The 288,358-nt window shown below is 39.3% G+C and overlaps 5 protein-coding genes across 23 annotated transcripts; 4 read left to right on the top strand and 1 right to left on the bottom strand.

Annotated features, from left to right (window-relative positions):
* Positions 1–3,369: 3,369 nt before the first annotated feature.
* On the top strand, positions 3,370–35,538 carry TUT7 (terminal uridylyl transferase 7). Its single transcript, XM_066181719.1, has 29 exons — positions 3,370–3,419; positions 5,596–6,119; positions 9,453–9,628; positions 10,175–10,291; positions 11,013–11,190; positions 11,650–11,738; positions 12,670–12,721; positions 14,429–14,498; positions 15,372–15,498; positions 16,264–16,383; positions 18,255–18,386; positions 19,121–19,301; positions 19,652–20,787; positions 20,913–21,063; positions 21,739–21,825; positions 22,687–22,787; positions 23,301–23,358; positions 24,047–24,150; positions 25,164–25,253; positions 25,343–25,456; positions 25,565–25,642; positions 26,107–26,284; positions 26,807–26,854; positions 26,974–27,065; positions 27,524–27,639; positions 30,283–30,602; positions 32,884–32,960; positions 33,129–33,192; positions 34,855–35,538. The coding sequence occupies exons 2-29, from the start codon at positions 5,627–5,629 to the stop codon at positions 34,920–34,922; spliced, it is 4,617 nt and encodes a 1,538-aa protein (XP_066037816.1). The 5' UTR covers positions 3,370–3,419; positions 5,596–5,626; the 3' UTR covers positions 34,923–35,538.
* A 2,563-nt stretch (positions 35,539–38,101) lies between these two features.
* Positions 38,102–46,444, top strand: ISCA1 (iron-sulfur cluster assembly 1). 2 transcript variants are annotated; one of them, XM_066181721.1, is made up of 4 exons: positions 38,102–38,285; positions 41,642–41,695; positions 43,403–43,508; positions 43,965–46,444. In XM_066181721.1, exons 1-4 carry the CDS (start codon positions 38,256–38,258, stop codon positions 44,111–44,113), a joined length of 339 nt encoding a protein of 112 aa, XP_066037818.1. In that variant the 5' UTR covers positions 38,102–38,255; the 3' UTR covers positions 44,114–46,444. The 2 variants fall into 2 exon arrangements, with proteins under 2 accessions (XP_066037818.1, XP_066037817.1); XM_066181720.1 differs by lacking the exon at positions 38,102–38,285 and adding an exon at positions 39,412–39,558.
* A 22,578-nt stretch (positions 46,445–69,022) lies between these two features.
* GOLM1 (golgi membrane protein 1) lies at positions 69,023–110,134 on the top strand. Of its 10 annotated transcripts, XM_066181726.1 has the most exons (13): positions 69,045–69,106; positions 69,415–71,209; positions 71,576–71,668; positions 72,262–72,390; positions 74,675–74,848; positions 77,850–78,029; positions 87,281–87,335; positions 88,325–88,427; positions 93,540–93,666; positions 104,288–104,399; positions 105,586–105,840; positions 107,891–108,004; positions 108,342–110,134. In XM_066181726.1, exons 5-13 carry the CDS (start codon positions 74,720–74,722, stop codon positions 108,404–108,406), a joined length of 1,140 nt encoding a protein of 379 aa, XP_066037823.1. In that variant the 5' UTR covers positions 69,045–69,106; positions 69,415–71,209; positions 71,576–71,668; positions 72,262–72,390; positions 74,675–74,719; the 3' UTR covers positions 108,407–110,134. The 10 variants fall into 10 exon arrangements, with proteins under 10 accessions (XP_066037826.1, XP_066037830.1, XP_066037823.1 ...); XM_066181725.1 differs by having other exon boundaries at positions 69,415–71,668; XM_066181730.1 differs by having other exon boundaries at positions 69,415–71,668; positions 74,727–74,848.
* A 51-nt stretch (positions 110,135–110,185) lies between these two features.
* Positions 110,186–138,540, bottom strand: NAA35 (N-alpha-acetyltransferase 35, NatC auxiliary subunit). 2 transcript variants are annotated; one of them, XM_066181724.1, is made up of 23 exons: positions 138,440–138,540; positions 136,916–137,059; positions 134,164–134,197; positions 132,610–132,724; positions 131,445–131,519; positions 130,128–130,295; positions 128,636–128,702; positions 127,876–127,919; positions 127,254–127,304; positions 126,418–126,501; positions 125,487–125,601; positions 124,810–124,988; positions 123,698–123,757; positions 122,278–122,384; positions 121,985–122,051; positions 120,612–120,710; positions 119,180–119,358; positions 117,426–117,562; positions 116,393–116,460; positions 116,014–116,154; positions 114,271–114,393; positions 113,086–113,166; positions 110,186–112,566 (listed from the first exon to the last, which is right to left on the bottom strand). In XM_066181724.1, the coding sequence occupies exons 2-23, from the start codon at positions 137,037–137,039 to the stop codon at positions 112,507–112,509; spliced, it is 2,178 nt and encodes a 725-aa protein (XP_066037821.1). In that variant the 5' UTR covers positions 137,040–137,059; positions 138,440–138,540; the 3' UTR covers positions 110,186–112,506. The 2 variants fall into 2 exon arrangements, with proteins under 2 accessions (XP_066037821.1, XP_066037820.1); XM_066181723.1 differs by lacking the exon at positions 138,440–138,540 and adding an exon at positions 138,253–138,360.
* A 10,050-nt stretch (positions 138,541–148,590) lies between these two features.
* On the top strand, positions 148,591–214,486 carry AGTPBP1 (ATP/GTP binding carboxypeptidase 1). 8 transcript variants are annotated; one of them, XM_066181736.1, is made up of 28 exons: positions 148,597–148,679; positions 157,595–157,726; positions 158,761–158,831; positions 166,159–166,289; positions 166,805–166,872; positions 167,290–167,353; positions 167,716–167,862; positions 168,115–168,246; positions 170,096–170,189; positions 171,805–171,842; positions 173,355–173,563; positions 173,969–174,146; positions 175,562–175,659; positions 176,690–176,806; positions 177,413–178,125; positions 181,655–181,738; positions 182,348–182,434; positions 182,522–182,670; positions 184,115–184,202; positions 184,913–185,057; positions 187,823–187,976; positions 188,701–188,881; positions 190,212–190,341; positions 190,700–190,831; positions 192,512–192,688; positions 196,803–196,883; positions 198,049–198,209; positions 213,619–214,486. In XM_066181736.1, exons 3-28 carry the CDS (start codon positions 158,800–158,802, stop codon positions 213,794–213,796), a joined length of 3,768 nt encoding a protein of 1,255 aa, XP_066037833.1. In that variant the 5' UTR covers positions 148,597–148,679; positions 157,595–157,726; positions 158,761–158,799; the 3' UTR covers positions 213,797–214,486. The 8 variants fall into 8 exon arrangements, 6 of the variants coding, with proteins under 6 accessions (XP_066037839.1, XP_066037837.1, XP_066037836.1 ...); XM_066181737.1 differs by lacking the exon at positions 148,597–148,679 and adding an exon at positions 148,809–148,914; XR_010720518.1 differs by lacking the exons at positions 196,803–196,883; positions 198,049–198,209 and adding an exon at positions 210,219–210,349 and having other exon boundaries at positions 148,594–148,679; positions 213,619–213,687.
* The last annotated feature ends 73,872 nt before the right edge of the window (positions 214,487–288,358 follow it).

Below are 288,358 nucleotides of genomic sequence, written 5' to 3' on the forward strand. Positions count from 1 at the left end.
AAGAAGCGGTTGACATGAAAAGATGTGTGCTAATGTCTTTAAAACATTTGATGGCTGAGGATATGCGTGCTAATGTCTTTGAAATGGGTCTTAATGTCTCTACTAACCTCAAGCAGCAGGTTTGTTACAAAACCCAGGGAGACTGACTCTTGAAAGTAGATGTCCAGTGCACACCTGGCACCTCAGGCTGCAGGCTGGGTGTTATATGAGAAAAGGGAGAAGAGCCAAACCAAAATGGGTCCAGACCAAGTGTACTGCAGAACCCAGACAGCCTGAGCCTCTGACTTTTGGAGGAAAATTACATGTTCAAGGGGGGGAGTATGTGGTAAGCAGTTCAGGAAGCCTGTACCTTCCTCATTCCTCAGCCAAAGGGAATAGGAAGAGGACAACATGTGGCTGGGAATTTAGGATAAAAGGAGGCTGCGTCCTCCAAAACCTCCAGAGAGAAACCTGATGTATGCCCCAGTGAACTCAAATAAAGTTGCAGGGCTGCTCTGTCTCCTTTGTGGACACTGGGTTTCCACAGTGTGATTTTCCGCACACACTGTAAGTGCAGCAGTGATCTGACCAGAGCTGCCTTAGGTGCCAAATGACTCCATGAAACACACTACTTCTCCCATCCTGAGTGACTACCACAACAGATGGAGCACAAAGTCATACACCAAATAAACACAGTGAGCATTTTGTGGATAATTACGGACATTTCACAAACATTTGAAAGGGAAGTAGGTATATGATAAGTTGGGATCTTAACATGACATAAATTATATGGAATAATTGCTGGAAAATGTTCTAGTTTGGGCTGGGGTGGAGCTAGATTTCTTTATGGTAGCTGGTGTGGGGACAATGTTTTGGATGTATGCTTGAAAAAGTTTTGGTAATACAGAGATCTTTTAGTTACTGCTGAGTAGCACTTAGCATGAAGGCCTTTTCTGCTCCTCATACTACCACACCAGCAAGTAGTCTGGAGATGCACAAGCTGGAGAAAGACATCACATTTGGCCAAGTTCATTTTGGGTGTAAATGGCCAGATCCAGTGTCTTCCAGAAAATCTCAGCACAAAATATCTAGCAGACAGGTTTACTGATTTATCTGCAAGTGATGCAGTTTTTCACTGATGAAGACAAACAGCAACATTGTCAGTGCTTCTAGTGGCTTAGCAGCTACTAGATACTAGCAGTAGCAGCTACTCTTCAAGATGGAGAGTGTCCCAACAGTAAAATGCTGAGGTGACAAAAGCACGTATGGGGTGAGGCTCCAAGAGCTGTCTGAATCACAGTCAAAACAGGAGTCTACCTCTGCTTCCTACCCCTTCTGTGCCTTGGCAATCCATCCCCATTAGCACAGGTATGACACAAGTATAATTCCAAACTGGCCCAGTTTGTCTCACAAAACCACAGAAAACTGCAATCCTTTATTCCTTCGTGAACAAGCTTTCATAAAGGAAAACAGTATCTTCTCTACAACAGCAAACCAAAACAAAGTTATTTAAAAGATATATAAAATACTTGTTTGCTCAAACTGTAGAACAAAATGTCTGCAGCAGATTCAAGATCAGTACTCAAAAAATTCCAGGGACTACATTTCTTCAAAAGTTAAATATGATTTTGTGATGCCCAATGCTGTGTTTGTTCTCTACACTCAGTCTTACAAAATGTCATTTTATAAGCATCATATATTATCTTACTTGATTTAGTGAGTTGTACTCTTTTACTATTTATCAATTTCTCTCTCTTATTTTATTATTGATCAGTTTAGTCAGATCTGCTAGTTATCTTTCCTATTTCAATATATTTGTATTCTGCATGCTAAGTTTACTTTTTCTCATAAAAACTGACTAATTGCATCTTCATGCAATCTATTTAGGAAAAAATCTCAGCTGATCAAAATTTAGGCTTTCCAAGCAAGCAGCATGTGTGTTTAGGACATATGACACTTTTAGCTAATCTTCTCTTATTTTTGTCTGACCACAGAAAATGCTAGTATTTGAGTATACAGTTATCCATCTAATTGAAATTTAAACACAAATCACTAACTTAAAAAAAAAAAAAAGCTACAGGATTTTTAGTTTCATAAAAATGACAGAAACTTTAGACATTCTTGCATGGCTGCACTTGTGAGAAGCTTCCATCAGACCAAAGATTGTTTGACCCACCACAGTCAATATGACATGAAACATGCTGAGCTTGCAGCCACTCAACAGTTTTATGGAAGAAGGAGGCAAGACAGGGTTCAGAAACATTTTCATGCTTGGTACCCCAGCTGCACCTTCTTACAGCAATTGTTTTGGTAAGATATGCTATCCTTCCAAGCCAGGCCCTTTTCAGAAAATGTCTTATCAGGAAAGTGTAATAGAGAGGAAGCCAAAAGTATCTTCCAACTGTTATTGAGAAGTACTAGGCTATAAGTTTCTGCCTTGGAAAGGTTCCATGAATTATTCTGTGAAGTCCCTGCTATCTAACTATCTTCAAAACCTATACACTCGTACACTTTTTGCTCAGGAAATCTAAACTGGAATGGGAATGTGAATTCTTATGAGGACCACCTCATAAGGTTTATTAAGAGTTCCTCTCTTCCATAAATATGAATGCAAGAGCATGGTAGAAAGAGATCCTTCTCAACAAGCCAGTAAGTTAGACACTTGTGTTCTGGGAGATGACTGCAACATGTATGATTAACGTCTTCAATAACCAGGAAGGCAAATGGCTTCCTGGCCTGTATCAGCAATGCTGTGGCCAGCAGGACCAGGGCAGTGACTGTCCCCCTGTACTGAGCACTGGTGAGGCTGCCCCTCAAATCTTGTGCTCATATTTGGGCTCCTCACTGCAAGGGCTTTGAGGTGCTGGAATATGTCCAGAGAAGGGCACTGGAGCTGGGTTAGGGTCTGGAGCACAAGTCCCGTAAGGAGCGGCTGAGGGAGCTAGAGGTGTCTAGCCAGGAGCAGGCTCAGGGGAGACCTTTTTGTTTCCTACAGCTGCCTGAAAGGAGGGTGCAGCCAGGTGGGGGTCGGTCTCTTTTCACAGGCACCGGGTGACAGGACGAGAGGGCAGAGCCTCAAGCCGCGGTAGGCGAGGCTCAGGCTGTAGATCGGGAGTAATTTCTTCACAGAAAAGTTCATTAGACTTGGCAACGGCCTCTCCAGGGAGGTAGTGGAGTGACCATGACAGGAGCTTTAAGCAAAGACCGTACGCAACACTTAGCACCATAGCCTACTTGACATGCTGATGTTGGCCCAGGTACGTTTTCCGAGCCCACCCAGAGCCAGACCGCCTCCGGTCCGTCCCGCCTCGCCGGGCGCGGAGGGCGGGCCCGCGCTGCCGGAAGCGTCGCGCGAATCGGGCGCGCCGAGGGACCGGCGCCGCTTCCGTCGCGCCACAATGGCGAGCCCTGGGCGGCCAGCGGGCTGGCGGTAGCGGGCGGTGAGTTCTCTTCTTTCGGCGGTCGGCGGCAGGGCGAGGCCTTTCCCGGCGGCGGGCGGTGTCCACCGGCGTCCTGTCCCCCTCGCCCGCCCCTTTGCCTCCCTCCCTGCTCTCTACATCTCTCATTCCCTGTCTGGCCCTGCCGCGCCCCTCTGCTCGCCAGCTGCGTCCGGTTGAGGCGGCAGGTGTGGGTTATGCTGTGCCACAGTCCCTCCACCGGAGTCGGGGGTCGTCAGGAGGGGGCTGTGGCCCTTCGTTAGCCTGTGGGAAGGCGAGGAGGAGCGAGCCGGGAGCTGCGGCGTGGGGGCGAGGGAGCTGTGGCCCACGTAGTGTGTTTCCGGCGCCGGTATCGTAACACCTGCGCTTGGGCTCCGCTGGTACCTTGGCCGGCGCTGCCCGCAGGCAACCATGTCCTGCCCATCTGCGATGACGCTGACCCCCAGGGCAGCCCCCTGGCCACGCCAGGGTCGTATCTCCAGTCGTGGTTGGGAGCCGGAGGCGAATGTAAACTTTGACTTTTCTGCTTCCTTCCAGTGCAGGGAGGTGTCGTCATCCAGCCTGGCGGCAGGGTGTGGGCGTTGCTTCTTGGGATAACTCTAAAACAGGCTGGATTTAGGTCCCTGAAATTCGGGTTTGACAGCATTTCTTGCCTAAAATAGGAAGCAGTGTGCATTTGAAACCTTTCTTTCTGCCCTTAGCTGGAGAAGCTGCATTTTCAGATATGTACATAACTGGGTAAGAATTCTTGTCTTTAGGACAGGAATCCTATTTGTTTTATTGCTTGTGTGGGGCCAAAAAGCTATCTTCATCTTAAGAGGGGCATAAACACTAAAGCTCCAGGCCTATAAAGTGCAGATTTAAGAGTGCCTTTGTGTCCTGCTGTACTTAAAAAAAAAAAAAACAAAACAAAAAAAAAAAACCAAAAACAAAACCCAAACAAAACCCCAAAAAACAGGTACCCTACTCCTATATTAACGGCAACAGAAGGGCATTTTGCAATGTTTAGATGCTTGAAAATGCTCTTTAACATCTCTTTACAGCTTTATCTGCATCCTTACACACCTACATGTATTTTGAAAGAGAAAATCTTTTTTTGTTTGGTTGTATGTGTCTATATTTAAATGATAAAATATTCAGTGCTGATGAGACCGCTGCCATTTAGCATGTTTTACACGGTCTCTTCCTGTAGTTCCCCTTTCACAATCCACATGGCTTATTGGCGACATTGGAGATAGAGCTTTGTGGAAGTGCAGTAAGAGCATGGAGGTAACCAAGGAAAAGGGGGGGAGGGTATGTGTCAGTGTTGCAGACACGAAAGAACCACACTCAGTCAGGTTGAGAGGTGAGCAGAGAAAGGGAAAGTTTATTATGATTTGGGGTTTAAATAGGATTTGGGATTTGATCAAGGACTGGGGGATGAGAGGAACACCTCTCTCACCCCAGTGGTCAATTCAGCAGTCCATCACAGACTGGAATGAAAACAATCTTCTTTGTTTATGGTACATGTGTGGGAATCTCCACTAGGAATATGTAAACAATCATCAGAAGGCTACAGAATCAGGGTGACAGGTATGCAGGCAATTCAGTGGTCCAGATGTTTCAGACTGCTAAAATAAAATGAAATATGAGTGCTTAATACTGAGTAATAGACCTCACACTGGTGGTCTGACTAAAATGTGCAGAGTGCACATTGTTTCTAAGTCCTTATATCATACTTGCCTGATAGCTCAATTGCAACTTAGCTTCTGCATCTCAGTGTCCTCCGATGATCATGAATGTCATTCCTAACAAGGTGAACATGTCTAATGTGGGCAAAGAGGAATATTCTGAGATGTAGAATGGCCTTGTGGCCATCCTCGTTTTTGCCTCCTTCAACCGTTCTTCCAAAGCTTTCCTATACTGAGCTGATGCTGATGTAGACTCTTAAAATTTTCTGTCCGTCCTAAAGGCATCTAGACCTTAGTGCCTAGAAAAGCCTTAGGCCATCTCTGCCTTTTATGAACCACCCATAGTGTTAAGACATACTAAGAGAGGAGACCTAGCTGAGTTTTGGACTGCCTTTTCTTGCCTTGGTTCAAGCCAGGGCTTTGATTGTTGAGATTTCCATGGCAATTAATGCCCAGTGTTCATTCCTTGATTGATTTTAAAATACAGCTTTTAACTTTTTGATTTCTAGGTAGGAATCACTAAATTCAACAGCAATAACCATGGGAGATGCTGCAAAACCGTGCTCTGCCAAACAAAATAAGGAACAGGAAAATTTGCATCAAGAATTAAAAGAAAGTTCCTTACAGAAAGACTGCCAAGTCATGGGTGAACATGGAAGTGGCTATAGCAATAAAATAGATACCAGCCTGCAAAAGAAAAAGGGAACTCCAGGTCTTTTTGGAAGCAGTCCCAGACGAAGACCGCGAAGTGTTTTGAGTAGCCCAAATTCACTTAAAAACACAATTTATAGTCAAGGGTCAAAGTTAAATGATATCCAAAGAGACCAAATGAAGAAGTGGGTATCTGATGACGACCACGGTACTTCTGACACCTGGAGAGAGTACCGTTCTGCTGCCTGGATTCCTGGACATGGCAGGACAAGAAAGGACTCTTTTCATGAGGTGGAAGGTGCTGGAAACAGAGATGTAAGACGACAACTTCAGGAAGATTTAATGAGCAAGGATGTGCCAGACATGCAGAAAGGAAGTGCTGGTAATCATGTTTCTTTGTTTTTACATAGTAAAGTAGCTTCCTACAGGTGTTAATGAAAAGTAAAATTTCAAGATTCACTATTAAGGCAAAATAGTGGTTTTGTTCTCTCATATATTACAAGCTATTGTCTGCACTGTACTTGTAGCACTTCAGATGAATTGTTACAGCAAATAATACAAATCTTCTTTTATAAAACTTTGTAGTTTAACCTGTGGGTGGTAGGAGTAAGTAGATTGCATCATCTCTGTAGTGTCCCTGTTTGTTGTTTTCCCTGTACAATTTAATGGAATCTGTCAAGGCTGGTAAGAGATCTTTCAATCTGATAACAGGGTAAGATTTTTGGAGCTACCAATGAGGTCTTTAATTATGTGTCTTAATGAAGATTGAAAGCAACACCATGTCAGTATTGTGAAAACTTAGTACAGCAATAACACAAGTCTGGCTCTTCATGCATATTTAAGTTCCTTGTAGGCAGTTGGTACTAATAATCAGAGTACAATCCCAAAGCATTGAAATGTCAGGGAGGACAGCCTAAGGGAGTGTAAAGTGATCAATACTGTAATATTTTTATTGAATGCAAGTAAAGCAGAAAAAGGAAGCTTCAAAGAATATAGTGAATATAACTTGTATGTGGTGCTGCTAATGTGGAATGCCAGTTGACGAGAAACCTCTCTTATTTTACTTAAGAGTGGGAGCCAAAACCAGTAATGATCAGACCCTCTGGTGAGAAGAAGACCTGTTGCTGGTTGATACCAGGAAGTCCAGGAATTAAATGTCCTTTCCCTTGATACTAGCTGTTGCTAAAAAGATAAACTGTGAACAGGTGCCCCGTGTCTCTCATTGTTAGAAGTAAGCTGCACACAACTCAACCTCACATGAGGAGAGAACACAGTGTTTTCACAAGTTTTTTCCTTCAGTTTACTGGATGTAATGAACTTTTTTCTGTGAAACTTCAGGAAGTCACTGAAATAAATTTTTGGAACCATTGGCAATCATACTTGAGAACTTAAGGGAAGTGAGCTACTGATTACAGGAAAGGGCAAGGGTCTCTTAAAAGAGGAATGAAAATAATTGGTATGCAGCTTAAATCTTAGGATTCAGTTTTGGAACAAATATACTGTAAGTATTTGAAAGGCAACAAAGATAAAAAGTAGTAAGTAGGTATTTGTTAAGGAAAAGGTATGCTGGCCCTAATTTAAAATAGCCATCAGTCCCCTATGGACATGGGAAAGGCAGTTGGTAGATACTGCATGTACTAGTGCTGTACTACTTTAGATACTCTTATATGACAGTTCTGTAAGTAAACTAGTGGAAAATGGTGTGGATTAAATTAATGTGAGCGACTTGCAGAGCTAATTAGGTAACTATACTCAGAAACTAGTAAAGATTTTATCAACTAAAGAGAGTAGTGAGCGAACATCTAGTGAGTGAGGATTCTATTCCATTCAATGTTTGTTATACTACTGTAATGGTGAATGAAGACAGCAGACCTATTAATTGTGTGCTCTGAAAATTGAATATGCTGTGGAGCTGGTAGGAATGGAATGCAGAAAAGCAGGAAGGTCAATTAAAATAACTTTGTGCAATTGGAAAAATGACCTACATATAGGATGAAATACAAAGAATGTGTGAATGCCATTCCATTAAGCAGGAATATCAACTGTGCAAGTAAAGGAGGAAAAGTTACTATAAAGTAATTTTTTCAGGGAAGGAGCTGAAATGATAGTGAATGAGAAGATGATAATGAGTAGTCATTATTATGAGGTTGTGAGGCATGAAAAAAGACTCACAGTCTGAAGTACCCCTTTTTCTGAGTTTTCTGTAAATTCAGTTGCAGTACTCTGGCCAGTTTTGGCACCCCATTTCTATGAATAAAATGGAAGCTGTGCAAAGAAGACCAAGAAGGTTGTCAAGACCTGTAGGAAACAGAAGCTATTCAAACTGTGAACAATGCCCACTCTTTCTGCAAATGAAATGGAGGATATAGGGAAGGTTCAGAAACTCACACTTCTGTTTCTGGGCCCTGGAGATTCCTTTGGAGTACTGCTCCTACAACCTATTAGGCCTAAATTCTCTTTATTGCACCTTAAACTTGTGCTGCTGCTGAAAGCAGCATTTTTGTCCTGGTATTGTTTACACCACTAACACGTGCATGCTGCTTAGTGAACTGAATCAAATAACTAGTCACAAATACACAACTCTGTTGTTTCCCTTTTGCCAATTAGAGACAGAAGTTGTGGTGACAGGAAAGAAATTTTGTAAGTGTATTTGGAAGAGCAGTTTATCTGGGTTTGTTTTGGGCTGTTTTTAATTATTACAAATTAAAGCCTCATGCTATGATGAAAGTTTGGGAGTCTAAGGAAGTTGCATAAACTTTGTTAGAAGGGAACTTTAGAAATTCTAGGTATCAAGACATCCTGTGTAGCTGTATGAATCAAAGGCAAGGTGCAAAAATCTGATGTGTGTATTTATTCCTAAGATGATTTTTACAGGTATGGGCTTTGGGCCAATAACAGCTTCTGCTTCAAAATGATAAAATTTGCTTAAAAGTAGAAGTGGTATTTGCATTAATTCGTTCCAGGGCTTTTGCTATAAACACAACAAGCTTTTAAAGCATTATTATTACTATGACAGTTTTACAGCTTTATTAAGCAATGTGCACATACTTAGCAAGTCCATTCTTTAGTCTTTGTAGCCAGCAGTGGTGCTTACTTTTTTTACTTGTTTATTTAATATTTAATTATTTAATATTCTGAAGATATAACTGAACTGGTTTAACTGAAAAGCAAATGACATTATTACCGGTAATAATCCCTTGTTAATAAATTGTCATATGTGAGATAAACCACAATAGTGCCATATCAGAGTGCTGCTACGTCTTATAAATCATTCTGTTTGGCCTACAGTTTTTAATTTTGTCATATTTGTAGTCTAGCTTACTTGTCTACCAAAGCCTAACCAGGGATCCTGAAATCTTTGGTTATATTCTGTCTTTTCAGTATAATAGCATACAGGTATATCGCATTTAGTTCTTTTTTTTTTTTTTTTTTTTTTTTTTTTTTTTTTTTTTTTTGGTCAGTTTTAACAAAGGTATCTAAATAAGGTCATTTTCTTTAGTGGGACAAATTAATTGATTTATTTGTAGTTTGGGACAAAGACAATTATTATTATCAGATTTGCACAGAAAAAATTGTGAAACCATACCAGGTAGGTGAATTGTGCCTTTGCTGACTCTCGTAATACATAGAATGTTAATTAGGGAAAAGGTTTTTTTAAATGCTGTGTGGCACTCTGCAGTTATTTGATGTGTTTGCTCTTATAACTCTTTACAAGAAATGAAGAAGCTTAGAAAACCAAGAAGATCAAGAAGAACTAGAAAAGATGAGTATGATCATGATGAAGTGGAAGGTCCAGTCATAGATGAGTCTGTGCTGTCAGCAAAAGAACTTCTGGGGCTGCAGCAAGCTGAAGAACGATTGAAGCGAGACTACATTTATAGACTGAAGAAGGTGCCGCTGTCTTTGCTTTTATAGATAGACCTCTCCTATTTTTTGTGCATATAAATAAATTGTAGAGGGTGCACTTTGAGCAATATCTCTGATTGTAGCTAGAAAGTTTCGTTACAGAATTTAAGTAATGATATTGCTGTTAATTAATTGTAAAAACAAGAGGGTTTATCTTTAGGGGTTTTTTTGCTACAGCACTGATAACAGTTCAAGCTCAAAAAATGGCTTCTCCTTTAGTTCAGGGAATGGCATCAGATCTTAATTAAAATGCTGGAGTAGTTGTTTGTTCAATTAATATATTCTTCCATGGGCATTGGGTATTTTTTCCTGTAAAAGATAAGATGTTGGGTGTGATTGACATGGTATCATTCTTCTGACATTATATTTGATGTGCAGACTTTTAAATGGCAGATATGGAGTGAATGAAGCTAAAGTGAGTGGATGTAAATTTCAGTTAGTCCATTTGATTTAGCAAGGGTATTGAATGAAGTGAAAGTAATACCTTTACATATATATATTTAGGAGTTTTTTTTACTATCTTTATTTTAGCAACCTCGAAGCTACCCATCAGCAAAATACACCTGCAAATTGTGTGATGTTTTGATTGAATCGGTGGCTTTTGCTCATAAGCATATTAAAGAAAAAAGACACAAGAAAAGCTTAAAGGTGAGTTTAGCCCAAGAAAAGTATTAACTGTAGTTAAGTGAAACCTTCCTAACCCCACTAATCATGATGAAACTGCACTGCTTTTAAAACCATTCCACATTTAGTTTTTACTGTGTTTTAATCTTTCTAGAAATTGTTACATAGTGATACTGATGAAAACAGTGAGCTTGGGACCTGGACTTGGAATGAGGAGTAGGAATTAGCAAATACAGTCGGTATGGGAGAATTAGAAATTGTAACCTATATGTCAAAATCAGTATTTCAGTTCAGAAATACTGTAAAAATTAAGCACTTGTGGAGTATTTCAGGCTTGTTTATATGTAGAGGAAAAGTTTGTTTTGAGCACAAGCATCAAAATAACTTCCAGCATAACATCAATTTTGTCTTTTTTTAAAAATATGTTCTACTTTCTCTGTTTGAAGTGGACAAAAATATGTCTTATGCTGATTTTCTGGTTCTTCCTCTTTAGCTCCTACCTTTTCACACTTCATAGGTGATGAAAGAATTGGTGATTTTTTTGAACATGCCAAATATATGTATATACATCTCTGAACATTACTGAAGCCTCCTGGAGTATGAGATTCTTTTTAGCTTCAAATTATCTACATTATGTGGAAAATTTGTGTTGGTGGTATTACTTGGGATGAGTTGTTTGCATTCATTTTAGCATGTTAAGCAGCTCAGAAAACTCATTAAAACATTGGTCTTGTTATCTTGAAAGGAAAAGCAAGAAGAACAACTACTGGCTGCTCTTCCTCCTCCAACCCCTTCCCAGATACAAGCTATTGGTGTTGCTATTGAAAATGTTGTCCAGGAGTTTGGCTTAAATAATGAGGATCTAGAAGAAAGGCTTAACATTAAAACAATGATGGAAAACTTGCTGCGTCAAAAATTGCCAGGTATTATTTGCAATTTAAGTGTTAGATATGCCAACTTATTAAAAACCGAACAAACAAAAAAATTTACAAAAATCCCCAACAGCTTATGAAATGAAAACTGAATTAAAAACCTTGGCTAAATTCTTAAACAGCATGTTTAGCGCCTAGTCTGTTGAACAACTTGATGTACTAATATAAACGTGTTTCAGAATTAAATTACAATGGTGTTCATGATCCAAATAGGCCTGTAGTAAAAAGTGAAGATGAAAACAATGTGGGAAGGATTTGACCTTCATGATAAGCCTTAACCTACAACAGCATGGAAGGTAGGATTTAGTAACAGTTCTGGGCTGTTGAAGACCCTTCTTCTTTTCCTGTGCTTATCAAAACCAGGTGTAGGTTTAACATCTATTAAGAATAAGTAGCTACAGACTTAGAGTTAGGCATAGTGTAAATGAAGTATAATTCTTTTTGTTGCAGAGTGTTCATTAAGATTGTATGGCTCCTCCTATAGCAGATTTGGTTTCAAAACTTCAGACGTAAACATAGATGCCCAGTTTCCTGCCAGTGTAAGTAAGGCCATTTTATTAAGTGTGTGTTAGTTTGTATGTTTGCATCTTCATGTAGAGTACATTTTAAATATATTTTATAGTGTGGTAGTAAAACATTTTCTAAAAACCCATTTGGTACAATGGAGCTGGTCTGGTCTTAAAATAACATTCCTGTCTTCACAGAACTGTAGTCATCAATCAGTGTAATACACCTTTGTGTTTTATTGAACCTGCTTCTGAAAACACTTAAAACATCTGTACTCTAGCAGTCCTATGAGATAGATGGTTATTTATATTCTCAGACAGCTGGAATAAATGGCACTCCTGTGATCTTGTTTCAGTACTGATCCTGGTTTTGTATTGATACGTTCACATATGCACATTTTGACTACTAGGTTATATTTGAGTTATGAAACCATATTATGTTATTTATATGTGGAGTAATTTAAAGTCTTTATTTGTCATGTTAATTGTTTTTATGTATCTTTGTGCCTGAACATTGAAAAGGAATTAAGGACTTGATTCCATACTTAAACTTACTCCTGCTGTAATTGATTTGGTAGTCCCGTTGTTAGAATTTAACATTTCCTTTAGGAAACAAAGAATAGTCTAAGTTCATATAGTGCATATAATTTTAAAAAGCTATAATCCCAGGCTTTAACGTGATGAAAGTCCACTGTGTCAGAAAGAAGTCATATTTACACTGTTAATTTTGTTGGTGGGGGTTTACTTACCATAACCAAGTATTTGATACAGATAAAAATAACTTTAGTAACAATTACTCTAGGATTATTTTTTTTTCCTTCAAAGCAAGCAGAGCTCCTGTTCCTTTTGATACAACTTAATAATAGTGAAATACAGATAGAGGTGGTTTTAAATTTGAGTTGTAGAAAATCACCTTCTTGACATGTGGCTGATTCAAAAACAGTTTTATTCCTTTTATTGACAGATGACTCAACCAGATGTTCTCTTACTTGTGCAAGAAAGTCTCCAGAACAGTGGTAAGAAAAAATTGCTGCCTTCTGAATTTCATTATACTATTACTGCTTAGTATTGTTGAATTTCACCTCTGCTGAACAGGTACACCATGTGCTGTTCTTTTTTTAGAGAGATATGAGACTGAATAGTACTGCAGAAAAGAATACATTAGCAGAACTACTTTTGGTTTGGCATTCAGTGTTATGAGGGCTGAAGTTCTCCTATTTTTGATGATGTGAGAAATTCCTTGTGGGAGGCTTTCTTCTGCATTATAAGTGAAGATATCATTACATGTGAGATAGACTCTTGCTTCCCTCCCCAGCCTGCTCTATTAGCCATTAGCCACAGAAAGCAGCCTAGGTTCTTTGACATGTAACAGAAACCCAGTAATGCACTTTCAAATTGTGGTCTCTCTTCCTGTAATCACCTGCATGTGTCTGTCAGCGTAGGTGATGGCCATGTACACGTGGCTGTGTACAGACACGGGGTTTTCTTCAGATAATGAACGTAACTCTGAGCATTAATACAGGAAAGTAAAGTTTAACATCCTTTAAAAAATGCATTTATCAAACCAATTCAAGTATATGCAGGCAAGAAAAAAAAATGAATATATTGGGCAGGGGGCGTAAAAATTCTATTCTTTTTAAATGCAGATTGCAAGAACTAGCTTCATGGCTTTTTTGCCTTGCTTTATGCCTACAGTTCAGGAACCAGACCATATGGTTCAAAACATGTATATTTACTGACCTAGATTTTCTCAGTGGTACCCCCACCTTTGTTGTATGTGCATTTTATTGTCCAGACCATTATGGTCTTTCAGAATGGCGTTATTTTTAATAAAAGTCAGATTAGAGGAAGAAGACCCAGATCTCATAAGAGGTTAGGATGACTATTGTATCACAAAAGCAAGTCGTATTTGCATTAATATGTTGTGCCAAGTCTTCTCTGTTGAGTGAGAAGATACAGGGATAGAGCATTAGGTGTTAGAGATACCCTAGTGGCAAAAGCAAGATAATTTTGTGTGAAATTAGGTGTCCAGTTGGCTAAGTAACATTGCAAAAATCTTGTCATTTCAGAACTTTTGAGTTCAGTATCTAAAATTGTTTGATAGTTTCCTCCCTGCCTGGCCCAGTGAGGCTGTGACGTATCGAAAAATAAATCCAGCTTGGGTCAATCAACACCACTAAGAGAAAGGACTGGGGTGTCTGACAGCTGAATCATATTTGGAAAAATATATAAAGAAGAAAAAAGATAGAAAATGCATAGCAAAAGGACATAACGTCATGTAGGCAAGCCTGTTCTACATTTACATAAAAGACTGTCAGATAACCAGGAAAAAATTTCTTTCTGTATAGTGGTGGTGTAACACTATATTTTTTTATTTTTCACACTAATATTCTTCCATAGATATTGTAGGTCTTTCTGCATGCATGAATTACTGAAGCCAGCTCTTAACCAAAATATATCTCCTTAATTATACTTACTGTGTATATATGGATTTCGAAAAGTTCTGTTTTTTTTCAGTATTTTCCTAACAGTGCTTATTGTATAGACCATATTCTTCCCATCATATGTGAAACACTTAAATCACATGTACTTTATTTTTCTCATATCAGTCATTGTATTAGAAGCTGAAATTCTGCCTGTACTCCTCTAGTTGCATCCAGTTCAATGTTTTTTTGTCAACACCATGCTTAATGTGGCTTCTTCTTTTCCTTTTTCCCACTTAGAATCTTTTACGGAAGTTGGTGCAGATTTCCATGCTAGAATACCAGTGGTGGTGTGCAGAGAAAAGCAAAGGTCTCAGTTGTCACTTTGTGTGTTCTAATAGTATATAGCTATGTAAATTATATAACCACCTGATAAATGACGTTTCTGTACTAAATTATTACAGTTCCATGGATCTTGAAACACAAACTAACACTCATGGGCAAGTCATTCCTAGCCTAGAATAAGAGGGTAAGGGTTGTTCTGTCCTCAGCTGTGTATTTCCCAACCCCTTCAACCATTATGGCTTCCAGCATGTACCCTGACCCTTCCATTTGGGATTATTGCTTAAGCAGAAACTTTCCTTTCTTATAGGTAGTGTACCTACCATATTAAATTATAGATTTCTGTGAGGATAAGAATAGTTTGCTTAGCTTTGCTAGTATTTTGAGAACAAGTGAAAAATATTTTATTTTGCCCATTTGATGAATGTCAATTAAGATTCATGAAACATTCTAAAAACAACTACTGATAAAAATATTACTAGTTATTTGCTGCTACCTTGATTTTTTGGCGTTTAAAAATATTTTATGTTGTGTGACAACAGCATAGAAAATGTTTGATGGTGGGGGTGGTGTGGGAAGACATTTTTGTTTCATGAAGAAAATTAATAATTAATATACTTATTAATTTACTTTTTAATTCAGTAAATTAATATTGGAAAAAATACTTAAACTTGAATTGTGTCTTAAAACACTTGTACAGAAAATTACAATGCATATATTCTCAACCTAACCAATAATCAAATTAGTAGTGCATGCTGCTTTTCATGCAGAGATGCTGTCTTTGAGAGGCTGTCCAGTCTTTCCTTACAGCCTTCTGCTACACTGTTCTGTGAGGTGTTACCTGACCTATGGGTGTTCTTACAAAACCTTCAAGATCTTTCATTTCTTTTTTGGATTTTAGTGGCCTTATTTGTAAAGTGAGTGCAGGGAATGAGAATGCTTTTCTGACAACAAACCATTTGACTTCACTTGGAAAGCTGGAACCTACTATCATACCTTTAGTGATTGCCTTCAGGTACTGGGCAAAGGTGAGAGTCGTTTGTATTCCCTTATCTCTGAATAAATATTGAATGAACTTTGGTGTTATGACTATAGTTATGGTTTAGAAAATGATTGTTAAAACAGTCCTTGGAAAAAGAGTTGAAGTAAGGACATAAGTTTTTATAAGTTGTAAATTTTATAAATTATATAACTATTGTTTGTGTGTGATAATGTTCCACTAAATTTCAAAGGTGGAATTTTAAGCTTCATTCCGTGGCATGCAGACTGTAAGTATCCTGCTCTGTTACCAAACTAGTCAGAGGAATGTATGTGAAATGAAACTGCTAGTTTCTCAATAAACTTAATCCATAATGAAAAAGAAAAAAAAAAGAACTTTTTTCCTTTCTTTTTTGTCTCTATTATAGATGAAAACAATCTTGTGAATTAACATAACTTGTAAAATTTGTGTGTCTGCAATTAAAATATTAATTGAAAATTTGAAAAACTTTTGACTTGTACTGTATCTATGCAAAAGGAGCTATCATTTTTTGCAAATGTGCTGTATGCTCTCTGGTTTTGCCAGTCTGTGTCCTATGGCTCTTATATTTTTTTATTTTTTTTTTTAAGGTTTTGGTAGTATGGTAGTAACTGTAGTAAATATGCAGGCCTTGAGAACAAGTTGCATCTGGTAAGAGCTCAAAGGTATCTGAGTTCCTGTAGTACTCAATGTGACTGACTTCTGAACAGAAATTAAAAGAATATTTTTAAAGTATCACTTGAAGCTTTAATGACTGCACAATTTGTTTTTACAGTTATGCTGTGTTGATCGTCCTGAAGAGGGAGGCTTGTCACCTTATGTGTTCGGTTTGATGATTATTTTCTTTCTACAACAGAGAAGAGAGCCTTTTCTGCCTGTCTATTTGGGATCATGGGTATGTATATTAATACACTGAATAGTATAAATGAAAGGACCAGTTGCTTGTGGTGATATATAATCTGTCAACTTTATGCTACTCTGGGCAACCCATAAGCGAGCCATTTCTGTAGGAATTAAGAATGTGAATTCATGTGTGAATTCATCCACATTCAGTGACTACTTTAACTTTAGTATGACTAGCTTCATAATCCTAGTCATTGAAGTAAGTGCTCTGTTGCCCCTTCTGTGAATAAGGAGACCTGGGCAACAATTTACTTCCTTATTTTTTTTCAGCCTTTCCTCCAGACTGTTGAGGACTGAATCCACATAGCTACATCTCAAAACAATGGCTTGGAATTTGCAATCTAAATCTCCAAAACATACATTGTTGGAGAGCACACTGGTGTGATACCGTCTGAAGGGATCACACTAGGAGTTTACAGCATGTATTACTTTGGTTTAGAAACTGAAATGCATCTTGACATCAGGAGTTGTATTTTGGATGCCAGTCCAGAATCCAATTCTCCAGGACACCATTTATGTATTATATTTATGGCACCCATTTTTGTACTTACAGTCTCTTGTTATGTTTATCACAAGTCTTCCAGTTCCTGTAACTGATTACACAAACTTTTCAGTTAACAATTTTTCTCTACTATGTTCCTGACTCACTCAAAAGCCTATGCACTTTCTGAACTGATGAGAAAAATATCCTGTGGTATATGGCCATATAATTAAAAGATACATATTTATCCTTGTCTAGTGTGTGAAAAAAAGGTTGCATGACACAGAATGACAGAATTTTCTGGGCAATCAGTTCCAGTGTTTGGTCACCCCCACAGTACACCTACACAAGTTCTTCCTCATATTCAGGTGGAACTGCTTGCGTAAGTTTATGCCGATTGCCTCTTGTCCTATTGCTTGGCACCACCTGGATCCATCCTCTTGACATCTCCCCTTCGGATACTCAGACCTTGATGAGGTCCTATCTCAGTTGCCTCTTGTCAAGGCTGAACAAGCCCAGCGCCCTCGGCCATTCCTCATAAGTGACATGCTCCAGTCCTTTAATTATCTTTGTAGCCCTTTGCTGGAGCCACTTAAGGGGCTCCATCTCTCTCTGGTCCTGAGGAGCCCAGAACTGGACACGGCATCCCGTATGTGCCTCACCAGGCCTGATTAGAAGGACAGGATCACCCCCCCTTGCCCTGCTGGCAGTGCTTTCCTAATGTGCCCTAGGACAAGATTCTTGGCCACCAGGACACACTGCTGGCTTGTGGACAGCTTGTTGTCCACCAGGACCCCGAGGTCCTTTTCCACAGAGCTGCTTTCCAGCAGATCAGCCCCCACCTTGTGCTGGTGCCTGGGGTTATTCCTCCATAGTGGAATGCAGGACCCTGCTTTTGCCTTTGTCGAATTTCAGGCAGTTCTTCTCTGCCCATCTCTCCATCCTTTCAAGGCTCCACTCTGGGGTATTGGCCACTGCTCCCAGCCTTGTGTTATCAGTGACCTGCTAAGGAGGCATCTGTCACTGCTGAGCAAATTAAACAACACTGGGCCCCGTATTGACCTTTGGAGGACACCACTTTTGAGGGGCCCATGTTGAGACCCTGTGCCATTCATTACAACCCTCTGGGATTTGCCATTCATCCAGTTTTCAGTCCTCATCACTGTCCATATTTCCTGAGTGTGGGCACCAGCACACCATTACAAGAGCACTGAACTCTTAAGAATTTTTGGAGAGAAGTATGGGGAGAAGAGAGAAAAAGGTTGGGGCATATTCTAGACCTGGAACAGCTGTTACTAAACTTTGTTCCACTGCAATGTGGGAACTAAAATTTAAAGTTCATGTGATGTTTAGCTTTATGTTTCTTTTTTCATTTCCTTTAGATTGGAGGATTCTCATTAAACAAACTAACTAATTTTCATCTGAGAGAAGTCCAGAACGATGCTGTGGTTTGGGAGCATAACCCCACTGATGATTCTGCTTTGCCACAAGAAACTTCCCCTAGAAGGGGCAAGGTCTGAACTTTTGTTTCTGTAGTAGTCTAGCAGACATTGCTGTTCTCAAAACAGAACAATCTTCTAATTCAGTTTTGTGTTTATGTTTCAAAACTATGAGCTTAACTAAGACATTGCACTACTGCTTGCTTCAGGGTCTGTTGTGCTTAGCTTTGGTGCTAAGGAACTGGCAGGAAAATAGATACGATCTCAAACTCTTTGATAAGACCCTGAATTTTAATCTGCTGGGGAGAATATAGTTTACAGAGCTGAAGCAGTTTTATCTTTAAATTAGGTTAAGTATATGAAAAATATTTTCTCTTTGTTTTGAACCGTTCTTACAAATTATTTCTATTACAACGACTTTGTAAGGAACAGTATCACTATGTGATTGCATTTTGTGAAAGTTAACAATTCAGCCTAGACTTGGCTGAAAATTAGACTGTGTAATCCATTCTGTCCTGTGAGATACACTTTTTCGTCGAAATTTATAAATTACGGCATAAACGCTTAAAGAAGCAGTTGTTATTAATCCTTGGTGCTACTCTTTACTGCTGATGCATTCTTTCATTTTGGGGTTTTATACTTTATCTTCCAACTTTTTAATCGCAGTTTTTGTTGGAATTGCGGGAGTTGAGAACCAATAATAAATTCTGCCATGCTAGATTACAGGTTAAATAAAGAAAGTGTAACAGTTAAACAGTTAAACGCCTGTGCACTAAATACTATCTAAGGTTTTCTTCTGTAATTGACAGGTTCCCTTAGTATTTGATTTAGGTCAGCAGTGTTCAGCACCCATTGGTCAGCTCTGGCTTGAACTGCTCCGTTTCTATGCTTTGGAGTTCAATATGGCTGATCTGGTTATTAGCATACGACTCAAGGAACCAGTGTCTCGTGAATTAAAGGACTGGCCTAAAAAGCGCATTGCTGTGGAAGGTATATACATATCTCTCAACAAGCTTCAAAGAACTGTAACTTCAACTTTTATAAGATGCTGACTTGGCTGTTGATGTTGTGTGTTACAGAAATTTTTAATATTGGACTGGTTAATGTAGCATATTTTTTCCAAAATATCAATTTATTGTTTCTATTGGGTATTATTTTAAACATTATCAGAAATAATTAAGTGAACTTAAAAATTGCCTTCAGCACAATTTGTAGATCTTACACTGTCCTTACACAGTGTTTAAGAGTTATTAGCAATTCAGACTCTGTAAACATGTAAGTGTATTCTTTAGTTGAGAAGTTAACTCTTTCACTGCTGGCTCACTTCTTCTTTTTACTAGACCCGTATTCAGTCAAAAGGAACGTGGCAAGAACTCTGAACAGCCAGCTAGTGTATGAGTATATTCTTCACTGTCTGAGAGCAACTTATAAGTATTTTGCCTTGCCTCACAAAAAAAGTGCGAAATGGAGCAAAATACCCTCTTCAAATGCAAGTGGGGTGAAATCCCAAATGCCAGACCATGGAAAAGATGCTATAAAGCATGAAGAGTCTGACTTGCAAAACTTGAATGACAGAACAAACACAGTCATAGTAGAAAATTGTGTAACGGAGAATACATGTATGCCCAAGGAACATAAAACTGGTCCTTCAAAACTGTGTGATGGCTCAGAAAGTTTCACAGAAGAATTGGCTGACGATATAAGTCATCTGGGAATTACACATGAAGGCTCAGACTGTGTAATTGAGGGAATTATTTCTGGAGATAATGAGGATTTTAAACCTAGTTGTGAAGAGACAGAGAGTGAAAGTGAAGATGAAGAAGAGCAGGGAGAGGAAGAACGTGAACAACAAAAAAGACAATGGAATAATATTTTGGCTGCTGAGCAGGCAGTCAATGAAGACAGTGACAGTGGGGAACTCCCTGTTATGATGAATGAGCACGATGGAGAGACATGTAATACTTCAGACTTCGAAGGTTTTCAACACACTGCACTTACAGAGCGTGATGAATTTGGCTTGGAGTGCGGTGGTATAATAGATGACACTAATGAGGATAGTAACAGTGAAGTTTCTGATGAACTGGATGAATCCCCACAAAAATTCCTACATTCAAGACAGAGTCAGATATCCCAAATGATTAACTCAGATGATGAAGAGGAAGAAGAGGAAGCACCAAGTCTTCTAAATAAAAGAGAATGCAGTGTTACCATTAGAGCTGGAGGTGAACTAGCTAACACATATACTGGATCTGGAGATGATGATGCACTGTCAGAGGAAGATGATGACGTTTCCGTCCCCGGTAAATATGAAAACAAACATTTTAAAGAAAATGTAGATGGACCTCTGAGGATCAATTTGAGTCAAGAATATCTTACTGAGAAGGGAAGCCACTTTGAAGAGACCACAGCAGTTGAACAGTGCTTAGAATCTGATTTTTTTTATCAATTCAGTAAACAAGCATTTACAAAAGGCAAGGTAAGCAAGCTGTGTCAGAACATAAACGTATTCCTTATGTTCTTTTAGAAGTTATATGAAAGTATTGCTAAAACTCATTAAAGTACTGTAGTTCTTAAAACCAGTCTTGCTTTTCGTTCATGCAGTCTCCAACAGTAGTATGTAGCTTGTGCAAACGGGAAGGTCATTTAAAGAATGATTGTCCAGAAGACTTCAAGAAAATTGAGCTTGACCCACTGCCACCACTGCCACCCAAGTTTTCAGTTATTCTAGATCAAGTTTGTGTCCAGTGTTACCGTAAGTTTTTTCCTTTGAATATTGTTGTGCCATAGGAAAAAAAAATGAATTACTCACAGACTAATGGTGTTATAAGGTGACGGTTTATTTGCTGCATTGCCTCCAACTCTTAGATACAATTTTACACTTTAGCTTAATGGTAATAGGTCTAATAGAACTGCTGAGTAGATTGTATCTAGAGAACAAGAAAGTGTTTAGATTTGTCTTCTAGCTGACTGGTTGATTATTCATACAGAAAAATACATTTTCAGAGAATCTTATTTTGGGTGGAGTTTTTGAGTGATGCTTTTATATTTGTCTGATTTGAATTACGTTAACTGTTCCGTGTAATTTTCATTTAAAAACTTCAGTATTCTAGAAAAAATAGTGTGAATATATTGTTTTGTAACATTTCTCCACTTTTGTTCTTTTCAGAGTGACCCAACTTTCCTCCTTTCTCTCTCGCCATTTCTGACCAGAAAAAATGCATTATTTGTCTAATTAATGTTTTTCTTTGAACAGGTATTTCTCTTCTACTTCATCCTTGCTTCCTTTCCTTCACATGTGAATTTTCCTTCTTTTTCTCTTTTTCCCCTGTTCCACTGTAAATCCCTTTCTATTTTTATTGTATCTTTGCTCTTTGCTCTTTTTAAACTACGGATGCCTAAATTGTTGTCTTTTTTTCTTTTTTTAAAGATGATTTTGCTCCAAATATAGTAGAGGATCGGGCTCGGGAACATATAAGACAAAGCTTGGAAATCTTCATTAGACAGAATTTCCCAGGTAATTAGGCCATTCTAACTTCGTATTTATACTTTTGATTGTTCATACTTGAGTGTTTTCCAAGAAAACATCATTTTAGTATAATAAACTCCTTGGTTTTGAATATTTAAGCCATATTGTTGCTCAGCATTGCAATACTTCATTACAATAATTTTTGTTCTAAGTCTTTTAAGGCTTCTTTAAATTTGGGAATTTTTATTTATTCATATATAGCATTCATTAGTAGGAAGGAACAATGTGAAGTTAAGGAAGAAACAAAGCAGTGGTAGAATAATTTTACATTTGTTACTTTAATTTTATTTATTAATCAGACTTATTTTTGTAACCGCTCTTACAAACAACAAGTTTTTTGTAGTACTTCCTACTGAAACTTACTGGGCTTGGAATATTTTAAAATATAGGCACAACATCTGGCCTATTCACAGAACCTAGGCATTTGATTTTTTTTTTCCTTTGTTACTGGAGCCCTTACCTGTAACACATGGACTTCAGTTCATGGTCTTTTAAATTAGATGAAGATGGTTTTGTCTGGAACCAGGTATATCCCTTACCCTAAAAATCTCTGTACAAAGTCTTTTTCAGTCACATATCAGCTTGAACCTACATGCTGATTATTTAATTACTGGAAAACCTAACTTGTTTCTGGATTTGTCATACTGCTTATTTGAGTCAATAATAAAGATTCCTTTCTCGTAAGCAAAGTTGATCAGAAAGTTTTCATGTACCTCAGAAATAATGTTTTCATGCCTGTATTGGAAGACATGTAGTAGTTTGCAGCTACATACAATTTGAGATTCCATGTTATATATAATTTGATATTTTCTGTTAATATATGTCTGTAATACAACACATGCCTTACAGGAACCAAGCTGGATTTGTTTGGCTCCTCAAAAAATGGCTTTGGCTTCAAACAAAGTGATCTTGATATCTGTATGACAATAGATGGTCTGGAAACTGCTGAGGTAAGTTGAGAAGATTTTAGTTTTATGGTTAAATAAATGCAAAATTTTCTTGTGTATCTAGTGTAACAAATTCATTATTTTGTAAAAGATTTAATACTAGAAGAAAATACTAAGGTACCACTAAGGCAGATTATTTTGGGGGTGTTTGCTGTTGACTTAGGAATGAGTCTAAGAATAAAGTAGCCAGTTTTGTCCTGAATTCTGCATTTCTAGCTTTATTTGTGCAGATAAATAACATTCTTTATTGCATAAACTGCTGGGAATGTGAAACAATGGAAGAGCACATCAGTCTCCTTTTATGCCTAATATCAGCATTTAAAATGTTTCCATTATTATATTACCAAGTGTTGATTTTACATATGCTGTTTTGAAACAATTTCTTGTATTCACATCATTCTGTATAACATGAAACATTTGATTATACAGCTTTAAGCTTAATGGCACACAGTAAAATATTTGCCTAAAATACTTGAAGCAGATATATCTTTTAGCCTTTTTTTCTTAATGTCTTAGGGACTTGATTGCATCAGAATCATTGAAGATTTAGCAAAAGTTCTCAAGAAACAGTCAGGTAACTTTCTGGAAAACTAAAATAAATTATTCTGGTTTTGTTATTTCATTTGTTGTAATGACAGTGTTCTGGAGCACTGTAGATGAAAATCATTAAGATAGAACTAACACAAAAGAACTTACGTTAGTAAGAGTGAGCTTCAATATTGTGAACGTTTGGATTTATTTTTGTTTGTATATGTAGGTACTCGAGGTTATAATGTTATTGGACCACATCTGATCTGGACTGATAGTATGTTTATAACTTATATGCGTAAGAACAAGATTTAAGACTTGAGGCTTCAGTTTAATAATTATGTATGTTCAGTGCATAGGAAGTCCATAGTATTCTAATACAAATCTGCAATGGGAATCCTGTTTTTTCTGCAAGAAATTATGAATTTTATAGTGCTCGTTTTGGTGTATCTCCAATGAGTTGTAATGGATTATAATTTATCTCTTAAGCTTATTTCTTTAAAAAGAAATTTTATTTAGACTGCTCTGTATTTTTTGAGGGGGATAACATCCATTTACATAAATTATATTTAGCAGTTTGATCATGTTTAACAAATTTCTAATATCAGTGTTAAAATGTAACTGAAATACAAATTTGGTGTCAACTAAGATTTTATTTTGGCTACAGCTGGAAGTTATTAGATACTGTGTAGGACTGTATTGTAGCTATTCAGTAATATGACATTTCATCCTAGGTTTAAGAAATGTCTTGCCTATAACAACTGCTAAAGTCCCAATTGTCAAATTTTTCCATGTCAGAAGTGGTCTTGAAGTAGACATCAGTTTATATAATACTCTGGTAAGGTTATCTTCTTTTTTATTTCAAGTTGTGTAACAAAAAACTGAGAATCTGTTTCTTGAGACTGAAGTGATTGTTTGGATGAGGTTCAATAATCAACTGTTTCCAATTACCTGTTGTAGTTTTATATTTCAAAGAAACCTTTTTGGTTTTGTTTGTTTAACTCTGGGGAGTCATCTGCACAGTTGTGACTTTAGAGTTGCGACTTTCCTAAGAAAATCTATTCATTCTTCAGTAATAGCAAGAAACAGTGGTTTAAGTATTTTAAGTTTTTCTTAAATGAGAGACAAAATAAAGTAACTTCAGCTTTTATAGATATCACTTAGCATCAGGGCTATTGCCTAGCCTTGAGACCTGAAACAGTGATTTTGAACCCAGCTTGCCTGAACTGTAACATATTAGAATGTAAAACAAAAATCCCAAACACAAAACCCATCCATGTGTTCTTGGCCAAACATTTTAAAAACAGGTTTAGTTTATTTCAGTGTTTCTAGATTTCAAAGCCCTTTTCTTGAAACAGCAAAGGAAAGTTAAGTCTTAGTGACAATTTGTAAACTTTCTGAAGGTTTTTTTATGAGGTCAAGGGGAGTCTTGAGGAAGATACCCCAACCACTGAGTAGGAAAGTTTCCTCCTTGAAGTTATGTATCCATATGTGTTTGTTGGTAGCTCTTACAGATCCAGACTGGAATCTCTGGGTTCAAGTAGTTACATTCTACCAAATATTTTGAAACTGCAGTAGCAGATTAATGCCTCTTGTTTTGAAGTACTGTTCTGTGAATGCTGTTTTTACCACTTCCATACAGTTTAAGGAAGTTGATTGGCTTTTAAATGAGCAGGTGATAACATCATTGTTGAATGCTTCCTTTCTCGATATATATTCCTACTATGCAGGGCTTCACATACACATTTCTTGAGGACACAACCTAGAGTTTTAGTTTTTCATGTTTTCAGCTTATTTCCTTCATGACTTCGGACCTTCTTTATTTTCTGTATGACTTCCTTATTTTTCTAGGCCTTGCATAACACCAGACTTCTGTCATCATATGCAGCTATTGATCCTAGAGTAAAATATCTGTGTTACACAATGAAAGTCTTCACAAAGGTAAGTGTGTTTCAGATATTCTAGAAGCAGTAGTTCCTGCAGCAAGGGATGATCACCATGAAAGATAAAAATCATGTTTCTTTTTCTAGATATGTGACATTGGAGATGCATCTCGAGGTAGCCTGTCATCTTACGCATATACTCTTATGGTGCTTTATTTTCTTCAACAGAGAAATCCACCTGTCATCCCTGTTCTTCAAGAGGTACGGTGTATTGGAAAGAAATGAGTAACTGTACACAGTATTGATCAGAAGAACATCAGTGCTGGATATGAAAGGCTCTTCTAATGAGTTTTAATATTATTCTTTCAGATCTACAAAGAACCAAAAAAGCCTGAAATTTTGGTTGATGGCTGGAATGTATATTTCTTTGATAAGATAGAGGAGTTGGTGAGTAAATCAGGCTAATTGGAAATGTTACCTGTACCTTGGCAAATGAATATAAACTCCTTTTAAAGACATTGTTCCCAAATATAGAAGTTGAATATTGTGGTTTAACCCCAGCTAGCAATTAAACACCACACAGCCACTCTCTCATTTCCCCCAGCCCCTCCCTGGTGGCCATTCCTTTGAATAATTTTGTTTTGTATAGACTTATACTGAATTAATAAATTCTTTTCTTAAGAGGCAAAACCTAGTGCCAGAAGTTCTCTTAATTGTCCACTTTGTTGATAATGGATTAAAAAATACAGAGTTTGAAACCAATATTGGATTATCAATATAAATAATGAAAGGAAGTTTTCTAGTGTAACTCCATTGCTTTTCTGTATAAAATAAATGATGAAAATATATTATAGAAATAATGGAAATGCTCAATGTAAGTACTGCATGTAACAATATTTTTGTCATTTTAGTCAGTTGTTTGGCCAGACTATGGGAAAAACACCGAATCTGCTGGGCAGCTGTGGCTGGGACTTCTCCGATTCTACACAGAAGAATTTGATTTTAAAGAGCATGTCATCTGCATCAGGAGAAAAAGTCTACTTACAACTTTCAAGAAGCAGTGGACCTCCAAATATATAGTAATTGAAGGTAAAAGAATATGAAGTACAGGAATATACAGAACTGCTTTAACATGAAAATTTTGCTTTTTCACAAGGCCTATTTATTTTTCTGTTACTAGATTATAAGTTGTTATATGCTCATGTTTTGAAACCATCACAAAATTGCCATTGTTTTTTGGTAGTGCTAAACATTATTCTTAAGGGTTTTTTGGCTACTGAAAGAAGTTGCAAAGGAAACTTCTCACTTTTTTTATGAAGTAAGTGGCAGAAAAATAAATTCAACAAAATCCTTTGGCAAAGAAATCAGCTATAATGCAATTGAGGTGTTCTCAAAAATATTAGGTTTAGCTGAGCCCATAATTACTTAAATGATTTAACTCTGTGTATGATTTGGCTGTTTATTATCACTGTGATCTCTGACAGAGAAAATGCAGTGACATATTTTAGAAATAATCTGTAAATTGTTTTCTGGCCCATTTCATTTTCATGGAAAGAATTTCTATTCTTTTGTCTGCACATTGAGAAATGCTTGTCATATTTCTTTCTACAGATCCCTTTGATTTGAACCACAATCTTGGAGCTGGATTGTCAAGAAAAAGTAAGTCTTCTGTTAACTATTTCAGTTACAAAGTGAAGATCTTGTCTTGGATATTATTTTACATTCTAGTTTGATATCTAAATGATGATTTCAGTTTGGGATTTTTTTTTCTTTCACAGTGACAAATTTTATAATGAAGGCTTTTATCAATGGCAGAAGGGCGTTTGGTACGCCTATAAAAACATTTCCTAAAGAGTACCCATCAAAAATGGTAAGTTCCTTCTAAGAGGAACATGTGTGTGCTCTTTGGTGTGTAACTTAGCCTTTACAAGACTATAGTTACACTCACTGTGAGCTCTTTCTCTTTAATTTCCACACTACTCTAAAAATCTGAATAAATCAGTTACTGCTGAGTACTGTTTCAATGTTACTTACATGTAAAATATTTCACAAAATACTAGTCAAGAGTTTCATTGTACAGATTTATGTATTTTAATCCAAAACAAAACCAGCTTAAAACTGCAGTTTTATAACAGTGTGCAGACCTGGTGATGAGTAGGCTGCCTGTCAAAGAAGAGGTCAGTAGCCAGTTAAATCATTGGGTCTTTCAGAGTTCAGCTACAGACTTACTGTTTTCTGTAACTCTAACCGCTGTTTAAACACTTTTGTATCTGTCTTGATTTCCAAGTGTTTGGATTTTAATTTTAAGTATATGATTTTTTTCTACAGGAGTACTTTTTTGATCCTGCGGTACTAACAGGAGGAGAATTGGCACCAAATGATAGATGCTGCAGAACTTGTGGTAAAATTGGTCATTTCATGAAAGATTGTCCCATGGGACGAAAGTGAGTATAGTATTGGCATCTGTGTGTACCTTTTTTCCTTAAGTTTGTTTAGGAAAGATTAGGATAGTAATGCTATAAAGCAAAACTTGTACGTACTGTGGGTTATTTGGTGAACCTGAAATAAACTTAAAAAGGAATCAGGACCTCTTTTGGCATTGGTGGATAGTGTTTTCTTCAGAACTAGTAAAGTATCAATGCTGACTCTCCACTTCCTTGTACAGGAAAGGGGTAGTCAAAGAGAATCTAAATATTCAGCAGAGCTGAATAAATGTGTGCTGTGGAAAGCACTCATGGAAACCTTTTATATTTTTATTTATTTAATAGCTTCTATTACCAGAATTTTGCTGCTCCTAGCAAGACACAGTTTTGTCAAGTTCACAGAATCATGCAATTCTTATCAAAAGCAAGGCAAGGATGTCACAGCATTATTTTTCATAAGCACCCATGTGTGAGAAAAATGCCCTGTTTTATATTCAAGAGAATGCTTCCTGTCCCTGAGTAGCCATTTCCAATACTCAACGACTCTCTTCTGGCAACAAATGAATGGCTAAATGACTTTTGCTGCTCTTTCTCTTATGAAATGTCTAAACTTAAAACTCATCCTTTAATTTTGATTTAAGTTAAGACAAAGCTCTTTAAAGACTGCATGTGTAAAAAATAGTGAAATCTTGAAAACGTTTATGCTCACTTGTAAGGTGGATGGAAAAAATTAACCATTGTTTAGAATCTATTTATGTTAAAAGCTGTCATTAAAAATCATTTGCACTTTCCTATAACTAAGTAAAAAAAAGTTACTGACATCATGTTGGATGAAGTGATTGTTCTACTACAAATAAGAGATTTGTGAATTTACACTGTTGATTCTGTTAATTTAGAAATTTACTCAGCTTTAGCAGTTGCAAGCATAGTAGCTGATGTTAGTTTGAAATTAAAGAATGCTGATGGTGGTGTGAGGCTCCTCAATGTCCAAACTGGTGTCTTACATCTATGGATTTTTAATCTTGAGTTCTAAACACCAATTCATTGCACATACTCAGCTATGTTTTATACAACATTAGTGGAACGTTAATGGGATTGTGCGTCTAAGAACAGAAGTGCCCTGTGGGGTAAAACCACTGATACATTTGAGTCCTCTGTTCAGCCATTTATTGCAAAAGAGGATGCTGTTTATGAACGGCAAACTATTTGTTTTCTGCAGTCTCTTCTTCTGTATTCCCTTAGCACTGCTGGATAAGAGATGTTAGAGCACATACCTGCCCTGCTCTGTTAATGCTCATTTGTGGACTGGACTTGTTTATGATTTTGTCCTTTTAGTTGTTTTTTGGTTTTTTTTCCTGAACCTGATTCTCCTGGTTTCCTTTGCAGTCTTCTATGGCAACCAGTTCCATAAGTGTTCTGACTGATATGTAAAACAGTACTTTCCTGTATCTACTTAAAGCTAACCACAGTCATCCAGTAACTTGCTGAGTGTGCACTTAATGCATTTGCCTTTGTCCTTCACAAAGATGATAAATAATATTGGTCCCAGTACAGACCCCTGAAGAGCACCACTCATTACTGGTGTTCACGCAGACATCAAGACATTGACCACAATGCTTGTAGTGCAACTATCCAGCTAATTCCTTATCTGTTGAGTGGTCCACCTATCAAATCCGTATCTTTCCATTTTAGAGACAAGGATGTTGTGTAAGACAGTGTCAAATGCTTTGCGGAAGTCCAGGTACATGATGTCAGCCACTCTTTCCTTACTCACCATTTCTGTAGCCCATTTTTGTAGAAAGCTACCAGATTTGTCAGGTGTGATTTGCTCTTAGTGAAGGCATGTTGGCTGTCACCAGTTGCCTCTCTGTTCTCCATATGCATAGTTTTCAGGAGTATCTGCTCCATGTTTTTACTGACCAGCCTATAGTTCCCCAGGTATTCCTTTTATGCCTTTTTTTTAAAAAAAGAAGCTCACCTTGAAGCTCATGCTGTTCTTTCACCCTTATTCAATTTTGTGAAGTATTTTCCAAGTTTCTAGCCATTAGCAATGCATCCAACTTGCCAAAGGAGCCTGGTATCATCTTCAGATTTGGAGGTTTCACTCCTGTCTCCTTTTCTAGTCAAGTATAAAGTTGTTAGATGAAACAAGTCTGACAGTGGTAGTGTTTCTTCACTACTAGACTTTCAAGTCACATAGAATGTTAGAAGCTTCTCTCAACAAAAGAGACTTTTAGAGGAAATATGCACTGTTTCAGAAGGAAAGAACTGAGTTCTGGTTGAATTGTACAAATAGAAAAAAACCCCAAAACTATAGCCCAATTTTTTTTGTACTTTTTTAGCATTTTGCTTGGCTTTTTTTTTCTTCTGTTGTCTGCAACGTGCGCAGCCTGATTTTCATTTGTTCTTATATTTTTTGAGTTACAATTATTGGGATTTAGGACTGTATTATCATCTAATTATAAAATTAAATTATTTAATATGTGTTGTATTCACTGTTCAGTGGGACAGTCAAAGGAAGAGTATGACAATTCACTTCGTTTATGCCACAGAAGATTTATTTTGTCTAAGGACAGCACATGTGGTATTTGTCTGGTTTTTTTTATTGACTCTGTGTGGGAATGTAAGGTCTCTGAATTCTGCAGCACTTTTCTGCTCCTGCAGACTAAGACGGCATCGTGATTATGAAGGTACACAAAGGTATGGAGAAACCAAGGAGAAAAGAAGCAAAGAGGACAAAGAAATACAGAATAAACCAACAGAAAAGGAGACCTTAATCAAGGAGAGAAAGTCACACCTATGTACACCTCAGAAGAGAAAACTAGCAAGGGTAATAGTGGAAACTGGAAGAGAGAAGACTCCCAGGCAACCAGCTGAGAAATGGAAGCGCCTGGAAGACAGAGATGTAAGAGAAAAACGTTGTTTCATTTGTGGAAGAGAAGGTCATATTAAAAAGGAATGCCCACAATATAAAGGAGTTGCAGGTATGAAACTGATCAAACTGAGTAGTTTAAATAGCACTTCTGAGGGGGTTTTTTTGTATTTTTACCCGATTCACTAACAGATAAGGCTTTTGTATCATTTAAATGTGGCTTTTTTAATGTAGTCACATTTAACCATTTTCCCTTCATCCTTACCTTCCTTTCAGAAATGTGCTGTGTCCTGGGAGACTTGGCATGGTGTCTCTTAGCAGATCAGATATTTGTAATAAAAAGGGTATGAGAATGGAATATGTTGAAATTGCTTCCACTAATGTCACAATATATGAGCTTGCCAACATTTCAAATTACACCTTTTCTTCCAGTTCATCATAATTGCAACAAAAGCTAGCATTACAGTGCTTTGCATTACCTAAACCAGAATGATTCTATGCAGCCCTGAAGTCAATATGAAAAGTGTACAGATTTGCTCAGATTGAATTTTGAATAAAATAATGTTTCTGCCAACTCTGCAGTTGAAGGGATACAGAAGTTTATCTTATCCTGACTGATAGACATGAATGAAATACTGCTGAGCAAAAGTATTTAATTATCTAAGTCATCTTTCAGATAACATGGATCGCTCATCATTTGTGTTGTAAAAGAATATCTTTCTAAGAAAAAACTGAGATTTAATACAGTACATGGTACTTGTAATTAGCTTCCAAAGGAACAACCTGTCACTGTTTCCCTGTAAGGAAAGCTGGGTGCATTTAAATTCAGGCTGAAAAGCATTTGTTTTACAAATTACTCATTACTTGATCTCTTACAGGAACAGATGGGAGTCTTTTATATAATAAAACATACTTTTCAAACCAGCTTTTCTCTACTTGCAAAAATATCCTGTCTGCCTGTGTAGTGGTTTGAAAGCAAAACAAATGAAAGGCTCCAAGTCAGAGATACAATTTAATAGGAAGAAAGGAAAGAAAAGTAAAATAAAATAGATGCAATAATACAAAAGACCACTGACAGAGTCAGAATACAACCTGAGCAGGGTGATAGGAGCAGTCCAGATGAGGTGGTCTTCCTGAAGCAGTGATCCTGTAGAAAGGTCTGGTAGCTCTGGTCCTCTGGGAATCCAGTGGGTAAGGGCCCCCTGTACTGTCCCAAACCCCAGATTATATCCAGGTGAGAATGCTTGGTTCCTCCCCCTGGGCAGAGCATCTCACAGTGGGATGATGAGTCATGCAGGGGGTCCTTGATGGCCCATTAAACAGAGATAGCTCCCGGAGGGAGTTATCTATGAGTCATGGGCAAGGCATTTGATGGGCCATTAACAGAAGATAATGGCCCAGAGGGAGGGGGTCTGGGAAAACACTGCCCCACCTGGATTCAACAGTTCATGAAGATGGTGACAGAATACTTTGTGCACATCCTATACTACAGCCCAGGACAGCCTGAGATCAGGAAGCTCTTCATAATCAGATCCATTTAGTGGAAGAGGGCGCAAGACTGTGTTAAAATACTGGAAGAGGGAGGAAAATGGTGCAAGTATATTCAGAATTGTGAATATATTCAGAAGTATTTTTACTTTGATAGATGAATAAAAGTACTGGATGGACAGAAGAGTTGATTAAAAATTGAAGCCATGCTTCATTCAGCTTCTGACCTTTTAAAGGTGTATGTCAAGTCTAAATTTAACTTTTGAGTTTATCTTTGACCTTTTCTCACTGAACTTCTATTCCAGCCATTCTGCTTGCCATGATACTGAGTCTACTAAGGTGGAGAGGAATATGCCAGACTGTTTCATATTTAGTATTCACCATATACTTAGGCTGTACAGTATATATGTCTAAAATAGTAAGTTCTGCAATGGGTGTTTTTTATCTGTTATCTGTATTTTGGGAATTAATATTTATGAATTTGAAAGAATTGCGGTAGGTTGGGCTCTGTCTTTTATTGCTTGCTTAGCGCCTGAAGAGTTCTCTCTAGTTGAATAAAGTACTATGAACAAATGGATCAAAGAGTTCAGACTTCACTCTTTGCATTGCTGCTTTTTGTGAGACTATAGACACTTCACTTACCACAGTAGCTTCATTCATTCTGAGCTTCCTGTCTCCTGCTGATGCTGGAGGAGGACACAAAGCTTAATTTGTTGTAGGTTCCTAGCTTGAATGTATGTCACCACATTATGCGAGTTTTCCATGTTATAAAATCGAGGAAAATAACAGTGTCCCCCTACATTCTACATTTTCTGATTCTAGATAGAAAATATTTTGGTATTGTTCTGTCTTATGATAACTGAAACTAGTTTCCAATTATCAACTCCCTTTTCTGATTTTTTCAGATGGTTCAAAACCAGAAGTGTTGTGCAGGTCCCTGTCTTTACCCATTGCTGTCAAACACGCTGGTAGATTAAATCAGGTAAACACCAAGTGTCTCTTTGTTTTAATCTTTTACTTTTTATATGTTTTTAACTCCATATAAATTAATTAATAAAAGCTTTACCTAAGATTTCAAGGAAGATATTTTATGCTGTGAAATTAAATACTTCAGTTTTGATGGTTCACTGATGTGTGTATGTTTTTATAGGGAGTGCTTATGCATGAAGAAAAAAAGAAACAAAAAGGAAGAGTATTTTTGAGTCCCCAGTCAGGTTTGTATATCTTCAGTTCAATTCATGAACTATGTGTAAAAGCCTGGCCAGCAGGGTGAGGGAGGGAATTCTGCCCCTCTGTTGTGCTCTGGTAAGACCAAACCTGGAATCCTGCATCCAGCTCTGGGGTTCCAGCACAGGAAGGATGTGGAACAGTTGGAGCCAGTCCAGAGGATTCTCACCAAGATGGATAGGGGGTTGGAGCACCTCTCCAATGGGGAGGCTGAGAGGGTTGGGGTTGTTCAGCCTAGAGAACAGAAGGCTTCAGGGAAGACTATTGTGGCCTTTCAGGGGTAAAAAGGGGCCTGTAAGAAAGGTGGGAACAAACTTTTTAGCAGGGACTCATGCAATAGTAAGGGGTAGTGGTCTAAAACTGAAAAAGGGTCAATTTATCTGAGATTAAAGAAAGTTTTTTACAATGAGGATGATGAAGCACAGGTTGCCCAGAGGTGATGGATGCCGCATCCCTGAAAACATCCAAGGTCAGGTTGGATGGGGCTCTGAGCAACCTGATCTAGTTGATGTCCCTGCCTACAGCAGGAGGATTGGACTAAATGACTTTTAACCCAAATTTTTTATAATTGTATAATTCTTCATCAGTCCTCTAGCTAATTTTCTGAACACAGTGGCAGCTTCAACAAGCTGGATACACCTATTTTTTTAATCTGGAATGAGTTTTCTTTTGGAAGCAAAACTTGGGCATAACAATTCTGTGCCTTTATATCATTGACTCTGGTAGATTTATTTTGCAGCAGAGTGTGGTGGAATTGTATCAATCTCTCCTTTTTCAGTTTACATGAGGTTCTCTGATTCTTCAGGGACAAAACATTGAATGCTTCTTGGAATGCTTTCTTGTTTCTTGCAGTAATTATCTAGAATTATGCATTAGTAACTTAGGAGAGATTATCAAACCACATCCTTGGTCTGAGCTGCAAAAATGCAAACAAGTTAAAATTACATTTAAAAGTAGCAGTGAGATTGTATTATAAAGGCCTTTATGTACTCTTCCTGCATCAGAGATGTTATGCTTTAAATGCGTGATTAACAATGTAGCTTCCTCACAGTAATTTCACACACTTGTTACCAAGTACAATGAAGATTTTAAGAACTGCTGCTTTTGTTTTAATTAGAATTTCTAGTACAACTCTGCAAACCTTTCAGCAGCATGGGTTTATAATACACTAGCCTCTCAGCAGTTGGAGGGGGACCTAATTAGTTTTCTGAAGTTTGTAGACACTCGACTGCAATTAAGTATGTCAAATTAAATTATCAGTTTTTTTGGGAAGACACACTGGATTTTTTGTCTTCACTGGAAGGCTTTTTCAAATCTAACTTCAGGGATTTTGTAACACAGAGTGGTTTGTCTTTAGGTGTTTAGTTGAAGAAAATACTGATTTTCAATTTTGCATTTTATTATTTCCTACTGTCCTTCAGCAGGTAATGATCTTCAGTTGATGTGTATGTCCTTTCATTATAGTTTGACTTGACAGTAATTTTCTCCTGTCTTTTTTATCAGTTGGTTTATGTCTTTTTTTTAAGGTTGGGGAGTTTTTGTTTGTCTGTTTTTTTGGTGTTTTTTTTTTTTTTTTTTTTTTTTTTTTTTTTTTTTTTTTTTTGTTAATAATACCTTTAAAGCATAATGCTTTCTTCCTCCCAATTTAGGCAGCCTTTCCAATAAATACATGACTCAGGGAAAAGCCTCACAGAAGAGGACCCAGCAAGAATCATGAGGGATATTAAGCACTGATAAATTGCAACACAGGCCCATCATTCACTTAAAAGAAATGTCTTTGACTAAAAATGAATTCACAGGACAGCAGCGTAGACAACCTTCACCTTAAATTCAATGAAAATTTGTGTGTTTTCTTCTAGATTGCTAGTACAAGCAACTGTGGATTTTAATACAAACCCTGCTCTTTAATAGATTGAGCATTTTCATAGAAAGCCATGATGTTATTTGTTTACTAGGTAATGCATTTAGAAAAGGGCAAGTACTAAAAATGAACAGTTTTCAGGGGTTTATTGTTCCTCCTGACCATTTTCAACTGCACTAAAACTCTGTGCTAGCCAAATAAATTATATTTTCTTCAAAAATAAATCTTTTGAAGGAGCAAATGATCTTTATTAATGTTGATTGTTTACTGAATCCTTGTGTAAGTGTTTGAGATGTTTTTAGACTGCTACTTTCTTTTTTATTTCTCCAGAGAACTAAAAACATAGACACTAGTCATCATATGTAAAACAATCTCTGGACAAGCAGTGCCACTGAGATTTAATGGGGTTGTTTTCTGTTCTGTGATTTTATGGGAGTTCATTTGCTGCTGTGCTCATGTTCAAGAAGAAAGACTAGGTGATAGGTCAGTCCTGTTTTGTTGCTGCTAAGAATCTTTTTCAAGGCCTTGGGGATACAGACAAAAATGCTTTAAGAAATAGAGGTATTATATTTGGCAGCTGGGGAAAAATACATATCTGTTTTCATGGTATGTGAAGAGTATCCTTGAACCAGTCAAGAATTTACCTTCAATAGCAGCAGAAACTTGAGCTTTACTTGAAGTCCTTCCAGAGATGGTAATGTACCATCTTATCTTGTTCAGAAAAGAATTAGTTATGTGTTAAAATTGAAACCACTGTTTATTTATGAATCTGAAATAAATTAAAAAAAAAAAAAAGAGTGAAAATCAGACTTAAGTTTCTCTATTTTTTTCTGAGGTGGTAGTTTTCAATATTCCTGACATAAATATATAATTGATGATAACTTACTACAATTATCTGGATTTAGGACCATCATGTTTCATTTGTTTTTCCTTATTAATCTGTTTTTATGGAAGTTGAAAGATAGAGTTGCCAAAGGAGTCTTAGGGAACTAGCATCCTAAGTCTTGTTTTGGTTTCCACCCATCTGAAGCCAGCTATCTGTGAAGTTTTAGATGTGTTGCTTTCACAAATAATTTCTTCTGTGTTCTTTCCTAAACACATTTTCAAGCATATTATCTTTGTACTTTATTTAGCTTTCTTTTCAGAGTTACTTCCGGTTTTGCTCATGGGAGTGAAGTGTATAAACCTCTTCTGAACCAGATGTGTACTCTGTCCTTCTTGAATGATATGGAGGGACATGCAGTTGTTTATTTATGCTGCCTTTTTTATTAGAAAAAAGTGCTGTCATCATATTTCACAAGCTTTTGATGTCAGAGTTCCCAAAGTTGGAATATGTTTTATGCTGTGAATAGTAGGTTATCAGTACTGAGAAACTGAGAAAGATGAAGTTTTTTCAGGTTTGCAACACGGTTAACTGTCTCAACAGGTAAGTCAACATCATTTAGCTATTTAACTACTAGATCACACACATCCATTCTCCCTAATGTAATTGTTCTGGTGAGGTTTGTTTCATAGCTATATTTAGGACTGTTTTCCCATCTTTTAAAATTCTACTTAAGTTTATTTATTACACATCGTATAAACATCATCATATTTTTATAAGAAAAAATATATTCATTAGTAAGTTTCCAGGGTTTGAAATAGCTGCTTAGAATGGGAATTTTCTAGCTTGGAAAGCTGTTGACTTTTTCTTCCATACTGATAACTTATCACTATTTCTTGTTACTCACTTGAACTAGTTAGATTTTAAAACTGATTTTTGTATTTATCTTCTCTGAGAGAAGGCTGTTTTCCTAGCCCATGCTCAGTCTTCCATGCAGAGATTGATTCAGCTGACAGGGGACTTAAGGAGTGATGATTGGAAGCATCCTGAGGAAAGTAGAGCTCTCTGTGCCTGCATGATAGACTGTGAATGATGAAGAAGGGTATTAGCTGCATTTGTACAAAAGCTTCCCCCCTTCAAGGGTACTGACTTCAGCTTTCAGCCCAGTAGTGCATTAAACCCTTCTGCCCCTAAAAGTAGGAGTAGTTTAGTTGAGATGCATGCTCAATATGCATGAATTATGTGTGAAAAGACACTTTTTGTAGCTAAAGAAAATGCAACTTTCTTTTTCCACCTGCTATCTTTATATTTGAGGTAGTAGTGCTGTGCCTCAGTAAAGAGCAGTGGCGTAATTATGTATGTAAAAAATACATAACATATCTTACTACCAAGCTCTTCAGAACTACTAAGCCCAGAAACAGGTAAGTAAGTGAGGTGATGATACCCAAATGTGTTTCTTGTGCTTGGACTTCATAGACAGGGATTTAAAGTATTATCTAGCGTATTTGGGGATGCTGGAATGTGGAAATGAAAAATGAATACTTGTTTATCTTCTGGTGTAGCCATCACACAAAGTAATGGCATGAGTAACCCTGTACCAAGGCTGTTGGGGTTTCTTGCAAGTCAAGTTGCTGCAGCCACCAGGAGTTGGGGAATGGCAGCTCAGTTCATCCAGCAGCTTTCAAGCTCTCCTGCCACAATGTCTCTGCACCAGGCAGGAATAAAGGAGTGTAGCTGGGCCCTGACCACTGCATGACCATCCTTTCACTCGGCCCCAGACCATCACAAACACAGAGGAAAGGCCAGGATCCTGGTCAGTAGGAGGGCAGACACAATGTGTTGCCTGTGATAGGTCATAGCAGTCACTGGTTCCACGTCCTGTGCACTTCACTCAGGGGTTTGTCCAAACTGGATCACTACACACGGGTTTTGCCTGCTGAGCCAAAGCTTCCTATCAAATAGCCATACACATTAATTTAAAATGTTTGCCAGTGTGATCTCAATAAATACTCACATTCTGTGCCTGTATTTTGTAGGTGGGAGACTATGGACACATGGGCCTCCATTGTTTCCTGGTGTGGGAAAATGCTTGGGGGTAAAAAGATAACAGTATGGAAATTATAGAGGAAAATAGGATTGCTATTCTCTGGATGGAATGTGGCTAGCATACCTGACTGTCCATTCACTATACATGCTAAAAGTGGGTGGAGTAGAGTACATTGTAGCCAGGCTCTTGCAGAGGACAGAACTTTGTGGTCTTTTCCAGCTGATAACCTGCATGGGAGCTGAAAACCAAGGGAGATAAAGGAAGATGTCCTGCTGTTGAATCAGCAGCTGCGGTGAAATCACTCTCCTTAGGCTGACACATGGATTCTGAGATAGCCACCCCTTGCTGGGTAAGCTATATGCCTTTAGCCACTTAAGCTTCATCTAAACATAAGAAAATAGTACAAAAGTGAATTCAGAAGGGTGAGAAGTTAGGAAAGACTCCATTGTAACTTCTGGAATCAGTTGACAGGCTCAACCTCTCATTGCTTCTATGGGGACAATTGTGAGATTAGAACAGTGTTCTGTGAGTGGTAAATGATTGCCTTGAGCTCACTTTTGTTAGGGATTAGAGCTTTTTAGCACATTTCTTTGAATTAATATATTGCTTTGAATATGTTTTTGCAGTCAGCTACTATCACCAGCAATCCTTGAACCTTAACATGTCAAAATTCTAGGCTGCATCCAAAGCAGCAGGACCAAGGAGCAGATTCTGCCCCCCTGCTTGCCTCCTGTGAGACACCAGTTGGAACACTGCATCCAGCTCTGAGGCCTCCAGCTTAAGAAGGATATGAACTTTCAAGTGTTTGGCCTCCTCTGCACTAAGTTGATAAAAGGACTGCAGCCACCTCCCTTACGAAGACAGGTTGAGGAGGTTGGTTCTCAGCTTGGAGAAGGTTGTCTGGAGACCTCATGGCACCCTTCCAGTATCTGCAGGGGGCCTAGAGGGAAGCTGGAGCCTTCATCAGGAACTGTAGTGATAAGACAAGGGGGAGATTTAGATGAGGTATTAGGAAGAAATTTGTTACTGTGAGGGAGGTGAGGCACTGGAATGGGATGCTCAGGGAAGTTCTGGATAAGGCCTTGACCAACTTGGTCTAGTGGGAGGTGTCCCTGCCTACGGCCAAAGGGGTGGGACTAAGTCATCTTTAAGCTCCATTCCAGCCCTCTAAAATTCTGAATTAATACAGATAGTTATTCTGTAACCTGTTAACTTGAACCCTCAAGGGCGCTGACGGACTAATCAATCATTCAAGTGTTTCAGAAAACCTCCACTGTCCACGTGACACCCGGGCGGCTGATTAGCCGCGGCCTCCACCCGGGCAGCTGAAGGGCACGACGTCCCCGCCGCCCGCGCCGCTTATCTCGCCGCGCAGCCCCGCTGCCTGCGGAGCCCCGCCCGCCCTGAGCTGGGCGGGGGCCGGAGCCGGACCAGGCGCCGGTCGCGGGGGTGGAGCCGCCGCCGCCCGCCCCGCCCGCAGCCCGTGCGCGGTGGCGTCACGTCGTGCGGCCGGCGCTGCCCGTGGCCGAGGGCGCCGGGCCATGGCCTCGTCTGTGGTGCGCGCCACGGTGCGCGCCGTCAGCAAGCGCAGGATCCAGGCGACCCGTGCCGCGCTCACGCTGGTCAGTGCCGTGGGCGCGCAGCGGGCGGGACCGGGGACCGCGGCACGTCGCGCCTGCGGGAGCTGCGCCACGGGCCCCTCCAGCCCGGGCAGCGAGGCGGACCCTGGCGACAGCGGGGCGGGAGCAGAGACGGCGACGGGCCGGCCCCCCCGGGCTGTGCCCGCTCGGCCCGGGGTCGGCCGGCGTCGGTAATGCCAGCGGGGCGGCTGCGGCGGGCGGGCTGCGGGGGGTTCTTCTTCCCTCCTACTCGTCGGCAGTCCCGCTGAGAGGAGGCGCCGCGCTCCGCCGTCGCGTCTGCGGAACCGCGGAGTTCCGGGCCAGCGCCGCTGCGGCCCCTGCCAGCGCGGGGCCTTGTCGCATAGACACCCCCAACACGCGTATTTGGTTAAAATCTTTTGTAAAAGGTTAATGCATTAATTACCGAGGCTGACGCGTAGGTTCTTTGCAAGAAGGCTTTACATCCTGTTGTTAATAGTAAAAGTGCGTGCATTTTGTACTAGCGGCCGTGCTGAAGAGGCCAAACTTGAAAACATGGTCTTTGGTCATAGGTCGATGATCTCAGAGGTCTTTTCCAGCCTCTGATTCTGAGAGATCCCTGCAGAGAAAATACAGTCAGTTCCCCGCAGGAACAGGGGCAGATCGAGTGCACACAGCTCAGTCATTTGTCAGAGCAGGTAATTCCTGCTCAGTAGTGGGTCTCTAACAACAAGAGTGGTAGCGGTAATTAGAAAGGATATTCTACTGCAGGTCTACTTGCCATTTGCTTTTTGTGTTTAATTCGGCTCGTGGTAAGAACTTCACATTACTAATGCTTTTCTCTGTGTCTTTGAAACTTGTGGAGATGTAGTGGAAATTTTGACATTTGCGTTGTGTTCTTGCGTTTCTGCATCCACTAGATCTGCATGAATGGTGAATTTTGTCTGTTGTTAAGTCACAGGTTCCCTTAAGGTTAATGGGGAAAGAGAAGTAGACCATAAGCCCTCTATATCTAAGTGATTTTTGTCTGTAATGGGTATGTGACAAGATTTGTACAAGAACAGAGCTACTTGAATGAATTGTGGTAGTGATTTTGGGGGAAAAAATAGCAAAGAAACAACATGGATCTTGACAGCCTTGAGAGGTGGGCTCATACAAACTTCATAAAGTTCAGCGAAGTGAAATACAAGGTCCTGCACCTGGGTTGGGGAATCCTAGTCACACCAACCAGTTAGGTGGAGAATGGATTCAAGAAGGACTTGGGTCTGATGGTTGATGAGAGGCTGGTCGTGACCCAGCAATGTGTACTTGCAGCCCAGAAAGCCAGTGGTATCCTGGGCTGCATCCAAAGCAGCATGAGCAGCCAGGTAGGGGATTCTGCCCCTCTGCTCTGCTCTGGTGAGACCCCGTCTGGAACACTGCATCCAACTCTGGGGTCTCCAACATCAGGAGATGGAGCAAGTCCACAGGAGGCCACAAAATTGGTGAAAGGACTGCAGCCGCCTCCCTTATGAAGACAGGTTGAAAAGGTTGTGGCTGTCCAGCCTGAGGAAGAGAAGGTTGTCTGGAGGCCTCATGGCACCCTTCCAGTATCTGCAGGGTACCTAGAGGAAAGCTGGAGGGGGACTCCTGGTCAGGAATGGTAGTGATAAGACAAGGGGGAGATTTAGATGAGGTATTAGGAAGAAATTCATTACTGTGTAGGAGGTGAGGCACTGGAACGGGTTGCCCAGAGAAGTTCTGGATGTGTTCAAGGCCAGTTTGCACAAGGCCTTGACCAACCTGGCCTACTGTCCCTGCCCTTGACAGGGGTGTTGGAACTAGATTATCTTTCAGGTTCTCTTCCATCCCAAGCCATTCTGATATTCTAACAGCCAAAACCCCAACTGTTAAGGATTAAGGATTGAATTTTTGAAGTATCTGTTTGCTGGCAGTGCATGTGATCAGAGGAGTGAAGAGGTGGTGTGCTCTGTGTCAGTTAGGTTGAGCAGACATCTGTTTTACAGCAGTGTTTATCTTACAGGCATCTACTTCAACACATGCAAGCATCCACTGCAAATAAACAAACAAAATATATCAAATTTACATGTATGCTTTTGTTTTTCAGACCCCTTCTGCTGTCCAGAAGATAAAAGATCTCCTGAAAGATAAACCTGACCATGTAAGTGTTGACAGGGTCAGTCTGTAGGGTATGCTAAGGTTTTAGCACAGCTCATGATTGCAAAGCATTTCTGGCCAACTTAGAAGTTTGAACTGAGCACTGAGGTGTTTGTTAGAGATGTTGACATCTTTTTTTTTTGGTGTGGAATGCATAAGCTTATTTATATATTCAGCTTTGTTTTGTTATAAAATAAAATGCAGGAAACAACTGTACAGTTACAACAGTAACTGTCCAGTTACTGTTGAGATTAATAAAGCTGGAAAAACTGTAAGCTCCAGATATTTTTGAGGTACATTTTAATTAAACCCTTTAGTATGGCATAGTAGTGACTTCTTCTAGGGGGAGAGTTCTTCAGCTGTTATTATTTAAGTTCTTGTAGGAATTCTCATTGTGAAGTATGCAATAATAAAGCTATATTGATATGCATTGGAGAAAATCTAATTCTTAGAAAACTTGCCAGACAATGTGTTTTTTTAAGTAACCAGTGTTTCACCAAATAATGAGTTTGTCATCTTTTCTTCTTGAGGGAAAGACACACAGAGTCTTCTTTTATAACTATTGTAAAAACAAGCATTAGCTTTTTTTTACAGTAGGTATTGTTTCAAGAAGAATATTTCTTTTATTAACCAAGGCCGTTGTTTATTTTGCTTCCTGCATGTCTGCAACTAACTAGACTTATTTGTTCTAATGTCTTAAACCATCCTAAGGAAGCCCTGGGCCTACAATTTATATGGTCAGTCATTTCTGTGCTGTAAATGGTGTTTGCATTTTCCAACCTATATTTTGTAGCACTTCTGTAGAGAAGGTATTTAGTGTGAAAGGATCAGATGCAGTTTGTCTTGAGAGCCCATTTGATGAGAAATGTTACATTTTGATACATTTTTATCACAACCTATGGACACAGATAATAAAATTTGCCTCTTCAGTTATGTACCGCTGGTGTGTAGAAGGTGATACAGATAATTCTCAAAGATTCTTACACACAAGTAGTTTTCTTCTCAATTTTTTTCCTTACACAGATGCTCTTTTTTTGTCAGACTTCTTGAATGCTGTGAATGTTACAAATATTGACTAAATTGGCTTTTAAGGCCAGTGAAAACAGTACACATATACATACACTTGATTTGGGGAGGGGGTTGCTTCTTAAGTGAGGCTGGCAACAGAGGTAATGAAAAATCAAAGTCTGTTTTTCAGAACTTTGGTTTAAAATAAGTTTCCTGATGGTGTTATTACAAGAGTTCTGTGATAATCTAGTAACTGCCCTTGTTTTGGCCTCACAGCTTCATAATTATGTTACTGTCTATAATCTTGTCATAATACCTGAATTAGCATCTGAGTAAACTCAGATTACGAAAGTAATTTGAAGCCACAAAAATACCTGTCTTTGAAATTTGACTGGTTTTTTTTGAGACGTGGTTCCTACAGGAGTGCCAATGATTCATTACTTCAAAAATTTAACATATTGTAGGGCATGATTCACTTCAGCAAGCGATGGATGGGGTTGTTTTACCTTAGCAAGTTTATAAAAGAAAAAAATAAAAAGTTACCTCTTATCTGTTACAGTAATTCACTTTTGCATTTAGGCAGTGGAGAAAAATAAATGTCAGCATTTCATTGTTCTGCATACTTTTTAACTTTGTGTTCTGAATAGATTTTAAAAACTAAGTCATACGTGAGGTGGTGTTTTTTGTTGTTTCTTTTTTTTAGGTAGGTGTGAAAGTAGGTGTTCGTACAAGGGGATGCAATGGACTTTCTTACACATTAGAGTATACAAAATCTAAAGGAGACTCTGATGAAGAAGTAGTTCAAGATGGTGAGTTTCCGGTACAGCAGCACAGGCTTCTTTGGTGGGGGTATTAAACCTGGTCATTTTGAGAGAAGAAATCTATGTTTTCAAAGTTCTGTACATCTTGTTAGATTCACAGACTTGAAGAAGGGTATGAAACGGGTTACTATCAGTAATGCATAGGAATTGTGTACTCAAGGTCAGATTCATTGCCCTGTTCTACAGCTTATTTCCCGTGGCATCATTTTTTTTGTGCCCTGTCAAAAAAAAGACATTCATATGCACACGTATGCAACAGCTCGAGAATTCTGCCAGACATCTATAGGCAGAATGAAAACAGTGATGAAAGTATCCCACATTAGGCCCAGTAAACCAAGATGTAGTCTTGGTAGTTTCCTCTTTTTTTATTACTGGTCAAAAGAGAATTTCAAATTGAATGATGGTTTTGTTGTATGTAATTTCTGTTTTTCTGGTCTTTTCAAGGGGTTAGAGTGTTTATTGAAAAGAAGGCACAGCTGACACTTCTAGGAACTGAAATGGACTATGTAGAAGACAAACTGTCCAGTGAATTTGTCTTCAATAATCCAAACATCAAAGGAACATGTGGCTGTGGAGAAAGCTTTAACATCTGAAATCTCAGGACTACTTTTATGAGCAGCCTAAAACACTTACTATTATGACTTTCAGAAGCAAATGCATTTTCTTCAGGTTTGTAGGCTGCATAAAGTGGGGATACTAATAAGAAAAATAAATATTTGAAAATATAAGCTGTTTGTTAAATTTCACCACTGATGTAGTTAGGCTGTGATTTGTGATGAGTTTGGATCTTAAAGGTAAGAACAGTAAGTGCTGCAGTAACATCTCTGTACTTCCACTGGCCAAGGAAATAAAATTTCACTGTTCTTTTCCTCTGTTATTTTCTCTGTCAATCCTACTCATACTTCCCCATTCAGGACTCATTTGAAAGAATACATTGTGTTCTGCGTTGATTTGGGGAAAACAAACCAATGAACAAAATATTGCATACATTTCTATGTGAGTATTTATAAAGATTTATATGTACAAGCACACTATCCTTGCTTACTTTGTAGTTTTCCAATGCTTTCATCTTTCTACAGATGCACGTTCTAGTGGTTTATTTTCCCGTAAATTCAGGGAAATAAAAATGTTGTTCATGTATTAATATAGTGGTAGGCTATGGTAAGCGCCTGTTTTAGAAATGCCTCGAAGAGGGCTAGGCTAATTTTACTTCTTTTCCTTTCTTTGTTGAAGGCACAGTCTCTGCTGGACTTAGTCGTTTTTCAAAGCATGAAGTATCTGGGCACTGGAGGGCTTAAAAGTGTTACACAGGCTTTGTGTTTCACATTTCAGTTTTTTATCTTGCCTCAATTAATTTGCAGAGGTGGTAAAAATGCTTCCACATTCTCATTCCCCATGTTCACAGAATGTGCTGTTTTCGTACCAAAATCTGTGAAAACTTTTATCGAGAGACAAATCTCAGATTTCTCATTACTTTTTTTTTGTTTGTTTGTTTGTTTTTTGTTTTTTTTTTTTTTTTTTTTGTAATCATGCATGCTACTAATTTTGTTAGAGTTTGAACTCTTTTTCATAACTCTTTAGGTAGCAGAATTTTTTCATCAAAGTTTGTGGTCCCCTCTGTTTAACTCCTGTCTTGAGGTTAACTTGATAACAGGAGTAAAAGCATTTTTAATTAGAAAAACCCCTTAGTATTTCATATTACTTTTAAGTTAATCTAGGCAGTAATTAAAATACTGTAAGAGGCCTTTTTTTCTTTAGAACTTACTTAATCGGAATTTTGGTTTTGTAAAAAAGTGTCTTTTAAGCTTATACGGTCTTCAGCAGTTCTTCACTGGTGCTGAGACAGAAGTAAATGGCTCTCCAGACCTTCCCAAGACCTGGTATGAAAGAGGAACTCTTCCACCCTTTTGTCTCCTGATTGTCATCCAGAGATTACATTGTGCAGCTTAGCTGCTCACTTGTGCAGAACAGAAGGTAACATGCCTGCTTGGGCAACAGATTTGAAGAGCTGGTGAAAATGGTGCAAATAAAAAGTGGAGGGACAGCAGGAGTCTTGCAGGTGTTGAGATTGGAATGATCTGAGAGCATTAAGGCTGTGTGTTGAAAATCCAGAGGTCATCTTGATGTGGACAGTTGAATCCCCATGCCTGTCGCCAACTGCTGTAGATGTAGGATTGCACCTACATTTTGGTTCTTCCCTCTGCACCTTTTCCAGGGCAGAAAGGAGAATAAAAAAAAAATCATCTGCTTTATGTAGTGCACAGGAACACAAGATCAGAATTACTTATACTATAGTAGATACTTGAATTTTGGTTGTATATCACCTTTTGATGTAAAGACACTATTTCCTTTACAGTTAACTGTTGCACACAGTTACTTTATATAATGATGCAGGATTTAGTGGTAATACACTGGTGAAGTCCTTCTGTAGTGATGTAACTCTTTCACTCTTGCCAAATGAAAACATGGAGTTCATGTGACATAGTTGCATTACATCTAAAACTCCAAGCTAAGGGCATTTCTTCAGGTTGCATTTCTCTGTTTCTTGCTGGAGATAAGACTTCGAATGTGGTAACACTGGTGGTTGCTAAGAGTGCTGGTACTTACTCATTTAAGTTGTTTTGGGGAGGATTTTTGAGAGGATTGGTTTGAGGTTTATTTTAGACCTGTGGCATGTATAGCAATCCTTTCTGTGTGTCTCTGTATGCCTTGAATGAAAGTTTGTACTTTCATACTCCCGTGAAGTAATCATCTTAAGTTGTCACCTTACTAAGACAACTAATGCACAATGTGTTAAACTGCTAAAGTGCTATTTACAGTTGCGTACAAACTGTATAGTTTCGTTGATTGGTCCATTATAATTTTGTGCAACAATATATGTAGAGTCCTCAATTATAATAATAAATATAGCCATTAAATACTCCTATCTTGGAATGATTTTTTTTAAGGTAATAAAGGGGAAAGAACAGGTTTATGTGATGGGATTACAAAGTGGACAATGTTACTGTTACCTGATTTAATATTTCCCCAAAATATTAAACATTTCCAGATATTAACAGCATTGAAATGGCAAAGAAACATACGGCAATAAAAATTAGTTAGCTGTGTACTTATGCATACTGGGAGAGTGTGTTGTTAAACATAGCTTTCCATTAAAACTCATGACACGGTATTCTCAGGGTAAAAACCCTAATAGACAGGATGAATATATTTTGAAGGCTTTCACATACCAAAAATCATTATGGTACGTTTCAGCAGAGGATAATGATTTTGATCCAAGTAACTACTGATGTAAAAGGGTTTTGAAACTGGCTAGGCATTTCCAGGATGAGAGTCAAAGGGCATTCTTCACCATTCCATTTCAGTGCTGTATCATGGCACTCATATTCTACAGTGTACTACATCCGTGATACATTTGGAGTTTTCTCTTAGATACACCTTTTGCTGTTAGGTGAAGATTCTGAACAATAGGTGGTGAAGTAATGAATTCTGGAAGAATGTGAGAGGTTGTTGATACAATTGTGTATTCATGGTGCTAGAGAGAGATAACTCCTTCATACAGTCAGGAGCCTGGAAAGGCTTTCTGTTGGGAGTTCTTAAAGACCTTGTAAAAAAATGCTTGTTCAACCAAGTTGGTATCCCTGTTCAACCAAGTTTTATAGCTCTTTTTGGATGGATCAGGAAGGAAAATCTGTTTAGGAAAAAATTGAATAGCTCAATATGCAAGTCAACTGAACATCAGGTGATGGAACAAAATGAACAGGAGCCACAATATAAAAAAGATTTTGGGGCCAACTTTTTCGTGCAAAAGAAACTTTGGGTTTTTTTTCAATTAATTCCTTTATGCTGTATTTTGCTTCTATTTGTTTTGTTGAGGGTTTGGGGGTTTTTTGGGGTGGGTTTTTTGGGGGGTTTTTTGGTTGGTTGGTTGGTTTTGGGGGGGAGGGGGGTGAGTTTGTAATTGTAGTTATTATTACCCCTGTTTCTTTAAATCAGAACCTTTACCAGTGGGAAAAATGTCCACCTATACCACTATTGTGCTTAACGCTGGCTGCCTGGCTGTTCATAACACAAAATTTTTATGGTGGCAAAATGTTGCATTTTCTTCTTACAGAAGAATTCCATAGTTGTCTGATGTGGCAGTGTGCACCTCTCTCTTCATCCCAAAATAACCCTCTAAAGAGTACTTAAAAGAATACTTGAAATTACCTTTTCTCATGACCAATTATCTTTTTGTCTGTGATCTGACAGACAGTGAGTGGTTTGGTCTGCCGTGCACCTTACCGCCTCTTTTAACACCTAAGAGATGTCCTGCTTCAACATGGTGAGGAAAATGTACATACTTAGTTCAGTTCCACGGGCATTTGGTCTTGAACAGCATTTGAAGAGCAAAATTTGTATGTAATGTCTGGCATTTTTCTTGAAGAGAGGAGCAGCAAGGGAAGGTTAACCACTCAATTTTAGCAGGGTCTTCACCCTCACCTTTCATGCTCCCTTTCAGTGGTCTGTGCGTCAGCCTGTGCATGCCTTAGCTGGCCTCTGTGCACCCCAAGCTCCTCACAAGAGAAACCAGGGGTCCCAGACCCTGTCTGTCTAGGGACAGGGTGGCAGGCCCACACAGACTGAATTCCAAGGGCTAGTTCATGGGAACAGACACTTACTGACACTGGGTGGCAGCAAGTTTCCAGTCTACACGTTTCAAAAGGCAAATCGCCTCTTTCCTCATGGCCGTGTTCCAAGTTCCTATTGGATTTTCCCAAATACCAGAGTACCTTTGCCTATAGAAGTGAAAAGCATTGCTCAGCTCTGCTGTTCGTCTCTCTTGCATTCTGTTCTGTGCTTTATATCTGTTCCTGACACCTGGCAAATGATTGCAAATGTCCAAATTGCCAAACCATTTTCAAGATGGAAAGAAAGCAGAGGAGCCTTCTGACCAGCTTTAGCTTTTGAAGCGTTGGGTTTTTTCGTCATTCCTCTTTATTTTCACAACTGGCTACTAAGAGGTAGGCTGGCATTTGGCTGACATTGGGTTCTGGACATAAACTCAACAGAGATATTGTTACAGCTTATTTAAGTTCACTTTCTTAGTGATCTGTTTTATACATGTGCCATAACACAGTGTTCCAGACAAACTACATTTTTAAACTACTTTTGGACAATTGTATTAATCAAGGCATAATGCGAAAATTAGAGAATTTATTTTCACAGAGGAGTTGACATCTGCAGTCTATTACAAAATTTTAAGATATGCATATTACATATGAGTTCAAAGGAAATTTACTCATTATAGTGGACTGTTCGGGATCATGGTTCCTTGTCTCTTCTGTGGTCATGCTTTTATTTTCATACCCAATGTGTGATTATTTTTTATGCTCTGTTTAGATATTAAGATTTTTTTCATCTTTTTTCAAAGATGGTGTTTGCATTGTGTGATGATCCATTACTACCGAACTGCAACTTTCATCAAAACTTCTAGTCTTCAAAAAATTTAAGCAACAATAGAAAAATTCAGTGTCACCCAAGTAGTATATTTTTACACTCCTGCACCATCAATGTGAAGATTTTCCATTATGCTTTTCAAGAATTTTTGTCATCCCTCACAAATGTTAAAAATCAGCAGCATGGTACCGATGCTTTCTGGAGCAAGTGCACATCTCTCTTCTATACTACGCAGTTAGCAGTAAGATCTAACAATCAGAATGCTACAGCATGTAACAAAACCAGCTTGCTTTCTAATGAGACTGTTATTAGCAATTGTTCACAAATAGATGCTGAAAAGCAAAATGCTGTGTCAATAAGAACAGGAATGAGAATCCCACACAGTTCCATATCTGAAGATGTCAAACAGTTCTCCAACGTGAAAAGTACCTGTTGCTGGAGGACACAAAGAAGTTGGTCTGCAAGCCATTGCAAAAATTTTTATTTCCTTATGTGTTATTCCCAGTTTCTTTGATCCAAAATTACTATTTCAGGGGGAGAGAGGGAAAGGAAATATTGTGCAAAATAGAACACTTTTGGAAAGAGTGTTAAGAGACATTAAAGACTTCATCCATGTCTACATTACACAATTCTTATGGTGAGCAGTCTGTACTGGTAAATATTTATGCATGTTTCAGAGTACTACAAATGGAATTATTCAGGAACCACAGAATAAAAATTAAAAGAAGGAAAAATGCATTCCACGAGTCAGCTTGTGGATATAGGTATTCAGAAATTAGTCTCTGAAACAATTTGTAAGTAATAGAAGCATGAATATCCAGGGCATGAAAAATTTTATTTGTCAAAGCAGAAGTAGGCAAACAATCTGCTACATTTATTTACAAAAACCAAGATTTTTTCCACAAAATCATGACAAATATTAAAAACATATAAAAGCCCTAGAGGTATTTAGGAGCACTTTCAGATCCATGCACATAGAGGTAGTTGATTCCTACAAGCTTGTTAGTCGCTCCTGATGTTCAGTTCAGTGGGAAACTTGTCTTGGATTTTGGTGGGATCTGAATTAACATATACAATTTTTTCCTTTTAAAATCATGACACAGTACACCTGCTCTGAAATGTATAAACAGGGTGTTTTTATGAATCTGCTGTAGCTAATGGCCTGCATGTACTGTGACCATTTTGTGCAGAGAGGTAACCATAACAGTGCAGCTTTAGTTCCACATGTACAACAAAGGGAGAATCAGTGCCAAAGCAGTACTTTCCATATTTCTTCTTCCTCCCCACCTTCGTTACCACAAAGTACTTCAGGGTTACATATGAATTTTTCATGTATTACTCTCTGTCCGTGTGTGTTTGCATGTGTGCATGCATGTCTAAGCAAAACACCATGGCTCTGAGTGGCTTTCCTGCAAAGCTTGGGAAAGCTAAACCAATTATTTTAGCTCCTGGCTTCTCAGATATAGCATCAAATCTTCAAGGAATGATTTGGTGGAGGCTGAATATTTTCCATTGTTGCAATACATTTGGGTAGGTGAGTCATCACCTGAAGACTGCCATAGCATCCGTTTCCTTACATTCCCCAAGGAGCCGACAACTGTTCAGGCAGCTGGTTTCAGTTGGTTTTCACACTGTCTCTGCCTAGAAATTCCTCAGAGGCCAACAGCAACAAAATCAATACCTAGATGACAAAGAAAGCTTTAACATGGGGACAGACTGAAACAAGCTGAAATAAGATCTGTTTTTTGCTTCAAATAGCAGATGCAACATAGACAACATCAGTTCAAACCTATCTTCTTGGACCTGCCACCAACCCTCTCATGTAATAATGTGCAGTTGTCAAGTGCTGACAACTAGCCATTGGTTTCGTGACTGGAAAGAGTGAGTGCCAAACAGTGATTATGTATGAATTATTTTACCTCATGACTTTATAATCAATGAAAATCACTCTATTCACCCTGTGAAAGCAGACGTAGGACTGCTTTTACCTTTTTTTCTGCTTTGTTTTTTTTCTTTTTTCTTTCTGAGAAATAACAATAACAAAAAATGTAGCCATTTATCAAAAATGTTGGGTCCTGAGCACCAGTTTAAATTACAACATACAGAGGTCAGTGTTCTGCTTTGTTACAATGTAGTCCCACTTATTCTAGAGAAAAGGTTGTATTATATGTATGTTAAAATAATGCGGGTTTTTTTGCCAGTGTCAGAAATACCTATGTGACCTTCCACAGTCTAAGGTGATAGCAATGGAAAATTTGACAGCACGGTGAAGATAAAAGAGACATTAAAAAAAATTTGAGAGAAGCACTTTACAGACTTTCCAAGATACTAGAAGGAACAACTCAGAAGGCATGTTATGTTGTCCCTTTGATTTTTAAGTATTCAATAATTTTTTCTGTTTATCCTTCATCTCGTCTTCTGCATCACAAATTTAAATGGAGAATACTGCAGTTCAGCAGAGAAAGCAAATAAAGTTGAAATGCTGTAGGCAATTTTAAAAGTAACCATTATTTTTAATTATTCTTCAGGCTGTGGTAGTAGCTGGAAATTGATTGGGAAGCATGACCTTCTCATGCTGTACAAACGCAGCAGAACAATATGACTCTCCCAAGTGTTTTAGTGCTCCTCAGATGCGGAGCCAGCTGGAGGGAAACATAAGCCTTCAGAAAAACAATATGCTTATATTTCTTCGTCTCTGCTGGAATATAGTATAAATAAAACGTAGTATGTATTTTCTGTTCAATGTAATTTCTAGTCAAGAGAGACTAGCTCAGTTAACTGCTGTCTGAGATATCCTTGGATCAGATGTGGTCCTGAGAGTTAGACATGTTCTGCATTAATCATCCCACTTAACTAACCAGGTTGTGCCCTGCCCAGATTAAGGAACTCAGCTCTGCCCTTCCTCTTCTCTCATCCTTTGATTTCTCTCTCTTCTTATTTTTGTATATTCAGCTCTGTCTATGTATTTATCCATTCTTTTCTACCCTCTTTACAGATGTCTTAGTCTTTCTTTGATCACTTTTCCTCTCAGTCTACTCTTACTGGTCATGAAGAAGTCCTTGTGTTCAATGCCCAGGGAACAGTTATTTTCTTCTTTTCAGGAATACATTTCCCAGTTGTATTCCTCCTTTCTCTTCAATTCTCCTTTAACTCATCAGACTCTTCTGTTTTATGACGGAATTCTCTCAGTCCTGATTAAAAAGGAGATCTCTCTCCCTGATCCACAATATGTCTCCAAGTGTTTAGAAACACCTCTGGTTTTCCTGGCTAATCAATTTGTACAGTGGTGTTGCTTCAGCAGAGACTCTCTTCTTGCTAGGTACCCAGAAACAGCCTCAGGCTACTGGGAGGTTGATTAATTGCTGGGAGCTTCCTGGTAACTCTGCTCTTTATCTCTCTACCTCTCATGCAAAAAAGTATTCCTTGGAGACATATATAGACTGTTCAGCACAGTGATGAAAAGAGTTATTTCAGCAAGCATGGTCCTGCTGCACAGGATGGTGTTTATGGAGATACCTGAGAAAAGAATGATGATCTGCCTTAGCTGCCACCACTAGCTGTTCTCTGAGAAATCCCACTGGGTGAGAGCTGTGTAGGAATTTCTGCAGAAAATTACTCTAAAGCTATAAAACATTGTTCTCAGATGCGTAAGTGGTGTGGTATAAAGCAGAATGAAAACCTTACCTGGTTTCTAATTTGCTCAGCTTTAATTGTCTCCCCCACACAAAGGCTGGCAGCTAGGTGGTGAACTGTTGCTTAGTGATTCTTTTGGTTTTAGTTTTTTTTCTTTTTAATGATCAGATCCGAAACCCCTCAAAGTTAATGAAAGCCTCCAGGCTTCAGTGACCTTTTCCATTAGGATCCTCAAGTGTGAAATGGAATCCTTCTGACCTAGGAAAGATAACTATTCAGTGAGTATTCTGGCTATTTTCTGATAATAGCTGTTCCTGCTTTAGAATTATAATTTGAAAGGACACATAGCTTGATTTCCCAGACAAATGTGCTCCCCAGACATAAGAAGCAGCTTCCTAAAAAAAAAAAAAAAAGGACAAAAGAGTTCTAGCTGCAAGAAAATTATATATATTTGCTGTAGAAATTACTTATTTTAAAGATGGAGGTATTTTACTGCTGCCCAAAGGCAAGGCTGTGCCTTTGCTTAACTCCTGGAGTCTCATGTCTCTCCCTGATATTGCTGTAACACTGGAGAGTCCTTCCCTTGCAAAGTGGGGAAACGATTCCCCTTCATGATTCCCTTGCTAAGTGAATCATAAAGCAAAAAACCTCTGATTCCTTCCATACATAAACATACACTCAAAACGTGAGTCTTACGTCTCTTTAGATGGATTTATACTGCTGGAGTGAAATATGTAACACAAATTAAAGCTTCTGTAGATCTTAGAGCAAGTGCTTATAAAACAAAAGAAAACCAGTGCTTGTTTTCAGTGGTAGTGCTCTCATACTTGACCACAGTCTGTAATTTGTAAGAAAGACTTCCTAGTATAAAACAGATGGTCTAACTTCCAGGACATCAACTGAAGCTGTCTTTATTAATTATGTTTAAAATTCACAGACAAGCTCAACCAAATAAAGCTTTCAAGAGCCTTTGTAGTAGTTCCTGGAGGGAATACAAATGGGAATTAGCAATGCACTCTAACCTGTGTTTTGTATGAATGTTTTCACTCATGTAGTAGTTCTTTCAGTAAAGAATTTAATACAAATTATTTTAACATCTTTGCTGAAACTGAGTAACTAAAAATTTTGTAGAAGTATAGTCTATTTTCTCAAATTTTCAGTAACTACTACAATTATTGAGCAACAATTGGAACTATTACTCCTCATCTGTAGCTACATTTGTTAACAGATGTGAGACTTTAACTTTCAGTGATGGTTGTGATGTTCAATGTTTAATTCTGAAGTGCTTTATTCTGCACAGTGTGCTGGAGCTGACTGAATGTATTCTGCCTGTTCACTGCAGGGGAAACCTTGCTGCCTAATGTATTCTGAACTCTGTTATGCAGCAAGATGATTAAAAGTTGTATCTTAAACCTCTCCCCTCTGTTCCTCCTCCTCCCCCAAATAACTCTAATCAGGTTTTCTTTTGCTCTCTGACATTTCAGACTTACAAGTGTGGATTCTTGTGAAACAAATAGAATCCATTTTTAAAAAAAGGGGGGGGGGGGAGGGGGGTGAGCGTCTATCCTTTTATGGCTGCCACTATCTTTGCTCCAACAATGCAGGCATCCCAGTTTTATTTGCTCTGTGATCGGTACTGTAACAGCTTGAGTTACTAGAAATTGATGGGTTTCAGTGAGTTGTTTTTTCTCTCATCTGAAGCATAGCTTCACTGTGCAATTACCATGGAGTGAACAGAAGACCAGGCTCTTTTGTGAATTATTTATAAAACACAAAGAACCAGGGGTATTTCTTACATTAGAAAGAAGTGGTCCATTCCCACCAGGATTTTATAATCCTCACTGATATCTTTCTTTATCATTATGTTTCAAGAGTAAGGTGCAGCAGTGGTATGATGTAGCTGGAGTTTCACTCTGCACAGAGCAGAGCAATGAAGTTGGTGAAGGGAGCACCAGTCTGAGGAGCAGGTGAGGGAGCTGTGGTTGTTTAGCCTGGAAAAAAGAAGGTTCAAGGGTGACTTTATGACTTTTTACAACCACCTGTAAGGAGGGTGTAGCCAAGAGGGGATTGGCATCTTCTCCCAAGCAGCAAGTGACACAACTTGAGGAAATAGCCTCAAACTGCACCAGAAGAGGTTCAGGCTGGAAATCAGGAGGAATTTCTTCATAAATGAGATTGTTAAACATTGGAATGGACTGCTCAAGGGAGGTGGTGGAGTAGCCATCCCTGGAGATGCACAAGAAATGACTGGACTTGGCACTTAGTGTGCATAGCACATGGTCTAGTTGGTAAGGTGCTGATCAGTCAAAGGTTTGGTGTGATGACCTCAGAAGCCTTTTCCAACTTAAAAGCTTCTGTGATTCTGTGATTTTTATGTGGTAGAGTAATTATTTGCCTAGTACAGATTTGCTAACATGTCTATGAAGTTACTGTATTCAAAAATTTATCGTAACAGATAACAAATTTCTAGTCTTTGTTATTTGTGTGCCTGGTTCTAAGGTAAGGCTTGGCTGTGGCAGTGCCTGACAGTGTTCCCATACATTCAAGCATGGATTTAGAAATCTGAATGGGGGGTTCACTGGCTGTCCCCAAGCTCTTGAAAACAGACACTTGGTGACTCAAGCTCTGATCATGAAAAGGGCAGAGTAAGAGAAAGTTTCAAAAACTTGTACAAGGTAATATTGTTTTATTGTTGCTCTTGTTTTTATTGTTGTTGTTTTCCTACTGTGCAAGTCAATATTCCTGTCCTGTTAGTTTAAGCTTGTAAATTCAGGTTTTTTTCCATGATGTAGCTTGATGTCTCTGTTGTGTTATGTGTTTGGTGCACATACACACTCTGGACAACTACCAGCTTATAAGCATTACAGCCATTGTAAGGAACAAATACATGCATGGAAGCTCAAATATAGATACTGCTCTCCCGAGGTCACACAGATTGAGTAACACAGCTGGAAATAACATTCAAGAGCTATTTGGTTTAGTCTCTTTATTTGAGCCTTGTAAATCAAGCATAGTTCCAAAGTAAATATGAATTTTCCTTCTCTTGCATTCTTGACTGTGAAGTCCCTGTGCACTGCTGAAGTAGCATGAGCAGAACTACATGTAAATGACTGTCAGAAATCACAGTTGTAAATTCTATGTAATGCAGGTACAAGACCTTGGCTGTGGTTTCCCAAGGCATTGCAGAGAATAGACTCAGAGGGTGCAGCCAGCTGAAAAATGCATGAAGCAGAAGTCAAGAGTTGGAGACATGGCATAAACCACAGCAGATAAACTGAAATGTGAGAAAGTACAATTGCTAGGCTGTGCTTCAAATTGCTTAATGGGATTTATCTAGAGAGGAATGACTAAATTTGCATCAAAACACCGCAAGACAATCTGGATTTTCCTTCCCACATCAAATGGCAATCTCTCAGAAAGCAGAGAGAGAAAAGTGTTACAGGTCTGCCTAGGAAATCCCTCTTTTCTTTAAAGTTTGGGAGATTTTTTTTTCCTGACAAGGTGGTTTTGTTATAAGTGGAGATTGTGAGCATTTCCTTCTTTCTGTGATGGCAGTATAATATTAGCAGCATGAGTAGCACACAGATCATGCTCAGCAGTAAGACTGCAGGCTTGGAGTACAGCTGAGCAGCCATCATAGGGGGAAAAAAGGTGAGAACCTGTTTGTGCTCTCCCTTTGTCTTGGAGTATACTGGAACAGGCAAAATTCTGTTGGCAGCAACAGCTGGGAAATGGTTCTTAAGTCTGTAATTGCTTGTACATGCAGCTGATACCAGGGTCTTAAAAATCAAATTTACACAATTAAGGAAGAGAAACAATCAAGGCAATTAGTTCCTGCTTACTGATCCTCAAGCAGCAAAAGAAACGGTCTGTACTGAGCTATGCTCCAGTGGGTTGTCACAGTCTTAGCTGAAGTATATAATTTCAAACACGTTATTTATAGACCCTTCAAGTCTATAAAGGCCTACATATGTTGTCTCAGAGCCAAGTCTGACTGCACTTCTAAAAGTGGTATCCACAAAGAGCTATTCAGGGTAGTGCAGTGGGTGACATGCAGATCTGATGCAGCTCTAATCTATTTTGGGCCAGCTGTGCTATTCTGTGCTGCAGTGCTGCGAGCTCATGAAAGGTGCTTGTTTATTTCTCGACATAAGGCAGTCCACGGCTGTGCAGAGGACTGTGAATTTACTTCAAGAAATAGCCTTGGCATGCCACAAACAGGCAAAAGGTAGCAGATCCTGTACACAAATTTATGTTTCAAAGGTTGCAGAGATTCCTGTTCCAAGATACAGCAGCACAATTACATCACTGTGCTATGGGTGATAAATTTATCACTGCTGCTCCAAATAGTCTTTTGCTGTTTGTTTCCTATACAAGTTCAATAATGGGATTAGTACTGCTAGCATTACACTTACCACCACTACTACTGTCTGTATCATTAGTCCCCATGAAATAATTTAGTCTTCTAGAGACATGATAGAACATAATACTAAACAGTACCTCTTCTCAGAGAAAACTGCAGCCACTGGTGAAGACTACAGGTGCAGATACATGTTAATTTCTCTCATCACAAGGAAGGTGGTAGAAGCAGGAGCAAGGGATTATCTATAATAAAGTCTACATCTTTCCAGCTGTCAGGAAACAACAAAGGAATCCAGGCAAAATATTATTTAATGTAGAGGCTTTGACGGGATCTTGTCATGGTGGATGCATACTTGTCCAACAGCTCTGCTGGCTGCCTCTGGAATATCAAGGGAGGAGGTACAAAAAAGAGACCCAAAAAAGCATGAGGACCAAAAAGAACATGGAGACAGACAATTTGCAACAATTTAACCATACATAGAGAAGCCCAAACTGTTGTTTCCACATATTTTAAAAGCAAACGATGCCAAATTATATCTCATGGTTCTGCTACAAAGTTATTTAGAGGCCCGAGACACCTGGAAAGCAAAATAGCATTAACATCCCTTGTGCAGAGATGGCAATGACATTGTGAGGTTTCCAAAAGCTATCGTCCTCTTTCTTGTCAATATCTCAATTCTTGAATCAGAGTTCTACAAACAAAATAGCAGTAATTTTGTGGTGGTGATGGCATAGATTGGAGTGCTGGTTTTTGGGTTGAGTTGGGGTTTTCTTGTTTGTTTTGGTTTTTGTTTGTTGTTTTGGGGTTTTTTGCTTTGGTTTGCTTGTGTGTTTGTTTGTTCCCAGCTGGTGGTGATAACCCTTGCAGATGTAAGCTTTGGCACTTCACCCAGAAACAAAGGGCAAAGGAAGCTCCCAAAAGGCCTGATACACTCTCCCTTATACATACACTCAGCTTTAGAAAGCCCTGTTTCCCAAATGTTACGTTGTTCTAATGTCTAGGGAGATTGTGATCACATATGTATCATGCAGTCCCTGTAGCTGTCTGAATTAGGGTCAGCAGAGAGCTGCCATTTTTGATTAGGAGGTCAGTATTTATTTTTCTATGAGAAAGGGTTAATTTTTATATTTGTCTAGAACAGTCTAGATCCCAGGGTCTCACTGCTGCTTTGGCGAACAGATGGTATTGGCATAGAGTCATGTTTAAAGATCCTGAGAAGGTTTTTTTCACTGTACATTATTCACTTCTACAATCTTCATGCAGAAGCCGTCAGGCAGTTTAGTAAGCACTGGAGTCTTCTTGACTTTAGACTGAGGATAAAATTTGACAATTCAACAACCAGTTGTCTGAAGACTGCTGTCAATAAATTTGCTGAATTTTGCAATCATCTTAATTTTGTCCCACCTGTTTGTCAGAAGGAACATGCAGGATGTCTTCTGCTAACAGTAGCAAAGTAATCATGAAGGATACAACTTCGATGGTGGGTTTTGATGTAGAAAATTTTGAGTGGTTGCTCAAAATTTTAAGTATTTTTATAGATCAACTTGTTGAGTTCACATGTTTAAACGTGTACATGGGTGTTCTCTCAAGAAATCCAGTATGAATGAGAGACTCTGACAGACATCTATACTACGTTTTTGCTATCATCTGGTGGCTATCTCCACATACTGTATTTTTTTTTGCTAATTATTTTTGTCTCTTCAGGTAACAATGGTGAAAAAATTATTTTTCATGTGCCTTTTGTACAGTAATACTTGCAGGTTTCCAGAAGCAAAAGACCGTCACAGAGGCTGTATCTAATCTGAAACTTCAGTATTTGCTGTGGTACCCATATTTTTGGGATGCAAAAGGTGCAAATGCTGTTGATGTGATCTATTTCAAAGGTGATGCATTCTTATTCCTGCTGCTATACTAGAAACACAATTTTTTCAATTTCAGTGGCATCCTGTACATACCATCTTTGAACTGCTGACAAAAGGAGATTTGACACGAGCAGCCAGTGAGTTGATGCTGGCAGCAGTCTCAGCCGAAGAGCAATTAGCTAGCAGCCCTAAGGGAAATACTTTGTTTTGTCTTGCTGCTAAATCACTGGTAGCTCCCTGTTGTGACCCATAAGGTGACAAATCTGTTTCACACACAGATACTTGTGCCTCTCAGGCACCAGTCCCAGAAAACATAGCATTACCTTCACATAAACAAATACCACTATATGAAACTTATGCTTTGAGCCTCTGTAAATTCAACAGAATATACCTTTTCCTTTGTCTTGCAACTATGGAATTTATAGGTAGACTGCCTTGCTGGATACTTGTCAGTTTCCCACCTGCTTTTCCAAAGTACTTCTAGCAATTCCCACATAACCTTTATAATTTTCCTTTTTGCCCTGTACCTGAATATGTAGCACATGTATTGTGTACAAGGTAGTGCAGAATTCATGTAAAGAGGTGTAAATCAGCCTGTGCTTTATAGACAACTGTGGTGGTGCATTCCCCCTCTCCCGCTTTCAGGCTGCACTGTGATCTAAGAAATACTCGTTAGTCCTCAGCCTTGGAAACAGCACCTGTGCCCAGCTCTTCCTAGACATATCAGAAACATCGTCTGCTCCCAGGAACTGTTGTCTAAGTAACTGTTTTCCTTATGAACAGACTTGGAAAGTATTTTTCTTGCCTCAATGGCACAATGTTCCTGTTCTCACACATTCAAAGAAAGAGTCAATCCAAACTGTGGCCAGGATAAAAATTACGACTAAGGCTCACTGTCTTGAGACCCTGTAAACAGCAGCCCAAATGAGACCCTTTAAGCTCTCCTGGACCTCAGGGCTGTGACCAACAGTCTTCCTCTGAGAGGGACATCTCTCTGCGCAGTAAACTCAAGTTTGCTATACCTGGAGGATCCCCGAACAGTGTCAAGTCTTGGGCTCATAACCCCACTCCTCGGGGCCTGATGCTTCACCTGTTGGGACATGCAAAAGCATCCAAAGTGATTTTTCACTGACCTCCAGGGCGAATTTTTCACAGGTACCTTGCTTGCACTAACTCTTTGTGTCTGTGTTGCATGCATGTGTGCATATGCACACATATATAGCAAATATCAGAGAAATCTGCTTTCTTAGATATTTAAGTACCTTGGAAGTTAGGCCTGTAAGTAACCTTGTGGCTTATGACATAACCTTACCTAAATGTTGCTAAGTGTTGTTCTTTCACTAAGTTGCTAAGTATAACTTCAAAATTATAAATTATGTTAAACACTGCTAAAAGATATTCCTCTGTTAAATTGTTAAGGTTACGTTATAAATTAAGTTTATTGTATCATTTAAGTTGGGTATAAGTTAAGTTCCTTTGTTAAATCATTAGGTTTAAGGTATAAGTTAAGTTAAATGACTTAAGTACTTTAAGTACTTAAAGTACTTAACTTAAGATATAAGTTAAGTTTGAGTGCTGTTAAGGCTTTAGGCTGTGTTCCTTTTTATCCTTGCCCTCACTGTCCTTTGTCACATGGACCTAAACACACCCACACGCCACACCCCCCCACCCACATACACACCCTTAGATAGTTCTCCATTAATTTCTCTTTTGATTTTGGATTTTGTATGGCTTTGTTGTTGCCTGGTTTTCCTTGCTGTGTCTTAAATGTCATGTAAATAGTAGAGTGAATCTTGCCAATGAATTTTGTCGTGATGTCACTTAATATTAAATCTGGCTTTTGCTGATATCCTCACCGATAATTTTTAAAGTGATCTCAAACAGTCGTTCGTAACAACACAAGAGCCCTGGACCAAGGTGCACCACTGGATCTAGAATACTGTGGCCCTCAGGTAATTTCACATACAGTCTATCATTACATTACCATATCCTATTATGTAACGTGAAATCAGGCACTAAGAAGTGAAAAAATGATTCTTGTATGTTTTATCTTTGTATAAGCTAAGTGAGGCAAGTTAGCAAAACTGCATTCAGTTTGAATGAACCATGTCAGCTAACACTGCCCTTTGCTGCAAAATTGCAATTTTGTATCACTGACAGTTTTTCTAGAAAATACCACTGTTTCCTGGGTAGACATTCAAGACCCAGAGAGAATTTTTTTCAACCTTTTAAACCCTGTTTTATGCACTGGACTAGCCATGTGCTATCCCCAGTAAGTTAAGCCTCTCAGTGTCCTCATTAGGTGAAAACAGCATTATTGTTCCGACTCACTGAAGAACAGAAAAAACTGATCTGCTCTGTAATTGTACAGCAGAGGTCAGGCTATATCCTTCACCTCATGAATTCCAGTCAAATAGTCCTAAGTTTTACAAATACCAGCCTATGTTCTAGGAAAACCAGGTTTAGCCTGTAACCTGTGCATGGGACTGTACAAACATGCACAAGGTTGTAGCAAATGCTTGCAAATCTGGCATCCTTCATTGCATATGCAATTGATTTCACAGAAAGCTGTCCATCAACATAACAACCAGAGAAAATAATGTGTTCCATTCCTCTTACTGGCTTACACATATGGAAGCCAAAAGAGGTTGAAGATAAGGGTGTAAGTCTGTTATTTATCACTTTTGGAGAGAATAGAATGACTTAATTCTGACTCCATAGACATCCAAGGTGAACCATCAAGAGTGAATACAACCATTGCCTGCAGATAATACTTTTCCTAAGAAAATGGCATCAACGAATAAGGAAGATTAACATCCATGAATAAACACCCTAAAGCAACATTTAGAGGAATCTCATGAATGAAAATCCTATTTCCCATAACAGGACAAGTTAGCTGCCAAAATACAACAATACAGAGGTAACATGAAGAAAAAGAAGTCAATCAGTGAAGCTGACAGTTCATCTGGTAAAGATCCAGCTTTCCAAGTCAACATGATCTTTTCTAAGGTGGTGTTTTACTGCCCTTACTGTAGATGTTGATTTTGTCCTAGCAAGACCAGCCTGCCTAACTGTTACTCCTACAGCTGGTCTGGATTTTCCATGAAGCTCTTTGTTCACATATCTGAGCACACTGGGAATTTTCTCTGACTGAGGCAGAGCAATTAAGCAAGAGAACTGACACTTTAAGGCAACTTCTGCACACCTGAAGAAGCCAGAAAAATGTTGCCATTTGCAGAAGTTAAGTCCAAGGGGAAATGTTCAGAATTGCTCAGAGAGAGCATATAAAATCTGTGAAAGGAAAAGAAACCCCCTTATCATCACAATCCCCTTGTGCTCCAGTAACCCAAGACTGCAGTAAGATTCCGTTAGACAGTTCTTTTGAGTATCTTTTTAGATGCAAACAAACTGTTCTCTGTTTCCTACTTATTTCTTTTTTGGTTTGTAAATGGCCTGTTTCGATGTAACATGACAAAGTGATTACCTAAGTAAGAACTTTCTATGTGTGCAAATGCACAGATCAGTTGGAATCCATATAAAACTCTCAGAAAGTTTTCTTTTAAAATAGAAGTAGAAAATACCACCTAATATTGTTTTGTATATAAGCAAATACTTACTCCTGTTTCCACCCAGCAATGAAATTACATCTCAAAACAAAGCACAGTACATAAATCAAGTTTTAAAGAGTAAGAGCTTTAAAATTTGTACAATACTAGGCATGCTGTTTGACCTAATGTACAGTGATGTCAATTTTTGCAATACATATACTTGAATTTTCTTACTTCATAAGTGCATTTCAAAGCTTATGTAGATTCATTAGTTCATGAAAGGGTTTGTTTTTATTCACTGTTTCAGCCTGCACTCCATTTACTTCAAGATTTTTTGGACATATATTTTCAAGGCAAATGACATTACTAAGGCATACATCCTGAAAAATGTAGGCCATAGTTTGACATCCAGTAGGTGGGTGGCCTGTAAAGTTTTTTTTGATGATAGGTCAGACCCTGAATGTGCACAGAAGTCACCACACTATTACTAAAAATATGTATGTACACATATTCTGCAGAAGAAGAAAAATCACACGTTACTTTTTGACTGCTATTGAGAAAGTTGTTGCAAATGTGATCTTTCAGATCCTGTTATATGCTCAGTACCTCTGAAGCATGTAACATGAATTTAAGATGTCCACCCTTGAAAGCAGAAGACAGGACGCAGAGGACACCATCCATCTTTCAGCTGTTGTCGTCAGCATCTCAACCCTCTTTGGTTTTGGCATTAAGCTCCAACTAACTGAAATTTGAAAAAATCCAAAACAGCAACAAAAAATCTCCACAGTTGTGCTTTCACGATAATTCAAAGGTAGGATCCTCAAACTCTACAATGCATGACATTGCATGGATAAAGCATGTCAACAGTAGACAAAGATGTCTGGAAATTTAAGTTAATGGTATGTAGAAAAAGAGAATGTGTTAAACATTGAACTTCATTTTGCACTGTGGGGAGTTAGGCTCCTGTTTCATGGGATCTTTAGAAGTAGTAGTATAATAAAGCAGATGACCTTATTCTCACCAACACATGACTAATGTCTTTCTTGAATAATTTGAATTTTTGTTCCTCTGTTATCTGAAAATGATTTTCTGAAATTAATTTTTACATGAGTGTCCAGAGGGTAATCTTACAAATGAAGAAGGCAGAAGCAGAGGCATAGTGCAGATCAACGTCTAGCCTCATGGCTGGTGTCATCAAAAAGGCTTTTGCTTTTTTGGCCATTGATTGCACTTTGATGACTGCAGCCTTTTAGGGAGAGATGGGATTCGCTTTTCTAAAAAGGGAGAGAAAATCTTTTGCAGCAGACTGGCCAATTTGGTGAGATGAGCTTTACACTGACGTGCTTGTGGGGACCAAAGTGGCAATGCTCATGCCTTTGCTCCTTCCTGGAGAGTGGGCCATGCTAACCTTGGCCTCCTCTCAAGATGAGAATCATAGGGCTAACCACATCAAGGGTGTGTATTGCTATGGGGAATCCTGTTACACCTCTTCTAGGGAACCTGGATGCTCGATTACCTCCCTGATGTGCTTGGACACAAATGTAGAGAGCATGGGGAATAAACAAGAACCAGAAATCTCTGGGCATGTGCCAATGTAGGGCCATTATCTCATTGTATTTACAGAATATGGTGGGATAGCTCATGTGACTGGAATGTTGTCTTGGATGCCTACGTACTTTTCAGAAAGGAGAGGTCATACAGATGAGGTGGTAGAGTTGTTCTTTGTGTGAGAGAGAAACTGGAGTGTATTGAGCTCCACCCAGGGACAGACAAACGATTTGAGAGCTTAAGGGTAAGATTTAATGGACAGACTAAAATGGATGACAGCCTTGGCTGCAGTCACCCTGAGACAGTGGAATTCAGGATCCCATGTGAAGGAAGGAAAGCAATAAGCAGGACAAGAATCTGGGATTTCCTGACAGCTAACTTTGGCCTCTTCAAAGACCTACTTATTAGAATCCCATGGGATAAGGCTCTAGAAGATAAGGAGGTCCAAGAGAGCTGGTCCATATTCAAGCATAACTTCTTTCAAGCTCAAGACCAGTGTAGCCCTATGAGCAGGAAATCAGGCAAAGGGGACAGTAGATCTGCATGGATGAGCAGAGAGTTTCTAGAAAGAAATTTCTGGGATCTGAAAAAAGAGCCAGGCCCTGTGGGAAGAGTATAGGAATGTAGGAGATAAGCTGTACTTGAATCATCCAGACTGAGCCATAATTGGTGAGGCCTCTAGACCGTGGCACTGAGGCCTGTAGAGGTTGTGGTGCAGTTGGAAATATCAGTGCCAAGAGTGTGTTGCATTTAGAAATTCCACTTAAGGTGTTGCTAAGGGTCAAAGGGTTTCATAGTAGTTAGTAAGTATCGTAATTGGTGTGAACATAGTAGCTACCTTAAACAGTTTATTAAACAAGAAGTGTTTGCATTCTTCCCTGTGACATGTACCAATGAAATGTATCTGTAAGTGTAAACTATATGGAGTGTATAAAACCTGCCATCTTGCACTGAATAAAGGAGAAACGTAGCAGTAATCATATTGATCGGATCTGTGTTTGGTTGGCCGACTTCCCTTCATTATTTTGGGGTTTTCCTGCGACTTTGTAGGAACGTCATCAGAGTATGCAGGGATGAGACAAGGAAGACCAAGGCCCATTTGGCACTGAATCTGGCAAGGGCAACTGAAAGGGCTTCTACAAGTACATCAGCAGCAAAAGGAAGATTAGGCAAAATGTGGGCCAGATCTGAATCAGATGGATGTCCTGGTGATGGAAGACATGGAGAAGGCAGAATTACTGAATGCCTTCTTCATCTCAGTCTCTACTGGTGAGGCCAGCCCTCAGGAATCCCAGACCTCAGAGGCAAGAGGGGAAGGCTGGAGAAAGGAAAACTTGGCTCTGGTCATAAAGGGTTGGGTAAGAGATCAGCTAGAGACGCAAAACACCCATGAATCCATGGGCTCTGATGGGAGGCACCCATGCGTGCCCAGGGAGCTGGAAGGTGTTGCCAAGCCAACCTCCATTATCTGTGCAAAATCATGGAGAACAGGAGAAGTGCCTGATGACTGGAGGAAAGTCAACATTACTGCCATCTCTAAAAAGGACAAGAAGGAGGACCTGGGAAGGCGTATCCTGTCAGCCTCACCTCCATATCTGAAATGGGAATGCAACAGCTCATTCTGGAGGTCATGCCCAGGCATGTAGAGGACAATAAGGTAATTGGAAGTAGTCACCATGGATTCACCAAGGGGAACTCATGCTTGACTGATCTGATAAATTTCTGTGGTGGCATGGCAGGATGGGTCTGTGAGGGGAGAGCAATGGATGTTGTCTGCCTTGACTTAAAGCAAGTCTTTTGGCACTGTCTCCCATAACATTCTCACAGGTAAGCCCAGGAAATGTGGGTTAGAGGACTGGACAGTGAGGTGGATCAGGAACTGGCTGAATGGCAGACCTCAGAGGGTCGTGATCAGCAGAGCAGAGTCCACCTGGAGACCAACAGCCAGTGGCATTCTCTGGGATCAATACTGGAACCAATCTTGTTCAATTTGTTCATCAGTGGCCCAGATGAAGGGATAGAATGTACACTCAGCAAGATTCCTGATGTCACTAAACTGAGGGAGTGACTGATCCACCTGAAGGTTCTGCTGCTATTCCGTGGGACCTGGATAGGCTGGAGAGTTGGACGGAGAGAAACTTAATGAGTTCAACAAGGACAGGTGTCAGGTCCTGCACCTGGGGAGGGACAACCCCAAGTGCCAGGACAGGTCAGGGGTTGCTCCTACAGAGCAGATCCATGGAGAAGGACCTAGGACTCTTGGTGGATCACAGGCTGTCCATGAGCTGGCAGAGCCCTTGTGGCCAGAAGGCCCTGGGGTGCATCGGGTAGAGTATGGCCAGCAGGTTAAGATGTGTGATCCTACCCCTCTATGTGTTCCTAGTGAGGTCACATCTGGAGTGCTGTGTCCAGTTTTGGGCTCCTCAGTTAAAGGAGTTATTGAAGAGGATCCACTGGAAGGCCACAAGGATGATCAGGGGTCTGGATCATTTCTCTGCTGAAGAAACCCTACAGGAGGTGGGCCTGTTTAGTCTGGAGAAAACAGAGAGGGGATCTCATTAATGCATATAAATATCTTAAAGGTGTGTGCCCAAGAGGATGGGGCCAGACTCTTCAGGGGTTCCCAGAAACAGGAGGAGAAGCAATAGCCATAAACTGAAACACAGGAAGTTCCACCTCAGCATGAGGAACAACTCCTTTTACATTGAGGGTGGCAGAGCACTGGAACAGGTTTCCCAGGGACATTATGGATTCTTCCTCTCTGGAGACATTCAAAACCCACCTGGATGAGTTCCTTTGTAACCTGCTCTAGGTGACCCTGCCTTGTGCAGAGTTTGGTTTGAACTGGATGAACTCTAGAGCTCCCACGATTATGTAGTTCTGTGAACTGGTTAGATAATCATATTCTACCAGAAATATGTCAGTAGTTCTGAGGGAAAAAAAAGAAGATGTACTGGATTTTCTAGTTAGATATGCTTTTCAATGAAAGAGTAACAAGAATTGGATTTGTTTAGCTTACCACTTAGCAAAACCAAACCAAACCAACCAACCAAACAAAAAACCAACCCCTTTCCCCCCTCCCCCCCCCAAATAAAACCAAACCCAAAAAACCAAACCCAGCATGTTATTAAATAAAAAACAGTTCAAGGTAATCTATTTTTTCCACAAAATTTTGAGAGTTGCCCCTTTTCTTTCAGATACAAATTATTCAGGCGATACACCTCCAGAAGACTTTTGCAAATTGCTTTACTTCTAGACTTTTCAGGCACAGTAGTACATTGCTTCTAGTACTGGTTCCAAGAGATCACGCTAATGTGATAAATAAGAATGGTTGATGAAGTTATAAGTTGTTGGTTATAGAGTTGTAATGTTTTGTTAAACTTAGTTCAAGAGTTATAATGCTGTTTGGCAGTTTTGTCCACTCTGTATCTCTTACCCCAAAATCCCACTTAGCCTTTCCATCAAGTCAAGCTGTTGCTGCTCCCTGGCATCACTACTCCCTGGCATCACTGCTCCCTGGCATCACCGCTTTCCATTTCTGCTGCTGCTTTACCTGCCTGCACCCTGCCTGCACCCAGCCTGTCCCATCGGCTTGTTCCCTGCTTGCTCCACTTCCTGTCGGATCCTGTTCCTACTTCCTGCTGACAACCGGCCTGTCAGTCAGGCTGCTGCTGCCACATTTATGGAAATTAAAAGAGCCCAGCTGCATGATGGGACCGTATTGACACCAAGGGCCCCTAGCCAAAACAAGCCAACTAAAAGTTTAAATCTGCCAAAGACAGCACTGGACTAGCCATACACAAGGGTATTTATGCCGAGGGTTTTCATAAGCTTTTGTATCTCACCATAACTTACAAAGTACTTAAAGAACAAGACACCCCTGGACTCCCTGACCCAGGAGTGTTCTTTGGAACCCCCACGAGGCGAGAACTCCCACTCTGCAGGACGAGCAGCAAAGTGGATTGCACCTCTTCCTCAGCGGTGTGTACGAAAGGGAGCAGCAGCGGCGTAGGCCACCCATCGAGATCCTGTTTATTAATAAAGGCATTTAAAGGAGGAAACTGTGTCGCCTGCCCATTTATAACACTAAGATCCTTTATTTTTCTGCAGTGTAACATATGTAGATGTGCCCTTGTGTTTTGGTTAGTTCTTTGTTAAAATACATGACTATTTTATAAAAAAAATAATGATACCTTTTTTATTAATATTGCACATCCCACTTGGAAATCAATTAATTCTCTAACTAGTGAGATGTGATCCAACGTGTATTTGTAAGAAAATTTTCTAGTTCTGGTCTAGACAAAGCTATTGTATGAGTTGTTTTAAAAAATAAATATGTAATAACAAATATATGTTCTCTCCCATGAAAAGGTTAAAGTGCAGGTGTTACACTGTCCAACCTTTAAATAGTCTTGAAACAGGGGAAATTTAGAAAGGAAATCCTTACAAATTATAAAATTTTGAAAGAAATTATTTACTGTGAGAGTGGTGAGGCACTGGAACAGGCTGCCCAAAGGAGCTCCGTATGCCCCGCCCCTGTCAGTGTCCAAGGTCGGTTCGGAGCATGGCTTCACGCAACCTGGCCTTAAACTAGATCGTCTTTAAGGTTCTTTCCAAACAAAACAATTCTGTGATTCTAACTAGATGGTGGAAAATGTCCAGCTGAGTTAGTGACAACCGTGGAATAAACAGGCTGACTAACTTTTCTTCTTTTAAAATGAAGAAAATACCAGCATCATCCATTTGGCTGTCAAAAACAGGTATTGAAACTGCCTTTCTGAGTCTTCTGTCGCTCCGTCTCTGATTTCGGACACTCAGCTTCGCTTACGTGCCGCTCTCCAGAAACTGAAGTGCCTGTGGTGAAGACAGGAAATCTGGAAGTCAGCAGAAGCGCTGGTGAAGGAAGGGCTCCGCCGGAGCCTCTCGGGCGGTCGGTGCTGCCGGGGCTGCTGTCCCGCGCCTTCGCCGCGGGCGGCCGCACACGCACTGCCCCTCAGCCCAGGGCGCTCCTCGGCCAGAGGCACCAGCGGGACAGGGCGGGGCTAGTGGGGAGGGGCTGGGCGAGGCGGGAGCTTCCCCGCGCCCGGCCCCCTCCTGCCGCCGCTTTCTGCCGCGGGCGACGGGGGCAGCGGCAGGCGACGCGCCGGCCCTCGCCCTTCAGCTCGGCGGGGCCGCAGCCGGCGGCACGGTGAGGTGAGGCCGCCGGGCGGGCCGCGTGGGCGGCGGGGCGCGGGCTCTGCCGGCTGTGCGCCGCCGGGCTCGGCTCGGTTGGCGGCCGTGGGGGACGAGCGGCGGCCCCGGCGGGCGGCGTGCGCGGCGGCGGTGGCGCCGGCGGTGGCGGCAGCCGGCCGTGAGGGCGGTGAGGGGCGGCCCCGCGCTGGCTCCGTCCCGCGGGCGCTTCCCGCTCGCCGCCGGCAGTGCTCGCGGAGGTACCGGGACGGCTTGGCAGGGCTTAACTGGCGTGCTTGCCAGATACTGATAGCATTTTCTTGTTTCTTCAGCTAGCCTTCCCTCTTAAGGGTCTTGAGTGGGAAACGTTGAATATTCGCGGCGGAGGTAGAAACAGTAATGTTAGAAATCAGTGCAGGTGTGGGATACTTCCTCCCGGCTACCCTTCCCGAGAAGGGTCGGACTAGGTGGCCTTCCGTGGCCTGTCGCAACCCGGGCGGTGGCCTGAGCCTATTCACCATCCTCCTCCTCCTTCCGAACCAGCCCTGTGGGAGCCTGCTCCCCGCTTTCCCTCCTGTGGGCAGAGCTGCGGAGGCCTTACCGCTGCTCAGGAGACTGATGACTTTTTAGAAGTTTTTGCCTCCAGAAGCCTTCCCGCCTCTGCTTGGAAAAGTGCTACCTCCACCTTTTCAGAAATTTTGGTTCGGCTGTTGGGTACACAGTGAGCGCTGTGTTTATCGCCTGTACGCAGGAGGTTTGCCTCGTTTTACTTCGTTGGATTCCCTTGTCAGCATGAAGATTAAAAGGAGTCGATCAGGTTTTTAGAAAATCTTGAATTGACTCTTGAGTTGACTTTTTTTGAATGGCCTTTCATCTTACACCTTAACAGCACTTTGCTCTTAAAGAACTATTTATAATGGATACTTGATTTTTTTTCTCCTAGTAGGAGGTCTGCATGTTGTACGGTCAAATCATATGTGTAGTTTTGCAGTGGGGGGGAAACGGTAGCAATTCATTGAGTTTCTCATCACATATCTAAATTTACTGTACTCTGTTTCATAATCTTCTTAAGATAAGTGGGTGTCCTATTAATTGTGATCTTAATAAGCTAGTTCACGTTATATGGGAAAAATATCAGTCATAAAATATAGTCATAAAAATAAGTGAGCGGTCAGACACTCTTGAGATAGTTCAGGTGTATAAGTTTTCTTGTTTAATTTTGTTTTCGTACACTGTATTTTCAGTGATAATACTATTATCTAAAAGTACACCTAGGCAACATGTCCAGGTATTCTAGAACATTTTATCAAGTTATTTTTGTTTAGCCAACTTCTGTCGTTGGGGTAGATGCGTACCTTAAACCTCCAGTTTCTGTTGTGCCACATACGTGTTTGGGAATTCTCTTTAACCAGATAAAGGGAATTGAGGGTGTTTGGTTATTAGCTTCTTGTAAAGTAGTCGTTTGAAAGAAGATAGACTTCTTGAGCTGAAATATGATTAGTGAACAAGTGGTTAACACTAGCCTTGCCCTTGCTAAGACAGTGCATTTTTAGGGTTTTCATAGTTTTCTGGTCTGTTACTTCTATTTTAAAATGCATTAGAAAAGGAAGACCTGAGACCTGAATTGACTGCCAAATGGTATTCCTGAGCAGGATCAGAGTGAAGTTGCTGAATGTGGTGAAAATGCCCTTCCCTTCCTGTAAAAAGTGTAATTTGATAATTTGGGTAAATAGTGACTCTGTGACATTCATCCGACGACGTATAGAGGTTTGAGTAATGGCTGTTGCTGAATGCTTCAGGGTGTTTTTCCTTTTCTTTTTGTCCTGCAGTTTGTAAATCCCTGTGAAAGGCATATAGAAAGTTTGTGCTCAGCAGGCTTGAGTTCAGTGCACAAACTTTAAATCTCCATTGGAAAAATGTTCGTTTGACCTCTTTTGACTTGCAAATTTGAAAAGAAAAACCACCCTCAGACAGTGTTGATAAGAAGTTGATAAGAAATCTATATGCTCTGTTTTATGACAGTGTACAGTTCCTTCACCCCTGTGTACAGTCTATGCAGCTTTGGAAGCAGAAGGGTTGTTGCTGGCTATAGTTGGTTCTCACCACGGGCCGTGTATAGTGGTACTTGTAAGTAGGATCATGCTGTGAGTAAGAGCCAACTGGATTTATCTTTCAAAGATAATCCCTACTCTGTATTAACTGTTTATGAAATGAAAATCGAAAGGTTTTGACTCTTTTTTTCTGCACTCCATTTCCACTCACCCAAAAAACGATCCCCTTTTTTTTTGGAAGACTGGGCACACAAATGTTTGCTCTCTGATTCACTTTTTAAAGAATTACTTATTTTTCCAATTTCATTTAATTATTTTTTTAAATTAAACCCAAGTTCTAGTGCCTTTTAGTCTGATTTAGTTGTATCTGGGTGTAACTAACTTGTCAATGGAAGAAGTTTTGTTTGACTTGCTTGGTTAATCCAGTATGCTTTAATTCAAGCAGTCACACGTAGGAATTTCATGACAGTATCTGAAAAAAACTGGTGATTTCTTCCAGAAGCTCGCTGGGAGTCTGGAAAAGAATCTGCAATAGGTGAGGATAGCACCACTGTGTGTCTGAGGGGCTTCCTTGGTGGAAGGAGGTTTACCATACTGGTCCAGTCTGCTTGGGATGGGAATGTGTGACCTCTGTGCTGTGTGTAAGCCCTTAGGTCCTTGTTGGGGCTTTTTTTTTTTTTTTTTTTTTTTTTTTTTTTTTTTTTTTTTTTTTTTTTTTTTTTCCCTTGTCTTGGGTGACTCTATTTTTTACAGGGGTTTTGGTGTGGCTTTGTCCTTCCACGGGTTGCAAGTACTCAGACCTCCAAGAAGCTGTGCCCTCACTTTTCAGGGGCTGCTTCAGCTGCCATCGGTCTTTAGATGCTGCTCTGGCTTATACTGGCTTTGTACCATGCAGTGGCTGGGTGGTGGAGGAGGTGGTTGGTAGACAGATATGCTGGTGGGGGATAAGGGAATGTTTTTGTTACCCTGACTGCTGTGTGTCTATTGAATTTTTTATCTTTTCTGGTTGTTTCTGCTCAGCAGAGACATGGTCATATGGAAGTACACAGAGCTGAACCTTCTGAGCAGAGACTTGGCTTTCCTTCTGGGGGTGTGAAATGCACCATTTTGTTTTGTCTTTACTCCTAGTGAAGTGTTGGTCTTGAGGCTTGGCTGACAAAGTTGTTGCTCATCTGTAATGGAAGATTGCTGAGTACGAGATACCCTGCTTCAGCTGAGTACAGGAAAAGAAAGAATTGCTCAGTGTGGGAAGTAAAAGTATGTTGTATGTTAATTTTCTTGAATATCTCAGAATCGAAAACATCTCCCTCTCAATGAAGCACCACTAGGTTGGCAAAACAGAAGGATGACATTTGCCATTCAGAAGTCAGGAATTTTACAAATATGCTTACTTTTACATCTGCCATGGACATTGCTGAATTTCATCTTCAGTAAAATTACTTTTGTACCCATAAAATCAGAAACTTATTTTAAATGCAACTCAAATAACTCTGCTAGACCTGATGTTTCCTGGAAAACAGCATGTGCAAACAGATTTTCATGTAAATGTGCCTATTGAGCTGACCTGCTTATCTCTCCTCCAGAATATGTGAGTGTGTATATCCATGGCAGAAAGTTAAACAGTTTTTATTTTTTAAACTGATGAGAGAGACAATATCAATATTGCAACTGAGGTAAAGTTTTGGGTCTGCAGTACGCAAATGGAAGATCCTTCTATGTCGTTCATGCCTTCCTTGTGCAAGATGTATGTGTTTCTGTAATTCATGGCTTTCTATTGGAAATATGTGCATGTCTCTGTGTGTGTTTTAATCTACTGCATCTGAATTTTTTGTCTTACGGGAAAAACAAAAAAAGAGAGCATGGTTCCTTTCCATGCCTTTGCTGCTTAGTGTTGAGCTTGCCTCATCTGTATGTCCCCATGTGGGTGTCCACTGGAGCTGTGCTGCATGTGTCCCTTTGCTGCTTAGCTGAGGTTTCCTTTAGGCAAGAAACTCAAGTCTCAGGTGTTACACTTTTTTTGCATACTTTGTTGGATTTTTTTGCGTTTCTGAAGAGGCAATATTTTCAGGAAGCTACATTTTACTCTTATATCCTCTGTATGTTCCACCCTCAAATACAAATTAGGGAACTTTTCACATGAATGCACAGATTTTTAGCCTTTGTGAATCTGGCAGTATTGTGCACTGCCTGCTGAGAAAAGAGCAGATACAGTGTGTTTTGACTGCAAAGAGGGAATTTTGTGGAGAATGCCTGTGGGCACTGAGGTACAGATGAGCTGTTGAAGGATTTAGGTGCTGGACATACAGTAAAATCTGCATTTCTGGTCTGTGTGAAGTGCTGGCATAACATTCTTCCCCTGTGTTTACATTGTATGTTCACTTATAAATCCTTTGAGAGCTGTTACCATTTATTAACTTTTAAAGCGTTGCCACCTGTGCATTGCAACAGTAGGGAAAGAGGTTGCTTTGCTTAAGAGCATGTACCTTGTACATGCTCTTAAGAGAGCTTGTACAATATATTACTAGTAAATCTACCCATTTTAGATTTAACTAGTGACTTGTGAGGCCTATATATTTGCTGTCTGCCTGATCTTCTGTGCTTATTTTTGCTGTTTTTTGTCTGCAGGAGTGCAGAAAGAAAAGAAATTAATCTCAGTTTACAAGGGAGCAATCGTCTACAAACTGCAGCCAAGATTCCCAGTGGAGTTTAAGGATTCATAAAGCTAGGCCATTAGGCTTATTAAGACCAGATTTTACCATGTCACAAAATCAACGTAGCCCATTTCAAAGAGAATTGCAACTACCCTTTGCCCCTGCTGATCTTTTAAGATGGCCTGTTTCACAGGAACAACACAAGTCTCAATAACAACCAGGAGTATCCCTGGTACTGCTAATTCATTATTTATGTTTCGTAGGAGCAGAGAAAGTAGCTGAGGATAAAAATGGAGAACACTTGGTGCAATGTAACATTGAAATCAATGGAGTGTCTGCTCATATTTATGTTAATTGTTATTTTTAGATTCTCCTTTAAATAATATGGTTTAGTCTGATTTATGTATTTATTTACAAGCTTGGGAACAAGAAGTTAGAATAGTAGTATCAGGTGGAATAAGTTGAAACTGTCCAACATTAGAAAGCAAAGTGCGAATTGCTCCTCAAACAGCAAGACTAAATTAATTTTCTGAGTAAATTAGGTAAAAAGCAATCTGTCCTTTAGCCCAGTGTTGTCTATGTAGATTTTTGGGTAGATGTATGATAAAGGATGCCTGGTTCTGTTTATTGCAGATTTTCATTATATTGTTAGGAGTATTCAAGACATCCCCCTCAAGACCATGTGAAGCTTTTTGTACAAGCTAATAATCTGCAATGACCTTTCTTTGTCTTTCAGATGGAAGTATCTAGACAGGTCAACCTTAATACATTTACCTTCCTTGCTGGGTGTAAGCCTGTCAGCTGATGCACTATTGCAAAGAAAGTTTTATTGTGTGTATAAAATAGGTGTAGTTAGGGATTCAGTATAATATGAACTTTTTAATTTGCAGCTTTCCATACTTGTTGTGGTTCTTCGGATTTGTTCTTTTCTTGAAATGGTAGGATTTGGAAACAGCTGTCGTGGGATGAAGTCTCCACCACTCCTCATGGCTGCACTCGTGGCATGCGTAATTGTTTTGGGTTTCAATTACTGGATTGCAAGTTCTCGCAGCATGGATCTGCAGGTAAGGTTCCTTTTGCTCTGTGCAAGTCATAAGCATAGTTAACAAGAAGGATGATTCTTCTTCATATGGGAAGTCAGGAACTTCATCTTGTAGGAACTTTCACAAATTTTACAGTTGTTGCTTAACAGTAGTGAGAGACTGGGGGAATGGGAGGAATACCTATTTGTACATGAGAGGAGCCCAAAACTTGACCATGCCTGTATGTGTGATACTTGTTACTTCTGCTCTCACAAAACATTCAGCTGTCTTGTGCTGTTTCAGGATAAAGATGTGACTAATGCCATCCTCTGGTTTTTTGTCCCCTCCCAACCTTCCAAGCACCCCCAACTTCCTTGCCATCGTGGCAGTAGGCAAAGCAGAAAAGGCCTTGGCTTCTGCCAGCCCTGCTCAGCAATAACAAAAATATCTTTGTATTGTCAACCTTGTGTTCATCACAAATCCAAAACAGAGCCCCATACTAGTCACTTTGAAGAAAGTTAATTCTATCACAGTCAAAACCAGCACACTCATGTCTCTAGGTTTGTCTTTGTACATGACCCATAGTATTGTATGCGTACTCAGTACAAGGAAATCTGGGTTGCTCAGAAATAAAATCTTAATTTGTGTTTCTTAATGGCCTTTCTGAAGAAGAACATGCAAGTCACATATAATAATTACCTTGTCTGATGATAATTGTATTTTTTGTGGCTGTTGAGCTTGAGTTTTAATTCTTTCTGAAGCATTTGTTCTGATACAGGGCATATGAGTGAAGTTTCTGGTTTGTGACAATATCTGCAGGACAGTCCTTCCTTGTTTTCCTCCTTCCTTGTTTTCCTCCTTCCTTGTTTTCCTCCTTCCTTGTTTTCCTCCTTCCTTGTTTTCCTCCTTCCTTGTTTTCCTCCTTCCTTGTTTTCCTCCTTCCTTGTTTTCCTCCTTCCTTGTTTTCCTCCTTCCTTGTTTTCCTCCTTCCTTGTTTTCCTCCTTCCTTGTTTTCCTCCTTCCTTGTTTTCCTCCTTCCTTGTTTTCCTCCTTCCTTGTTTTCCTCCTTCCTTGTTTTCCTCCTTCCTTGTTTTCCTCCTTCCTTGTTTTCCTCCTTCCTTGTTTTCCTCCTTCCTTGTTTTCCTCCTTCCTTGTTTTCCTCCTTCCTTGTTTTCCTCCTTCCTTGTTTTCCTCCTTCCTTGTTTTCCTCCTTCCTTGTTTTCCTCCTTCCTTGTTTTCCTCCTTCCTTGTTTTCCTCCTTCCTTGTTTTCCTCCTTCCTTGTTTTCCTCCTTCCTTGTTTTCCTCCTTCCTTGTTTTCCTCCTTCCTTGTTTTCCTCCTTCCTTGTTTTCCTCCTTCCTTGTTTTCCTTCTTCCTCTTTTGTTATTGTTTCTAACAAGCTAACCTAAAAGTAACAACATGTTGATTAAACGTGGCTCATGAGAGCTCCTTCCCAGTTTATTCAGTGAATTTGTGTGCTCTTTGTAACTGAGGCAAATAGTAGTACTGAGTGGACAGCTGAAGGAGTTGAACACCTGTTTCACCTCAGAACAGGCACTGTTCAAACAGGACACTTGCATCTATCTGGCTGTGCAGTTAAGGGTATGACTTATGACTTCTGAGACTCTGGTTATCCCTTCCTTTCCCTTCAGTCAGTGGCCTCAGGATGGTGGCTACCATTGGGTGATAACTGTGTCAATACTGCTGAAGTTTTTCTGCACAGCCATGAAGCAGCTGCTAGTGAGAAAAATATGCCACTGTCATAGTTTATCTTGGTTTCAATAACCTAGAGACACAAGGTCCTCTGATACTACTGATATAGTGTACCATCTTGTACATATCTCCTAAAGTTAGCCTGAAAATTACTTTGTTTCTGCATGGTCACAGACTCTGAATGAAATAAAAGCATAGCTGAACATGGATGGAGCTTCTAAAGCACTCTGTAGACCCATTTGTTTGTTGGCAAGACTTTACAGCTGTTATGACTGAAATGCAGTGAGTGCTTTTCCTTGCTATTCCAGCTAAAATGCAAGTCATTTTCCTTTTTTTTCTTTACCTCCTCTCCCTTATCTTGCCTTCTGTGCAGGGTAGGTGGGTCATGATATGCTACAGATTGTGGTGTAAGAAGATTTGATACATTTTCTTGGAGTCTTGAAACATGCACAGTTTTTATTATATCTAATTTTTAATCCACCTGGAATCGCCAGCTCTTTTTTCATATGGGTAGATTCTATTGATACCCCACTCCCTTGCATGTTTTTATATTCGTAGTTGCTGCTGAAGAACAATTTTAATCCAAAATGTTTAGAAGCAACATCCTGCAAAACTAAATTGGTACTTAGAAAAAAGAAGTGGGAGGGAGGAGGAAAGAATGTGAAAACGTCAGGCTTGATTCCTTAGCTATTTTCTCTGTCTTTGTATGTACGGGATGTGATGGTGTTGAATTTTCTTTTGACTGTAGCAGCTCCTTGAGCAGTCAAGAAGAATGATGATTTTCTGTTTATGAATTAATTTTTCTCATATATATCTTTGTGTTATAGTCATATGTGATTTGTTCATGTAGAAGTTGGGCAGTGTTGTTCTCCCTCCATTCTTTTCTAGCTCTTCCAGGAAATCCGATTGATTTGAGAGTTGAGTTTTCACACTGAGTTAATTTAGGGTCAACACTGAGAAGTGTTGAGCTATCAGAATTGTATGAGCTAAATTAAAAAAAATTGTTTGACCTTGTACTTCAGAAAGATTGTAGAATCTTATCTTTTTTTATGTTTATGTTTTGGGGTTTTTTTAAGCTCAAGTACTGAGCTTTTCATTTTTCTTACCTTTAACTGAAATTTTCACAGTCTCTACAAAATACGCACTCCTGTTAATGTATGTAAAACTAGGGAGGTGTGTGCCTGTGCATGTGACTAGTATCCCTGGCTGACACAGGACTTCTATGATATCAGCACTGTTAGAGCAGTGAAATTTACTATTCCTTGAATATATTGAATATTCTGGCAAGGGGGAAGCTTTCTGTTTGCTTTGGCTAATCTGCTCTTCCTCAGGGTCGAGTCATGGATCTGGAAGGCAAAGTCCGCAGGGCAGCAGCAGAGAGGGGTGCTGTGGAGCAAAAAAAGAATGAATTCCAAGGGGAGCTAGAGAAGCAGCGACAGCAGATTGACAAAATCCAGTCCTTGCACAACTTTCAGATGGAAAATGCCATCAGAGTACATCAGGAAGAGAAGGTAGGGCTTTTCCTAGCCACAGTTTTCTTTGAGATGTTGGTTCACCAAGACACACTCTGCAACAGAAAGTGATGCTCGTGTGTTGCAGCTTACAGTCAATCTTGGTGTGGTTGTACAATATTGAGAAAATGGACCTTGATCGGACCTTTTAGCTTTTGTGTATAACTTTGAAACACTAGAAGCTGCAAGTAACAGCAGTTCTGAATAAAACTCTTATCTTCTCTATAAATCATTACAATGCTTGGGTTGTCCCTTCACTTTCTTTCCTGTATACTAATGTTTTAAAAATTAAGAAAAAGAGGAAGACGCACCAAGAGATATACTCCCAAGTATATTTGTTAGCATAAATGGTTGATATTTATTTCTAAGTGCATTACAAATTTTGTGGCATCTTGTCTTTCTGCCTCCAAAACTCAGTAGTATTGGAAAGATATGAGAAGATAAGACTTCCACAGCAGTGCTCCTGACAGTTCAACTTTGCCAGGGGGATGATATTCCTTTGTGAAGAATGTGAACAAAGCTACTTAAATACCAGTGTGTGTAATTCTGGCTGCATAGTATCTTGCAAACTGGTTTGATATGTATTTTCCTTGTATTGCTGATACCACTTTGGTTGCAGTTGTTAGTCAGTAACATCACTTTTCTCCCTATTAGCAGAGGTATTTGTTTGGGAGTATTCAATTGCTTCTCCCATAGAGTCTCTTGACTGAAGTTTATAGATCAGCTTTCCAGGACTATTAAGTTCAGCAGGCTGAACAGACACATCTCGTGATGGTAATAGGTACTCTTCAGGTAGCAGGTCCACTGTGAGGGAATGGTTTGTTCCTCAAAATGTGCTGCCTGAGCAAAATATCACCAGATTAATCTTTGAAGAACTTAGGGGAACAAAAATTGAGTAAAAATGGAAGGTAGAATGTGCACATCAATGTCATATATCATTAATTTATTTTGAAATAATCTTTACCCCAAGTCTTCAAGGAAATAATAAAGCAATTCTTTTTACCTCTTTTGAGACAAATAATTTCCTTGATAATTTCTCTCTTCTCTTTGTGTTCAGTCTTTGCATATACTTTAAAAAAGGTGAGGTATAGCTTGTCTATTTATTTTTTAATGTACAAATTTTTAAAAAGATATGTCAGAATATTCAGGCAGGATTCACGTGAGTAATCAGTCTTGTCACTTCTGCCTCCTATTATTGGGTATTGCTGCTGAATGCTGTGGCATTTTCTTGCATTCTGCTTCAGTCCTACAGAGAGTGAAAACTCATGCATGAGTGAAAAAAAAAATTCAAAGGTAAGAAAAGGGCAAAGGCAATGGAATACTATGCTTCCTTTCCATAAGTAGATATCACCAGAGTTACTAAAAGACACTGAAACTGTAAAGGCTGGCCAGAGAGTTTACAGCACAGGCTAGGAAGATGGGCTGATCTTTGGGGATGGTGACAGCACTTCATCCAGGAATTTTAAGGAAGTTTGGTGAATGAAATGTTGCTTCTGCCACATGATGTGCCACCTTCTTGCTTCAAATTTCTGCCATCATATGAATGGTAGTTGGCACCACAGAATCCACTTTTCCTTGTGGTGTTTTTGAGTCTAGAGGACATATAGGAACTGTTCATAAAATATGGCATCCATACCAGGAAAAGTGTTTTACAGAACTAGAACTGCTGTTGGACATGGGGTGGAATGTGGTGTCTGGGGAAGAGTCAAAGTGGCTTCTGGAAGAGAAAATCTTTCTTCTGGAGTGTCTTGGAGTTTTCCTCTGAAAGAGTCTGTGATAAAGGTGAGGGAAACAAGTGAACACATTCACACCTGGAGTTGCAATGGCTTGTAGAGATATTATACAGCCGCGTGGTAAGATAGTAGTATTGCAAGGGTGAATTACAAGGCAAATGTTATAAAACAGCTTAGAAATACACTGGGTTAATTGTTGTACTTTGGGGGGGGGGGGGGGGGCAGTCACCAGTGAAGTTTTGGAGTGCTGTGAAAGGCTCAAAGAGGAGAGCAAAGGTCACCAAAGCTGTACAGTAATTTTTCTACAGGAATCCAGAGCGTGGTTTACAGGCTGGACAAGGGTCAGCAGAGGAGAGCCATCACAGTCATCTCCAGGATTCCAATGGTACAGAAAATGTTTGTGGCTAGGAGAGACAAGGGAGGGTTGTCCTGCATTCACTGGTGTGCTTCAAATGCCATCATCAAGTTGTAGTTCAGACTGAGCAGAAGGTAGTGCTCTTCATGTGATAGGTGGTGAAGCTGCAAGTGCGTGGCATCCATAATACCCAGTTACAGTGGGTCTGTGTAGGTTAAAAAGTAACTGGATGACCTTGGACAAACACCTAACCCACCAGTACCGAGGTGTTTGTTCTGTCTCCAAGTTCCTCAGACAGAAGAAGCTGCTGCTTGGAAAACACTGTGCTTTATGGCTGCCTTGGAATTCATTTGACTTTTCAGTGTTAGAGGTGGGATGTTGGAAAAGGTGGATTTTGGGCCCAGTCTAGTTGCAGTTCCTTCCTCCTAAGTGCTTTTCCCTCTCTCACCCTAAAATACAGTTGTTCAGTAATGGAATAGTCTATGAAGCTTGCTTTGAAACCCCAGGAAGTGATGCCCCAGGAAAGTGGTGCATTGGACTAATTTCCTGTCTTCTGCATTTTGTGACTGGAGAAGAGCACGTGCCTCACTCAGGAGACTAAAGTGGTAGGGTGAGCATGTTTGTGCCTGTGCACCATTTTGCATCAAATTCAAAATTTGCTTTTTTTGTGACACACAAACAAATATCCTGCAGTGATGCTGTTGGCTTTCCAACTCTAAGAGTAGGGAGAGCTGTGTTGTTGGAAAGCTGTGCATTTGACAAAAGAAGACGTCAGACAAGTTGGCCTGGATTCATCCACTGCAATTCAGGAATGCCTCTGATGCTGTGGCAGGAAAAAGAGGGAAAGCTTTATTCTCCTCACTAATGACCCTTATTGGAAGAAGCTGTCTAGTATCAGAGGTTAATTTACAGAGGTATGTGGAATATAAGAAAAGACAGCTTCTGAGTGCTTTTTTGTTTGTGTGTATCTATATCCATGTATAAATGTGTTTTGTATGTTAGTATCTTGTATACACACACACATCCTTGTTTTTTGGCTTCATGGGTTGCAGTCACATCTTGGATTCTTGGGAGGAGAGTAATGAATTCACCCTTTCTGGTTATAGGAGGCTTTCTCCTTGAACTGAACTTCATTTACTCTGTGAGGATTAGTACCTAGTATTTACCTAGTCAGGAAGAATGAATGCAAATCCAAATCCTGAAACTCTCAACTCTTTTACAAGCATTTTACAAACTCTATAACTAACTAGAGATCTTCAAGTCATAAATGAGATTTTGCTTAGTTCTTCTTGCTGTTCTTAAAAAGTAAAATGCTTTCGGCAGTTGTGTAGGAATGATTGGTCCATCTCAAACCTCCCACTTTTTCAGGAAGAAATTATGGTTATTCTGGCTGTAGAAGAAACTTACATATGAAGCATACTTACACGATCTGGACTTCTAACCAAAAGCAACTCACGAGTAACATTTGAGACCTATCATTATTGCAGTTTATCTCTGCTCACTGTGTCTTACTACTCTGCTGATAAGATACGGAATAATTGTAGTACTGATTTACTTTCATATCAAACCAAAGCACCAGTAAGGTATTTGTCCAGTTAAAGTCATTGTCACTAGCAGTGGAGTAATCACTTTGAGTTAAATTTGCCTTCTTTTGTGGTACATCTGTCTCTGTGCTACTTGAAGGATGGGGTCATAGAAGGTAGGTAGTCTGAACCTGTTACACTGTGTGGGCTCACCATTCACTGGGGCAGTGTAGTTCTCAAAAATTGCTCTTATAATTATTTTCTTAGGTCTGAGTATGTATAAAACACTACTGTCACCAGTATGCTTTTAAAAAACCTGCTTGAATTTTTAAGGATTAGTGTAGATTTAGGAAATGGCTTCTGGAAATCCATACAGAAATAGAATGACTAGATCAAGTAGTCTTATGTGAGCACTTGATAACAACAGTTCAGGAGTGCAAGGGGGCTGTTCCTAATCTGTAAACAATTTTGTAAAGAACAATATTCTCTGTGGTTGTTATTCAGGACTTGTAGCTTCTGGGATGCATAGAGCCACATGAGTCTCTTTGAAGGGCATAACAGGACAACAACATGCTTAATATCTCTTAACTGCATGAAAATGATTTTGCAGTTGGTAATTTTCTTTGGATTTACATAAATCATCTCCAGCCTAAATCTTGTTTTACTGAGAAGGGCCAAGATTTATGCATTCTGTGTGAAGCATGTTACTGCCCTGTTGCTCAGTGTCTTTTAACACTGGCCACAGCTGCTCTCTGGTCCCCTCCCTCTGGGAAAATTTTGATTCCCAGCACATTCTTCTGACACAAAGTACCTATTGGTATGCTGCGAGTCGACTCCACTCACTCAGAAGGAATTACAGAGTGGAAAGGTACTTTTTCCCTTTCACTGAGGGCTGTATGTGTTTTGGTTTTTGTTTTGTTTTGTTGTTTTTGCTCAGCCCGAAGAGTGTTGCATCATCTAGTTTTGGAAAAGCTTTGAGGTAAGGAAGCACTGCCTCATGTCCCATATTTGCCATAGCACAATATTACTAAATTAGCAAGATAAATCAGTATGCGTCCATTGGTACAGCAGAAGTCTAGAAGATCACTTCTGTTCAAAATACATCTTCACATGGTGGGAAGAAGAAAAAGAATGGTCTGAGGCTAGCTGAACTAGAGAGAAGGAATTTAGAGTATTTGTGGTCTAAAGTTTAGTTATTGGACTGTTGCTACCTCTCCACAGCAAAATGAATGGACAGAAAGTCAGAAGGTGCATTAGATGTACATGTTGGAGTTTTATATTAATATTCTCATATCATATGATTTAGTTTTGCTTAAATTGCCTACTATTGGCGTAACAGTAAAGTCCTGTTTTTTCACAGGGCTTTTTTTCTCCAATCTACTTGCTGTTGCCCAGTACCTGTAAAATTAATTTTGTACTCATGTGTGTCAAATACCACCCTCTTGCACTGAAATTTTAAGAAACTAACTTTACAGTTTTGGCGGTTTTGAAGGCAGAACTGTGCCATGTCATGGTGTGCATGCCCTTGTATCCTCTATGACAAAACAGAATCTGGATTGCTTTTAGCACAGGCTGTGAAACAAGGTTGAGTCTCAGATCTTTGGCAGAACCACTCTGTAGAAACAGAGGTAGTTGTTTTGGGTTCGGGTTTTGTTGGGTGCATGGATTGTTCATTTCTTTGTTGGTTTTTGTTTGGGGTTCTTTTGTTGATTGGGTGGGGTTTTTCATGTTTATTGAGGAAAAGTGCAGTTCCTGAATGGAATTCAGTTTATTGAGAAATAGGTTTAAAGGAACAATATCTCCTCCATTTTGAGCTTGAAGTTTATTTTAAGGTTTACTTCAATTGATGTGCCTCCACTGAAGTATGCAGCACAATGATTACCTTAAAGAGAAATATTGCCTTTAAAATCTTATTTATGAACTTTTCCCCTCCACACTAACATGTAGTTTAGCTGTTAATCTCGTGTCCCAGAACCAAAAAGCCTTTTTGTGGCTAGTTGTCATGTTTTAACATCAGCTGGCAATTAAATATCATGCAGCCACTTACTCACTCTCCACATCTCCCTCTATATTTTTGAAGAAAACTGTGTTGAGATAAGAACAGTTTGATAACTGAGAGGAATAAAACCCAAGAGAAACAAGACACGCACAATCCAGTTGCTCAGCACCTGCTGAATGATGCCGGACTTGTCACCCAGCAGCTATCACTGCCTCCTAGCCAACTCCACTACTTTGTCCCACTGTCCTGTGGTATGAAATGTTCCTTTGGCAAGTTTGGGACAGCTGACAGAGCTTTCTCCTGGTTTCTTGTGTACCTGCTGGCTGGCAGAGCATGGGAAACAGGAAAATCCTTGCCTTAGTGTAAGCACTGCTGAGCAGTGACTAAAACACCAGTGTGTTGCCAACATTATTCTCATGCTAATGCCCCCATAGTGGTGGGGAGTCGTGGGAGCCTGCAGGACAGAACTGCTCTTTTTCTTTGCTGGAAGGACTTAAATTAGTTTGAGTCAATCATGAAGTAAGTGCCCTGCTTTTCCCTGATTAATTATAAATGGCTGTTTCTACATGTGTAGGTCTTACCTTCCCATCTTGCTTTATTCACAGTTGGTTTTGTTCTTACCAACTGAGTTACTGATCCTGTGGCTTATCTTTGTCTTCTTTGTGCTATATTTGTGAATGCAAAGCCCATTTTTTCTAAAGTTTTAGTGTTTATGCTTATCAAACTATTTCCTTTCTAATTTCTGTTGCAATATCTCATTATGCTTTTACATTCACCACATACAGTCAGTGTTAGAAAGCACCTGTATCAGTTCAGTGTGCTTGATTCTTGATAGTAGCAAATGCTGGAGGAGTTATTGTAGTAATTCTTCCAAGGAGTATGTGTATGGAGAATACTATTTGTCACTATTCAGATCAAATGCGTTTATGTAGTTTGAAGTATGTGCTCAAAACAAAGACTTCAAAAATTTTATGTCAGAGCTTCCTCATGCATATTTCTGGATTATGTTTTATTATTTTTAAACAGTAACTTTAACTTTGTTTCTTAAGTGGAGTAAGACTTATGTAGACATGTTCTGTGGTGAATAACAAAGAAGTCTTTGGCAGCTATCATTAAAAAAAAATGTTGTACAGCTGAAGCAATATGTTTCCCACACTTGTGGTGGAAGTGTGACTTTCAGGTTTTGGTGTCTGAAGCCCTGCTGTCCACAGCATTGTCTTCAATCAAAAGACTGGGGTTTTTCTTCTTTGATAGTCATAAGGACTTCTGTGCAAACATGTTTACAAATGGAATAAGCTGGTTCTATATTAGAGTTACTGTGTCACAGAATATCACATTTTGATGCAGATAGGGTGATTTTCCAAAAGCTGGATTTTTTGCTCCTGGAGATTATAGCTATTGTTTTATGGGCTGGATGAAGTTTAAAATGTGAGTTTCTTTCTAGAACTGAGTATTGGCAGGTGTCTGCTGAGTGCTTCCCAGCAATTTTCATTCTTGGCCTGCATAAAACCCAAAAAATAAGTAATGGTTGCTTAATTTGCAGTCACAAGGTGAAAATCCGTTAACACTTGAATGATAGGAGGAAGAACGGAAGGCCTGATTATTGACTGAGTCAGATTGGAAGCTGGCAGTTGCAGTACTGTAAATTATTAAACAGTATTTCCTGCTCAAGTTAAACAGCTAACTAGAATTTAACAGGTTTTTGCCTGGACTTTTGCCCACACATTCAAGGAGATAGGTGTGGCATTGCCAAAAGGAAGTTTTATATGCAATCCAGAAATACCAAGGCAGACTTCTTTTTTGCCCTGTTGTGATTCAAAGAGACTTTTTTTAATGTGAAAGTAATTTTTTCACTTCAGCTAATCATAGTTATTGTCCTAATGTACAAAACATGTAACACTTGTATGTTTTACTGTCACGTAAGTGATCCTGGCATTTAGGGGTTTCATTTTAAGGAATCTCCCCAAAACTCCCATTCCTGCCCGCTGCTTCCCCCCTCCCCCCAAATAAAAAGAACCAAACCCAACAAAACCCCACAAATAGCTGTAAGAACATAAAATTATAAAATTGCTCTGTCATACTGATTTTTGTAGTCCACTGACAGTTTCTGGTAACGTCCAATGTTGTATTATCCTGAAGGTGATAATCCTGGAACAACCTCGCTACATTGTCCACACATTAGCAAAATTTGGAATTTCTACTATTAACTTCCTTTCCCCAATAAACCAGTGAAAACAAATTCATTTTTTATTTACCTGTTGTATGAGAAGGAACAGGGAGAGATATTAAACAATCCTACATGTGAGTTGTTACTAGCTTTTGAGTTCCTTTTTGTTTTAATAAAGGAGCATTATGTTTTCCTTGAGGTTTCACAGTGGTGTTCACAGAACAGCTGTACGTATAGAATGGTGTAGAAATACTTAGCAATAGCTGAATGACCACCTCTGTGAAGTGGGACTCTTTAAAGGGTCATCCACAGACAAATCTACCACTCTGCTGGGTGCTAGCCCATTCACATAATTGAATGCTGTACTTCACCTAATCAACTGGCTCTTACTACTGTGGCCTTTGGGAAGAAAGGCACTGACAGTGCTGTCAGTGTTTCAGAGTGACTTGGGCAGACGGAGTGGATGCTGTTACTTCTTTTTTTACTACTTTTGGACATACACACACATCAATACTAGAGCAGAAACTTTGGGGAAACAGGGGAGTTGATTTGCTGGGACCCTTGAAGAACCTTGAAGTTTTCCAGGACAAGGCTAGTAGGGGAACTGACAATGAAGCCTGAGAAATACCTTCCTAAGACTGGACTGGTTTGTTTCTGAAGAGTCAGTGGATCTCTTTTTTTTGTATTCTTAAGAACTCTTCTGCGTCAGACTTGCTAAATGTTGAATATGAGTCTGAGTTATCCTGACATCTGGCTCACAGGAATAATTTCACTTAGCCGTGACTTGATTCAGTTTTCAGGTGTTTTGGGGTATGTGTGTATATGAAATGGTAGATGGAGATTGATGAAAGAATAGACAAAACACGTTCCTATGTTGACTACCTCTTCAGAATGAGAGGGAGAACAAAGTGAGGGAGTGGAAGAAGGCCACTCCAACATGAAAGCAATTGAGAATGTAGGTAGAAAAGGCGTACAATCCAAAGGCTTCACGTTGCTTTCATGGAGTTGCTTTATGCTGAATCATTAACGCTCTCATAACTCATCTTTGCATGCCTGAATGCAGGTATGTTGATTCCTGAGTGAGAGGGTAATTGATAGTGAGCCATGATGTTTATTCTTCCTTCAAGAGATAAATACAGTAAATCTGACTGTGATTACAGTTGAGAGATTAAATTAGAAAAAAGTGACAAGTAATTTTGTATTTTTAAATTCCTTTAAGTTCTTCCTCTTTTCATTTGTGCAGTGATCCCTTCCCCCACTCCGCTTTACTGGAAAATCTGGGTTAAAATGAATGTTTGTTGTTTACGATAGGAGATCTCTAAAGCATCTAAAAGGTTTTGTTGAACTGTGATACTGTCACAATTGTGACACACAAAAAGTGTATCTTGTTACAAGTGCTTTGATAGGTGTTGTTTATAATGGTAGTACCGGTCCTTCACAATTAAAACACTGTTTTTTGTCCTGCTTCTTTTAGGCAATGCTGATGAGTAACATCACAGTAAATGATCAATTGATTCAGAGTCTACGAGGTATGTTGTATTACCCCTGTGAATCTCATATTGATTTTTTAGGACCCCTGTTTTTAAGACTTGTGTTATTCAGTGGTCTTTTGAGAATGCTGCCTTTCTTCAAGTCATGGGGGTGGTACAGGAGCTGCCATAACTTAGATATTTCATCTGCATAGCTCCAGTGAAACGTGTGACTAATCTGCCTCAACTGGAAGATTAGTCCATGTAGTCCTTGATGTAATACTCCTGACTCTTATGATGTAATATGGATAGAACTAAGTTAGTACATTTTTTCTTCATTTTACCTGGCAACATATTCTTGCATTCTGAGGTGTGGGGTCATGCATTTTAGCATCAGAGGAATTTGTAAATCCTATATTAAATAAGAAAAGTCAGTCTAATTAATTTCTATTCATGCTAGTGCTTCAAAATTGTTGTTACCAATGTATTCCTCTGGAGGTTTTTTGGAAGGAATCCTATAAAGAAGTAAGTATGTTGTGGTATTGTCTTCTGGTGTCCTCTCACAAAGGTTTCTATCAGGAAGAAAACCCTAAATCATGGATATCTCTCTTGCTAAGGAACATGGCTATAAATTGCCTATTATTCAGGAAAGCATTGCAAGCTTGTCTGTATATGACTGATAAATGAAGTGAATGCTGTTTCACACTGTCTTCTGATCATGATTTCATAGACTTAAAGATTTTCCAGACTGCAACTTAGCAGGGTTTGCAAATCAGTTTTGTGTATTCCTTAAGAGGAAAAGTAGGTAAAAGTATGCATTATACTGTTTTACTAATATATTATGCTGAAAGGTTATTCTTTCCAGATCCTGTGCACTCTTGTTGAATAAATTCAACAATTATCCATACATTTGTGTACAAAGTGTAGTTTACATGACAGATGCTTTAATTTAGCATTGTTATTGTAGATTTGTTTCTTGATGTTTCTGTTGTAGAGTCTGTATGCATATATGTGTGTTTTAATGTGTATTTTAATCCTGCTTTGACCAGAACACTTGAAAGACTTACAGAAGGAATATGGAAATCTACAGCTGGATGTTTACTGGTTTCAGAAGAACCAGACTAACCTTCAGAGGAAATTCTCATATGACCTGTAAGTATGCTCTTTAGGAAAGATGACTTCCCAAATTATAGGTAACTTGGTTATAACCCAGAGTACTCTTGTGTTAGCTATAGTTCTCTTAGTGAGTACACTTTTTTAAGGAGAAGGTAACATCTGACACATCATCTAAAATTTCTCGCAGTTGATCTTGGAGAAGAGTGTAAATTCTCCAATGTTTTCATCTCTGTGCCCAGACACTTCTTGATGTTCCTTTTATTTCAGGGGGATAAAGGTAGCAATATTATCACTTACGAAATGTGGGGGAAAATTGAAACATGAAGAGGCTAAACTGTGAAGAAATTTGAGTTAGGGTGGTGGAACACCTGATGGGAAGCTGTACCTTATTGAGCTGACAAAGGTCTTGGGAATTTCTGGTACCATCAGACTCGTGTGCTCTGCTTTACATGGCATACTTAATCATGGCTTTTTCTTGAGATTTCCCACTGAAATTGTAAAGCATGGATAACTGAAAAAAAAGTACTTATCAGTATCCTTACACTAAATACACATATCTGGTATTTCTAGCAATTGCTCCTTGGTTCTTTCTGCTCAATAATATTCTTGTTTCCTCCACCTGCCTTCACAACCTCCAATATCTTCTCCCTTGTGCATAGATGTAAAAAAGCAATAGAATTTGCTTTTTGCATGTTCTCATAATGATGTTCCATCAATAATGTAATTGTTGCAGTGATAGGTGTTTTTTCAGCAGCCATTGTTTAGCCAGGTTTTGTAGGAATTATGACTAAAAGTGGAACACGACATTCAAAGAACGTGAAATCAGCAGGCTGCACTTGAACTAAGTATTTTCTTCTTTTTGTTTTCCCCTCATTTTAGAATTAAGGATTAATACTAGTGCTTCTGTGATACTTATTGATTACCAGTAGGTTGTGACCTTTTCTTGGATTATGACTCATGTGATAAAGATGACCTAGATGGATTATATTAGTGGAGCTGTAATTTAAGACTTGTAACAGAAAATTAGAAGGAAATTGGAAACTTTTGTTTGTACCTGCCATTCAATAAGCTGTGTTGCTTATGTGTCTGTTAAGGGCCTTTTCCCCCTCTGTGTTTGTTGTGTACCATGGTTGTTAAGCACTGTCTGTTTGCTGTTTAGTTAAATGACAGACTTGAGACTCATGGACCTCTGTTGATAGTTCTGTGAATCTGATTGCCAGTGTCTTCCTTTTAAATCTGAGATCAGCAGGAACAAATAGCTCTGTATATAGCACAAATCTATCTATTTGCTGGACAGTCATGCTCCACGCGAGAGGTACACCTGTGAAGCACTGGATTGATCCACATATGCAGGGGAAGTGATACAAAGCAAATGTAGCTAGTCTGGTTTAGGGAAACGTGGAGGTTTATCACCCGTGTCTGGTGAAGTGTTTACAAGCATGGGTCTGTTGAGGAAATCACTGACAGAGCACCCCTGCTTGTGGTAATGTACCATAAAGAATCCTTTTTTGTTTAATAGAGGAAAGTTGTATTCAGACAGGATAGCTCCAAGGTCTGGGCTGGCTCAAGGTGAAGAGTGAAGCATGATGCAGTGGTAAAGATGGGTTTACTTTTATGAGGTTAAGTGTAGAGACAGGCATGGTAAGTCAGCCATGTGGTAGCTGAACAGGGACTCAGCTAGCTGGTCTGCTTCTGGTTGGTCTTGAGGCAGGTGCCCCGTTTCCTGCAGAGACTCCATGGGAGTCCATAAAGGCAATTATTTCAGCCAAGGAGCTATCCTGTCTTCACTAGTTTTGCTGAATAATACTTAAATGGTAATTTTCTATTTCTAGATTTTTTTCCTAAGTGTACAAGTGAGGAAAACAAACTTTGGACTGATTTTTCATAAAATAATTTATAGCTTCAGTACTGTGCAGCATTCACACAGTTCTAGCAGGAATATGTATTTTTTAAAACATTGCTTGTTGTGTACCTTTACGGAGGATGTTGGAATGTCAGTATTTCTCTGTTGTAGTAATTTACACAACTAACTTTACACTGTGTTTTGGTAATTGCAGAAATGGATATTTGATGGTTCTTGGCTACATATGTTCCTCTCTGCTATATGCTCTCTTAATACTGTCACTTTAAATGCTTACAAACAACCTTTTCCCAATGTGATTGTGGGCTTTGAAAAATAAGAATTACCAGAAAGACTCCAAATGTTCCTTTTAATTTGTCTCCCTTCCTCCCCTCCACATTAGGCATAAACCACTGTGTTGCCTCTCTTTTCTTCTGCCTTGCCAGGAAGGGGCATTAGACCTGATAATGTGTTTCTTCCTTTTACTTTGATTTGTATGGATGAAGGTTTTGTACCATACGTTGCAAGTTTGACCAGTGCAAAAATAGAGAGACCATATTATTTGTATAATTGAAAATGTTATATTAAAAGAGGACAGAAGTTAAATGTCTTTTTTAAACGGCACATATTGTAAATCACTCTTTTTAAACATTCAGTTACTATTCTGTAGAAGACAGTGGTAAAAGCAGTTGTGCAAATGAAATGCATAAGAACAAGATCTGTGAACTTGAAAGAAAAAAGAGTCATTGTTTCTTCTTGTACCCAAATCTTTGAAGTTTCATCTTAGCATTTTTTGGAGCAAGCTTAGTGTTTTCCATGGAGAAGTCAGCAGGAGCTATCTGGCCTTACTGGTGTAGTGTGCAAAAGGAGTGTGCATTCCTCAGCAGCTGACTTCACAACATACCCTTGGTATGTACTGTAGCCAGTGGTGTCTGGTTGTGGTTGAAACTTCTTCAGCAAAGACTAACTGGTACACTGACCCTTCTCTCCTGCAGCAGCCAGAGTGAAACAGAAGCCTTTGCACTCATCTTTTAAAATCGTTATTGAATACATTTCAATATTCCAATGGATTTTTGTTCCCAAGAACTTTGTTTGTTACATCTTTAGAAAGATTTTAGAAATACTAAAATCTAGCGTCCTTAGAAATCTCACTATGTGTAAAAAGTCTGATAATTAGTGTCATATTTTCAGACCTGACAAGTGCAAGAGTGTGAATGCAGGAGTAATCTTTTTTGGTAGGGTTGAAAGGAGAAGATGGTAGATGCTCCTGGAGAACAAGGGTACTCTCTTTCTCGTGCTGGGGGATAGGCAAATCCAGCAGCCCAGGAGGGGAGAGGCTGCACATTGGTTCCTGTGCATGCAGAGCACATCTGTACATGACCAGGTAGGCAGAACACATGAAGCATGAGTGCACACAACACTGGTAGCCTCATCCCTCTCTCTTGAGAGTGTCTCTGCTAGTACGAAAGGTGCTCTGTGTCACAGAATTAACTATGTAGTGAAGAAGAAAGCATTCCACAGAGGCTGAATTTAAGAACATTCCTTTTTGCACATTTGAAATGTCACGTTGATGGGATGAGGTGAAGAAACTAAGGCTGTCCCTGTACACTAAGGTGTTGTAAGCATGAGTAGAGTATTTACATGACAGTATCTGTCTGCTACTTTTCTTCCTTTCAAGGTGTGAACTACAGAAGGGATTTTTTGCTTTGAAAAGCAGGGCTGGAGAAGGGTCTAAGTGCAATAAAAATGTGTCGCTTGCTGTGGTAGAGTGCACATAGCCCAAAAACTCCTTTGGATTATGTAGTAGTTTATTTGCAGCTTTAGAAACTTCAACATGACTGTCTGAAATAGCTGCTGTTGCACGGAGGGTATTGACACTCAGAATAACACTGGTCAGAGCCAGAATCAGGAGAAATTCACCTCCCTTCTTAGTCTTAGTGACGGGGAGGAGAAACTTGCAGTATATCGACCATGCTGTTGTACAAAGGCTGCTGGAAAAGATTTTGAATGCAGAGAGATGTTTGCAAGGTCAGTAGCTGATTGCATATGTAAAAACTGGAAGTTACCTTTGAGTGGAAAAAACAAAGGAGAGAGGAGAAAAGGTTTTAAAATCCCATCAGACTTTTTTGCTGCTAGAAGAGCATGGAAAAGAAAATGTAGTCTGCAGCCAAGAAAGAGCCTGCTCTTCCTTGGGCAGGCTCTCCAGGGCAGTGGGTACTGACAGAGATGGTGATTTTTCACCACATTTTCCCCTTGTGTGATATACTTGCCATTGGGAGCCACTCGAAACAAACTGCTGTTCCTGTTCACAGTTGGGTCAGAACATACTTGGGGTCATATGGTGACTAGTTTCTAAGGCTTCAGTGTGTGTATTATGGGGTAGTGCGTATTTTGGTTTGTTATTCACTAGGTCTTTTTCTTCCTCTGGTATAAACTGAAAGCTATAAAACGACTTATGAAGAGAGTGGGAGAGCAGGGATGATCTTGCCCTGACAGCAGCCACTTGCCCTGAGAAACTGAGATTGACAAAACTCAGGGCTTTGCACAGGATCCCCAGAACATCCACAGGAGGGGAGAACACTGCCCTGGCAGCTTTAGGAAAAACACTGCTGCCAACGGCAGACCTTACCTAGGAGTTAGGGAGCTGTGAGGAAAGAGCGGGTTGCACAGATTCAGAAGACTGCTGTCAGAAAGGTTAAGATGCTAATGGTGCTGTGTAACTATTAAAAGTATGTAAAAGATATACAGTGCTTGCACCTTTAGGATATATTCCTTCTGGAACTTATAGTAACTACTAATGAACTCCATTTCTGTAACATGTTTTGTTACATCTTCCAGCACTGCAGTTTGCTGAAATATTGAGTTAGTGTGTTCAGTCAGCTAAGAGTAGATTACATCTGTTTTCTATTTACACTGGTACTTTTCTGTTTCCTCTTTCTGGCTAAAATCAAAATACAAATTTCTGTAATCATAGTAGAAATGCTGCAGGAATCAAAATTGATTTTAACTTAACTCAATTGGTTAGCAAAGACAAAAAGGAAAAATCATGTAGCTTGTTGAGCTAGTGAAACAGAAGTATTTTAATATCTTCCAACAGAACTTGCTTGCACTATGAATTTGTCCTTAGGACTTAGGTCAATGCCTCATTTTTTCCTAGTGACTTCTCAAATATAAAGCCAGGTAGTAGAATAAAAGGAATAATAAAACATAAAGAAAAAATAGATATATTAAAAAAATAGATAATTTTACAAAAGTATGTTATAGAAGAGTCTAGATGAGAGTTAATAGTCTTGTTCATGTTTTTTCAGGTCACAGTGTATCAACCAGATGAAAGAATTAAAAGAACAATGTGAAGAAAGGATAGATGAGCTTACAAAAAAGAGTAGTGGTGTACCACAAATCAAAGAAAACAAAGACTTCAAAGAAGATAGCCAAGTATGGTTTTGATAATTTTTGAAAACACTTTCTTTGTAATTCTTAAATGTTTCTTCACCTTTCTGCTATCTCCTATTAGCAATACCCATTTCATTAAATTTTTCACTACTTCAGCTTTCATTGAATGAATGAATGAATGGGAGATGGGGTGATTTCAAGGACAGAACAAGGAGATGTCCTGTAGGATGCTTCAAATCACTGTGTCTCTGAGATGGGCAGAATTTGAGAGGTGGTGCTGGTAGTGATGTGGGGTCCATTAAGGAATATTTACATGACTGAACTTTAGTTAACAATATCTTTTGACTTTATTAACGTACTTGCTTTGTTTCTTAAGGATGAGAAATTTCAGTTCATCCTCTTGTCTTGACATGTGATTTATTGATGCTTCTTCATTGATGCCAGATTTGGTCAGGGATAGGATTTGATTGGTTAAGCTTGATAGGGATGGTCCTGGAAAGAGGCAATCAAGCTCTTGGGTGAGAAGGCACCCAGTTTATTTTTGTACCAAAATAGCCTTTTCTTCAGGATTACTGAACAAACAGAAGTTTCAGAAGTTAGACTTTTTACATGTGACTGCAGAGGGGCTTTCCCTCTACCTGGGTGGCCTACTCTCGTTACAAAGGCAGTGGGGGTTTGATGGAATATACCCTTTTCTCTTTGGCTAAGAAAAAGCTAAATTTAATGACTTCAGAGGTGGAAAGGGTAAGGCAGTGAGGAATGAATCTTGGTTTTACAAAGAGGTGAAGAAGTGTGTGAGAAAATAGCTAAAACATCTGCCCAGAATTTCCCATAGGTAATGGTTTCAGTCTGTGTCCAGTCCTTTATGTAAAAAGGGGCAGAGAGAGCTACTGAAGTGTGTGACCATTTATCCTGGGAACCTGTGCTATATGAGAGCTGCAACATGAATGAAGCATTAGAAACAGGAAGTGCTATCCAGTTATGCCTTAAAACAAAAGTTACAGCTTTTGTCAATAGTTTTTATCAACAGTATCAAATAAGTAGATAAACCGTAAATAATAAATATATCATTTTAAGTAAATAGAACCTGCATCATTTGGAGATGATACGTTAGTTTGTCAAATATATCATTTAAGAAAGTTGTTCTAGGGAAGACCCTAATATAGGTGTGGTCAACTTAATTTTTAGTGTGGCTTTGCAACAGATTTTAATTACAATTGCTTCCACTAGATTACTTTTCTCTGTTTGTTTGTATTTGTTTGTTTGCTGTATTTTTGGGGTTTTATTACTTCCATTTCCAGTTTTGAAGATAAATCATCTTAGAAGGAACCTGAGGAGTTTGACTGAAGCCCCTCGACAGGACAGTTTCAGTCTCCTGCAGGAAGGTGCATAGTTGGAGGCAATTTTTACTCAAAGCAGATTATCTGTAAGGCAGGGCAGGTTAATCTCTTACCCTTTTTATATGTAAATGGGATGGTCTCAGATGAGCTAACTTATAATATAGCTACTGCCTAAATAATTTCTGTCTGCGTACATTCCCTAGTATTTGTGGCAGTGTTTCTTTGGCCAAGCTGTAACTTTCTCAGTTGTTTGTTTGCCCAAGAATTTCAGTCTTTTGCTTTTAATAAAAGCATACTTAGTTATAGTTAGTGCAAGATGACCCTGACAAAGTCTCCATATGTTTTTGTCCAGTGTTTTAAGCTGGAATAATTCCTATTTTTAAGATGTGCTTATGTAATAGTAAAGTCTGTCTTAAAATAGAAAGAAAATGGAGTGTTGGTTGGTTAATAACTAAACAGCTTTACTTAGAGCTCTGTCATTTGAAGAATGAAGTATACTTCTTGGCTGAAGAAAATACAACATGTTCAATTACTATCTTTTTATCCAACTACTTCAACTTTAAAAAAATCAGCACATACCCTTTGAATCTATTTGACATTAAGAATTACTTAGACAGCAATTTAAGATGTGTAAAGGGATTTTGCCTGTGTAATTAAGAGGTAACGTCTTGTTATTAAGTCCAGGCTCTGTATTTTTGCAGAAGAATTCATGCCCAATAAGAAGTGAAAATGGTCTTACATTCAGTTTCTGATGATTACTACTGTAGAGAGTGATCTCAAGGTGATCTCAAGTGATCTCTGAATTATTTATAAAACAGAACCATGTTTAAATACATCATTTTTGTTTTACTGATTGAAGGAAGATGGAGTTCTCCTGAATATATTTACTGCAATAACCAAATATTTTGCAGTAACATTTGCTTGTCAAGCATTGGTAAGAGTTAGTGCTAGATTAGTTCCTGATACTGGACTTCATGGTGTTGACACAAAAAGTTCTTGTTCTGCCTGGCTTTGACGAAAATTAAATACTTTTCAAAACAGCCAAGTAGTCATGCTACAACTCTGGCTTCTTGGTGACTTAGCTACTTCTTTCTGTTGACATTTTTCCAAATGACTGAATGAACATTTGACAACATAGTGTTTTATTCCCCTCCTTAGATAAATGGGAAGCTACAGTCTTGACAGTACCAATGACAATGGGTAACAGAAAACAGTTTTGTTAACTGTGAGACTTCCTATACCATAGGATTGCCCATTCATTTACATGGTACCAGACACAAAGACATTTATATCTCTAAATGTGCATATGCTTGTGCTTTCTCTGCATATTTGGCTTTGGTTTCTTTTGTAAATGAAATAAAAATAAAAATACAAAAAAAAAAAAAAAAAAATCTCCAGAGAACAAATGGTTTTGTAACACTCTGGGGTTTTTTTTCACCGAACTGGTACAGAGAAAAATGGTCTTCGTGTGTATATCACTTTCAATGTTAAATGTTTGCGTGAATTGAATTTACATAGCTCTCTGTTAATTATAGAATCATAATATCATTAAGGTCAGAAAAGATCCTCTAAGTTCAACCACTAACCCAGCATCACTGGGTGCCAGATTTTTGTGGTACACCTTTTGAAAAGAAATAGTGATTCCTTTGCTTGGACAAACTGTTCCAATGCCTGACCACTCTTTTAGCAAAGAAACTTTTCCTAATATCCAATTTAAACCTCTTCTGGTGCAACATGGGGCCATTTCCCATTGTCCTGTCTCTTGTTATCTGGGAGAAACTGACCCCTGCCTTGACACAGCTACCTCCTTTGAGTTAGTTCTGGAGGGCAGTGATGGTAATACAGTGAGTTGATGATGACTGGAGAACATTCTGGTTTCCAATGGCCATGGAAGTTAGCAGACATTTGTTTGGAGCCATGTAGTGGTTTGAAAGTAAAACAAATGAGAGGCTCCAAGTCAGAGATACAATTTAATAGGAAGAAAGGAAAGTAAAATAAAATAGATGCAATAATACTAAAGACCACTGACAGTCAGAATACAACCTGAGCGGAGTGATGGAAGCAGTCCAGATGAGGTGGTCTTTCTGAAGCAGTGATCCTGTAGAAAGGTCTGGTAGCTCGGGTCCTCTGGCAATCCAGTGGGTAAGCACCCCCCTGGTGTTCAGAGTCTCAGCTTATATCCAGGCTGGAATGCTTGGTTCCTCCCTCTGGGTGGAGCATCTCACAATGGGATGGTGAGTCATGTGATAAGGCCTGATGGGCCCATTAACAGGAGGTAGTCCAGGAGGGGGTTATCTGTGAGCTGTGTAGCAAAGGTGCTGATGGGCCCACTAACAGAAGATAAGCCAGAGTGGAGGAGGCAGGGAGCACTGCCTCACCTGGTTTCAACAGTTCATGAAGATGGTGATAGAATATACTTCAACCCAGGACATTATCCACCCCTTATTCTATTACCATCCCAATCAATACCTTCCTTAAACTACACACACACACGTATATACAATGAAAACCTACACACAGTTCTCACTTAAAATAAGGTCTCCTTGTGGTACGCAGTGGGTTTCCCCATCCTTTTGCATCACCCACTAAGTGTAACCTGGTCCTTGAGCAAAGACAACCCCACGGATGGGTTTGCCCTTGCCCGAGGTGGGATAAATCCAAACAGTCTTTCCTAACATACCTCTCATGTGTACCACAGGGACCCTATCTCCATCCACTGTGTGCAAGGATTCAGACTGGGCAGGACCAGCTCGATTGATGGACCCTCGGGTATTGACCATCCGGGTGGCCTTCGCTAAGTTCAATTCCCAATTTTTGAAAGTCCCTCCACCAAGTGCCTTAAGGGTAGTTTTAGGCAGTCCATTGCAGCATTCCGCCTTCCTGGCAGCTGGTGCATGATATGGGATATGGTATATCCATTCGATTCCATGTTCTCTGGCCCAAGTGCTTACAAGGCCATTCTTGAAATGAGTCCTGTTGTCTGACTCAATTCTTTCAGGGGTGCCATGTCTCCACAGGACCTGCTTTTCCAGGCCCGAGATGGTGTTCCGGGCAGCAGCATGAGGCACAGGGTAGGTCTCCAGCCATCCGGTGGTTGCTTCCACCATGGTGAGCACGTAGCGCTTGCCTTGGCAGGTCTGGGGAAGGGTGATGTCAATTTGCCAGGCTTCCCCCTACCTATACTTTGACCATCGTCCACCATACCACAGAGGCTTCACTCACTTGGCCTGTTTGATTGCAGCACAGGTCTCGCAGTCATGGATAGCCCGGGAGATGCTGTCCATAGTAATGTCCACCGCTCGGTCACGAGCCCATCGATATGTTGCATCTCTCCCTTGATGACAGAGGCATCATGAGCCCAACAAGCTAGGAATAATTCTCCTTTGTGCTGCCAGTCAAGATCAACCTGTGATACTTTCACCTTGGCAGCTCGATCCACCTGCTCGTTGTTATGATGTTCTTCATTAGCCCGACTCCTGGGTACGTGCGCATCCACGTGTCGAATCTTCATGGCCAGCCTTTCTACTCGGGTGGCAATGTCCTGCCAAATCTCAGCAGCCCAGATGGGTTTCCCTCTGCGCTGCCAGTTGGCCTTTCTCCAGCGGTCCAGCCATCCCCACAGAGCATTAGGCACCATCCATGAGTCAGTGTAGAGATAGAGCCTCGGCCACTTTTCTCGTTCAGCAATATCCAAAGCCAGCTGGACAGCTTTAAGCTCTGTGACCTGACTTGATCCACCTTCTCCCTCGGTAGCTTGTGCAACTTGTCGTGTGGGGCTCCATACAGCAGCTTTCCATTTCCGGTTAGCACCTACAATTCGGCAGGAACCGTCGGTGAAAAGGGCATATCGTCTCTCACTCTCCGGTAGCTCGTTGTATGGTGGGGCTTCCTCGGCCCGTGTCACTTGCTCCTCCTCTTCAGAGGATAATCCAAAGGTCTCACCTTCAGGCCAGTTTGTTATAATTTCCAGAATCTCAGGGTGATTCAGGTTTCCAATACGGGCGCGCTGCGTGATCAGGGCGATCCATTTGCTCCACGTGGTGTCGGTGGCGTGATGTGTGGTAGGAACCTTTCCCTTGAACATCCACCCCAGCACCGGTAGTCGAGGTGCCAGAAGCAGCTGTACTTCAGTACCAATCACCTCTGAGGCGGCTTGGACTCCTTCATAGGCGGCTAAGATTTCCTTCTCTGTGGGAGTGTAGTTGGCTTCGGATCCTCTGTAGCTTCGGCTCCAGAATCCCAGTGGTCGTCCCCGAGTCTCACCCGGCACCTTCTGCCAAAGGCTCCATGACAGACCATGGCTCCTGGCTGCAGAGTAAAGCACATTCTTCACTTTTAATCCTGTCCTGACCGGGCCAAGGGCTACCGCATGAGCGATTTCCTGCTTGATCTGGGCGAAAGCTTGCTGCTGTTCTGGGCCCCAGTGGAAATCTTTCTTTTTGCAGGTAACCAGGTAGAGAGGGCTCACGATTTGGCTATACTCGGGAATGTGCATCCTCCAGAAGCCTATGGCACCTAGGAAAGCTTGTGTTTCCTTCTTGTTGGTCGGTGGAGACATTGCTGTGATGTTATTGATGACTTCGGTGGGAATCTGACGCCGTCCATCTTCACTCCCAGAAACTGGATCTCTCGAGCAGGTCCCTTGACTTTGCTCCTCTTGATGGCGAAGCTGGCCTTCAGGAGAATCTGAACGATCTTCTCTCCCTTCTCAAAGACTTCTGTTGCGGTGTTTCCCCACACGATAATGTCGTCAATGTATTGCAGGTGTTTCGGAGCCTCACCCTTTTCCAGTGCAGCCTGGATCAGTCCATGGCAAATGGTGGGACTGTGCTTCCACCCCTGGGGCAGTCAGTTCCAGGTGTACTGCACGCCCCTCCAGGTGAAGGCAAACTGAGGCCTGCATTCTGCTGCCAGAGGAATGGAGAAAAAGGCATTTGCAATATCAGTGGTCGCATACCATTTTGCTGCCTTGGATTCCAGCTCATACTGAAGCTCCAACATGTCTGGTACGGCAGCGCTCAGTGGTGGTGTGACTTCATTCAGGCCACGGTAATCCACTGTCAGTCTCCATTCTCCACTGGACTTACGCACGGGCCATATAGGGCTATTAAAGGGTGAACGAGCCTTGCTGACCACCCCTTGGCTCTCCAGCTTACGAATCATCTTATGGATGGGGACCACAGAGTCTCTGTCGGTGCGATATTGCCGACGGTGCACTGTTGCTCTGGCGATCGGCACCTGTTGTTCTTCAACTTTCAGTAGTCCCACAGCAGAGGGGTCGTCTGAGAGTCCAGGCAAGGTATTCAGATGTCTGATGCCTTCTGTCTCTAGAGCAGCTATGCCAAAAACCCAGCAGTATCCTTTTGGGTCTTTGAAATACCCATTTCTGAGATAGTCTATGCCCAAAATGCATGGGGCCTCTGGACCAGTCACAATGGGGTGTTTCTGCCATTCTTTCCCAGTTAGACTTACTTCAGCTTCCAGTACAGTCAGCTCTTGGGATCCTCCTGTCACCCCAGAAATGGAAATGGGTTCCGCTCCCACGTACCTTGATGGCATCAGAGTACACTGAGCACCGGTATCAACCAGAGCCGTATATCTTTGTGGGTCAGATGTTCCAGGCCATCGGATCCACACAGTCCAGTAGATCCGATTGTCCCTTTCCTCTACCTGGCTAGAGGCAGGGCCCCCCTATTTCTGGTCATGGCATACATTGCTCTCTTCCTGTAAATATGTTTCTGAGCTTCCTTCAAGAGGATCAGTCATATCATCATTCCTGTGCCGTCTGGAGTTCTGTGCACGAGAGACCGGAGCAACATTGATTCTAGATGGGCTCTTTGTGGTAGGTGTTTCTCTTTTCAGTTCACGTACCCGGGCTGCTAAGGAGGAGGTGGGTTTTCCATCCCACTTCCTCATGTCTTCTCCATGCTCCCAAAGAAAAGACCAGAGGTTACCTTGTGGTGTGTATCCTCTCTCCCTGGCTGGGGAGCGCGTGCTCCTAATGGCAGAGACTCTCATTGGCTCTGGCTGGATATGGTAAATTTCTTCCTTAAGTTCTTTTTTCAGTTTCTGATGGCTTTCTTCAATCAAGCTCTGGAATTGCTCAGCCAATCTTGTTTCCACAGACGAGACATGGGTACAAACGGGGGCAGTGACAGTGTCCTTGTAAATTCTTAGTTTATTGGCCAAGACACCTACCCTGTCCTCCCCTTCCCTCCATTGCATTGTTGCCAGGTAATGTGAGTACATCTCTGGTCCAAGCCGTGCAAATCTCAACCACATCCATGATGTGCACTGGACACCATCTGGGCTTTTAGGAAATCTTTTGTTTTCTGAAAAAATGATCTCCCAACACAGTCAATTCCCTCAGGCATCGGATACCTTGTTCTATTGTGTTCCATTTTCCTTGGTGCACTTGGAGATCTTCTTTACAAAGGTATCTATCCTTCACACTTGGTAGCAGTCGCTGCCAGAGGCTGAGAGGTTCTTGGCTTTTCCCGATCCCCTGGTCAATGACCACATCCCGGGACAGCGATCCCAGTTGCCTGGCCTCACTTCCATCCAGAATGGTGTCATTGGCTGCAGCGTCCCAGATGCGGAGCAGCCAGGTCAGGATGGGACTCGTTGGTCTGGGGGGTGAATTCCCTTCGCAGGTCACGCAGCTCACCCAGAGATAGAGAGTGAGTGATGATTTCTGGCTCTGTCTCTTCTGCTGGGTGTGAAGGTCCTGCTGCACCCTCATCAATCACTATACGGACTGATTTGGTCCTTGATTTCTTCTGAACAGGGGCAACTGCTACTGGTTTAGGCTGTTGTGGTTCGGTGACGGTTTGTGTGGAGATGCTGATGGCACCTTTGGTCCCTTTCTCCTCTGTGACAGTCTGCATAGATGTGGACACTGTTGCCTCACTTTTGGCTTCTTTCTCCTCTGTGATGGTCTGTGTAGATGAGGACACTGTTGCCTTGCCTTTGGTTCCTTTTGCCTCTGACATTCTGTGTAGACACTGATGCTGTTGCTCTGCTTCTTTTTCCCTCTTCCTCTTCCTTCCGAACACGCTGTATCGCACCATGTAGTGTTTTGATTCTAAGCATGGTGCGGGCCATGCAGAGAAGACAAAGCAGGACTAACAACAACATCATGCTGTCCTTGGCCTCCAGAGGGTACTCCGTATTTTCAAAAACTGCTGTGTCATGCCTGAAAAGCTGGAAAAAATCATTCTTCACCCCTCCCCACAGGGGCTGGGTGAGATTGTTGAGGCCCCAGATGTAGCATCTTAGACCAGAACAAGAAAACAGAAGTGGGTGTATATTCTGAATGATGTTCGTTGCCCCGGAGTTTATCAAGCAATGGACATAATAGACCAATAAAGCAATTTTAGTACCATACTCTGGTCTACACAGGAGCATTAAGACTGGCAGATAGTGCCCCAGTTGTGGAAAAATATAGAGAGATAGATATAAGACACATGCAAACATGTTGAGCATCACAGCAAACAGATGTCTTCTTCAATACAAAATTGTATTTCTGACTTTTCTCAGTGCCTTGTGCTCCACGTTGGGCGCCAAAATATAGTGGTTTGAAAGCAAAACAAATGAGAGGCTCCAAGTCAGAGATACAATTTAATAGGAAGAAAGGAAAGAAAGTAAAATAAAATAGATGCAATAATACAAAAGACCACTGACAGAGTCAGAATACAACCTGAGCGTAGTGATGGAAGCAGTCCAGATGAGGTGGTCTTCTTGAAGTGCTGATGGGCCCATTAACAGAAGATAAGCCAGAGTGGAGGAGGCAGGGAGCACTGCCTCACCTGGTTTCAACAGTTCATGAAGATGGTGATAGAATATACTTCAACCCAGGACAAGCCATCAGCTGTAGCTTCTTTGTCCCACTGAAGTCACTGATGCAGGGCTGCCAGGCAGGTAATCCCATATATCTGAGCTTATCTTTTTGTTTTCTTTTCCTTTTCTTCTCAAGTCTTTCTCTTTGATCATTCTCATAAATTCATCTACGAACAGCTCAGTGCTGCTCTTTCCCTGCTGGCCCTGGATTTCCACCCTCATTTAGTGTTTCTGAGATGACAGTGGGGAAAGAATAACTCCATGTATTGGGGAAAGCAGGGTCTTGACTGCTTGAGTAATGACCATGAAGAGAAGAGCCTGAGTGCCACAAGGGGTACCATATAAGCCATAGGGCTGCGTTAGGGGAAGCATGGCCACCCCATCTTTTCAAACTTCTTGTACTTCCACTCAATTTCCGAAACAGGCTGTAGCTGGAGAATCGCCATTCTCTACAGGCAGGTCCAGATTCCCCTCCTAGAGGATGGGTGTTCTTAATTTCACCTGTGCGAAAGCCCCTGGGTACATCCCACAGTTCACTGACCATCTTTCATTTTCACCTGGAACTAATGGAGAATCGTAAGTTGAGTCCAGTCTCTCTCAAAGAGGTCTAATACAAACCTAGACCCCCAAATTCTTAATTCATATAGTCTGGGAGTCACTTATGTAGAGGTGGTGACATGGCATTCCTGAGCTCCCTGTTTCCCATGCTGTGGAAGAGGGGATTCACTGACAGGGACAGCACCAAGCACAGGACTGCCAGCCACTAGATCCAGAGATGGGGAGGAGATGGAAGGGGGCCTCAGGTAGGCAAACATGCCAACACTGACATACGGAAGGACCATAAATAGAATTTTAATTGCCCAATTGGAAGATCTTCAAGATGGCGTACATCTTAGGCTTAATATCTAAATGCGTTAGATGCTTATAGCAGTCTAGCACCAGAATTTAATACATTTTTAAGCAAGCTCCATCATGTTAAACAGGTATTGTTTTCTCGTTGGTTAATTCGTACTTTTCTTAATCCTGCATTTAACATAGTTACAGACCAGTTCTATACAAGCCTTACTCAGCTGAAGCCTAATGTTGACCAAAGTTGGTTTTCCTGCCCTGCAGACTATTAATAGTAAATGGCATCTGTTTATTTGCTCTGCTGACCCTGACACAGTAACAGAATAACAGTGGATAAATGTGTGGTGTTACTGTTCTGTAACACTCCAAGAATAACCAAGGACAGCAATCTTATCATTAGCTGCAGTTAAATAAGGTATGTTAAAATTCTGATGTGCTGTGCTGTTACATAGAAACATTACTGCATGTTCAGAATTGTACAGTACTTCTATCACCAATAAAAAATTCAGTCCAAATATTTCCAAGTGTGTTAGGATTTTTTCCCCTGCAGAATTCTTATCTAAATTCTACTTCCCTTTCCAAATCCAGGTGCAGTTATATAGACCAGTGCTTATCTGCATACATTCACTTTATAGGTCAATACGCCAGCCTTGAAACAAACAGTGCTCAAGCAACAGCAGAAAAACAGTGAAGATGTTCCTAAAGCAGTACCTACAGTGAGAAAGACAGACCTGGAGCAGGCTAAAGGTAAGAAGGAAATCCTTGTCTCACTAACAATTGGTTAAGAATGGTTGTGATTCAGCTGAACATTTAGGAACATTTTTGTACACCAGATTAAGATGAAAAATGTGAGACCAACAGTTTGAACATCAATCAGGTTTCCAGCTGAAGGAAAACTTGCTAGGATTTCTGTTGGTTCAGTTTTGTTGTAGTAGGTACGTTGCACATAAAGGAAAATAGAAATATTTACAATTCTTGAGTCACGTTTCTGATTTAATATGGAGAAAATACCCAACTCTTGGAAGGAATAATTTTCAAGCATACTTAAAATTTGCAGTCTTAAAAAGTTTGACATAATCACCCTGGTACTCCTCCTCCATGTGGAATAGCTGAAAGTTAGGCTTACAACAGACACACATCTGTACTTCCCATGTGCTGTCATTGAGAAAAATGCAAGAAAAATGATACACATGGTTAGTTAGCCTAATGGCTCCTTTTGACACTGAACTTCAAAAATTATTAATTTGAATGGATGTTCAAATGTGTGTCTGTTATGCATAGTAGTGTGTGTGATATAAATTCAATTCTTAATTATTCTTACATACTACCTTAAATTACAATCTTGTGAGCATTCAGCTCTCATTCTAGAGAGCCAGCAATTGACGATGATGTCTACATATTTTGAGAAAATTTTATGGTTTTAATTAAAAATGCAGATGTATGAGAAAAAAGATATATGCTAATGTCAACTAAAAATTACAGGACTCCTGCACTTCCCTCTTCATGTTTAATATTAACAACAGACTTGAATACTTGCAAATCTGCCTGTGTGATGCTTTGTTCTGAGCTACTTTTGAACACCGAATCAATTTTATTGTTGTAATAAGATGTAACACACAGAAACCTGATGCTTATATAGGACACCACAATTCTTATTTAAACTGCTCTGTTTCACATGTATCAAAATTTTAAGGATGTAGAAGCACTAATCTGTTGACAGTAAATAAAGTTCCCTTCTTTAGCTGTTCCCAGTAGGAAAAACATGAGTTGTCTTCCTCTTGTCTCTGGAACTGATGTGATTGGAAGGTACTCTTTCAGAGGAAAACAAATAATTTAGTGAGAAATATAAAGCATTATTTCTTAAAGGTTTTTAACTTGTGCCACACTGGAAAGCATTATTTTTTTCACTGAGAATCATTTTTGTTGTTTTCAGAAAGAAAAGACAGCCTAATTGACATCAGAAAACAGGAGCCTAAGGCAGAGGAGGAGCAGCTTTCTAGTCAGTTGGAAAAACATCAAGAGTCACTCAAAGCTGCTGCAGGTCCCAAGGAGATGCTGCCTGAGTCAGAGAAGGAGCGAAATCCACTTGAGGATGAGAAACATGTAGCTGGGCAAGATATGTTAGTGCCAGCAGCAGAACAAGCTCTCAGTGAGGAAGTCGAGAGGGAACAGTTCCTAAATTATGATGGTAAACAGGATTACTTGCTCCCTGGAGAGGCTGGTTTGTAGCGTGTCATGTATTGTTAAAAACAGTAACAAAATGAAAATAAAGAAATGAAAGGGTGGAATAGGGCATGATTTCTACAACAGTGGTAGAAGCTTGCCAGACTTCTACGTGTTGTCATAAAGGTCAGTGTGATGTGGAAGGTGTTAGTCCTGAGCAATCACCTGCAGTCCATGAGTTAAGATAGAAGCTTCTGATTGTGGAACATGAAGCTGCCAGGCTGAGTTCCTCTGCATCACCATAACAGCCCTACTGTCTCACCATTGGCTCTACAAGGTGTTTAGGGAAATTCACCCCAAAACTTTTTGGTATTGGAGCTTTAAAAGAATATGATGTATCTGAAAAGGATGAGATACTAATCATCCAAAGCACTGATGAGCAGAGGGTTACTTATGCATGGATGTTTTGCAGTTAGTCTTTTTACAATGTCAGTGTGTGAATACTAGCTATTCCTAATTCAAAACAAGCCACCATGAGTAAAACTGGTAACTTAGACTTCAGGTATCTGAAGTTTATTGTTGTGAGTCTTCAAAAACATGGATCACATATTGTAAAGGTGCCAGTTTCTGTGACCCCATTTTGAGTGACCCTGAACTACATGTTTCAACAGCACTGAACAGCAGAGTATTGATGCTGTGTCTAAACCTGACCGATGTCTAGACATTTCTTTGTCTTGAGGGATTTGGTCTCAGTAGCCCAAAGTAATCAAAAGGAAGCCTTATGGCAGTCAGAGTAGGAATTGATGCTCACCAAAAATGCTGTTTATGCTTTTCTAGTAAATACCTCCTTAGAATTATAAATATCAGTGTTAATATTGTTGCTAACTTGGCAGGGATAAGTTATCTCATATACATTGCTAAGGCAGTATTTTTCCAACTGATCAAAAAAGATGCTGGCCAGATCAGGCTATACCCAAAAGAGATGTAATTACAAATTATCTAAACTGCTTTCATTTTAATGGAAATAAATAACAGCGAGATTAAAAATTAGATTGGATTAAAAAAAATCATCCAGCAATTAATGCAAAGAAAAATCTCTGCCATGCAGCCCATTAAAGCTCAGTTTCAAAGGTCTGCATTTCTGTGAGCTAAAAAGGCTAGGAGGATGTTCTTCAGGCTTTATTGTTCAACCTTACTGCAGAGTTTCCTTGTAGCCAAAGGAGCTTAAGGTAGAAGGACTTCTTCAGTAGTCTATGTGCATCCTCTTTCAAGAAGAGCTGCTTCTGAAATTTTCAGACCTTTAGGTCTGTAACTATAAAATGGGGTGGTCTGAACATGAATGACATAAGGCTTACAATTTTCAAGCCTCTTAGCCACTTTCTGACTGGAAGACTTGTTTTAAGAACATTTAGAACAGAGGCTGTGATCCATCTTAACTGAGGTTTGCTCACACCTCTCTGCTGTTACATTTTCTTCTGGCTGATCATTTGAAAAGTATCAAAAAAATAAGGATAGTAGTTTGGTAACCAGAAGTGTTTCCATTTAAGTCGGAGTCCTCTATTTAAAGAAATCATATGATAGTCAGTAAATGTTGCTTGAGAGGAGTTAATGACTGGGTGAACAAAATCTCTTCTAGGAGAGAAGTATTTTTGTGACAGCACATCATAAAACACTTTATGCTATAGTTACAGCATTCTGCTTACTAGACAAACTAAAACAAAAAGGGATTTTCAGCAGTGTTCAGGGGTTTTCAGGTTTTGCCCTTCCATAGGCTGTCCTTTAACGTATTCTGAAAATGTATAACACTCGCTTTTTATGTTCATCAGAGTGCTAGCCGATTTTGCTGTGCTTTCCAAATCCCAAAAGACTGTCTTCTACCTAGTTCTTTTGACAGGATTTACAGCCAAAGTTGCTTTGAAAATTAACACTTCAAAGGAAAAATAATATGAAAACCTCAGAACAGCAATTCATTCAGCAGCAAAGCAGTTCTGTGGAAGATGTTTACAGTCATTCTTCATGTGCACATGACCTTATGGTATAGCATAAAACTACTTAACTACTTAATCTTTTTCCAGACAAACAGGAACATGAAGCAATGAACGAGGACAAGGATGTTGATTACAATTTAGATGCGAATGAAGCTGAATCAGAAACAGACAAGCAAGCAGCACTTGCAGGGATTGAAAATGGTAAAAAAGAAAAAAACCCAGTTTTAATCTAAATATCACATGCTGCTAATGTTAAGATCATATTTTACATGGTATCCTGTAGCAAGCTATACCCAGCTAATTTCTGTTGGTTTTTTGAACTTTCCCTCATGTTTACTGTGTGACCTGTTTTCTGTATAGCACCACTGAATCTACTCGTTAGTGGGGGGTGTGGTATCTATGACTTTACTGTACTACACACTATTTAATAGTCCTTACAAAATTTCTGCTGTGGTTTTCTAGATAAAAGTTTCTATATGAAGATCTTCCGCCTCTTAAAAGAGGTTTATGTACCTTTTTCTTTTTTTTCCCTCATTAGTTCAAAATCCTGAAGATACGAAGAACCACTTACCTGACCATGGTGAAGGACGACAGAAGTTGTGAACAAAGGAAGCTCTTGATGCAACTGAGTCACCTCTTCATACAAATGCAGCAAGGATTTAAGCAAACTGATCTTAGAAGGTTTTCATTATCTTCTAAAGGCCTGATTAAGGGCCCAGACAAAGTAGTATTTTCTTACGAAGTTTTAGTACTGTTGCAGTGGGGTAAGAGGTAAATCTCTGGAGGCTTGTTTCAAAGCAGTTTGGCCTCTGCAAAGACTTTCTTCTTCCTATCCATTACAAAATTGCAATCAGTCAGGTAGCAATAAAGGTAGTAACTTTAAGTTGGCTACCTTGTATGGGTATACTGCAGTAAGCTGTGAGTGGATTGGTGGTACATGATGAGCAGTCCTCTGCCAAGGATGGATCTCTCCCCTGAGCAATGCACAGCAGAGAATTCCCCAGCTTAGTTTTAAGAATTTATGAAGGAGCTGCGTTACTGTAACAAAACGCAGGAAGGATGAAAACCAGCCCATGCTGCAATCTACCCTTGTGCTTGTTCTGGCACCTTTTTACTGCAACACAAACTGAGAAAATACAACTGTAGTCCTCATACTATGCAGAATGATACATGTACCCGGGCCTCTGAATTAAATTCCTGGATTACAGTGTCGAGATGTGTTCTTAGCTTCAAAGTTAAAAAAAACCCAAAAAGGATTCTGATGATAGCAGCTTCTCATTAAGAGAGTAGGCAAGAAGATTTTTCTGAAAGCTTGGTTGGATTCCACAAGGTCAGCCCTACAGTTTGGTTTGGTTACCACTATCTTGCAGAAATTTAGTGTAAAAATTCAAACTCATAAACTTTTCATGACAGAACCCTCTGAAATGGTGTACTACAACTACCCTTTACTCCACCCAGCCACTATCTTCTGTGAAAACAGAGGAATGCAAATGCTTGCCTTGTACAACAGCAATCTCAGCTTTTCAACATGACTAATCTCTGCTGGACTTCTGATGGAGGTAACCGGACACTGCATTTAGAAGACATGGCAGTGTCTCCCAAAGGTGAAACTTTAGTTCTGAAGTCTTATATTGATCACAGTGTATCATCTTGGTAGTGTTCTGCAGTTTTGGGTTTTTTTCTGTAACTTGTTAAATGTAAACTAAAAACTAGATTACCTGTGGTAAGCTAGAAATACCCTCTACTTACCACTAAGGCACTCTTAACTGCAGTCCAACCACCATGTAGAGCCAGCTGTTTTGAAGAAATTTTTATATTTGTGTATACCTGTGTTTGGAGCATTCTTTGTGAGTACAAATGAACCTCTGTTGAGACAGCACAGTCGCAGACAGCTGTGACTAATTTGCCATCCTGCATTCCATTTAAGAAAACACATATTTGTCTTTGCTTTCTGTTAAAGCACTTTACTTTGTAACTCATTTTCTGGTACACATTCTTCAGTGTACAGGTTTATAGCTGCTGTGTACCTTAAGATATCTAAATATGCAGGTGGAAGGCTGGCTGTTTTGTGTATGACAAGAGTATAAGTTGTCATCAAGTGAAGGTCAGAGTTTAAGGCAAATGATTCCTATTAAGCCTAAACACAGAAACAGTTCACTAACAGTTTTTCACCGTATAAGTAAGACCTAACTGGTCTGGGCTATTACAGGCAACACAGCAGGGAAAACAAATGCTTGTAAGCATCTGTTCTGACAAGTATTGGGAAACTTGGGTTATTGGTTTGTTTGGGGGTTTTTTTGCAAATAAATGTTTTAACCAAGTGTATACCCATCATCTGAGAATCTCCTAGGACTTAATCTATAACCAATTATGCAGCTGAGATTTAAGTTTATCAGGAATTTAATATTGATTGTTAAAAAGCATACATTCTAACAGTAAAAAATAGACAATGAAACACAGTATTCAAGCTGAATGAATAACATTACCAGTATCAAGTTAAAAATTCCAAAAAATCAAACACTTCAGGGTAATTAATTATATTGCCAGAAAATTATTAAAACTAATTGTTTTGCCCATGCTTCTGTACATTTTTGGGCTTCTCCCAGCCAACTGGATGTTGTCCTCCATAAATACAACCACCTCTGTACAAAGCACACTTGTAAACCTCTGAGGGCAAAGGGTCTGAATACCTGCATGAGAGCAATGTTCAAAAGCATGAAGGACTTCAGTTTTATTCACAATGACTTCAAGTGCTTCAGTCTAACTTGGGTGGTAGATCTCTAGTAGGCAAGAGACCTGCATGTGTACTGTACAGAATTTTAGAACTAAAGGACCTTTAGTTGAACAAGAGATTAATTTGGAACTGTGGTGTACATAGTGTTGTCTCTCACTAAAGTTTTTAGTTGTGTGAGGCATTACTACTTTTCTCTAATCATCTTGGTGTTATACTAGCACTTTGGTTTTCTTTACAACTAAACCTGATGCAATTTAGGTAAGTATTTAAAAATAATCTTCTCTAGTGTTCATGTTATTCTGTACAATTCATCCAGTTCTAATTGCAGTGATAAGGGGAAATAATATTATTGCTATTTTCTTATGCATTTCACATGTAATTTGCCTTCTCTTTTACTTGCTGCTTTTTAAAATACTGTTATTTGCAGAAATAACAAAGGCTGTCCTTGAGCTACTGTCATGTAGTTCAGGATCTTTAAGATGGGAACAATTTTGTGACTATTTACAAGAACCCAGAGGAATGCTCTGTGTCATTTTACATCTAAATATTCCAGGCTTTTTATTCCTTTGGCAGCTATAATGAACGCATTCAAGTATATTACTCATGATGATAAGCAAACATGTAATTTGGTATCCTGTCTCCTTAGCAGCAAATTTAGAAAAAATACGTCTTCAGGACAGTACTTTTGCTTATTTCAGGAAGCTGCAAATTGCTGGAAGACAAGTGTGTGCTCCACTTCAGAGGTTACTCACTGTTTTCAAGCTCTAGCTCGGCAGTGCTGCTGCTCACAGGATGAAGCTGAACTGATATTACTCCACAGCAAAATTAGCTGATAGGATTAACACCAAAAAATGTCTTGTAATGGTCAATATGGAGTTACAAGCCCATCCCTACAGCGGATGTCACTGTACACCAAAATGAAGAATTGTCCTGTCCAACAAAGAATTTGCTTGTATGGCCTAGGTATGACTTAGCCAGGGCCATGTTTTTTGAACTTTTTTTCCTTGCTTGTAGCAAAAGGTTGTTCTTCTGCTACAACACAACAGCTTACCTCTGTTATTTCACATCTGAAAGCTTGGGAGGCAGAACAATTCCAGGAAGGCAAGGATAGGTTTGGGGCTTTTCCTGTTTTAGATATCTACCAGTAAATTACTACAGAACACAGTAGGATCCAGCAGGCCCACGGCAGTCAAAAATAGAGAATAAAGATCATGCTAGTGTAGCAAGCCCTTGTTTGCAGGAGCAAATACTAGGATTGTAACAAAGTTGCAGAGTTGGCAAAATAGAATCCTAGGTAAAACAGTGTCTGGTGCTATTGCTAGCGACTACTGCAGTGTCTGCTATGCAGATTCTCCTGCACTTTGAGAACAAAGACAAACGAACAAACTCCAACTAGGAATCACTCAATAGCCAAATGACTAATTTTGATCTGCTCTCGATCTCTCTAAAGATTGTTTTGGCTTGGAGGATGTGATGAGAAAAAAACCCAACATTTCTCTACTTGCAAAGTGAGCAATTCTGATACAGTTAAGCAAAAATACAGAAACTCAGAATCTCTCCAGGTGACTTTGTTAAATGCAGAATTGCAGTAGCTCAGCTGTGCACATCAGAGGCTATATTGCATGATTTTTATTCAGTTCCTAACCCACCACTTTGTCAGAACATAGTAATAAAAGTTACTTATGATCAAAATCTGTAATAATACCAACTAAGATAAAATACTCCTTAATAATACAAAATTAAAATCAGTTTCACACATAAAATCCAATAAACTTTATACAAACCACTTTAAAACAGCAGTTGTCATTCAAATCACGTAAAGGCAGCAGACTACAGATATTCCACGTAACAGTACTTTTATCCTGGACATCCTTCATAGTCCAAGTGCAGCACTAGTTATTCCCTCTCCTAGAGTTGGTATCTGCTACACAGATATTCTTCAGGTATCCTAACACAAATCTCTTGTCCTTCAAACAAGCTTCACAACTGGGAAGTATTTATGAGGAGAGAAGTCAAATTCTGGAGGAACCTATAAAGAAAAGATTTAAAACATTAGCAGTACTACTGCATTTAATACTCATAATAGAACAACCTGCGGACAGAAAAAAAAATTACACAGCAACAGACTGAAAAAAAAAATAGTCCCTGTGGCAGCCAGCACTCTCATGACTTCGTTCACACTTACGCTGCTGTAACACTTGCTTGTTCCTGCTGTTGAAGAATACCCCTATTAGTCTATGTTGTCCCACATGCATTTCCCAATTTTTTTTTCTCAAAACATTTATAGGTTAGTATTTTCTACATTTAGATAATTACAGTAAACAATTTCAAGGGGAAGAAGAAATTAAGTTACTCTCCCTGCTCTTAAAGGGTAACTGTGGCTTGAATGTGCTCCTTTGTCTCTTAAGAGATCTGTGGTGGCTTTACATAGAATTTGATGGACCATTCATGTCGGGAATCTCCAGATCATTGAATTCAACCTTATGTATTATGTATTACCTTATGTATTACTACATTTTATGTTCAGTTGAGCTGGCATTTCCTTTACCTTAGAGTCTTTCTTGTGGCCTCCTGCCAGCAGCTTCATGACCACAATATTGGGTTTTGCAACTTTTAGAATTCGATTGACCTAAACACAAAACAGAAAGAAGTCTTCAAGTCAAAGCATTTGACTTGACAATTATTTCAGAGATAATACTGTTGACAGATTATTAGCAATACAGCAGTTTACTTACAGGATCAGTTTAACAGAGATCAGACTTTTTTGGATTGGCTTTTAAGTACAACAGCTGAATTAATTTCATGAAGAGTGCATTTATTTTAATAGTCGCTTTTTAAAAAAATTGATGATAGAAACCACAGCTGTAACAATTCTTGAACAAAAACATGGGAACTATGGCAAGTTCTGTGGCACTCATGCAAATAAAGGTATAGATAGACTCTAGGTGTCTATCTATCTATAATCTTCAACATTGCAACACAATGGTAGGAGGAACTCATGTATGAAACTGGTGGCTTTTTTACATGGAAGTGCTCTGGATGTGCTCAAAACCAACTCTTAACTATCTTGACCTCAAATAGATTGCTCATGTGTGAGTACCACCAGGATTCAGAGAGGAGAAAGTGATTCCTAAATTCTCAGGAGGACCTAATCATGTAACTATTCTTACCAGCTTAGATGTGACAGAAAAAGGATCCTCTTTGCTCCAAAATACAGTCACAAACACTAAAGGTTTTAGGCTATGGACAAAGAGGGAGAAATCCCTACCCATGTTTACAGGTCAGTGCTGAGAAAACTGCAGGGAAAAAGTGCTAGACTCAATCCTTGTGTCATCCTTATGATACTCAAACCTATTTTCCCCACCTCTCAGGAGTGCACCTGAGTTACAAGATGCCAACTAAGTGCAGCAGGCATGCTAACACTGTCTGGTTTAAAGCGCTGTGCTTTTAGAAGGGCTAGAAGGCAACGTGCAAGGAAATAAGTTGCTATCCAGAATCTCGGGTCCTCAGCAGAGAGCTTTTTTTAACTGTGAAGACAACTTTATGCTAGCTGAAGTATTGAAACAGACCACTGTGCAAGATGCCACCACTCTCCACTGTCTACTCCTTAATCAAAGCACTCAGCTTCGCTCAGCATTTTGATGAAATACATTTTGGATCTCAAGATGCAGCTGAAAACAAACATTTACTCTGTTTTGAGCAAATACTCCTTTTCCTAGTATTTCAGTCTTACCTCATTGTCTGGATTCGGAATATTCTCAAGAATCATTTTAGCTTGCTGATAGTGCTTGCTAGCTGCCATGTAGAGATCTGATGACTGAGGAGGTGGGCTATACTTATTTAAATCAGACATTTCCTAGTGTGATACAAGAATACATAAATACATGTTACAATATATAAAATTGAAATTAAAAACTGCCAGGAGATTGTTTTTATCACATTACTATATTCAAGAGAAGAGTTATGTCAACTAAATACCATTTCAAAAATCAAAATGAAGTTGAAAATATTTCTTTAAAATGGCAAAACCCAAGCAACAACACAGTGCTCAACTATTACAGTGCCACAAAACATAATTAAATTCTCATAATCTTTTTAAAACAGTCTTTTCTCTTGAACATGTTGCCCTTCATTTGCTTTAGTAGTGGCATGCAACAGGGAATGAAATAACAGGAAAAAAATAGGAGGAAAAAGTAAGTATAGTGTTTACTCAAGGCTAAGCAAGTCAGATGCTGAAACTGTACAAAACTTCGTTTTATATAATTGTGATTCTTCCAACTTTTTTGTTCTTGATTAGGGATTAAAAAATAACCCTTTAATGATAAGGAGAAAACCATGATAATTTCTTAATTTCCACTACAGCAGTTCATAACATTAAACTGGAGAGAGAAACTAAAATAGAAAATAGCACTGTTTCAGTTCAGACTAACAAAATTGAAACTAATAACCATATGGGTGAGCAGGCAGGGGTACTGCAAACATCTGGTTGAGTATGAGCCAACAAGGTGCTCTTACAATGAATCAGACAAGCCTCATACAGGAATACACAAGAAGGAATATGGTCAGCATATCAAGGAAGGTTATCATCCTGAACTCAGTATTTGTGTTCTCTTATCTGAAATACTGCATCCAGGGCTGGAACCACTCCGTTCAAGAAAGACAGTGAGATGTGGAAATGGTTGGAGGCCTAGAGCATACAAGTCACAAGGAGAGGTCAGTGGACCTTGACGTTCTCAGTTAGATAGGAAGGATGCTAATGGCTAATTTTAATAGCAGCCTACAACTACTTGAAAGACAGTTACAAAGCTGTCAGAAGAGAAAGAGTCCTTGTTCATAATGGCAAACAATGGAACACGAGGGGCCACAAGTTGTGGCTTGGTAATTCAGACTGGGGACTAGGAAAAAAAGAGAAGTGCAGCCCTCAATCAGTTATCCTATGACTTAAAGAACCAGAAAAAAGTAACTGGATCAGGTTTAACCAAACAGGTTGGAAAATCTTCAGCCTTGATTTTTTTTCAGATTTGGCTAGACAAAAACATAGGTAATGTGATTTATAATGATACTTCAAGGAGGAGACTGGATAGGACAAGCTTCCACGAGTCCCTTCTAAATACCACTCTAAATTAACTTTAGTTTTCCATTTGCTTGCTGCACTAATAAAAGCATGCTGCTATAATTAACTACAGTCAAGAAGTCTGTTGATAGACCTCCAAAAGATTTTATTTTCATGCAAATCAACAGAAGCATCTTAAAGTGCCACATCAGACCAATTTCTAAACATCTAAGCATCCAAGTTTATAAAGATGTCAATGCAATATATCTTTCTCGCAAAAAAGTAAAACTAGAAGTCCTTGCCATTGTGATGCAGTTTCAATGTGAACTTTGAGGCTCTTTTTACTGTGACAATGATATTTAAAGCAGGTAAATAAACGACTTCTATAAAGCATGGGCTGCACCACATTTGAAGATTACTCACTTTAAATTGCAAATAGTGCACTGGAGGTGGTGTTATAACACTGTTGAATGGAGCAAATCTGTGCTCATATCGAACTTGTTCACTGTCCAGTTCAAACTTAGGTTTTCTTACTTTGCCATCCATGTCAAATGCGATCATTGTCTAAGAGGAAAGGATAAATAGAGTGAAAAGTATTACTTTATGTCATATTTTGCTGTGGGGAAGATCAGAATTGTGACTTAGCTATAACTGGAAGGATAGAAAAACTGTAGAGAGTTTACCATAGAAAATGATAAATTCGAACTTAATTTCCAGCGCCACTACAAAGAAAGAAGGCATGCAATGTATGCAGGATCCCTATTACAAAAAAATTGAAACAAATAGAACACAAATGAGTTACCTTGTACATCCCAGCACACATATTTTGGTATGCTTGACTCATGGTGATCTCTCTGCTGAGAGGGCGAACTGCAAATTTTACATAAAAATAGATTTTTTAATTCAGTGTAAGTACATGTATTAATTTCAGAACAAAGGTGTTCTTCCAAATTCCCACTAAGTGAAATAACTCCCAATTATATTTTAAAATAACGGAAGTATACAAAGCTTAGACATGCATTTCTGCTCACCTGGCTCCTGGTTACATAAAATACCTCAGGACACACTTACTGGTCACATGAACACGATTCTGCTCTCAGTGGAATAAACTGGTCAGTGGTATTCCCATGGCATTATAAAACACTGAACAACAGCCTCAAAGTTACAATCTGTACACAAGAGGCCTAGTTCAGGGATCTTTTTGACTTCTAGGGCCAAAAAGTTAAAGCACTTTTTATCCTAATAATCCTGACAGCATTCTTGTAAGATTTCCTTTAGCTTCCAGTGTTTAATTAGTGCCAAACTGGGCAGCACTTGGCACCTTAAGTACATTAGTGATTTTCTGAACTTCTAGAGACAAGGGAATTTAGTTGATATGATCCTGAGTTGTTCATATGCAATTGTTTGTTACCCTTGAAAAGGTGGCATGGAAAAGAAAGGGAAATTCACCACTGTAAAATTAAGAAACATGCTTTAAGAACTTCTAAAGCCAAATAGAAATTACAGAAATATGATGAAAGTCTAGTGTTTGAATCTAGCTGCAGTCACTAGAAGCACAATTTTGCAGGAATTACGAACTCTGAGAAGGTCCAACACATAACAAAACTGATTAAACTGAATATAAATGAGTTTGTGTTATGCTGAAAGATCTGTATGAAAGTAAAAAGCTAACTAAATAAATAGGAGATTCTTAAAGAGTTTTATATTCAGCCTTCATAAATATTAGGATATTAGCCATATCTGTGTTGGCTCTTTAAGTTTAGAATTTTGATTCTACACGGTGGCAATGAAAGAGGAAAAAAAAGAAGTCTTGAGTTAACACTACACCTAGGTACCTTTCTTCTTTTTCTTTGTTTTCTTACTACTGCGGCCTTTCTGTTGTTCCTCCATGATCCTCTCCTCTGCCATCTGAGAGCTGTCGGCGCGGCTCAGCGTTGACATCAGCCAGGCATAGAGAAACTCAGAGAGATACCTGCACATAAGTGGTACGGAGCTGTTACGGGCCACAGCACACCGCACACTTGGAGCATCAAGGCGTTTGCTCCAAGAGGTAAAGGACATGTCCTAGCAAAGGACAATGTGTATGGGTCATGAAAACTCTTTGTTTTGCATGGCTGGAATCAACACATTGCTCTATGTTTGTGCTCTGGTGCAGATTCAACCACAAACAGTTCAAGTTTTGCAAGCTTCTTACACATTGACTAAGTGAAGTCTAAGCTTCTTATTTCATAACTCCTGTAAGATCAAATTTTCTAGAACTCTTCCCCCAGCAAATGAAGCTTGTTTTTTTTAAAAGATAATATGTTAATACCTTTTCTACTTTAGTTATGACTTGTTATTCTGAGAAACAAGGTAACTACTGGCTTTTTCCAGAACTAAAAAACTGTGAATTATTACCTAAAGGGACCAAACCCACAGACACATAACATCCACATGCAGTTTGTTCAGAGTTAAAGAGACAACTCTAAGAACGTTTTTTAGGAAGTGGAAGTGAGTCCAATAAGTACTTTAACTGACTTCATATCAAAAGGAATAGGGGAAAAAAATAGAAAAAAAATTACAGATTTGGAGCATAGTAAAAATATAGTAATAGTTATATAAAGTTGTAATCTGAAGAAAAATTACAGAAATTTGAGTTTCACTTGCACATTACCTCTCAGAAACTGCTTCTTTTTTTCCTTCACTTAAGTAAGAAAACAGTTGACAGTTCCAACTAAGAGTGGTTTTATAAAAATGGTGGAGGGAAATATGGGCAGGTAAAAAACATACTGTCTCCTACAAAAATTGGTTATTTCTTACTTAGTTTCTACTGCAAGAATATTGCCATCTTCTGGTAACTTCTGGAATGTTAATTTTCTCACAATACTAAATCCACTGTTGAAACAACATAGAAATGCAATGCATTGAGGTTTGTGTCATTTGAACTGTTTCAATCTTACAGTAAGAAGGTTTATGGCTTACATAGGAATCTCTTGATAGTTTTTTTTTTTTTTAATTATCTTTTGGCACAAGCCATTAACTGTGAAAAGTAATTAATGTGAATGGAAATGGAAAAATAGAAGTATTCTGTCTCCAAATAATGTGATAATTTTCCCTAAAGGTGGAAGATGTCTCTTCAGATATATCCCAGAGAAGAAGTTAATATTAGCTAGTCAACCTTCAGATTGCAGTTAAGGAACTTAAAACTTCGTAGAACTTTTCCAGAATAGTAGAAATCAATAAGGGTATTGATTCTGATACTATGAAGGCAGAAAAGAGTAAAGGAAATCGTTTTTCTCCTGCATGCTCTTGTCTACCAAAATCAGCAGTTTTCACTCATTGTCAATAGAAGGCCCTATGCCAAAAAGCTAAACTGAGAATTACTATTTCAAGAAAAAAAGAACACTGTTTAATAAATCTAAAAAACTAGAGACCAATGGATTTCTTTTCTCCACTTGTAATATTATAAATAGGTAAACCAAACAGAGTGTTGATCAAGCTTGAGTTCGTAAAATCATATTTGAGGTCCCTCCTTCAAATATGTGTAAGTACAGCTCTCTATAATTAGAGCATCCCTCCTCAAAGAGCTGTCAATAAAACATCTCCTTACCAATAGATGTAGTAATATTCATGCATACTGTAAAGTTCTAACTCGAAGCCACTGAGAAGATACTGTATCATAATACGGAGGTTATGATATAGGACCCAGGTACCCAAGCAAGCCAAATGTTGCCTTTGTGGTTCCTGCTTCAGTAACATGCTATGAAGCGCTGCATCTACTTTCTCTGCCTGTTGAGGAAAAAAAAAAACACCAAAAAAACAACAACCCAAAACAAAAAACCTCAAAGACAGAGGAGGAAAAATATGACTGAAATAGTATCCCATGCCAGAATTAAAATCTTAATCACTTCTTAGCAAATTGGGTCAGTAAATTTATGCTCCAGATTACAAGATGGAACTAAGTCTAGAACTGTCAGAAAACTGGAAAGATACCCACGTAAGTAAATTCTGCTGCATAGAATAAAAATATTGTATACAGTAATATAGCAAGAACATTTGTAATTTTTAAATGCATTTGTATACAGAACATTAGCAGTCACATGAGCACCAACTCAGAACTCATTATTGTTTATAGTTTTATATTGGCAATAATTACTTCTCTTTAAAAAAAAAAACAACTGCATTGAAAAAATAAATGTATAAGCTTTGAAGGCAAGAAACACACTGTGTTCCACAAGAGTAACTAAAATATTGCTAAGACCAATTTTGTCTTAAGAAGCCAGGAAGACAAAGTCTCTCACAGCTGGAATATCATCAATAATCCTAAACAGAACAATCCATATAATCTGCTACCAAATTAAAAAAACCAGTGCCTCAATTACAATACTGCAACAAACTCAAACCATCTTGTAAAAAGCTGGAGCACACAAAATTTCCCTCCAAGTTCCTCAACTGTTCCCCTTGCTATATACATCTTGGGAAATACTTTATTATATGACTCTCACTGCTGAAGAAACTTATTTCCAGCAAGGGAAAATATTTTTTTTCTTCTCATCTCTCCCCATTCTTGAGAGATGTCCAAAATCAGTTGGTGCACATTTTTTCAAGAGTTGTTTTTCTACTTTCATTTTAATTATTATAAAATTTTGCAGTTTACATCTTATGTAGGTATAAGGCTGAATTTTCAAAGATGTCTTGTAAGCATGCCTTGTCTATCTCCCCCTGGCTACCTCTTGCAGACTGACAATCACAAGCACAATAGAGACTAAAAGCTGTGCAGTTACCATTAAATTACAGCAAAACAGGTTTTCCTGAAGTCTGCTTACTGGAAAAATTTCATCTTAAAAAATGTAGCATGTAACAAAAGTTCAACACATCTGGCACAAAGTTTTTGGATGCATCCTAACAATTTCTTGTTCTAAATTTTAGGTATCCTTGTCTTAAGGATTTTGCATCATTCATTTAGAATTTAGTATCATGCCTCACTCTGGCAGTAATATACCTGGAAAGAAACTTTGCTGGCTTGCTGTCTAGGACATTACCTCATCCTGTAGTGTGGCAAATTCCTCAAGGATGTGACCCAGTTTATCTCTCTGGCGAGCTCTGTTGTGTCCATGGATTTGAATCAGACTACAAAATGGCTGAAAGAAGCAAAGTGTAATTTTAAATTATCAATGCAACTTTGAAACTACAGGAGAAATACTATGATGTCTATTTAGGCACCTGATTTATACACCTATATTAGGAAGTGGGTTCCTTAATACTCCCTACAAAGTGCAGATCATCAGGAAAGCAAACTCTGGAGTGATGCAAGAGGCAATTTCTCCATACACAAGTCGATGTGAGATTGAGTCAGCATCCTTTAGGAAGGTTACCAGAGCAAAATGCTTGGGGAAAAAGAGGGAAAACGCTTTGGGCATTTTCTTATGCCTCAATCCATGTGCCCAGGTGGTTATGGTGGCAAATGGCATCCTGGCCTGTATCAGAAACACTGCCCAGCAAAACCAGGGCAGTGGCTGTCCATCTGTAGTCAGTAGTGGTGAGGCCTCGCCTCAAAACTTGTGTTCATTTCTTGGCCACTCACAACAAGACAGACATTGAGGGGCTGGAGCATGTCCACAGCAAAGCAATGGAGCTGGTGAAGGGTCTGGAAGGACAGTGTAAGTCCTGTGAGGAGCAGCTGAGGGAGCTGGGGGTGTTCAGCCTGGAGAAAAGAAGCCCTGGGGGAGACCATCTCTACAACCACTTGAAAGGAGGGTGCAGCCAGGTGGGGGTCATCTCTTCTGTTAAGTGACAGGACAAAAGGAAATGGCCTCAAGTTGTGCCAGGGGAGGTTTCTACTGAATATTAAGAAAAATTTCTTCACAAAGAAGTTTGTCAAGCATTGGAACCAGTTTCTTAGGAAAGTGGTTGAGTCAACATCTCTGGAAGTATTTAGAGGATGTGTAGTCATGGCACTTAGGGGTGTTAGCAATGGACTTGGCAGTGCTGGTTTGGACTCAATGAGCTTGGAGGTCTTTTCCAACCTAAGTAATTCTGATTTTCTTAATATTTTCACTGTGCCACATTCAACAACAGAATCTTCTAAATCCATTTTTAAAAACCTGAAACTGGACAGAATGTAAAAATAATTTTGTTTTTATTAGTGCTATGCATTTGTGACATGAAACTGCTCTGTAAAGAGGTAGCAGATGCAGATTTCTTATAAAGTGAAATGCTACATAAAAATCAGGAAACAAGAGAAAACCAGCAATAATTACACCAGCTTTTCAAAAAGCATTACCAATTTAAGATGGCCAACTTCAATTTTGCCTTCATGTCAGGTGTGTAAAATAACTGGTCTCATGTTCAAATGTGTGCAAATCTGCCAAGTGCTCACATGCACATACATGTTGTAATTAGAGTGAACACTTACCCGAACACAGTGTGTGACAAAGGAATCAATGTAGTCTTTTGCCTGGTGGTTATTATAAAGACAGCACCTAAAAAGGAAATATCCATGTATATACGTATTTTTTATAAATACCACCAGTCTATGCAGCACAAAACAAAAAAAGAAATGTGAGTGCAGCAACAGCAACTGACTCCTTCACACATAAGCAGTAAGTACAAAATGTATGTTTTTTGTATATATGTCATTGCTTTTGTAAGCAGAAATTTTTTCATCAGACATGTAAACACATGAAAGTGCAGTCAAGATCCACTTACTTTGGAGAAAGTACTGGAGGACTGACAAACGACCTTAAGGCATCTTTTACCATGTCTTGCATGAGGTGAGTGCCAAACACCTTCTTGTTATCTACTAGGAAAGTTGTCTAAAAGTAAAGATATGTTTTTAGAAACATGATTTAAGTTAAAAGTAATGCTTTAGAATTACTAATAGAAAGCTCTGGCAGTACCTTTTATATATAAGAAACTTGTAAGATTACTTTAAGAATTAAAATGGTTGAACTGGGTCCAAGGTTAAAGACTTGGAAATAATGAGATCTGACACTTCTGTGGTATTCCCAGGACACCAAATACAGCTCTATTACTTGCATAATAGAGTGCATGCAAAACTGTTATATTTCTTGGACTCTGAAGATGATAAATCAGACATTTCTGAAGATTAGTGTAAAATATGTGCCTTCTCTGGAGGCAGTAAGGGTGTATCTCCAGACTACTGCCAATGTTTTTCAGTCCCTCTGGTTGCTACTGCTCACATCAGTCATGTCTGATGCTCATTTAACTTCCCTACATGAGTGCTGTGTCTCTTTCTTACATGGTTCTTCAGCAGTTGAAGAAAAAACTCTGCTGTCAGGCACCCAGGGATTACACAAACATATGTAGTGGAAGGTGAGAACACACACACTATGAACACATTTTACTTTCCCGTAGTTCTAGTCCATTGGCTCTACACGATTTAATAGGAATCAAATATAAAGAAGTTCTGGCATCTAGGGGAACCCTATTAAAATAAAAAACTCCTAGAAGGAATTATTCATTCAGAATTAAGGAATGTATAATGCACTTTCAAGGTAAGAGAAGCAGTGAGAAGAAATAGCCTGTTATGCACCAACCATCAGTTCTACTGTTGTAGCAATAGGAGCAGTCTATACATTAAGTTCTGTCCAAACAGGGAGATGAATACAAATACCAGCCCCAAAATGGCATAGCACATAAAAAGAAGCATAAAAATGTGTGTACAGGCACAGCTTTATGGTAGGGGAAAAAAAAAATTAAACGCTTTCTGTTTTAATTAGCACATACTAAAATGATCAAAGCAACAGTATTCAAAAATTATTTAAAAAATTAGATCAGAACATAAGCCTCCATATATAGAATCACAGAATGATTTGCAGCTGAACAGACCTAAAAAATAATCTAGTTCCAAACCTCCTGCCATGGGCAGGGGCACCTTCCTGGCCTTGAACATTTGATGGCACACCCAGAACTTCTCTGGGCAACCTGTTCAATGCCTCATCATCCCCATAGCAAAACATTTCTTCCATAATACTTTAATATAACCAAAATATTTTTTACCACTTAAATATTATTAACTATATGCAAATTATTGAAAGACTTAAAACAATAAGAAATTGATAATGAATCCAGAAGTATTTTATTAGTAGGCATAATCAGGACTTGCCTGTAACAGGGATCTTGAAAGAACACATGGTGATTGCTCACTAAACTCACAGAAAAAGTCCTAACATATATGTAGGAAAAGAAAAAAAGACAAATCAGGTTAATATGCTAATTTAGATATGTATAAATATACACCAAATCATATTTACACACAGACTCTTTCCTAAACAAATATATACAACTGTGTAAATACACCTATGTTTTGTTTAAAAGCATACACAAACATAGCATAGCTTATACAACTTGTAAGACCATGAATAGCTTGAACAGAACAGAATATATTATAAAGATTTTCTGCAATTACTCGTTACTTAACAAAAAGTTTTCTGAATTTTCAGATACAACTAGAAAGATGATAGTTCAGAAAAAAAGATACTATGAGATTGTTAAGATCATGATGTAACTACACCAGGTATTGAACAAAGCTGAGAATTTATTTAAAGAAATTGACTGAAACCCAGGTAAGGTTTAACTGGTGCCAGATACTTCATGCAAATAATAGGAAATACGAAGATGAGGTTTCATGTAACTGTATCTCTTTTTATCAATCAGTGAATGCATGGATACCAAAAAATATTTCAAACATTTAAATGTCTTCTAATAAATGTAGGCAGTAAGTAAGAGTAACATCAGTAATTCAGGAAAGAATATAGGCAGATGCTTAACTTCATGCCTATTTAGGGAACTGCATGCTTAAACACCTATTTTGGTGCTCTCTTGTGTTATAGGCACATGTGTAGAACACAGCTTAATGAATTTGAAAAAAAGTCAGGCATATAGCAAAGAATTATGTTCTGATGCTGTTGACACAGCTCTTCAACCAAAGAAACTTGCTTGGCCTTTGCCACTAAGATGCATAATTATTTAACAAATTACAGAAAAAGTGAGAGGTTTGAGAGGAGGAAAGGTCGTTTGTCAAAAGAAGAAAAGTAGTAATTATCAGGAAGGATAGTAAACTTTGAAATTGCATCTAACAGTGAAAAACACCAAATACATATGTAGTGCTCAGTTTTCTCTCCAGTGAGCAACAGCATGGACATATGGAATGATTTTTTTTGCAAGTCACATTTTCAGATCTTATTTTAGCAATAAATAAGAAATATTTATGCTTACCAGTATACAGTGCAAGTTAGTTAAGTTGACTACTTCACATACAGTTTTTATTCGGTCTATTAGTTTGGAAAAATAATTGACCATTTCCTCCCTTTTAATAATTTTTGCATATCGAGGGAAAGTTGGTGGCAGCAATCTCTGATTAACAAGTGGCTCAAACCCCATCATAATAGGATGATCTAAAGAAGGAGGAAGTGAGAGAGACAGAGAAAAGTTGCATATAAGTTGTGTTTTCAGAACCCTCTTCAATAATACAAATTACTCTATTAGCCAAAATGAATTCTTTAAGTGACAGTTAACTTCCTGAGACTCCAACAACCCAACTAAGACAATGACTACTCTTTAAAAAACCTAAGTCCTCAGCACCTCAACATACACCTGTACAAACAGTGAAGTACTGTTCCCTATTTAAAAATGGCATATACACTGATTGTAAGTGCAATGCACCTAATCAAAAGTTCACATTATCTCTGGCTTTGAAGTAACAGTATTGCTTTCTGGAGAACCACCACCTGGTAAAATCAAATCAAATAATGCAAATCTGTAATGACTTGCATAGCAAGTATTTTTTTCGAAGTAAATAGTGATTTCAACTTTTCTTTAAATACACAAAGATATTTACATTTATGAAAGGATCATATCTAGAAAAGGAAAAAATGGTGTCATTTGACACATACCTCCTTTAGTGGTATCATTCTGTGCCTGCATACCATGATGCAGTGAATTGTGTATAGCAGAGAGCAAGTCAGCTGCCTGAGTCATTAGTTTCTGAGCTTCTGCAACTGCACTCATCTGAAAGGCAGGAAACAATTATTAACATTACAAACCAATACATTTTGCCTATCTAATTAATGTTAGTAAAAAAAAAAGAAGGGCATTAATATTCTGATATTCTTACACAACCAGTTCTGATAAAAAAACCAAACAACCCAACATTTTTGTGTGGTAGCATTCTTTGTATATTATGTATCTGTACATAAATTCAGTGCTGCACATTTTGCTATGTAAGACTTTATGGTAATTACAACTGAAAGTCTTGTATACAATATGTAAGAATCACCTTAGCGGGGGGCAGTTTTATTCCTTTGCCTTAAAATATGAAGTTCCTTCCCCTCTCAGCAATTAGGTAATCTTATATTCAAAAAACATGTAAATTGTATGGAATGCTATTAAATTCCTCTTCTCAGACCAAAGATGTGTAGATATAAATTCAGTATCACATGGAAGGAAAAGCTAGCAGTTCCTCTGATACAGACAAAATGCTGCCCAATGTCAGGTAACACACAGGAGGAGACTGAACTCAAACAAGATATTTTGCGCATGTGTGTGAGAACAATAATTAGAAATCCATAAATATTTTTAAACGTTTTGTAATGAATATTCTGTCTTTCTGCAAGACCATAATAATGTCAGCTACTAGCTTTTCCTGTGTTTCCCACGGAATAAAAACTGAGTATTTGCCACTGTAAGGCTTTATTCAAAGATTTACCTGCATCCACACCAATTCAAATCTCCTGAATCTACACAGTAATTGCCTGATCTTAAAGAACAAAAAATGGGCATTTCACAGGATCCCAATGCAAACACAGAGATGCCAAATGAACGTACCTCTTTTTTTGTAAATGCTATTAGAACAGTCAGTAAGATGCGGGTAAACTTGACTCTGCTGAAGACAGCTAAACATTGTTGATGCTGTAATAAAAATATACTGCTAATTACTAAGCAATAGGTATTAGATCATGGAATCACAGAATATCCTGTTTTGGAAGGGACACAGAAGGAACATCCAGCCCAACTCCTGGCCTTGCACAGGACCACCCCACCATGTGCTTGAGTGTTGTCCACATTTTCCTGGGCTCAAGAGAGTTTTGGTGCTGTGACCACGTCCCTGGGGAGCCTGTTCCAGTGCCCAACCACTCTCTCGGTAAAACTCGTTTTCTAACATCCAACCTAAACGTCCCTGACACAACTTCAGGCCTTTCCCTCAAGTCTTGTCACTGGTCACACGAACGAAGAATCAGTGCCTGTCCCTCCTCTTCCTCTCAGGAGGAAGTTGTAACTGCAATGAGATCTCCCCTCAGTCTCCTCATGTGCAGCCTGAACAGACCAAGTGACCTCAGCTGCTCCTCATACAACTTCCCCTCAAGGCCCTTCATCATCTTCATGGCCCTTCTTTGGACCCTATTCCCTAATACCTTAATGGCATTCTTGTATTGTGGTGCCTAAAACTCCCCACAGGACTCCTGCCCTCTCTGCACTAAACTGCCACACAAAATGCCTCAGCATGCCCTAACTGGCATGTCCTGCTGTTTGCCAGCTCTTCCCCATGCACCTGGGTGGTTACAGTTCCTGGCTGCTTCTTATATGCATGGGCATGGTTATACCATATTTAAATCTCCCATTTATACCCACAAAACCCAAGAAAAAAGCAAACAATTCATTACTTCAAGTTCAACTTCCGGATCCCTCTCTTCTCCTTGACGACTTCGAGTGCTCTGCAAGGTGAAGAAATGTCAAATAATTTACTAAAAATTGCAAAGGAAGGCTATTGATGAAATCCCTTGGCCTTCTCTAAAATATCCACCAGTAAAACAACCCAAAAAGTCAGTTTTCAAATTCAAAATTTCTTAATATATAATCCAGGTACTTGAATGATTCTCCTATAGTAATAAGATCTACCTCAGTAAATTCCACAAATAAGCAAAGCACACCTTACATTGTAAGCTGTGGTAAAGGAAAATTAAGTAACTTCTTTAACATTAGACAGTATCTCTGCCTAAAACCTGAAAGTTATATACCTACTTTCTGCGTCCCAGCCCGGTGTTATCTTCTACATCATGATTCCAGCTACTACTACCAGTGAAGCAACTACTAAAGAGTTTACAAATGAAGTCTGGAGATTTAACTAGAAGGCAAACTAAAAGCATGTTACAGAAACCATTATGGCAGTTCTTCAAAAACCCCACGACACAAACCTCCTTCGTTCCTCATAATCCAACTCCCTTCCCCAAACCTATGTTAAGTACACCTGAAATATAACTGACAAGACAAACATGAAGAAAATACCTTCACTCGTCTTTGCATGTCATCTTCTACATCTTTCAGCATACCTGGAAAAAATCACAGCATGATTAGAAACTGAGAAGCATTCCTAGGCACATCCACACCACTCAGGGGAAAAGTTTTGAGGGGAGTACCAAACTTATAAGTTCTTTACATACCCATTAGCCAAAGACTAGACAAAAAACCATCTTGTGAGGAATGGTGGGGATGTCTTGGAACAATCAAAAATCAGAACACAGACCAACCGATGCAGAGCTAAGTGTGCACAAACTTTTCAAAAAAAAATCAATGGAAAGCTCAAATACATATTAAAAAATCGTGCATCAAAAGATTAACATACCTATTTTTGTATGTACCTAGTAACATACGTATTCATAGCTGTAGAACTACTAGATTGCTTTTTTTTCTAAAGCAGCCTCTTTAGAGGACAACAAACTGTGAGGCAAGAAAGCAGAATTCAAGCAATGCATTGTCCAGTGGTCTGTATCTATACCATGATGAGCTCATGCCTAGCCATTTAGTTGGCACATCTAAAAGCATTTCTGTTTCTCAGGCACTTAACAAGACAACTGAACCTTTCCTTCAAGGAAAAGTAATTTGATCTCTCTTTTTACCAAGTCAGCAATTTTCACAAGACAAAAAAAAAACCCCAAAAACTTAACAGCTAAGACTCCTAGCAGTTAATCAGATGTGTCTGAAAGTAATCACACACTCAAAAGACAAAGAGGCTGCTGGACAGATACAAAGAAAGAACAAACTGTACCTGTAACTCTAAGATCTGTCACACTGTTGGCCATTTTAAAACCATAAGTCATTGACTGAAAATCTTCCTAAAAAAAACATCAAGGAAGCAATATGTAGTGAAATATAAAAGCTGTAGTTACATTTTCAGATTGGGGTTGGAGTTTTCTTTTTGGTTTGGGTTTTTTGGGAGTTGTTTTCTTAATAAGTTTTGGATCTTTTTTGCTGTTTTTTCTCTTCTGGAGGAGTGGTTTGGGGTGTGCATGAGGTGTGCTTTTGTTTAATTCCATCAAGTATAAAAGTCCAGATTAATTCCACAGAGCTGAATACACTGAATGACTTTCCCACCCAAATCCAGCTTGAGCTAATTATTTCCTGCATAAATCCTTCATACCAATATGCCCTTCCTATCTTCATCAAGTGACATCCTACCAAAATGTTACAAGAACTATAGCTGCAAAGTAGTATTTGATACATTTTAGATATGGTCAGCAAGAGTGATTTGTCCAAGCTCAGAGGAAACAGGAATTGCTCTGAGCACAGGAAACAGGACTCTGAGCCCATTGCCAGATGGTATTTTAGACAAGAGACAATCATGACTATCTAACATAGAAAAATAAAAAAATTAAACTGGAAGAAAATCACAACTGAAACAGATTTCAAATGGTTAACCACAAGACTTGCACTTCTTGAGTAAAATATTTATGTGTCTCCAGTGTTCAAGGAAAATACAGGAGAGGGAATGAAACACCTTCATTGGGTGTGATGGTTCTGGCTTCTTTTTCTCTGCCAGGATGGGGATTAATACATGGGAATCGCAGTTCATGTTTGGACTTGGTTGTTTATTATTTCTTATCTATTTACAGACTCATGAGCCATGAGCTCTAACTAGCAAGCTAAAGAAATGAGGTAAAATGGAGTACTTCTCCATCTCTACCAGGTCTTTTCAAGGACAATCTGTCCAATTATGAAATACCACCTAAATTATTTTTATTTTAACCGCAATAACCAACTACTTGAAGTCTGCAATGTGGACTCCATCAACCAATTACAGAAAACCACCCAAACCCATGAAGAAGGAAGAAGAAGGTGAATTAGGACTCGGACAAGGTCCAAAGTCTTCCATCTTGACTCATATGTATTGCTATATACTAAAATCCCAAATTCAAGTTTTTCACCCTGTGAGATCACACAATACTATTTGAAATATACACCCACAACCCCAGGGATATCACTCAATCTCAGAAGCCTGTTCCAAAGCCTCATGTCAAATGTGGTGCTTGCTTGAGGGTCAGCACCTTTTAGCACAGAAGGCCTGAAATTTTCAGCCTCCAGAGTCCCAAAAATTGGGGAAAACTGCATTTTAAAGGTACCACTCTAATCGTTTCAGGATGATGAACTGCTATTCCTACTGCATTCTTTAATCAAACACTAACAAATGTCACTAATACATTGTTTTAGTTGCATTATGGTATAATGTGTATTTAACCCCACAAGAGATGGGAAACACATACCTCCTCAAAAACAGCTGCTTTGTTAACCTTTTCTCTGGCAATATCACAGATTTTTAGGATTCCAAGAGCAAAAGCCTTCATAGCAGGATCTTCAATGAAGTCTGGATTATGAATATAAAGGCAAGTGAATACTGTCTGTGCCAAGGAATGTCCTTCTAACCATGTTATCTAGAGAAAAGGAAATTAAATATTTTACTCATGACAGCCAAGTCCTCATTTTTATAGATCCATTCTTTTTCCATTTTACTGTGCTTTAAACACTCATTAAGAAACTCCTTACCAAGGCAACCTTCCAAGTACCAAAAAAGGTACTTGGTGAAGTTGTTTCAAGCCTAGAATTCTGGTGTTGGATAAGCCTCTTTTATAAAGTACAGGTCCAACCCCGTGATTTGGACATGACATTAAGTTACGAGACCTTCACCTTTATAAACTTTTTCTGCATAAAGAGTGAATGAAAAATACAAATGACTATGAGACAAGTCACTAATGTTCTTCATGTTCTCTCTCTTTTACAACATAGAGCTTCTTGTCACAATCCCCCCTCTTTACCACTTTCCTGTTTCTTTAAGCTACAGGGAGATTCAGTAACTTAAGTTTCTATCTTGAAATAGCAAAAAATAAAGTAGAACCTTATTTTTAATATCAGCACTGTCCCTTTTGGGGGACAGGAGTAGAAAACAAATGATGTTACACTGTATCAGATATACTAAGATTTTTTATGTTTTTCTGACTAAACTGATTGCAAATGTTTTAAAAAATAATATTATAGATGTAATTTTAAATAGAAACTGAAAATAATTAGTATAATTTACTAGGAAATTAAAGCATATGCACAAAAAATTTGCAACTAATAAGCAACTGATATTCAGCTTTTTTTTTTTCCTAAATGTATTTATTTTCTTTCTTCAAAATGCTTCTGTATGCTCAGTCAATTCTGGCTGTACAGAAAGGAGCAACTAAGTGCTACCAGTTACTGCATTCTCAGCTTCCAACACAGTCAAATATCAATACACAGCAGGTAACCAGATAACATACATTTAGAAAACCAGAAACTATAAAACCTTTTAAACGTTTTAAGGTGCTAACAGCAATCTTCAGTATTTCTTGTAGCAAAAAAATTAAAAATCAAAATTAGGCCTTTCATAATAGACATTGCAAATAACTAAATGGAAATTAAAATATACGTATGTATTTTCTGCTTGGTCAGTCACTACCTTAATTCTGCTGGGTTTTTTTACACATTTTTTTTAAAGATGAATTAAAGGATTATATTTTGAAAGAAAAATCATCGAACCTAAAGAACAGAAAAATGCTTACCAAACAACAAAAACACGTGTCCATTATTCCTACCAGCTCAGGTGAAGTGAGATCCTTTATTTTAATGGTGCCATCCTTAGAAAAGAAAAAAACAAAAAAACCCCAACCAAAACGCTAAATACTGTGGAAGCACACAGGCAAAACACAACTTATTTGTACCAAAGCCAAAAAGAAAATTAAAATTTAAGAGTTCAGAGTAATTGTACACCACTAGCTTTACTGACCAGCTTCACAACATCTCTCAATTCTTAAGAACTTCACATTCCCATCAGTTAACACTGACCAAACATAAAACTACCCAAAGAGAATGCTAAAGTAACAATTCTTATTTATTACCAGGCAAAAAAGTTTAAAACCAGTTAACTGCTAACATTAAAATCACAAAACAGTGTAATCGTAATAAAGATTGAACAAGGAATAATATGCAAGACCAATTCTTTGAAGACTGCTTTTTAAACTGGAAATACTTGTAGTGTTTTACTGCCTTAAAGGTCAACACCCAAAAGGCTGCAACTTTGATAATTTAATTTGCCCAATGTATGCAATCCTCCATACATTTTACATGACTTAGCCAGTGTTTTACAGAGTTCTCTGACACTGTTCCAAATGTTCACCATAAAAAAAAACTTCTGAGTGCATTACTTTTTTCCAGAACAATGGCAAATCTTTCAACCTCTGTCGTCCAATTTACCTTGATCATAAATCAAAAGTTAGTCATTACTATCAATGCTGGTAAATTATCCAGCTTCTGTTCAATGCTGATAAACTCAAAGAATGATAAAATGTTAATTTCCAGCTTTTTTAAGGAAGCTGGTTTCCATTCAGGTTAAATAGAAGCTAAACAATACATCTTCATATAAAAGACACATTTTGGGGAAGCACAGAGCGACTTGCAAAACAATGTTGAAAATATATTAACTTGAGGTATCAATACCCAATAATTTCACAGTACTTTTCACTGGAAGAGTTAGCATCATTGTGATAATGCAGTTAACAAGAAAGGTAAACATCACAAGCTATTTTTTATTTATCCAAAAGAAAAAAGGAAAAACATAAATTTCAAGAGAAGATTGAAAACATTAATTTTGCTGTATTGTGCTTAACTGTCATTTGACAAAGCTGTGTATTTCTACAGTGTAGATAAACCCAGGAAATTCACACAAACCTTAATAGCTTGCTCGAAGTTAAGAACCTTCCTGTTAACTTGATTTCCAATCATACCAGCATCCATCTTGGGATCCATCATTTCAATGGCTGACATGGCTTCGAAAAGACCAAAACTAAGAACACAAATTTAAAAAATGTGCTGAATGTAATTATTTTACACAAAAGAGTCTTCACAAACTAATGAAAAAGAACACAGAAAGACAAACCAAATACACTGTATTCTGACCACAGAGAGTAAGATAAGTAAACATTAGTACTGATCTTCATAGTTCATGGTTTTCAGGAAGTTAAGGATCTCTTAACAAGTTCATAGGAAAAAAGATGACTAAAATTAAAAGAAAATTATTAGCCTTTCTCTAAGGATGAAGAACACTCCTGAATGAAATATCCCACTACTATCTCTTTGCACTTGTTTCTATGAACTTCACTGCATCTTCTTGAACATCATGTAAAATCATAAATTGATAATAACTGAACAAGCTGTTTGTTATTACACCACACCCAAAAAGCCAAGTAAGATATGTCCCTCACACACTAATGACAATACACATGACATAGACTAATGTATATTGAATATGCCAGCTTTGTTTAAAATGGGCATGTTAGGAAAACTGATACCAAAAAGAAAAACCCCTCAGCATGTGACAACACATCACTAGTAGTCAGGGCAAAAAACCTTGCAGAAGAGCCACACCAAAAGAAGACTTGCCTACATATGAAGAGATACAGTGCTTCACTTTATCACGACATTCATCAGAACTCCTGCAACAGTCTTTGTAATACAACAAGTTTATTGCACGTGGCACATTTAAATTCTGAAAAGTGTATTTGCTGGATGTGGTCTGAAATGCTCGTATGTATAAAACTACGCCTGAAAATTTGCTTTGATTCAACTAAATAACAAGCTGGTGACATCCTTGCACACACTTTTAAGCAGGTTTTCATTTAATAGTGTGCTCCTGTTTCCTGAACTATCAGTTTTAAACATAAGTTTTTTCTTTGCTCAAGTGAACACCTTTACTTAGAAAAAGTATTTAATCTGTAAAATATTTAAATTATTTAAATTCATCATTCTTTAATAAATTCAGCAGGTCTTTACCAGATCCTTCTCTTTGAAATATTCTTTCAATGTGTAGAGTTCACACTTACTGCTTTAACATGTTATTTAAGTTGCATTAAATCATACGAATTGTCTATCAATCATTGATAATGGCATTTCAGGCAACCAAGTCTAAAATCTTTCTGGCCTTTTTTCATAAAAGCATGACCCATAAAACAGCAGTGTAATCACCACAGATCAGAAGATGTGCTACGAACTTCTGAAATACAATTTCAATCACATTGAAAAATGTAATGTTATACTTAGAGCATGAGATATGCTCAGCATTCATACAGGTGCAGCATATACACAGTGCTAAGAATGTAGGATATTCTATGTACTTCAAATATTTTATTTAAAGTAAAAGCCAAAAAAAGCTTGGTTATTAGGTAACATTAACATGTTTGCAGTAATCTTATCTAAAAGTCAGAATCATCCCACACAAATACTTACAGCTTGTCATGAAGCAGTTCTCCTAACTTCAGTTCTACAAAGGAACAAGACAAAACAAACAATTACAGTCATCCTATTAGCACATCTTTTCCAGGGTAGTCCTGTCACGCACAAAACTGCTTTATGCCAGGAGAGAACAAGCTGCAGGAAGCAGATCAGGCATTTTACTTGCACTGCATTTGCATGTCCTGGGTTTGGTAACTTGTAGGCGGTGGCTACCAGGGATGGCTTTTGTGAGAAGCTGCCAGAAGCTTCTTCTATGTCCAGCAGAGCCAATCCCTGGTGGCTCCAGAGATGGATGTGCTGCTGGGCCAATTAGAAACAATAATACCTCTGTGGTAACAGATTTAAGAAGAAAGAAAAACAACAAAAAAAGCTGCACAGTTTTAATTGCAGGTGGCAAAGAGCCAAGTGAGAACACAGGAGAACAAGAGCCCCGCAGACATCAAGGTCAGTGCAGGAGGGGGAAGAAGGTGCTCCAGGTGCTGGAGCTGAGATTCCCCTGCAGCCTGTCGTGCAAACTGTGATGAGGTAGCTGTGTCCCTGCAGCCCATGGAGGACCACACGGATGCAGAGATCGACCTGCAGCCCATGGAGCAGACCCACACCACAGCAGGCCTGAGGAAGGGCTGCGAACCTAAGGGAGACCTGGGGAGAGAGGGGCCCTGCTTCCCTTCTGGAGCAGCCTGTTCTTGGAGGACTGCACCCCGTGGAAGAGTGACCCAGGCTGCAGCAGTTCTGGGAGGACTGCAGCCTGTGGGATGGACTCACACTGCAGCAGGTCACTGAGAGCTGCTGCAGTGAGATGGACTCACACTGGAGAAGTTCATGAAGAATTCTTTCCTGTGGGAGGGACCCCAAGGTGCAGCAGGGAAACACCCCCCTTCCGTGAGCAGTGGGAGAAGCCTTGGGTGATGAACTGACCATTACCCCCGTTCCGCCTCCCTGTGCTGTTGGGGTAGGAAGCAGAGCTGGAAGGAGAGAGGGGTGACAGGAAGCTGTTTTTAAGAGATTATTTTACTTCTCATTATCCTGCTCTGATTTTGTCAGTAATAATTTCACTTCATATCTCTAAGTTTAACCTGATTTCCCATGACAGTATTTGGTGAGTGATCTCAACCCATGAAATTCCATTAGATTTTCTCTCCTCTGTCCACCTGCAGAAGGAGGGGAGTTAACGGCTTTGCTGGGTGCCTGGCATCTGGCCCAGGTCAACCCATGACACTACTGCTTTTATTTACAAAGCACTTTCAACACTGGAAGACTAAAAAAAGCAGTTATTCACAGTGTGCTCTCATCCCTGTTATTCTTGTAGTTAAAGAAGTTTTAGAATTACTAAGCACACAGTGCACTCACAGCCCAAAATGCTGATATTCTGGGCTGCATCTGAAGCACTGTGAGGAGCAGATAAAGCCCCTCTGCTCTGGTCTGGTGAGACCCCACTTGGAATACAGCATCCAGCTCTGGGGTCAGTTTAAAAGAGTCTAACAAAAATGAATGGAAAAATTCTAAAGCACCTTTCTTACAAAGGCTGCAAGAGTGGGGGCTGTTCAGGCTGGAGAAGGAAAGGGTCTATGGAGACCATCTAGCATCCGTCCAGTTCATAAAGGAAGGCTAGAAAAGAGCTGGAGAAGGACTTCTTACAAGGGCATGTTCAGTACAAGGGGAAATGCTGTTAAACTAAAAGAGATTTAGATTAGATATCAGGAAGAAATTCTTTCCTGTGAGGGTGGTGAGTCACTGAAACAGATTGCCCAGAGAAGTTGTGGAGCCCCAACTCCTGGCACTGTTCAAGGCCACGCTGGATGGGGCTTTGAGCAACACAGTCTGGTGAAAAGGGTCCCTGTCCATGGCAAGGACGTTGGAATGAGATCGTCTTTAAGGTTCCTTCCAACACAAATCATTCCGTGATGATTATTCTGTGAAATAGCAGCATGTGAATAGCCTGGAATAAAGCTGTTTCCTCTGCTCCTTTTTTCAGGTGCCTTAGTCTTCCAGGGGAGACTACTGAAAGGCTTGCTTTTCCTCATAACTTTTAAAGGAGTCTTTAGATATATTTGATGGGTACACAGATATAAGTGATATAGAGAAATAATTACGTGTAAGTAATTTAGAATATAGAGAAGTAACATACAGAAATTGTGTTTATCATTATGTAATATTCTGTGTAGTAAGATGCAGTTTTTATATTTATTTTTCCCTAGTGTCATCATAAAATCAATGGAAAAAGCTGTGAACTAGCAGTAGCACCCAACAGTAATAAAGGCACTGTTTAAATGGAAGCAACTGCATCCCTGTTACTGAGACACACTGCATCAGTTCAAAAACTCAGACTTGCTTCAAAGATGAAAAATGATGCACTGATGAGTTAAATGAGCTACTGGACCCTGGAGATCCAAAAATACACAAGAAGGAAACACAGCACTGACTCTGCATGCAGGAATGACATTTCCACTTGACAAAAGAGACAAGAAGGAATATTTGCAAAGGAAAAAAAGCAGATGAGAAAATGCCTAAGATTTAGAAAATGCCTAAAAAACTTTAATTAAAGAGGTATTTATGTAATTTGGAAGAGGAAGCAAAGTGAGGAAGTTCATGAAAATTCCAATATCAGAGTTAACACAGAATCAATGTAGCTCATTCATCTGAAGCTTGAACCTGGGTCAAACTACAGCTCACAAGAGCTCAAAATACTATGCTCAGGCCTCCAAAGGATACCAAGTTTTCTCAGAATGACAGGACTACAACTCACCTCTACAAGCTTCTTCAAAATCCTGGGTTATATCTATCCAGCTGGTATTACTCTTTTCCATCTTGTCAGGCATACCAAGTTCCCATCCTGAATCATCATCTTCTACTGTAGCTTTCATAACCATGCTGCTGCACCTTTAAATTCCTGTCAGAGACACCATATATTTGCACAAATTAGAGAGAGTGCTTCATGGGAATATTTTTTTTCTTTTCAAGAATCAGGTGAGAATAGGAAATCAACTGACATTTTATTTAAACACCTACTGGTACACAGGACCAATAGAAAAACCCTTATTAATAAAAACTCTTTAAGAAAAAGCTTTTCTTATGCATCTTTTTTTTACAAGTAGCTTGCATGCTGTGAAATGCTCAGATGGTCAAAGGTATACTCAAAAACGAAGGACACCAAAACATCAGCTGTACAGACCCCTACTAAAGTCTCTACTGTCAAATTAGAAATAAATCAGAAGCATAACAACAGATGTAGACATCACAATTTTTTTTCTTTTACACTATTAGACTATTTGTCCTCCTACTGCTCTGCAATAAAAAGAAGGTACTGTAAAACTGAAAAAAAAGGCTTATTTTCCTCTGATTTCTTCAGCAGAAAGCAGTATCAAGATTGCGGCAGAGAGGTTAAGCAAGTTCAGACTGGAATATAATTTTTAAACTCAACCGACCAGTTATTTCAAACTGGTTTTGTTCTTTCGCAACCTCCCGATACGCCGGCAGCCCTGAGGACTTCCACGCTTTCCCCGTCAGCCTGCCCGTGAGGCATGAGCAGTGCTGAACTCCCCTTATGCTGACGGAGCTCTCGCAAGAGACAGCTGGGAGCTCGGCAAGCTCTGAGCAGCTTAACCACAGCCGCCAAGGAAGCTTCTAACAAAGGCCCCAGTAGCAGTAGATCTCCTGGGGTTCAGGAATTACCAAAAACAAAGGGGAGGATCAAAAGGCTTTTGAACAGCAGCCCCGGGGTCCACTCGTCCTAGCCAGGCTCGGTCCCCGTCGGGGTTTTGAAAGAAATTAAATTCCCCCTTGCATTGCGGGACAATCCAGGCCCCTCAGGCTCTCCTCTTCCCACAGCTCACTCCGGCGCTGCCAGAGCCGCAGCGGCCGCGCAGCTCCGGGGGCCTCGCGTAGCCCCCCGGCGGCGCTCGCTCGCCCGCCCGCCCGGCTCCTCCGCCCCACCGCAGGGGAGGGGCCAGCGCGCCGCCCGCCCCGCTGCGGGGCAACGCCACCGCCGCCGCGGGCTCTCCCTCCCTCCCTCCATCCCCGCTCGGTGCCCTTACGCCCCGGCTCTGCCTGTGCCCCTCGCCCCGCACCCTCCCCGGGCCTTACTCGCTACGTCTCAGGCCGCCGCCCGCCCGCCGCTCCTGGCTGGGCCGCCGCCGCACACGCGCAGACCCACTGCTGCTGCCGCTGCCACCAGCCCGCGGCCCTGGCCTGAGCGCCCCGGCGCAGCCGCACACAGGAAGCTCCGCCGCCCCACCCCGTCCCGGCCTGCCCCTGTGCGGCCGCCGCTTACCGTAAGCGGTGAGGCGGGGCGAGAGCGGCCGGGACGGCAGACCTTGGCACCCGCTGCGCCTGCGAGGAACGCGGATCGGGCGGGGCTGCGGAGGCTCCGCCCAGCGCGGCGCAGGCTCCGGCGCCATAAGGCCGTCGGGCGTGGTGGGGGCAGGGCTTGGAGATAATGCGCGCGGTGGGGTGGTGCTGCACAGCGGGAGCAGAGTCTGGCTCCACGTGCGTTGCCAGGGCTGTGTAACTATCTAAAAGGCGTGTGTCAACAGGTCGGAGCCAGGTTTTTCTTAGTGGTGTCGAGCAATAGGTCAAAAGGCAGCGGGCACAAACGGATGCACAGGAAGTTCCACCTGAACACGAAGAACTTCTTAACAGTGCAGGTGACCGAGCACTGGAACAGATCGCCCTGAGAGATTGTGGAGTCTCCCTCAAGAAGATGCCCAAGAACTGTCTAGGTACAAGCTGTGCCACGTACTCCTGGATGATTCTGCTTGAGCAGACAGGTTGGACCAAATGACCTCGTGTCTTCTATTCTGACGCATTCTGTGACTCTCTGAATCGCTGCCAGAGGGGTCCCGGCGCGGCCCTGGGTTCCCAGCTCGGGGCTGCCGCTGCCCGCCTGGGGCGCGGTGCAGGTGCGGCGCTGACGCCGTGGGCTGTGCGGGCGAGGATGAACTAAAAGCAACTCAAAGCAAGCTTTTTTTTTTTTTTTTTTTTTTTTTTTTTTTTTTTTTTTTTTTTTTTCTCTCTCTCTCTCTCTCTCTCTCTCTCTCTCTCTCTCTCTCTCTGTCAGGCGTTTCCTCCCCTTCTTTTTGGACTCCGTTTTAATGAACGTCATGAGCTAGAGCTTACGTAACTCGGTGTTCTGTACAGGGTCTCCGGAGATGTGCTGATTATCTCTGATGAGTGGGAAGCCGGGTAACGTGAGATGATGTCTTAGGAACTACGGTTTTAGAGCATAGATTGAATACTTTCAGGCCAAGATCACCAATGTAAAAGGCAGTGGCTAATGTGCTTTACTGACGTGGTAGAGGCTGTCTTACGTAGATTTTGTCTCCAAAGTTTTGGGAAACAAGTTAGAGGTTAAAATAAAACTACTAACTTTATCCATCATCCTTTCTATTCAACATACAAAGTACAGAGCATTTGTGCTTAGTGGGAAGCAAGAGGAGAAATTTCAGTGAGAGTTAAACCAATGACAGCAACCTACTTTATATGAAAGAATAAGTTATCTTTATATCCATGGCTGTTAAAATGTTTGATGGCTCACAGCTGCACTGTACTTATACAGAATTCCAGGGGTGATGTACAACAATATAGTAGACATCTTGTAATGATCCCAGTGTTATGGTAGAAAGAACAGATCGTTATTATTGAACCTGATGGTGGTTAAAACATCTGTTCGTGAAACCTAGCTGTCTTCATTACAGAAGACAGTGAAAGCTTGACCAGCACTCTCTCATGTAGTTGATTTTCAGGAGAATTCTATTTTTAGTCTCAGGACAGAAAGGCTGTGTTAAAAATGGCAGGAGACAGTTTCCTCCTTTAAATGCCTTTGTTAATAACCAGGGGTCTCGAGGGGTGGCCTATGCCGCCACTTTCATGCACACCGCTGAGGAAGAGGTGCAATCCATTTTGCTGTCTGTGCTGCAGAGTGGGAGTTCTTGCCTCGCAGGGGTTCCAAAGAACTCCCTTTGGCTTAAAGAGTCCAGTGGTCTCTCGCTCTTTAAGTACTTACAGATATGGTGAGATACAAGAGCTTGTCTATGAATACCCTCGGCATAAATACCCTTGGGTGTGGTCAGTCCAGTGCTGTCCTTGGCAGATTTAAATTCTGAGTTGGCTCGTTTCGGCCAGGAGCTCTTGGTGTCGATATGGTCCCATCATGCAGCTGGGCTCTTTTAATTTCCATAAGGGTGGCAGCAGCAGCCTGACTGACAGGCCGGTTGTCAGCAGGAAGTAGGAACAGGATCTGGCAGGAAGTAGGAAGTGGAACAAGCAGGGAAGAAGCCAGTGGGACAGGCTGGGTGCAGGCAGGTAGAGCAGCAGCAGAATTGGAGAGCAGTGATGCCAGAGAGCAGCAACGGCTTGACCCGATGGAAAGGCGACGGAATCAGGTAAGTGGGATCTTGGGGTAAGGGATACAGAGTGGACAAAAACTGCCTTTTGGTAATTAACAAACAGCATTATAACTCTTGAACTGATTTTAACTAAATATTACAACTCTATAACCAACAACTTATAACTCCATAACAATTCTCATTCATCACAGTCTGTAGTCCATATAATAGTAATTTCATGAAAAATTCCTTTTTAAAAACCACAGTATTTAACAAAAATTACTTTCTGAAAAGGTTGGAAGTTTGTCAGAGACTATTCCATTAGCAAATACCTGTTTGTGGTTTTGCACAGACTTTATGGTTGCAACTATAAGCTGACTTTTATTAAATAATCGTGGCAATGGATTCATCCTAAATAAATGTAAACAATTATCACTTCACTTGGCAAAAATACCAAGCATCAAAAATGAAGGTTATATGTGTGTGAACTGACAATAGCAGTTAAAAAATACATGTTCACTGCAATAACCTCTAAGGGCGAGATGCTTTGCAAACATCAAAGCACTTCAATCTGAAATGAGACAATGAAGTGCCTTGACAAAATGCTGTGAAGGACTGATCTAACTTCTAGTACATGTGATATGCACATGGGAAAATCCAGAGAAATAAAATCGGGATTTATTTATTTTTAGATTACGCATACAATTATTATTTTTTGTGGGGATAGTTTACAAAAATCACTAATATTTAAAATGCCTTGGAGTTTATTACAAAAATATCCCTTGTTCCTTAGTCTAGTACATCACAAAGTAGTCCTCAATGTTAAGCAAGACAGAAGAAAATAGAAACCTTCATGTAACACTTGCTGGTTAGGTCCAACGCATGTTTTGTGCTTCTGTCTTGGTGAAGTGGGAGAAGATCCCACTATGTAGTGGGAAGGCTTATGAGGAACTTGCTTCAGTATTAAGTATGGAGTACCTTTGTTCCTATAATACAGTTTGAACATGTCATTATATACCTTAACTTATACCTTTATGACTTAAAAAGGCTGCTTTTTTTAAGAGAACTTCAGCTAGCCAGGTGACAGTTAAGGGTTTAGTCATTTGACTGACTGCTATTTTTGTATTTCCAAAATGATGTTACATTAATTTTGAAAGAACTGATGTATTTTGTATGAGATTGTAATACAGGATGTCTATTTTTACACTGCAGAAACTCATAATAAAGCATTATGATTTTTTTAGGGATACTTTAGAGGAGAAGTGAGCAAACTTGTCATCTAGTATTTGGCTTAAAAAATATCCTGTAAACTAAATTTTGACTGGCATAAACAAAAAGGCATCTTCAGTCTTTCAAATACTGTGTGAAATAAAAATCAGATTTAAAAGTGTCTCGGTTTGGGAAGACAGGTATCTGCCAGGTAATAAAAAAGAACAACTGGAGTTTCCTTTGGAATGGAGAGTGTAACCCCCCCCCCCTTTTTTTTTTTCTTTTTCAATTATAAATTTACAATCAGAGGCTCTTAGGCAAAGATTTGGGAAATAGGAATAGCAGTTCTTTACTAGTATGTATTACAAAGCAAACAAACACAAAAAACCCACCAAACAACTACAGCATTAATAACAAGCGAAAACAGTACCAAGAACCTTGAGGGCTTTGTTTCACAAAACCCAGGGCAGTTTGGTTTCGGTGTCCCTGCAGGATCCTCAGAGCACCAAGCTGAAACAGTGGAAAAGTCCCGGGCTGGTAGCTGGGATGGCAGGGTGTCCCGGCAGGGCAGGGGGTGCAGGGTCACACTGTAGCAAGAGGAGCAGCACCGAAGAAGCCGAACACGAGGCAGGGCCGGCCCAACTCCCGTGGGTGGCAGAGAAAACTCAGGATTCAGGCAAAACCAGTGATAGTAGATTTCCCAGGACTGGACCCCTTTGGCCACAGTGAAACTCTTCCAGCCAGCAACAGCCGTTCTCTCTCTTCCCGAATGCCGGAAAAAAAGAAGAGCCCGCAGCTGCCTCAAGCTCTGTCTTTTACCTGCATTATCTCCCCCTTTTTAACTTTGTCCACCTCTTTGTTTTGGTTAAGTACTCTCAAGTATCCAACACTTGGTCTCCTTGGTAACTTATGGGGAAAAAATTCTTTAGAGAAAGAAGGAACAAACCTAACCCCCAACAAAAAGATAAGTCTGTTTTGTTTGCTCTAAAGAATTTGAAGTGTGTAGAATTACTTACTGACCTCTTTGTACAAAATTACAAGTGTTTATCATTTTCTAAATAACAGAGATCTGTCCTCTCGCTCAAAAGGTGTCCTAAGTCCATTGTGGAAATGGTCATCTGCTGCAGGGTATCTTCATAGCCCCAAGGAGGAGGTATCTCATACTTGTTTCTCAAGAATATTCTTTACCTTTTACCTTGCTTAAAGTAGTGCTGATTTTTCAGGAACTTACCATTGCTTTGGATGTCCTTCTTAATGGAAGTAATTGGTGCAGGGAGAAAAGGGAAAGTAAGAGATCTCAAAGTATGCAAATACCTTCATAAATGGAAAGAAGGTGACCTTCAGGTAGTTGTGGTGTGGTTTTTTTTGTTTGTTTGTTTGTGTTTGTTGTTTGTTTTGGGTTTTTTTTTGTTTTTTTTTTGTTTTTTTACACTGTGGGTATGGAGGTTCTTGTTAGACTGAAAGAGATGAGATTCACCCTTGGTTTTGATTTGGGCATGGAGGGGGGATTATGGTAATATTCTGTATGTATAAATTAAATGTGATTTTCAGTAGGCATATGGAAAAAAGTGGCTGACTTGGTATGAACCTGTGAAAGTGCATCACTTTAGAAACTTGTCCTCTTCCTGCTCTGAAAAACAGTGCCCACTCCTTCCCACCCCCAGTCCCCAGAAACTCAGATGAAAATATCCACCAAATCTATACATTCTGAATTTTCTGTGAAGAATACTGATGTATTGCATTTGTAGTATTACAAAGGCTAAAGTAGCTTAAATGAAGCATAGATGTGAAGTTGAACTAAAATGCTTTTTAATCCACTGAAATACATGCATAACAGAACACAAAAGATGATCTCAAAGGTGAAAAAGAGGAGAGGCAACATTGGTGAAGTACCAAGTGCTCTAACTGATAAGATACATTAGACATAAAGACTCAAAAATGAGTTCTCCAATGTGAATGTAGGCAAGCGTTGGCTTCCAAATGAAGGAGTGATTGTTTTTAGAAGTGATGGAGAGCTGTAAGCTTTATTATCTGGAACTGTTCATTATCTAGAACTGACAGGATCTGTTCAGTAATAGGGTATACCAAGGCACATTTAACTAGTAGAGGTTAAATTTTAATAGGAAACAATGATTATCTAGTTGATAATTACAGGGAACAGGATACGATCTAGAGATGCTTACACATTGCTACCCACTAAGTTACTTTGAAGAGCTTTTTCTTATTCTCATTGCTTTTATTATAGAATCAGAGAAGTTTTAATGTTGGAAAAGTCCTTCAAGTCCAGCCATCAACTCAGCACCGCCACCATGTTTACCATTACACCACATCCTCAAGTGCCATATCCACACACTTTTATGAACACTTCCAGAGAGCGTGACTCCACCAGTTTCTTGGGCAGTCTGTTTTAATGCTTTACAACCCTTTCCTGCCTCTGGAGGGCTAACCATTATCTTTTAAAATTTTCTGTGATTATTTTAGCTGTAGGGTCTGATCCTAGAAGTCATGCTGTACAGCTTATTTAGCAGTAAATACTTCTTTGGTAGCCTGTAAAAATGCAGGACTGAGGAGCCTACCTTTGTCTGAAGACTTGTGTCTTTGCATAAATGTCAGTAGTCTGTGACTCAATTCATTCTTGTCTTGCCTTGTCAACAAAACTAAATGAACACAACATGATTTATGTAAGCTTAAAAGCTTCTTTATTTAACTTACGACACCTCTGATGTCCTTGCCTTTCCACACAGTGTGTACATTGGTATATATTTGTTACCTTCTCTAAGCCCATGGATTGTCCCATTAAAAGGCATATTCCTAAGATTGAATTTCCTACAAATCATAAAGTTATTAAAGTGGGAAAAGACCTCTAAGTCCAACCTTTGACTAAACACCACCACGTCAACTAAACCATAGCCCTAAGTTGCATGTCTAGTTGTTTATTGAACACTTCTTGAGATGGTGACACCACCACCTCTCTGGTTAGCTTGTTCCAATGATTACCCACTCTTTCAGTGACAAATTTTTTCTCATGCCCAACCTGAACCTGCCCTAGCACATCTTGAGGAGCACTATGCATTCTTCTTCAGTTGCTAATTGCCTGGGACAAGAGGCTGACCCCTGCCTGCTACACTCTCAGGCAGTTGTAAGAGAGGGATAAGGTCATTCCTGAATGTCCTTTTCTCCTTTTTCTTCAGGCTAAACACCTCCATTTCCCTCAGCTGCTTCTCATAAGACTTGTGCTCCAGCCGTTTCATCAACTCCACTGCCCTTCTCTGGACACAATCCACACTCCTCAATGTGCCAGGTCAGGATCTGCTGTTGACCCCTAGGTCTTTTTTGCCTTTCCAGTCTCTCTGCTACAAGCCTGTAGCAGTGAATGGGGTTGTTGTGACCCAAGGGCAGGAGTCAGCACCTTATTGAACCTCATACCACTGGCCTCAGCTCATTGATTCAGCCTGTCCAGATCCCTCTCAGAGCCTTCCTGCCCTCCAGCAGATCAACTCTCCCACCTGACTTGGTATTGTCTGCAAATTGAGGTGCTGCTCGATCCCCTCATCCAAATAATTGATAAAGACATTAAACAGGACCAGCCCCAGCAGTGCACCTTAGCAAACTACGGTAGTGACTGACTGTCAACCAGATAACTCGATTCACCAACACCCCCAAACCCAGCCATCCATCCAGTCTTTAACTCAGCAAATTGCACCTGTGTAAGTCATGAGCAGCCAGTTTTTCCAGGAAGAAGCTGTGGGAATCGAAGGCTTTACTGAAGTCCAGGTAGACAACATCCACAGCCTTTTTGTCATCTGCTAGGTGGGTCACTCAGTCAAACCTAGAGACTTAATTTTGGTGGAACCCATTCTGTTCCACAAGACAATATTATTGTTGCTGCAGTTTTCAGAGATGCATGCCTGGCCCCCATCAAACTTTTACTTGATGGCTCTATAATTTGCCATCACCCTATTTTCAAATTTATTATTTGCTCTGGTTAAATTAAATGTGAATTGTTTGGAATAGTTTTGTATGCTTGTTAAAGATTCTGCTTGAAGTGTTCAAAATTTTGTGAAATGAATAATGAATCATTATATTAACTCTTCATAACAAATTCAATGGATAAACAATTCCCTTTTGCACACAGTATTGTGTTTGAAAACAAAGCTGGGGTGTATTCCTGCTGTCTCATGTAAGTAAAATGCATCTGAATTGGTGGGAATTGTTATATAAATAAGATCAGCAATGGGCTGTAACTCCATTTGTACGCTTGGAACCAGTTTACCTGCCAAAAAAGCCAATTCTACATTCAGTCATTCAGTGACGTTTTAACTTTCCATAAACAAATGTTTAGCTAGTAAAAATACAAGTTCTGCAGAGATCAGTCTTTTGGGTGAAATAATCAAGAGGAATATTCAATTATGTTCCACATGTTTTGTTTACACTGAGTGAAAAGTATTAATAGATTTCAGTAACTGATATGAGTATTTTAATTAGGCCCATTACTATAATTCATTTTTTTCTTAAATGAAATCACACTTTTTGCGAGTCTTAAATTAATTTGAGCTACTGTTGGATCCTCTTTTTTCCATAGAAAATTCTCGTATTTTTAATTGATTTATTTTTGTCATTTGCCAGGACACATACAGAGCTGTTTTAAAACATTATTTTCATAACTAACTTAAATAAACTGACTCTGACTTCAATATATTTGAGAGATTTTTATCTACATCCCCTTTATTTGTCCTTTACTTGCCAGAGCCTGCCTGATACTATTTTTGTCTTTGTGTGAGTCATACTTGAGTTTATTCCATGTCTTCTGCTTTGCTTTAGACAGAGCTATGCATTTAAAATAATTCCATTAATAGAATTCACAGACAACTTGTAGCTGTATTGAATTCTGTTTTAAGTATTCTCTTACCCATTTCCCAATGTGACCAGTGTTACGGAACAAGTCAGACTCTCCCTACCTGTTGCCAATGCACTGGCAAAGTTCTGCATTCTCTTAACATGCTCTTCTCATTCATGCTACATAACTGGAGAAACTTGGAAGAGAGGGAGGAAGCTCCCTCCCAATACATGTATGTGTTGTGATCATAGCCCATGGGTTTACAAGTTCTAGGAAATGTAATTAATGTTGAATTATTTGCTGGAGAAAAGACCATGTAACTGAATAAATGGACATCTGACTATCCATTTTTGTTAATATGGTGGGTTGAAGACTTAAAATATATGTAAGCAATTATGCATAAATAGGAGATAGGAGGATGAGGATCTCCCATCTGTCATACCTTGACAAAATTAGTTCACTGTACCTCACTTGCATTGTTTCTGCTAACTTGGCAGTAAAGCAGCTTTGTTCAGTGTCCATAAGGTATGGACGTGTATGCTCACTGTGCAGATCATCTGTGTACCGTTGCATGGATGATAAGCAGAATTTACCTTTCCAACACTGTAACCTGAGCTAAAGGACTAACAAACATTAACTGTAAATCATCATTCAGGTGAATCAGCCCTGCACAAGATTTGCAAACTGTCACACAAAATTCACAGCTACCTCCTAGGCAGTACAAAAGTCTTTGCTATCTCTTGCTTTTGTGAATAGATTGAATGATGTGTGTAGGACAGGAGTTGCATGTGCTGTAGCCAGGTATCTGTACTTTGAAAGAAAAGATGAATAGAAGTGTAAATTTAAAGGATCTGAAATCTGTTTTTAACTGAACAAAAATTAGAATGGGTAACTCCGTGGATACACGGTGTTATTGGGAAATTAACTTTGCATAATTCTAGAAGGGATTGTGCCTTTATTACTGGTCTAAGTGGGATTTGAACTTAATTTCAGTTGGCCGACCTTTTACTAAAGGGCTGCTTTTCCAAAGTCAGGTTTTTAAACTCAGGGTAAAGATTTGGCTGCAGATTCTTAGTAGTTTCTTCATTTGAGGAACTTCATGAAAAAGGAAATACCTCATTGTTCCAGTTTAACAAGTGTCAGAGAAGGAAATTAAATACTTTTAGACTTCTACAAGTCATCAGCGATACTGATGCATGGTTCAAAACACGGTGCTAGGCACATGGAGGTTAATTTGCCATAAAATGTTTTCTGAATCATATGAGGTATTATTTTTCTTTTGCAAAGATCCTCGGAGGAAAGGGGTGGGGGGCCTGTAAGGAGGCACACAAAGTCTTTGACTAAAGAATCACTATGAATTCTCTTACTTGCTTCTGTGGCACCTCAGTGCCTTGGGCAGTAGCATTCTTTGGGTTCAGGTACTTACCTGCCACAACCAACTGTGTATAAAGGTTGGACTGGGGGAAAGCACGTCACGAAGGTATTGCAGAATCACAGAATCGATCAGGGTGGGAGGGACGACAGTGGGTTACCTGGTCCAACCTCCCTGCTCAAGCCAGGTGATCCCAGAGCACATGGCAAAGGATTGTGTCCAGAGGGTTCTTGAGTATCTCCAGTGAGGGAGACTTCACAACCTCTCTGGACAGTCTGTGCCCGTGCTTGGTCCCCTGTACAGCAAAGCAGCTAATTCTCGTGTTCAGATGGAACTTCCTGTGCATCCGTTTGTGCCCACTGCCTCTTGTCCTACTGCTCCCGAACCACCGCGAAAAGCTTCCTTCCATCCTCTTGCTCCCCGCCGTCTCCCCATTGGATACTTGTATATCTCACAGAACTATGGACTGCTTCAGGCGCCAGTGGCTGGCGCGGGGGGCGCCGAGCCAGGGAGATCCACACGACTACTGCGGCTGCCGCTCCATCCGTGCGGTTCGCATGGCCGGACGGGCCGGGCCAGGCACCGGGCCCGCGGCGGCGGCGCTTGCGCGCGGGCGGGGCGGGGCGCGGCGGGGCCGGTGACGCGCCGCTGTGCGGGCAGGTCCTGCCGCCGCCGCGTGAGCACGGCGGGGGCGCAGCGCGGAGCCGCCGCCCGGCGCCCCCGCCTGAGCGCCGCGGGGTGAGTGGGGGGCACCTCGCCTGCCGCTAAGGTGAAGCCCCGCAAGCGGACATCGCCTTGGGCGGGGCGGAGCGGGCCACGCCGGGGGCAGGGCCGCGGCCGGGATCGGGACTGGGCGGGGTTCCTCTCTGCCGGGCTCTCCGGGGCTGCGGAGCGGGTTTCTGCGGGCGCCGGTGGATGTGTGCGGGCCCGGTCGGGCACGGCGGGTCTCTGCGGGAGCCGCGCCCTGCGCGCTCTCGCCCGCGGATATGGTCGCAGGCCCTACGGTAGGAGCGGTGCCTGTTTTCCGGGCCTGCCCGCAGCACGGGGTGGAGCCGCCGGTGGCACGGAGCCCCGCGCTGGGCGCGGGACGATCTTGTCCTTGCGCTCCGGGCGGCGCGCAGCCGGCCCGTGCGCGGTTCCCGCTCCGGCGGGCGGCCCTGCAGCAGTCGGGACTGCGGGGAGCCCTGGCCCTGCCGGCCCTGAGCGCTGCGGCTCGGCCCCGCTGCCCCGCCGGAGCGCTAACCCAGCGTGGGCATAGGGTGGAAAGCACGGCGGTTGGGGTGACACTTGCCTCATGTGCCGTGCGACTTGGCCGGCCCAGCGTCTGTTACACTAAACGCTCCGTGTGTAGGAGTTTGTTAACATTTGGGGTTGGGTTTTCCTTTTTCTTCCTTTCCTTTCTTTTCTTTTTTTCCCCTTTTCCTGCCTTTTCTTGCAGTGGTGGAAATCTAGCACAGCAAGTAGGTAGGTAGGTATTGGTTCAAATGCTCGACGGAGGTTTGAGAAATAGGTCGCGCATCAGGGTAGGGTGGTGTTTTTCTTCAGTGTAAACTGCTTTCAGGCACCGGGCTTTGTGTGCGATGTTTAGAAATCCTCAGCTGGACGAACCGTTATGGTTAGAGCAGTAAGGTTTCTATAGAATGTATAGGCGGAAAGTGAATTCCTTTGTGCCTGTATGGTGCAAAAGCACCGTGAAACTTTTGTATAGCTTTGTGGTGTGAATGTTGATTTTTGTGTATTAGTTTTTCCAGCATTAGAAAATTAGCACTCCAATGAGTGTATTCCCATGAATCATGTTCCTTTAAAGAAATACGTGTCTGCACCACCTTTATAGTTTATTTTTCATGAAAAGGCTTCTCTGTTTTGCAGGTAGCTTTCAGTGTGTTTTTTGTGTAACACTGAGTGACTGGATGTTGCTGATGAGATAGCCCCCCCTATTGGTTGATCCTTCATTGAAATTATACTTATGACCAGAGTTTTTTTTCTGGAAATTACACCTCATGCTGTGTGTTGTGAGTGCAAGTCTGTGTTGTAGTATCTTTATGTCTTGGGCTCGGAGTGACAAGATAATCTCCTTTCCTATTGAATGTCAGGATAATTTCAACACATTGTTTCTGATGTTTCAGTTCACTACTGTGATTTTTTTTATGCTAGTATAAATTCAGCAAAATACCTTTTTTAAAGTTTAATTTTAAAAACAGTTTCTGTTCTACTTTTTTCAAAAAGTGTGGAAATTATCTCAAAGCAAGGTGTAGTCCTGGTGTATGAACTGACACCTGATACATGTTTTTGTGAAGCAATACTTGATCTCAGGCTTAACTTTCAGTTCAGGTGTTGGAGGTGGCAGTGCTCATATTTTAGTTTACATGTTCAAGAAGTTCACAGATTGTTAACAACACTCAGGTCAGGTTGAGAGGTGAGCTGAGAAAGAGAAAGTTTATTATGATTTGGGGTTTAAATAGGATTTGGAATTTGATGAAGGATTTGGAGATGAGAGGAACACCCCTCTGACCCCAGTGGTCAAACCAGCAGTCCATCACAGAGTGGAATGGAAACAATCTTCTTTGTTTATGTTAAATGCTGAGAGATTCCAGTAGAAAATATGTAAACAATCATCAGAAGTCTGAAAATCAGGACGACAACAGATTATTTGCCAAACTGAAACTTTTGAGCTTGAAAAATAATCAGTTGTATAGGCAGAAGGTTGATATTAGTTATCTTACTGCTGGTAGGAGCAACTTCCCTGGAATTGCACGTAGTAAGAAGCTACATGTAAAGAGAAAAAGGAGAAGGGCTTGCTGGAGTCCTTTTGGCTTACAGAAGGAGTTTGCTATTTCACCTTGTGTTTATATTTTAGTTTAGGAAGGACATTCAGCTTTATATCCAACAGTTTGTCAGCAGTGTGTGTCATGATTAGAAGCTTTGCAGTCTTTAAAATTCATGGTGATAGTCTGATAGACATAGTTGGGGGATCACCTGGTTTTTGGCTCTTAGTGTGTTATTTGAAACGTCTCCTTGAATTCCAGTATCTGTGAGCTGCATGCTCTTAGGAGATTGCTCCCATGATACAAATTGCTAATGTCCAAAAGCACTGAGTGCTGCTCAAGCCACCCTGACTCTGGAGTATAACTGTAGTAATTGTAGTGTTGAAATTCCTTAAAGAACTTAGGGGGGAAGTCAGGTTTCTGGGAGCGAACAAGGCAGCTGTTTGTGTGAGTGCTTAGGAGAGATTTGGAACAGCAGTGTCTCTATCTCTGGGTATGTTTTCAGGCCCTGCTACTATCCGCAGCTTAACTGTCCAATATCCTGTGCTAAGCATCAGGAAGATTATGAACTATCCAGTGTGTGTTCTGGATTCATGGATGATTCAGCATGGTTTCCATTTGGAAATGCAGTAACCGTAGAAAGACTGGAAGTAGCAGAGAGGAGGTAGCACTCAAATATCCTTCCTTTCTTTTGCAACAGCTGCAGAGCCAACAGTCCTGAAAATGTCACCCTAAGTTATTTAGTGTATTACAAGGCACATAAAAACTTCCACTACATCTTTTATAAAACTTAAAATTTCTGACAAAGAGGGTGTCCAGGGGTTTGCGTACTGGAGGTAGGTAATACCGTTTTAATTGTTCCAAGTGTAATTCATAAGGTAAATGCTACAAATCAAGATTTTGAAAGTGAGAACATTTGCTGGGAGTATTGTGGGTTGTTCTGACAGTGTTTCTGCACATCAGTGAGGCTGAAGGGTTTGAACTATATTTGAGTAGATAAATCTACAACACGGACCCATGGATTTCTTTTCTTTTTTTTTTTTTTTTTTTTTTTTTAAACTCAGTTCTTGAGGTTTGTGAACTAGGAAGTGTAGATCTTTGCATTGATTTTTTTACAGACTGGCCTTAACTATCAAGACAGTGTAACCCAAAGGAACAATCACTGGGCTAGGTGCTAGAAAGCACCTCTGACATTGTTCATCTACATATACATAAATTTCCGTGTTTTGCTTTGTATCCAAAGCTTGGTGCAACCCAAAACATTTTCAAAGCCAAAGCTCAGACTTCACTTTTGATTATCATGGAGCTAACATTGACATTTACCACTGTTTTAAGCTTTTCCAAGAGCTGGCAAAAGTTGCTAGGTTTCCAGTTCTTGTTCAGTTCTTGGTGTAGGGAAATACTTTGTTTCTGCTGTGGTTGTCCTTTTCCTTCAGGCTATTTTTATTGCTTCCTCCTCCCTCCCTGTGCCGTTCACCTTCTATCTGATGAAAGGGTTATGCCGCCTGGGCAAGAAGTAGCTGACTTTTGCAGTATTTCTGTGAGCTTAAATCACACAAGTTTGAAGGTGATACTGTGTGACCCTGATGACAGCAAGTTTGTCATATCTTGAAGTAACCCTATGCTTGTAGTGCCAGTAACTTTCTAGGAGCTTCTTTCCAGGCAAGAAATGAAGTACTGGTGTTTTATTCTGCTCCTCTCCCAACAAATGCTTTTCGTGCTTGCTTAGTTTTTTTGGCTACTTTTGTCAGACTTTGTTTTTATAGTCAAGCAGACTGGTGGTAATGGCTGCATAATATAGTTGACAGCCTGCTGTAAAGGACTTTGGTGCTTCAGTCATCTGTGAAGTTTTATATATGTCATTTTGAATGTCTGATTATGTGCTGCAGTTTATCTAGTCACCTCAAAAAGTTGGCACTTTGCTATAATGCAGCAATGCGTAAGCTAATCAGCTGACTTTTTTGTTCCCTACTATTAATATTTATAGCAATGGCATAAGGGAAAGGCAGTAGCTGATTTTCAGAAGTATTTCTTCTCTATGAAAACCTTCATCTCTAGTGAAGGTTGTTAGCCTTTCTGTTTTGTTTTAGATTTGCAAATTAGACTCTCTTCCACTAAAAACTTTTTTTTTTCTGCTTAGAGGAGTTGGGTAGTCATTAGATAAGGGATTATTTTCTGCATTTGCACATAAAGTCTTAAAATTACATCTTGAAGAAAAGTATCTCTAGTTTTTCTACTATCTTGAACAAACCTTTTCTCATGGAACAAATACTGCTAAGGTACTTTAGGTGTACTATAATACTTTGATGGCACTAAAACATTTTGTACTGCTATATATTAGTCTTAGGAAGAGATGGCTGTTCAGTGTGTACTCAATGCCATTCCATCCTATTTTACAATTCAATTTAAAAAAAAACAGCTGGTCCTGATAATTGACTCTCTCTGGGCTGTTGACTAGGACTTTAATTGCTATGAAACACAGTGTAAGATTTGGCATGGAGGGGGAAGTCTCTGTTTTTGTTTTCCGATGTTTGTAAAGGTTCAGGAACTGGGCTAGAAATAGTCAACTTCAGGAAACAGATTCTCATTACCACATTTATTATCATTCTTTATGTATATGGCTCTGTTTACTGGATTGTGATTGAGTACAATGTAGTGTTTGCCAACTTGAAACTTAATTGTGAAGCTTGAAGGATTTCCCCAGAGTTTTAGGATGGTTTATTGGTGACCAAAGCTTTTATGGATTGTTCTGTTGGTTGAGCTTTTAGGATATAATGCAGTTTGTACAAATAACTCTGGCATTTCCAAATAGTTTATGAGATTTTTTTACCAAACATTTGGTGTCATGGTTTTATTAAGGAAATTGTTCACGTGCAATAACTTTTCTAATTTGTGTGGCATTAAAATAGATCTGTATTCTTGGAAAAAAAAGACCAACCCTAAAAACAACCCACAACTAATCATTTTTTCAAAAAGATAGTTGTATAAGTTGTCATTTGAGACACTGAACTGGAAAGCAATATGTTAGGTATGAAAGAGTAAAGGATTAATTAGACAAAGGAGCTATTTAAGGTATAATTGCTAGAACTTCAAATGTGCAGTCCTCCTTATGGTGCAAGGGAATGAGATGGGAGAGGCTGCACCACTGTATTAATAGCAGTGGCCATTTCTTACTGCTATCAAAGAAAGAGTATTCTGCTGTCCTGGTAATTCTTTTATGTAATGTTAGGTAACATACTGCTCATTTCTGTATGGTGTGTTATTATTGTGGTTTTGCCATTTATGGAATACTGGTTATCATGGTGTTTACCTGCTCCCTACAAGTTTTTTGGGTAGGTTGCTGTTGGTACAGAGACCATGACTCTTGCTTGTTGTCCTAAATTTTTAACACACCATATATTCCTACAAGTGTAAATTCACTTGGGTAAATAGTCTGTTCTTGCAAACAGTTTACTTCAATGTTTAAAAATGTAAACTACAACTGGTATTTTGGAATTAAGATTGCCTAGAGCACAAAGAATGCAGAACTCTTTTTATATGGTTTTGTTTAAACGGACTTATATGTACTTTGAAAAAGAATATTTTGACCCATGAACAGCTTCTGAGACTTTGGGATGCATGAAATGAGATACTATGAAAGGTGCATTTGCTTGTGATTTAATCTGCACTGAACTGGGGGAACTCACATGAACTTTTGTGAGAGGTTGAAGTGCTTTGGAAGCATACCCCAGAATGCAGCCATCTTCAGGGTTTCAATATAGGTTTTCTTTTGCCCAGCATTTGCGAACTTTTAAATAATTACATGTTTTCTCAGTTCATACATTCATTCAATTTTTAATGTGTTGCATATTGACACTATTCTGTCACCTGAGATTTAGCGCTCCTTCCTTTTTTTTTGTACTAATTTACCAGGTTTTTTGTACTGTAGCATTTTATTTGCTTGCACTGTCTCATAAGTAAGTACACATCAAGATTATAACTTAGTTGCTGAAGACTTGTTCATGGTTACTTTTTTTTTCACCTTTCAAGTCAATAGCTTCCTGATAATCAAAAGTGGAGTCTGAGCTTTGGCTTTGAAAATATTTTGGGTTGCACCTAGCTTTGGATACAAAGCAAAACACGGAAATTTATGTATTTGTATGGATGACCCATCTTACAGGTTTTGCAGAGCTATTGTGGTAGATAGACAAAAAAACCCTTAAATTTTGGCTTTTCTCTTGATAAGTATAATGTGATATGTGGTTTTAGCAACTCCTCTATTTATGATAATAAGATACTGTGTTTTAATATATACTGAATAGACTCAAAAATATGCCATTCTATATTAATTTTATTAAGAAAATAAGTTTCTGGAAAATAAAAAGAGAATACAGTGCAAGTAGAACAGATTCAGTAGTACTGATAAACTTTGTATATCCATACTTGATTTTGATTTTTCTGGTTTCACTTGGAGAGAACAGTGGGTTTTTTTGAATGTAATTACAAAGTACTTTGCAGGCAAATCCTAGTATTAGCCATGGAAAATTTCAGACATCTCTGGCTTTTTGAAGTAGTCTATTTTCCGGTAGTGGGATTTTTTTTATTATCTGGTTGGTTTTCTTGTGTGTGGTTGTTTGGTCTTGCTGGTTTCTTGAGGGGGAAGAGGTTTTTAAGTAAAGAAAATGCAGAGGCACTTTAAATTTTTCTAAAATGATATTTATCCTTCCAAAGCAGGCATGTTCTGTGTTAAACTATTTTGGTCAATTGAACATGTGAATTCTGTTTATGTAAACTGAGAATTTCCTTCAGCTTCAGTAACAGAGTGATTATCCTTGTTTTCCTTAAGCAAAAATTTTACTACCAGAATTTTAGCATGATAACTCTCTGTGGTTTTGAGAAGTAGGATTTCTACCAGTTTCTGTGAGGAAGAAAAACCTAACATGAAAGTAGAGGTGCTGTTGGTTAAAATAAAAGTTTTGGGCCTCAGGTGTGATATTATTGTGTGTTTCATTTATGAAAATTTCTTTCAAGTATGATGTTATTAAAATGACAACAGAAATGCTCAGCACTGAACTGTGGTAATGGTGAATATGTGTTTTTTTCTTCCTGGTGTCTAATCTAAACCTTCCTCCTTTCAGTTTAGAGCAATTGTGTTGCCTCTTGTCCTATCACTGCACGCCCTTTACAAAGTGCCTATCCAGCTTTCTGGTAGACTCTCTTTCTCTAGGTGCTGGAAGGCTCCTCTAAGGTCTCCCCAGAGCCTTCTCATCTTCAGGGTGAAGAGTCCTGACTCTTTCAGCCTGCCTTTTTATAGGAGATTTGTTCCATCACTCCAGTCATTTTTATTGCCCCCTTCTTAACTTGCTTCAGCAAGTCCACATCCTTTTTACGTTGGGAGCTACAGAACTTTAAAAAAAAAAAAAAAAAATATATATATATATATATATAAAAAAATTTAGTTTTCAGGAGGATGGAGTTTGTACAAGTCCTCCGTGGGCACTCCCTTTAATGCCTAACAGACACATCTGAATATGATGAAACATCTGACTGAAACAGTGCAAGTTCATTTCTTTAGCCAATTGTTTTGAGCAAAAGAAAATTGCTTTGTGATTTGCCAAATCCTTGCCATTTGGTAGAATAGTTTTGTGGTTGGAGTGTTTATCCAAGAGCTAGGAGTTCAGTGGATTTCATGTTATTCTTAGATTTTAGCAAATGCCAAAGTTTCATATGAAAGGTAAATACTTGGAGGGGCTATGCTCTTTGCTTTTGCATGAACTTTGTCAGTGAGTGTCAAATTTTTAGGGTATTGAAAAGTTGGATCAGCCAAGAAGGTGACTCAGTGGTTCAGTGACTAAGAGTTCACCTAGGAGTAAGGTAAATGTGGGCTTTTCTGAGGAGGAAGGAAAATGAGAAAATTATATATAACTTCATGCAGGCCATTTAATTTATTGTATTGTTGTTAGCATTATTACAGCAATTATTACAGTGCAGCTTTCTGATCTTGTGAAGACTGCCTGTTTCCCCTGTCTAGACGGGAGGATGAATGAGATAACATCTCACCAGCAAGGTGAAAAGGCTAAAGGAGATTGCAGAGAATGCAGCGTTTATTGGCTTGGAGTTTTACTTAGTCATCACTTCTTGCTCTCCACTGCTTCCCTCCAACTTGAAGTGCTTTTGTTCAGTTGCTGTTGGTCCTTTACAAACAGAACTGATGCTAATTTTTCATCTGCTCTGCTACCACTGAAGGGCAAGTGGTATTGTTTAAAATGTGTGTAAATTCATTCACCTTCTGCCTTTAGCTTTCTATCAAGTGTTTAGTCAAAATAAGAATACTATTTAAAGTTTAAAATCAAATTGGAAGTTGTTTTTTGCATTATCTAGTCAAATGTTAAGGAGATTTTTTTTTTTAAACTGTAGTATGCATAGATGGCCCACCACAACTCTCTGGGTTGCTCTGTGGGCATTTCTCTTTTCATTTTTTCTCTGCTCCTTCTCATCTGTTTTTAGTTTTGTTGGGGGGGGGTTTTGTTTGTTTTGTTTTGTTTTGTTCTCGTGTTTTTTCTTTTTTACTTGACTTTTCCCCTCGATCTGGAGTAAGCACTTTAGTGCTTACTGGAATACTTTGTGATGAATTTAGGCAAACAAAGACCTTGCACTTCAAGATGGTTCAGCTGAGTAGTTGTCTCCACTTGTACAGCAGTTTAGTGCACAATAATATATAGACACGATTGGCACTGGCAGACAGTTCATCATCTGCATGACAGCAGGTCCTACTTTTGCTGCAAGCAAAACAGCTCTTGGTTACTTGAATCCAAGGGTCTGTTTTCCACCCAGTAAGACCTGCAGCCTGGTTGGGATAATCCAGATTTTATAATTCATGAAATTGTCAATAATGTGGCGGATGCAGCTCTTCCCTTGTAACTATTTATTTTGTTTAAAGGATTTCAAGATAGTTTACACCTGAAGGGTACTTGGACAAAGCTAGGACACTTGTTAACTTGAGTCAAGCTGAAATTCTTGTGAAAAGTTAAGTATTTTCTTCCTGGCTGCTGGGAGAAGATTCTGCTTTCAGGTAAGTCTGGAAATAAGCCTATCTCATACTTCATCTGCTTTAGGCTTTTAGCAGTGGAATGGAATTTGCTTGTAATAAGAACATGATTAATTTTACGTGCTTGAACAATAAGGGTTTTTGAGAGGTTTTACACATTGCTTTGGGGAGAAGGGGATCGGTGGTAAGGAGGGCAGCTGTGTGTGTGTAGTTGGCTGAATTTCTTGTCTGTATTTCCCAAGAAAAGAGTGCTTTATTGTATTAATTCTCAGCATCCATGCCTTTGAACATCCATTTTCCCCTTTTCTCTGTCTTCTACCTTTAAATTAACCACTGTGCTCTTGGAGAATAGTTTTTTTCACAATGGGAATATTAGTCTGTCATTCATAGTAGATCTCAGATGGAAGTACTGGTGTTCAGTTAATGGTCCTGTAGACTGCAACCTTGATTGCTTGGAGGCACCATTTGAGGAAGCGGTGTGCCCTGAGGACACTATGTCCTTAGATGGATAGGAAAATTCAGTCCTTGGCACGATATGGTTTCTGTCCAAGGAATGTATTGAGGTCTTGCTTAAATAAGAACACCAAATACTCCATGTTTCTCACTGTGCCTCTAGCCTTAGTTATTCTATAGATACATAAAATAGCAGTCAGAAACCAGTATGTTGTGGCATTTCATGGTATTGTCAAGTAAGTTTAAAAAGTGTATTTACTGGCTTCAGCAAAAAAACTTTAATTGATAAAATTCCGTCACTGACAGGAAAATAATGTCTAGTAAATGACTGATACAAGTCTGTTTTATTGTAATCAGACTTTCTGAACTTTGGTAGGCCTGAATTATAATGCAGAATCATACTCCATACTTAAAATGCAATAGTTTATTTTAAAAACTGGTTCAAATAGTGTGAAGGGAGAAGAGTTTGTGACAGTGGAAAAATACAATCAGTGTGAATTGACTAAATTTAATGTTTCCAGTGAAGGGACGTTCAGTATGGTGCCAGCATTTTTCTCTAAAGAACAAAAGATGTCAATAATATACTCTTGTTTAATATCTTACAGGTTGTCAGAGATGGTGATTTGAAGAATCATATTTCCGATATGAACAAAGCAAAAACATCAGCTGAAAAAAGGTAAATTTAAAACTATAGTCACCTCTTGACATCACGCTGTTTGAGATTTGTGAAGAAACAGTTTTTATCTTAGTAAGAATACCTTTATCTCCTTAGTGGGAATATTTTTATCTTAGTAAGAAGATAAATAAAGTACACATTGTGTGTGTCTAGAAGGGATGTGCAAGTTGGTGTCCTGAAACATTGAGGGAGTCAATATCGATTAACACAAATTACCTTCACATTTAATAAATGTATTTTTAAATCTAAATTTTCAGTTAGAGTTAGACATGTTCAAATATAAAATACATATTAAATTTAATAGAAAATTCAATTAGTTTTATAAATTTATACACATATTGGCAAAACACAGAGTTATTTCTACTGAAGGAATTATATGAGTTTCTAATACTGTGTAAGAAGACATGAATTTGTCATGTGTGTCATCCTGCAACAGTCTTGCAATCCAACACATAGCTAGGACAAACCAGAGTGGGATGCAGAAGATATCAGGTTGAAAAGCTGTGTTTGTTAATATCATGTGACCTTGTCTTAGCTAGCATTTGAGAAATTTGTGAAATTATTTTTGGAAGGCTGTTAAGCATCAGGAAACTATTTAAAGGCTTTCAATCTTATTTTTTCTTAAGGTAGCACAGATTAAACCATGTTAAATCAAACCATCTAATCAGATGAAGAAGAAAATTAAAGTCAGCAAAACTGGGAATTTTGGCTTCAGTCTTAGTTTTCTGAAGTACCAGTTATTTTCTGTGTGATGAGGTGAATTTTCATGAAGAACATGCTCTACTGTGAATTATGTTTGTATCTTGGGATCTGTTTAAAATTTGATTTTGAATTCTCGTATGTAGGATTATTCTTAATTTTGCTGACTTTGGGTGGAACAGGGTTAGAGTTGATACCAGACTGGTTTTTCCTGTTTTTGTGAGGGATAGATCAAAAGAAATGGTAAAAAAACTCTTACTTTTTTTTCTTGTGGTAGACTAGGTCCTTAGGCATTATAAAAAGCAAAGCAATCTCTCTGTCAACAATGAGTATTGTTGAAAATACTACAAATTATAATGCATAAAATATACTATCACAAAGAATATTAGATGTTTGCAGAGTTGCTACTTAAGTGCCATTTATCCTTTTTTACTTAGAGACAAAATGAAAGGTTCCATCTCTGTAATTCACAACAGTTGTTCCCTAAGTCATGAATAAGTTCTGGTAACTCTGTGTACAAGGGTAGCTACAAACTAATTAGAAGTATCGACTCTCTAACGCACATTTGAACTTGGTAACTGTGGTTGAGAAAAAAACCATAGTTTGAAATTGTTTGTGTTGGAATAAGATCTGAACAAACTCATGAGAAACCTGCCTGTTTTAAAACAGGTTTAAAGCCTCATGGTAATGTGCCAAAATACAGATCTGTTGGCTGTGGGGGAAGAAGGAACTCCCTTATACTTCTGTGTGCTGGCTGACTGCAAACAGGAGTTTCAGAGCAAATAGGTGTAATTGAGAAACTGATGACATCCTTCATTTGACTCTTATATTTTGTAAGGCTTCTTGCAAGGTGAATAGGCAGAAACCATTCTAAGATAATTAATTTTTTATGAGCAGCTGTGGCTTAGAGTTATCTTTCTCATTGTGGGTAGACACATAGAAAGCTACAATTATGTGTTTCAGCATTTGCATAGTGAAAGTGGCATACAGTAATGGAGGATTGTGGATCTAGTACTACTTCATGATCAGAGTTAAAATGCTTAAATCTTTTGAAATGAAGGAAGTGTCCCTGAAGCGAGAAATCTCTCTTTGAAAAGATGTTTTCTTGTTGAGAAAGTTTTCTTTCGAATGTGAACCTCTTGGTGAGGTAGTTCTCTTTAAAGTGTGAAGCACTGAAGTCCTCTGTTCCCCACTGCCTGGGCATGCTGCCTTATTATCTACTTGTGGCTTTCCTGACCAGAGAAGGAGGAAATCCACGAAGCCCTCTGGTTAGCTGGAGTCCCATTCTAAGTTTTGGTAACAGTAGACATAAGGACAGGGGTGTTTCCTTTATGCAGGCAAAGTGGGGGTGGGAGGGACATTTTGAACTATAGCGTTTGAATGTGGGATGAAGGAAGAGTTTTCTGCCTGTGGAACTGTACAGGATCAACTAAGCCTGGTAAACTTCACCTCAGGATGCTTAAAGAAAATGTAAATCTATCAGAGAATAATAATTATTGGTTATCTTTGGACAGAGTGGAGCACCGACTGGATACCAGATCAGTGGTAGTTGCTGTCTGTCAGAAGGAAATGGAGCACAATTTACTTCTGGATGTGCTCTCCATCTTTCTGATTATAGCTAATGGTGGGAAATATTCTGGCTTTTTACTAATTATCTGTAAGAGAAGAAAGTTGTTAAAATTACAGATAACTTGAAGCTTGAAAGATCTGCAAAACTACTGGAACACCAAATTATTTCAAAATATTCTTGTGAAATGCAGAAAATGGTTAAGAATATTTGATGGAAATATATACTAGATAGTGTGCTTAGAGAGGTATGTCACTGGAACAGATAAGGTACAGTCTCATTTATAGTAGGAAGTGCCTGAAATGACAATATTAAACTTCAGGGAGAATGCCTTTCAAATGAAGGGATACAAAGAATGAGATTGCCTTTGGTTATTGAATGATTTTTGCAGATCATCAGGGACTGGTTTGGCATATATACGTCATGAAGAACGGCTCTGGTGTTTATCCAGATCTGAAGAGAATAGTTTTTATAGTATTAGGAAGTTTTTTTCTGATGCTCTTTAGTCGTGTTTTTTAGTAACTAAGGATAATAGAGACTCTATGTAACCCTCAGTGACAGACTGCTCTTATGAGAAGGCTTTAGAATGGATGGGGTGAAAAATGTCACTCCTAATAAAAAGAAGGTTCTTTACCTTGTGGGAAAACTAGTCTCTTATTGTTTCTGCTGCCCTCCAGCATCAGTGATGAGCTCAGGCACTCCCTGTAGCTGGAGACCTGGACAGCTGCATGTTGATGTGTGAGGTCAGTCCGAGTCATCCCATTCCTTCTGACAATGGCTTTTGGCTGAGTAGAAACCATAGTTAGTTGTCTTCTTTGATGAGTGATGACTCAAATCTGTATTGGATACTCCAGTCAGAATTCTTGAGACTGGTCTGCATTGCGTTTGTACCAGTTTGACCCCAGGTTTCCCTTTGCAATGTCTCATTCTACAAACCAATTTACTCACAGTGCAGTGAAACAGAAACATCTTGCGTTGGTGCCTCCTAGGAGCAACCACCAACAAAAGAACCCCATGGCTTTTATGCCTTCACAGTCCAAGCATGGGAAAGTCTCAGCTCTTCCTTCTGAGTCTTGGGCTCCTGCTATGTCTCTGTGTCTGGTCAGCATGAAAGTCTGGCCACAGCCTTCAGGGTATTCATTTGAGGTTCTGCAATGTTGGTAGCTTGAGAGAAAACATACCTTTGACAGGACAGAGTTCATTCTGTTTCCTGTTGTGGGATTGAAAGTACTGAATTTCGTAGTGCCTCTCAGTTTTGGAGAATTGTCTTCTAGATCGGGATGCTGAGTGGTTCACTGGTCAAAATATGCATGTTTACATTACAAATATGAGAGAGTCTCATTACAACTCGTGCTTTCATTTTCTTCTGAGGTCAAATGGGTGGTCATAGCAATATTACCGACTCTGCTGCAGTATATTTGCTGTAATTCTTGTCCTATGGTCTTTTTGATGTACTGTGCAGGCATTGAAAACTGTCAAATAGTTTTATAACTACTATGCAGATTAGTGCAGAATATTGGTAAATAAGAGTGTAGTTCTTGTTTTAAGAAGAAAACTCAGCCATAGCTAAGAGGAAATCAGGATTGTATTTGTATTTTGGCATTGGCTGGTGTTAATTTTTAAGGATGCTTTATAGTTTATGCTGAAGACATGAAATGTAGTTAGCTGTATTTATGTTGGAAGACTTTATACAAGATGAATAGCCTAAAATAATTTTAAAGATATCTCTGCTGTAATAAGCACTTACTGCTGTTGGTAGAAACTCTGTGCTCAGGGGGAGATTATAACTCTAAATCTTAGAACTTAAGTTGTTATATGACTTGGTACTGAGAATTACTTACCCTACCTAAACATTTAAAGCTTTTGTTGACTATGGAGGAATTATGTTAGATGCCAGCTTCCTATACATGCTAAATTGCTTCCATGTGTCAGTGTTGCATGAATTTTACAGGCTGTAGCAGTCAAAAATCAGGTTTGCTCTGACATTTTTATGCCTATAAATGAATGTTATTTTTGCGAAAACTTTTTTAAAAAATGTTGTTGTTAGTATTGTTATTGTTACAGCTATTATTATTACTACTACTACTACTACTACTACTACTACAATTATTATTCCTCCTGGGCATCAGCTTTGCTTTCTTGGGTTGTTTTCAGTTTTCAAACTACATTAATTTCATTGTGGGACCAGTGGTATGCCACAGTGGAAGTGATAAACACACACACACGCACGCACAGACGAATTGAAGCAGCAATGCTCTTACACTGGCTTCTCTGAGGGCTGGCTGGACTCTTGGTTGTGGAGATGAAGATAACATCTTGAATAAGTTGTTCAGTTTGTGTGTTGTTCAGTTTGTGTATCGGATCAACAGAGCTTGTGGATTTCATTACAATCTTAGGTCAATTTTGAAGCATTTCAAGTTCAGTGGATAAACAGAGAAGCAGAAAAAAGCAAAACAAAGCTTATGCAAATAATAATGACTTTTTACTATTCACCACGGTGTTAAATGATGAGAAGGGATTGGAGTGATTATGCTCTACTTACATTAGGAAATTAATGTTTCAGCACCCAAGACAGATTTAATTTAGATTAAAAACTATAAAATTTTAAAATTAAATTTTAATAATTTAAATTTTAATAACTAAATTTTTTAAAAAATTAATCAAAGTCTAGCAAATACCTGAGAAGGTGATAGACTTGCTTCACAATATAAGATTACTTTTATTTAAAAGCTATAATTAATATAACCATTTCTTATTACTTTTGTTATCAGCTTGTAAGTATCTGTAATCTGAAATTGATTTTTGGCTATGCTTTTTATTTAGACATCAGTGTGGAAAAGTGGGAGTGGTAGAAGCAGTTTCCTGTGCAGCTCTTATATCAGTTTGTTTACTTGTCTGTATTACTTTTGCCCTCAGCTAACTTTTCCCCTTGATTTTAAGATTTTAGTAGAGTTAATCCAAATGTGAAACCTTTATAGAGATGTAAGATATAAATCAAGGAGTGATAATTCCTCATTGTTATAAACAAAACTGACTATATTCACAAAGCTAGTATTGTAGACTTTAGTTTTATTGTAGATAGAGCAATGTGTGTGTAGAATGAATTATTCTTGATTATTGTAGGATTCTAATGTTATGAATGAAAAGCCAAGGTGGTTAATGCATGGAAGTCATAGTTTCTTGTAGTTAAGTGCATGACTACAATTAAAATGTTAAACATCTGTTTAAAAATTACTGTCATGTAGGAATGTGAATCTCAAAGCTATTCTTAATAATTGTTACGATCTAGAAGTATAGAACAAATAAAACAGTTTCTATACTGGGTCTGTTTAGAGCAATTCTTTCTTTGTAATCTACCTATCTATATAAATGCCTGGACTGAAGTGGTGTCTTACACTAAAATACATTTTCAAAGCAATTTTTTGTTGGCCAGGAGTATTGGGTTTGCTGGTTTTGATAGCAGAGGGGTGGCTGCAGGTGTGGTTTCTGTGAGAAGCTGCTGGAAGCTTCCTCCGTGTCCAGCAGAGTCAATCCCTGGTGGCTCCAAGATGGACATACTGCTGGACAAGGCTGGGCAGGTCAGAAATGGTGGTAACACTCCTGTGAAAACAGATTCAAGAAGAAAGAAAAATAAGTTATTGTGCAGATGTAATTGTGGCCAGAGAAGAGTAGGATGAGAACATGTGAACAGCAACTCTGCAGACACTGAGGACAGTGGAGAGGGAGGGGGAAGGAGGTGCTCCAGGCACCAGAGCCGAGATTCCCCTGCAGCCCATGGTGCAAACCATGGTGAGGCAGCTGTGCCCCTGCAGCCCATGGAGGTCCACAGGAATGCAGAGATGGTGGAGGAGACCCACAACAGAGCAGGTGGTTGCACAAAGGACTCTGTGAACCCAAGGGAGGCCCCATACTGAGCAGCCTGTCCTTGAAGGACTGCACCCCATGGAAGAGTGACCCAGGTTGCAGCAGTTCTGGGACTGCAGCCTGTGGGATGGACTCACACTGCAGCAGGTCACTGAGAGCTGCTGCAGTGAGATGGATTCACACTGGAGAAGTTCATGGAGAACTTTCTCCTGTGGGAGGGACCCCACAGTACAGCAGGGAACCCCCCCCCCAACCCCCCCCTTCCGTGAGCAGTGGGAGAAGCCTTGGGTGATGAACTGACCATTACCCCCGTTCCGCCTCCCTGTGCTGTTGGGGTAGGAAGCAGAGCTGGAAGGAGAGAGGGGTGGCTAGAAGCTTTTTTTCAAGGGTTTATTTTACTTCTCATTATCCTGCTCTGATTTTGTCAGTATTAAATTGACTTCGTATCTCTAAGCTGAGCCTGATTTCCCATGACAGTATTTGGTGAGTGATCTCTCCCAGTCCTTATCTCAACCCACAAACCTTTTGTTAAAATTTCTTTCCTCTGTCCAACTGCAGAGGGGAGGGAGTGAGTGAGTGAGTGAGTGAGTGAGTGAGTGGCTTTGCTGGGTGCCTGGCCTGTGGCCAGCATAAACCCACAACAGCCAACCTAAATACCCTTGTATTCAAAATGGATCTAAAACTGGATGATAATTTTGGAAACCTTCCTAAATTCTTTTCTTCAAAATGGTGTTCCTTTTCTTCAGCTGGTGTATGCTAGTTTACTCACTTCACAAATGACATTATTTTCTTCCTTTTCTGAAATGCCATCCTGTGAGACAAGCAGTCTTTTGGACTGTTTGTAGCCAGTTTTTCCTTCAATGTCAGGTTTGTCACTTAACAGAAATTATTAAATATAAGTCACTCTGGATGACATAGATGAACAACATTTGTACCTATAGCTGCATTTTACTTGCTGCAACTGATTCCCTCTTCACAGTTGCTCTTGGAGATGCTGTTGTTACATACAGTTTGTCTGCTGCAGTGCAGGCATTGCAAAATCTGTAAATTTGCCGGAATTGAGAATTAAGACTGTTTTCCAATCCAGATAAAATATGGTAGTGAATTAGCCACACCCATTACTCTAGCATTGAATTTCTGTTGCTAGGAGCTTTTTTTCCCTCTGATTTAGATGGAAAAATCCTATCTTTCTTGTAGTGTTTCTGCCAGTTCTCGGACTATAGCCCTGCTGTCGCAGCTGGAGAAGATCAATTTGGACTCTGTAGCAGGAGAGTCAGACCATGCCAGATATGTTACCTCAAAGATCCTTCATCTGGTGCAGAGTCAAGGTAATTATCTAAGCTTTGTGGGTTTTGTAGTTTCCCTTTTGACCCCTGCTTCTTGTATCTCCTTTGTTGGACTTAAAGTTTTGTTTTGTGAATTTGATTGTCCATCTGTTTTTCTCGCTGATTGTTGAAAACATCTGTTTAAGACCATGTTTAATGTAACTAGTATAGTATTGGTAGTGCTGGGTGCATTTGGTGTTGTCAAATAGCTGTAGTTTAAGTAATAATTCACTTCATATGTATAGATGTCTATGTGTATATATATGAAAAGTTGAAGTATCTGGAAGGCAGCTTTCTTACTGGTATTTTTCTTTACTTTTTTCCTAGGCCATCACAAGATTGTTGAACAATTGAAAACAAAAATTAGTTTTAAAATTCCTTAAGTCTTCTACTTAGTTCTATATACATATATGCATTTTTAATAAGTTTTATTATATGCAGAGTAAATTTTCTTGTCAGTTTGTAGATGATAGCTTTTTTTTTTTCTGCAAGTCACTATTGATCTTTTTCTCTGACAGAAAAAACCAGGAAGGAGATGACTTCTAAGGGTTCCACTGGAATAGAAGTTATCCTGTCAACCCTAGAGGTAAAATTTTTTAATTTTTGTAGTTACGGGTTCATACCAGTTTTGCATTTTATCATTATGAAATATATAGATTTATTATTATATTTGTTATGAAATATGCTGTGGAGTCTTCAAGACTTGTATTGGTCTGTAATGAATAGATACTGTCTTTAAGTAACCTACTTTTGAATTTCTCTCCCTTATATTTAGATATACTAAGAAATAGCTTGTCACCTATCAATTCTAATTGATGTGCCATACTACAAAGTGTGTTTTGATTCGTTTTGTGTTTAATTTGGGCTGCATAGTGGAATAGTTGCTAACTGGGTACATCCAAAGTTCTACTTGATTTTATGATGGCAATTCGTCCTAGCTTTAAGTATCCAAACCATTTTATTAGGCAGCTATGTTAAACACAGATCTCTCTTTTTATTGCAGAATACAAGAGATCCTCAAACTATTCTAAATATATTGAATATTCTCATTGAGGTAGTCTCAGTTGGTAAGTTTTCATTAAGGAGTAATGTATGATTATATTTATGCTTTATTTTTCAGATATTTCTGTTTGTTTTGTCTGGTTACTTTTTATTGTTGATGATTTTTTAATAAATTATCATTTTTTTGTTGTTGTTGTTGTTTGCTGAATCATATGCAGAATTAAAAGAATGTAAGGACTGAAGTTACCTTTCTAATAACCCTACACAATAGTTTGTTGCTGTAAGTGTAAGTCTAGCATGTTCTTGCATAGAGCAGTCACATATAAAGAAAATATTGCCGTTCTTAAGACTAACTTCATGATAACTTTATCTTAGATATTTAATTGTTCTTTGGCTTTAGATGTATCAATTCAATTTTAATTTCTAGGTGGTGGTCGGAGAGCAAGTGTGTTAGTCACCAAAGGAGGGACACAGATCTTGTTACAGCTGCTTTTGACTGCCAGCAAAGACTCTCCACCAAATGAAGAACTAATGGTGCTTCTTCATACTCTTCTTGCAAAAATTGGTCCAAAAGGTGATATTATGGCTTAGTAATTAAAGTTTTATAATTGAAACATAATATTTTTTTTTTCTGTTACGGTGTAAGCATCCAAATACTCAGAATTGGTAGAGATGGAAAAAAAAATGAGTAAATTAGAGGGGAGGAAAGAATGGTGGAAAGTAGATAAGCAGAGTTGGCATCAGTAGAAAGAATTCAGTCATTTAACTTTAATTTTTTAACAATTTCAAAATCAGTGTAATTGGTCTTGTATTTCTTTGATGTCAGACAAGAAGATTGGTGTAAAAGCAAGAATAAATGGTGCCCTAAACATATCATTGAATTTAGTGAAGCATAATTTGCAGAACCACAGGCTAGTATTGCCATGTCTTCAAGTATTAAGAGTTTATTCAACCAACTGTAAGTATTGCAGACAATTATTTTCTTTTCTGTGTGAATAAAGCTTTTCATCTAGATAGGGTTAAAATATCAACTCTGAGTGCTTGTTTCATGTTAGTTATTTAAACTGTTTTTTTTCTCTGAGAGTTTTCTCTTTAGTCCTCAAAATGCTTAAAATCTAGAAAAGTAATTTTTTTGGTCAGCGCTATTGGATGTGTGGAATTTTGAGCCATTGGATTTGCGTAAGTGCTGATGTTTAAGGCTCTAAACAAGCAAGATATTTAAAGCTCTAAGTAAACATTTTGCTTGCAGAAGCACTTAGAGTTAAATAATTATTCTCTTTATTCATTCTCATGTTTTTTATTTCTGATGTTTTATTAGTTTATTTATTACCAATTTAAAACTTGGTTAACACAGAAAATATTTCAATTTAACCTCATTATTTCTTAATTTAATCTTTTCCTTGCTCCTTTTGTTCAAGAGCTCCACTCCCCGCTATTGCACTAACATTCTTCCACAAGAGCCTAGTTGTTTGAGCAGGCAGTAGGAAGTTGATGAAAATAATGTTGTTCTTTCAGTGTCTCTACTGACAGATAGATGCTGTTATTTTTTTTCATTTGAGCTTGTAGTGCTTGTTAATCTTATTTAAGTGCAAGAAATGGAAAACATAGCCATGTTCCCCCCAGAGAACTGGTTTGATAATCTGTAAGATTATGTTTTCAGGTCATTCACATGAGCAGCTATATTTATTAAAGCCCTAATATTTTTAAAATGTGGAAGCTTTATTTCTGTTGAGCTCTGACATTGAGGTAAAACACTTCTAAAATGAAGTCTAATACAGATAGTTACATTTGTTACATTGCTTATCTGAAAACTTGCTTCATCCTGAAAGTGGGACTAGTCTCTAATTTGACATCTTGAATCAGTTCTATTTTTTCTGTATTCCTCACTCTTTATGAAAAGAGAAATTAGTAGTTTGTAATATTCTGATGAGTAGTACTTCAAGTTTGTGTACAGTTACTATTAGAACAAGTTCTAACTTTGCGTAGATTCTGGTATGATGTCGCTGCTAATGATTATGAAATTTCCACTTGGGTTCATGTACTAAATTCTACGGTGATAACAGCATTTATTATATTGAAGTAAATTCTTAGCTGCTCTTTTCCTAGTTTGTTAGGAGAACATATTGCTGAACTTCTGTGGAAGTGGAACTTCTGTGCCTGTGTCAGCAGTTTGTATTTTCAGCTGGTTGTTGGACTTCAAACATATACTTTAAGCACATATTTCTCCAACACTGGTCTTAGCATAATTTCTTTTCATTTCCTCCCTTTCAAATAGATTACTTTTATAATTTTTTTTTCTGAGAACAAATATTCATGACATATGAATATATGTTCTCAGAAAAGCTATACCAATTGGCATTTTAAAATTTTATAGTAGACTGTTATATTTCAAATCCTAGTGAATATACCTGTTTGTCCAAATACTGAAGGGTAGTAGCAAATCATAGAACCTGAAATTTTAGAAAACCTGCTATTTCAATAAACTGTGAATTTCTATAAAGAAAATTCTTTTTGTGTTGTATCTTAGTAACAAAGAAAGCAGAAGCCTGCATTGGAAGTAGTACGTGGTTTTATTTGTAAAGCAGTAATTAAGTTTTCTTCTTTTCCAAGTGTTATCAGGATTGGATCATCATGCTAATTATGTGCAGTATAGTGTCTGTTTGTCACTCTGTCTTAAAGGACAAAAATGTTCAGCATTTTTTGTACTTCACAATTAACTTGTGTGAATTTTAGTTTTGAGTATTTCGATCTTTTTCTTTTGCCTTTCTTACTACATTATATTAAAATGGATTGCTTTTCACTTTCAGCTGTGAATGCAGTATCTCTGGGAAAGAATGGAGTAGTAGAACTAATGTTTAAGATCATTGGCCCTTTTAGTAAAAGGAACACTAGCCTTATGAAGTAAGTAAGATTTCTTTAATATACTGTATGGTAAAACCTTGTATGTTTTTTCAAAACTTACTTGTAAATAAAAAACAATATTGATGAAATCAAATGTAATTAATATTTGAAGATTAAAGTGAAGGGACATGGGAAGGAGTACCACAAATATGAGACATTTTAATTTTCCCCAGCAGAGTAACACAAAATACTTGAATGTCTAGTTGCAGTACTAGTTAAATAATATACATTATTTTTTTGTCTCTAACATTCCTGCATGGAAACTGTACAATGGTTAACCCCAAGTCACAACAAACAGATCAAGACAATCCCATCGTTTTTCAGTTTGTTTCCACAGCACCAGGCCTGTCAGAGTTCAATGGCATTTGGACAATGCTCTGAGGCACAGGGTGTGACCCTTGGGGGTGGTGCTGTGCAGGGCCAGGAACTGGACTTGGTGATCCTTGTGTGCCTCTTCCAGTTCAGTTTATTCTGTAATCTGCTTTGTGCTTTTAGTGTGAAACCATCCCTTTTTATTTCCATTTTTCTGAAAAGCAAATAGACATCTGGAGCAAGAACAAGTCATAGAATAGGAAGCCCCAGCAATATCTCCCTAGTGGGCTATTGGTTAAAAACATTAAAATTCACTGTACAGGTGAATGTAGTGACTTTAAATCCCCACTCTGGTGGTGGTTGTAGATCTTGGTGGTTTTTGTTTGGTTGGGTTTTTTGATTTGGTGTGGAGTTTTTGGGTGAACGTGGGGTTAAAAAGTAGCTAAGTGGATGTAACTGAAGATAATCCTTTCTTTAGATACTCCACTTTTTTGAAGTACATACTAGTGAAAAACTAAATTTTCCATCTGATTAGCAAAGTATTAATCTCATATTGTGCATATTCTAACTTTGTTACAGAAGAAATGGCGTTATGTGATCAGAATCTGGTATTTGTGATCACAGAAGTAGTGTTCAAAAAACATGTACTGTTCCTTTAAGGCTCAGCTAAAATTCCACATATGAACATACTATTCTGTGATGTGACTAATCATGATATCCTTGTTTATGGTCTAAGATCAGATGCATCAAGTCTATCTTCACAAAGAGGGAAAAAATAAGTATATACATTCTGTAGTTGCTCAGTTGAATTGAGAGAAGATGCTTGGGTACAAGAAAAATCTCATGGCCATCTTGTGTTGTAGTATAGATTGATGGGCATTGTTTCTCAGTATATTCACATATACTGCCGGCACTGACCTACAGTTTTCTAAAATAATGTCCTTTACTTTGTCAAAGTACTTGTTCTGCTGCTAACAAAGACGCAAATATCAGAGTATCACAAGCAGTGAGTGTCAGTCATAAGCATTACATTGTCGCGGTGTTTTTGCAAAAGCTGGAAGTTTGTATAGACATTGCATTGTTATTTTTAACTTTTGTCATCAGACTTAAATACAGCAGAGATACATGATCTCCTAGTAAAGTAAAATATAAAAGTGAAGTCTGTGCTACACTGCAACCAGGAAAACATGAACTTAGACTCTTTCTAAGTCTGTAAGCAGTAAATATTTTGTATAGTTTTACGGTGTTGTAGATTAAGCTTACTGGTTGGTTGCTGTTTTGACTTTTCTTGTTATGTTGACAGGGTTGCTTTAGACACACTTGCTGCATTGCTAAAATCAAGTAAGTGTTTGACTACAAGAAAATGTCTACTTGAGCTGTAATGGGTGTGTGTGTATATATCAGCACAGGAAAACTAAACATTAAGTCAGTGGCCAGAACAAAAATAAGGCTAGGAAACCTAGAAATTAGTTTCATCTTCAGTTTCTGGTGCTTTATTTATGTTGTATATACATGTATGTTTAATAGTTGGTTACTGTTTCGTCAGTTATACAGCAGAAAGGCTGCCCTGCTTCTGCAGAACTGATCTGGATCCAAGGTGGACAAATATCTTTTTACATTCTCTCACCTCAGCCATTCAGTAACAGATACCTATTGCTTAACTCCTGTGCCTCTTCTTTACACAAATATCTGAAAATATCTGTTGGATGGCTAGGGAAAATACAGGTATACTTCAATACCTTCCTGAGTAATTAGTACTTGGGTCCCAATAACAAATCTGTCAGTGATGCTCCTGAAGTGGAATTAAAGATAACAAAACCAATGGTGTGTTTCCAGACATTGACTGTCTCAGCCAGCAGCGATTGATTCTCACAGGTGTAATCTTTGCAGATTTTGAACCAGCATTGTAACAAGGAATTAAAAACTCATTTTCTCCAAAGAGTTGTGTTAAAGCACTAGCATTTATAGTACTGTTAGTGGAATAAGAATTGATGAGATTTGCAGAAAATCATTTCACACAAATGGTGGGAAATTTCTGTGCTGACTGTCACAGTGTGCTGAATTTATTATTGTTTATTCAGTGTGATACCTTGGTCTTACAGGTTTGTGTATTTATGAATTTTGCAAATTCTCCTTAGGAAGTTTAGGGAAAGAAATATTTCCAAATTGTTGTCAGTATTGTATTCTGTAAATCAGCAGTTAAACTTTAATGTTGGAGGGGGAAATTAAGTGTTCAAAAGGTGTGCCTTTAAAACAGGAGGTCTTGTTCATTTGTTTAGAGATGTCTTCTCATTAGTGGTTTTAACTTGTGATTTCATAAACTTTTATATAAGTAAATCTTTCCATGATGACATTAGTCTACTATGTATTCCAGCTGTCATACTGATTACCCAGTATTTGGGGTAGAAGTAGTTTCAGCTTATGAAATTTGAGTGATAGTTGTAAAACTGTGTCGATTGCAAGTGAAATTTGTTTCAAATCTTCTATGTAGGCAGTGTGTGGATAGTGACAGATTTACTTTGTAGAAACATTTCTGTTTTTTTAATTTACTAGGTAAATTAATGACAGGATGTTACAATTGCCTTTTAAGTATAAAGCATGCTGTTCTTCTAGTAAACCATGAAAATTAGATGAAATGTTCTTATAGTGAAGTTTAGGCTACTGGTCTCAGTTATCCAGTCATTTCTGTTTAGGTTGATGTCAAGCTCTGCTAAGGGTGGCTAAAGTACTACTCTAATTGAAACAATTCAATTACTTGGATAAACAGAATGTTAACATTGAAAGTAAAATTTGAAAGTAATATTGAAGTCACTAGGCAATTTTAATTTTCTTTCCTAACTTTTTTTTGCAAAGAAACAAATGCCAGGAGAGCAGTAGACAGAGGATATGTGCAGGTGCTTTTAACGATTTATGTTGATTGGCACCGTCATGATAGTCGACACAGATACATGCTGATTCGTAAAGGAGTGTTACAGTGCATTAAAAGTGTTACAAACATCAAACTGGGAAGAAAATCATTTATTGATGCCAATGGGATGAAAATTCTTTACAACACTTCACAGGTAAGTTTATCCTGATAGGGTTTTTTTATGTTGTTGTTTTTGCCTCTTTGGCTAATGACCTTAGATCTGTCATATTTCTTTTATGAAATCCATGGTCATTCCTGATCATAGGAGTAAGGATTGTATTCTGTACCACACTGAAACAGTGAAAGAGTACAGAATTAAATTTGTATTTGCTGTTATTTTGCTGTGGCTGTCTCTGGGAGGGGTGGTTGAACTTAGTTTTTAAAAAGAGGGGGTGAAAATGTCTTTCTATTTTGAAGTTTGGATTTTTAAGATGATTTGAGTTGGTAGAAGTTTTTCTTTCCTTCAAAGAAGACATGAGCCAATTTTTTTGTAAATAGTATATATATGTAGCTGGACTTTCAATTGGAGAAATATTTTTCTTTGTTTTCCTGTTAACAGGAGTGCCTTGCAGTAAGAACTCTTGATCCTCTTGTCAATACATCCAGCCTAATAATGAGAAAATGTTTTCCCAAAAATCGTCTTCCTTTACCAACTATTAAAAGTGCTTTCCACTTCCAACTCCCAGTTATTCCTGCCAGTGGTCCTGTGGCTCAGCTGTACAATTTGCCTCCTGACGGTATGGTAATTTTTTAGTACTGTGTCTTTGAGTATGTTTAATTTTGCTTTATGGAAGGTGGAATCAATTGCACTTTTTTGTGTTTTCTGCTGAAAGGACTCTGAGACATTTCTCAACAAGCAAAGGGTCTGTGACTGTTGGTGTGGAACACCAATTTCTAACATTAAGTTTAAAGTGATAGAAATTTTGTCCAGACACATGTATTTATGAAATAAAAGAGGAAACAAGGACTAAAAGGTGATGTTCACCAAACTCTGAAGTGTAAAGAATAGGCTGTATTCAAACGTGAATGGTCTCTCCTTTCAACTCATGTACTGTATACATTCTATGTGGAACGTCTTGTAGTGTACATCCTGTTTTACAGGAGCATGTATCCCTTCCTTTCTTTCTCTTACTCTGATACGTTAGGATGTGATGAATTTGGATTAATGGGTGCCATTTGAAGCACTGGCCTTTTATATTTTTGTGGTTATTCCTTCATTTGCATGATGAGAAAGCTGAGCTACTTTCTTGGACTGTTGCAGTCTCTTAGAAAACTCTACTGCAGACCATTTTTATGGTTCTTTGTAGGAAATCTATTCATCCTGTTGTGAACACTTTTCATTTTTTCAGATAATTAATACATGTTCTGATAAGGTGAAATAGCTTCAGACCTAGGAAGCAACTAATGAAGTTGCTGTCAGAAAGTTACTCTAAAATGAAGGGTCAAAGTCAGTTTATTAATATCTTTCATTCATGTTACCTCCTGAAACAAAATGTGATCATAGTCTGAAAGAAGTAAGCTATCCTATTGGGGTTCATGTGGGTCAGACTCCAGTCGTTCAAAGATGTTTATGTTTTGTCCTCAAAGTAGAAAATAGATTTAGAAGTGTGTTTCAAAACCCACAGAAATTAATCTGTGCTTAATATAGTAGATTGGTAGTATATAGCACCTGTTTAGAAACATCCCAGTTTACTAAAGTGAACTTTTTTCTTAATAGGTTTGTTTTCAGCCATAAAAAGAAGTGAAAACCCTAAGGAAATAGGATACATAGTGCTTTAAAAGGAAAAAGTTCCCTATTAAATGACATGGAATGTTGGGGGGTGGGTAGAGGTCTGGCTTTATTAAAAGTATAATCTTTTATAGTCAGTATTGTAAAAGCAATACATGTAGTTATTATGAGTACACTAGAAAATCAGCATAATTTGTAAACCTCTGAATGAGCCTTTTAATGACAATCAGCAAATTTCCTGCATGGAAAACACTATGAGAAAACTTAAACCTGCCCCCCAGCACTAGTTTACTAGTTGGTTTTCAGTTTTTTTCAAGGAATAAGTAAAGAAGAAAATAAACCCAGAATGTAGAAAATCTTCTTTGAGCATGTATAATTGGATTAAATGTATAATCTGCCTTACAAAACCTTTTTGTATTGTAGTGGATGATGTAGTAGATGAAAGTGATGATAACGATGATGTTGAAACAGAATCAGAAATTGAAACTGAAATTGATGATGACAAGGACCAATATTTTAAGGTTGGTAGAGACAAAATCAGTAAGTAAAAGTCAGGTACAGCAATTTTTTATCTAAGTTGCTATATAATATAGCAATATATAATATATATATAAATATATATAATATATAATATATAATAATATATAATCTGGTATATAAATGCATTTTAAGTGTTAGAAGGAGTTTGAGGAGGTTTTCAGTGCAATTTCTGGAATTAAAAAAGCTTCAGAAGCAAAGAAGGTACCTGCTGCTTGAAAATATCAACCATTCTTGTTCAAATTCCTTCAGGATTTTTATCAAAGTTGTTTGCTTCACTTGATGTATCTGGAGTGCAGTAGAACAGAACCACAGACTCCTTTAGCAGTGTTCTCTTCCCAACTTGTTCTTCTCTCAGCCTGCTATTCGCGCATAAGCTTGTCCATATGTAGGAGCTGCTCTGACCTTCTCCAGCATTCTGGAAGGTAGCTGAAGTTAGCCAGCTGTAGAGGTAGACATCCAACCTCTCACTGTTGTACCACTTAGGGAAGGTATTCTCCTCTTCTCCAGCTGCCAACTAGGACATGGATGGATGTTTGGTCAGAACTGCCTTATTCTGTATTTTTATGTTATGTGTATTTAGTAGTTAATGGAATTGTCTGTCCATGAACTGGAACTACATCTTTTATTCAAGGATAAAATGAGCCCTGATGGAGGGAGTATCTTCCATAGAAGCAGTATTGTGTTGTCACTGCAATCAGGTGAACTCTTCACATTACAAGTTCCAGTATTGGGAATATGCGTGGATTTCATGTAAAATGAAATGATATCTGTGTATAATAAGTTAAAGAAGAGTTAGATGTTTGTAATATTGCTGTTGAAATGGAGGATTAGGAAAACTAATAATGCTAAGCTATCTAAATCTTCAAGCTGCAGTTCAGTTAATTTTGAAATAGTGGTATTTTATCTTTTAAAGCATGGCTGTGTCAGGAGTGAAGGTGAATGTTTCAGATTAATGTTATGGAAGTTCATTAATTTTGGATGCAAGATTAATTTGTTCTGGTGATCTTTCAGAATGATGATATCGAGACTGATATTAATAAACTGAAACCTAGACAGGAATTGGGAAGACCCATAGAAGAACTGAAAATGTATGAGCAATTTTTCTCAGAACTTTCAGAAAACTTTCAGGTAAAGTATATGATTTCCAGAACATTTCTGGCCATGTCAGTTTGACTCTGGAATATACTTTGATGTTCTGATTTTGGTGGATAGTTCCTCTAGCCAAAAATCATGGGTCTGCAGTTCTGGACCTACATATGGGAGTACTTTATCCTAGGTTATATAGTTAGGTGTTATGGTTGCTTCAGTCTTATTGAGAAGGGGGTGCTGTGGGTAGATGCAAAGGAAAACTGTTTTCTGATGTCTGATTATTGCATACAACAGAAAGTAAAATAGTGAAGAAAGATATGAGATTTATGAGAGTGCCTCATTGTAATTAGGCATCTCCTTAAATGCTGTGCACCTGCTTAAAATAGGTAGTTAAAATATCTAGGCAATTGCATTGACTTCATACTTGGTTATTAATGAACTAACTGCATGTTATTGCTTTAAGGCCTTCTTGTAAAAGATGAAACTTCATTGCTCTGATGGTTTATAACAACTGTCATCTTCTTAACAGAACATTTAAAACAAGGAAAGACAAATGTTTCCAATATACATGAAACCGGGGAACTGTTTACTTTTTTTTTGTTCTTAATAAATTTTTAAATTATTTTTTCACCTTTGTTTTTTAAGGAATGGGACTTAATTTCCAAGAAACCAAAGCCTTTAGTACCTGATGCAAATTTGAGTGGACCTATTGTTGTTCCTACAGCCAGTGTGGAGCACTCTGCTGAAGCAAACCCATTAACAAAAGGAATTGCTTTAAAGGAATGTGATGCTTTATTGACAGAGGAATGCAATAGAAGGCCAGTGTTTCTGGAACTACCAAAGAAAGATAACACGAAAGACAGTAGTTTACATCAGCAAAATGATCAAAGAAACATGCTTCCATCATGCCAATGTCTAAGCCAAGAAATTGTGAAAGGCTTGGACAGAATCAGTCTCCAGAGCAGTGTAAAAAATGATCATTATTATGGTACAGGGTGTGTAGTAAAGAAGGAGAGCAAAACTAGCCTTACCACACTTGCTTGTAGTAAACCCTGTGAGCATGTTTCACCCTGTGGAGGTAGTCTCTTTGAAGGATCATCTGTCCAGCTGGGAAAACTCTGCTGCACTGGAGTGGATTCAGAGGAGGAGGAGGATTCCAGATCTAGTTCATCAGGAGAACATGTCATGCTTCAAGTTTCTGATGTATCACCAGTTCATGACTGTGATCTTTATCTTGAAATGGTGAAGAAAACAAAGTCTATTCCGGAGTACTCAGAAGTAGCCTATCCAGATTATTTTGGCCATATTCCACCCCCATTTAAGGAACCAATTCTGGAAAGGCCATATGGGGTGCAGAGGTGAGTTACCATATCCCTCTTTTTGTTGTTGTTTTCTTTCCTTTGAGAAACAGCATCTTGGATGAGATTGACCTGATGATCTCCAGAGGTCCCACCCAACCCTAACCATGCTGTGATTAACAAGCAATGTTACGCTGTTTACTTTGGCATCTAAAACTGTTTCCAGCAGTTTGAAGGTAAGTGAGTAAGCATTGGTCAGCACAGAGCCACAACAAAGAGAGCACAGTCTGATTCTGTAATTGCTGATTCTGGAATTCAATTTCTAAATGTGAAATTCAATCTATATTCAATTTATATTCACCCTTCCTGCCTTCCCACCATTTCCCATGTAAATTTTGTAGTTTGCAAAAAACTAACCAACCTACAAAACGGCACCACCAACCAAGCAGAAAAATCTTCACTGGAATGCTACTTTCAGGTCTTAGCCAAGATAGGACAGATAATAAGTAAAAGATTCTTCACCTCTTTTCTCTGCTGAACTAAAAATCTGTCTTTCAGGGAAACATAGTGGAAAAAGTTAAAAAAATAATGTACTAAAGCGTTTGGCTTTAGTGTTCACAATATAAGAAAATTTAGTGGCAACAAATGCAGAGGATGCAGTCTGTGTTGCGTCCTGCAGAATAAAATACAACAAAAACACATCAACACACCCTTTTATTTTTTACTGAGAGATAATAGAAGATGATGAAGAGTGATGAAATTCTTAAGAATAATTTGCAGAAGTGGTACGATGAGCTGGCTAATATATATAGTGAATTACTGTAAAGACGTGTGAGTACACTAGCAGAACATACAGTAGTAGCTATGAGACCTTGTCACTCGCCTAATTTTGAGATTGAATACCTTTGCCTTTATACTCATAAATATAAACAACTTTATATTTAGATATTAAAATGATTAAGAGATTAAGTGTCTTCAGGTGGTTGAATGAAAATCCTTCAGCTGTTGAATGAAAATCCTTCAGCTGTTTCACACAAGTAATGAAGAAGTGATGTTTGTATTGAAATGACAAGTGCTGAGACACTAATAACGTAATGACTATATTGTTCTATGTTGAAGGAGGAGAATCTTCCCTAGCAGGTTATTTATTAGATAGATTCAGCTGATTTAGAAGGGAGATAGTCTTGAGTCAGGAACCACCCCTAACAACTGCATTTAAGCAAGTCTTGCAAATCCTTATGTGGGTTTTAATAGTAATTAACAATTCTGAATTTTCCTGAATAAAATTGAGTGAAGTCAGATACAATTTGTCATTCCAGTGTTTGTTGTTTGATATAAAGCAGTGGAAAAATAAACCTCATATGATTGTACATAAGGATGATTTCTAGACCATGAAGATAATTTTAGGGTATATTTTAACTTTAAAATGTTTTATTTTTGTTGTATTTTTTATGTTGAAAGTAACTTTTTGAGGTCTTGTATGAACTAGAATGAAATACAAGGTAATATGGCTAAACTTGAATCAAAATTCCTGCATCACATTTTTCAGGAGCGTGGTTTTAAGAATTCCATTTTCTACAAACAGCTCAGTCTTGTTACTGGAACATAACAAACTTCTGAGAAGGAAACTTGTTCAAAAATGGCATAATCTTTCTATGATTTCATAGTTTGTAGCGGATTGTAACAATTAGTTTGGTAGGGGACATGGAAAAGCTTTAAAGCTTTTACAAAGCTGTGTCCAAACTCCCGACATTCAGTGTGACCTATGTTCTCTGTAATGTAAGCACTTAGCTACTGGGTAAGTCTTATTTAGAAAGTAAGTGGTTGCCTTAATCCATCCATGTAATTTGAGAAAGTATTGTGTGAGGTTTAAGGTGTGACTTTATGGATTTTCCTCCTACTTTTATTAGAAATATGTAGGGTTTGGGGATTTTGGTGGGGTTTTTTTGTTTGTTTGGTTGGTTTTTTTGTTTGTTTGTTTGTTTGTTTTTGTTTTGTTTTTGTTTTTAATTCTTGCAATGTGCCAGGAGATTAAATGTTGTTGAATTTCTGTTTTGGAGTGGTTTTTCTTTCCCTTTTAAATTTAGTAGCTTGTAATTATCACTGAATATCTCACCAATATAATATTTCTTGGGTAAATTAAATTGATAATAGCTGAAGTGTTTTATACCACTATCTTTTTAGGAAGAAAATTATTATATAGTAAATTACCCTATAAATTTGGGCTTTAATTTCTATTGTTTTCTATTCCTTTAAATTTTGGTTGGGTTGGGGTTTTTTTCTGGGCACTTTAGTGTTTTCTAATCATCAGGATCCACGAAGGAGTAATCTCTAAGCACAGGGCTCACATCAACAGTGTTGGTTCTAGATTTTTTTTTTCCTTTAATTGTCTTTAAATAGCTTATCTTCATTTTTTGGAATGTGGAAATGTCTGCTACTACTTTTCCTTCTCTTGAGCATTTTGAATACTATTTCTTCTTTCATCTACACTGATTATTATAATGGTATTTAAATACCATTACTGTTTATAAAATGCTGATTATGGATTTTCATTGATGGATTTTGTTCTGTCAAAACTCCTGTGGTATTGGGAAATGTTGTGGCATTTTAGAGCTGAGGCATGCCAGGATCGAATGAGTTTTCTAAGATCAAGTGTAAGGTCAAAAATCTGTAATTCTGTCCTGAGCTGAACCTATTCAGATGAATTGTGGTGAGTCACTTGTCACAATGTTGTCAGTACCTTGAACTTGTGACTTCTTTTTCAGTTAATTTCAATATAATAAAATGGGCTAGGGTTGTGCTCTTACCTTCTGTTTCTCATTTGTTAACAGTATTTATTTTCATTAAATTGAGAATTTTCAGCCTGAATGTACTTCAGCATTCTGTTTCTGTATTCTTCATTGTTAATCTGCCTCCTTTTCTTATTGCAGGTGCTGTGCAAGCATTTCCACACAGCTCTGCCACTATATTTCATTCTTGAACTGCAACACATTGTTACTTTTCCAAGACAGGACCTAGATACTGCCAGTTGTGCAATGGTTTTATGATCTGGATAAGCACACACCTGACATTTGGCTGACATCACCAAATTTTTTTTATTTGTTATGTAGTCGATAAATGAACGTAGATCTCCAGAGGTGAAAAGCTAGTTCACAAACACACTCACTGTACAACCTACTTCCTAAAACTCTTTAATTTTGATTATGGTGGGATTCACATAAGTTACTAATGTTATCAAGTGTTGTCATAGATTAAAGCATTAACATAAGTAATGTTTGAGTAATATCTGCTTCTGTTATGAAGTATGAAACTGCATTTTTTTCTGCAGATAAAACCCAATGAGTTGTGTGCATGAATACTCAGTTCCCTCATGTAGAGATGCTGGGTTCAGTCAGCTGTGCATATGGGTGTTTAAAATTAAGTACACATTGAGTTTGCAGATGTAAGTGGGGGTGAAGCTATGGTCTGTCTGAACTGTAACACTGTCTCCATGTCAACTTTGTCAGTTTTCCTGTATGGGGCAATTCCACTTTTATGATTGGAAACAGTAGGTGACAATATAAATGAGAACTCTGCTTTTCTTTCTTAGGACAAAAATCTCTCAGGATATTGAAAGGCTGATTTATCAAAATGACATTATAGATAGAGTTGTGTATGACCTTGATAATTTGAGGTAAGTTTTAGACCTTTCTGTAAACAATATTCAAGTAATACTCTAAGCCAGTTCTACTTTCTCTGTGATATTATGATGTGATTCATAATATTTACAGCAGACTTCATCCAAAGTTTCATCTAACATAACACTGTTTTTGCTAACCAGGCTGTATTGACTTAGGGGTGACCTTATCACTGACTAGAGCTTCCTGAAAGGTGGTTGTAGCCAGGTGGGGGTTGGTCTCTTTCTCCAGGCAGCAACTGACAGAACGAGAGGACACAGTCTTAAGCTGCACCAAGGGAAATTTAGGTTGGAGGTTAGGAAAAAGTTCTTTATGGAAAGAGTGATAAAGTACTGGAATTGTCTGCCCGGGGAGGTGTTGGTGTCACCATCCCTGGATATGTTTAAAGAAAGATTGGATGTGGCACTCAGTGCTATGGTTTAGTTGAGGTGTTAGGGCATGGGTTGGACTCGATGATCTTGAAGGTCTCTCCCAACCTAATCATTCTGTGATTCTGCGGAGGAGGGATCAAAACGGTTTCTGAATTGCCCAGTGAGGACTGAAGGAAAGCTATTTGGTTTAGCTAAGATTGTTTTATTAATTTTGGTCCCTTTTTCTACTCATAGTGGTTCTGTACCAGAGGAGGCAGACGTTTTGAAGTTTAATTCCAAATTTGAATCTGGAAACCTGCGCAAAGTTATTCAGATCAGAAAGTAAGATATTTCAACTCTCCTTTTCATGGTTTAGGCCTTTTAGTTCTGCTTCTTACTATCATTGATATGTTTTTTGCTAATTTTCAGAAATGAGTATGATCTAATTCTGAACTCAGATATAAATAGCAATCATTATCATCAGTGGTTTTACTTTGAAGTCAGTGGAATGAAAACTGGCATTGGTTACCGGTTTAACATCATCAACTGTGAAAAGTCAAACAGTCAGTTCAACTACGGTAAGATATGTTTCCCATGCTTTGAGAAGAAATATGTAAAAAATACCTGTACTAGTCAACTTAGCTGTTTCCTTCCCTCCTCCACAGGACTAGTAATAATCATGTTGTCAGTTTAAATTCTCTATTTTAATAGTACTGCTGGAAAATGTTTTGAGAGCTGTTGCTAAAAAGAAGAAATGCATCTTAAACCAAGGGCTGTCAGTTTTTAAAATGAAGTTTTGTTGTGAGGCCAAAGCAGAAGAAAATTACTAGTAACTGCAACTAAATTGTCTTAGGACCATTAGTCAGGGGAGGACAATAACAAACTCTGTTGATTCACACTGATCAAGAAGAATGACAGTTGTCATCATTAATCCATTTCTGCATAGGGCTAGATGTGCTTGTAAGTGAAGACATTCCAAAACAGTTTTGTCTTATTTGATGGTAAGGAAAAATAAGTCTACTTTGAAATGCTGGGGTTCATTAGTGACCATTGCTGTCTCTAGTAAGTAGTGTTTGCAGAATGTGCCTCATTCAAAGATTTACAAATGGCTGACTGAAAAGAACTTTCTTGCTCTTGTCTGGGAGTGTGCATGTAGTATGTGTGTCACTCAGCTTAAAACTGTTCATTTTTTTCATGCTGTATATTCTGAAATTTGTCTTTTAAGAAGGAGGAAATGTCTCCTCCCACCTCCACCTTACCAAGTAATATTGTATTCTCCTTTGTCATACACTTTCATCCACATTGATAAAGTCACAGAATGCAGGTAGTTTAGACCAATTTTAGAGCAGTAATAAGATGCTTTTAAGTTATTTACTAATCTTCATCAAATCAGCTTAGATTTTCTTTTAATGGTATGCATACTTAATTAATAGTTTCTTTTGATTTTTTTAAACATACTGGCTGAATCAGTCAGTGTGGTTGGCTAATTATCTAATGAATAAATAAAACTCAATTAGTATTACTCTAACTTCGTAGTAAGTATTCAACTTAGGTTTGCTACCAAAAAAAATAGACTTTAAAGAGTTAATTGTTAAAAAAATTGTCCACAAACATCAGTTATTTTTCAGTTATCTACATGAATGGATGATAGTATCAACTTTTTGTGTTCTCTCTGAAGCCTTTTTGTAGTATTAGTTGGATGGGGTGGAACTGAAGATTGCTTGTAGTCTTAACATTCATGCAAACCTCAACTTTCATTTAAACATTACATTTTGGTTTTCCATAGGTCTTACTCTTTTCTTTAGTTGTTAGTTTCTGAAAATCATCAATCTTTTGTCACCTGGTTTAAAAAGCATGCAGTACAATACCCAGACATTAATGAAAATACAAATGCACTCTGATAGTGAGTAAATAAGTAGAGGTAATTTGTAGACTTGTTCATAGGTGTTGGTGTGGTCCATTACTGCTAATATGTTTCTGTTTAAAGGTAAGCATTAAAATGAGCTGCATTTCTTCTGCCAGGTATGCAGCCCCTCATGTATTCTGTTCAGGAAGCACTACATTCTCGACCGTGTTGGACTCGTGTTGGGACAGATATTTGTTACTACAAGTAAGTACACACAGAAACCAAACATACAGCTAATCTTACATTGAATACTAACATGAGGTACAATTTTTGAGGAGAAGTACTTGTTTCTGCATTTGATAGTTCTATGTTAATCTGTTGTGAAGAGGGTTTTTTTTCTGAGTTACTACAGAGAGTAAATATGTGATAGAAATACACAGGGTCTCATTTTGTAAGCACACTACTAATATTTAAGCTGTTCATATTTTATTCTTTTCTTAGAAATTGGACACTGTTTCTGGGAAGCTTTTAAGTGAATGTATATATGCACGCTTACCTGAAATATTACTAGTAACTTCCAGTAATACTGACCTTATGGTCTTTGTGATGAGCCTTCTGTAATCTGTGGTGGGATTATTGTACAGGAGGATGAGAAAACACAGAATGAGAATGTGCAGCATATTGATATGTAATCCTTCTTTGTTGGTACCTGTTTGCTTACTTTTTTTGGTTTTGTTTGTTTGATTTTGTTGCTTGTTTTTGTTTGCTCACCTTTTATTAGTGTGTTTTATCAGTGTATCTGTTATAATAAAGTACCTTTAAAGCTGGTGGGAACCTGTATTTAACCTGTGTATATAGAAGAGAAATACAGTCACTAAAAATCCTCCTGATTCTTAGAATATATGTTCAGAAATAATCAGTAGTATGAAAAAAAATTACTCTGGTGTGTGCATTACCTTCATTTTTTGATTTAGGAATCATTTTTCAAGAAGTTCAATTGCTGCTGGAGGCCAGAAAGGAAAATCCTATTACACAATTACATTCACAGTGACTTTCCAACATAAAGATGATGTATGCTACTTTGCTTACCATTATCCATATACATACTCAACTTTAAAGGTGAGAAGCTTATAATTTGTTGCATAAATGAATATTTACAGTATTAGTATAATACATAGTATTCGTGACTGAATTAGTTTTCTTTCTTTTTATGAAGTTCAAAATGTTCCTTGCAAGGAAGAATTCTCATCATATTAGTGTTTAGATTCACAAAATGTGTAGGTTGTTCCAATGAACAGTGCTGGGAAAAATAAAATTATTGCTTACAGGCTAAATGGGTTTCCTGGGTATCAAAAAGATTATTATGTGACTGGAGCATCTCTCTTATGAGGAAAGACCTCGAGAAGAGACAACTGAGAGGGTACCTCATCAATGTCTGGAAGTGTCTGAAGTGGGGTGTTGAGAGAATGGATCCAGGCTCTCCTTGGTGGTGCCAGGAACTGGGACAAGAGGGAACTGGCACAAACTGAGGCACAGGAAGTTCCACCTGAACATGAGGAGGAACTTCTTTACTGTGCAGGTGACCAAGCTCTGGAACAGATTGCACAGACAGGTTGAGGAATCTCCATCCCTGGGGTGTTCAAGCATTGTCTGGACACAGTCTTGTGCGATGTGCTGTAAGATGGCCCTGCTTGAAACAGGGAGGTTGGACCAGATGGCCCACTTTATCCCTTTCAACCTTATGCATTCTGTAATTATGTGATAACTGACTGGAAGCAGTGCTTATTTGATGGAGTGTTTGTGTTTGAGTTAAATGACTTGTATCCTGCTGTTATACATATACTTTTTGATAATTAAAGCTGCTGTAACTAAGATAATGAGACCTCTTCTTAGGTTTATGATTTGTCTAAAGAATTCTTCTGAAGCTTTTAATACCAAGCAAAATTCATTTTGCTAGAATGTCTTGTTTGCCTTTGTCACAGCAATGAAAACAAAGTAGAGGATTCAGTGGCCAGTGTATAGCACTGTGTATAGTGGCCAGCTTTTCACTAAACTATGCTGGCTTTTTACAGAAGTACCTGTTAAAAGATGTCATAAGCAGCTGCTGCTTTCAGCAGCTCCTGGTCCTGGAGGTTCCTCCTGCCCAGCTGTTGGAAGCCAGCCAAGGCACCTCACAGTTTCTGAACCAGGCTGATGGATATGGCTGCTGCTTTCCTGTTCGCTTATATATTCACTAGCACGTCTGAGTATGTGTCCCAGGGAGAGAAAGAGACTTACACACACTTGAGCATGCCCACTACCCCCAGGCAGGGTTGGCCACACGAACTGCCACAGACAAGGTGCACCCCTGCGAAACACTACCGTGACTTGTGTAACAGTTACAGACACCCCATCCTCCTCTTCAGCTGGTATGTATTGCTGTTCACTTGTAAAAGTATAAGCCAGCCTACTCTCTAGAATCACAAGCATGTCTGTGAAACACTCACCCATGCCATAGCCCTGCCTTGACCTCAGGTCTCTCTTACCTGCTGTGCAGGCCTGCAATCTGCAGTCTAGTCCAGCCTGGTGCTCACTAGCAAACAGGTGTGTGCACTTGCACACTCATCTCATAGGCACTCTGCACTTGTGGCTCTGCCCAGATGCCAGCATGGACTGTCTGCCTGCTAGATACCCCTCCCTTCACCTGGGGCCCATACTTGCTGGGTAGTTCACCTTAAAGTTTACTCACAAGTTTCACTTGTGCCCCTACACACACCAGCGGCAGGGAAGATGCATATGCTTGCCCCCCCCATCCCCAGCAGCTGTTACCGGGCACGTGGTCTTGTAACCCATGTTCCTGCTTCAGGTGTTGACACTGAGAAACTCAACCCTTATTGTCCCACCAGATATGCTTTGATGGACACACTGTGGACACATCGTTGCCTCAGTGGGTTGGACACCAACACCTTCACCCACTATGGTTGCTGATAGTGAGATCCCCTTGCTTCCCCTTGAGATCCTCAGTGGTTGGACACCAACACCTTCACCCACTGTGGTCACTGATAGTGAGATCCCCTTGCCTCTTTGCTGACACAACTGACTGAAGAGTGCCTACAGCTCCAGCTGTTGGAGTCTGCTTTGATTCCATCAGTAGCTGGGACATAGCCTGTGGTACCTACAGAGATGCTCCCAAAAGGTTGACTTCTCCAGCTACTGATGCTGAGACCCTTGTGCATTCCAGCTGTTGACCCCAAACTGACTTACACCTGTCCTTTTAGTTGCACTAGTCCAGACAGCACTTGGATGCACAGGGTAGAGAGTAAGGCTGCTCAGAGAGATGGCTTAAGGGCATACTGTAGCAATCAGGTTGCTGGAGTTTTGTATGTTCCACACCCCGCTCTTGGATGTCCTGAATTAATCTGATCCCTCTTTTTTATCAGGTGACTCTTTCCAAATCTTTGTCTGTAGATTCTTAATGGTCTGTTCAATGAGAGACTGGTGGCTTTGGTCTTTGCTACGGGTTCCGTTACCTCTCAGCTCTCTGTTCTTGTGTCTTGATTCTTCTTTTACTTATTACTTCTTTTTGCGGCAAAAAGGTCCCTGATCAGATATCCTTAAAGAAACAGTGGTTCTTACTTTCTATATACCCTTATAGTACCATCCATATACAATTATTTATCCTCTTTTCCTTCCTCTTTCTGAAAGCAGTTGAAAACCAGACTCTGTAAAGAGAAGTATCAGTCAGAGATGTAAAAAATGGTATTTCAAGGTCAAAAGTATCCTGGAAACTGGAACATTGTTTAGAACATCTAAAAGAAAGATCAGTTAAATAGTACCTTTGAAATATGCTGTCATATGTGACTGCAAAGGATTTGAAGTATTTTTTCATTATTTTTGGGATGAAGATGCATCTTAGCAAGCTGGAATCTATGCACAACCCTCAACAGATATATTTTCGGCAAGATGTTCTCTGTGAGACCTTGGCTGGCAACAGCTGTCCATTAGTCACAATTACAGCCATGCCAGAGTCCAATTACTATGAACATATCTCTCAGTTCAGTAAGTATAACTCCTCTTTCTGATCAAGTGAAAATAATGTAAAACTAGGTATTTGTAGAAAAAAGTCTTAACCATTATGCAGTGTAAAAATAGCAGTGTAAAATAAGGTTAATGAATTTCGTGAAACTAAGAGGCATCAGTATTCAGGATTTGCTTTGTATTTAATAATACTTGTTGTAGTGAAACAAAGATATTTGTGTCTTAAAACGTACAAGTATATATTAATGTTTTTTAAATTTTGCTGCTAGGTTTGTACATTACATTTTGCAGACGACACTTCTTGGAAAAGAATACTGGAAAAGTAACTTTTTTCCTAAAACACTGAGATTATTTGCTGGTCAAAAAAATCTTTCATAAAGCTAACATCTAGCTACTGTGATTTGAAGTGAGCTTTTTCCATTTCCTGATTTGTTTGTCCACCTCAGTATTTTTCTTGGCTATTGAGAAAAAAAGTAATGAAAGTCATATCATAACTGCCAGCTCAAATTATTTGTGTAATGGTCTGATCAAATTTAAAGCTCCATTGTGATAGTTCTGTAATTATCAGTCCTTTCAAAAATATTGTGGCAAGCTCTATCAATAATACTCATACTCAGTTATGCTCAACTTACAAATATTTTCTGCACTGTAATAAATGCAGTGGGCTATTGGCTCTTTTTCCAATCGACAAACTGTTTACTTAGCTTAAATCATATTTTGCAATTTCTATGGATATCTCTTTTAGGGAATCGTCCTTATGTATTCCTGTCTGCTCGTGTACATCCTGGAGAGACTAATGCAAGCTGGGTTATGAAGGGAACACTGGAATATCTTATGAGCAATAGTCCAAATGCTCAATGTTTACGGGAATCTTACATTTTCAAAATTATTCCCATGCTCAATCCAGATGGTGTCATCAATGGAAAGTAAGCATATGTTTACTCACAGATATTTAACCTGTACTCTTAATTGCTTGCATCAAATTTAAAAATGAACAATCTAACTAATCCTGCAAAGATACAAATGCAATACTTAATATGATGAAAAGCAACAGATACTTGCAATATTTTTGGCTTCTTAAAAGGCAAAGCATTATATTTCTTCACAAATTTCAGTTTTACAAGAATAGTTTCAGTTGTTCGTGGATGATAATCATTCCTGTGTGATTTGACATGACATTTTAATTGTCTCTCTGTCTCGGATTTGTGTAAGAGTGTTATATGAGACCACACCTGAATTTAGGAAAAACTAAACAGGTTCATGGTCTACATGAAAAAAAAAGTGCCTTATATTTGAGAAAGCCTTTTAGGTGTGCAAGAGAAAGGGTAAGAGAATATCTTGGTTTGATTTGGTTATTAATAGTTATTTCAATTGCTACACTTTTCTTCATAGATTTAAAGGGATATTTCAGAACCTTTTGAAACTGCTTTGAGTAAACATTGAGCAGTCTACATTTACTTGGTTGCAGGGAATTCATATGAAATGGAAATTTTGCTGTGGTGACTCTACAGTTTCTATTAATCTATTAGATACTATTTTAAAAGGTTCTGTGAACAAAATAATAAAAAAACTAATTACAGATTTCAGTAGAACCTTGTTTTTGTATACGTAAAAGAATGTGTATACTAGAACACATGTAATTAAATAATTCAGGATACAGGGACAATTAAGAAAGCTGTCCCAGCAGACACAGTCTAAAGGTAAATGTTGTGAAGATCATGATCATGAAATCCTGCAAGTTTAAAAGTTCTTCCTGATAGCTGACTGAATACAGAGATGATATTTTTGTTTGCTGGGTTGTTGGAGGGGTGGGTTTTGTCCTTGTTTTTCTCACAGCTCCATGTGTCCTAACAATTTCACATTTCAAGTATTAGATTTCTGGTTGACATAAGTTTTAAATTACAGAAGACACCAAAATTGTAAATATACCATATGTATGAAATTGCTGATTTTGAACTAGAATCTGGATAGAATTGCAAGCCTTCAGTTTCAACAGCAAATAAGTAATATTACTGTTGACTTCATATAAGAGGCTATTTCTAATGCATTTTTAGATTTTCTGTAACATGGCTTAAAACATCCCAAACATTTCTATTATTTGGCATGTTAGAAAATTGAAGTTTGTTTCTTGCTAGACTCCTTCCAAAGGAGCAGTGGTGATGAGGAAAACTTGAGGTGGGGGGGAGGCTTGTTTAAAAGTATAATAATGCAGACTACATCATGCGTTTTTCCACCCCCCCCCCTCCCCCCCAATAGCCACCGTTGCTCTTTAAGTGGAGAAGATTTAAACAGACAGTGGCAAAATCCAAATCCAGATCTGCATCCCACTATTTACCATGCTAAAGGGTTACTGCAATATCTGGCTGCTATAAAACGTTTGCCTTTGGTAAGTATGTGTGTGTAAGCAATTCTGAATCTTTTTTAACTTTATCTATGTAGCTATAAATTCAACATTTTGATATGGTCTTGTAAACCATGTCATACTTAAATTTGACTTGGAGAACTGGTCTTCTGCAAACTTGTAGATGTAAATCTGTTATATTGTCTAGGCTAGAAGGTTAAACCTTCCTTAGATGAATCACACACTATTTGTATTAACAGACGAGTTAATTATATTAGGGATTTTGCTGCCTAATTCTTTGGGATGTTCAACAGTACAAATAAAAAAGATTGTCTTTCTATTACTTTCATAAAATGTTAATTCCATATGCCTTGGGTTTATTTTGCTGAATGATTTATTATAGGTCTACTGTGATTATCATGGTCATTCTCGTAAAAAGAATGTATTCATGTATGGCTGCAGCATCAAGGAGACAATGTGGCATACAAGTGTTAATGCTGCCTCTTGTGACCTGATGGAAGACCCTGGTTACAGGGTAAGTTTGACATTTGTACTTTTTATTTGGCATGGGTTTGGAACATGCTTTTCAAATAGTATCCTGATCCTATCCCATGCAAATAATGACTCTATAGCATAAGCAGACTTACTTAAAATTAACTCTTTAGTCTGTGAGTGTACTTCGAAGTACACTTCATGAAGTGTACTCTGAGCTTTAAATATTGAGTGCTTTTTTTTTTATTATTCTTTAAACCAGTATTTACTTTTTTTGTATTTAATATTGCTTTTATAGAAAATAGATAGAAAATATGCTTCTGTGAACTTATAATTACCAGATTATAAAAAACAAGTCGTTGAAGCATGGCAAACAACATTTTAGTGACAAGGAAAAAAAGAAACTGAATTGTTTTGAGAAATACTTATTTTTATACATGGAAATAGGCATGATTCATTTTTATTTATTCCTTTATATAAAGATATGTAGTTAAGACATATGCCTCTAATTAGGTATATATAGTAAACTTGCACAGACACATTCTCTGCATTGTATAAGCTTTCAAAAATGTCAAAAATTTAGAGAACAACTTGTTTCATGGAGTGTTACCTATTTCTTCTGTGTCTCCTTTCACTGCTGCCTCTTGGGAGTTGCAAACCTGTGTGACCTATAGACATCCAGGCCCCATGGTTTTTTGAAAAGATTCAGAGTTAAGCTTCAAAAGCACGTGAATGCATGTTAAAACACTTGTTATGCATCCTGGAGTGTAAATGAGTAAGGATGCTTTCTGATTTCTTTTCCTCTTTAAATCTCCCTCACCAAAAAAAAAATAAAAATTAAATAAATAAATAAATAAAATAAAATATCTGTGGCTTCTTGATTGTCTTGTGTGAGTTCCTGGATGTTGAGTCAGACGCCAATTGTGTCTGCTGCTCTAACACATTTATGTATGGTTTTGCCACTTCAGCCTGCACTACTGTAGTGCACTAAAGATGGTAGTAAGCAAGGGCTGTTGGAAAAAAGCCTTTCATTTTCAAAAAGGTGGAAATGTTTGGGCAAGCTTACACTAATGGGTTATGTATTACTAATGAAATAATAAATTTGAAGTAGTCGTGTCTTGTCTTAACTGACACAAATAAGAACTGAAAAGAACAGTCATTTAGCATTAGTCAAATATGTATTTGTATGACATTTTCACTGAAGCTGTCATGTAAACAGTTATACTGAACTTTGATTCACATACTTGAAGTGGAATATGCGCCTAGTGCTTTGCTGAATACAAATGAATTTTAATGTGTTAATAAAATACTGCTTTTGTTAGGTCTGTAAATGGGATTTCTGAAACAGTCTGTGGTTGAATTAAATATTTACATGGAGTGTGTGGTACACTTAATTTCAGCAAACTTAGCTTGATGAGTTAGGAGGGATGGTGATCAGCTGAAGAATTCTCTTGTATCTTGATTCTTATTCACATAACAATTTCAGGGACTGAACCTGAAAAAAAAGGGATTTTGAAAACTAGGAAAAGGCCTGAAGACATTCACTGGAACACACTGAGTTTTGAAAACACAGGATGGAGAATTGTTTCTTTCTGTTTTTTTTTTTTTAATTCAAAATGCACCAAATTTTCTGGTAACAGTCTGTGATTACATGGTCCCTTTTCACTTCCTTCCATATGGGAAGTAAAAGAATCACTGTATTTTTCAAATTGCTGTCCTGCAGGCACTCCCCAAGATCCTGAGTCAGACTGCCCCCGCATTCTGCATGGGCAGCTGCAGCTTTGTAGTGGAAAAGTCCAAGGAATCTACAGCACGAGTTGTTGTCTGGAGAGAGATAGGAGTACAAAGGAGCTACACAATGGAAAGCACATTATGTGGATGTGACCAGGGCAAGTATAAAGTAAGAGTATACATCAGTTAAATATTTCTTACTTTTCAATTTCTTCCCTTTGCATTGATATCTTACTCTGTAACCCTGCTTGCTCAATCCTTGCTTGCTTTAAGCTTCTGAAACCCTTTAAGGTCTGGGTACACTAATGTTAGGATGAAATAATACAATTTTCAATTTTGTAGGTTGCATAGTAGTTATGCTTATGGGCTGTTTTAACAAGATTAATATTAATCATTGCTTGTAACACATGTCTGCACTTGTAGTTAAAAAAACCCATAACTGTTCTGCCCAACAGATTATTAGCATTGGGTAGTAGTAAATGCCAATACTATAATAAAACTTTCCTTTATATATGGCAATTTCAGACTTCACCATGGTAGATCATTGTTCTTCAACAGATATTTAGCAGTGTCCCTTACAGAATTTTCCCATATAGCTGGGGAAACAGGTTTACATATCAAAATATTTTTGTATTGGGTTACCAGCACTGCAAATTACACGTCATCTCTGAACTCACATAGTTGTGTGGCTTCTTGACTTAAAATTTTTCTCTGCATGAAAAGCGTTAACAGGGCTGCATATCTGAAAACAAAAGATGACCCTGTTGGTAGTGTCTCACTAATAGACAGCATGCATGGAAGAAGTAGAATTCCTCTGCGTGAAAGTTGAGTTTAGGAATGCGAATCAAGAAAATGATCACAAGCCTCAAATAAGGTGCTGACAGAAAGAGGATCAGAAGGGTGTGTGGGGCAGAAATTTAGCAAAAAAAAAAAAAAAAAAAAGAGGTGAAACAAGATATACTTAGAAAATTAATGTATGCTCCAACATCTGTGCTTATATCCCTAGACAATAGGAAGACAGATATTTTGTCCAGAATTTCAGTAGGCCTATAAGTACTACATTTTCTCAATTAACAACAGGTGCATTCCTGCTGTTGTCAGAATATTACTCAAATGACATCATTATAGAGCTTTAAAAAAAGATAACTCATTCAATTTGCTTATTTTGAAATATTGAAAATATTCTTAAGCATGGACTCTTATGGCTTTAGCAGTGTTGCTACAGGAAGTACTTAGGAAAAGTGAATTGAAAATGCTTTGTGGAAAAACTTTCAAGATGCTTAAACCTCCAAAGCTATTATCCAGTTATGAAAGAAAAAAGATGGCTGAATTTTGTGGAAGAATCATTTACTCAAGATAAGAGCATTCTTTTATGTCATATAAACTAGCTGATGAGACTAAATTACTGTTCTGCCATTCATTTTATGGAGTAAAGCCATTTGTGAGCTTTTAGTCATCCTCTGAACATACAGGAAGATTCTTAAATTTTTCTTCGCTATGATAATGCTCAGACTTATTAAGAAAATATATCTAAAAAGTCCAGGTGACTGGACTTAAGCAAATAGCTTCATTTCTCCAGTGAGAAGATGAAAGAGATGAAAAGGCTTAAGCTCAGAGATTTTGGGGGGCTTTTTTTGTGGTGTTTTGTTTATTTTTGGGGTTTATTTTGTGGAAGGAGTAGGGCCAGTAACTCTGTCAATAGACTTGTGGTATAAATTAGATTACATATGTCATAATACGTTATTTCCAAACAGAGAGAAGTTGAACTATAGAAATTCCCTTCCCTCCTATTTCCCATCCTAAAAGGACATGAGAGTTCAGATCTGAAGGATGGAAACATAAGGATCTGAAACACTTTGCTAGTCTTACCCTGGTTTGGCATCCTTGCTGAATTTTGCTCAAGGCATGAAGAGGATTACTTAACAATTTGGTTCTTTGTGGAAGGAATACCGAGCCTTTGCCAAAGCTGAACATCATTTTTCATTTTATTCTAATATTTTTTTTTTACTCAGACAATGATGAATCCAGCCAGGAAGCTGTTGAGCTGAAGTTAACTTATTCTTACCTCAGTTTAGGATCTCTGGTGACAGAGTTGTCTCTGGAAGCAATTTTTTTTTGAGCTGGTCACATGGAGTCTTTGTAGTCTGTTGGGGTCTTCGAAAGTTAATGATGTGCAAACAAATACAAAACAAAGCCAAAAAATTGGTCTCTGTGGATAAGGTACTACACTGAGTGAGGAGAACTGAAGTGCTGCAAATATAGGTCAGTCATTTGTTATTCAAGATGTGGAAAAACAAATTTTCAGGTGAAAGGATTCTCCAGGATCTATTATGAAGCATAATTAAGATGCCAGACAAAAGAACAATATCTTCAATGATTCATGCCATCTGATAACAGAAATCAGTATCTTTCCTGATTAGAGATTAATACATTTGGAAGTATTGCTTGACTTTAAAGTTAATCAAAGAGATTTTGCTATCTGGCAATCTTATGATGCGTATAAAGAGAAGACTTCAGCAAATAAAGATTTGGTTAACAAATTTCTCAGTAACCATGATTTTTCAGTCTCTAGAATGTGAGTTCTCAAAACTGATTGTCTTTACAATTTCTCCTGAATAAAAATTCAAAAGATCTGCATGTTATTTTACTGTCCAATTGACTTCCCTGAATCTTTGTATGGCTGTTTTCCTTTTATTAAGTACATATTAAGTATATCATAAAAATATTCTTCTTCACTTGAGGTCACAGTCTGCTGTGCCTTTGTTTTGTATAGTTGCTTTCAAGTAGCAAATTTAATCACTGAGATATTCTATTCATATGAAGGTACCTTCATGACATTCTTAGTAAGGAAGACTTCAACCCTCCATCTAAAATTTTGCTGTCTAAAAGAAAGATTAATTTAACAAAAATTAAATTTAGTTTTAAAAAAAAAGAAGTGGCATTGAGATGGCTTGAGCTTACAAGCAATGCCTGTAGCATGTAAGTAACTTTAATAGGCCTCAGTTAAAGGTACTAGAACAACAGTTGAAGGTCATTAGGAGATAAAGAAGAAGTGTGTAATCAAGGCTTCAGTGAAAATGAAGTTGGCCTCAGGTCCCTTAGTAAGGGCAACTGATGATGATGATGATGATGATGATGATGATGATGATGATGATCTCCTGAACCAGACTTTGGAACTTTTTTCATGGAAGTGAAGAGGTTTGGCAGATGGAAGAATCAATGAAGAAACTTGGTATTTGGCGTTTGTGTGATGTTACATTGTCCCATATGATTAAAAGAAATGAAAGAAGCAAGTAAAGATTTGGCATGAGGCTTTTACCACAATTTTGTAGACCCTTCAGTGTAGTAAGTTCAAAATTTATCCTTCAGGTGTTTCCCAGTTATCCACCTGGGATAACTCCAGACTGGAGTCTGATCCATTTAGGTTTCTCTTTAGTTACATCCTCTTTCTGCTGTGCTAAAAGTAGCAGCCACGGAACATGCGCACGCTATTTATCTTTATAACAATTGTCTTTGCACTTTCCTTCCTACTCTTGTCCATTTTCAACTTAGAGACACTCCTGTTAGACATAGCCTGACTATAAGGAACCTGCCAACTAACAATAAATTCTTCAGCAACAAATGCAGACGATAACTGGAAAAGTTTCTCAACCATCAAGTTGTACACATTAGTAATCTGTGTAACAGTGAGATTGCTGTTGCCTTTCTCCTTCCTCTTCTTCATACTTGTTGCCTCTTGACCTTAATGTTATTTTAATCTCTTTGGGGCAGGGACTGTGTCTTCCTGTGATTAGCGTAGTGGAGCCCCAGCTATGACTGGGGTCTTCGAAAGTTAATGATGTGCAAACAAATACAAAACAAAGCCAAAAAATTGGCCTCTGTGGATAAGGTACTGCACTGAGTGAGGAGAACTGATTTCTGTTCCCAGCGGGGTCAGTGACATGCTGTGAGACACTGTGCAAATCGCTTCAACCCTCTCTGCCTCCATTTCTCCATCAGTACAGTGAGGATAATTCTTCCCTTATTAATAAGTGCTTTGAAACCTACAGCACAAAAGCATTATAAAAGAGGTAAGTAGTATTACTATTAAGAATAATACTCAAATATTCAACTCTTGCTCACTGCTAACAGGTTTCAGTACCATTTGGCCAGAGGATGGCACTGTTCAGAATCATGGATATAGCTTTATCTTTCTTGTTACTAAAAAGCACCTTGTTTATGAGTACTACCAAGGCAAAAAACTCAGAAGAAAATCAAACTTTTCTTCTATTAAATATGTTCAGAACAGCTCATGGAGAATGCTTGGGGTGTACCGTTTCTGGACCAACATATTTTCTTTTAAACCTTGGATTTTAAAATACAGTGTAAGTGTGGCAACACATAGAAAACTTGTGTGGTTTTTCCCTCACTTTTGGTTAAAAAAATTCTTGCTTCATTCTTTTTGCTTCTTTCATACTCGATGACTTAGCTTACCTCCAGTTCTTGGCTCTTCTGTTTCCCTGTTTGTTTTGTCAAAGCTCCTTTTTAACTAATCTATGTGTTAATGGTTTAGAGCATCCAAGCTAAAATCCTTGTAAATTCTCCAGAGATTCAAAAATTGCAAAGGGAGAAATTGAATTGAGTTGTACCATTGAATTTGCTAGTGTACATGCAATTAGTACTAGCCAGTTACATAACTGCTGAGGCTCAGTCTAGATTACTGTCTTTTCAGAAAGTAGTTGAGGTCAGAGGTAATGTCCCTGTATTTCTGGCTAAATTAAAACTGTAGAATCACCTGATGGGAGGGTTTATCAGATATGTAAACTTGGAGAGCTTTACATAAGTTCTACCTTCTAAATAGTCTTTGCACAGGAAAATGCCTGGCTATGTAATTCAAGATAGGAAACAGCTATGGCTTTTGAGAATTTGTTTGTTAATTTTAATTACTAAATATGTGAATAAATGCTTTCAGAATTAACACATGTAGCCTCTAACTTATAGGCAGGGAAAAGACATCTGTCTGGTAAAATAACTGCTGCCTTAGATACTCTTACCTATGTGTCAGAACATAGCAATGAGTTTGATCACAGCTATGATAAAAGTTCTCTCCTTTTTTTAATTCTGATGGATGAATGGAATTTATGTTGAGGAATCTTGTATTTTAAATTACTTTTATAAATCTTGTCTGAAGTTTTAAAAAATAATTTATACTTACGAATCTAGGAATTGTCTCTCTTGCAGTGCTAATGGGAAAAGATTTGTTAATATTGGGGTGCTAGCAGTGTAGACTAGGAAGCTCCAAAAAATGTGGATGTGTCTGTTCAGCCTTGGAGGAGTCATGTAGTTATTCCTGAGGAGTCATGTAGGTATTCCTGAGTCTTCTCTGATACTCTAAGTATTCATTCACCAATTCTGATTTTTTCTGTCTTGAAAGCAAGATAATGTATTAAATAAAGTAAGAAAATACTAACCTAAAGAGTTATTTTGCAGTATGTGTGGGTCCATCTGCATATACCTATTTTGTATTTTTAAATCTTATTTTCAAATTAGGGATTGCAGATAGGTACAAGAGAACTGGAGGAGATGGGAGCAAAGTTCTGTGTTGGCTTGCTGCGTTTAAAAAGAATGTCCTCACCTTTGGAATACAATCTGCCTTCTAGTCTGTTGGATATTGAAAACGAGCTGATTGAGTCAAGCTGTAAGGTGACAAGGTAGTACACTTTTATTACATTCACTTTTTCTTTTGGGAAAAAAAATTGCAGTTTCTCAAGTGGTGTAAAGATTCTTTTAAAAATATTTTTCCACTCCTCAAAAATAACACTGATGTGTTGTGATCTGTTACCATAACAATAATCTGAATATGTTGGAGACCTATTGTGTAAATTCAGTTGCTTCAAACATTGAAAGAAAACAATACAGACAAAGTTAGACTACATGCCACATTTGTTGCTGTGATAAACACTAGCAATTTTAATGTCATTTAGAGGTTATTGCAGGCCATAAAATTTAGTAGTACATCTTAGGTCTCAATTGTCTCCTTCAAAGTGGGGTGGTTTTTATTGTTTTGGTTGGTTTTTTTTTTTTTTACTTGCTGTGGTATTAAAAATGTGTTTAAACACACTTAAAGTATGTGAGTTAAAGCACTACGAACTGTAAGTATTTCTTCCGAACTTTCTTCTTCTTGTTTCTCCTCTGGGGAAGATATATAGCAAGACCTGAAGAATTTAAAACATATGAAATAGTTTGGGTCAATATGCTTAGTAGCCAGGTTACTAAGTTACCAGTTCTTAAAGCTGTAGATAGGCTTGCAAATGTATGCATACATTGCATTCATGTAATTCATCACTGAAGTATCCACATGTACATGGTAAGAAAGGATGGACAGCAAATAAGTGATTTCAAATGTACAAGCATATTTTTCTGAAAATGTGGTTGACATACTAATAAAGATGAGTTCCAGGCTTGAAAAAGCCTATTTCATTGGAAAGGAGTAAGATTTACATGGTATAATATTTCTACTAATGTTGGCTGTAACTCCAGTTTAGCTAAGGCAATAGAGTGGAAATCTGGGGACAAAATGAAATTTGTTACTGCTTTTGGACAGCTGAAACAAGGAAGTACTTGACAGTAAGACTTACATTGGATGTAAGATTCATAAGCAGTTTGTCTGTAGGCCATGAAAACCTAGCAGAGCTATGGGAGGGCATCTGTGATACCCTATGACAGGGAAATAGTGTTTATTCCCCTCATTCAGGCCCATCAGTGTTACTGCAATTTTGAGTATTGAGAGAAATTGGAGCTTGTTCATGCTTTCCATATACAGATAATAATGAAGAGCAAAGTACAAGCTAAAAGATGTGTAGTGGTTTGAAAGCAAAACCAGTGAGACACTCCAAGTCAGATACACAATTTAATAGGAAGGGAAAAAAAGTAAAATAAATGCAATAATACAAAAGACTTCTGAGAGAGTCAGAATACACCCTGACACCTGGTCAGGGTGTTGGAAACAGTCCGAAAGTAAGCCCTCCTGGAGTGGCAGATGTGGTCTTGTTGGAAGTAGAGATGGTCCTGTAGAGAAAAAGAGATAGGTCTAGAGATAGGTCTAGTCTTCTTTCAGGAGTCCCGTGGAAACTCTGGATGTCTGATGACACTTGTGGCTCCTCTTTATCTAGGTGGAAATGGTTTGGCTCTTCTCTGGGTAGAGCATCTCACAATGGGATGATGTAATGTGTCATGTCACTGGTGAGCTTTAATGGCTCGTTAACAGAAGATACCCCCATGGGGGTAATGGGAGGGTGAACAGAGATAAGAAACAATGCCCCACCCGGTTTTAACAGCTGGCTTGTTATCAGAAAGGCAGTCACCCCCTCCCTCATGGAGTTACAGCAGATAAAGAAAAATACTTCCCCAACCGGGTTTCAACAGATGGAATAGAATAAACATATTTTTTTTGTTACAAAACCCAAGACAAGGTGATAAAAACAATAGAAGTAACAACAGGATGTCTTAGGAAAGTGGTTAAAAGTGTATGAATAGTAGCTGTGATGATGGCTGCAGTGATGGTTGTATCCCCCCAATATAATTTGCTCACTAGTTGAACCTCAAGATGTTTGTGATGACTGAATTTTTACTGTCAGAACAAGTTTTGTGCTTGGTTAAAACTGAGTTAGTGTTTCCTGGAAAAGATAGTGTCAGAAAGTGGGTTTGCGGTAATCAAAGAACTCCTGTAAGTGTATAAGTAGTAAAAGAAATTTTAGGGGAGATATGGGCCCACAGGTAAATGGGGCAGGAGCCCAGGTGACTGGACATGTAAAAGGCTGAGGTACTGACTGCCTTCTTCATCTTAGTGTTTACTAGAAAGATTGGCTCTTGGTGTGCTAAGGACCCAGACACTGGGGAAGGATTGGAGCAAGGAAGGCTTACCCGTGGTGGGAAAGGAATGGGTTGGAGAGTACTCAAGCAAGCTAGTCTTACCTAAGTCCAGAGGTCCTGATGATAAAATGTACCCACAAGTACTAAAGGAGCCCACTGATGTCACTGTGAGGCCACTCAATGATTTTTGAAGGATCATAGTGACTGAGTCAGGTGCTTTTGAAGGAAATCAGATGTCCTGCTTGTCTTCAGGAAGAATAAGGAGGAGGATCCAGGGAATTACAGGCTGGTCAGTCTCACTGTTATCCCTGATAAAGTGATCAAACAACTAATCCTGGAAAGTATTTCCAGCTGCTTGAAGGGAGGTATTCATGAGTAGTCAACATGTGATCCTTCCCCTCTGCTCAGCACTGGCAAGGCCTGCATACCTGGAGGATTGTGTTGTTCAGTACAAGAGTGTCATGGATGTGCTGGAGATAGTCCAGTGAGGACCTCCTAAGATGGTGAAGGGACTGATGTAGAGGAAGGAATGCTGGGAGAGCGGGGACTGTTAGTCTGGAGTAGAGAAGGCTCAAGAGGCATATTATCAATGTATACAAATACCTGAAGGGAAGTTCTAAAGAAGATAGAGCCAAGCTCTTTCCGGTGGCAGCTGCTGACAGGTAAAAGCACAAACTGTAGAAGAAATGGCATTAACCTTTATATACATAGAAAGGTGTCCTAGTTTTGGCCAGGACGGCGTTTATTTTTTACTGTAAACAGGGGCCTGGTCAAAACCTACTGTAATTTGATACCATTTCACATCACTTGTCAGGGACCAAAGTAAGAGACTCCCACATTTCTGGTCAGGCTGTGGGGAGAAAAACTGTGGCAGGTGAAGTCTGGTATTTAAATCATTCCTTGTGTTTTACCTTTTGTTATTAATGTTGTTGTTTTGCTGTTACTTTTCTTCTCTCATTGCTGCTTCTAGTAAAATTGTTGTTATCTCAACTTGTAACTTTTACATTTGACCCTTCAATTCTTAGCTTCATTCCCAGAGGGGGAAGAAGAAGGGGAAGCAGGTGGAGCAAGCGAGCAGCATCTGATTCAGGAGAGTCTTGGTGGGGGCACTAAGCCATGACAAATGGTTATATAAATGGTTGTTGTGAGGTTGCTCAAACAGTGGAACAAGCTTCACACAGAGGCTATAGTCTCACCCCAGGGGATATTTGAAAGCTGTCTCGATGCAGTCCCCAGCAAATTGCTGTAGGTGGCCCACTAGAGCAGGGGTGTTGGACAAAATGACCTCCTGAGGTCTCTTCCAGGCTTAGCCATCTGTGAAAAGGGGGAAAAGTCTTCAAGTCTTTTCTCAAAAAGTACTGAATGCTGGTGTTTTGGGCACTTCAAATTTGGGTGCTAGTGTAGGTAATTAGAATACAGGGTTCTAGAAATCACAGATTAGTTTCATTTGTCTCTCTCAGAACTTAAGCATCCAAGATCCTCTTCCCTTGGCATTTTTATTATATTTACCATCCTGGTTCCATCCAGGACAAAGTTAATTTTTACAGTAGCTAGGAGGGATCTTACTCTATACCACTTCACATCATTGTCAGGCGCAGGGGAAAGGGACTCTATTGTAAGGGGTTCCTCACAGTGGAGAAAATATGGCAGACAGAGCAGTCTGGTATTGTTTATTTTGGGGGGCTTTCTCTGTGCATAATTTATTTTCTTATGCCTTTTTTTATTAATATTGTTGCTGTTACTCTTCACTTTCTTATCCCATTACTGTTTCCAGTAAATTGTTCTCATCTCAACCTTTTGTGATCTCTACCTTTTATCTTTCCAGCTGGCAGGGAGGGGAAGTGGCACAGGTTTTTGTGGGGGTACTGCACTGGAGAATACTGTTCCTAGACTACAACATACACTTTAATAATTTCTAAATAGTAATTCTTCCATAAATATGGGCTGGCTGTTAAGCAGTTTCACTAGATAGCTATTGTGGATGGCCTCTAAATCAGAGCCTTTCAGCCAGCACATGTTTCTTGAGTTCCTCATGTGCAGCATGTTTAACTTGGAATTGTGTCTACATGTTACACTTATTTATCATGTGGGTTGTTTTTTTTTTTTTGATTTGCAGCTACAGTTATATATTAATAGGACTATAGTAATATTTTTTCTATTTGTGTTGTATCACTGTCAATTTTATCAGAACTAAAGCTTTGGTGTAAATATGTCTCTTTAAATTAAACTTCAGTCACAGCATTTTGAATCAAGATGTGGTTGTGAGCAATTAATCCATTATAGTGACATTGAAAAACAGCCCCAGATTTCCATGGAACTTGATATTACTGCTTGATATCCCATGTTGCCTCAAGCATAGGATCTCAATCTTCCATTGTGTCTTGGGAGAAAGTTAGCATCCTAGTTCACAGGTAGTTAGTGGCTCTTCTTTGGGAAAAAGTTAGTGCTGGATTTCTGTTTATTAGTGTTTGTTACTTATGGCAGATTTTCTTTACAAGAGCACCTACTGAATTGAGGAATGTCTTGTACACAAGTCACTCCCCTTAGTATCTGCTAGACAGCTAAAGAGATATCAAAAACAGTTTAGTATCAGAATGGGATAAAAAGGGTGAGATGTCATGTTTGCTTTCTGCTTGATAGCAAACTTGAGTAATGCTAGATGAGAAAAGGAACAAATGAAAACACATAGCTTGTTTTATTGTTATGACATAAAGCAAATCCTGGTATATAAACAGATGCATATAGTTTGAACTTCCTTTACCAGCTAAAATACTTCATTGATCCAGCTATCTCTAGAAAATTATTATGTATGAAAATTAATTGCATGTGAAGTACAACCATGCTGGGTGCAGGAGAAAATTGCCTCTGACTTGATTTATATTTCATTGCTGGGAGTGAGTGGCATAGGAACTGTTTTAGCCTGAATTGTCAGGAAGCACTGATAAAAGACTTAGTCCTGCATAAACATAGTGTTGTTGGCTACATACAAGCACAGGTAAAATCAACATTAGCCTCATAATAAGCTTACTATTATTGAGACTCTATGTGGAAATATTTATAATCCTATTTGTGAAGAAAGTAACTAGTACTCTGGAGCTTAAAAAAAACCAGCAGGTTCAGTTCCATCCAAAAGACTAGGTCATGAAAATCACAAAAATTATTGTACTGGAAGATAAAATTTTAAATTGGATGATTAAATAACTCCATTCAGTGTATTAAAAGTGAATTTGTACCTAGAATTTTTTTTTTAAAAAATGGTTTCCCCTAACATGACCTTTGGGTGTTACACAGCTACAGATGGTGAAAGGTGATAACCAAGTGCTCCTGCACTAAAGAAATTAAGAGAGTGGGAAAAAATCAGATTCTGTGCATGTAAGAGTTAATATTTTCCATCAGTATGGAACATTGACATAAGAAATGTTGAAATTTATTGGAGGGATCTGTTAACATCTGTTTAAGGTTTTTTAAGTCCTGATGGCTTTATTTCTTAAAGTCATTAAATGTATATCTAAAAACACTAAAACATAAACCAGAAAAATACGCAGCATGAAGTGAGGTACATTGCTCTCAGTATTCACCTAGCAATACTGTATAACTATGTGAGAATCTGTGATGGAGAAACTGAATGTGTGAATTCCAATGACTTAATTTAAAATATGGCATTAAGACTAAAATGTGTTGTGTATTTGTACCTGGGTTTCTGAGCAATCTGGTGTCCCTGCCCACAGCAGGGAGATTGGAACTAGATGATTATTGTTAAGGTCTCTTCCAACCCAAGCCATTCTATGAGTCTATAATAAACAAGAAACTACCCTCCACTATTAGCAATAAAAGTGCCATATAATATTTAGGTTTGCACATTGTCTTCTTCTATTCTTTGCCAAAGGGATCAATACTGCCATAGGTGGAATTAAGAGGTGGTCCCATTCTTTTGTTGCCAGAGGCTCTGAAGCAGAGATTTGCTCTATACCTCAGGCAATATTAATAAAATCTTGTCAGCCAAGGTGTATGTTTATTATTCACTTGAGTGGTGGAAATATACTAAGAGACTCTGTCAAGCAAATTTTATAAAGTTGACCTCTATTCCTTTTAAGAGACAGTCATGGGTCAGAATATAGTCACACAGTTCCTTTTTTTATATGCCCAAACTTCAGTTCTCACTGTTCCATTACAGTGAAAGAACTGCTCATACTTTTTTTATACTCACATGATTTGCTGCTTTTTACTTGCCATTAGAAACAAATGAGAAGCTACTGACAGAAAAAGCAGGTGAAAAATTCATCAATAGGAAGTATAAAACAGAATATTTTTACACAGCTAAAAATTCCTGTCAGAAATTTAGCATTCCTGAAAGGTTAGAGTAGAGCAGTTACTAAGATTGTGGTTATTTGCATTATTTTTGGATATTACTGGTTTTTTCTTTTTACCAAAGCACAATTCTAATGCTTTAGAGACTAAGCAGGCAAGTTTAAACACAGAAGCACTGATTTTATTTTTTGCAAATGATTTTGAGGGTTTCTCAAATTCTTTTTGGTTTTCCTCGTTGTAATTATAATGACCAAGTACATGTTAATATTTTAGAATATATTGCCAGTATTTCATTATGCATAGGCTGAATGAATTTGCATGAGCTCATTTTGAACCATGTCTGAAACAAGAAAAATAAAGTAATAAGTAGATTTATTTCCCTCTGGCAGTGAACTTTAACATTTTATGTGATGTATTAAACAATTAATTTTTCTTTAATAATTTCCAACTCATATGACAGTGTTTTCATCCCAGTTCCAAATGGAAAAAATTAGACTAAATGTAATACTGGTCTTGTATTGAGAATTATAGTTGTTGTGCTGACAGGTTTGATAGGGCCTATGTGCAATGAAACAAAAACACATGACTACCGTCATAACTGTTACAATTTACTAGACATATCCTCTGCTCAAAAACTTGACCATTTTTTGAAAACTCTAGTTCATTTCAGTGATTCTTTTGAGGCTCAACCACATGCTGTGGTTATGGTTGTTAATTTGATTTAATTATAGCAGAGAAGCAGACTGAGCTTTGAGACCCAGCATGTCTAGAAAATGGTAGAAAAAGCAGACAGCCGAAAGGAGCTGTGGGAAGGGAAAAACTTGATGAAAAATCCATTTCCTGCACTTGGTCTTTCACTTGAGAAAAAAGATCGGACTGGTGATGCAAGGAGTGAGGGTTATATGCAGTGGGAGTGTGTACGACGTCTTACAAGGGATTTCTATCTAGGCTGTCAGATAGAAACTGGTTTTGTCCTATTTTATTTCCCTCCCTCTTAATAACTCTTGAACTTTGCCCAGTCATTTGTATACTCGTAATCTTCTTCACCTGGGAATAAAGGTGTTTTCCTTCTTACCCCAGTGCAGGGTTGGAGCATTTCTTGGCCTTTCTTCCAGTACCTTAGGACTACAGCTTTGTTAAAAAAGAAGGCATCTTATACTGCAGCTTTTGTCCAGTCTGTCCCATTCTGAATGTTGGAAGAAGAAGCTATTAAAAAATAGATTCAGAATTCCACTGGTAGACCTGGTAGCAGTGCCCATGTACCAGGCCCCTTCTCTGGCCTCAGTGAAAATGATTGCTTTTAATACTGTGTAGACTGTAGCATCAGACTACTATTTGTCTTCTCTAGGGCAAAATAAGGAAACTAGTAACCAAGGGAAAAAAAACTGAAACAAAACCAACAAAAACAAAAAAGATGTGATGAACAGATTATATATTCTTCATACCATTCTTTAAGTTTTCTTCTACTCCTGATGGAACAATCCAAATACTACTAGGGGCTACAGTTAAGGATTGATGAATCCCAACTGATTTGATTCAGTTTTGAATTTCATAAAATTTATTTCAGGGTGGGAACACATAGAAGGTGTAGATGTTGCTTGTAATTAAGCTGTGGAGTAAAATTTTCTAACTCTAAATGTGAAGATATTTAAAAATAATAATTAAAGTGGATTTGGATGTCCAGCTTCTTATGGCTTAGGAAAAAAGTTGGATACATTCTCCCCTTTAACCTTGGAAATTCCCTAGAGAAAATATCCTTATTACTTACAAAAAACAGATAGGTTAAGAACAGCTGAACTGGACAGCACTTGTAGTTGCATGTGTGGTGTTGCCTCCTGCAGTAGGATTGCTAATCTCCAGAAGAGAATATAGACACTAAAGAGGTATTAGAAGAGAATTCCTTTGTGATGCTGTCTTTCTCATCTAAGGTTTTTTTTTCCTCTCACGACAATGCAGTTTTAAAAGAAATCATTAGTACTTTTGAATTCTCTCTTCTTCCTTTCCCTGCTCCCCAGGTAGCTGCAATTCTCCATACTTTGACAGGGAATGTTTCCTAATTTTTTGTTCCAAAGTTGTAAAAGGTATACACATCCCCTGTAGTGTCAAAAAAACTCCTGATCTCCATGGGGTTGAAATTAGTAATGGTTACGTCTGCCTTGTGGAATAATTTTTCTCCAGTTGAGTCATGTGGATAATGAAAAATCCAAGTATATATTTTATGGGACAATTAAAGTATTATTTTGAAAAAAATATACTGTGTTAGTGAAAAGGTTTTTTAAATTTTAATATGTTTGGAGAATTAATGTAAATGAAAAACACATAGTAAAGTATTACCCTTTTAAAAAATGATAGAGTCATAGCATGACTTGGATGGGAAGGGACATTAAACGATCATCTAGTTCCAACCCCCCTAGCCAAGGAATCCCCTGGACAAGGATGCAACCCATGACATGAGATTTATCACAGCCCTATCTAACAGTTGGACACTTCCAGGGATGGGGCATCCACAAGTTCTTTGATCAATCTGTTCCAGTGCCTCACCACTCTCACAGTAAGCAGTTTCTTTGTAGTATCTAATCTAAATTTCTTCTGTTTTAGTTTAATAACATTCCTTCTTGTCATACTCATTTCTGACTGTGTAAAAAGTCCTTTCTCTTGTAAGTCCTGTTTAGGTACTGGAAGACCACAGTGAGGTATCTCTGGAGCCTTCTGTTCTTCAAGCTGAAGAACTTTAGCTCTTTCAGCCTGTCCTTGTAGGAGAGATGCTGCAGCCCTCTGAGCAGCTTAGTGGCCTCCTCAAAGGTCACTCCAGTGGGTCCATGTCTTTCTTGTGCTGAGACCCCAGAGCTGGATGCAGCACACCAGTTGGGATCTCACCAGAGCAGAGCAGAAGGGCAGAATCCACCCCTCACTTTGCTGGCCATGCTGCTTTGGATGCAGCTCAGGACACAGCTGTCTTTCTGGACTGCAAACACACACTACTGACTCATGTCCAGCTTTTCATCCACATGGCTTTGCAGGGTTGCTCTCAATGACTTCTTCTCCCAGTCTGTGCTTATGTTTGGGATTGTCCTGATCCAGTTACAGAACCTTGCACTTGAACTTCATGAGGTTCTCTTGGGCCCAGTACTTAAGCTTATCCCTTTGGATGGCATCCTGTCCTGCTGTGGTGTCAACTGCACTGCTCATCTTTGTATCATCTGTAAATTTGCTGCAGGAGCACTTGACCTCCCTGTCTGTGTTATTGAGGAAGATCTTAAAGGGCACTGGCCTCAAGGCAGGGCACTGGCCTCAAGGCAGAGCCCTGAGGAACCCCACTTGTCAGCAGCCTCCATGTGGACATGGAGCCTTTGACCAAAACTCTCTGGCTGCATCCATCCAGGGAATTCCTTGCCTATCAAACAGTCCACTCTTCAAATCCACATCTCTCCAATTTGGAGATAAGCATGTCATGTGGGACCATAAAGACCTTACAGAAATCTAGGTTGATAACATAGGCTTATCATCTCATGTTGATGGTTGCAGTCGTTCCATCGTAGAAGGCCATCACATGGGTAAGGCATGATTTGCTCTTAGTCTCCAGGTGTGGAGAGAACACTGTCTGTGCTCCTGATCCCTTCAGTGTCTTTCCAAGAGATGTGAAATCCCTTTTGATGTTTACAGTCTCATTGTTGCAGCCTGTCACGATCCACTCACACAAGCGGGGTTCGTGATGGTTCGTTTTAGGGATCTCAGAGCGCAAAAGACACAGCGGGGGACAAACTCAGTTTATTCAATCACAAATGCACCTTTATTTAGTGCCAGCAAATGCGATAGTGGGGAGAGAAAAGAGAATAGTAAGAAAGACAGAAAAGGAGGGGAAGGGGATTATAGCTACCAACATGGAGGGTCGAGTCCTCAAGGCTTTTGAAGATGCCTATAGACGCGAGTTTCTCCAGTGGGGTGATCACAAAAGTGAGCGGGGGTCTCCAGGGTTTTTATAGTCCTCTCCGAAGCGACAGGCAGTTGGCCAAACAGGTGGGGGAAATCATTGCAGTGTGTTCATTTAGAGAACTCAGAACAAGTCGGTCGTCAGCAGGTACAGTGTCAACCAGTACAAGTCAGCAGGCGCAGTCACTTCACCGTGACTTGCCCATTGTTTCTGCTCAGGTTCTGATGTTCCAATATGTGTGCTGGGTTTTTCCATCAAACACATCTGCAGGCAGCACTTGGCCAACATCCCACCTCAGCCAGGCCAGAACTCCTGTGTTGAGATTTTAAAGTCCCTTTTAGGGGTTTCAGTCTTCGTCCTTGACAATGGTCGTGAGGCAGATGAGGGATCTTTGGACCGTCTCTTACACAGCCTTATTCAACCCTACATGAAAGAGTAGGAATGGTTGATAATTCTGGTTTTGCCAGTCTTGGTGAACTCTTTGTAACATGATGAATGTGGCCCTGATAGGCAGCGTGTCTTGCTAGAGAGGTTGAATGGTAAATGGCTGCTTCCATGCATCTCAGTGAGGATTGTCCAGTAATTACCATGCTTCATGCACTTTTGGTGGCACTTATTCTCATATAATTGTACCAGTTTTATAACACTGTCCTTTTCTTGTTCTTGACTACTTATTGTGGAGTTTTCTCCTCCCAACCTCATAGTGTCTTATTTTTTGGTAGCAAGGGGGAGACTCTTACTTTTGCTCCAAGCAGAGATGAGAGTCCTGTCTCCCTTGCCTTACAAATCAGCCAAGCCTATCTCAGGGTTGGATGCTAATATACCTTTTGTTTCCAAGGTCTTAAAGCAGCACTGTCTCTCTGCCTTTGTCAGTGCATAATCCCATGCTTCAGTGTCCTGCTTGTATTCCCTGATAGTATGCTGCCTGATGAGCTCCTCACACAACATGGCAAACCTGCACGAAAGGCAGATTATCTATTTATCTGTTTCGGGCACACTTGCACCCATGACACCTACCTCTGCCTTCAGTGCTCAGGGGGACTTTCAGATTATGGAGTTTCTTGCAGCTGAGTGTTCAGGTAGTTCTTTCAATCTTCAGGAGGTCTGTTTGGGTCTAGATGTATACCTTAGGTGGCTGTGGTTTCTCTTGGTTTTAGCCTGACAGGTGCCATGTCTAAATACCATTTTTGTTATAGAAGAAGACTGCTTCCTCTTTCTCCCCAAGTAGAATTAAGTGGCCTTTTCCATGTGCCCTTCCTAGAGAACCACTGTTCCATGACCTGACCACAGCACCACACCCTGGTCACTCACTGTCCAGGGCTTTTTAAATCTGCTGACAACACTCACACCATGTCAGCCTCACTCATGAGAGCTGATGGTTCCTGGCAGGTCTCTCAGCTCTTAGTCATTTCTCTGACTGTGGAGGCCCTGCCCAGCTTTTTCTAGTGCTCAGCCCCCAGAACCTGCTGTGGCTGCTACTGCTGTTGCCAATATCACTGCTGTGTTTGCCTGACTGACCTTAATAATTAAAGTATGTTTAAATTAATAATTAAAGTACATTTTAGAAAACTACTGTATTAATTCCTATATTGAGTGTCTTCCGTGGCAGGTAATGAAGAAAATGCTCTTTTGAATGAAAGAGATATTCTTAAAGTCCTTCATAAACTTGAAGACCATAGTATTATTTCAGGTGTATTAATCAGGAGGAAATCATCTTTTTACCCATAAAATATTGTTCAGGTAAGACACAGAACTTCACAATTTCATATAGTATTCTCATTTAACAGCCATGACTTCAAAGAAAATGCACAGATCGTGGCATCCCTTACATTACAATACTGTAGATGTGGGATAAACAACCTCTGCTAACCTGAGAAAAAGAATAGTTTCCTTTAAAAGAAAAAGTAGAAGGTGTAGGAGTAGAGGAAGAAGGATTATTGAGCAAGTTAATTAGAAAGAGCCCAAGGGAAAAGTTAGGAAATTAAAACTCATAGAATCAGCATGACAGCAGCTAAAAATACATCATTAGAAGATACACTCAGGGTGGGAAGCAGCAGGGAGGCAAATAAAGAATTTGATTAAACAGGAAGATTTTTTTCAGGTATTTGATTTCTATATTTCTTGTGATCCAGCCTCAGTAAAACAGTGGAGTAATAATACATTTCTCAGGTTCATGCTAACCTTCAGAACAGAGATTACTGCAAAGTTAAATATTCAAGGCTAACATTTGCTATGTCAAAAGACAACATGTCACAAATATCTGAGTGGTATGTGACACAGTTTGGATACAATTTTAAGAGGAATGAAAACTTAAGAAAGGGGAAGTGGAAAAAATAACCTCAGTACATATTGTAGTATTATTTCTTTTGAGTAATAGACAGTTGAGAAGTCGTGGTGTGTTGCTGTGAATGGTAGTAGAAAGCTAAGACTCTTATGAAGCAGATTTCAGAGACAGTTTTTATTTTAAAGGTTTATGTAGCTTTCCAAGTAAGATCTGTTCTAATCTTTGATCTAATCTAGTGGTACTTCTCTTGAATAGAGAAAATAACATACAATGTAGATTTTTGCTTTATTAAATGGGAAATGTATCCCTCAGTTCTGGATGTACATGTGCCAGAGCAAATGTCTAAAATGTGTTAGACCAAACAGGCTTTTTATGACTGTTCATACTGCCTGAATTTTCAGAAGTTAGGGGCATGCCTACAGGTCTACACATACATGAGTAGATAAAATAAATTTATACAACTCTAAAAAAAGTACATTGAATAAATACACTTGTGTGTTTTTCAAGACAATATAACATAGGACGTGTTATATGAAGGCACAAGACACTTTGAACAGGTGAACTATGTGGTTTCCTTGTGTGTCCAGTTCTGTGGGTTGTTTTTTTTTTTCCATAAGGTAGGCTGTGTTGGTTGCTTTCTCTTAACAGGATCAACGATGTTAGTTTAGTATCCAAATAATGACATTTACTAAAAAAAAGTGGATAGAATTTCTGAGAGCTTTACTGTTCTATGTAATACCTCACTAAGGTGAATTTTTATAAATTATTACTGTAATGCCTTAAATATCCCATTGTCACTGGTTAAATATTTCTCATGACATAGCTCATTGTAGTTTTCTGTCAATCTTCAGAATTATTACATGATATTGGGTCAGCATTCATATTTAATGGCTCCTAATTAGTCTCCTCCTAATTTCTTTTGAATTACACAGTCTGTTCTCCAACTGAAGTGTGGATTCCTTGCATACGAAAATTAATTAATCAGTACCTGTGTTAAGTGATTAGAAGCACAAATTGAAAAAAATCTGTGGACTTGTCAGAATGTGATGTATCTGGTGAAGTCCCTTTCATTTGTTTCTTTAAATAACTGATATATTTAAACTTTTTATTTCCCCAACTTCTTTTTTCCTTAGAGGAATTGTTGGTAGATAGCAACTTCCTAGGGCACCACAGGATGAAAGCACAGAAAACTTGTATTCCTTTGCTGGTTCTCCCACAGGTGCTTCATGCAAAGCACATATGCTTATTGTATGTTGGATTCCCCATATGTGAAATGAAAGAGACTTCTTACCAATGATCCTGGTTATTTCTTCACTCTTTGTCTCTCCTAAATGGAAACAATTTTGTTTTAAACACCCAATTCATTAACCAGCAGTGGGTTATTGCCCTAATTACATCTTAAATAACCTATGAAGTAGTTTGTTTTGTGGAGCTTTCTGTTTTGCGTAGCTGATTGAGTTCAGGCTTGTTTTGTGAACCATGATACAGATAGTTTTGAATGCAAATATTTTTCCGCCCTAAGATGGGGACCAGTTTTTCTCTCAGTACTTGAATTAACTGTCAACAGTACAAAATGTTACAATGTGTCTTGTCATTGAGGTTATAGGTAGAGGAGGAATACTGTGAAATTTATTTATATTGAATAGAGATTTCAAATTTCAAGTGGTGCAGCTGAGTTCCTAAAAGGTCTTTAGAAAGCAGCAGTGATTTTAATTATAAAGCCACAACCAAGAGAGGTTTTGTGTATCTTCAGAGAAAATTCATCAAAATTAATATGCCAATATTTCCACAAGTTCTGTATGATGCTTCTCAACAAGGGCATTCTCACTGTTTTGTATGAGTTCTGTATGGTTTGATTATTAGGTAAAATGCATTATAAAACCTTTTTAGGGCTTAAGATGAATGTAAAAATACTTTAAAAATATTAAGGAGTACTTAGTGCTTTTAAGCAGATAGCTTTTTATGTCCCAAGTGAGTAAAACAGGGTCTGGAAGACACTTTTCTGCCTCCCCCTTCACCCCTTCCTCTCTTCTAGGGAGGTGGGAGGATCAGAAAGTTGTATTTTAACCTTTTTCCAGTTAACACCGAAGGTGTTAATCTTCTTGTTCTTCAAGGCCATTAGTTAAGGGCATAGACCATTCTGTGGGCTGTTAACTAAATGCATTGTCTCAGAGCTGCAATGCTTGACAAATTTTTAAGTTTTACCAGGATGCAAATGTGTGAGAATCTGATTGGAGTTAAGTGATTTAGTGTGGGAACTTAAATGTAGGTGTAACCATGACCCCTTGTTGTGTCATCTCTGATATGTATGAAGTATTTCCTTACAGTGCTTTTCAGTAAAGTCTGTGTTTCAGTTAAATGCAACAGTTTGTTTGTACCCTACAGCAATGGCTGTGTCCTTAGGTAGTTGGATTCTGCTTCAGCAACTTCTGATACTGCTGTATTTACATTAAGTTCTTACGGGCCATTAGTGTAGCGGATTTGTCATGCCACATTTGGATAGTGAGTTGTATATGGCTAACTAATTAGTTCAAGGCGTTACAAACACTGCTCTCAGTTGTTTTACATGCAACTAAAAAGCCAGTCCCATTTCAGGTAATCTGCTCCTTTTCTGAGGTAATTTTTGGATTACTGTATGTCAGGAAAGGGACAGAGCACATGGTCTGAATGTGTTTATCCAAATAATATTTTTAACATGATTCATGGAGCTTCTTGTTTGTTATAGCCCCACTACATACGTTTTGGATGAAGATGAGCCTCGCTTTCTCGAAGAAGTTGATTACAGTGCAGAGAGTAATGATGATCAAGACGTTGAATTAGCTGATAATGCGGCTGATTATGAGGCAACTAATCAAGATGATGGACTTTCAGACTCAGATTCAACAAGGATACTCATTTCTTGAACCGGCTTTGCTGCCAGTAAAGTGTCCTGGATTTCCAGTCATATACTTCCTTGCTGTTTTCCACAAAGGGGATAAGCTTCAGTTAACACAAACAACTGGGGCCCGCGTAGCTCAAGGACAGTAAATATTTCTGATAAATTTGCATTTGTTTTATTTAAGGAGTTCTGTGTATTCTTTAAGCTCTAAATAGATAAATTTATTTACCAGTTCATTTTCTACTAAATAGTACTGCATGGCATTTTGTGTCCTTAAACCCTTTCTTCAGAAAAACGGATTGCAATTTTTAGTGTGTCAGAGTACAGAAACTAATTTTTGTGGTACATTTCTTTGAGTTGCTTCCTGAAAAATACATATGTACAGGTTTTCTAAATTAATTTATGTCTGTGTATATGCGCGTGTGTATACTGAGGTGAAAAGGTTATTTTTTAGCATTATTTCAATGATACTTGATTGTGTTGGAAGCAATGTAGTGCCTGCTCTGAAACCATTCAGTAATTAATAAATTAAAAATGAGAACATAATATATGAATTTTTGCACTTGTTTCTTACTTCTTATGATTATGTGGTTTTGCCACAGTATTAAGTGAAAATTCTTACTAATGTCTGTTCAGAGTTCAAGAATTTTGCACAGTGACCAATGCAGCCTGTGCTTAGAAGAACTAGACTCTTGTATAAAATTCACCCATAAAATAGGCATGATTTAATTTGAAGAAGTTTTCTTGTTAAGTGTACATGTCTACAGAAAGAGGTCAGGTACATACATGCACTCTATGTATGTTCAGCTACACAGCTGCTCCGTTTTTCTTTTTGAATATGCACGTAGTTAAAAATGTTCACTTTACCGGAGGCACATTACCTATACACTCAATTCAGCTTTAAGGGGGATGGTGCATTTCGGTTTAAACCTTTTTTGCCTGATTGTGACCTATTACTAACTCTGCTCTGATAAGGAGATTGAACTGTAACTTGCTGAGGTCTCTTCCAGGCTGAATAATTATTCTGTGATTCTGTATTCTTCATGTTTAAAGTCAAGCTGTCAGGTATGGGATTTACACTTTTTCATCTGCTATCTTCTAATTCTTATTGCCTCTTAAAATAAGATCTAATAGAGAAATGAAGAGGATTGTAGTCTGTGGTTTACAGAATTGACATGTTTTGCAATGAAAATTACTTTCCAAAAACTTTTTACTTTATGTGACCCAGTTGTGGCATTCATTTTCTTCTGCATGTGCAAGGGCTTTAAGAACATGAAGAATAACATTTTTAAGTTATAGCAGATTTTCAACTGATGTATTTTCTGTATGTTTGTTGTTCCAAATAAAACTGTATTTTGGAGGGGAAGGGTGTCTTCAGTAGAGGAATTTAAAAAGAATAAAATTTATGAGAATGAAGGTCCCATATTTCCGTTTCTCATTTTCTCATGTATCCGTGTTTTTCAGCCAGGAGATGGATTTACAGCAGGATCTGTTCTTTCAAATTCAGCATTGTTTGGTAATGCCTGTCTATCCTACCCTGAATCTGAAAGTGGGGAAGAAGTTTTGATCCCTTTTGATATGCAACTGTGTTTTTGTTTAAAGGCTTAAATTTATATTAATAAATATGCGAAGAGATGTAGGGATGGAAAACATGGAAATATTGGAAACATTTAGAGTCTTGTTCCTTTATAAGTTTTCCTCTGCTGTGAAAATTATCTTTTATTGTGTTCTGTGAACTACATACTGTAAATAAGAAAATTTATTTATTACACTGTTGAAGAGGAGCCCTCTGCATTGAAAGTAGAGGAATTTGGGAATCTGTCAAATGGAAGAATTACCCTTGCCGCAGACTTTGAATTACTTTTCAGTCCAATGACAGCAGTTCAGAATGCTCATATTGCCCTGTCAGTCTTATATTACTTATCTGTATAGATTTTCATCCTTAATGGGTCCTACTTCAGTGGGAGTAGTATTCATAAATAAACTTACTGATAAACAATTTCACTTAAATTTCAGAGAATGCAGGATGCCGCGTTTGTTAACTCCATTGTGCATGTCTTCTTAGGTGTCATTTGAATTTGTATTAATCTTGGAATGCTATTTTTATACTACTGGCAAGACTAGAAATATACTTCATCCATTTAGAAAGAATTGTGGCTTAGTAGTGCAAAATTGTCTTTTCCTGCTGAGTATGTATGTACATTTGTTCTCCTCATGACTCCTACAGCTTTTAATCTGTGCAAAAAGAGCTATCAGCTATATAATGTCTCAGGATAACATGTTTTTACATTAGATTGTAATGCAATTATGCATTAGATATCACTTAGGTGTTAGATGTCATTCTGGCAGCTGTTGGTCTGAGCTTCTACCAGTGTAATTCCAATGCAAGAGGTGAAACTTCATCCCTATCTTACACACTGTTGAAAATGCAAAGGTTTTTACCTCAAACATTTTTTAATACTTGCCTTTCGAAAGGTGAAGTCTCCATTCATGCTCACAGGGATTCCAGTTCATGGGAAGAACTGCTGCAGTGAGAACTTATCCCTTCTCCAATACCTGTTGGCCATTGTTGCAGTGATGTTGATGGACAGATGCTGGTGCCCCCATTTATGTGTTTTGGTGTGAAATCTGATGTTTAGCTGAAAAATGAACACCTAACACCTGAGCACACATTCCATTCTGTTACTGTGGCATTCACCCTGAAGAAATGGGTAGAATTATAGCAGAGAATGGCAACATCTTGGATTGTCACAAATCAGTCATTGAGCATGGTCTGTCCCAGAAAATTGACTGTCTATTCTGTACATTGGCATTTCAGTGTGGCTTTGGTTTTAAATGATGGTGTTTACTATAAGCATGACTGGTTCTGTATAGGCAAAGAACATATCCTTAGATCTTCCTCCAGAAATAACAACAAATAAGACTATAAATAATAATTACATCTGTGCTATTTGCTGTCTTGCTTGTAAGTAATTGCTGGACAATAAGTTATTCCCTTTCCAGAAACAATTCAAGTTGCATCAAAATTTTGGTACTGTGTCTTCACTGATGACATCCCCTAGTGTAATGTTACTTAAGGCAGTTTGTGCCAAAATCTTGCCTGGTCAGTTTTTGAGGTGCCTATCTTTATCAGCCTGACTTACCAGGGAGTTTGGTTTCAATCTTGTATAAGGCTGCAGAAGCACTAAACACTGTTCACAAAATGCAAAAATACAAGGTTTCAGATAATTTCTGTTGTAATGCTGTGATAGATATAATTGTTGCAGTGTTATTATGCATGCCCCAAATACCAATACTATTAATAAAAATGCATAATAAAGAATTAATTACAATCTTTTGCTTCCCTATTATTGGTTAGTGATGATTAAGGATTCCTCATCCTAGCATTTGCAGCAATGTTCTTACCTGTAAGGACAGCAGTGTGCATAGCATTTAAAAAAACAACAACTTGTTTTCTGTGAAATTAAACTCAGTGTGCTACAGGTTTAGAGTAACATTTGCATATTAATTGACTGAATTATAACTATCTAAAACTTTTTGAAATTCAGCAATATTTGTAAAACTTAGGAAGACTGGGTGAACCACAGTGAAGGTCTGTGGAGCACACGGAAGAGCCTTCTGGTGAGAGTCTTTCCCTCCCACACAGTTAATAGGATATTAATCTGATCTAAGAAAGGCACAAGACTATTCCTCAGTAAGTCATCCCGTTACATTTCAACTCAGACTGCGGTTGAGAATTTATTTTTATTATATTTTTTTTGTAGTAGCAATTTTAACGATTTCAGCAATCTTTTGAGGGAAAGTTCAAGATAAAATGAGATCATCTAGTTTTATGCAGCTGTCTGCAAAGAGCATATGATTACTAGGAATCATCAATGTAACTTTTGTAAATGCATGTGCAGTTTATTTAACTACTGTCATGTTACTTTAAGTTGAACAGCTTCACAAACTTTGTTGTTGAAATAATTTTAAGAATCTGCAATAGTCACAGTGTCAAATTAGTCTTAGGATATTTTTCTTCTATCAATATTTCTAAGGTCACCAGGATGCAAGTCATTTGAGATGTGAGCTCACGTCTTGTTTGCTTAAGAAAACTAAGCTGCTTTGAAAGATGAGCTTTAAATACAAATGCCAAACAGCAGTGATAGCTAGTAAAGAATACATTGTCTTGGCTACGTTTAACAGTATCATATAAAGAATTAATCTAGTCCCAAACAATGTGAACTTCAGGAGTATAAAAGACACCTCCTTATTTCTTATTATTGGAAAAAGTTAGATGCTGGGGGCTTTTTTGTGTGTGTGGGGGGTTTTTTTCTTTTTTTCTTTTTTTTTTGAAACAAAACAAAAAAACCACCACCAACAACAAAACAAACAAACCAAAAAAAGCCCATCAAAATACAGTAGTGTACACTCAGTACAGCTCTTATTTAGAGCTCTTGTGCAGGTTTTGAAGCAGTTGAGAGTCATTGGTGCAAAGTACGGATTTATCATCAAAGGAACTGATGCACCATAGGATTTGCTGAAACAAATTCTGTGGTTATGAAATGTCAACCAGGTGCTGCCTCTGCAAAATTCTTTCTGCAAGATGTTTGTGCTTAGAGTGTGCCCTTCTTCCTGGCATGGGGTTATTTCTCATGCAGCTTTTTTCATAGTAGAGCAGAAGAATATATACTAGCAGCACCTCATTATTAAATAACTACTGTCAATTTTCACTGGGCTGAATGATAACTAATAAAATAATCTGACTAACAAATTCCACAGTAGTGGAATTCCATACTTCCATACATGAAATGCTGCTGTTAACATGGAGAGGGGATATTGACTTTAAATTACCTGAAATAAGACTTTTCTTTAACTGTCTCTCCAGACATATAAAGATAATAAATTACTATGGTAGTATAAAATGCTCTCAGCTGATAGCATTGCATTCATGGTCATTTTGTTCCCAAAAGAAAATGGACATGAAAAGATTTCAGTACAAACAAGACATGAAGCACAGAGTAAGGAGGACAAATGATCTTTAATACTTTGTATAGTAATTGCTTAATGGTACCATATTTACATGAACCTTAATGATAGCCCAGCTGACCCCTCCGATTAAGATGGTTCAGTTGTACTTTTTATGAACATTTTATTTTATGAAGACAAACTGAAATGAGATGTCCTGCACAAACCTTCAACCAACAGGCTGTCTTAATACTTGGCCTTTATCATCATCTCATGTAATTTAGTACTTTATACTATGCCAAATGAGAAGTTCTAAACTGGGTCAGACAGTAGTCCAAAATAATAAATGCCTTGGATTTTTGTCCTGTGAATATTGTTGCAAAATTTCCACATTCTCTTTAACAATCATCCTCCTGTTCTGGCTTTTGTGTAATCACAAAAGACACTAGTCCAGTTTAAAAGGACATTGTGCTTGTGTACACTTCTAAACCAGTTTAGTTTAATCCATGTCTGCTCTAGATACTTTGCTCCTCTAAAACCTCCAATCTAGACAAGTCAGTCCTTTAGCTTAAGTGATGAGCCAGTGATATCCTCCTCTTTTGGGTCTGTTGACAAAAGCTTTCTCTTATGAATCCCATCAGTCAGTATTGTTTGAAAATGGTGCTGTTATCAAATGTGTATCCGATTGTGTTCCATAATAAAAGGAGACTCCCCAAGTCATCTATTTAAGTACAGTAGCTCATTCATCAGAATGTCAGGTACTTGTTCCTTTTGTCCAAAAACAAAATGTTTAGAACATAAGTAGAGAACATTTTAGAAGAATAATTTTTCAGATCTATGAGTGGATTCAGAGGCATATTAACTCTAAAAATCCCTTTATGCTAAGCACCTGACCCCAAAATCTAATAGGTAGATGGATCAAATCTGATGTACTCATGCAGGGGGCCTCCTGGTCAACTAATTCTATAAGGAAGCCAAGTCACTTGGTGTTCCTTCTCACACAGCTTCCTGTGTTGTGGAGAAAATGCTGTCAGTCACAGCAGAGGAAGAAGTCTTCATGTTGACATTATTCATCTCACTGTGTCTGCCCCACAAACTCTAGAGATTGGAGGGCATATTTTCCTTTGCTTTTCAGCTGTGCTCTGTTGTACAGTTAGAAGGACAGAAAGATAAATTACAACTTGTGATTATTAAAGGTCACATAGACTAGTGCTTAAGAAGATCCATGCCCCTCCATGACTTGTCCACCAGTGCAGGATGGCTATGTCAATGGCAGATGGCCCTGTCAATGAAAGAAAATGTAATAAGATAAACACAGTACTCTTTGGTTTGTAGATGTGAACAATGGAGGCAGATGGATCCTGAGCAGTGACTTTGCCACCTGTGAAACTCCCTTTCCACAATCCTTCCATGAGCTTCCCACAATGCCTTAGCTGGAGGCCCTGATAGGACACTGCTTGCTGACCTGGGGCCTGGCTACTGGCACAGCTGTGGGAACATCCCCACAGTGGTATGAAAAGGTAATTCTGAAGGTGTGAGCAGGGTTGTTGAGATGGGATCATTGACCAATCAAGGATTCAAGAAGGAGAACACCAGCGCAGAAATCTTAGGGAAGACCAGGGAGCGGCTAGGTAGGAGTCACTGTCTGAGCCATTGGTGCCAATGGGTGCTAGTGGGTGCTAGTGTCTCTCTGTGGGGGTGAACACTGCATGAAAGCCCAGCCTGCATGCAGGACCAACACCTACCTGAACTCCAGAGCCTTCTTGGAGTGATAACAGACTTGGACTTTGAATAGCAGATAACTAAATCCCAGCTGCTTTTTGTCCATGATAGGCAGTGAGTAAAACCACAGAATCATTGAATTGTTTCACTGGTAAAAGACATCTATGACTTTTGAGTCCAACTGTTAAGCTAACAGTGCCAAGTCCACCACTAGACCATGCCCCTAAGCACCACATCTGAACACCTTTTAAATAGCTCCAAGGACAGTGACTCAAGCACCTTCCTGGGGACACTGTTCCGATGATTAATAACCCTCTCAGTGAAGAAATCTTCCCTAGTATCCTGTCTAAAAACGCCCCTGGTGCAATTGGAGGTCATTACCTCTTGTCCTGTTACTTGTAACTTACAAAAAGAGACTGACCCCCACCTGGCTACAACTCCTTTCAGGTATTTGAAACTAGGATCTAAATACAACATCATCCCTATTAAATTAAGTGATTTACATCACAAGGATTTATGCTCGCCCTTAGCAGGTGCTCATACAAATATAATAACATAATTGGAGTCCAACAACAAAACTTTTGAAGTATTTTCCAATTTAAGGGTGGAAAGAATGTGTCTGAGATCCCAGCTTTATGTGTGGGAAGTCTTGTGTGTTGATTGAGTTCTGGGGTTTGCAGGAAGAGACATTTAAGCCAAATGTGTCTGCCTGGAGTCTGATTAACTCTCAGGAAATTTGAAAAGACATTTTCTCATTCCTGGCTAAAAGGTTTGATATGTTTCTAAGTGCTAAGGATTTAAATTATTCCAAAAGAGGAAGAGAAGAGGTTATGATACGTCAATGTAAGGATATGGAAAAGGGATTTCAGAAGCTTGAATGTACTTATTTTTAATGCATGAAAACAAGAATGATAGGGGGACAAGACACAGTTCAGGTAAAACAAATTTCTGCAATCACTAAAACTCTTGAGTTTCTAAAATTTAGTTATTCAGTGAATTTTTCAGCTAATTAAATTTTGGTATTGTCTTGTTTGGAAAAAGGAAATTTCCTGGTATACAAGGAGAAGAAGCAGTACGGTACTGTTGCCTGCAAAAGACCACTTACCACTTCAAGGCTACAGCCATGTACAGAATGAACCCTAGCCTGATTTCTCCTCTACTTTTTAGTGACATCCTTGAAAGCTTTCATAATATAGGTTAATGCACTTTCCAGATCAAGGTTTGCAAGATGGGCATTTATATTACATCATTTAAGGATAAAAAATATTGATTGCTATAATAAAAGCTATGATGACTGGGAGTACACTTAGAATGTGTTGCCAGATAGTATTACATATGTAAAATACTCACATGCTCACATGATCCCAGTTATTAAAATAATCCCCTTAGGAATTATAAAACTGTGGAAAAGCAGCCCACATGGCATTCTGTGAAGTGTAGCATGTTTCAAAGCTGCAAGACTGTTCTGAGGAGAATCTGTGTCTTTTTTTTTTTGTACAGAGTTCCTGTTTATGCATCTGAAATTTCATTATTTTCACCATATACCTGGTAAATATATTATAACAAAAAAAAAAAAAACAGTGGGTGGTTGCACACTAGTGCTGTGGAAGTGCTGGAGGAGAAAGCCATTTTTGTGGACAGGAGACTTTCCAAGCAGTAATGACTGTCAACTAAAGGTCATATTTATATTGTATTTCCCTGGTGACTCTCTTTTTGAATGGGTGTCTTTAATGATGAGGCAAGCCTTGGCCTAATGGAGTGGTGAAGGAGGTGTCTTTCAACAAATATTGACCATGAAATGCTAGCAAGAATCATTAAATAATACTGAACCTTCTTCCTCTGCTTTGTTTTAATTTACTCTGTTGTATTGAATAATCAGATACAACTCTGTTGTATTTAATAGCGATTAACCCATAAATGAGGTGATACCAGAGGTATCATATGATGGCAAAAGTATCCACTGTGTTTCTTTATACTGACACAATATCCATATTAATATATTTCTTTTCTCACAGTCTGGAAAAGGTATAGGACCTGTGCTACTGAACCAGGCAAAGGGTTTGTAACCTCACTCTGCCATTAGCAAGTGTTGACAGATCTAGGAGGAGCTATATGAGGAGCTATTTAACCTAGCCACGACATAATTGCCCCTAGCAGAAACAGATGATTTAAAACTCTGCACCAAAAGAAGCTTGTTTTGTTTCCCTTCATTAACTGACATATTAACTCAGTGTATGCAGATGTTGCTGTTTTCAGTATTGTTTAATATCTTCACTTCAATGAAGTGCTGTGGTGGTTTTATCCCTGTGAAAGTCCTGTGCGGCAGTTTTTCTGTCCTATTAAATATTCTGTTTCCTGTGTCTGAGATTATAGATGACCACAGTCCTCTTGTATTTTTAGGTGAAAAGGGCTACAGACACAAGCCAGTGAAAACCACGATGCCTGTTAAGACTTAATTGATGAGCTAATGATGTGTTAAACTATTACTGTGAGTTCAACATTAACAGATAGGAATATAAACAAAGGAAGGGCAGCACTGAAGCCCTCTATAACTTTGACTTTGCGAAATAAAAACACAGTGGTGAACATCACTGTATTAAAAAAAAAAAAAAAAAAAAAAAAAAAAAAAATTCTAAGAGTCCTGCAAGGAACTGGAGGATTTTGGTTTCAGAATAACTTGAATAGTGTGAAGTTAATAAGGCAGGAGATCCTGCACTGAACAGTAGGTACACAACAGCATACTGAATACACTCATAAAGTATACAGAGTGTCTTCCATGCCATGAACAAGGCACAGATGTAAGGGGAAAAAGTTTATACCCGAGGATTGCATCATACTTTATAAGCATATGAGACCTGAAGAGAGTCTGTACAGGCAACTTTCAAGTTGTTGAATACAGCTTTATTACTAAACTAATGCAAATTTTTATGGAGCACACAGTTGAATTCCAGGAACCAGTAAATGCTGTTTCAATCTCACTAGCTTCAAATGATTTCATCAAGTTATTTGTGTTGAAAAAAGAAAACATCTGACAAAAGCTTTTTAATCTCTGTACTAACATATGTAGAGCACACAGACATTTTGACAGGGTATCTGTAAAATACTATTAATTTATTTACATAATAAGAAAGTTCAGCATTCCCTAAAATATCCTCATATGAGAATTCAAATTCTTTTTTTTTATCTTGTGCTTATTTTGAAAGGAGAGAATACAAAATAATCATGTTTAAAGCAGAATGAGAAATAGTAACTTGCAAAAAACAAGCATCTCCAGTGTTAGATCCTCCATTTCTTTGCGATATAAGTTGCTTTTATTTTAAGGCTTTTTAAGAGGGCTGTTATTCATGCTTCTGTTACCTCTTTGTGTCAACGCAAAAAGGGATAATTGCTCTTCTGTTCCACAGACCTTGAGAGAAACAAAGTTCCAAAAAAGCAGAAGGAGGATTGGAAACTTGAAGTCTGTATTCGATGTTTGGGATCCTAACTGAAATTATGAAAGTAACTCTCTTTAATGTCACAAAGAAATTGAAAGAAGATGTCATGCATGTCCTCATTAGCCTAGAAATGGACCACAGAAAATTAATTTTGGGATGTTTATAACGTAAACATGCAAAAGAAAAATCCTGTCTGCCATTTATTTTTTTTTTCCTACAGCAATTGCTAAAAATACCAGAGAAATACAGAAAATATAAGAATACGAAACAGAGCGTTTTGGTGATTCAGCATGGCTACAAACAAAGACTGGGATTATTAGTAGCTTTATAACAAAAAGCCACAATTATTGCAGTCTTTAACTTTCCTCAGTTTTGCTGGGGGTACAACATCCTGTAAAATGTGTTCTGAGTGGAAACAGAATTAACTGTTTGCCCTAAGTTTAGGTCCCGGCCAGAACATTAAAAATTCTGTTTTAAAAAATATCTCTTGCTTTCCTTATGCTGTCTTCCAGGACCTAATGGATTTTAATATGCAGATTAAACTAAAAGAGAGGAAAATTTAGAATAGATGTTAGAAGGAAATTCTTTACTGTGAGGGTGGTGAGGCACTGGAACAGGATGGTGAGAGAGGTTGTGGACTCCCCATCCTTTGAATTGTTCAAGGCCAGGCTGGATGGGGCTTTGAGCAATCTTGTCTAGTGGGATGTGAACCTGCCCATGGCAGGGGGTTTGAAACTACATGATCTTTAAGGGCTTTTCCAACACAAACCATGCAATGGTAATGCAAACAACCTAATATACAAGGTGAGAATTGAAATAATGGAATTTGTAAAATTACCAGCCTGTTTTTCAGACAGTAGATATTCACTCGGTCAAGTTCCCTCCTTTAAGATATTTCATTTAGTTGTCCTTTTTATATATATTAAAAAAAAAGGGGGGGGGAGAAAGAAAGGATATTGGCTTGGTTGAAAGATGGCAGTCACACTGGTGAGCTTGTTTTCACAGCCTTTCTCTCCTCTGCAGACCTTGAAGACACGTCCTGTGCCATGCCATCCCTCCTTGTAGAAGACACTGCAGCTGTGGGGCTGTGATGTGCAGGACACAGCACAGCAGGCAAATGCTGTCTGCCCATAGACAGGTACCATGCACAGCAAACCGGATGTGTGGCGAGAGAGAAGTATTGGGAAAGCATATCCTGGGGGTTGGGACAGGATAGGAACTTTGGACAAGGCAAGGTCCCCATGCCAACACCAGAGATGGTCCCAGATGGCCCCAGGCATGCAGCTGGAATGGGTGGGAGAGTGGAATGGAGTGAGGCTCTGTGGGCAGGCAGAAAGCAGCAAGGGTGAGCCAGGCACAGGATCTTTCTGGAGACCCCACAATGCATGAGAACAGCCTCACTCCAGGGATTTCATGAGTTTATACCACACTCCTCAGGCTCAGGAAGAATTAATATTCACTCTCATGCAATCTGCTTCAGCATTCTGACAGAAAAATTACTTATCTGAGGGGATTGGTGTGTCTTCTCTTTCCTTTGTGCTTGTGTAAAATGAGAAGACAATTGTAGTGGATTAAAGCAAAACAAATGAGAGGCTCCAAGTCAGAGATACAATTTAATAGGAAGAAAGGAAAGAAAGTAAAATAAAATAGATGCAATAATACAAAAGACCACTGACAGAGTCAGAATACAGCCTGAGCAGAGTGATGGAAGCAGTCCAGATGAGGTGGTCTTCCTGAAGCAGTGATCCTGTAGAAAGGTCTGGTAGCTCGGGTCCTCTGGGAATCCAGTGGGTAAGCGCCCCTCTGGGGTTCAGAGTCTCAGCTTATATCCAGGCTGGAATGCTTGGTTCCTCCCTCTGGGCAGAGCATCTCACAATGGGATGGTGAGTCATGTGATAAGGCCTGATGGGCCCATTAACAGGAGGTAGTCCAGGAGGGGGTTATCTGTGAGTCGTGTGGCAAAGGTGCTGATGGGCCCACTAACAGAAGATAAGCCAGAGTGGAGGAGGCAGGGAGCACTGCCTCACCTGGTTTCAACAGTTCATGAAGATGGTGATAGAATATACTTCAACCCAGGACAACAATGTTCTCTGACCCATGCACACCTTTCGAAAAGTACTGAGCACTTGAGACCTTATTGTAGAGAAGTATGGGTAGAAGACAGAAGCAGATTGAGGCATATTCTAGGCCTGGAACAACTATTTTTAATCTTTGTTTTTTCTTTGCTCCGTTCTCATTTGGCTTTTCACCATGGGGGAAGAGGGGTAAGATTAAAGTTCATATTATGTTTAGCTCAATATTTCTTTTTCTGTTTCTTTGAGATTGGAGGATTGTCATTAAAAAAACTAACTAATTTTCATCTGAGAGAAGTCCAGAACGATGCTGTGGTTTGGGAGCATAACCCCACTGATGATTCTGCTTTGCCACAAGAAACTTCCCCTAGAAGGGGCAAGGTCTGAACTTTTGTTTCTGTAGTAGTCTAGCAGACATTGCTGTTCTCAAAACAGAACAATCTTCTAATTCAGTTTTGTGTTTATGTTTCAAAACTATGAGCTTAACTAAGACATTGCACTACTGCTTGCTTCAGGGTCTGTTGTGCTTAGCTTTGGTGCTAAGGAACTGGCAGGAAAATAGATACGATCTCAAACTCTTTGATAAGACCCTGAATTTTAATCTGCTGGGGAGAATATAGTTTACAGAGCTGAAGCAGTTTTATCTTTAAATTAGGTTAAGTATATGAAAAATATTTTCTCTTTGCTTTGAACCGTTCTTACAAATTATTTCTATTATAACAACTTTGTAAGGAACAGTATCACTATGTGATTGCATTTTGTGAAAGTTAACAATTCAGCCGAGACTTTTCAAAAAAATAGGCTGAATAATCCATTCTGTCCTGTGACATGAGTAACCCTTTTTTCTTTGAAATTTATAAACTGTGGCATAAACACTTAAAGAAGCAATTGTTATTAATTATTGATTCTATTTTTTATCATTGCCAAAGTCTTTAATTTTGAAGTTTTATAATCTGAGTTTATACAATTTCTTCTAATTTTTTAACTGCAGGTTTTATTGCAATTGCAGGAGAAGGAAAGTAGTGATAAATTCTGTCATACTACACTAGAGATGAAATACAAGGAAATGTAGCAGCTAAGAACCGGTGTATTAAATATTACTTAAGCTTTTTTTTTTTCAGGCAGGTTTCTTTAGTACTTGATTCAGGACTACAGTCCTGCTGAACTTAGCATTGTTAATGGGCAGAAGAGCACAGTGAAACCTGTACACAGCTTATGCCTGAACAATTCCATGACCAGCAACAAAGGCAGATGATAAAAGCTTCAGTGCCTCTAACTGACCAGAAAGGACACTGCTGAAAGATTTTAGTTAATGTAGTAAACTGCCAGATCTACTAAAAGAGAAATAAGCCCTATTTCAAATGCTTGATAATAGAGCATATGATGAAAATTGAGGGGTTTGAAGATGATTATATTGCATAGAGGAAGATGCCATGGGCCTTAGCAATAGCCAGTAACCATGCTGTGTTACATTAAGCTTTGTCATGGGAGCAAAACCTATTTTAATATGAGTTAACAGGCATTGTACCACCTAAGTAACAATTAATGAAACAACTCCATACATCAAGGAAAACAGCATCAGTTATTTGCAATGTACTGCAAATAGAGTATTGCTTCATTTTGTTCCAGAGCCACTAAGAAAATATTTTTTTCAGAACTTACTGAAAGTATTTTTATTTAGGAAAAGATTATCAAGGTTCCCACAGCTTTTGTAGGTCTATGGAATCTTATCTCATCTATTTCACACACTTTCATTAACAGTGCATGTATGGTTTGAAACACTGAGGATGTATATCTTTTCATTAACTTCTCTGTCTTTGCCTTCTTATAATTCTGTCTGTATTTGTTTAATAGTCTCTTTAATAATATTTCTCCTTCTGACTGACTGGTGCATACATAAATGGAGGAAAGTCACAGATGTTGCAGCTGTAATGCATTTGGATGAAAAATGAAAAAGAGAAAAATTTTATTCATTTACAGACAACATTGTAGTTGTCTGTGGTATAATGTGAGTGGATGAAAAGGCTCTGTCCCTCATTTAGCAACTACTTGAATATGGCCTTGGGATAGGGAATTCAAGAACAAACTACATCTGATGCCAGGAAGGAGAGACTCATAAAGTAGTTTTGAAGCAGAGACTCATAAAGTACTTCTAAAGCGGAGACTGGCGTTTGCACCAAACCACTTCCAGGATATCAGTACATAGGTGCAGTACATATCAATAAAGTGATCCATTCTGTCTAAGACTGGCTGTGCAATTACAGTGTTGATTACCATCTGACATTTAGGCAAATCACTATCCCTTTTCGATGTTTCCCTGTCAGCTCATTAACTGAACCCAATGATTCACTCTTCTTAGCTATGCAAATCCAATTGAAAAAACTGCAAGACTGAGGGGCAGGCTAAAATTTGTGTGACGATAGCTATAGCCTGTAAGTTAAAATTTATCCCTTGAACTATTTTGTTTATTTTACAGCAAATGAAAGCCAAATATTCTCTCAAATGCTTGGGAACAAATGCCTATGGCTTTCATATGTGTGATGATTAACTACCTCTTCAGAGACCAACAGGAGCTGTTCCCTCTCCCCATGTTCACAAAGGCAAGTCAAGAGTCTGCAGCCTTTGAATTTTGGCATATGCTTGTCCACCTGAGGCCAGACAATGTCTGTTATGAGTTTCTTTCTTTCTGTTTGGCTTCTATGAAAACTATGGACTGAACAGTGGTAGTCAAATGCTCATCTTCTGTTGTGGTTATGATTCTGACACTGTTCCCCAAACCAAAGAATTGTAAGTGTTAGTTATTGTTGGGTTCAAATGCCAGTATTAACCTTGCTCTGCCTCAGGACTGTTGATCTTGGCAATCAAGAAAACTTGAAAAATATCTGCAGCCTCTTTTTTTGTATAGGTGAGTTTGGACATGCACAGGTGTGAGGAGAGACAATAAAGAGTGTCTGGACAATAAAACAAATTTGGAGGTTTGAGATCCCAGGTGCAGCTGGCTATCAATCTACCTGACATATTCACCAGCACAGAACCACGAGCTCTTGTTATATAACCTTTTCTGTCAGATGCCCCTCCTTTTTTCTCTTTTTAATGTTTATATCATACATTCATCGCTGCCTATTTAAATAAATAGAAGCAAGTAGTGGGGCATATATTTACTTAGGAAAGCAAATACATCTAGTTTTAAGATTTACAACTGTATATACAAGAGAAAGTAGAAAGAAAATTAAGTCATAACTGCAAAGAGAAGCTGACACCCCTTTAACTGCAGCTGTGTGACTTTTTTTCACCATGTTCTTCAGAGATTATTTAGTCTGTTTTACCAAGTCAATGAATCAAAAACATCCTTCTGTGCAAGTGCTGTTTGAAAATGTTGTTGAGAAGTATCTTAAGATATGCCATGAAGTACGTTTCTTTGACTTCACAATTTTTATGGATATCAAGTTTCTCTGCAGGGTCCTACTACTCTGTTCTTCAAGAACATTCATAGAAGCAGCATTTTAACTCACCAGGATGGTTCACAGGCACAGACTAACATACTAATTTGATTCAATGAGATACAGCCACAAACAACATCTTTGCAGAATTTTTTAAATAAAGCAGAAAAAATTAAAATCACAGGTGTTTACACCTGTCTTGGTTTAGATAGACAGTTATCTGCCAGGGAAGATTGGAGTCTCCCCTGGAATGTAAGCCCCTCCCCCCCTTTTCCAAATTATTATAAATTTGCAATTAAAAGGCTGTCAGGCAAAGATTTTGGGAATAGGTATAGCAGTTCTTTCCTAGGGATATATATATAAAAAATACAAATGTTGTAGTACAGAAGAATAAGCAAGCAAACAAACAAACAAGAAATCCTAGAAAACCCTGACAGAGTCAGAAATACAACCTGATGCCCTATTGGTCAGGGTGTTGGAAGAGTCCAGAGTAAACCCTCCTGGAGTGGCAGATGTGGTTTTGTTGGAGTAGAGATGGTCCTGTAGAAAAAGGGTCCAGTCGTGGTGAGATGGGTCCAGTCTTCCTCTAGTAATCCAGTGGAAAACAGGAATGACTGGTGACACTTGTGGCTCCTTTTTATCTAGGTGAAGATGGTTTGACTCCTCCTCCCTGGGTGGAGCGTCTTACAATGGTATGATGTAATGTGTCATGTCATTGGTGAGCTTTAATGGTACATTAACAGAAGATATCCCCATGGGGATAGTGGAACAATGAACAGAGATAAGCAACACTGACCCATCTGAGCAACATTCACCCACCGGATAAGCAACACTGCTCCACCCGGTTTTTAACAGCTGGCTTGTTGTCAGAGAAGGCAGTTACCCTTTCCCTTCTGGAGTTACAACAGATAAAGAAAAATCTCTCCAACCAGGTTTCAATAGATGGAATAGAATAAACTTTTTTTTTTCCTCTTACAAAATCCAATACAGCATTTAACATAAAAGTAATCATGTAACACAGTAATACATTAACGCCATATTTGTAGAATATCTATGTTCCTTTATCTACATTTTTCCAGCCACGGATTGAAATCCAGCTCACTCTTTCATAGGACAGATACCGTGAACAGCAGAAAAAGGATTTGGTGTACAGGACAAGTGTACAGGACTTTCTATTTGGCAGGAAATGCTACAAATTTAACAGCAAATGTTGAAAAAAAACACTCGTGAAAAAATTTTGAGGTAATCAAAATAAGATGCCAGCAATCTAGAAAAAAATTTTAAATTAAGGCTAAAACTAAATGACCCCATCCTTGACTTGTTCAACAGGTTAATAGAAATTCTTTCCCTTTCTTTTCTTCATGAGAACTGGTGTTAGTACTGAATATTTCTGTAAACTGTTGTTATTTTAACAATTGATGACTTCAGGGTGGGGAAGCACAGTCGGTAAATTTCTGATCATCTCTGAATGGCTGGATCTGCACATGAGAAGAAGCACCTTGTGGGATGCCACGTAAGTCTGTATCAGCTAAAAGAAGAATTTTGATTCAGGTGTGTTTTGAAGAGAAGATGTGATCCAGCTTTTATTTTACTAATTATTTTACTGAATTGCTAGTTAATTCATGTTGATTTTCTCCTCAGTCTTCTCCCATGTAATACTTAGTAGCTTTTTAGGCCAAGGAAAATTTTGCTTGCCAATGCCATGAAACAGCCACTGTTTTTCCTATGCAAGTGAGCTGTGTCTGTGCCAGGAAGCATTACAACCTCGTGCACTACAAATCAACAATGTTACACTGTTGTGTGAGCTGTGACACCTTTCCACAAGCTCTAGCAAACCAAAAGAAGCTGTATGAGTAGTTTGAGGATTTGTTAATGGACTAAACCCCTTCTCATATAGTTCATTGGTTTGGACAGCTGACTCTTTTCTGGAATTATACATAATATGTTGGTATGACACTTGGCTTGTTTGTAATCCCTTTCTGGGAAGCAAATTGGTGGTCTCAAGTCAAAGGCCAGTTTGAATGGCTGCAGTAACAAAATCCACCAGACAAACTGCTATACCGTGGCACCTGCAGGTAGGAGAGTTACAAGCAGGCCAGAGGACCTGAATGAGCTGGGTGAGCTGCTGTTAGTGAGTCTGTTCTCGTAGGTGCACTTGCTGCATGGCAGCACTGCCATTACAGGACTGTCTGTAGGAAAGGAAAGCAAAGTCCAGGAGTCCTCCAGGAAGGTGCTGTGGTAGCTGCCCCCTGGGAGATTGAGGGAGAGGCATGTGAAGTATCTCTGGGGCCAGCTTGGGTGGTCTAGGAAGCTGAAAGGGTTGAGAGTTGCTCTGCCTCGATCTCACAAAAATTGATAGAAGAAGCAGAGAAACATCCCATGCCTGAAATATGGGGCTCCAGAGGAAGTTTGAAGGTTTGTTTTTTCCATAAAACTAAACTAATGTTCACGCAGACATGGTACCATTTATTTAAATTCCTCTGATAAATGTTGACTTTTGCCCTTTTAAACTACTTCAATTTTCTTTTTTTTATCCTTCTCAGTCAGAAGTTGTGCAAAATGAATCTGTGACTGTTGCACGGCATTGAGGCAAATGCATAGTTTTCTGCTTCCCTTTTGTTCTAAAGCAGGTAGGAGGATTTTTTTTGTATGCATGTCCTCCAACAAACTTTCTAAGTATATAGTACTTATCCAAAAGGCTAGCTTGGAAAATTTCCGACTGAAAGGTAAAAACTGTAGAATGCTCTGTATAGCTGAAAGCAAAGGTTTATAACAAAGATAGCTCAATAAGCTTAATTCTCTATGTTGTGGTTCTTGGAGGTTCTTGCAGTACTGGTACTTGCAGTAATGCAGTTCTCATATAGTACTCCATCCCATTCCTGGGCAACTTGGAGAAGAAATCATGGATATAAAGTTACAGTTGTCTGAATATCTCACTTAAAACAGCCACAAATGAATCCCTAGAATTATGACTGGGAATTAAACAAGGTAATTAGTTCTGATATCCATCTCTGCTGGAAGTTGCATGTTCTTGAGCACTTAATTTATCCTCCTGTTTATCACCCACTGCACTCTGAGTGCTGTGTGGATGTTATCTTCACATGGCAGAAGGAGAATGGGATCTTTGTGTCTGCCACAGAGACCTGCGCATGATCCCTCTTGTTTATGGGCTAGGAGTATTGAAGACAAGTTGCAGCCTGGTTTCAGATGCCTTAAGGGAAAAACCTAGTATTTGAATCTAAAGAAGACATTCAGGAAAAAATGCATTTTAAGGACCTTGTTGCCAGGCAAAACTACTCAAATTAGAAATTGGAGCTTTAATGAGGTTTGCAACAGTCTAGTCAATGAACTAGCCTTCACAAAACAGGCAATAAACTTCTTGAACTGCTTAACTGTAATATATCTCTTGTAAACTTATGGCTGCAACACTTATTCTACCCTTTATTAACCTAGAGATGAGTGGGAAGTATTTAGTGGGTTCTTTAGTGGGGCTGCTTTTCACCAGAACTCAACAAAATTACTTTTATTTTTGTCCTGAATGTGATGCACCACAGTTTTCCAAATGTCTGACCCTTTTCTTCTGTCAAATAATCATTATTTAAGTTGTTCCAGCCATGAAAGGAAAAACTGACAATGAAAAACTTTTCACTGAAAACTGTCCATCAAAGTGAATCCTACATCCTTATCTATTTATCCTGTAGTTTGTATTTACAAATGGGGCTTAATTGGACCCAAATTCCTTAATGCAACCCATAAATCTCTACGCTTTTTGAAAAAGTTGTTATTTGCAAACTAATACTTCAAGGTATATTTCTGTAGTCCTACACACGAGACCTTCTTATTTCATTTTCTCTGTCGTGTGGCTAATTTATTAGGAGAAATATGACTGTAATTGTATTACATGCTTGGGTTTTGTATTCCTGCTAGTGTTATAGGAGTAAAAATCCCTGTGTATGTGTTGGGAGAAGGAATGCAAGGAAGCTGTGCTTGCATTATTACCTATTGATTTGCCATGAATTGATGTTTCTAGAAGGCCAGATGAACAAACAGGATCTGCTTTAGGAGAAATAAAATTTTTAATTGACATTTTCTTTGGTTTTTTGCACCCCAAATTCAAAAGGATGGTTTCCAAATTAGTACATGGAAAGAATATACTTATATGTTTCTTGTCAAATGATTCCTTGAAGAAAGGGTTTCTTAGGCCATTGCAATCTCAAAACCACCCACAGGGAGAAGTAAAACCTTTGTGAAAGAAAGCAGTGCATCATTGTTGAGTCAAAGAGAAAGTTCCTAAAAAGAAAAGATAATTAAAAAACTTACTGCAAAATGCCACTAGCTCATTTGCCTTCAAATGAAAATATTTTGCAAATTAAAAATTAAAAAATTAAATCTTTGCTTACTGCTTATAGAAAATTACTTAAAAGGCAAAGTAAAACAAAATAAGCTAAATTAGTAAATCACACAAAAGGTAACCCAAGACATGGAGAACAAAGTTTCATCCCTTTTCTGTAGGGTGATTGATGTAGCTTCTGATGATTTGTATGAACAACAATTGGAAACATGACTTTCATTACTGCATTGTGCCTTTGATTTCTTTTAACTGTTACTTGTTTTTTTGTTCAAGCTATCATGACTCTGAGTCACTTGTGATGTGTGAAGCAACACAGCTGAGCTGACTGGAAATAGTTCCTAAGAGGCTCCCTCTAGATGAAATCAGAATATGTCTTGCCTGACCACAGTGTTCCTTGTGTGGGATCAGCAGAAAATCTACATTTTAGGGGACATGTTTTTTTAATATCATGTCAATTCCCACAGTGAGCCAGCTAAACAGGCAGATCAGATTATTCCTGGGGAAATATTAGTTTCTATTTGTTTGGCCCTGTGGGATTTTCTGCTTAGCAAGGATGATGATTTCCCTCCTTCCCTCCTTCTTCTGTATCATTATCCATCCTTCATTTCTCCTTTTCCCACTACAGCTTCTCCCAGTATAGTACTTGGCCTTTCTATGCAAGTAGGATACCTGTCCTCTGCATGCCTCACTTTGAAAAGGGTGTCTTTGTCCTAATTTCTTTGATACTCTGTGTTCTGGGTAAGGGAGTGTTCTGAACTTTTTAATAACCAATTAATAAAAACCCCCTGATTATGCACGCTTAATATAGAAAAGACACCAAATATTATAATATCAGGCAACTTAGCTGTTGGAAAAAAATTATAGCTGGCAACCCTCAGATTATTTTTTCCAGCAGGTAGGAGGATGATGGCTCATATGGTACCAGGTCTGTTTTTCTCTCTGACTGCAGAGAACTGAAGTAATCCTTTCTGTCTGATGTTTACTGATCCCTCCAAAGGCTGGCTGCTGAATGTCAAGTCATGGTTATTACTTCCAGTATTCCTGCCTTTGGACATGGTAACAGCAATCACAGAAGGAGAAGATTAGGCAATTTCAGATTCTAAATTTGTAAATCAGTGAAATATTTGAAGTTATGGTGGTAGTTAAAAACTAAGGGGAGTGAGGCAAACTGAGAACTACTGGAAAAGGAAAGTAGGTTTCTGGCTGCAGTATGTGTAGGGTGTGAGAAATTTTCTTCTTTGTTCCTTTGTTCTTCTTTTGGAGGTGGTTTCTGCCATAAAGATTGGAAAGACTGGAGATTACGGAATAAAGGTGTTCCTCTGGGTGCTCTGGAAATAGCAGAGGTCTGACATCTGCTGGCAGGAGAGAGTTCTGTATCAACTTCTGTCTTTCCACTCTGAATTTTTGCTATTTTAAAGAAGTTTTTGACCCTTTTGATTGTTTAAAGTCTGAATTTCGTTTTGGTTTGCAAATCCCACAGAATAAGAGGTGGAAGGCTTCTCACTTAGTAAAAGCTATGAATGCCTGGCAGCTTAAGAAGTGGGATTCTCAGGAGAGAGACCATTCTCTTGTAGAAAATACCCCAGATTTTTCCATCTAGAGCTATCATCTTTCTGGCTGAGCAGTAGCTGGAGGTATCCTTCTGACATCCCCTTTGACATGTTCTTTGGGAGAAAGAGATGGTGCACCTACTTAATAACTGCTTCATAAGAGCTACACTGAAGGGGGATCTGCTTGGCTAGATGTGGCTCGACTATAGTGGAGGAAAATTCTGTCTCCCTCCTCTCTTCCAGTTGAAGTTTGAGGGACAGTCATGCTCTAGGAAAACGAGAAGCATGCTCTTATGGGGATAGCAGAGCCCACCCTTTTCGCTGGGTAAGTGTGTGGTCCTTGCAATGACGTCCTAAAACAGATGTGAACATTTCATAGCAAGGGTTAGTAATGCATACTTAGGTCATGTAAGCGTTGCTGTTAGAGATGGTCTAAAAAAATTCTTCATATTTATTGATGCTCCTATATGCAAAGGAACAGAAAACACCTGCTCCAAACAAGCAAATCTGGATACTCTGTTTGCTACAGGATTCCTTAGCACCAACAAGGTCTAAATTCTGGAGCCACACCTCTTCATTATTTAACTTTAAATGCTATCCTGTTGAATGATGACAGATACAAGTTTATTCTGTATTGTTTTATGATAGTATTGTTAGTGGCAAGTTCAGAGACTTATCATTTTCCCAAAGATTTTTAACCATTTCCTGCTTTTTGGGACTAGTGCCTTATTACTGCAGACATTAAAACATCAGAGAGCCTAGCATTTGAGAATGGATGTTCAATAGAAACAAAGCCAACACTGTGATCATCTCTTCTTTTCACTCCCTGAAAATGGGTGACAGACAAATAGAGAAAAAAATTAAAATTATGACATATTTTTCTGCATTTGGAAATATGGACTTCAACATATTGCTGGATATCTGTGAGTAATGACATAAAGTGGAATACAACCTGCCTATTTAAAAGGAAAAGTTGACAATGAAAATAAGGTAAAAATAAGTCAGATTATTCTCTTTTCAAAATTGCTTTTACAGTAGGATTACTTTTTGTATGAAATGCATGATCACTCATTTGGTTAGGAAAATAAAACTTGCTCTGAAGTTTTAAACTGTGATTTTATCTTTTCGCTTGTAGAGAAAAACAATTCTCTTAAAATGATTGAACTTAAAAAGTCATAAGCTGAATATGTTGAAATCAGTGAGAAGCTTTCTTGATTTTAATTGTGTACCAATTTCTTTAATTTGATTCTCTTTTTTTGTTTTTTTTTTTCCTCCTTTCCTTCATTATACTTTCAATATACACATAGGAATAGAAGGAGAAATAGGAGGAAGTCTTAGGAGATATGATATGGCTACCACATGGTTTCCCATGCTCTACCTTCCTTCTGAAATATGAATTTCTGCTCAGATGCTTCATATAAAAAATAACATTGGGTTATGGTACTTCTGATTTTGCACCCAAACAATAACGTACAGATATTTATGTCTTTCAGACACAATATATTGTCTCTAAAAACAGAGAGGGATAGCTGACCACATTTCAAAACCCAGTATTCATGGTTCTGTACACAAAAAAGTACCTCTTGGCTTCTGGCAGCAATTTAAAAATAGCTGATTCTCTTTATACAGACAGGGAAACAGAAACACAGGAGGACTGAAGGATCTGTCACAGGGATTTCTATCCACAGCAGATCTGAAAACAAAATACTTCCTGACTGAGCACTCTGTTACAACCAAAAAGTATAACTTCTCCATTATTGAATGCTAATGCTTCTGAACTGACATGCCAAAATCACCATCAGAGAACACTGAAATACATAGATCAGGATCAATGGTGAAGGCCATGCCCTTTTGAGAAAAGGATTCACCAAATGAAAGTAACTGGAATGAATTTTGACTTCTAATGTGGTATTTGGGAATGCATCTGAGCAGTTCTTTTATTGTATTTCTCACAAAATAACATAATTTCTCCCCTGTCTCCTCCACACCCAAACAATAATCTTGCAGACCAACGGGAGCAGTATACCACATTTAAGTATATCAGATTTAGTTATTCATTAGTAAAAAAAAATGCAGAGATGATCTCTCTTGGTAGGATGTGCTGTCTGCCTTGTGTTTTTTCTGATGACTGGCCTTTTTCTTTTATTGTTTCTGTTTCCTCAACTTTTATTTTTCATAATCACAAGAATAGCTGTTCTGTTTTCTCAGCTGAGAAGCAGACTTGCTTGTCTCAGCTGCAGAACAGCAAACTGGGGGTAGGATGTTTCTTGCAGACTTTTAACATGATCACTGCATTGAATGTGATTTCCTGTTGGCTGATCTCCTCCCCAGGCATGGGAATCTCTCTGGGTTAGCTGCAAAGACAGAATGCTGATCAGTGGCAGGGGTCTGAGTGCTGGGTCAGTGGTGGGGAACAACAGGCCTTCACAACCAGCCCCGTAGCACCAGCAGTCACAAACAGGAAGGAGGCCCATTTTGGGAAGATACCTGCAGTAACAGGAAATCCATCTATTCAGAAAGCTGTTATACAGAAGGTTTTCCACAAAAGGCAGAAGAGACAAAGAGAATTGCTGATCCTTTCCCAGGCAGTGACTGGCAAGACACAAAATGCATCCCAGCATTCTTTATCTCCCTTTCCACATCCTTGATTGCAGCTCTGAGTGTGTGCCTGTGCCTCTGGGGTGAGATGAGGCACCAAGGCACATGCACCTGCCTCACGTGTATGCAGCCAGTGCAACATAAGTGTTGCTTATAAATCCAGAGTTGTTTGTACCAATGCAAGAGCAAAACAAAAAAATAGGATGTAAGGCAGAAGTGGCAGGCCATTGGAAGACATGAAAATCATCCCTTGGGACCTGTTTTTGCAGAAGGACTGGGAGATGCCCAAACACAGGTGGGCTGTCTACCTGCGTGCCTAGTTTGTGTGCTTTGCATGCAGGTAGTAGTACTTACAAAGAGTGTGTAAAATAAACCTTACTTCTCACTATTTCTTTTTTTAAACTTAGAATATTGGAGTTTTTATCATTAGTATTCTTCTTTAAGTACTCAAAGAAATTTGTTAAATATCAGACAGAAACTTGTTTATTTTCCCTTTTGTCAGTACATGTGCATTCCTGCTCTCTTTTGCTCTCTCTTCCTCTCTCTCTTTTGTGTTTACATCCTCCCAGACATTTCTTGTGCTCACAGCTTGCTTTAATAGGACTGTTTTATTCTTCATAAAATTGAGACTTATAAAAGAAATAAATCTTGCTATTGTTCTCTTGGGGTGCAGCTGTGCTAAACTGCAATCATGGGAGTTGAAACAGGTTTCCTCTCACAATAACACTTATATTCGTTTCCTGACATTCCTTCTTAATAACGAGTGTCTTCAGCTGACCAAGGGGAACAAGAGCTCTCTGCTCAGCACTTCTGAAGTTAAAATAACACTTGTATATCACAGAACAGTTACTCTTATATTACAGTATTTTTTTTTTTCCCACTGGACAAAGATCCACTAGATCTCTAATTTCTGAGCTAATAGTTCCATTTCCCCCTGTTCCTTCTCTGTCTGAAATTTCTCCTACTACTGAGACTTGCTTTTGCATGGAAAGCTAATCAATCCAGGCCTTACCACTTACCTTACCTGCTTCTCTTTGTGTTTTTCCTCAAGGATGAGCACAAAAAAGTAGATCAAAACATCTGAGAAAGATGCAAAATAGAGCTTATTAAGTCTCGCAAGGATGGAAAAACACAACTCTTCCAGCAAATTGAGGCCCTTGCTTTTGACAAGCAAGTGCAAGAGTCAAATGGGTATCTTTGCACTTCAGATTTTTCACTTGTAAAAGTTATTAGAATAGTAGAATGGAGTTAAGAATATCTCTTCTCTATGTCCAGACCTTTAGATAAAACATGTGGCTAGGTAATAATCTGATTTTTATCAGTAATATATACACAAATGTGATACTCTCATTTTGGGGGACAGATCTTAGCAAGTGATACTCAGTGGCTGACAAAAAGATGTCTTTTCCTCTTTTTCTTTTCCTGACATGAATAAATGATGTTTACAGAGCAGCCAAGATATTATAAATGTTGTTGAAAATAGGAAGGAGTGAGTTATTCTCACTTTTATTTCAGATGATGTTGCTATGGAAAGCAATATCTGCTTTAGATAAGTGTGAAAAGCTGTACAGGAAACTAATCTTTTTTTATGTTAATATTTTAAACCAGTAAATTGTCTTTCTTTGTATATAACAAGGGCTTCCAAGCCCTTCAGGAAAACCTCAAGTATATATAAACATGAAACTGCCTCTTGTTGTGTTTTCATCTTCCATGTCTGCCCTGCAGCTGACACATTCCACTGTATCTTTTAATGAAAAGGAAAAGCACTGCAAGACATTATTATTATAACCTTTCCTTTAACACAGGGGAGAGCCTGGATCCGGTACTAAGAAAGAAAACATGAAAAGATGCTTTTTCTTTTTTTTTTTCCTTTTTCCGGGGGAACAAGGTCATGAAAATGACAATCTGCAGGATGCAATGCCTGGGTAAACTGCTGGTGTGGAAGGATCTGTCAATAGGAAGAACACCCGTAAAGGGCTCTGTACTATCTCATCCTCACTGTGTTTCTCTTATTATACACCAAGAGCACTTTTTGCAGAGTGCTGTCACAGACCTTTGCTGCATGTAATTAATTCTTAAGGGCAACATAACAGATCTAGGCAGAGAGAGTGGGAAGACTGTTCCACTTATATCCGTGGCAATATTTGCCTGCTCTAGAGTATTCACAAGTGTTGCTATTTATTTAAGTATAGCATTACATGGACTTCAGAGCCTGACTTCAGGGGACTTGAATGTCGCACTCAATACACAAAATTTATCTTGCTCAAAAACAATAATCAGCAGTGTTTTGAAGGACTATGACATACTGGAGAAATATGCCTGACACTGGAAATCATATGGCCTGACTTCAACTCTTTGTAAAGCTTAAAACGAGGTCTTGGGAAAGACATCTAATGTACTTTTAATGTGTATCAAGTTCTTCAATATGAATATTTTTTTTTAACATCTGTGAACTTCTATGAGATCTACTGTGGAAAAGCACTAGGGAAGCTTGATCTATAACCCTATTCAGAGCCCTCCTGCCAGTCATCCACATGTTTCTGTCATGACTCACTCCTAGCTTTGTCCTTCTTCTACCAGCCTTAAACAAAGCTGTGTGCATGGGTTTTGCCTGAGGTTGAATTGTTTGTGAAAGGTTGAGGAGAAAAAAGTACAGTTATCCTGTGCTGAAATGTGAGATGAGAGGAAGGAGGAAGAGCCCTAAACAAACAAAAATGAGCAAATGAGTCCTGACGTTTTTATGTGAACATCTGGTAGTACCAAAGCCACATGAGGCCAAAGGCTGAATTTTTGATTCTAAGAAAGGACGTAAGGAATATAATAAGCGCTACTGATAGTTTCAATGAAAGATGGCTGGGATTTAGCAAAAATGAACATTTGAAAGCCATCATTTTAGTAGCTCTGACCATAGCAATGTTTTCAGTCATGATTTGCCAACGTTCCAGCAGAAGTCCATATGATTTGTTCTTGTCTGGATGGCTGATTAGTCTCCTTATTAAGAATACACAAAGTTAAAACTCCTGCCAATGGTTCTACAAAGCTTCATGCTGCTATTTTAACTTTGTCCCTGACCTTTACCAAAACATAAGCACAAGGTCACTTATATTACAATTTCCTGAATAAAAGTAAGAAAGTGTTTGTATGTTTACAGGAAGTTTTGAATCTTCAATTAGTTATTCAATTACTTGTTAATTACTGGTTACTTAATGATAGAGAGTTCACTCTCTACCTATGGTACACAAAGGAAAAGTCTCATTTTAGCATAAAGGTGATACTTTCTCTCCCTTCAAACCACGAAAACACAGTTTATCAGATTTGGACTTAAGATGAAAACAAAAAAAAATCTAGAAGTCAAAACCTGCCCTTGGATGCAAGCACAACGCTTGAAAGAACTTGGAGACAGATGCGTGTATCTAAAAATAGAATATAGCCCCCAGTTTGGGCTAAAATTCAGCATTGCTATGCCACATATTTAGGTGCTATCATAGGTTAAATGAGTGATGATCTCCTTCCTCAGCACTAATTCAAAAGGCTGAAACCACCCCCCCACCCCTGAAATTTATATGGAAAACTGTGTATTCTGAGCAGTACAGTACATTTGGACTCAGTAAATCAAACTTGAAAGGAAGTATTTCTTATGCTAGTTACAGCATATTTAATAGGAAATACTTCTCTAACCAGAGAGAAAGTTATCACATTAGTACTAATACAAACAGATTGCCTGAACACTCTAAAAACTGTGTCTTTGTGGTTTTGCCCTGCATATGCACTCATCCTGCAAAGTGTCAATATAAATTATGTCTCCTTAATTTGGACCTGTCTGGATTAATACCTGCCACCAGCTCTTTTGATGATTATCCATTTTGTATCAGGGCATTTTCCAAATAAAGAAAAAATAAGCCAAAACAAAATAAAAGGTACCTTTCTTTTGGTGCTTATGCTGAAAATAAATGGGCAACAGTTAAATATTTCCAGAGAACTCTGCTGAGTATGTTGTCAACATTTTTCTGAAATAAAAATGTAGACTCTAGTGTTGTTTCCTTCTTAAAACATTTTCTTCTTTCTACAGCTTTTCTATGACTGCAAAGTAGAGCTCCAAGGATATAAAATATTCACTGTCTGGTTTTTTTTTTTTTTTTTTTTTTTTTTTTTTTTTTTTTTTTGTTTTGTTTTGTTTTGTTTTGTTTTGTTTTGTTTTTTTGATATGCCTAATGGCAACTTAGTTGAAAGGCAATATATATAGAATGTAGAGTGGCAGGAGAAAGGTTCATTTTCTGAAAATTTTCTTTTAGCTTTGTAACAATACAATTAAAAATACTCATGGGATATATATGCTAACAATGGGTAGCGTATGGATAATCTGATACAAGAGTAAGTAAGTAGCTTCACTGATTGAATTCTTCTGTGGACTTATACTGGTCTAACAAAAGGTGAAAATTTCTTAAGTATTGAATGTATATTTGAGACGTGTTCATTTGATACAGTGTGGTAAGTATGGCTGTCTTGGAAAGAGTTTGGACAGAATTACAGGGTCTCTTAGTAAGTGGTGTCAGAAGGCCACATTCTGGTCCAGAATGCATCATTCATGGGGAAAATTCTGGAACTGAGAACTTCACTTCTGCCTGTGTGCTTCTCCAGTAGATATCCTACCTCCCAAGTACTTACAGGGTATAATTTTATGTGATCTATTGAATTTGTTTCATATTCAGCAGCTAAGGATCAAGATAATAAACAGAAAAAAAAACCCAAACCAAACAAAATACCACCAACAACCCAACACAAAATCCCCAAAAAACCAAGGCCCCAAAAAATCAACACACAAATATTCTTTCAACACTAGTTTTCAGGAGTTTTGGTATGCTTAGCAAAAAGCCACTGCACAGCCGAAGTTTTCAATTATGTTTCTAATCATATTACTTACGGGCATTATGGGCATATAAACTGAATTAATGATTGGCATTTAGCATGATACTTGTGTTCTTTGCAGCTGTTCAGTGGTGTATACACAGACAAAAAGATACAGACACAGATACATGCTTAAATATTATTGACAGCTGGAGAGGGGCTGTCCACAGCAAGTTAATCCCACACTAGCTAAATAAATGCAATCTTTAAGTTTATATTAGGTTTTCTTCCCACTAGACAAAAAAACAGAGATTGAAGGATGTTTATTTGTCTATTAATTGTTTTTGTTGAGGCAAAACACAGAACACAAGAAGGTGATCAGAAGTAGCCAGCATGCTAAAGCCACTAAAGATAAAATATGCTAGAACAACCTGATTGTCTTGTGTAATGAAATGGCAACCAGTATGCCTGAAGAGAGAGCAGTGGATATTATTTACCTTGACTTCAGCAATGCTTTAGATGCTGTCTCTCACAACATCTTCATAGACAAACTCAAGAGGTTTCACTTAAATGACTGGACAATGAGATGGATGGAGAACCATCAGATCCCAGCAGATCCCAGAGGGTTGTAGTGAGTGGCACAGAGTCTGGTTGGAGGCCTGTCTGTAGTGATGCCCCCCAAGGGTCAGTACTGGGCTCAGTGTCGTTTAATTTGTTCATCAGTGATTTGGACAATGATGCCTCCTTAGCAGGCCACCGACAGCAAAAGATGGCAGCAGTGGCCAATACCCCAAAGTGCTGGGCAGCCCTTCAGAAAGGCCTCAATACGGTAGGCGGCTGAGCAGACATGAACTTTCTGAAATTCAGTAAAGGCAAATGTAGGGTCCTGAACTGGGGAGGAATAACCCCTGGCACCAGCACAGGCTGAGGCTGATCTGTTAGAAAGCAGCTATGTGGAGGACCTTGTGGTCCAGGTGGACAAGAAGTTGTCTATGAGCCAGCAGTGTGTCCAGGTGGCCAACAAGGCCCGTGGTGTTTTGGGGTGCATTAGTAAGAACACTGCAGCAGGGCAACACAAGTGATCCTGCCCCTCTACTCAGTCCACATGAGGCACATCTGGAGTGCTGTGTCCAGTGGACAAAGATGACTAAGGGATTGGAATAGCTTATAAGGAAAGGCTGAGAGAGATGGGCCTGTTCAGCCTTCAGCAGAGATGACTGGGAGAGGATCTCATCAATGTCTCAAAGTATCTGAAGGGAGGGTGTAAAGAGGATGGAGCCAGGCTCTTCTTTGTGGTGCTGAGCAATAGGATAAAAGGCAATAAGCAGAAGCTGACACACAGGAAGTTCCACCTGAATACGAGGAAGAACTTTACCATGTCAGTGATAGAGCACCGGAACAGATTCTCCAGAGAGTTTGGGGAGTCTCCTTCCCTGGAAAAATTCAAGAATTGCACAGACACAGTTTTGTGCTACATATCACATGACCCTGCTTGAGTTGGGAGGCTGGACCAGATGACTCACTGTGGTCCCTTCCCCTTCCCCCTCCCCCCCTCCCCTCCCCTCCCCTCCCCTCCCCTCCCCTCCCCTCCCCTCCCCTCCCCTCCCCTCCCCTCCCCTCCCCCCTCCCCTCCCCTCTCCCCTCCCCTCTCCCCTCCCCTCTCCCCTTCCCTTCCCTTCCCTTCCCTTCCCTTCCCTTCCCTTCCCTTCCCTTCCCTTCCCTTCCCTTCCCTTCCCTTCCCTTCCCTTCCCTTCCCTTCCCTTCCCTTCCCTTCCCTTCCCTTCCCTTCCCTTCCCTTCCCTTCCCTTCCCTTCCCTTCCCTTCCCTTCCCTTCCCTTCCCTTCCCTTCCCTTCCCTTCCCTTTTCTATAATGATCTGAAACCCAAAGCCTCAGTCTTTAGAAAATGCTTTGTTCTAATGCAAAAACCCTATTTGAATGAGAAAGGAAAGACTGCAGCCAAAACTATTACTAAAAGCTGCCACCTGGACTCTGATGCAAACCTAGCCCCATGTTACCAGCAATCCAAATAGGCAACTCTGTGAAGCAAGCAAGCTTAGAAAGAAGAAGTGACTTTTCCACTGATGCTCAGAGCAAAGCCCTAGCTCCCAGACTTCCAAAAGAACAGTCATATTCCTGCTGACCTGTGCCTGGACAAAAACCACCTTGATTTTTCTGTCAAATTTGAAGCTAGAATGGGTATGTCTGAAACAACACACAATCTGTATGTTTCACAGCAGTAAAACTTAGTATGCACCATCTCATATCAGTAATGTATATGTTTCCTTGCACAGTGTTAGAATAGTGATTCTCAAGCCCTTCTTCATTAGGCATCTACCGAACCCTCCATCCTACTGCAGACCAGCTGCTGAGGAGCAACTGAAGTGGTTCAAATACTGTTAAGCAGATAAACACTATAAATCTTCATGTGTGACAATACAATTACATTGTATTATAAGTATTGATGTTACTTGTTTCTAGATCCCAAACACTGACATGACTGGCACTGGCAAATCCCAGTGCTCTTCTTGTTCTTTATTCTAGGTAGCCCTCACCTCTCCACCAGACCAGGAGATGGCTCTTTGTGATAGGCAATGTATAAATTTTATATAAGCTTACTTAAGAAGCTCAAAAAACATTTCTAAAATTTGTATATACTCTGACTTCTCACTGGCATATGTTTCTCAGAAAGGTGATAGAATCTTCTTCCTTGGAGACCTTCCGAAGGAAGCTCTCTGGATATGGACCTGGAAACGTGCTGTAGTATCCTGCAGGATACCCTGTTTGAGTATCAGTGTTGGACCTCCAGTGGTTCCTTCCAACCTTAACCTTTCCGTGATTCTCTGAAACTTTCTGAGAAAAGAAATTAGCTTTGTCATTCCTAAGAAGCATATGATACACAGAAGTAAGACAGGCAAGAAGGCAAGGCAGAAAAAAGGTGAAGAAAGACATTTAATTTCTCTTGCATTTACAGAATAATTATTCATTTAAGGTGGCTACACAACACGCAAGCAATTCTAAGATGTGAACTCAGATTTCCTGAAATGTCATGACAGAGATCAGTCTGATTCTGTTTTCTTGAGCTGGAGATTTTGTTTTCTGTCAAAGCATAAGTTTTACTATCCAACTTGCAGTTTTGGTTTCCTACCCAAATGCATCTCTGCCTATGTGACTAAGAAAATATTTGACCTCACAACACACTGGACTCTTTACCAGCCACTGAAACTGAAACTGAATTCAGCAGTGGTGTGAATGTTAATGAATGGGGAAAGACTCATAGCTGTCTCACAGAACCAGACTAAATGAATAAAACCAAATAACTAATTAGTAATAAAATTAAATAACTTTGAGATCTTAATTTTTCATTCCTTCTGCTGCAATTGTTTTAGCTGAATTTGGACATTAAATAAGTGATTCATGTGAAGTGGTAATTTCTTTTGCAGGAGGTGAACAATAACAAGGAGACCAACAGTAGCTGAAGGAATTAGAACTGGAATCTGGAAACCATAAAATGTAGTGTTTGTATAAACCTGATGGGAATAGATCCTTTAATCAGAAGCAGAGCATGAAGAATTCTGTTGGAGGCAGATACAAGGAAGCTATGTTTAAAACAATGTTTGAATGCTCCTGAAAATTTTTCCCTGAAGTAGATTTAAAAAGGAAGAGGAGAGAATGACAAGTGATTCCATATGACTTTTTTTGGAAATTACTTTTTTTTCCAAGATCATCTCTGCTCAAATCAATTTCCCTTAATGGAGCTGACCCAACTACTCTTCTACATTAAGAAGCCAGGTGTTCTCCTCAGTCTGTTTTGAATAAATGGCAGAGTGTATCTAAAAGACAATTTTTTTTTTCCACTTTGTCATATTTATTTGGCTTGGTCCTATTTTAAATTGATGATTTGGCTAATCTAGAATAAAAAGGCCTATGCTAAGCACTCTCAGATCCTGTTTGCTTTAATTAGAATTTTAACATGGTGTTACCTTCCAAGTAAAAGTTGATGTTTATAGCATTTGAAATATAGTCATGAGCAAGAAAAAGACAGACTCTTCTTGGCCAAAGAAGTTAGTCAGGATTTTTAAAATGGTTTTACAATATGAAGTGTAGTTTTTAAAAAATTACATTGCATCAGGAAGTTTTCCACTTGTCTCAGATATGACATGTTAATATTTCACATAAGGTCAGCCCAAATGGCTTTGAAATATTTTGTTTAGTTCAAACAATCACAAATATTTCTAGTCTTATTATGTAAATTAAAATGAATCCCCCTACTGGGGCAAGATGCTGCTAGGGAATATTGCTCTGTTCAGCTCTCCTGATGCAGTGTTGTCCTTCCCCAGGCTAACAGCCCACTGCTGTCTGACTGCAGACTTCATGGGAGATTTAATCTGGCCCATAAGGGCCTTTGGGAGAATCTAATAAGCCACAATTCACATGGTCAATGATACAACACATTTACCACATGAGCATCTACATGACTCTCTGAGAGTGTAAGTGGCCAAATAAGAACTGGATGAGGTAAATATTTTTGGCATTAGCAGGACTTCTGCATTTCTACAGCAACATGTACACTGATGTGGCCTTGCAAAATACACTGGAAACAGAGGGCTAGTGTCTGAACTAATTGTGTCACGCTGCCTGATGCTGATTTGTTAGCGCTGTGCTATTGCTGAGATAATTGCTGTAGTAATTTCAGTGCAGCTTTTTTTTTTTTTTTTAATAAAGCTGGATATAAACTGCTACCACTAAGGACACTTTCTAGTGTTTTTTAGAAAAAAAAAGATTATTTTCTCTAAAATCAAATTTATGCTGACCACTTAAGTGGTCTATCTTAATGTTATTCAGATGAGCAATAGAAAAACAGAAGCATTTGCCTTTCATCACTGTAAAACATAAACCCCACACTCTTTCAATATAATATGGACGTGGATTCCTGCTGTGGAAGTAGGAAGTTACTCTAGGTGAGAAATTACACTGCAAAGGAAAAAGTAAGAAATTACTCTGGATGATTCTTTGTATAGTAACAAATCTAGAGGCTAGTACAGGACATTGTAGGTTTAGCCAAGTTAGAATCTTTCCCAGCTGCCACTTTTCCAAGATATTTCTCAAAGACAGTTTGAAGATGTATGTGGAATTCTCTGAACAAAGAAAACAGGTGTTTTCATCCCTCTATATCTAAACACCAACTTTTGTTTCTCGTAATTCGGGCAAGGAGTAAATATTTGCTGTAATGGGTTGACATCTGCTTCTCCACGGTCTTCACCCAGAGTACCCTCTGCTCTGCCATCTGGACCACTCCCTCCCTATCCTTCTGCACTGACCTTGGTGTCTGCAGGGCTGTGGCTGTCACATTTTTTTTCACTCTCCTCTCTCAAAACTGGTATGAGATGCTTTTTACCCTTTCTTACATATATTTTTCCAGCGGCACTGCTTGCTGGACTAATGCACTGCTCACCTCTGGCCAGCTGGGGGTGCCATTTTAGCACTGACTGGAAGAATCCATGTTGGTCATGGGACAGTCCCTGAGCTCTCATGAAAACCACTCCTGAATTCCCTGCTGCCAACCCCTGGCAACACTTTACCATAGCTCATTTTCTAGAGAGGCTCTTCCTTTGTTTGTGTTGGCTGTAGCTGTGAATACCCATAATCGTCCTTGAGCACAAAATCCCTTGACTGCACATGAGAATTTCTCTTTAGACCCAAAGAATGCTAGACCCCAACACCTCAAGTCATACCTGCTTTGCTCCCCAAGTGAAACTGCTGGAGCTCTTTCTGAGACTCCCTGGTTCTCCATGTCATGACCCATGCTATGGATCCAAACCCTACAGCTGTGACTAGCACTGTGCATTGTTTTGTCCCATGTGGCAGCAGCAACAAGGTGCATGGCTGTGGCGGTGCATTTTCTGGTTCTGTTTGTTACATGTTCTTGTTTTACTCATGCGCTGTTCCTCTGCAAGTGGTTTGCTCCATGTACCCCTTCAGTTATTTCCCCTTTGGTTCCTTCCTAGTTACAATTGCATGTCAATCTTGTGTTATGCAATCCCTGGGTTCTGTCTGTCACTTTGGGGCCTCTTCCTGTGTCTGGAAAGTTCCAGGGAGAGCCTCGAGTGATTGGACAGCATCCTGGCTCCCCCCTCCTACCTCCTTGTGACTTGTTGCTTTGTATGTCACTTAGGTTCCGAGCCACTCCCATGTTATTGTTGATTGGACCTCTGCTGAACCCATCCCCCTGTTCCACCCCTGAATAAAATGTACTGTGCAAGGGTGCTCCTTGGCTTTGCTGAGGCAGACAGCCTAGGTTCTAGTTGTTTCCCATGTGGAGCAATAAACCCAGATTGGTGAACCCTCAACAGCGTCCCTCTTTCTTTTCTCCTGCCATCATTGCCTCCAGCCTGAGGACAAACCAAGTCCTACAAGATCCCGAAAGTGATTGAATCACTGAACGGTACCTCTCTTGGCATGGTCCCAGGGCTGGCTGGGGCAAGGAAACCAGCACACTGCAACAGTGGGGGCAAATGCCCTGTTGCTTTTCTGTGTTCCCAGTAAGCAAAGAAGCTACAGCGGCACCATTTCTGCCTTTTCCAGCCCTGGAAGACGTTCTGATATAGTTGGAGTTTTCCCGTGTCTGCAGCAGCAGGAAGAAAAGCCTAGTTGCTTGTTTTCCATGTCAGAGCTGTCAGAGCTTTGTTTTGGGTGGCAGGCACAGATTAGATGGCATGGTTCTGCGATATTATAAGGTTGAAGGAATTCAGTGTAGCTTTTTAAGGTAGAGACAACAGATCCACAAACAGTGTGAGGGAAGGTATTTGTGAGGACATTGCAACAGTCTGACAATGAACTCTTACATCTTGAAATAAGGACACTTTCTACTGTTCCTGTGATTCATGCTTTTTAGAAAACTATCCAGTCCTGTTTTCTGGGCAAGTTTTATGTAAGAGAGAAGCTTGTTCAGTGGGATGACATGGATAAATAGCTCACTGCTACCTGCCCATTCCACAGCAGTAGAAATCTAACAGTATTGCACTGGACTGCAGAGCACTGGCTGGGGGCAACTGAAAGGGAGACTTCCTCGTGGAGAGAAAACCTATTATGGAGTGACCATATCAGTGGGCAAGGGAAAGCCATGAATATCATCCATCTGGATTTCTGTATAGCCTTTAACCTGGTTTTCCATAATACCCTTCTCCCTAAATTGAGGAGATAGGGATTTGTTGGGTAGCCTATTCAGTGAATGAGGAATTGGTTGAATGGTTGCATATAGAGGTCAGTGGCTCAACGGATAGAGATCAGTGGTAAGTTGGGACCCTCAGGGGTTTGTATTGGGAGTAGTGTTGTTTAATGTCTTCATCAATGACGCAGGCAAAGGGATCAAGTGCACTCTTAGCAAATTTGCAGATGACATCAAGCAGAGTGCTGCAGTTGACATTCCTGGGGACTGGATGCCATCCAGAGGGACTTGGCCAAGTTCAAGAACTGAGCCCATGAGACTCTCCTGAGATTTATCAGGGCCAAGTGTAAGGGATTGTCTTCGTTTTGAAAGATGTGTCTGCCGGGGAAAGCTGGGGCTTCCCTTGGAATGGAGAAGGCAAAACTCCTCCCTCCAAATTATTATAGTTTTGCAATTAAGAGGGCTTTCAGGAAAAGATATGGAATTGGAATAACAGTTCTTTACTAGGAATATTAAAAATACAAATATAGTGTATAAAAACCCAAGCAAACAAACAAAAAAATTCCTAGAAACACTGACAGAATCAGAATATGACCAGACACCCTGTTGGTCAGGGTGTGGATAGCAGTCCAATCAAGCCCTCCTGGAGTGACAGATGTGGTTCTGTTGGAGCATAGATGATCCTGTAAGAAGGGTCCAGGGGTGGCATGATGGGTTCAGTCTTCCTCTGGGAATCCAGTGAAAAACAAGCTGTCCTGCTTTGCTGAATTTCTGTTTTTATCTAGGTAGGAATGCTTGGCTCCTCCCACTGGGTGGAGCATCTCACAATGGGATGATGTAATTTTATCAGTCATGTGGTGAGCCCTAAAATGGCCCATTAACAGCAGATATCTCCCTGGAGGGAGAATGGGTCATGGAAGGAATAAGGAACATTGCTCCACCAGGTTTTAACAGCTGGCCCATTAACAGAAGGCACCCGTTCCCTTCCCCCTGGAATTATGAGGAATGGGTTATACAAGAGACAAAGACCTCCCCAACCAGTTTCAACAGATGGCAAATAGAATACACATTTTTAGTTACATACTGCAACCCAAGACAGGGATGCACCTGGGATGGGGCAACACCAGACATAAATATAAGACTGGGAGAAGAACTCGAGAGCAGCTCTGCAAAAAAGGACATGGGCACATTGGTGAGTGAAAAGCTGGACATGACTTGACAATGTGCCCCTTCAGCACAGAAAGACAATTGTCTCCTGGGCTCCATCAAAAGAGAAGTGGGCAGCAACTTTCTGATCCACTAGGATGAGACCCGTCCTGCATGCTTGTCCAGCTCTGGGGTCCTCAGCATGGGAGAGACGTGAACTTGCTGGAGCAGGTCCATAGCAGATCTACCAAGAGTATTGAGGGCTGGAGCACTTCTCCTATGAAGACTGGCTGAGAGAACTCAGGTTGTTCAGCCAGGGGAAGAGACAGCTCCAGGGAGACCTCGTTGCAGCCTGCCAATAACTAAAGGAGGCCTACAAGTAATATGACGACAAAGCTTCTAGCAGAATCTGTTGTGATAGGACACGGGGTGATAGTTTTAAACTGAAAGAGGGTCAATTTACATTAGATATAAGAAGTTTTTATGATGAGGATGATAAAACACTGGCACAGGTTGTCCAGAGAGCTAATGGATACACTGTGGGTATCTGACCAGCCTGATCTAGTTGAAAATGTCCCTGCTAACTGTAAAAGTGTTGTACTTCATGATCTCTGGAGGTCCATTCCAACACAAACAATTCTATCATTCTGTAATTTATTTGGCTACCTCTAGATATATGCGGACAGTGCACTGGAAAAATCAAAGGTGTGTTAAATTAAGTTATTTTCAGGTAATGTGCTTTCTTGATATTATGCCATGGTAAATCAAAGGGCCTTGATTTGTTGAGATCATATCCATGGATGCCAGCATGCATTAAAAAAGATTGGGGTGGCTGGATTATAACGACAAATTCTATTTAACATTTCCAAAAGACAGGAGGGTGTTGGGGTTTAGAGTTTTTCCTTTGGCTTCTTTCAGTCATGGAATTTTGTTCCATCTATCTCTAAGAAACAATAATGACTTGTACTTACGAGAAACAAAAGAAGCTGCCAAGCTCAGGAGAGAAGGATACCTGGCTGCACTTCTCTTGTCTGAGGGGTTTCTCTTGGAGCAGCAGAGATACTTCAATATTTGGGCTAGGGGAAGGGGCTGGGCACATTTCCTAGCCCTCTTCCCTGTTGGCTTCAGAGGGGGAGACAGGCTTCAGTTGCTGCGGGGGGAATTGATCACCACTGTGGGGCTCTGTCTCCTGCTGTTTTCTTCTACTGTCAGTGGAGCTCTGCTCCTAAGAGCTGCCATTACACTGGGATTTATTAACACACTACCTCACTAAAAAAAGAACTTTCACCATCTGCTCGTGTGCCTCAGGGAAATCCCTGTGATCCTGAGCCCCTTCCCCCTCCGAGGGACCCTCTCCTGGCTGTGTTTGGGAGCTGGGCTGCCACTGCCCAACCCCGCCATTCCTCTGGCACAGCTCTGGGGTTTTGCCACACTGTAGCTCCACACCCCCTGTCTGCCAGGACACTGTGTGGTTCCAGCTACAGCTGCAGAGTTTCTGCTGCCTCTTTCTTGCTGCCCTGGGCAAGTCCACCCTGACGTTCCAGCCACTGCTCCGAGGTTCCCTCTGGGGCCCATTTTTGCCACCCTGTCCGCCATCACCACGTGAGGGAACCAGGCCACAGCCCCCCTGCAGGCACAGGGAATCACCACACCCGCCCTGTCCACCAGGAGCCAGCAGCGCCCTCTGCCAGCTGTGGCCGGAACCACCCCAACCGGGAAAGCTCTGGAAGAGCGGGAAGAGACTTCAGTGGGATTTCCGCCCTTTTGTTGTGTTTGCCTGGCTATACATACACACACTAGTAAAAAAATGGTATTCCCTTTCCCATATCTTTGCCTGAAAGGCCCTTATTTCAAAGTTATAATGATTTGGAGGGAAGGGGGTCATATTCTCCATTCCAAGCAAGGCTCCTGCCTTCCTTAGATGACACCTGTCTTTCAAAACAAGGCATCAACACTCTTAATAAGGAAAACCCCGGGCAGTGAGAGGTGATTTCTTAACCTTGGCTTACTCAGTTGATATCTCTGGATAATTTAGGTCATGTAATTTACTTTATTGTATTTATCACTCTCCTGATTTCCCGTCTGCTTGTGTTTCTTTCATAACACTTATTTTAGTCATTGTTTGTGCTATGCTGGAGACTGAACTTCAAAACAGAAAAATTATTTGTAAGGAATGGGCAAGTGTTGTATTTGTTAAAAAGTGTATCTAATAATTCCTAATATTTGTCAGTTCACAGCTGTTCACTTTCACATACTGTCTTAAAAAGCTATTTGCAATGAATTAGCTATCACAAAGCAGAAATTCACTTTGCACTTTACAAAACTGCAGGCTACCATTTATTAAGAGAAAATAAATTCAAATCTGTATGGGTGAAACCCATCTCAGTAGCCTTTGGACCCCTGTAACAGAAACACAGGACAGGCAGCTTTGGTGTCTCCATTACCAGAAGTCAAATAATGACCATTTAGTGGGATTCTATCATATTACAGGAAAACACCCCATGGTAACTTGAACCTGCACAGTCATTAAAAAAAATTCCTTGAAATATTAGTCCATTTTTATTGTTTGTGTGTTGACTTAACTCCGATTAGAAGGTCAGACTGCCCAGATTGCTTTTCACTTCTGTCTTAGTGAAAGATAAATAGTTTAATTTTCTCACTAATATTTTCAGTTGCATGACGTGATGGAAGAGCAGCAGGCTGTCCAACTCTCTCCTTAGCACTGCCTCTGTGCTATGTTCATTTCCTGGTCATTTCCTGGTGACCATTTACTATGTCACTTAACTCTCTTGTCTTTTCAGTTTCTCTAGCATAATATTTTTTAAATGCAGGATGGTCATAACTTTTTTGGATAAATGGTGGGTGATAGTGGATCTTTCCCATCCCCCAATTAAAGCAGTGATACCAAGAATGCTAAGCTGTGTTCAGGGATTGTCATTTGAGCTGTAAATGCCTTCTGCAAGTCAGGCAGTTTAAAGACTACTGGGCTAAAGAAAAAGAGCTTGGATTTCTAATGCACTGTAGCAAAAACCCTTTGAGGTTTTTTTAATCTATCTGAGGCATTTCTGTGGTGCTTCTTTCTGCTATGTACAATATACATGTCACAGAGAAACTGTGTGTATTAGTATCACAGAAACAGACCTTTTAGTTATACACAGCCATAAAACACAGGCATGGTTGCAGGGACTTCATTTCTGATATAAATAACACACATTAGAGAGTTTGGCTAAAGACATGTTAATTTGTTAGCAATAACAATCCCCTTGAAGATATGACCACAATGGAAAATGTAAGGTAAAAAGCCTGTCACCTGTCTATTCATTTCCAAGAATATAACAAAGCTTTTTTTTTTTTTTTTTTTTTTTTTTTTTTTTTTTTTTTTTTTTTTTTTGTGTCTTTTGCATGCAGTGTTTTTCTTCGGGGCTTGCTAGGTTCTTCGGACAGTTTTACTAGTGCACACTAATACGACTGCACACCAGTGTTTTGTGGGGCTACCTACAGCGTCCACACAGAGTGTTCAGGGTTAACAAGGATTTTGTGCATGTTAAAATTACATTGCATATTTCAAGGCATCTCTTCTCCTGTATGCTTCTTAGATGGAAAAGGATGAGTTAAAAAAAGAACAGCTGAAAAGTGAAATAATCAAATCCAAACCATCTTTTCTCACCTAGAAAAATGTTTGCAAGGAAGAAGAGATTTATTTCTAGGCTGAAATGACGTTCACACCATGTTTGCTTAGAAACATCTTGCTCTTTCAATGGCATGCTTTGGTTGGTAAACAACCATTAAAATTCTAAGCAGATCTGCATAGCTTGCAGGAAAACCTCTCAAAACAGCTGCAGCCTCCTTTCAACAGATGGGAATTAATAATAGCCTTTGTTCTCCAGGCTCTTCCATTTTTACCCACAAAATGGGTGAAAGCTGCTTTTCCTAGACCACTGGTGGCCACAGGAGTGTTACCCACTCCTAGGGTGGGAGCTGTCGGTTATGGATGAGTATGGGAGGGTGTGCATGGCACCAACCTCTCCTCCCCTTTCTCCTTGGTTGCCCCTGCAGATAACAACGCTGAATCCAGCTCATACAATGAGATATAGATCTGATCTCACACTTCACCTCCTCTAGTTTCTCCTCTCAGTGTGGGCAAACCCATTAAGGATGTTTTTGGTAACTTCTGTGTCTCCAGGAAATGTGTTTGGGACTAAGAGTACAGCTTGATGCATGACAGAAGTGCCACAAGAGGCTTGGGGATTTCCAGCAAAGACGATGGTGTATCACCAGAATGAATGAAAGGCTCGTCTCTGCTGGCAAAGAGAAACTGACAAGTGGTGTGAGGCGTTCCTGAGTCCCGGGCATGGAGTCAACCCCTGTCCGCTGTAGGTGCCTCATTGATGAGGGATGTTGGCCTGTGCCAGTAGGTGAGTGTAACCTAGCTTCTCTTTATTGACCCACAATGTATTGTTTTGACTGACAGAGTTACAAATTTCTGCTAAAACGTCTGGCTGGGCCCTTTACCCTCTGCTTAATAATTCTGCACTGGAACTTTCATTTCTTATTGTGGAGGAGTTGCCAGGTATGTCTCTTGCTTCCCAAAAGTCCTTTTCATAAGGCCTAGAGGCTAAGCTGGGCCCAAGTCTCGAACACCCGGAGTCACCCCCATCCATCCCTGCTGCATGTACCCTTCGCGCAGGACTCGTGTGAGGACTTTGGGCCTTACACTCCCAGTGGGTTGGAACCCGAGTGCCGTAGAAGCCGCCAGCCCCTCTGAGATGTCTCCAGGCAGCGCTGCCCCTCGAGACCGCAAGGCATCGAAGACAAGAGGGAAGTATGCGAGATGCAGAGACAAAATGTTCTTGGCTCCCCGAGGAAATGAGAACCTGCCAAAAATCCCTGGGAGACCACAGCATGCCACAAAATCTTCCCGTTCAGTGGCACTTTCCCACCCTCCCTCCCTGTACGAGAGGATAAACAAGCACGGCTCAGAGAAGGCTGGGGTGAGATGAGGCCTCGAGGGGTCTCCTGCCGGCGGGGCGGGGGCAGAGAGGGGCAGGGGAGTGTTCCTCAGCAGCAGCGCCCGCAGAGCTCGCAGAGCCCGCAGCCCGTGCCGCAGCCCCTCCGCAGTGCCCGCCGCGCCGCCGCTCGCCGTTAGAGGGCGCTTCGCCTCCGCCTGTGGCGGGGCGCGGCCGCGCGGCGTCCCGGGCTCCGGCCGCTGCCGCGGGGCCAGCTCCCGGGCCGGCCCCTGCCCGCCGCCGCGGGGCCGCCTGCGCCCGGTCGGGTGACGGGCTCAGCTAATTGCTCGGTTAGGCGCGTTAAATATGGTTAATTCGCCTCTACTGCTGTGTTTAATTGCAATTTGGGAACCTAAAAGCGGTGCATCACTATTGTGATTCCCCCTTCTCTCTGTTTTAATACAGAGCAAACGAATCTTTACTGCTGACTAGTAGAATCTGCAGAATACATCCATGAATGACAGTTTTCCTGTAGTATAAGCTGCAGAGGTCTGCTGAATTTCTTTCACACTGGCATTTGTTTCAAGGAGAACATATTTCTGAATTCTTTTTAATTTCAGTAATTTGATTGTATTTTTTGGAATTGTTTAGGCCTTGTAATTTATGTACATGTTGATGATGTGTGCCTTAGAATCTTTTTACTCCAACTATTGTCAGATGTCCAACTGCACAAGGTTATGAGGTTCTAACTCAGATGGAAGTATTAGAAGTGTTGCAGAGAAACAAGAAGAAATTTTCTGCATAGTAAAATCTCAAACACTAAGTTTTCTTTTCTTCTTCTCTTTGCCTGCCTGTTGCTCTGATAGTATGCTATTCTTCATTTAAAAAAACCAAACCATAGGTTGCAAGAATTACTGCACATATATCTGCTGGTTTTTTCCCTTTCATAGTGAGATGAAAGCAGGAAGGCTTTTACTGTTTGATGGCAAGTAGATTGAACTATCAATTTAAGTACAATAGGAAACATTTTAATGTGGCAGCATGACATCTCTTAACATCTAGCAAAACTAGGTGTATCCTGGACCAGCTAGGGATGCATCCTGTATTATACTTAGAAGGCAGCTATCTCCACTTCTTGTTACTAGCGTTTGATGTTTTGCGGTCAGCTAAGGAAAGTCAGCAGTGTTAGACTTGGAATGTTTTGGGAATGCAAACCTAGTTCTCAGATGAAACTGGTTTTGCTTACTGTCTTATGGGCAGCCATATGTCTATGGGCACCAAGTTACCCAAGAAAGTAAATCCCAGTTATTCTCCAAACGTGAAAGTTTCTAAGGGATTGGTAGGGGGTCAGTAAGCAATTCAGACTGATCACCATCAACAACCATGTAGGACTGCTGCTGCTCTTTTCTGATGACTCACATAATAGCATTGTTTGGTTCTATTTTATAGAGTGAACAAACATTGCCTCAGTGAAAGGAAAAAGGAAACAGAAGCAAACTGATAATGATTGTACTCTCTAAAGGAAAAAAAAGTCAAGATGTCTTTCAAGGATGACTCCTCTTTGGGTACATTGGTTGAGATGCAATCAGTGCATCTGAAGTGCACTCAAGATAAATTTAATGTATGTTCATATCAGACCTCAATTTTTTTCCAATTTGTAAACATTTAGTCAGAGTTTAGACACACCATGTAGCTACCTGAGTCATAAATTAGGCAGAAGTCAAAGAAATAAAACTAAAATATCTGCAAATTCTATCACAAATTCACATCACTAAGTATGCATATGGTTTCCTTGTAATCAGTTTATCAAGGGGAGAAGTATATATATGAAAATACAAAGAGAAGATAATTTTTTCCCAAACAGGAAGATTAGTTTACTGGCGTACATATTAATTTTATTGCAACTCATTATATGTAAAGATATTAATACAATGGGTGCTGAACAGGACACATCTGTATATAGCTTGTCAGGGACTTAGAGTTGTGAAAACTGTTGCACAACATCTGCTTTGCTTTACTGGAAAAGTCTGTTCACGTTTCAGGGAAAAGTCCCAGAAGAAATGGTGAAAGAAGGAAAATGTGTATTTTTTTGTGTTTTCTGTTCTGCCTTAAAACAAAAGAGAATACTAAAACATATCCAAAAAGTCACTGCAAAGAATTTTGTCATTAAGTGGAAAACCTTGAGTCTTGTGTTTTAGGATCAGGAATAAAAAAATTAAATAACGTGAACCAGTGAATGGTTTGGGGCAATACAGAAATCCATGTGTATAGGGTAATTATGCAGAGATTATATTAAAAAATCTTGGTATGATTGAAACACTGAACTTGCTTTGCTTTCATCCGAAAAAAATATATATACAAAGTACTTAAAAAACCCCAGTAAATGCAAAAAAGAATAAACTGAAAAAAACCCCAACTAGACATATACAGGTCACCTGTATGACACACATCCTTACGTGTTAAAGATGCTGTTTTCCTGGATAATTTTCTTCCACTTCCAACTATTTGAAAACAGTGGACAACTGTGGGAGTGCTGAAAGATGGAAGGAAAGGAAATACCACATTTCCTTTCTAAAACAAGAAGCAAACCAATTCCAGAATTCTACCCAGATCTGTAAGTTCCAGCTCTCCCCAAAATGTAGAGCCCGTAGGAACACCCCCTCTGTCCTTTATCCTATTATGTCTCTCTCAGCTCAAGGGTGCACCTCAGCTTCTCAAGCCCAAATTTTTCTTAAATGATACATAAACTTAGGTGTAAATTCTTACTTGGATCTGCACCCCTGAGAAGCAAATTTCTGAATATTTCTGAATATTCAGACTCTTGGCAATGGAAAATGAACATGCAGATACACAGGAGATGCTGGAGAAAGAGATGAATGAGATATAAAGACTATTTTCCATGATATTAAACATCCAGGATTAGCACAGCAAAATGCAGATGATTTGAAATCTCATAGAGCAAAAATATATTGGTGCAGCACATCACAGTTTCAAGAGTAAAGCCAAAAATCTGCAGCAGCATTAAAAAAATACAAAAATAACTCTATTCCTTGGGCAGGATGCTATTGATTTTGTCTTTTGTATTCTGAATAAACTGAGGAGGTACAAAAGAAATAATGAGATTCATTTGCTATTTTTAATATGTAGCAATGAATTTTAGTCCCTAAAGTGCTCCAGCGGGTGTAGATGTGGTTGTGGAATAAAGAGATGCATGGAAATTCAAAATGATGAGCAGCTCAACAAAAATTTGCAATCTACTGGCATTATGAAGAATATCATTATATTATTAATTGTGGTAATTTTTTTCATTTCGAGGGAGAGCTCTTCTCTTTTGGGAATGTAAATATACTCACTGCAGCTTTATTAAAGGGTTTTCATAAACTAAGTTTCATTAAAGGGAAGATCTGCAGCATTTCATCATGCCTCTAATGTCTGATTTGGACAGATCAGCTCCTTGATCTAAGCTTCTGATACTTGTGTAGCCCTGATTCCGGGAAGCATTTATATTCAGAAGCAGTCCTTAGTATCAAACACAGACACAAGCGATTTTCTAAATGGGAAAGGCCTCAAAGACATATTTAAATTCTTGCTTGGCTCAAGACTTGCTTGCTGTCTTTTATGATGCTGTGAAACAGAAACAAATGTGACAATTACTGAAGTATGAGCTGTGAACGGCAGCAGTTCCAGATGGAGAGCCCTCCTCTACCAGCTTCTGACTACCCTTCCCATAGCCTGATCCTAAAGTAACTGAGACCATGCTTTTACTAGGTTCATTTCTTTTTCTTCCTTGAGGATCTAGCAGTACATTAAAAAAACCCAAATCAAACCAAAATCAAACAAAAAACTCACAACAAAAACCAAAGTCATATAAATAAATTTTGAGTTCTTGAATAGAAAGGAGTATCTGTGTGTCTGACCTGGAAGAAATTACATCATGTGGGAATAACACTGTTTTGTGTGAGTAGGCTTTCATTTGTTAGTGCTTTACTCCCATGAAATAACTCAGATCATATTTGTAGAGCAAGATTTTCCTGTGTGGGAATTCAAAACTTCCTTCCTTCACTGCAGACCAGGGTGAGACAAACAGGGGCCTTTCTGGAGAATCAAGCTGGAGTCTGCTAAGGAGCAGGTGGAAGCAGGGAGGTTTGATGAGTTTTAGGACATGGGGCAGTACAGGGGCATCCATGTGTGGTGCACAGAGTTCCCCCACTGCTGAAGGCCCACAGGGGAGGGGAGTGCAGGGAAGGGAAGAACTTCTGCTTGTGCCTCTCCATTTTCCCTTATCTTGTCATCTCCTTTTCTCCTCAAAGTGTTTCTCCCTCAGCCCCCACAGCGCCACAGGAAACCTCACCCACTCTACTTATTTTTGCCTGTTGGCATGTGGGCAGGTATACCTGCCCTGTGTGCATTAGCTCAGCGCTGCATCATGGAGCAAGCACTTTTGTTCAGAGCTGTTTTTAAAGCTATTAAAATTGAAAAAAAAAAAAAAAAAGAAAAAAAAAAAAGAAAAAGAGACACGTACCCTGAAGCCTGAATAGCAGCATTTCTATCATCTGTTGTCATGACACACAGCTGACGTGGGAACACGGCAATAAGGCTGACTGCTATATGGGTTTAATTTTGGTGCAGAAATTTGCTAGAAGAAGCTTTCAAAAATATCTCTGGGTGGGAGGAAAACAGGTGGGTGCTGGTTATGTGTATGAAGCAGGAGGAAATAGTTGTCAATCTTACCTAAGCATTACTCTGCATCAGCCCTTTGGTACCCTCACTACTGAACAGGGGAAATAAATGACTGTCTCTCTCTGCTTCTCTCTCCTGTTACTTCTGGAGAAGGTTCTTGTGAGCCATAGAGTGCAGGGAAACTGAGCATGGGATGACCGAACAGAACCATGGTTGTCTTGGTCATGCCGTTTTGGCAAAGATGTCTGTGCAGGAAGAGGATCACATATCAACCATTGAAGGCAAGCAACAGTGAGATCCACTCAGAACAGACTTCTGGGCTAGTATCACCTAAAATGACAACCGACATTGGAGATGGGTAGTCTGTGGAGACTCCTAGGCTAAACCCATTTTCTCTGGTTGTCCATGTAGGTGACTGAGTGGACTCGGTTCAGCCTGTTGTTCAAGGGGTACATTCAGCACTGTGTTCCTATGCCACATACACACTTTTGTTTCAAAAAAAGTGAGAGTGTAGGTGTTCAGAACTATTCTCTAAAAACCGCTCTTCTAACCTGTTTCTAGTTCATTTTCTTTTACCGCAATTACCCTTTATTAGTACATTTCTCATCTGTTAGTCATCTTGACTAATGACTTCACTCATCTATACTAGTTTAGTCACCCATTTCAATACTTTCCTAGATCACAGGAACATTCTGTGACTTAATTAAATAATCAGTTAGAAGCTCAGAGGTCTCTGAATGAAAAACATTATGTTTTGTAAGAACAAAATACTATAATTACATGACTGAAGAACATAATTTATTATAGGGACTTTTCTTCTTCACATTTGGTGTTTGGACATCCATTATAACTGTGGTGGCAAAACTGGAACCCCCAACACTGAGAAGTTTGAAAGAGGACATCCACACTGTCACGAGTTGGTGGCCTGTACCAAGACTGAGGCAGAGGAAGAGGAGGAAGAGAGAAGGTGCACTGGAATGAAAGGACATTTAAGTCTGTGTGAGCAGAGTAATTCAGAGTACCTCTTGCAGAGAAAAGCTTGCACCTGATGTAGTCGTAAAGCCAAGGGAACCATAACATTTTAGTTTATCCCCTTTTCACTGTGTTTCAGCACAATTTGAAAATCTGGCTTTTCCCATACCACTGCCTCTGTTTACCCAAAGTGTGAAATTCTCCCTTCTGCTATCCCAAAGTAGAAGCCTTGTTTAGTTGAAAATTTGATAGCAATGTGTCCTTTGTATATTTACTTAGCTTTTTGGGTTTGCTCCTGTCTCTTTGTACTCCTCTGATTCTTCTGCAGCTTTTAGTTTCCAGCCTCTGCACTGAATATCTCATCATGTGCTCAATAAAAATTGAATAGTTTTCACTTAGAATTCTAAAAATGGTTTGCCATTTCCAGAAAGTGACAGTATCAATATTATTGTCAGTCTCTCATGCAAATTGCCACCCCTTTGCTACTCACCAAAGTATCTCAGGTTTCTCTGAAACCAGGCTCCACATTCATCCACTCAGATTCTCTGGAACTCCTGACCTTTCTTCTAGAGATGCCCAAATCACTGGCAGTCACCTTGCTGCTGGCTAGAGTAGATCTTAATAATTTAAATGGTCTGAACAATCATCAGCTGGGAAACTGTTCTTGATACTCTTCCTTTGTACATGAAAAGAAACAAAGAAAATCTAGGTGGCTTGTCTGAATTCCTATACTGTCCCTTTCCCTTTCTCTAAAATCTAGAGGTCTGGGAAAAAAAAAAACAATTCTGTCTTTGGGGAAACATAACCATCTGGGAAAAATACAAGCTCTTGCTGTAGGGTCAATCTGGCTTCCCATGCTAAACAAAGATATTGATTTTTCCCTTCTTTTTAGTTATTGCACCCCATAATTTTTTCAAGCCACCTTGAAAAGACAGCCTGGAATAGCATTCTGCCTATATAAACAACTCTGGTTTTAGTAAAAATGTTGCTTTCCTTTACATGAGTAGCAGCCATGTGCTCTCAGTCAGAATACCCTACGCGAGAGAGGACTCAATTACATTTTTAAGAAGCACATTTTCTTTGTAGACTCTCCACTGCCTGCTCCAGTCTGAAGACAAAATGACTTCCTGTCTGAAGACAGCAGATGTCTCCGAGACGTAAATGCTCACCAACCCTGAATCAAAGCCCAGCATAGCTGAATATCCCACTGCATAGGGATAATATTGACTGTCTTTGTGTTTGATAGCTTTTTGTGTTGAAAAAGGGGGTTGAAAATGCTTGGAATGTTTAAACACCTCGTTAGAGTCATTACAAGATACAGTGCAAATAGTTTTTTCCTGGTAAGCAGGCATGAAATACACATTTGCTTATCAGAATGAAATAGTTCCTGGGGAGACCCTGATGTCCGTTAGGTGTATCATCGCATCTCTGGATTCAGTGTATTGAACAGGGTAAATAAGTCACTTTTTGGAGATGTCTAAATATACATTTCCCCGAGAGCTTTTCAAGTCTCTAAGGTAAAGAAATCATTCTTATATAACAACTGAGGTTTTGTTTAAAAGGTGATTGCCTAAAAAAAAAAATAATTGATGTAGCCATGTAGTACACACACTAAACAGACTTATTTCCAACATTCATTCCCGTAAAAGGGCTTATTGCCAAGCTGCATCAGTCACTTACAATTTAATAATCTGTCATAAGATATTTCCCCCCTCCTACTTAGAAAAAAAAAAAAAGCAAAAATAAAACAGCTGCAAATTTCACAGTCAACAAAATTGCCATACCTCTTAGGAATGTTTAGGTTACAATATAACCTGACAAAAATAATGAAATTAAAATGCAAAACCAACCCTCTGTCCTTAATTCACCCCTTTGTTCACTTCCTTATTACCATGCGGAAAAACTGTGCCATTTCTGCTGTGAATCTTTGCGACATTAAGCTTCCTTGCTACATTTTCAGGATGACTTATTCTGGCTGTTAGCTACGTCCAGAGCTGTTACAGTAAGTGTCCTGGGTTGAAGTATATTCTATCACCATCTTCATGAACTGTTGAAACCAGGTGAGGCAGTGCTCCCTGCCACTCTGGATTGTCTTCTATTAATGGGCCCATCAGCACCTTTGCCACACGACTCACAGATAACCCCCTCCTGGACTATCTCCTGTTAATGGGCCCATCAGGCCTTATCACATGACTCACCATCCCATTGTGAGATGCTCCGCGCAGAGGGAGGAACCAAGCATTCCAGCCTGGATATAAACTGAGACTCTGAACACCAGAGTGGGCCTTACCCACTGGATTCCCAGAGGACCCGAGCTACCAGACCTTTCTACAGGATCACTGCTCAGGAAGACCACCTCATCTGGACTGCTTCCATCACTCCGCTCAGGTTGTATTCTGACTCTGTCAGTGGTCTTTTGTATTATTGCATCTATTTTATTTTACTTTTCTTTCCTTTCTTCCTATTAAATTGTATTTCTGACTTGGAGCCTCTCATTTGTTTTGCTTTCAAACCACTACAGTAAGTCATCTAGTCCATCTCTGCCACAGTGCAATTAATTCCTACTGCACATTTGTAAGAGCTTATCCCACCAAATGTAAATGTCCTGTATGAGCTGGCTTTATCTTATCTTTATCTTTACTTTACAACTGCATTATTTTTCACTGCCTTGCAATATGTTAAAAAATAGATTTAATCAGGATCTTTTCCCTGATTTCATTAATTTTGTACTAAAACAAGTGCTTGGTGTTTCCCTGGAGCTGCACACTGTTCTTCACTGTACTTTCCTTCCCAAAAGCTGACATCTGGAAGTATTGTCCTGGAAGGAGCTTTTGACCTCACATTTGGGAGGGATCCTTTACTCCCACTTACCCATTGCAAGGTTGTGTTTTGCCATCTGTTTGGGAATATCATTTCTTCAGTTTGATTGCCTTGCTGGGCTCCCTGACTTCACAGCACCAAAAGGCTAAGTGTCAAAATCCAGCCAAGGTTTTTCTCTGGAAGATCAGTCACTGTCGATCTCTTTCTGTTCTTATTTGCAGCTCCCACCTTGAAGACCCTGGCTGGATTTGAAAACCCTTTGGATGACTTGACCTGAAAGCACCTGTCTTGGGTGCACATGTTTTTCTCTGAAAATAACATTCAGGCTATTTTACTTTTCCTATATCTCCCTGGGAGACTGGGCATCTACAGACCCAAACTGACTTTCTCCACTGTGCCTCCTTAGCTCCAGCTGCCTCCAGCAGCACTGTCCCTGCCTGTGATGGTGCGGTGTGTCTCCCGGACACCTTGCATCCCGTTCCTGGCTAGCTCTGGCACCGATGTCGCAGTAAAGGTACAGTCTGTATCCTGGGATACTTCCCAATCCTGTGGGCTCTTGCCTTCCCAGAAGCATGAACAGTGGCGAGGAATAAGGGAGGACTCTTGTGGGGAATACAACTGGGGTTTATTAAGCCCACGCGGGACTTGTACACACCTAGAAGAGTTAGCCCACAAAAGCAGGTTTCCTCTCTGTATAGCACCTTAAGTATGGGGGTGGAGAAATGGGAAGGGGGCAGCTTGGAACCAATCCAAAAGAAGGGAGTGACCTTGAACATAAATGACAGGCAATAAAACAAATCAATAGATCAAGGGCGGGGAGAGCAGGGACCCTGTCAAATCACTCGATGTCCTCACTAGAACCTTCTAGACATCAGGGCGAGGCTGTAAAGTGAGGGACAGGACCCATAATTGTGATTGACACCTGACAGTCACTCGGGGGAAACCAAGAAGGGGTCAACATGGGGGTACATGGGACAGACCAGTATTGTAATAGATGTACTGTATTAAATTTGTGCATTAAAGATTGTGTATATAAAACTATAGAGTGGAATGTAAAACCCCAGATTCCTGGAAGCAATCCAAGGGCATCTCCTTACATTCCACAGTCTTTTTTAGTCCAAAGGTGTTACCTCGACATCTGCAGGAGAGGTAACAGGGAAACGGCCCATTAATCACGGGCTGACCACATCTTCACAGTTAATCAGAGGATCCGATATTGATCTGGGTGGAGATCAGCAGAAACCTTCCAACAGAAGATTCAGAGACTTTTTATTCAGACTTCTTTTCAATTCCTCAGGGAGCTCTTTCAAACATCCCTCGCGGGATACAGGACATTTCAATGACTGTATTATTTGCATGATGTCATGTTCTTTGGACAAATCCGTGTTCTTTGTTACCGTCTTGTTTTTGCCTCAGGGTAGAAAAATGGTATAAAACATCTACCCTGAGACCCCGAATCTGTGGGCAGCACTCTGGAGAAGCACCCTTTGCTGCTCCCGGATTGTCCACCCAGCATTCGATCGATGTTGTCTGAGTTTATCGTGGCGTTCTCCGAAATTGATTTTCAAATTTGTTAAATAAATCTTTGATTTTTGGAATTGGCTCTGATCATTTATAACAAATTGTTGCCGTGACTCGGATACAATATTGGTGCTACGGAACCCCTTTGCGTGGAAAGGCGCCTCTACCGATTTTTCGGTGGCCCCCGCCAAACAGGAAACCCCGTGGTACCTATTGTATCACAAACAAATTTAGGCCAAATGCCACGATAAAAGGAGGTTCTGGATCCAGAAATATCAGGGAACTCGGGAAGGACCAGGGAAGGTCCTTTGGAGCCGCAGCTAAAACTTTCACTTGTAAAATTCTCCGTGCACGAAGACGCCACGTAAGAAAATAGCTGTAAGTATTCCAGCTTGAGTGAATGTGATTGGGTGAGTGAGTGAGACGTGACTTTGTCACGAACCGAGTGTGGACTTGCGCGCCGCAGTTCCAATCTCCCGCGAGGGACTTGGTCGGCAAACGGGAGCAAATCGGGAAAAAACTCATTTTGCTCATAAAACCTGGATTCAAGGGGAGTCCAGGGGACTGATCACGGGAAAGCTAAAAGGGAAAGTTACGTTCCTTTGAGTTCGGGAAATTGGTAAACCTTTTAGCTATGGGCTTGGTAAAAGCCCACGACACAAGACGGAGGACTGTTGCTGAAAAGCCCCCAGCTCAGCTGGCTGAAAGGGTAGATAAACCAACTCAAAAAGTGGGACCCAGTGTGTATGGAAACACCTTGGAGAGGAAATTGGCTCTTAGCGAAAGCTAAGAAAACACCTCTGAAAAGGTAAGCTGCCCTTGGAAAATGGGACAGAAAAAGAGTAAGTTCCAGAAAGAACCAAAAGAGAAACATGATTCAGAAAAAGAGAGTAAGTCTCTCGAGATCCCACGGGAAAGCCCATTGGGATGGATGTTAGAATATTGGGAGGATTGTTCTAAGAGAAAGGGTAAGTCTAAGGAAAAAATGATTTTTTGCATGGAGGTTTGGGGAGGGAAAGAGCTAAGGAATCATGTAGTTTGGCCCACTTTTGGCACATTTGAAAAATGGACCTGCAAGGCTTTATGTAACAATGTAACTAATAAAGAACTGCAGGACCATGAGGAAAAGGAATATGCAAAATTATGGGTAGGATCCAGGATAGGATTGTTTGCTATAAGATCTAAAAAGAGTGTCTCGGCTCCAAGTGACACATGGGACCCCCTTGACTATCTCCCACCTCTATACTTAATACCCACGCCGCTGCCTGTACCAGCTCAGGCATCCCCTCAGTGCCTCTGGGACCTTTAATTCAGCCTGTACCGGCTCCAGGTCCCTCATGAGGAATCCCGGTCGCAGGATCAGACCAAAACCTCGCATACCTTACACCACAGGACTCTAAAACAATACCTCCATTGCCTCCCCCACTTTTGCCCCTACCTCCTGAAACATCCTCTAATCAGACACCCCTTCTCATGACCCTGGCAGTCACACCAAAACCCCCGGTGCTGTCTCCTCAAACTCTAGAGACACTGCACCCACAGGCTCTGGGACTACAAGTCCCACAAGCCCCTTCACAGAGTTCATCCTCATTTCCCTCACAACCATCGGAAATACCACATCCCTTTGCACAACTCCTGATTTCTCCTCAGCCGCTTTTTCCTCCTCCACTGGCCCCGCAACCCACGGGAGTCCAGAAACCTACTCCAGTGGATTCCCCCCCAGCTAGCCAAACCTGACGAAAGGTGAAGCAAGCGAATGAGGAGGGAAGCGAGAATGAGGAAGAAAAGCACCATCTCTTCCCTTTAAGGGAAGTGCCCACAGCCCCTGGGATTGTTTCGTAAATGTTCCAATAAATACTGGAGATGTAAGGGCTTTCAAGAAAGAGATGGGCAGACTGTTGGATGATCCATTTGGAGTGGCTGAAAGATTAGATGATTTCCTGGGAGGTGGCATTTATACTTTTGAGGACCTTATGTCCATTTTAAGATCACTGTTTAACCCCGAAGAAAGGGACATGATCCGACAAGCAGGGATCCGAGACTGGGATCGCCGCAACCCCTAGGGTACTCCTGGGAACCTGAAATGGCCTAGCCAAAGTCTGGGATGGAGTTCTCAGACCGAGGAAGGTAGGCGAAATATGATAGATCTTAGAAATATCACGATTCAGGGCATACAGGAAGCGGTACCAAGGGGGCAGAACATCAGTAAAGTGTTTGGAGAATGTCAGAGAATGGAAGAATCCCTGTCGGACTGGTTAGACTGACTCCGGAAGAGTTTACAGGTTTATTCCAGAACAGATCCTAATTCCCCTATTGGGGAAATGTTGTTAAAAACACAATTCGTTGCAAAATCTTGGGAAGACATAAGGAGAAAATTGGAGAAAATGGAGAATTGGCAGGAGAAAACTCTGCAGGAATTATTAAGGGAAGCCCAAACGATATACATGAGGAGGGATGAGGAAAGTCAAAAGGTACAAGGTAAGGTACTGGTAGCGGCTGTGAAGGAGGTGCAAAAAACAAGAACGGTATTGAGATAAGGTAAGAACAACACAGAAAAAAACCACAAATCCTTCAGATAAGGATTCTGGATCAAAAAAAAGGAACCTCCTGAGTGTTTCTATTGTAAAAAGAAGGGACACTTGAAGAAGGATTGCAGAAAAAGGATAAAAGATAAAAAGGTTTTTCAAGAAGATTAGGGGTGTCGGGGGCTTTTCATTTTGGGGACCAAGACATCAAATGAGCCCTTGGTAAAGTTAAAGGTAGGTCCCCAGAAAAAAATGATAACATTTTTGGTAGACACAGGGGCAGAACGGAGCACTGTGCAGAAATTGCCCCCAGGTTGTTGTAAAAGCCAAGAAAAGATGTTAGTAATAGGTGCTAAAGGAGACCCGTTTAAGGTACCCCTAATAAAAAATGTAGAAACAGAATCTGAAAACGAGGTCTGTGTAGGAGATTTGCTTCTGGTAGAAGAACCTGATTACAATCTGTTGGGAAGAAATATGATCATTGCACTGGGAATTAATTTGACTGTGAGAGATTCACAGTTGGTGGTAAATCTATACAAGTTTACCGCACAAGACGAGGAACAAATTGATAAAAAGGTTTGGTACTCTCAAGGGGAGGTGGGGAAATTGGACATCGAACCCAAGGAACCCATAAGGGTTAAACAATACCCTATACCTTTGGAAGGGAGGAGGGGATTGAAGCAGGTGACAAATGGCCTGATTAACAAAGAAACCTTGGAGCCTTGTATGTCAAGGTACAACACACCCATCCTGGCAGTAAAGAAAATAGATGGAAATTACCGGTTGGTACAGGACCTCCAGGCAGTGAATGAAAGAACAAAAACAAGGTTTTCCGTGGTGGCCACCCCCTATACCCTCCTAAATAGGGTCTCCCCTGAGGATGTGTGGTATAGTGTTATAGATTTAAAGGATGCTTTTGGGTCTTGTCCTCTGGCTGAGGAAAGTCGGGATTACTTTGCCTTTCAATGGGAAGACCCAGAAATGAATAGAAAACAACAACCTAGATGGACATCGTTGCCTCAGAGATTTGTGGACTCGCCTAATCTCTTTGGCCAGGCTTTGGAACATCTACTTAGTCAATTTCTACCAACAGAAGGAACAAAATTGCTACAGTATGTTGATGATTTACTAGTGGCTAGCCCCAGGGAGAATGAGGCAAGAGAATGTACTATCTCATTACTGAACTTCGTAGGGGAAAAGGGATTGAAGGTGTTAAAGGCAAAACTGTAATTCACGGAATCTGAAGTAAAGTACCTGGGACACTGGATATCAAAAGGCAAAAAGAAACTAGATCCTGAGGGGGTGGCTGGGATCATTGCTCTGCCCTCTCCACCCACAAAAAGGGAAATCAGGCAATTACTAGGACTTCTAGGCTACTGTAGACAATAGATTGAAGGATACAGTGAAAAGGTAAAGTTTCTTTATGGAAGACTAAACACTGATAGGCTAAAGGGGACTGAACAAGATGAAGTGAAATTTGAAAAATTAAAGGAGGCATTAACCACTGCCCTGGTGTTAAGTCTGCCCGATGTGAAAAGATAGTTCCAATTGTTTGCAGATGTCAGTAATCACACTGTCCATGGTGTCCTAACCCAGGACTGGGCCGGGACCAAGAAGCCAGTAGGATATGTTTCTAAGCTTCTGGACCCAGCAAGCAGGGAATGGCCCACATGTTTGCAGGCTATCGTAGCGGTAGCCTTGCTTGTGGAAGAAGCCACGAAAGTAACTTTTGACGCTCCCCTGATTGTTTATTCACCACATAATGTGAGAAGCATTATACAACAAAAAGCAGACAAGTGGCTTACAGACACCAGGCACCTGAAATATGAAGCTATCCTGGTGCATTCCCATGGCTTGGAACTGAAAACAACAACTGCTCAGAATCCAGCCCAATTCTTGTCTGGGGAAGCATTGGAAGGAAACTCACACAACTGCATCGAAATAGTAGAACTACAAACAAAGGTAAGGCCAGATCTGGGAGAAGAGGAATTAGAAGGAGAAAAATGGTTTATAGATGGATCATCTCAAGTGATTGAGGGAAAACGAAAATCAGGACATGCCATAATAGATGGCAGATCTGGAGGGGTGGTAGAATCAGGACCTCTCAATTCTAACTGGTCTGCTCAAGCATGCAAATTATATGCTTTGCTCAGAGCACTCAAAAGACTAAAAGGAAAAGTAGGCACAGTTTACACTGATTCAAAGTATTCATATGGGATGACCCATACTTTCGGAAAAATTTGGGAGGAAAGAGGTTTGATCAACACTCGAGGGTAACGACTGATTCATGGGGAAATAATAAGACAGATCCTGAAGACAATCAGAGAACCAGAAGCGATCTCAATCATTCATGTCAAAGGACACCAGGTGGGTATGCAATTCCAGGTCAGAGGAAACAACCTGGCTGACAAGGAGGCAAAAAGAGCTGCCTTACTTACAGTAAGTATACCCGAGATTGAGGAAGAAGGGATCCTGGAATATCCCCAACAACCTTCCGAAAAGGAGATTGAGGGATTCGTGAAAATAGGAGGTAAGCTAGAGGAAGGGAAATGGAAATTGCCCGATGGGAGGGAATTGGTATCCAAAAAATACACCAGAAAAATTCTAAAAAGACTGCACCAGCAAACACATTGGGGGGCACAAGCCCTAAGCAGAACAATTTTTAAAGTTTTTTGGATATAAAGGGATTTATGAATTGATAAAACAAGAGGTATATGGGTGTGTGATCTGCCAAAAAGTAAATCGAGCCAGATCCAGACAAACAGCTTTTAGGAAGCCGTCCGGTTGCCTATCACCCGTTTGAAAGGATTCAGGTCGATTTCACTGACTTACCTAAGGTGGGGAGGTACAAATTTGTGTTGGTAATAGGGGACAAATTGACCCACTGGGTGGAAGCCTTCCCCAACACAAGGACCACAGCCCAAATAGTGTCAAAAACACTATTGGAAGAAATTATCCCTCGTTACGGGATAGTTGATGACATCGATTCTGATCAGGGGACACATTTTACTTCCAAAATTATCAAACAAATGGCAGAAGCCTTAGGTATTCGGTGGCAGTATCACACCTCATGGCACCCCCAAAGTTCAGGACAAGTGGAGAGAATGAATCAGACTTTAAAAGCTCAACTTTCAAAATTGATGATAGAAACAAAAATGTCATGGGTAAATTGTCTTCCTCTAGCTCTCCTAAACATTAGAACAATGCCTCGCTCTGATACAGGATTGTATCCTCAGATAGAGGATACCCAAATCGAACCATATTTAATCACAATAAATAGGAATTTGCAGGACCTGCGAAAGAGGGGACTGATTCCCCAGAGCGCTCCTCTGGGATTTGCAATCCACAGGATAAAGCCGGGAGATGAAGTCCTAGTGAGGACCTGGAGGGGACTCTCTCTAGCACCTCATTGGGAAGGTCCTTTCACTGTCCTTCTCACCACAGATACAGCAATCAGGACTGCTGAAAAAGGCTGGACCCACGCATCAAGAGTAAAGGTGGAACCTAAACAACATACTCTGGAGTAGAAAGTATCCTCGTCTCCTGGAGACCTCAAGATCAGATTACAACGTCACCATAAATGAACAGAAGGGAGCAGATAAGTTGCACTGAACCAGAGTGTGAATGTTTTCCCTTTGTTCATTTTAAATGTGTTTACTGTAATCAGATCTGGGTAACTCATTGTAGAGGAGGGTACTGACCGAGGGGATTGTGTACCAGGTGCTTGGAAAAACAACAAAAAAAGACTACCCGCTTTTTAGTAACTGCAACACACGTGGGTTTGCTAGAGTTAGATTCTCTAGAGTGGTGGTCAATATACAAAAAATGGAATAAGTGGGAAATTAGATGCTGAAGGAGAGGTGCTTACCATTGAGTGCCGAAGGGCAATCCAGGTACCGTGCTATCATGATACTATCAGGCTGTCTCAGTGGAGTCTCGTCAAAAGGAGATTGGCAGCTCGGACTCACAGGATCCCAGAGGCATTTGCTTGCTGCCGAGAAGATGGAATGCCCCGCTGCGGATTGCTACCCCGTGGGTGAAGGGAGAGGCAGAGGTATGTTCTGGTGGATAATCTTAGTAGTCCTGAGCATGACACTAAGCCAAGCTGGGGGATTTAATCCCAGGAACGTTCAAGGGCTGAACCCCAGGAACAATTGTGAGTCTTGTCTAAAGACTACACAAGACAGACAAACGACCCTGGAGTATCAAGCACAGTATGATTGCCAATCAGGGAAGAGAAAAGGATACTGTTACATCAACGGCACTCAATTCCAAATTTGCAAATTGGAAAAGGGGGTGGTGTGTCACAACCCAAAGGCAGTTACTAACAGCGGGCAGTCAATGGTACATAAGATCTACAAGAGAGAAACAAAAATACCAACCATTCCTCTCTGTGATAAATGTAACCGGACTGTTTGGATAGGTGGAAGAAGAAAATCCACCTTTTGGGGATACTATCAAATCAACAGGCTGTGTTATGATAAGAATAAATTGGACTTGTGTACTGTGGGTGGGAAAATGTATTGGGTGGGGAGGAATTTGAAATATGAGGGAAAAACACTCTCTGGAAATGAACCCATAGTACTGGATCTCCTCAAGAGTGATGACGATAGACCATGTTTGCAGTTTGATGAAACTTTCTGCTTTTCAAGGAATGAAGAAGGACTAGATCCAGAAGGCAAAATGCAAATGTTATCACAGGAACTGAGGAGACAGGAGGCGGAAGCAAAAAGGAAAAGAATTGAACAAGAGAGGATAAAAACCTTGAGTGAGCACTATGAACAACTGGAAAAACAATACAAAGATTGGGGATTGCCTGCTCCAAATCAAAACCTATTTATAGATTTGATGCAGGAAATCATCACGGAATTGTGTCTGTCTAACTGCTGGATCTGTGGAGGGTTGAAATCTGCAGAAAAGTGACCATGGAAAGGTGAGGGTTTAACCCCGGAGCAGCTTCTAAAATGGGATAATACTCGGATCTCAAAAACTATTCAGAGACCTGAAGGATGGATTCTGGAAAAAAGAATAATTGGAACAATTTGCATTAGCAGGGAAGGTAAAGAGTTCACAGAGGTAGTGGGCTACACTCCCTGCACAACTACTTTAACCATAAATTCAAACAATAACTCTAAAGCCTGGCAGCCTGAACCCCCAGCTGGGTTTTGGAGTCAGAAGGGAGACAATTGTGAGTCGTTTGATTCAACTGGACAATGCTGGCATAAAAGCTCCGGAGCCAGCTCCTACCAGTCCCTTGAAGGTCTGAGAGATTACTGGGGAGAACCTGAGAAGGTAAGCCTGAAATGGAAGGCTCCTGATGGCATTTACTGGATATGTGGAAAGAAAGCTTACAGCGAGTTACCTCAAAGGTGGAAGGGGTCTAGCACCCTGGGGATGATTAGGCCTTTCTTTTTCATTCTGCCTAGGACTGAAAGTAACCTTCTAGGGGCCCCTTTGTATGAGACTCTAGACAGACAAAAGAGAGATCTGAAAAAGGAACTACCTTTGGCAGGGGGAAGCCAGAGGTGGGGAGACGAGGAATGGCCTGCTGAAAGAATTATTGAATATTGAAACCTGGGCAAATGATGGGAGCTGGGGATATAGAACCCCCATATACCTCCTGAATAGGCTAATAAGATTGCAGGCAGTAGTAGAAATAGTCTCCAATCACATCTCAGAGGCTTTGGAATTGCTGGCCAAACAACATTCCCAAATGAGGGCATTTGTTTACCAGAATTGATTGGCCCTCGATTATCTCCTAGCTGAAGAAGGGGAAGTTTGTGGGAAATGCAATGAATCAGAATGCTGCATCAAGACAGATGACTATTGAGAGACAATAAGGGGATTGGCAGCAGAAATAAAAAAGGTGGCCCATGTGCCCGTTCAAAAATGGAATTCCATACGCCAAGCCTCTTGGTGGGATCAGCTGTTTGGGCAAGGGGCTTGGTGGAAAAAAATAATCTTTTTCATTTTGTGTTCAGTAGCTGGAGTAATTTTCCTACAGTGCCTAATCCCCTGTTTCATCAGGCTGATTCACTCAGTTGTACAAGGAATGCAGATTGCAGCCTTGCCCATTGATCCCGAATTAGCTGGAGGAAAGGCTGGACAATTCTCAACAGCATCAAAGCTGATGGCGTAGGAGGAAAAGAGCAAAGCTGCTGAGGCTTTGGAGAAATTTGAAAACAAGATCAAAAAGGAAAACACATCCCATCCAAAATACTGTGAAGTATCATTGGAGGATTGGGATGAGTTTGAAAAAGCTGAAGAGGACTGAAAAAAAAAATAACAGAAGAAAAGTGTTGAAAACATTTCAAAAAGGGAAAAAGAGAAAAGGTTTTGTTGGTGAACAGTAGTTTTAAACAGGCTTTGAAATTGTAACAATAAAATAAACACGAATTTAATGGGTAAACAAAAAGGCGGGGGACTGTAATAGATGTACTGTATTAAATTCGTGCATTAAAGATTGTGTGTATAAAACTATACAGTGGAATGTAAAACCCCAGATTCCTGGAAGCAATCCAAGGGCATCTCCTTACATTCCACAGTCTTTTTTAGTCCAAAGGTGTTACCTTGACATCTGCAGGAGAGATAACGGGGAAACGGCCCATTAATCATGGGCTGACCACATCTTCACAGTTAATCAGAGGATCCGATATTGATCTGGGTGGAGATCAGCAGAAACCTTCCAACAGAAGATTCAGAGACTTTTCATTCAGACTTCTTTTCAATTCCTCAGGGAGCTCTTTCAAACATCCCTCGCGGGATACAGGACATTTCAATGACTGTATTATTTGCATGATGTCCTGTTCTTTGGACAAATCCGTGTTCTTTGTTACCGTCTTGTTTTTGCCTCAGGGTAGAAAAATGGTATAAAACATCTACCCTGAGACCCCGAATTTGTGGGCAGCACTCTGGAGAAGCACCCTTTGCTGCTCCCGGATTGTCCACCCAGCATTCGATCAATGTTGTCCGAGTTTATCGTGGCGTTCTCCGAAATTGATTTTCAAATTTGTTAAATAAATCTTTGATTTTTGGAATTGGCTCTGATCATTTATAACAAGTATGACATATATAAAACAGTATAATACAAACAACACCTGTATACAGAAAACTGGTAAACCTAAAAATGCACCATTACACCTGCCTGACCTCAGTTCTTCCCATGAAGCTCGCAAGACAGAACTTGGTTGTGATTAATGCTGGCAGGGTCTCCAGAACAGGCTGGTGCCATGCTTTACAGGCTCTGAGTGAGGCACAGATGCTCAGCAATGATTATGTATGACAGAATCACATGTGGCCATGTCAGAGCAAGACTATGGGAAACTTCCTGCCTTGCCCATTTTGGTGTGTAGCCACTTGTCCAGGCCACTTGTTTCTCAATACGCAAGGGATTTATCAGCTGGCTCTCTGTGTTCTCAGTGATTTTTCCACCCTACATTTAATTTTCCCCAAGGCTGGGCAGGAAAATTGAAGGAATAAGCAGAGAAAGATTTTTCAGAACTTTTATTTTCATTAATGTATGATATGTAGATTATGAAGAACACTAGTGAGAATATAGTTATTAAAAGTAGGTAGCAGTATAACTTTATACAACCAGTCATCAAGAAAGAGATGATAGGGCATCATTGTAGAGTCCACTCTACTGTTAGAAAGCTGGGAATAAAATGCAATATTTTAGTAACAGCCTTTAACATTTCCTTTATTTCCTTAACCTTTAACTGTGATCTGAAACTGAGCCAGGAAGGAACTGCTTATTAGCCTTGCTAAGTATATTGTTCATGGAAATTGTGAACAATTTTGCTGGTATCCAGAGGACAGAACAAGGCGCAAACTGATTTTGAAGACTGTGATGGAGCAGAGTCAAGCTGAAGATCCTAAATATTGTCTGATTCTGAAAACAAGTGTCGGGAGCTCAAATTTTCCGTTGTTTATAGGGAATCTTGCTTAATTTAATTGATAGTATAAATATTTAAATGCTATGCAGAAACATTTATAATGTTATTCATTGTATAATGAGGAAAGGAAAGTAAAAGAACTAGCCTTTCTGTTCTTACTTAGACAACTGAGTATGGGGTTTTTTTCTTTTTATTCTTACATCTTTTAATGCTGAACAGACAAGAGTATTTCATAAATGTTTTCTTCATCATTTACCCTTTCTAAGGAAAAGTACCCTCCTCATTCTGCAGGTGGCTGAACTAGAGAGAGAGTCATTGCATATTTACTTAGCATTCAGACAATGGAAGCAGGAGCCAGGCTGCTTTCTCTGACACAGATGTAGAGCACAACAAAATTAATTTCAGAAAAGCAGTGCTAGAGAGCACAACAGGAGGGAATATCATCATTTTTCCGGCCACTTCTGTTTACACTTGCATTGTGAGTTGGGGCTGGTCTGTGCCTGGACAGGACTTGCAGGAAAGTTAATAAAATTTTATTTTAAATGTATTGGTAAAATTGCATTACCTCACTCAGGCAACTTAAAAAAAATTAAAATAGGCCTTAATTCAGTTTCTTTTAATTCTCTTTGCAATATAATGTGGTTTGTCTGATCCAATTTAAATCTACACCTTAAATTAGCTCAGCTTACCCTTCCTCAGCATCCCCACATAGCCAGGACCTAATTTTGTTTTCTAAGTCTTGAAGCCATATTCCCCATGTAGGAAGGACCTAATCTTGTCTTCTAAGTCTTGAAGCCATGTTCTACCATTTCTTCTCAGTGCAGAGATTTCTTATTTCTGCGCTTCACAGATTGCTCCCTGCCCTGCCATCACACAGTTAATACAACAAGCTCGTAAAAAGGTCAATGATATTAACAGTTTTTCTAGATACAGAGTTACTTAAAAAAACTGATGATTGAAAAGAAGGTGTGAAAGAACAGGCTGAGATAATAGTTCACAGAGTAAAAATGATGAAATTATGGGAGTAATTACAGCCTGCAAAATAAAAAAAAAAAGTCAATATGACCAGCTATGGAACTTGTGACAATTTTATTAAGGTAGGGACTAAAGAGAGAGTGTGAATAGGGGCTTTTAAAAACTGTTTTCCTGGCATGAGGATGCCGAGGACCTGCGTTTGCACTTGGTGGCAGTGCTCTCCTGCCCTGTCGGCAGCCCCGCTGCCCGTGCTGTGCTGCTGCCTGCAGAAGACAGAGAGAGTGATGTCTCTGCACAGCCTAGGGCTCATAACTTGCCTTATATTGTTTTCTTAATTAATTTCAAATACTGTTCCTTTACTCTGATAGAGCTCAGCTGCTCTTAGGGTTTTCCTTGCTGTCTAAAGGACTCCCTAAAGAGAAAGTGAGGAAAGAAATTTCTGGAAATGGGTGAAAATGTTTGTAAGTATTATGGGAACAGTCATCTCTGTTATCAAGAGTCCCTTGAGAGTAAGGATATATGGCAGAAGGAAAACAACTGGCAGGTCTTGGGGCCGTACTTGGTATTCAGTTTTTGCCTGGGAATGCACTGACCTTCATGGACTGGCCCTATTTCTAGCTTTCCTTCCGCCCCTTTCTTTCTCCTTCCTTTTTCCTTCTTTCCCTTCCTTTCTCCTTCCTTCTTCCCAAGCAGGCTGTACTCCTTTACATTTCCTGAGGGAAATGCTGTGCCCTACCGACTCCTAGCTGGGACATATTAAAAGTAAGGAAACACACCAGCCTACAGCAAACATCTATTGCCAAGGCATTTGTTGACTGTCCCTCATCTCTCCAAGAGGACAGCAGAATTGGTGCTGAAAGTCAGGTTCATTGCAAGGTTAGCTATCAGTGACAGCACCAGAAACCACAGATTGCTCTCAAATGAAGCTCTGGTCCTTCTGGGATTCATGAAATTATGAGGCTTGAGTGGACAAGACCTGAGCTGTTGCCTCTCCTTCAACAAGACATCCATAGCACCACAGGTGCTGAGGGGGAAATAAAGTGTCCTTTAAATACCTTGTGCCTTCTGTAACGGGAATCTTGCATTTATGTAGTGTCCTGACTGACTCTGCTGGTAACAGATGGGAGTCCTCTAGAACCTCTTTAGGGTGGGTTCACCCCAATGATGATCTTGCAGCGCATGATGACACAGACCTACTGTGGTGGTTTCAGTGTTCATTGAATTTTGTTTGCCAACTGGGAGATAGGATTTTGGGAGAAAAAGGTGAAACAGGCTCAACGTAAAAGTAAAGCAGATAGATTTTATTATCATACACTAAGAAAAGAAGAAAACAGAAAATGAGACATTTAAACACCTCCCCCCCCCCCCCCCCCTCAAACTGTTCACTTTCCCACTCAACACAGAGAGAAAACTATGATTTTCAGTCAGTTGTCACCATTTAAACACAATCCTACATCACTATGGGAGAGAAACCTCTTTAGCGTTTATGGAGAACACGCCACAAGAAAAGGTCTGGTGGCTCTTAATGTCACAAATCTGCAACTGCCTGGAATTTTGTACATTCTGTGCAGTCCCACTCATATAACAGTTTCCCAAGCTGCTTATGGGCCTCCGCACGTTTGGGCTATCAGTTTAAGAATGTTTTTCTAGTATAAAACAAGAATTCTCTTCTTCTATCTCCAAAATCATCTCTATCTCGAAAGAAATAGAGACCTCCTTTTATGCCCAGGAGTCGGGGCCTCAAAATCACTTCCTCTCTAGAATCATCTTCATCTCAAAGGCTGAGACCTCCTTTTTTTTTTTTCCCAAAAGCCAGGGACATACTCTATTCAAAACTCTTATTTATATCAGTACACACAATCCCTTGACTGGAACTTGCATTCCCCCAAACAGCATTATGATATTACAAGGAATAGTCTATTTCTTCATAATTCACATCCAGAGAAGTCCGGTCAGAAATGCTCTCTCCCTCCATGCCTTTTTCCAGTAGTCTTTATCAGTAATTGCACTGCCTTTGTCTAAATGCTGTTTCTCTACATTTCAAATCACTCTATTTTCCATGGAGGAGGGGAAAGGGTTAATGTCTTTGCCCAGAGTCTTTTTTTCTCCTCTCCAGCTGAGTCCTGGAACTTCAAGGCCGCCGGTGGTGGAGAGGGAGCACGCTGAGGAACGCTGATGGATGACCCTCCTCCACCCCTGGTCAGATCCAAAGTAACTCAAACTTGGTTCAGCTCCCTGAAGCTCCGGAGAAAGATTCTCAAGATTTTCTCCTCCCTCAGACCAGAGGCTCTGCAGCCAAGCCAAGGGCATGACCGCCCCTGGCGCAGCGCCAGCCCTGCCGGTCTGCAATCCTCCTCCTCTCCCCATGGGAGGAGCCGGGGGGGCGGGGAGACTGCCAGCCCCGACCGCTCTCCCACAGGCAGCGCCCCCCCGCCCCGAGGCCTGGCCGGGCCTGGCCCAGGGGGCCTAGCACCAACTTCTGACTTACGAGGCGATGTTAACTCCTTGCCAGCCGGAAGAGGAAAAGGGCCGAATCGCCTGGGACCTTTGATTTAAGCCGGGGTCTCCAGAGCCATAGACAACACTCCTATTCGTCAGCCAAGCTGTCAATCCATGCTATAACTTCCTTAGGAAAAAAACCCCTTCACATTCAAGCTAAACCACCACACCTACTGACTACTCTGATCTACTCAAATAAAGTAGAATTAATGCGGAGTGGTCAAGTCTCACAATTTATTACGAATTTCATAGCATTAGATGTTCTTTTTAGTGCTTCAGTCATCATTCACATGACATGCAGAGAAGCTAATTTCTCTTCTTTTCAAGGGAATGTGTGGTTTTTCTCTTTTGTGGAACAGATCGAAAGTGTGAAAAGCAGAGGCTTTGATTGTAAGAAACAAACTTCCTCCATTTGCCCCGGAAAATGCAAGGCACTTTGTGGGCCTCGGATGACCAGTAGTCAAGATTAGTGAGTGGCCTCTGCTTCAGCTTTACAGACCCATTTTTTGCACAACAAAATGAAATGTCTGAGACTCTGCAGCTGTTCCCTCAAGGTACACTGCTTGGTAACCTACTGTGGTGAAAAGAACTATGTAATCAGAGAGTAATAATGCTAGCATCAATAAAGAAAAGGTGAATCAAATCTGATCATGTGTAAATCCAGGAATTAATAGGAAGCTTTGTAAAAGAGAGAACCTGGAGATGTCCTTATGGAAGCAGCAGGAGAGGGAAATCAAATGGATTTTTAAATGAACTTATCCCTGAGAAGAAGGTGAAGTTCACCAGACCAGACACAGTGACAAAGGAGACCTCTTTATTTACTCAGATGTGGAGGTTGTTTATGCACCATGTAAGTTCATAGTCCATTCTAGGTACAGAGTTTAAATACTTGATGTTCAAATGGGCCCAGGGCACAGAAATCATCTCTACCATGACACAAAGTGAAAGGTAAGGCTAATGTGGTTTCTGTGGCTTCCTGGGACAGGTTGTTCAGCAGCAAACATTGTTCATGTATTTATCTATCAGCAGAGATGATCATTGTTGCTTTTAAGGTTTAGTGGAGCTCCTGATCAGCCCAATTTCAGCAACGAACAAAGGCTGTGAAATAATTTGTATCCTCTATTAGAGACAAACAAGCAAGGACACCACTTAAGGATGCAACATAAATAATGAATGAGTAGAGAAGTATGGCCCTTTCTGACAGAAATGATGCTGGTTTTAATTTGTGTTTATGGCACCTAAAGTAATGGGCACATGAAATATGCATGGAGAGAAAGAACCAGGAAAAAATCCCTGCGGAACCTGACTGCAATCCCCTGGACTCTGACCAAAACTTGCAATGGGAAAAATGTAATGAGGTAAAAAGAAAGCTCCAGTAGGAAGAGAAAAATAATAAATGCAGGAAAAATATAGTGCATATCTTTCTCTGGTGCCTGCTACACTACTAGGAAATCAAAACACTTTTTAGGAAATGAGCTCAAAGTGTAAGATTGCTTAGTGAGACAGTCTTTAGCATTTGGTATAATGAAGTCAAATCTTTATGGAGGGAAAAATAATGTTTCAGTGTTGCTTGTGTATAGAAAGTCTGTTAAAAATATGTGAATCTCTCTTTCAGGAGTCATTCAGAGTGGTTTCCCTCTAAATTGCCATTCAATTTTTCCTCATATGCCATGAGTCAGAATAAAATAAGAATGTAGCCCATCATTGTGAATCTTCCTCTGGAAAAACAGGTTACATTTAGCTAAGTTTTTTCTTGAAGAGCATTTTAGAAATTTGTAAATACAGACTAAAATGTTTTTAGCTTTTGTAATTGAAATTATTTGTTCCTGAAGTTTTTAAAACCTAAAGAGTTTATAGAGGTGTTAATATGTCTGAATATAATGAGTAGGGCCATATGTTTTTTTAAATGAGATGCTGCACAATCATGTCTCAAACCTGCAGTGATCAGAGTGATTAAAGAATATTGGTTTTTGTCCTAGAACAAGAGTGTAAACATTTTGTTTGAGCTTGACCACAGAATCTAGTTTCCTAAAGTAGTACATGATGTTTTCATCTCAGGAAACAACAGGCCAGCCCTTTCAGCAGTGCTTAGAATGGAATGGGATACAGGTGTTATATACTCGAATTTTAAATGTGGATTTTTCTAAATTAATTTTTCCACAAAAGTGAAATGGTACCATATATTTCATAACAGGACTTCTGCATATTATAACAAGACTCCTGTACTCTGTCTTCACAGTTGCCTAAAGCCATGTGGCTAGAACACTCCTGTTCATGTGTAACCTACATGTCAAAATCACATCTTCAAAGACGGTGTCTTATCCATCAAAATGTTTGTACTAGGTATGCATGACCGGGTTTTGCTAGCAATAGGGCTACAGGGCTTTTGCATGAAGCTGCTGGAAGCTTCCTCCATGTCCAGCAGAACCCGTCCCTAGTAGCTCCAAAGACAGATGTTCTGCCAGCCAAGGCTGGGCCAATTAGAAATTCTGGTAATGCCTCTGTTAACAGGTTTAACAGATAACAGATTTAAGAAGAAAAAAAAGTTATTGTGCAGATGTTATTGTGGCCAAAGAAGAGCAGGATGAGAGCATGTGAGAGGAACCACCTTGCAGACACCAAGTCAGCACAGAGGAGGGTGAGGAGGTGCGCTGGGTGCTGGAGCTGAGGTTCTCCTGCAGGCTGTGGTGCAGCCCTTGGTGAGGCAGCTGTGCCCCTGCAGCCCATGGAGGTCCAAGGGGATGCAGAGATACACCCCCATGCTGGAGCAGGTAGATGCCTAGAGGGGGTTGTGAGCCCATGGAAGACCCATGGAGAGAGGGGCCCTGCTCCCACACTGGAGCAGCGTGTTCTTTGAAGATTTGCACCCTGTGAAAGAGTGACCCAGGCTGCAGTAGTTTTGGGAGGACTGCTGTCTGTGGGATGGACTCACACCGCAGCAGGTCACTGAGAGCTGCTGCAGTGAGATGGATTCACATTGAAGAAGTTCATGGAGGACTGTCTCCTGTGGGAGGGACCCCAAGGTGCAGCAGGGAAACACCCACCCCCCTCCTTGAGCAGTGGGAGAAGCCTTGGGTGATGAACTGACCATTACCCCCATTCGCTGTCTCCCTGTGCTGCTGGGGTAGGAGATGCAGCTGGGAAGGCATGGAGGGAGGAGGGGGAAGGTGTTTTTAAGAGCTTATTTTACTTCTCATTATCCTGCTCTGATTTTGTCAGTAATAAATTGACTTCATATCTCTATGTTGAGCCTGTTTTGCCCCTGATGGCATTTGATGCATGATCTCTCCCAGTCCTTATCTCACCCTATGAACCCTTAGTTATTTTTTACATCCCCAGTCCAGCTCTGGAGGAGAGTAAGAGAATGGCTTTGGTGAGTGCCAGGGGCCTGGCCAGTGTCAACACACTACCATGTTCATGTAGTTATGAACTCTGGAGCGGCTGTACTGAAAATTGTTAGTCCCATACAGTGAAAGATAATAGTCCTTAGACAGATGAGAGTTTACAGGAAAGAGTAAAGAACTCCACTCCATAATAAGAACAAAGTCAAAGACAAAACTTTCTAAGGATTAGGACAGCAATGTCCTGGTTGTCAAGTATCCATCTCTGAGATGGATAGAAAAATGTCAGAGTGCAATTTTCTGTCCAACATGACTTTGGCACAGACAGTTCTTTGGAATCATGGCATTAACAGGCATGTAGGCAGAAGATGAAGAAAGAAGCTGCTTGAGGTCTCTTTCAGTTCCACTAGTTCAGTGAGCTAATGAAATGACATAATTGTTAGAGAGTTCATGGAAGTATTTAAGTTGTGGGATTGCTCTAGCAATACTCATAAGAATTAGTAATACATTTCAGAAGGGTAGTGTGATGTACAGTATCCAGCTTCCAGGGTGTAGAGAGGTCTTTGTAGAAATCCTTGGTATGTTTTCTTCATACTTGGTTGAAAGATTTTGTCCATGCCAAGGGAAAAATAATCAGTCAAGGGTGAGCAGAGCTCTGCTGGAAGCAAACAAGCACAGGTGGCAGAAGGGTTCAAGCCTAGACTTCACTGGGCTTTGACTGTCCTGGCAGGTGAAAGTGGAACAGTTCTTTTGTGTTTTGTTTGTGTGCCTAAAAATACATTTGAGAATGCATATATATATGTGTATATATATATATGTGTGTGTGTGTGTGTGTATATAAATTTTTTTTTTCAAAGAGGTACCTTATGTATTCACAAACTATTGTGTCATTTTTTTCAGTCTGGCCAATCAAAACATGAATTTTCCAGAGAATTTGCTGAAAAGAGAAATAAAAAGGGAAGAAGGCCCATCTCTAATGACTTTAATAACAAAACCATTTGTCTGCAAGGACTTCTCACAGATAACACAAGAATTTACTGTTAATATCTTCGGGTCAGATCTTTGCATGATACAAATTGGAATATACCTTTATGTAACTCAGTCTTTCTCTTTCAAGTGATGCTTCAGAGTTTTTGTATGAATTGCCTCAATTTTTACAGAAAATGTAGAGACTGTGAGACTATGGCTGTGTCAAAATGTACCAACATGTGATCTTCAGCACATGGAAGTATCAGTGTATCTCCATGATTTAAATGGTTTATATAGGCCTTAGCTGGCATGAACTGCCTATGCATTTCAGCAAGGACAAAGGAAGAGTTCATTCCTTTGCAAGGACTCCCAGCCAGGCATTTCTCATTCTCATCTTTTCCTTTCTCCAAAACAGTCCACAAAACCCAATCTGAGACATTCAGCAAGTACTGGATGACAAGCACGGTAGCAGATAAGCCTCAGTAAGCCTAGGGCAGGCTTCACTGGGTAGGTAACAGAGGACTGTAAAGAAGTGCCCTTTCCAAGATTCTGATGGGAAGTATAAACAGGCAAAACTGTTCTTTACTTGCATGCTGACTTTTCACTGTGGAGTTCCTACTCAAAGGCCTTTTGAGCACAAGGCAGCATAAATGAAAATAAACCAAACTACTTGTAGAAATGTACATGCCCCTTAGCTGTTATTTGGAAGATTCTCTGTACAATGAGCAAGGATCAGATTTTACTAAGGGAAGTACATATATCATGCAAAAGTATACCAGTTAATATCTCTTGATCTGAAAAGCTAAACAAATATCTTACATTTTATTGTCCAGAAAAACAAACATGGTCCCCCAGCAGGTAGGACCATCACTTTTGTTCCATTGGGCTCTGCAGGAATCCTGAGCTTCAAGCAGACCATGAGAATTGTTTCTTAGCAAGTCCCAGGTTTAGAGTAAAAGCAGTAAAGTTAAGTGACAGAAAGAAAAAGCGCAACTGTCACAGCATGATGGACATTGTTTTCAGAAGAAAAGTAGCTTTCTCCGTTCCAGGGCTTTTGCTTTATTCTTATCTGTGCTGTAGTGCAAAATGGTCAATCAAAACATGAATTTTCCAGAGAATTTGCTGAAAAGAGAAATAAAAGGCATCATTCAGTGCCATAAGGACTCCTTTACCTTTGTTAGCAGCCAGTGATGAATTTGCAGAAACCTTCCAGACTCTTTCCAAACAGGACCAGGTTTGGGCTAGATCTACTTTGAATATCACTGCAGTGCTACCTTGGTCCCTTTCCTGTGCATTAAAAAAAAAATAATAAAAAAAAAAGGTAATCTGGGATTCATACTGCTGGTCTGGTAAGTAAAATACCCTCAAGAAGCCCTCCTATTAGACCTCTAGCTTTCCAAGTTGAACAACATCCTCAATAGCAATAAATTTCCACTGTTCCACCCAACCCTGTGATGGGTTATGCTTAACTGGTGGTCTGTCTGTTTTGTGGAGTAATCCTGCCAAGGAAGAGTATAATTCTGGAGGGTCAAGGATTGTGAGCTTCACAAAATGTCTTAAAAATATCTGAAGTGGATTCCCTTTTCTTGTGCAAGATGAACAGGCAGCATAGTAGATTTTGTGCTATTAATAAAAGTTAGCTCTGTTTGAAGGCTCTGATGTCTGCAAATCCTTAAATATTAACAGGACCGTCTCCTTTGCACTTCCAAAAAAAAAAAACCCACACATATTTTGCTAATTTATTGGAAGAACTGCTTAACTAACTTTGAACTGTGCCTCAGATGAATAAATTTCAGACAAAGCAAAGCAATAAGGCACAAAACAGGCTTGTAAAGTGACACCACAACCCCAATTGTACCATGCACAGCTCTAAAATAAGCAGATTTTTCTTTGATAAGTCACTTAGATTATTTGAATGTTAACTAGGAAAGTGAGTCTTCATGGAAGAAATTACTTTTTCTGTGCATTGTGAAGAAAAAATTTCCTAGAACATGGGCAGGGCAATGACTAAAATCCCTGATGAGTGTTATTTGTTATGAAATACAATGCTTTGTAGTCCTTTGGAGGAGGGATCTTCTTGCCACAAAGACTGTACTATTTCAACAGTTATTTTAATAAAAACATGTCCAAATGCATTTGTTTAGCCATTTTCTCTCCTCTTTTATAGAGCAGGAAGTTTCAGAATACATGGTTTTTGAAAAGCCTATGTGGAAATTGCACCGAAAAGACATGCTTTGAAGTAATGGTATTTTTAATTTTATCATACTGAAATGCTGAAATAACAATTCAAAACACAAGGTTTACTTCCACATGTTGATTCAACACATTTTTTTCCTTAAACATTTCATCTACCATCGCAAAATTCAGAACATTGCTAACCTCATAAAATGCCAGCACTGCACCACAAAATACAAAATGTCTGTGTGATCCCATTATCAGTAGGAAACTCTTCCAGTGGAAAGTAGTAACCATTGTCAGAGTTCATGAAAAAATCCTTCTTACTGGCTTTAACTCTTTTTTAGTTGCTGAGAGAGCAAATCTTTCTACATTACGGTTTTTTTTTTTCATCATGGAGACACCACATTCTTGCTTCAGCTGTGTGCAGAGAAAATTGGAAATGGAAAAACATCCAGAAACTGCTGAGATTCCTGAATTGAATGGGTAAGGCTGACCTTTTGCATGTGGAATGAATGTATCACAAATTTCAGATCAGTGCCAACCCCAGCACTGATTTTTTCAGTTCAGCTGTTGGCTGGCCATGAGCTACACCAAAGCTGCCAAATTCATTTCTCAAACAGGCACAAGTGATTGGCCCTGAGTCCATGCCTCTGCAAAGATGTGAGGCATGCACACAGCTAGCTGATTTGATCATGTCTCCTCCCTAGAAACTTGCCTGGCATTAGGCAGCTTATGACTATCAAATATTTATTATATTGTCAGAGGACAAAGCCAGAGTTAATTGATGTTTTCTATAGCAGAACCCAACACTGTAGGGTGTTCAATAAGCAGTGAGAGTTTCCTTGGCACTTCAAGTAATGGAGCTTCTCAGCCCTGTGTTTTCTTGTTTTGCAGAATTCCCATTCATCGACACAAGGTTGCCAAGCCATAAGATATTTGCTTGTATGTTCTACAAATTGGAAAGAGAGGCTCACCATGCAGGAGAGCCACTGTCATTGGCCAGGCAGTGCAGGGACAGTCAGGTCTGGGAACTGGCACCAGAGATGCTCTGGAAGGCCTCTGTCACTGAAGCCACAATAGGAGGGGAAGGGACACTGGTACAACTCAAAACATTCTGAAACAAGATAGAAAGCCACCTCAACCTCCGGAGAAAGGATGCTACCACAAGTTCTGGCTTAGGACTGTGAAGAAAAGTATGTTCTGTGATTGTCATGGTGGCATAGTACTTTTGATTCTGAGCAAGTCAGAGATCACACAGAAAGAAAACAAAAACCACAGCAACCCACAAATCCACAACAAACAAAACCACAAGCAAACAAAACTCCACTCTCACATTAAATTAAGGATCAGATTGCTCCTATTTTAACTCTGTTGATTCATGCAGCCAGGTCCTTCCGCAAGATTCTTGCACAAAGAGCTTGGGGCATCTAAAGAACTGAGGGCTTGGGGTCTGGAAATGCTTAGTTAAAATTTTGTCTCTTTCACTACCTTGTGCAGTTTCCAGCTGGCTAATTCATGTTTCAGTGTCTCAGATGGTTCATCAGCAATTCAGAGCCACAGCAGTGTCCCCATAGAAGTAGAGATTGGGGAATAAAACCACGTTCCTGAGTATGTAGATTATTAACAATGAAAAAGAATAAACCTGAAGGAGAAAGATATGCTTATTTTTATGGTGTAGTAGCTATGTAAAGGATTGTGATCTCGGCTAGCTAGCAAATATAGCTCCTAGTGACTTTGTGAGATAAGGTTTTAAATTAGTTGCAAGTTGACAGCTACAATTACTTGTATTTGATGTCTGTATTAAATTAAGTGGGTTGACTGTAATGTGCAACAAAAAAGATGGAGTTTGTTCTGTCCACGGGGATATAACTCCAAATCTGTGGCTAGCTATTCTGAGGGGCTTTACAAAGCCATAAACAACTTAAAACTGCAGTTGAAGAGATATTATTCTTGGTCAGTGCTATGTGAAAGTTCATGGAAGTGTTGTGAGCTCTA

Source organism: Chamaea fasciata, unplaced genomic scaffold (genome assembly GCF_029207755.1).
Source record: "Chamaea fasciata isolate MVZ Bird 193981 ecotype frontalis unplaced genomic scaffold, bChaFas1.0.hap1 SCAF_4, whole genome shotgun sequence".
In the NCBI taxonomy this organism is placed as follows: domain Eukaryota; kingdom Metazoa; phylum Chordata; class Aves; order Passeriformes; family Sylviidae; genus Chamaea; species Chamaea fasciata.

Bases quoted from the DNA above. Each gene is read 5' to 3' on its own strand.
- TUT7 (XM_066181719.1), top strand. From the start codon at position 5,627: ATGGGAGATGCTGCAAAACCGTGCTCTGCCAAACAAAATAAGGAACAG. The intron at 15,499-16,263 runs GTGAGAGTCGTT...TTGTTTTTACAG, and splicing joins CCTTCAGGTACTGGGCAAAG to TTATGCTGTGTTGATCGTCC. The intron at 25,254-25,342 runs GTAAGTGTGTTT...TTCTTTTTCTAG, and splicing joins CAATGAAAGTCTTCACAAAG to ATATGTGACATTGGAGATGC.
- ISCA1 (XM_066181720.1), top strand. From the start codon at position 39,478: ATGGCCTCGTCTGTGGTGCGCGCCACGGTGCGCGCCGTCAGCAAGCGC. The intron at 39,559-41,641 runs GTCAGTGCCGTG...TTTGTTTTTCAG, and splicing joins CCCGTGCCGCGCTCACGCTG to ACCCCTTCTGCTGTCCAGAA. The intron at 43,509-43,964 runs GTGAGTTTCCGG...GGTCTTTTCAAG, and splicing joins TGAAGAAGTAGTTCAAGATG to GGGTTAGAGTGTTTATTGAA.
- GOLM1 (XM_066181729.1), top strand. From the start codon at position 74,720: ATGGTAGGATTTGGAAACAGCTGTCGTGGGATGAAGTCTCCACCACTC. The intron at 88,428-93,539 runs GTAAGTATGCTC...ATGTTTTTTCAG, and splicing joins AGGAAATTCTCATATGACCT to GTCACAGTGTATCAACCAGA. The intron at 105,841-107,890 runs GTAAACAGGATT...ATCTTTTTCCAG, and splicing joins ACAGTTCCTAAATTATGATG to ACAAACAGGAACATGAAGCA.
- NAA35 (XM_066181724.1), bottom strand. From the start codon at position 137,039: ATGGTTATGAAAGCTACAGTAGAAGATGATGATTCAGGATGGGAACTT. The intron at 127,305-127,875 runs GTATTTTCTTCA...TTCACCTTGCAG, and splicing joins ACATGCAAAGACGAGTGAAG to AGCACTCGAAGTCGTCAAGG. The intron at 116,461-117,425 runs GTACCTAGGTGT...TAAAATTTGCAG, and splicing joins AACAAAGAAAAAGAAGAAAG to TTCGCCCTCTCAGCAGAGAG.
- AGTPBP1 (XM_066181736.1), top strand. From the start codon at position 158,800: ATGAACAAAGCAAAAACATCAGCTGAAAAAAG. The intron at 175,660-176,689 runs GTTGGTAGAGAC...GTGATCTTTCAG, and splicing joins ACAAGGACCAATATTTTAAG to AATGATGATATCGAGACTGA. The intron at 190,832-192,511 runs GTAAGTTTGACA...GCTGTCCTGCAG, and splicing joins TGGAAGACCCTGGTTACAGG to GCACTCCCCAAGATCCTGAG.